The 287197-nt window shown below is 43.9% G+C and overlaps 1 protein-coding gene across 37 annotated transcripts; it reads right to left on the bottom strand.

Annotated features, from left to right (window-relative positions):
• Positions 1–53084: 53084 nt before the first annotated feature.
• On the bottom strand, positions 53085–269192 carry LOC140212029 (sorbin and SH3 domain-containing protein 1). 37 transcript variants are annotated; one of them, XM_072282414.1, is made up of 38 exons: positions 268967–269192; positions 241897–242038; positions 168973–169025; positions 160801–160869; positions 157898–157993; positions 151302–151430; positions 149233–149259; positions 149021–149142; positions 147771–148451; positions 145999–146334; positions 144355–144499; positions 142176–142208; positions 139954–140114; positions 139792–139855; positions 138699–138773; positions 137819–137881; positions 134305–134367; positions 133694–133741; positions 128240–128369; positions 120772–120886; positions 118194–118310; positions 114596–114679; positions 112267–112332; positions 110252–110353; positions 108617–108666; positions 86892–87070; positions 80148–80233; positions 75418–75585; positions 71699–71745; positions 69438–69552; positions 69228–69353; positions 67210–67404; positions 64136–64780; positions 62569–62667; positions 60505–60561; positions 59826–59926; positions 58062–58168; positions 53085–54583 (listed from the first exon to the last, which is right to left on the bottom strand). In XM_072282414.1, exons 3-38 carry the CDS (start codon positions 168980–168982, stop codon positions 54516–54518), a joined length of 4779 nt encoding a protein of 1592 aa, XP_072138515.1. In that variant the 5' UTR covers positions 168983–169025; positions 241897–242038; positions 268967–269192; the 3' UTR covers positions 53085–54515. The 37 variants fall into 37 exon arrangements, with proteins under 37 accessions (XP_072138515.1, XP_072138516.1, XP_072138514.1 ...); XM_072282415.1 differs by lacking the exon at positions 241897–242038 and adding an exon at positions 233515–233573; XM_072282413.1 differs by lacking the exon at positions 241897–242038.
• Between the last annotated feature and the right edge of the window lie 18005 nt (positions 269193–287197).

Here is a 287197-nt window from a genome sequence, read left to right as displayed (position 1 = left end):
TTTTCTTTTTCAGTCCCTGGGTTTGTTCTTTGGAAACATCCTAAGTTCCACAGGCTTTCCCATCATCACGTTATGAATGTGTATATACTAATCTGGGAGTGACTGACTATCTCTGGAGCTCAGAATGATAAGCCTGTCGGGAACTTGAGTTTATCTCTGTTTCACTGATTTCCTTGCCTTTTGGTTCCCAATACAGACATTATTTTAATGATGTTTTTCATCCTGAGAAGCTAAATGGCAATGTTATATTGTTTTGGATAGGCAACGTTTATAAATAATGACTTACAAATGCTATTTCCCTCAGATTAAACTATCATACCATTTCCAATTATTCTGTCCACTCTGCAGGCACCAGCTCATCAGTTTCCGGTACCCCACCCAGATATCCGCTCCTCATGACTAAACCAAGAATAGTAATGTGCTGTTTGAGCGTGGGGCATCACCGTCACTCCTCACTCGATGCCAAGTGGCTCTAATTGTACTACAATCAGGAGCAGACTGTGTTTTATCCCTCCGAGTAACAGATTGGCTGAAGCTAGTTGTGACTCCCCAGAATATATAATAACTGAATTCAGAGAATCAAGCAAGATCAAAACTCCTACTGAAACAAATTAGAAAATAACATGATGTCATTAGACCGAAGAACATTTCACTTAACAGCACATTCATCAGATACCTTTTGTGAACACTATGAGGTAATTTGATCTCTCAAAGGGCAGTGACAGTACTTTTAAACTTGGACAGACTATAGGAGTTCAAAACACCCAGATTACAGAAGAGAATTCTGAATGAAACTTATTTTGCATGATCCAAGGATATGTACCCAGGTATCCACACACATACGGACATCTACTGGAAAATCATCAACTCAGTGAAAGATGCTCCTTTGTCTGCCCAAAACGCATTGATCTTCCTAGACAGTGAGACGTCTGTAAGATAACACTGTTGATTGGCACATTCCAGTCTGTAGTAGTCCATGTTGAGGGATGCTTACTGTAGCCAATACAAAGGCTCCGTGGAGAATTGGAGTCGGTTTCTTATTGTCACATGTACCCAAGGTACAGTGATAATCTTGTCTCGCACATTGTTTATATAATCCTGATGAAGGGTCTCGGACCAAAATGTCGGCTGTTTACTCTTTTCCATAGATGCTCCCCGGGATTTTGTGTGTGTTGCTTGGATTTCTAGCATCTGCAGATTTTCTTGTGTTTGTAATGCTGTCAATTCATTACACAATGCATTAAGGCAGAAGAAGGTAAAGCAATCACAGAATACAGAATGAAGTGTTAAAGTTACAGGGAAAGTGCAGTACAGGCAGGCAAAAAGGCCTAAGGCCTAAGGCCGTGACAGGGTAAATTTTGATATCAAGAGTCCAGGGTACCATACTTGGGAACTGTCAACAGTCTCATAGCAACAGGGTAGAAACTCTCCTTGAGCCCAGTGATACATGCTTTCAGACTTCTGTGTCTTCCAGCTGATGAGAGAAGGGGATGACTACAGTTTAGGGTTCTTCCGCTACTGACTTGGAGAGGGTAGAGTCCAGTTGGGGAAGTTCCTTAAACAGCAAAATTGTGTATCATCCCATAGTCATAGTCATACTTTATTGATCCCGGGGGAAATTGGTTTTCATTACAGTTGCACCATAAATAATAAATAGTAATAGAACCATAAATAGTTAAATAGTAATATGTAAATTATGAAATAAGTCCAGGACCAGCCTATTGGCTCAGGGTGTCTGACCCTCCAAGGGAGGAGTTGTAAAGTTTGATGGCCACAGGCAGGAATGACTTCCTGTGACGCTCTGTGTTGCATCTTGGTGGAATGAGTCTCTGGCTGAATGTACTCCTGTGCCCACCCAGTACATTATGTAGTGGATGGGAGACATTGTCCGAGATGGCATGCAACTTTGACAGCATCCTCTTTTCAGACACCACCTTCAGAGAGTCCAGTTCCATCCCCACAACATCACTGGCCTTACGAATGAGTTTGTTGATCCTATTGGTGTCTGCTACCCTCAGCCTGCTGCCCCAGCACACAACAGCAAACACGATAGCACTGGCCACCACAGACTCGTAGAACATCCTCAGCATCGTCCGGCAGATAGAGGCCACATGAGAGATAATGGTGCCATGTAAAAAACAAATGTGCTAACTCTGTTGATGCACATAGAAACATACAGCGAAATGTACTGTTTGCATCAGTGACCAACACAGTCCAACAATGTGCGAGGGGCAGCCCACAGGTATTGCCATGCTTATGATGTCAATGCCGACAACTCACAAACCCTGAACTGTATTTCATTGGAACCTGGGAGGAAGTGGGAGCACCCCACACAGTCACAGGGAGAAGGTACAAATTCCTTACAGAGAGTGGCAGAATTGAATTGCTAGTACTGTAAAGCATTATGCTAACCATTATGCCACTGTACCACCCATCATACCTCTGATATCACACTATGCTGGCACTTCCAAAACTGCAAGGTGGTCGGCACTTCCTAGCATTCGTGCCAAAGTGAGGGTGGTAAAATCATAGGCTCGGCATCATCTGTTTCACAGTCCCGGTGTCCTTTCGCTGGGGGTCTTGCTGACTGGGCTTATTTAGGTAAAGAAAGGAGGAGGAATGATGCACCACTGCCTAACTGAGTGTAGACCATCAACCATTTTAGCAAGTTCCCTATAGTCCTTCATGGATGCATTTGCAACAGCTATGCGAACTTGATGGAGTGTTTGCTACATGAAGAGTCCTTTAAAAATCAATCAAGGTAGTGATTTCCCAGGAGAGGCAGCATGTGTTCCATGAGCTCCGACGGCTTAGCATCACTGAGGCCAGGCAAGGAGAGCATCTGTTTGGTGCACTCAGACTCTGATAGTCCAAAAGTCTGTAAAAGGTGAGTTTTCAGCGATCGGTATTTATCATGTTCAGGTGGATATTCTATTAGACTCACCACTCTTGCAGCTGTGGAGTTTCTGAGCAATGTTACCACATAGAAATATTTTGTGTTGCCACGGTGATTTCTCACAGCGCAAATTGAGCGTCGTCTTGTACAAATCAAGCAATGGCATTTTGCTCCCAAACCTCCGGCAGTTTCAAAGCGACTGCATTGGCCGACTTATTGAATAACTCTGGAATCATCCTAGAGCATCAGGGTCACCAATGTAGGTTATTACAAATAAGACAGCAGAGGTGTTTCATGTTTAAGAAAAACCATAGCAACTCATTTATTGAACACCAAAAAACCAAACACAAAGTGCAGTAAAAGTCCTTTACATAATCACGTCATCACATGAACTCCAGCCCAATGTTGGTGATTGTGAATTCTGCACATTTCCACCAATTACAATACAACCTGGAGGAAGGAATAAACCAAATGGAATCTATTTTAAAATCAAAAAGAAACCGATCTTTTCAAACTTTGCAAAACCAATAAAAATCACACATGTAAACCACGTCAAAGTTGCTGGTGAACGCAGCAGGCCAGGCAGCATCTCTAGGAAGAGGTACAGTCGACGTTTCAGGCCGAGACCCCAGTACGAAGGGTCTCAGCCTGAAACGTCGACTGTACCTCTTCCTATAGATGCTGCCTGGCCTGCTGCGTTCCACCAGCAACTTTGATGTGTGTTGCTTGAATTTCCAGCATCTGCAGAATTCCTCGTGTTTGCAGAAATAACGCATGTATTTGGAAGAAATAATTTAATTGCTCGTAAGTAGGAGACAAGGAGAGATTTAATAATTTGAAGGCCATTGTTGAAGGGTTAAATTTTTAGAAATAATGATCTTTTATCTGGGTTACTGTTTAAAGGGGGAGGATAGATTCTGTGATCTTAATCCTGCGAATGCTTATCTCCTTTAGCATACAATTGATTAGCATTCTGAGTTTATAGTGAGACATATTATGATATACTGTATTAATTCACAGACTGGAGTGTGTTCCAACCAAAGTCAACAGTGAGTGGGAGTTGAAATGCATCTTCAGTCAAGAATTTCTGCATTCCTTAAGCACAAAGACTGATGAAAACCTCAATGCAAGACCAGACATATACTCTGGACTGTTGTTCTGAAGGTTTCCCAAGATCTTAAACTATAGGGGGACAAGAAAGGACATGCATTTTACACATTACATTGAAAACTTCAGCATGCCCCAAAGGACCGTTTAACCAGAAAATCTAATTTAGTCACTGTTGAAAATAGAATAGTCCCCTGCATAATCCCACAGAAAACAATTTGACAATAACTATTTCAGTGGCATAAGTTTCCAGGTAAGTATTGGCTGGGACCAGGGTTACCCTGGTATTTTGCTTTGAATTAATGTCAGGGTATTGATTACATTCACCTGCTGATTCAAAAGTCGACAAGTTTTACATTACCCCTCTGAGAATGCTGTTCTGAGGCATAATTGTAAATTATGTGCTTCTATAGAGAGAAACGTGAACCTTCACCCTGTTGACGCAGAAGTGAGAATACCACAAAGACTAAAATAAATTTAAGCAGGCTAGTTCTCTTCCTAACATGCTGCACGTCAAGAGGGTGATTTTCACTTATGTATCTGCATATGTGTGTATGTTATGTATATGTGTGTGTGTGTGTGTACATGTGTTTGAGTGTGCATATACTTAAATATTTGTGCTTATGCATGGGAATGTGAGCGTGTGTGAGTGGATTTTTGACTGCGTGTTTGTGTGTGTGTGTGTGTGTGTGTGTGTGTTCCCTCCAAGGTGTGCACATGTGCACACGCACATATCTTTTACTACTAGCACACGAAGGAATTTAAACTGCACACAAAAGGATCTCACCCTCTACCTCATTGGCATTTTAAGTATATTTCACGATTGTAGACATTTCCTTTTTAAGTTTTTGATGCAGACGGTATTGACAATGTGGAGTTTGCAATGATTTGTCTTCAGATTTTAGAGCTGGCTTATTTATACTGCTTTTGTTGAAGAAATTATTTTGTGCTAACGTTGTCACTGGGCAAAAAAAATTGCACAGCATGGAATATTTGCGCACACAGGTCATTACAAATTCAAGGGAACATTGGTGTGTGTGCATCTATATGTATGCACACGTGTATGTTTGTGTTTATGGGTGAGAATGTGACTGCGTATATGCACGGGTTTGTGGGCATACATGAGGGTGGGTTTTGATGGCGTGCTTGTTTGGCACAGAGTTTGACCCTGTTTCTTTGTACATTTATATCAGAAGATGTGAGACTCTGTGCATGTGTGTGGAGGTTTGTGAGTATCTATGAGTGTTAATTTCTCAGACCATAAGACCATAAAACATAGCAGCAGAATTAGGCCACTTGGCCCATCAGTTCTGCTCCACCATTTCATCATATCTGATCCATTTCCCACTCAACTCCATTCTCCTGCCTTCTTCCCATAAATTTCAAGCCCTGATTAATCAGTGCGAGTTCAAGAATTGAAGGACATCAGAGTAAGGGCAGGAATCAGCCATCCACCTGCACCATGGTTCATTTACGTTAATGTGCGAGTGCGGTTACCCATCTTAGAGCACAGGTGTGTCAGTATAGGAGCATTCAGGAATGTGGGTGCCCTTTTCAGTTTGAGTTTGTGTGTGTGTTTGTCTGTGTGCATTTAATGAATACACTAGGGAAACAATTATCAGCCCTTATCAGCTTTAGGCTGGGTTTAATGATTATGTCCTTGACTTTAGAAACTTTCTCCCATTATTTTACAGACAAATCTTTGTGGGGGAACTGGGATGTTTAGACAGCAGTAGAATCCAATGGGTCTGCAAGTTTGAAGGCCCTGCTTATATTTTTGTATAACATCTCATCGAGAGGGCTGACACTCCCTAAGTAATGTATTTGGGTATCTGCCTTGCTGTCTGTAATTGTCCCTGTTTCTCTGGTGTCAGAACCTTCACAAAAAACCTGAGTCCAACTCTAAATAACAGTCCCTGCATTGTTAGTAGTGAATACCAAAAGATGTTTACAGACATACATACACTAAGTATAAATGCCATGAAAATTTGCTTTTTGCAGCAAAAGCATGGTATATGACAAGAACTACAAACATAAAAACAACTTAAATTAATATGAATTATACATATGTGCAAAAATGAACATAAAAATAAACATAATGACGCTAGTGCAAGATTAAAAGAGAGAAAAAATATAGTCTGAGGTAGTGATAGGGTTGTTCCAGTTAGTTCAAGTCTGGAGAAGATGTGCCAGACATCAAATGACTCTATTACTGCCCAAGGTTTCCAGTAAACTGGGGAAAGGATCAACAATCTGTGTGGCTCTGCAAAGCTCTGGGGCCTTCCGGTGTGTAATTATAACAGATAGAGCTCCACTGAATAGAAATCAAATATAAAGATTGTTCTGGATAATAATTGCGACTAATTTTGACTGTCAGAGGCACAGATGGTTGATACACGCTATATATCAACCTTAATTAGAGTGAGTAGTTCTTGTGTGTAGCATCAATTCATTAGCAACACACGTAGTTCCAGTACAAAAATCAGGAAATCCCATTTGGTCCTTTGAGTCTCACTGCTTTCCAAAGATCAAATCAGTTCCTCTTAAACTTGTTATTACCACTTGTTTCCTCTGCCTCTCTGTTCCACAAATTCCTCACTCTTCGCAAACTATGAGGACTTACTTTGCTATTCTGGGGTAGGAAACAATGACCACTTAATTGGGATATGTTCTCATCCAGTATCTGCCAGGAAAAGTGGATGGATGGTGATTTCTTATAAATAGACTGTGACACAGATAGAATAAATGTGACCTGGAAAACTAGGTTGCAATCCCACACCAGAGATCTGCTTCCAATCTATTTGATAAGAATGGCTATTTGTCTGGTCTTCTCCTGATGATTGCCCACTTAGAGAGCAAATTATAATATCCATGCCTCATTAAGCCACATTTACTCACATATCGTGCATTTAAGAAAAAGGTGAGAGCCAATCAGTGTCTATCCTCATGAGTTCAACTGGGAGAGACATGAAATGTCTGACACTCACTGTTACAGTTCTATATCATTACACCATGTCGGCATTCCTCGGTGTGTTTTACAAAGGAAGTATATGTGTGAGAAAAATACACCCAGAGTATTCATTGAGGAAGCTATTGGCGTTGTGCCAAGGAGTGGAAATGACCTAATGTGGATCATCAAAAGAGGTGATAAAGACATTGGTCATTACAGAACCCTTAGTTTTTCTTTGATACCAAGTAATAGAATCATTTACCAGCTGCTGTATTAATGAGATCTCTCTTTAATTTTGGAAACGATAGTTACAATTTATTTAAACATGTTAAATTTAAAATGATAGTGTGCAAAATAAGCTTGTGTCCAGTGATGGTCTTGTTTCTGTGTCGGTCCAACTAAATCTGGAGTAAAACTCCAAAATAAGTGTTGATCCCAATCATCCTGGACATCACCTGTTTTTCCCTTTACCTTCTGGGAAGAGATACAGAGCATTAAGAAAGAAAACAGAGATTCCTTAAAAGCTTCTACCCACAATCAGTGAAATGTATAACACCCCCTTCCCTTCTCCTGCCTCCCTCCTAAGACGGCGGCAGCTAAATGCATCTCACTTCCAGGAATGGCAGGTGTGCAACAATCCTACCCCCCCCCCCATCCATAGATTATTAATTTTGGACTGCACTCCTGAGGTTTTAGAGTTTATTTTATGTATATATTCTTTGTCACGCTGCAAAACGTTGAGCTGCTAAACTGTGTTTCATTTCTCCACAACAATGACAATAAAGATATTCTTCTTCTTCTTCTTCTTCTTCTTATAATTCCCTGCAGAACACTCATAGTATAGGAAGCCAGCAGAGGAGGATGATGTTGAAAGTGATGATAAGTAAATTGATCCTGTTTCATGCTGCCCCGTTTGTCACTCAACAATTTGGTGCATTCACTCAAAGGCAATTGAGTGAGGATTTAGCACAATGTGATTCACTGAGAATGAGAGAGGCAGAGGTGTTGGTAAATTGAGAGAGGTGCTGTTTTCCTCATGGTGATCTGGAGTCTTGACTAGGAGACAAGGTCACAGAACAAGGAATCCCCTGTTTGACATGCAAAACATGAAAAGGAATTTCCTTTCTCAGAGGCTAATGAATGCTCTCCAGAGAGATGCGCATTGAATATATTGAAAGCTGGGAGCCTTGTGGTACAGGCCAGCCGAGGGCGTTGGAGAACAGGCAGGAAAGTGAGATCCAAGATTGGATGGGCCATGGCCTTGTGCCTTGCTCCTGAGTGGAAGGGGAGGAATCAGCCTTTTCAGAGCCTGTCAAAGTTATATGCAGAACCACATGTGTGCGCAGGTGTAATGAACAGTATCATAGGCACACAGCATCAGATATGCAGTAGCCATGAGAAAAACATAAATTACGCATAATTATACAGAGTTTTTACAAGATAGAACACAATTAGAATGGAAGAGACAAGGTCCGTAGGTCGAGGAAGCTTGAGTCTTATGTTTCTAACACCCTTCAGCAACAGGAATCATTTGAATCTCTGTTGCCTTGGTCCTTATTCACACCAACTCCCATTCACCTGCTACCAATAGCATTGCTGATCTATGCTCCCTGTGGCATTGCTGGGAGACTTTTGATTTGCATCAGGAAGATATGTCAAGAGGAGTGTCTTTTGTAAGTTTTTCAGGTATTTCCTTTTCCAAGATTAAATGGGACAGTCCATCAGCATTTTGATGATTAGTTGCTGACCTCTTGAACTTGAGCTTGTAATGGTATCCTCCAAGGAACAGAGCCCATCTCTGCATGTGTGCTGTTGCTGCTAGTTGGAACCCCCTTCTGGGGATTGAAAGTGGACACAAGTGCTTGACGATCAGTAATGAGGATAAACACTCTCCCATAAAATGCATGGTTGAAACATGTTATGCCTGAAACCAGATTCCAGGTCTCTCTGTTAATGTGTGCATTTTTTTCTGTTGTGGTGGTAAGAGAACGTGATGCAAATGCTATGGGGCGTTCACTGCTATCACTCATAACCTCTGTTGTGACTTTACCCATACCATAAAGTGAGGTGTCACAGGCAAGCTTCACTGGATGATGTGAATCATAATGTTTGAATACAGTGCCTGACATCACCGTTTCATAGAAACATAGAAAGCCTACGGCACGATACAGGCCCTTTGGCCCATAATGCTGTGCTGAAGATGTCCTTACCTTAGAAATTACCTAGGGTTACCCACAGCCCTCTATTTTTCTGAGCTCCATGTCCCTATCCAGGAGTCTCTTAAAAGACGCTATCATATCCGCCTTCACCACCGTCACCAGCAGCCCATTCCACGAACTCACCACTCTCTGCATAAAAAACTTACACCTGACCTACTTGCAAGCACCTTAAAACTGTGCCCTCTCGTGTTAGCCATTTCAGCCCTGGGAAAAAGCCTCTGACTATCCACACGATCAATGCCTCTCATCATCTTATACACCTCTATCAGGTCACCTCTCATTCTCCATCGCTCCAAAGAGAAATGGCCGAGTTCACTCAACTTATTCTCATAAAGCTCCCCAATCCAGTCAACATCCTTGTAAATCTTCTCTGCACCCTTTTTGTAGTTTCCACATTCTTCCTGTAGTGAGGTGACCAGAACTGACCACAGTACTCCAAGTGGGGTCTGACCAGAGTCCTATTTAGCTGTAACATTACCTCTTGGCTCTTAAACTCAATCCCACAGTTGATGAAGGCCAATGCACCGTATGCCTTCTTAACCGCAGAGTCAACCTGCGCAGCAGCTTTGAGTGTCCTATAGACTCGGACCCCAAGATCCCTCTGATCCTCCATTCTGCTAAAAGTCTTACGATTAAAAGTCTTACCATTCTGCCATCATATTTGACCTACCAAAATGAACCACCTCACACTTATCCGGGTTGAACTCCATCTGGCACTTCACAGCCTAGTTTTGTATACTATCAATGTCCCACTGTAACTTCTGACAGCCCTCCACACTATCCACAACACCCCCAACCTTTGTGTCACCAGCAAATTTACTAACCAATCCCTCCACGTCCTCATCCAAGTTATTTATAAAAATCACGAAGAGAAGGGGTCCCAGAACAGATCCCTGAGGCACACCACTGGTCACCGACCTACATGCAGAATAAGACCCGTCTACAACCACTCTTTGCCTTCTGTGGGCAAGCCAATTCTGGATCCACAAAGCAAGGTCCCCTTGGATCCCATGCCTCCTTACTTTCTCAATAAGGCTTGCATAGGGTACCTTATCAATTGCCTTGTTGAAATCCACATCTATGACTCTATCTTCATCAATGTGTTTAGTCACATCCTCAAGAAATTCAGTCAGTCTCGTAAGGCACGACCTGACTTTGACTAGGAGATGGACTTTTCTCAGCCTTCATAGCAAGTGGAGACGCTGCTGGGCTTTCTTTGCTATGGAGCTGGTGCTGAGAGACCAGGTGAGATTCTCCGCCAGGTGAACACCAAGAAATTTGGTGCTCCTAACGATCTCTATGGAGGAGTCATCGATGTTCAGCAGAGGGTGGTCACTCCGTGTCCTCCTGAAGTCAACAACCATCTCTTTTGTTTTGTTCACATTCAGAGACATGCTACTTAAATACTGGTTTCTTGTGTTAAGGAGTGTCAGGGAACCTTTTACTTATGTGGACACAAGAGATTGCAGATGCTGGAATCCGGAGAATGCAGGAGGAACTCAGTGGGTTGTTTCCTTCTATCACTTCCCAATTTTTATTGCTATCTCTACATTCCCCTCCCCAGCTGTCTGTCACTCCTTCTCAACTGGATCAACTTATCACCTGCCTGCTCTTGTTCTACTCCTTTCCTCAGACTCTTTATATACCCCTCTGTCTTCCAGTCCAACACCTCAACTGTCCATTTCCCTTCCTGACCCACTATGTTTTCCAGCTTTATATGTGTTTCTTTATAATTTTGGGTGGTGCTGCATCACAGCATTTCAATCTTATGACTCTGAAAAGAAAGATTAATGCTTATTTATTTGTATGACATCTATTAACATCTACAAACAGAGACTGCACCTGTCTCTCAAGATCGCCATCTGAGTCTGCTGCACTCAGCTGGGGTAATACTGAGAAGATTTTGCCTTTTACAAATATCAGTGTGATATGTTGCAACATTGTGAAAAGACTCATTCTTCTTCCTCATTTTCTTATGCCTGAATAAAGATAAGTTGGTGTCATGGTTCAAAGCTGGATCTGTCATGCTTTAAAATTCCTCCTTTATTTTCCTTCTTTAATAGTGCAACAAAAAACCTGGAGGTCCTCAGCAAAAGCCCCTGAAGGGTTACAGCACAAGCAGATGGGAGTGGGGGGTGGGGGAATTGGTAAGTTTGGTAAAGAAGACTTAGGAATATTTGCCTTCACTCATCAGGGATAGAGTGCAAGAGCAGGGAAGTTATGGAGCAGTTTTATAAAAACATTGCTGAGGCCACATCAGGCGTCTTTTGTGTAGACAGTAGGGATTAGTTCAATTAGGTATTTAACTACTAGCTTAAGTAGTTCAACAATATCATGGGCTGAAGGCCTCTTTCTGTTCTGTATTATGTTCTATGTTCTATCTACATCGTAATATTGACTGAGGGAACAGCATTGGTTGGGTACTAGTGAAAACCTGTCTCTCAAAATAGAACTACGGGATCTTTTGCATCCACCAAAGCAAATAGAAAGAACATTGATTTAACATCTCAGTCAAACGGTACAGTGGCAGAACACCCTTGGAGTGGCACTGAGCTACCTGCTGAGAATTTGGGCTCTCATTTATACAGCCAAGCTTGAACCCACAACCAGACTCCAGAGGAGAATGCATATCATTCAGGAAGAACCTGCCTAGAACAAGCGCAGACACTATGGTCCAGTGATCTGCTTTCTTCATTCTTTGACTCCCGACAGCCATTGCTTGGTTAATTGCATAGACTATGTGGTGGAAAAACACAACTAATATTCATAACAAGCAAAAGAGTAAACTTCTTAAAAATACATCTAGGTTATGAGAAACAAATGTTCATCACTTTTAGCCTCACTTAGCATCGCTGGTACATTATAATTTTGAGTTCTTACATCTGGAACGGGTGTACTGATTTCTCCAATTGTGATATATTTTGTAATAGTCAAGTGATGCCTGCTCCACAAATCTGGCTTACAGATGCAAACTAACCTAGTATGAATTGCAAATGAAAAAGTGTCCAAATATTTTCCTTCTAAAATATACAGTGCCAAGAAAGCAACTTTGATTTTATGTTTATATGTGGAGTAAATTTCTTGCTCTTGTGTTTGCAGATTTTGTTCAGATGATTCTCGTGATCCAAAGTGAAAATCCAATGAAAAAAAGTCCAGAGAAAGATTATAGCTTCTCCAGCATTTGTTTGCAGTCACTTTAAAGAATTAATCAAGTTTAGTGTTGGTGTTTACAGACCCTGAATACTTCACCGAATTGCGATAACTGAGCTGATCAGCTGGAATAAATGTGCTGTAAAGGTTCTGTTGCATATTTCCTAATCTGATAAAGCAAGTCGAGACGTAAATACCACAATTCTCCTTTTGACACGTTTACTTTGTAAAGGAAATCTCAGTTGCAAAACCTTTGCTAACAGGAAAGGAATTTGTATCATTTTTTGCTACTTATCTGGACTGACTTGGGCTCAGCTGCTCCCAACAATTATGATTTGAAACCTTCCACTATCATAGTAATTAGCAACTCAGCAAAGCAATTCTCTATACTTGGAGATCTTTGTAATTTTACCCAAAAGCAGAATCATAGAATTCACAAATTTCTTGCTACCCACGAGGTTCCTTTAACATCTCAACCCAGCAGCAGTTCAGTCAAGCCAGTCATTTGAGGTGTTTTATCAAACATTGAAACAAGCTTCTCTGAAGTGTCTGTAACAATTCCAATACTAAAGTAACTTAAAACTTTACTGAAGAAGGCATCTCCAGTGATACCTGGCGGTTAATTTTTAATTTAACCTGGTGAGCAGAATAGTGAGAAGATGGGGTTGAAAACATGTTGTATCCTAGCGCTTGTAATCTGGATTGAGGTCAATGAGGGTAAAATCTGATGCAGGACCAAAGCAGTGATTCCCTTATGGAAGGTTGGAATCCATTCTGCATCAATTAGCTTGCTATCACTGTTTCTATAAAGTTGCATCCAACCTGGCGAGATCAACTATAGAAATGGAAAACCCAGAAACTCTGCTGAAAACAGAGAATGCTGTCAGTACTCATCAGGTCGGGAAACATCTGCGGAAAAAGAAACTGAGGTAACAACCTGGAACCCTCAGCAGGCAAGGGGCAAAGACTCTAGCAGCTGACATTGGCACATACTGACACCCACAGCACGCTGGAGGAACTCAGCAGGTTGGGCAGCATCAGTGTGTTTACAGCACATACTGACAACAGACAGGATTTGTATAGGTGTGATGGATATTCACTGTCCAGGATCAGGGGACCTTTTTTCTTTAACCAAACTCAAATTTCTAACAGTCATACTTCTACAGATCAAAGAGCTGTTTCTGTGCAAGTTAAACTTCCAACCAATATTCCTTGTTCAACTTCTTGTAAACAGGAACAAGTCTTCAGTTCTTAATAAATATAGGTGGCAAGCAATAATCAGACTGAAGTTAAAAGGGCAGCTTTGCAAACAAACAACACTATCTATAAAACATAAACTGACGGCCCACAGCACGGGGTACTCAATGCTAAGGGGTGCAATGGAAGACAATGAGATTATGTTAATTGGCTTGTATCAAACCAGACAATGTTGTGTAAGTTATTTAGTTCAAGGAAGCTTGCAGGCCAGATTAATACTATCACTTAGCACATCAAATAGCTGATCAATTAATAGTTGGAAGATTAGTGCACTCAAACAGTCAGCTTCACATCACTAATTTTGGGTGTTTGGGAATTCTGTCCCCAGAAGCCTTTAGATCACCTGGGTGAAAAGGTGTCTGAAAAAGTCACCCAAGTGGTAGAAAAACAGTTTAAATATAAGCCAGTAGTCGGGCTTGTGAGGAATAGTCCAAGAACATCAAGAAGAATGACAGAAAGACAGGGTGAACTATAATCCATTCCTCTGCCTTTGATTTCTGCTAGGGACAATTTGTTTATCTGTCACTTGTGGGAATACCTTATAGGGATTGTACCTATCTTTTCAAAATCATTTGGAATTTGGAATTTTTTATAAGATAGAATCCTCTGTGAGCTTTAAATGTTTTTAAAAGAATTTTGTCTGAATTTAAATTTGTATCACTAAAAATAAATGAACTGTGTTTGAACTACTTTGTTAGCTAGAAGCATCTCCTCCTTGGTTGGGAGAAGGGACCACTGCATAGATAGGAGGTAATGACAGCTGAACTTGTTGCAGAAGATAAACAGGGAAATGAACTAGCTTTTGAAGAGTAGATGGTTACAGTATGATCTCCCTTTAGTGAGGTCACCCATAGCTATCTATATCAAATTGGGCTTAAGATCTTCATTTTGAGTTTGGAATCACATGGTCAGCAAACCCAATACAGGTTGAGCACCCCTTAACTGAAATTCCAAAATCCAAAAATCTCCAAAATCCAAAATTTTTTTGAGCCCTGACATAACGTTATAAATGGAAATTCCATAAGGTGCTGGGAAAGTTCCCTGGCAATGTGCAGGTTTCTGCACATCACAGACAGTTCTGAGAAGTAACCTCACATATGTAATGAACAGAAGTTAATGAAAAATGGAAAAACACTGCATAAAGCAAAAAATGTAGATCTCAACCTGTACTGAAAAGTGGATTTGTCGGTGTCGGAGTTAATGTATGCTACTCAGTGGTATGCTTATCATGAAACAAGCAAAGATCTATCATGACAAACTGAAAATTTAAGTATTTGAAGTTGCAGAACTTTAAGAAAAGGCACAGCATTAATTTTAAAAGTATTTGTGGTGTTAAAGAAGTCTGCTGACCACAAAGCAGCAAAGAAGTTCATTGATGAGTTTATCAAGATTGTTGTTGATGAAAATCTAACATGCTGAATGGCTGCACCGGTACATATGTGTGATGAAAAAGTGTAAGATAAATACTGCTTACCAGTAGCACATAAACTCAGAGTCAGTAATGATGGCAATGCCAAACAACTACTAAGTGTCTATCTGGGCAGCCGAGGTAATGACTATTAAAAATATTCTCTAAACTACCTTCAGAGTATATGTATAAGCAGCATATGTAATGTAAATGGATTTCATGTTTAGACTTGGGTCCCACCCCCAAGATATCTCACTATATAGATGCAAATATTCGAAAATCCAAAAAAACCTGAAACCCAATGCACTTCTCGACCTAAACATTTTGGATAAGGGGTGCTCAACTGCACCATCAAATAGAGATAGCACACATGGTTGATGTGCTTTTAAACAAAATGATGACCCCTGTAATCAACACTTCAGACTCAGCATTCAAGTTTCAACATATTTTGGCTTCGTATCAAAGGAAGGATGAACTGGGACTGGAGAAATTCCAGAGGAGGTTCTTGGAAATGATTTTGGCAATGAAAAGCTTGACATTCAAGGAGTGTTTGATGTTTCTAAGCCTGTACTCAATGGAGTTCAGAAGGATGAGGGTTTTACTATTTATTTATTTGTTTTAATTTTTTACATCTTGCACTATACTTTTGCCACAAAACAATGTATTTCACAACATATGTCAGTGATAATAAACCTCACTGACATCTGGAAAGCGTGGACAGAGTTGATGTGCAGAAGATATTTCCATCAGATGGGGAGTTTAGGATTCAAGGTTATATACTCAGAATAAAGCAATGTCCTTTTAGTACTGAGATGAAGAGAATTTCCTCTGCTAAATGGTGATTAACGTGTGGAATTCACAGGGGGAGGTGTAGGCCAAGTCATTAGGTGTATTTAAGGCAGAAATTGATAGCTTCTTGATTCATAAAGGGGTTAAGGAATATAGATGAGAAGGTAGGAGAATAGAGTTAAAGAAAAACAGCCATAATAAAATGGCAGAGCAGACTCAATAGGCCAAATGATTAAATGTTCTAATTTATTACCCTGGTCTTCATAAGAGGTAGCTTGAAATAGCTCAATAGAATAATTTTAGGGTTGAAAACCCCCCAAAATACTGAAAAATAATTGATACAGAAACTAATTTATTGGTTTATTACTGTCACATGTACCAAGATGCATGCCATCCAGGCAGATCATTCCATGCATAAATCCTAAATATTGAGGTAGTGAAAAAAAACAGAAGGCAAAAATACAGCGAGACAGTTACACAGAAAGTGCACTGGAGGTTGACAAATAAAGTGCAAAGGAAGATCGAGAATCCAAGAGTCTATCCTTTTGTGTCTGTTCAAGAATCTAATAGCAGTGGGATAGAAACCGTGCTTACGCTGGTGGTTCACGTTCTCAGGCCTTGTGTCTTCTGCCAAACAGGAGAGAGCAGAAAAGCAATGACCAGGATGAGAGGAGACCTTGATTATGTTGGTTGCCTTCCTGATGCAGCGGGGATGGACACTATAGAGAGGAGGCTGACTTGTATTGTGGTCTAGACTACGTTCACAACTCTCTTAAATTTCTTGCAGTCTTGGGCTGAGCAGCGGCTGTATCAAGCTGTGAAGCATCCGGATAAGACAGTCTCCATAGTCCGTCTATAAATATTTGTAGGAGTTATCAGGGACATACCAAATTCCCTTAATCTTCTGAGGGATTAGATTATGAGGACACTCAGTCCTCGTTTATTGTCATTTAGAAATGCATGCATTAAAAAATGATATCACAAGAAACACAGGACAAACCAAGACTAAAACTAACAAAACCACATAATTATAACATATAGTTACAACAGTGCAAAGCAATACCGTAATTTGATAACGAGCAGACCATGGGCACAGTAAAAAAAAGTCTCAAAGTCTCGTTAGTCTCATCATCTCATGCAGGCGGTAGAAAGGAGAAACTCTCCCTGCCATGAACCTCCAAGCGCCGCAAACTTGCCAATGCATTGGAAGCACCCAACCGCAGCGGACTCTGAGTCTGTCTGAAAACTTTGAGCCTCTGACCAGCCCCTCCGATACAGCCTTTCCGAGCACTACCCTCTGCCAAGCACTTCGACCCCGCCCCAGCCGCCAAGCAACGAGCAAAGCCGAGGACTTGGGGCCTTCCTCTCCAGAGATTCTGGACCACACAGTAGCAGCAGCAATGAAGCAGGCATTTCAGAAGTTTCACCAGATGTTCCTCCGTGCTCTCATGTCCGTCTCCATCAAATCAGGATTGTGCACGGCACCCTACTTGACAAATAACAGACATCACTACCGGAGTGGCCGCTGCGAGCTGCATCGAGTAGGGGTTTTAGTGTATTTTCTAGGCCATGGTACCCACAGGACTCAAACAGGACAAATAGCTGGTAATATTTACAGCTGGAACTGAAATCTGTCAACTTTCTCCACCCCTGCACCATTTATACAGACAGGATTGTGTGCTCTGCCCCACTTTCTGAAGTCAATAGCCAGCTCTATTGTTTTGTTGACATTGAGAAAAAAGTTGTTGTTTTGACACCTTGAAACTAGGATTCCTATCTCCCTCCAGTACTCTGTGTCATCATTGTTTGAGATCTTCCCAACGATGGTGGTTTTATCTGCTCTCAGGCATTTGTATTTTCTGCTCAACAGGAGAGGAGAAAGAGATGAATGATCAGGGTGGGGAGAGTCCTTGGTTATGTTGGTTGCTTTCAGACATAAGTGTAATGGGAGTATATGAGGGAGCACAGTCTTACAGGACACCAGTGGTCAGGGTAATTATGGAGGAGGTGTTTTTGTGTTCAGTTAGTCAGGAAGTTGGAAGTGGTCCACGCTTGTACCAATGGCATGGGTAGAAAGGATGACGAGGTTCTGCAAAGTGAGTTCAGGGGCTTGGGTGATAAGCTAAAGTACATGATTTCCAGGGTTGTGACCTCAGAATTGCTACCCGTGCCTTGCGCTAGTGAGGACAGGAATAGGAAGATCATAACATTTAAGGTGGCTAAGGAGATGGTGCAGGAGAGAAGACTACAGATGATTGGCTCATTGGGCTGTCTTCCAGGGAAGGTGGAACCTCTCCAGAAGGGGCGGTTTGTGGGAAGGTTTGCTAGTGTTGCACAGAGGTTGGAGGATGTGGGGGGTGAGAGTTGGTTTACACTAGAGAAGTGCATCCAGCTGCAGCTTCTAACAATCCATGTTAGGGAGTTGGAGCTGGGACTGGATGAACCCCAGCTCATTCAGGGGGCTGAAGAGGTGATAGATAGGACATGTAGAGAGAGGCAGTTACACCCAGGGTGCAGAACCCAGGAAACTGGGTGACAGTCAGGAAGGGGAAAGGGATCAAGGAGCCAGTGCAGAGTTACCCTGTGGTCATCCCCCTCAATAACAGGTATATCATTTTAGATACTGTTGGTGGGGATTATAGGAACATAAGAACATAAGAAATAGGAGCAGGAGTAGACTATCTGGCCCATTGAGCCTGTTCTGCCATTCAATAAAATCATGGCTGATCTGTCCATGGACTCACCTCCACCTACCTGCCTTTCCTCCATAACCTTAATTCCCCTATTATGCAAAAACTTATCCAACCTTGTCTTAAATATATCCACTGAGGTAGCCTCCACTGCTTCATTGGACAGAGAATTCCACAGATTCACCACACTTAGGGAAAAGCAGTTCCTCCTCATCTCTGTCCTGAATCTTCTCTCCTGAATCTTAAGGCTATCTCCCATAGTTCTAGACTCACCCATCAGTGGAAACAACCTTCCTGCTCCAATCTTATCTACCCCTTTCACAATTCTATATGTCTCTATAAAATTTCCTCTTATTCTTCTGAATTCCAGTGAGTATAGTCCCAGGCAACTCAATCTGCTCTCATAGTCTAACCTCTCATCTCTGGAATCAACCTGGTGAACCTCCTCTGCACCGCCTCCAAAATCAGTAGATCCTTCCTCAAGTAAGGAGACCAGAAATGCATGTAGTACTCCAGGTGCAGCATCACCAGTACCCCATACAGTTGCAGCATAACCTCCTTGTTCTTAAATTCAATCCCTCTAGCATTGAAGCATTTGCCATCTTGATAGCCTGCTGCACCTGCAAACTGACCTTCGGTGATTCATGCACAAGCACTCCCAAGTCGCCCTGCACAGCAGCATGCTGCAATTTTTTACCATCTAAATAATAATCTGCTCTTCCATTTTTCCTTCCAAAGTGGATGACCTCTGTTGATCTAACAGAGGAAAATCACAGTGGTCAAGTCTCTGGCACTGAGTCTTTCTCTATGACTCAGAAGAGAAAGGGGAGGAAAAAGCATTCTGTGGTGATAGGGCAATCGTTCGTTTAGAGACAGGAGATTCTGTGGTTAGTTAGACAGGAGGTTTTTATGGGCCAGAATGAGATTCACAAATGGTATGTTGCCTCTTGGGTGCCAGGGTCCAGAATATTTCAGATCGAGCCCTCAACATTCTAAAATGGGAAGATGAACAGCCAGAGGTTGTGGTCCATGAAATAGGTAGGACGAGTGACGAGGTTCTGCATTGAGAGTTCAGGGAGTTAGGTGCTAAGTTTAATGGCAGGATTGTGGTCTCAAGATTGTTACCCTTGCTATCTGTGCTATGTGCTAGTGATGTCAGAACTAGGAAGATTAATCAGTTTAGTACATGGCTAAGGAGCTGGTGTAAGAGGGAGGGTATAATATTTTTGGGTCATTGGGCTCTCTTCCAGGGAAGATGGGAACTGTATAGAAGGGATGGTTCTGCACAGTGAGGTTTAGACAGAGTTGCAAGGGAATGCAAACCAGAGTGCCAGAACAGTTAGTGGAGAGGTTGTGGAGGCAGATCTTGGTAAGGCCTCAGATAAAGTTAGGAATCAAAAGGTTGAGCATGGTGTAACTAATGTCCTGAACTGCTGATATTTCAATGCAAGAAGTATCATAGGAAAGGTGGATAATAATGCTGAAGATGAGGTAACTGGTTTAAAAACAGAGGCAACATGTAGTGAGGAGAGGTTGTTGATAGGGCAAAATTGCAGTCAACAGGATGAGTTGCAATGTAAAAGCCTGACAAAATGGTAAAAAATGAATACCAGACTGAAGGTATTGTATTGGACTGTGCACAGTATACAGATTAAGGTAGATGAACTTGTAACAGCTGCAGATTGGCAGGTATGATGTTGTAGGCATCACTGAATCATGGCTGAAAGAATACTATAGCTGGGAGCTTAATGTCCAAGGATACACATTGTATCAAAAGGACAGGCAGGAATGCAGATGGGGCAGCGTTGCACTGTTGGTAAAAAATGAAATCAAATCATTAGAAAGAGATGACATGGTTTAAAAAAAATCTTTAATTGACCTGTCTTTTAAAGAATGGGATAGATTGGGTATTAAACAATTTCAGGATTTGTTTGATGGAGGGAAACTCTCTTCTTTTGCGCAACTTTCAATGAAATTTAACCTTTCCAATACCCACTTTTTTCGATACTTACAGATTAGAGATTTTTTAAGATCCCAATTACATACATTTCCTACACGTCCAGATAAGAATATAATAGATACTATTTTTAATCTGAAACCCTTTGACAACGGTTCAATATTTTACATTTACGGCCTGCTGTTGGGACTGAAAAAGGCCTCTTTAGATAAAATCAAAGGAGACTGGGAAAAGGATTTACAGATTTTCATATCTGAAGAGAGCTGGAAGATTATTTTAAAATTGATGCATTCTTCATCATTATGTTAGTTTTAAACCCAATCCCTTGACTGCCATGTTTGGTATTGTTGAGGATAGTACTACAAAACTGAAGCCATCTAATTTGCGGGTATTGGCCTTTATGTCTCTTATGGCCAGGAGGGCGATCTTGCTCAAGTGGAAGGAGGCCGCCCAGCCCACTCATGTTCAATGGCTATCTGAAATTATGTTGTGCCTTGATCTAGAGAAGATTCATTGTTTGATTTTTAATTCTAAACATTATTTTCTAATGTAATGTTATCATGTTTCTAATGCAGGTAGATTGGGAAAATCAGATCCGTGCTGGATTTCAGGAGAGAGTTTTCTAGAGCGCCTATGAGATAGCTTTTTAGAGCAGCTCATGGTTGAGCCCACGAGGGGACAGCCAATGAACTGGAATTGATTAGAGACCTTAAGGTAAAAGAACCCTAAGGGGAAAGTGATCATAATATGATGGAATTCATCCTGAAATTTGAGAAAGCAAAGCTGAAGTCAGATGTATCAGTATTACAGTGGAGTAAAGGGAATTACAGAGGCAAGAGAGAGGAGTTTGCCAGAATTGATTGGAAAAGAACACTGGCAAGGATGATGGCAGAGTAGAAATGGCTGGAATTTCTGGAAGCAGTTTGGAAAGCACAAGGTATCTCAAAGAGGAAGTATTCTAAAGGAAATATGACACAACCAGGGCTAACAAGAGAAGTCAAAGCCAGCATAAAACCCAAAGAGAGTGTTTTAAATAGAGCAAAAATTAGTGGGAAGTTAGAGATTTGGGAACCTTTTAAAAAACAACAGAAAGTAACTAAAAAAGTCATTAAGAAGATAAATATGGGGGAAAAAGGTAAGCTAGCCAATAATATTAGAGGATACCAAAAGTTTCATCAGATACATAGAGAGTAAAAGTGAGGCAAGAGTGGATATTGGACCACTGGAAAACAATGCTGGAGAGATGGTAATGTGGGATGAGGAAATGACGGACAAACTGAATAAGTACTTTGCATCAGTTCTTACTGTGGAAGACACTAACAATATGGTGGAAGTTCCAGGTGTCAGGGGTCATGAAATGCGTGAAGTTACCATTACTAGACAGAAGGTTCTTGGGAAACTGAAAGGTCTGAAGGTAGATAAATCACCTGGACCAGATGGTATACACCCCAGTGTTCTGAAAGAGGTGGCTGAAGAGGTTATGGGGGCATTAGTAATGATCTTTCAAGAATCACTAGATACTGGAAGACTGGAAAATTGCAAATGTTATTCCACTCTTCAAAAAGCCAGAGAGGCAGAAAAAAAGAAACTATAGGCCAGTCAGTCTGACCTCACTGGTTGGGAAGATGTTGGAATTGAATATTAAGGATAGGTCTCAGGGTCCATGGAGGTACATGATAAAATAAGCCATAGTCAGCATGACTTTCCCAAGAGGAAATCTTTCCTGACAAATCTGTTGGAATTCTTTGAAGAAACAACAAGCAGGATAGACAAAGGAGAATCGGTTGATGTGTATTTGGTTTTTCGGAAGGCCTTTGTCAAGGTGCCACACACATAAGGCTGCTTAACAAGCTATGAACCCATGGTATTACAGGAAAGATTCTAGCATGGATAAAGCACTGTTTGATATGCAAGAGGCAAAGAGTGGAAATAAAGGGAGCCATTTTTGGTTTGCGGCCAGTGACAAATGGTGTTCCACATAGGTCTGTGTTGGGATCAATTCTTTTAATGTTATATGTCAATGATTTGGATGATGGAGTTGATAGTTTTGTTGCAATGTTTGCAAATATTATGAAGATAGGTGGATGGGCAGGTAGTTCAGAGGAAGCAGAGAGGCTACAGAAGAACTTAGATAGATTAGGAGAGTGGGCAAAGCAATGGCAGATGGAAAGAAAACAGTGTCAGGAAGTGTATGGTCATGCACTTTGGTAGAAGAAATGAGAAGTTTGACTATTCTCTAAATGGAGGAAAAATACAAAAAACTGAGGCACAAAGGGACTTGGGGGTCCTTCTGCAGGATTTTTAGTTTGAGTCTGTGGTGAGGAGGGCAAATGAAATGTTAGTATTCATTTCAAGAGGACTGCAATATAAAAGCAAAAATGTAATGTTGAGATATATTACAAACATCTGCCGAGGCCTCACTTGGAGTATTGTGAGCAGTTTTGGGCACCTTATCTTAGAAAGGATGTGCTGAAACTGGAGAGGCTTCAAAGGAGATTCACAAAACTGATTCCAGGATTGAATGGTTTGTCATATGAGGAGTGTTTGCCAGCTCTGGGCCTGTATTCACTAGAATTCAGAAGAATGAGGGATTGCTTTGACTTTGCTTATTATCCACGATTGTTTCATCTTTCCTTTAGAATGAGGAATAAGGATGAGGCACGTGCATGTCAGTGAGTTAGACCGGCGGGAAGAATTTGAAAGGAGATAATTTTTTCTTCAACGGTCTGATCAAGGCACAACTATGCAGGTGTGTGGACGGCGAGAGGAATTTAAAAAGAAGACAGCTTTATAGTGTGGGTGCCAGAGTGGAGGGGGTCAGAGTAGGAGGGCTTTGCCTCAATGGGGCTTCGGAGATAATGCATCGAGGCGAGGTAAGTTACTTGTGAAGAATAGAAGTGGGAAATATGTCTGCAAGGCTGGTGTTCTGCACTGGGTGTAGGAGGTGGGAAGTCCAGGAGACTTCCAGCCACCCTGACAGCCACATCTGTGCCAGCTGCATTGAGCTGCAGCTCCTTAGGGACCGGGTTAGGCAACAAGAGATGCAGCTCAATGGCCTTTGTCTGGTCAGGGAAAGTGAGGAGGAGGTAGATAAGAGTTAAAGGCAAGTAGTCACACCGGGGTCTCAGGAGACAGATAAGTGGGTAACAGTCAGAAAAGGGAAGGGCAAGAGTCAGATACTAGAGAGTATCCCTGTGGCAGTCCCCCTTAACACAATAAGTACTCTAGTTTGAGTACAGTTCGGGGGGGGTGCGACCTAGCTGGGGGAACAAATAGTGGCCACACATCTGGCACAGAGACTGGCCCTGTGGCTCAGAAGGGCGGGGAAAGGAAGAGGATTGCAGCAGTGATAGGGGACTCTATAGTTAGGGGGTCAGACTGGTGAATCTGCGGATGCAGGAAAGAAACACAATGGTAGTTTGCCTCCCAGGTGCCAGAGTCCAGGATGTTTCTGATCGCGTCCATGATATCCTGAAGTGGGAAGGTGAACAGCCAGAGGTCGAGGTACATATTGGTATCAATGACAACGGTAGGAAAAGGAAAAGGGAGAAGGTCCTGAAAACAGACTACAGGGAGTTAGGAAAGAAGCTGAGAAGCAGAACCACAAGGGTAGTAATCTTGGGATTACTGCCTGTGCCACGCAACAGTGAGTATAGGAAAAGAGTGAAGTGGAGGATAAATGTGAGGATGAGGGATTGGAGCAGGGGGAAGGGGTTGAGATTTCTGGATCATTGGGACCTCTTTTGGGGCAGGCGTAACTTGTACAATAAGGACAGGCTGCATTTGAATCCGAGGGGGACCAATATCCTGGCAGGGAGGTTTGCTAAGGCTATCGGGGAGAGTTTAACGTAGAATTGATGGGGGTGAGAACCGAACTGAAGAGATGGAGGAAGGGACGGTTGGCTGACAAATAAAGAAAGCTTGTAGGCAATGTGAGAGGAAGGATAGGCAGGTGATAGAGAAGGGATGTACTCAGACCAATAGTTTGAGATGTGTCTATTTTAATACAAGGAGTATCATGAACAAAGCAGACAAGCTTAGAGCAAAGATTGGTACTTGGAGCTATGATGTTGTGGCCATTACAGAGACTTGGATGGCTCACAGGCAGGAATGGCTACTGAGTCTCTGTGGGTGGAGGTTAGAAACAGGAAGGGTCAATAACTCTACTGGGTGTTTTTTATAGACTACCCAATAGTAACAGGAACATCAAGGAACAGACGGGGAGACAGATTCTGGAACAGTGCAATAATAACAGGGTTGTTGTGATGGGAGATTTTAATTTCCCCAATATTGACTGGCATCTTCCTAGAGCAGGGGATTTAGATGGGGTGGAGCTTGTTAGGTATGTTCAAGAAGGTTTCCTGACACAATATATCGATAAGCCAACAAGAGGAGGGGCTGGACTTAATCTGGTATTGGGAAATGAACCTGGTCAAGTGTCAGGTCTCTCAGTGGGAGAGCATTTTGGAGACAGTGATCACAATTCTATCTCCTTTACCATAGCATTGGAGAGGGATAGGAACAGACAAGTCAGGGAAATGTTTAGTTGGAGTAAGGGGAAATATGAAGCTATCAGGCAGGAACTTGGTAGCGTAAATTGGGAGCAGATGTTCTCAGGAAAATGTACGACAGAAATGTGGCAAATGTTCAGGGATATTTGCATGGCGTTCTGCACAGGTACGTTCCAATGAGACAGGGAAAGGATGGTAAGGTACAGGAACTGTGGTGTACAAAGGCTGTAGAAAATCTAGTCAAGAATAAAAGGAAAGGTTACGAAAGGTTCACAAAACTAGGTAATGATAGAGATCTAGTAGATTATAAGGCTAGCAGGAAGGAGCTTAAGAATGAAATTAGGAGAGCCAGAAGGAGCCATGAGAAGGCTTTGGCGAGCAGGATTAAGGAAAACCCCAAGGCATTCTACAAGTATGTGAAGAGCGAGAGGATAAGACGTGAAAGAATAGGACTCAATCAAGTGTGACAGTGGAAAAGTTTGTATTGAACCAGAGGAGGTAGTGGAGGTACTTAATAAATATTTTGTTTCAGTATACACTACGGAAAAGGATCTTGGTGATTGTAGGGATGACTTACAGCGGACTGAAAAGCTTGAGCATATAGAAATTAAGAAAGAGGATGTCTGGAGCTTTTGGAAAGCACCAAGTTGGATAAGTCATCGGGTCTAGACGAGATATACCCCAGGCTACTGTGGGAGGCGAGGGAGGAGATTGCCGAGCCTCTGGCTATGATCTTTAGGGACAGGAGAGGTTCCGGAAGATTGGAGGGTTGCGGATGTTGTTGTTCCCTTATTCAAGAAAGGGAGTAGAGATAGCCTAGGAAATTATAGACCAGTGAGTCTTACTTCAGTGGTTGGTACATTGGCGGAGAGGATCCTGAGAGGCAGGATTTATGAACATTTGGAGAGGCAAAATATGATTAGGAATAGTCAGCATGGCTTTGTTAAAGGCAGGTTGTGCCTTACGAGCCTGATTGAATTTTTTGAGGATGTGACTAACACATTGATGAAGGTAGAGCAGTAGATGTAGTGTATGTGGATTTCATCAAGGCATTTGATAAGGTACCCCATGCAAGGCTTATTGAGAAAGTAAGGAGGCATGGGATTCAAGGGAACCTTGTTTTGTGGATCCAGAATTGGCTTGCCCACAGATGGCAAAGATTGGTTGTAGATGGGTCATATTATGCATGGAGGTCAGTGACCAGTGGTGTGCCTCAGGGATCTGTTCTGGGACCCCTACTCTGCGTGATCTTTTAAGAGTCTCTTGGATAAGTACATGGAGCTTAGAAAATAGTGGGCTATAGGTAACTCTAGGTAATTTCTAAAGTAAGTACATGTTCGGCCTAGCATTGTGGGCTGAAGAGCCTGTATTGTGCTGTAGGCTTTCTATGTTTCTAGGACCTCATTGAAACCTATTAAATGGTGAAATGCCTAGATAGAGTGGATGTGGAGAGGACGTTTCCTAAGTCTCAGAATTGAGTGGAGATGAGAAGGAATTTCTTTACCCAGAGAGTGGTGAATCTGTGGAATTCTTTACCACAAGCAGCTGCGGAGGCCTAGTCTGTATGTATATTTAAGGCAGAGATTGGTAGAGTCTTGATTGGTCAGGGCATGAAGGGATACGGGGTTTGGAGGGGGGTTGGAGGCAGTAGATTGGGGCTGAGAGGAAAGATGGACCAGCCATGGTGAAATGACAGAGCAGACTTGTTGGGCCAACTGGCCTAATACTGCTGCTATATTTTTTGGAGTTGCAGGGGAATAAGAACCAAGGTGCCAGAGCAGTTAGTGGAGTGGTTGTGGGGAAAAATATTTTTAAGCCTATTTAGAAAGTAAGGCATTATGGGTGAAAGTGAGAAATAAAAAAATGTATGACCGCATTAATGGGGTTATATTACAGTTCACCCAACAGTGAGGGATTTAGAGGAGCAAATTTGTAGAGAGATAGCAGACTGTTGCAAGAAATTAATCTTGCGACAATAGGTGATTTTAACTTTCCACATATTGACTAGGAGCCCCATACAGTTAAAGGGCTGGATTTGATAGAGTTTGTCAAATGTGATCAGGAAAGTATCCTTCGTAAGTGCTTAGAGGTCCCAGCTAAAAGACAGTTTGACACTAGATCTCCTATTGGGAATGAGACATGAGTTTCAAGGTAATATTGGAAAAGGATAGTTTGCTCCTTGGTCAACATTCTAAATTGGAGAATTGGTATCAGAAAGATCTGGCAAGTGTGGATTGGAACAGGTTGTTTTCTGACAAAAGTGTACTTGGCAAGCTTGAAGCCTTCAGATGTGAAATTTTGAGAGTACAGAGTTTGTTTATTCTGATCGGAATAAAAGATGAGCTTTAGAAAGCCTTGTTTTTTAAGAGTTATTGAGGCCTTGGTCAAGAAAAAGAAGGATGTAGATCGGAGTTATCGGCAGGAGCAAATGAGGTGCGTGAGGATTTTAAGAAATGCAAGGCAACACTTAAAATCATAGAATCATAGAAAAGTACAGCACAGAAACAGCCCCTTTGACCCATCTAGTTTGTGCCAACTCATTTAATCTGCCTACTCCCATGGACCTGCACCAGGACCATAGTCCTCTATACTCCTACCATCCATGTAACTATAGAAATTTCTCTTAAACTTTAAAATCGAGCTTGCATGGACCACGTGCTGGCAGCTCATTCTGCACTCTCACAACCCTTTGAATGATGAAGTTTCCTCTCATGTTCCCCGTAAAGTTTTTACCTTTCACCCATAACCCATGACCTCCAGTTGTAGTCCCACCTAACCTCAGTGGAAAAAGCCTGCTTGCATTTACCCTATCTATACCCCTCAGAATTTTGTGGATTATCAAATCTCCTCTCAATCTTCTAGCTTCCAGAGAAAAAAGTCCTAACCTATTCAGTCTCTTCTTATAACTCAGGTCCTCCAGAGCTGCAACAACCTTGTAAATTTTCCTCTGCACTCTTTCAACCTATTTACACATTTCCTGTAGCTGTCATGGGCCCTGCAGTTTGCCATAGAGCACTGAGCTTCCAGGGTTTTTGAGCACCTGTATTTACCAATCAGTATCTTAACTAGAGTTGTTACACCCTTGTGTTTTCAGTTTAATCTTGTCAAGTTAATCATTGCTGGTATATGGTTCTCGGATTCTATCATTATTTAAAGAGGTCTCCCATTCAGTGCCTTAGTGGACCCCAAAGTGGGTGTTTGAAAAAGCTGATTGGGGTAAGTTCCAGAAGTTGAGTGAAGAAGGGTTGACAAAGATTGATATTTCTGGAAATGTAGATGAATTAAACAGTCAGGTGACTTCAGCAATTATCATGGCAGCAGAAGGATCTATACCTAGGAGTAAAAATAGGATGAATAGAAAACTGGTACCATGGTGGACAGAGGAATGTTGTCAGGCTGTAAAAACCAGAAATAGAGCATTCAGGCTAGTTAAAAGAACCCATAATATGCAGCATTTGGTTCAATATAAGAAAGCACAGGCAGTGGTGAGAAGAACTATACGTCAAGCTAAAAGGGCAAGTTGGAGGAGTTTTTGTGACAAGGTAGGAAGAACAACACCTGTGGGAGAGATATGGGGAATGATTAAGAGGATGGGAGGAGATAGAAGGGAATGGGAATATCCAGTAATGATATCTGAGGAGGAAACTGCAGTCTCCAGTAGGGATAAGGCTGAGATCATGGCCAAGTCATTCGTACTGATACACAGTTCAGAAAATTTGTCTGAAGAAGGGAGAAGAAGGGAAAGAATAATGAACCAACACCCAGGTGTTTTAAGCAGGAGGGAAGGAACAGATGATATAATTGATGATCCATTTACATTAGCAGAAATGGTGAGAGCAATAAAGAGATTGAGACCAACCTCCCCAGGGAAAGATCTGATATGCTCTGTGATGCTAAAAAATCTAGGAGAGGGAGTGCTCTTGAAGTTGCTGCATTTTTTATAACAGAGTGTGGGAGGAGGGAAGATTACCAAGTGCATAGAAAGAAGCAGTAGTAATTCCAATAAGGAAGCCTGGCAAGGATCTGTCAAAACCCACTAGCTACAGACCAATTGCATTAACATCAAGTATATGTAAGATAATGGAAAGGATGATAACAGAAAGGTTATCATATGAGCTTGAGAAAAGGGGAATGCTGGCAAGTTATCAGAGTGGTTTTAGAAAGGGAAGGAATTCCATGGACTCAGTGATTATGTTAGAGACTGAAATAAGGAAGGCCCAGGCAAATAGAGAGTCAGTAGTGGCAGTGTTCTTTGACATTGAAAAAGCCTATGATATGATGTGGAAGGAAGGATTATTAATTAAACTGCCCAAGATGGGGGTTGGTGGGAGAGTTTTTAATTGGATTAAAGATTTTTTGTTTGGTAGAAAAATTCAAGTTTGGATTGGATCAGAATTATCAAAACAGTACATAGTGGAAAATGGCACACCTCAAGGTAGTGTGATTAGCCCATTACTTTTCATGATTATGATCAATGATGTCTTCACAAAGGTACCAGTGGATATAGGTAGGTCACTGTTTGCGGATGATGGGGCCTTGTGGAAAAGAGGCAGGGACATGGACCATATAATCAGGAAACTACAAGAAGCAATTGATGAAGTGGTGGAGTGGGGTTATGATTGGGGATGTAGATTTTCAGTAGACAAAACTCAATCTGTATTTTTTACCAGGAAAAGAGTTGAGGTAGGGAAGAAGTTAAGGATGTATGGGGTTGAATTAGAAAGGGTTGCATCATTTAAATTTCTGGGAGTTATATTTGATTCACGATTAACATGGGCCGACCATATCAGGAAAGTTGAGGAGAAATGTAAAAAAGTAATAAATGTGATGAGATGTTTGACTGGTAGGGAATGGGGAGCAAGTTGTTCAGCTTTGAAGAGAATGTATGTGGCTTTAGTAAGATCTGTATTGGATTATGGAAATATAGTATATGGATCAGCAGCTAGGTCTCTTATAAGGAAACTGGATGTGATTCAGGCTCAGGCCTTGAGAGTGTGCAGTGGGGCTTTTAAAACGTCACCAGTGTCAGCCCTACAGGTAGAAATGGGAATAATGCCTTTGGAACTAAGAAGGATGCAACTGATGGCAAACTACTGGGCTAACTTGCAGGGGCACAATGATTCTCACCCTACTAAAGGAGTGTTGCAGGAGTTCTGGGAAAATGGGAGGTTTCAGAGGGATACCTTTAGTCAGGTAGGGAATGATATTGCGAAAGAATGTGGAGTATTTGATCTGAGGATAAGTCCTTCAGTAGTTTATCCGGTTGTAGCTCCATGGAAGCTTGTATGGCCTGACATAGACTGGCATTTGTTAGAGGTAAAAAGGAAAGAAAGATATAAAACAGATTTGGTAAATGCATTTAACTGTCATGTGATGGAAAAGTATAGTGATTATACTCATTTATACGGATGGTGCGAAGGAACCCGCAACAGGAGTGACAGGGTTTGGGGTGGTCATACCAGCAAAAGAAATTGGAATCAGCAGAAGAACATCTAATAAGTTAAGAGTGTTTACAGTGGAGATGCTGGCAGTGTTGGTTGCGTTGCAATGGGTGCAGAAAGCCAGACAAGTCAAAGCATTGATATGTTCAGATTCATCCTCAGTTCTAGCAAGTTTAAGGTCTTTTCACACAAACAGTCGGCAAGATGTACTTTATGAAGTCCTTCAGTTAGTTACAAGAATTGCAAATCAGGGAGGTCAGGTAAAATTTCTATGGGTTCCAGCACATGTAGGGGTGAAGGAGAATGAGAGGGTGGATGAGTTGGCAAAGAGGGTGTTAAAGAAAGAAAATGTGGAAATGCACATTAGTATCAGTAAAGCAGAGGTTAAGTGTGTAATCTGGGGAAAAAGTCAACCGAATGTGGCAAGAAAGATGGGACAAGGAGGGGAAAGGGAGGCATTTATATCAAATACAAGAGAGTGTTGCAGTTACTAGGGTAGGTAATGGAAACAGAAGAGAGGAAACTGTGTGGACTAGGTTAAGGCTGGGGCATTGTGCATTAAACAAAACATTGAAAATGATAGGGAAACACCAGACAGGATTGTGTGAGGAATGTCAGGAAGAGGAGTCAGTAGATCATGTAGTTCTGAGTTGCAGGAAGTATGGGATACAGAGAGAGATGCTGAGAAATAAATTAAAGGAGTTGGGGATGCAGGAATTCACATTAAAAGGGTTGCTGGGCATGGGTGAGAGAGCACAAGTCCGGGTATTTTTAGCATTTTTAAGGGGTACAGGGTTTTTTATAGAATATGATGAATAAACAGGAATAGGATACTAGGATGGTCAAAGATGGGAAGGTGAAGTGTGTGTGTGTGTGTGTGTGTGTGTGTGTGTGTGTGTGGATTTAGAATGTATGTCTAGTGCACATTCTGGAGCAGAGGGTGGTGGTAATGCACCATTAAGCTGGATGCCAACCGCCGTAAAACAAGATACAGACAGACAGAGCCTTAGTGGCATTATTGTGTTTGAGAGAATGAATGATCTTGCTCTTCTGAGGCTCAGTTGGTACTCTGATGGCTAACTTGGGGTTCCTGCTGTTTTTCTGCTCCTGGGTTGAGTTGTGAGCCTGCTGTCTGCAGGTCCTGGGTTGAGTCCTTAGAAGGTGCACCATGACAGTAGGTAGGTGACCAAAACTGCACACAGTACTCCCAATTAGGCCCCAAAAATGTCTTGTATAAAATCAATATAACATCCCATCTCCTATACTCAATAGTTTGATTTATGAAGGCCAATGTGCCAAAAGCTTTCTTTATGGTCCTTCCTACCTATGATGCCACTTTCTATGAATTATGGACCTATAGTCCCAGATACCTTTGTTGTTCCATACTCCTCAGTGCCCTGCTGTTCACTGTGTAAGACCTACTCTGATTGGTCCTACTGAAGTGCAAGAACTTGCTTTTGGCTTCATTAAATTCTATCTGCCATTTTCCCTGCTGATTCAGATCCTGCTACAAACCATGATAGCCTTTCTTGCTGTCCACTATACCCCAAATCTTGGTGTCATCCACAAATTTGCTGATTCTGTTAACTACATTATCATCCATGTTGTAATGTGAGCATTATTAAAAGTAAGTTAATACTAATTAGGATAACAGGAGGTTTTACTTCTGCTCTTTTTACTTCTGGTGTGCTTTGCATATAGTGTTCCTGCCATGCTGTATGGGTTGTGAAAGCCTCTGTATGTACATAACGGTTTTGAAGTTCAAGATAAAGTTGTTTCTTGGGCATGGAGTTGTCCAGTGTGCCTTTATCAAAGTAGAAGTTACTACATATTTTTGGCAACGAGGTGAACTGGTTTTGTAAACGTATCGGCACGTTTTTCGAACGAGAGCTTCGTGTTTCTGATGGCTACATTTGGATTTTGGCCCTTTTATGGGGCAAATGTTTCTTGTCATGGTAGATGCGCATTCTAAATGGATCGAAGCTCATATCATGAGCAACATCACAGCCCCCTCAACCGTAGACAAACTCAGGCAAGTGTTTGCATCCACGAGTTGCCTGATACTCTGGTCACTGATAATGGCCCGACATTCACCAGTGAACTGTTCAGTGAGTTCATGCAGCAGAATGGCATTCATCACATTCGGACGGCCCCTTTCCACCCAGCCTCCAATGGTTTGGCTGAGCGGGCTGTTCAGACAGTGAAGGAAGGCCTGAAGCAGATGACAGGGGACTCTCTTAGCTTGCGGCTTTCACGTTTCCTGTTTAAATACCGCCTCACGCCACAGGCTACGACTGCCCGCGCTCCAGCAGAGATGCTGATGGGGCATAGGCCCAAGTCAAGATTGGACCTGCTGCGCCTGGACATGAAGGCAAAAGTGGAGAGAAAGCAGGAAAAGCAGAAGGAGGGACATGATCAACATGCACGAGAGAGACAGTTAAAACCCGATGACAATGCCTATGTGAGAAACAATCAGCAATGGCTGCCTGGGGTTATTCTTAAGCAGAGTGGTCCAGTCTCCTATGTTGTTAAGCTGACTGACGGGTGTGTTTTCCACAGACATCAGGACCATGTGCACCTATGTCATGATACTGGCTCAGAGGAAGACAGTTTCATAGAGTTTCCATTTGTGAGACAGACTACGATGGAAGCATGTCCACCAGTGACTTTGCCAGCGTGTGAGACACTGGCAGAGGGGTCAGGGTCCCCTGAGGAGGATGGACATTCTCACGCAGACACACAGACCCTTCTCATGCCTCCAAAACACCCTCACCAGTGATGCCTGCTGGGTCACCGGGGGTAGTGCGCAGATCACAGCGCACTTGTAAACCTGCTGACAGACTGAATCTTTGATGGGACAATTTTTTTTGTTGTTGTTAGATTGAATGTTGAATCTGTCAAGTTTTCCAGATGTTTTGTATTGATAAACTGTTGCTGAGATACTAGTATAAGTTTTCAGGGGTATGCAAGTAAATAACACCACTGTTTTTATTTCCTAGTTTTTTACATTTGGGGATGTTGGATTTTAAAGGGGAAGAAGTGTTGTAATGTGAGCATTATTAAAAGTAAGTTAATACTAATTAGGATAATGGGTTTTACTTCCATTCTTTTTACTTCCAGTGTGCTTTGTATATAGTGTGTCTGCTATGCCGTATGGGTTGTGAAAGTCTCTGTATATACATAACGGTTTTGAAGTTCGAGATAAAGTTGTTTCTTGGGCATGAAGTTGTCGAGTGTGCCTTTTTCAAAGTAGAAGTTACTACAATCCAGATTGTTGATACAGATTTCAAACAACAATGGATGTCAAATGTCTTGCTAAAGTCCACATAGAGAACATCCACTGCCTGCCTCTGTCATCTTTGCTGGTAACATCCTCAAAAAAACACCATAAAATTGGTTAGACACTACCTACCATGCATGAATCCATGCTGCCTATCTCTAATGTCCATGTCTATCCAAATACTCTTATATCTGGTCCTTCAGAATACCTTCCAATAACTTTCCCACTACTGATGTCAGGCTCACTAGTCTATTATTTCCAATAACTTTCCCACTACTGATGTCAGGCTCACTAGTCTATCATTTTATTTTTAGAGCCTTTCTGAAACAGTGCAACAACATTGTCTATCCACCAAACCTCTGGTACCTCAAGTGTCACTAAGGATCATTTAAATATTTCTGTTAGGTCCCTGGCAATTTCTGCACTTGCCTTCTGTAGGGGCTGAGCAAAGATCTTATCAGGCCCTGGGGCTTTATCTACTCTAATTTGCCTCAGTAGGCTAAAGGCCCCTCCTTTGTAATCTGTAGAGGGTCCACGAAGTTGGTGCTGTTTTAATCTCACTTCTATAGACTTGTGTCTGTCTCCTGAGTGAATGCAGGTGCAAAAAATTCATTTAAGATCCCTCCCATCACTTTTGGGTTGAAGCATGGATTACCATGGTTATCTTCCAGAGGGCCAATTTTGACTCTAGCAATTGTTTTGTTCTTAACATATCTATCAAATCCCTAAGAATTCTCCTTTACCTTGCCTGCTGAGGCAACTTCATGCTTTCTTTTAGCGCTCCTGATTTCTTTCTTTCGTGTTCTCTTGCATTTCTTGTGTGTTCTCTAATGGATTACTCCATAAGCACCTCATTTGTTCTGACCTGCCGATACCTGCAATGCCCCTCCTTTCTTTTCTTACCTCAATATCTCTTGAAAACAAGGCTGCTGGCAGCTGTCATCTTTACCTTTTATTCTGACAGGCACATACGAGCTTTGATTTACTTAAGAAGGAATTCAGGCAGGCTTAAAAAAAGCATGAGGTTGCTCTGGTAGACAAGGTGAAGGAGAATCCCAAAGGGTTCTATAGATATATTAAGAGCAATAAGATAGCAAGGGACAACACTGGTCCTCTGGAAGATCAGAATGATCATCTATGTATAGAGCTGAAAGAGCTGGGTAGATCGTAAATGGATTTTTGCACGTGTATTTACTCAGGATACAGACATGGAGTCGGTAGAAATGAGGCAAAGCGGCAGCGAGGTCACGTGCTGTATACAGATTATAGAGGAGGAGGAGTTTGCTGCCTTGAGGCAAATCCCCAGCACCTGATAAGGTATTTCCTCAGATCCTTTGGGAAGCTAGCGTATAAATTGCAAGCGCCCTAGCAGAGATAGTTAAAACATCCTTAACCACGAAGGACTGAAGGATAGCTAATGTTACATTGTTTAAGAAAGGCGCTAAGAATAAGCTACAAAATTATAGGCTGGTCTGCCCGACATTAGTAGTGGGTAAGTTATTGGATGGTACTCTAAGGGACTAGATGGATAAGCATTTGGATAGACAGGGACTGATTAGCGATAGTCAACATGGCTTTGCGTGTGGTATGTCACGTCTAACCAATCTTGTGGAGTTTTTCGGGAAGTTACCGGGAAATTTAATGAAGGAAAAGCAGTGGATGTTTCCCACGTGGACTTTAGTAAGGCATTTGACAAGGTCTGGAGAGGAGGTTGGTTAAGAAGTTTCAATTGATTGGCATTCAAGATGAATTTGTAAACTGGATTAGATATTGGCTTCGTGGGAAAAGCCAGAGAGTGGTAGCAGATGGTTCCCTCTGACTAGAGGCCTGTGATTATTGGCGTGTTGCTGGGTCCATTGTTGTTTGTCATCCATATCTATGATCTCGATGATTATATGGTTAATTGGATCAACAAATTTGTAAATGACACCAAGATTTGGGGTACAGTGGACAGTGAGGAAGACTATCAAAGCTTGCAGTGGGATCCGCAGCAGCAGGAGAAATAGGCTGGAAAATGGCAGATGGAGTTTAATGCAGACAAGTGTGAGGAGTTGTACTTTGGGAGGACAAATCAGAGCAGGACTTGCACAGTGAGCTGTAAGGCACTGAGGGATCTGGGAATACAGATGAATAATTTCTTGAAATTTGCATCACAGTTAGGTAGGGTTGTAAAGAAAACTATTGGCACATTAGCCTTCATAAATCAAAGTTTGCATACAGGTGTTGGAATATTGTGTTGAAGTTTTATAAGATATTGATGAGGCCTAATCTGGAGTAGTCTATACAGTTTTGGTCACCTAACTATCGGATCGATCTCAATAAGATTGATAATGCAGTGAAAATTTACAAGGATGTTGCCAGGGCTTGAGGACCTGAGTTATAGGGAAAGTTTGAATGTGTTGGGCACGTGGCTAAGTGGTTAAGGCGTTTGTTTAGTTATCTCAAGGTCACTAGTTTAAGCCTCAGCTGTGGCAGCGTGTTTGTGTCCTTGAGCAAGGCACTTAACCATATATTGCCCTAGTGTCTGTGCGAGGAGTGGCGCCCCACATAGACTTCCAATCTGTGCCTTGTAAGGCATGAAAATGCGCGACACAGGCCTCTCATGGTCTGAGTCGACATTCTCTCTCTCTTTCCCCCCCCCCAAATAGGTTAGGACTTTATTTCCTAGTGCATCCACTCTACCGAGAAGTCATGGAACCCAAACACCTACTCTATTTCTCTCTCCTCAGCTGCTGTCTGGCTCATTAATACTTAATATAGTTCTGAATTTTTGGGGGGCAAGATTTCTGGTTTGAATTAAAGCTCTGATAATCTGACATGCTTAAAACTTGGATGGTCCTGAATGAGCAGATTTTCTAAATATTGCTCTTGATAATAACCTAACACACTCTTAATTCACTTCTATTTTTAAATGCAGAAGATAACACGTTTAGTGAGTTGGTCAACCCACAGTTACAGAAAGCTAGGAGTTAGGAGACCACCTGGAAGGACAGTTAACGCAGGAGCCCCCTGGTTACTCCCCACACTATTTTTGATACCACTGGGGATGTTGGGGGTGGGGGAGGAAAGTAGCAGCAGCAGGCAAATTTGTGACACCACAGTTGGCTCTGAACTGTTGATAAGAATGGGAATTTATTTTCAAGGGGACAGACAGCTGCTTCTATAGCTGAGAGCAGGATTACTGAATGGCTTGTTGTCTACCTGGTGCCAAGGTCATGGATGTCTCAGATTGGAAGAGAAAATTCTAAAGGGGGACGGGGAAAACAGATAGGTTCCTCTAAATCTAAAACTTAATAATCAGGTTAAGCAGCAAAATATTTTCTTGGTTTGACAGAGTAGATGAGTTTGAGTGTTTACCTACAATTGTCTTAAAGATATTTATGGACTTTTCTGAAGACCTTTGACAAGGTGCCACATGAGATTGCTAAACAATGAGCCCATGCTGCTTGTTACATGAAAGATACTTGAATGGAGAGTAGGTTGACTTTCTGGCAGAAAGAAGAGTGGGAGTAAAGGAGGCCTTTTTCTGGTTGGCTGCCAGTGACCATTGAGTCCTGCAGGGGTTGCTGTTGGATTGGCTACTTTACACTTGGTAGTTAATGATCTGGATGATGCAATTGATGTCTTTGTGTCCAAGTTTGTGCATGATACAAAGATAGGTGAAGGGGCAGAGAGTGTTGAGGAAGGAGGTTTGCAAAAGGACTTAGACAGATAAGTAAAATGTGCAAAGAAGTGGTAAACGGTAAAGTGTTCAGGGAGGTGCATGGTCATGCACATAGGTAGAAGGAATAATGGTGTAGACTATTTTATAAAGGGGAGCAAATTGAGAAATTGGAGGTGCAACGGGACTTGGGAGTCAAAGTGCAGGATTCCCAAAAAAATAGAATTGAAGATCTCAGAGCAAGATTGCTGTACCAGAGGAATATCAAGGATTGCTCTGCACTTTTTGCTTCAGGGAAACATGTCTCACCCCTGCCATTTCAGAAGTAGCACTGCAGCTCGAGGACTTCATTCACTGTAAAGACAGGTCAGATGAGTCTTTTAACGGTAGAGGAGGTGGAGTATGCTTCATGATTAACTCATTATGATGCACAGTCGTGGCAGCTCTGATTCAGTGCTGCTCACCCGACCTGGAACATCTAGTGGTTCAGTCTCATCCACTTCCCCCATTCATCCTGGTATTGGTGTACGTTCCACCTCCAGCGAATGTCAGGTGGGCACTGGAGGAGTTGAGCACTATGATCAGCAGTCACAAAACATGCCTTCCCTATCATTGCAGGGGATTTCAACCCGGCCAGATTGAGGAGGTCTCTGAACAACCACTACCAGCATATCACCTGTGGAACCAGAGGAGCCAACGTGCTTGACAACTATGATAGCACAATCAAGAGTGCTTATTGTGCCATCCCAAGCCTACACTTTGGATGTCCAATTACCTGGTTGTACTTATACTTCCAACGTATAGGCAGAGAGTGTAGACCACAACACTAGTGGTGAGGACCAAGAAAGTATAGTCAAGGGAGCTGGAGGAGTGCTTGCGGGACTGCTTTTAGTTGGTAGACTGGTCAACATTCAGGGGTTCATCTTAGAATCTGAATGAATACGCCACAGTTGTCACTGACTTCATCAAAACCTGTGTGGATGAGTGTGTGCTTTAGAGAACGTGCTGGACAAACCCAAACCAAAAGCCAGGAATGAACCAGGAGATTTTTAATCTGCTGAGGGCTATGTCTTTGGCATTCAAGACCGGTGATCCAGAAATGCATAAGAAAAGGGCATACGACCTATGGAAGGCTATTTTAAGGGTGAGAAAACAATCTTGATTGAGGTTAGAGATGGAATCGGATACACGTCAGCTCTGGGAAGTTTTGTAGGCAATTAATTCCTACAAAGCAAAACCTAAGATCATGAAAGTCTGTGATGCTTCACTCTCAGATACACACTTTGAAAGGGGGAATAAAACTACACCTGTGCGAATCCTTGCAGCATCTGGTGATTCTGAGATCTGTCTTGGAGGCTGACGTCAGAATATTATTCAAGAGGTTGAACCTTTGCAAGGCATCAGGCCTTAATGGAGCACCTGGTGGGGCTCTGAAAACCTGTGCCAACCAACTGGAGGGAGCACCTAAAGACATCTTTAATCGCTCACTGCTGCTGTCAGAGATTCTCACCTGCTTCAAAATGGTGACAGCCATACCAGTGCCCAAAAAGAGCAGTATGAGCTACCTCAACAACTATTGCCCAGTTGCAGTCACATCCAATGTGATGAAGTGCTTTGAGGGGTTGGTCATGGCCAGAATTGACTCCTGCTTAAGCAAGGACCTGGACCTTCTGCAATCTGCCTATCACTGCAATAGGTCCATGGCAGGTGCAACCTCTGCTGCTACCCACTCGGCCTTAGATCACCGGAGCAATAGCAATACCTATTGTTTATTATTGTTTAAAAACTACTGTTTATTGATTGCAGCTCAGCATTCAATACCATCGTGCCTCCAGTATTAATCAACAAGCTTCAAAAGCGGGGCCTCTCCACCTCCCTTTGTAAATGGATTCATGACTTCCTCTCAGGGAAACCACAGTCTGTGCCAATTGGAAATAGCATCTCCCCCTTACTGACTATCAACACTGACACACTTTGAGGATGCATGCTCAGCCCACCGCTCTACCATCTCCACAATCACGATTGTGTAGCTAGGCACAGCTGCAATACCAACTATAAATTTGTCAATGGCACAACTATTGTTGGCAGCATTTCAGATGGCTGACAAGGAGGCATACAGATAGATCAAGTGGTTATGTGGTGTCACAACAACAGCCTTGCTGTCAACACTAGTAAGTCCAAGGAATTGATTGTGGACTTCAGGAAAGGGAAATTGAGTGAACACACATCAGTCCTCATTGAGGGATCAGCAGTGGAAATGGTGAACTGTTTTAAGTTCCTGAGTGTCAACGTCTCTAAAGATCTATCCTGGGCCTAACATATTGATGCAATTACAAAGAAGGGCACAACAATGGCTATATTTCATTAGGAGTATGATGAGACTTGGTACGTCACCGAAGACTCTCACTAATTTCTACAGACATACTGTGGAGAGCATTCTAACTGGTTGCTTTACTGTCTGGTATGGAGGGGCCACTGCAAAAAGCTGTAGGAAGTTGCAAACTCAGCTCCATGGGCACTAGCCTCCCCAGCATCCTGGACATCTCCAAATAATTGAGGCAGCAGCTTCTTTGGGACAACTCTTAAAGAACAAAAATGAATTGGGAAAACAGCCAGAATTTCTTTTGTTTATTTGTGACACTATGCCACTTTATTGGGACAGGAGACTTGCTGAACAGTTTCTAACTAATGTCAGTCATGTACAGTTGAGTGGCTATTAAACACTATAGTGCTTGGAGTGAACTGTTTTCAAATAGTACCAGTTTTGCGTTCGTGTTCAAAAAGCAGTGATTCGTCAGTGATAGTTGGCAAGAAATAAGTAGTAAGACAATTCAGAACTGATTTGCTGACTCTGGTTTCAAACACTCAAGCTTGGGGATGCCAGAAATAGCCATAAGTGAAAATGAAAGGATACCACTACTTCAGCAAATTAGGGACGATGAAGAATTTGAAAGTATCGACAATCATCTTGAATGTTACAAAGAAAGTGAAGATTTGGAGAATGCAACAGTTTTTAACTAGTGGCAGTTGTTTGCATTTGTGTGGCCAGTAGTTGCTATGCATTGCTTAAAGAGAACAATTTTGGAACAGTGTCAGTTGCATATACCTGTATTATGTTAATGCATTTGGACTGACAAGTTGAAAATCAGTGAGTTTTCACACTATCAAGAGGAAATCTGCAGAAGCTGGAATTGCAAGCAACACACAAAATGCCGGAGGAACTCAGCAGGCCAGGCAGCATCTATGGAAAAATGAACAGTTGGCATTTCAGGCCAAAACTCTTCAGCAGGATTGGAGAAAAAAAGCTGAGAAGTAGATTTGAAAGGTGGAGGGAAGGGAGAGACAAATGCCAGGTGATAAATGAAACTTGGAGGGGGTGGGATGAAGCAAAGAGCTCAGAAGTTGATTGGTGAAAGAGACAGAAGGCCATGGAAGAAAGAAAAAAAGGGGGGTGGAGGAGCACCAGAGGGAGGTGGTGGGTGGGCAAGGGGATAACATGAGAGATGGACAAGGGGATGGGAAATGGTGAAGTGGGGGGGGAGGCATCACTGGAAGTTTGAGAAATCAATGTTCATGCTATCAAGTTGGGGGCTACCCAAATGGAACATAAAGTGTTGTTCCTCCAACTTAAGTGCGGCCTTATCCCAGCTGTGGAGGAGGCCATGGATGGACATATCCTAAAATAAATATGGGCAGCATGGAGTAAATGAGGTGCTCGAGGAATATAAAGAATGTAAAAAGAATCTTAAGAAAGAAATTAGAAAAGGTAAAAGAAGATATGAGTTTGCTTTGGTAAGTAAGGTGAAAATAAATCCAAGGGGTTTCTACAGTTACATTAATAGCAAAAGGATAGTGAAGGATAAAATTGGTCCCTTAGAGCAGCGGTCCCCAACCACCAGGCCGCAAAGCATGTGCTACCGGACCACGAGGAAACGATATGATTTGGCGATATCAGTCAGCTGCACCTTTCCTCATTCTCTGTCATGCCCACAGTTGAGCTTGAACACACGTGAGGTCATTACGCACGCGTCATCCATGTCTGCACGGGAAGGAGATCAACTCCTCGAGCTTGCAAATGACGGTGGGCTGAAAAGTATGTGTGACATAACATCTCTGCCGGCATTCTGGATCAAAGTCTCAGGATATTTAGCCTTAACAGCCATGAAAGCACTGAAAACGCTGCTTCCATTTCCAACATATCTCTGCAATGAATGTAACGAAAACTAAATTGCGGAACAGACTGGACATAAGGAACTCCCTTCGAGTATCGCTGTTTCCCATCATCCCTCAATGGGACCGTCTTGTTGCAGGGAAACAAGCCCAGGGCTCCCACTGATTCAGCGATATTGGTGTGTTGCAATGATTTTATATGTTCATACGGGGAAAATATGTGCTGTGTGTTTAATATCCAAACATTACTTAAAATATTATGATACTATTGACTTATAAGTGACTTATATAACCATATAACAATTACAGCACGGAAATAGGCGATCTCGGCCCTTCTAATCCGTGCTGAATGCTACTCTCACCTAGTCCCACTGACCTGCACTCAGCCCACAACCCTCCATTCCTTTCCTGTCCATATACCTATCCAATTTTTCTTTGAATGATAATATTGAACCTGCCTCTACCACTTCTACTGGAAGTTCGTTCAACACTTACTTCAAGCTCCCCTGTCCTCCCCTGATAATTGACTTACCGCTATATTCATGAGGAAAATATGCGCTGTGTGTTTAATATTAAATTTGTTAGATAAACCCTTTTAGAAATGAAATTGAGTGTATTAGCCACTTATCACCTATATTCCGGTCATAATTAACGCCACCCCTGTGTGCCCCCCCCCCCCCCCAAGAACAGAATCACCAAAAATGATTTGTAGAAAAAAAAATCGGCACGTACACACATGCGCACACAGGTGCCCATGCAAGGCTTCATGGTCATGGTAGTCTTTCTCGGGGTAAACACAACGTATTTAACTGCTACTCTTGTCTGTTGGCAACCCTACCCCTACCCCCCTCCCCCCTCCCCTGCCCACACCCCCCCCCCCCCCCGGTGGGTCTGCAAGAATATTGTCAATATTAAACCGGTCCTCAGTGCAGAGAAGATTGGGGACCCCTGCCTTAGAGAATTAGAGTGGACAGCTATGTGTGGAGCCAAAAGAGATGGGGCAGATTTTAAACAATTTATTTTCTTCAGTATTCACTAAGGAGAAGGATATTGAATTGTGTGAGGTAAGGGAAACAGATAGGGAAGTTATGGAAACTATGATGATTAAAGAAGAACAAGTACTGGTGCTTTTCAGGAATATAAAAGTGGATAAGTCTCCGGGTTCTGATAGGATATTCCCTAGGACCTTGAGGGAAGTTAGTGTGGAAATAACAGGGGCTCTGACAGAAATATTTCAAATGTCATTAGAAACAGGGATGGTGCCAGAGGATTGGCGTATTGCTCTTGTTGTTCCATTGTTTAAAAAGGGTTGTAAGAGTAAACCTAGCAATTATCGGCCTGTGAGTTTGATGTCAGTGATGGGTAAATTGATGGAAAGTATTCTTAGAGATGGTATATATAAGTACATGGATAGACAGGTTCTGATTAGGAACAGTCAACATGGATTTTTGCGTGGAAAGTCATGTTTAATAAATCTTATTGAATTTTTTGAAGAGGTTACTAGGAAAGTTGACGAGAGTAAAGCGGTGGATGTTGTCTATATGGACTTCAGTAAGGCCTTTGACAAGGTTCCATATGGAAGGTTGGTTAGGAAGGTTCAATGGTTAGGTATTAATATTGAAGTAGTAAAATGGATTCAGTAGTGGCTGGATGGGAGATGCCAGAGTAGTGGTGGATGACTGTGTGTCAGACTGGAGGCCGGTGACTAGTGGTGTGCCTCAGGGATCTGTACTGGGTCCAATGTTGCCTGTCATATACATTGATGATCTGGATGATGGGGTGGTAAATTGGATTAGTAAGTATGCAGATGATACTAAGATAGGTGGAGCTGTGGATAATGAAGCAGGTTTTCAAAGCTTGCAGAGAGATTTAGGCCAGTTAGAAGAGTGGGCTAAAAGATGGCAGATGGAGTTTAATGCTGATAAATGTGAGGTGCTACATTTTAGTAGGACTAATCAAAATAGGACATGCATGGTAAATGGTAGGGCATTGAAGAATGTAGTAGAACAGAGGGATCTAGGAATAATGGTGCATAGTTCCCTGAAGGTGGAATCTCATGTGGATAGGGTGGTGAAGAAAGTTTTTGGTATGCTGGCCTTTATAAATCAGAGCATTGAGTATAGGAGTTGGGATGTAATGTTAAAATTGTACAAGGCATTGGTAAGGTCAAATTTGGAGTATTGTGTACAATTCTGGTCACCAAATTATAGGAAAGCTGTCAACAAAATAGAGTACAGAGAAGATTTACTAGAATGTTACCTGGGTTTCATCACCTAAGTTACAGAGAAAGGTTGAACAAGTTGGGTCTTTATTCTTTGGAGCGTAGAAGGTTGAGGGGGGACTTGATAGAGGTATTTAAAATTGAGGGGGATAGATAGAGTTGACATAGAAAGGCTTTTTCCATTGAGAATTGGGGAGATTCAAATAAAAGGACATGAGTTGAGAGTTAAAGGGCAAAAGCTTAGGGGTAACATGAGGGGGAACTACTTTACTCAGAGTGGTAGCTGTGTGGAATGACCTTCCAGCAGAAGTGGTTGAGGCAGGTTTGATATTGTCATTTAAAGTTAAATTGGATAGCTATGTGGACAGGAAAGGAGTGGAGGGTTATGGACTGAGTGCAGGTCGGTGGGACTAGGTGAGAGTAAGAGTTCGGCACGGACTAGAAGGGCCGAGATGGCCTGTTTCTGTGCTGTAATTGTTATATGGTTATATCGGAATGGGAAGTGGAATTAAAATGGGTTGCCACTAGGAGATCCTGCTTGTTCTGGTGGGCGGAGCACAGATGCTCATCAAAACAGTCTCCCAATCTACGTTGGGTCTCACTGATATACCGGAGGCCAAACCAGAAGCACAGGACACAGTATATGACCCTGACAGACACACAGGTGAAGTGTCGCCAGGAGGCACTTATCCTTGCAAGCGGAACAGGTGTTTCACCTGCCCCTACACCTCCTCCCTCACTACCAGTCAGGACCCCAAATAGTCCTTCCAGGTGAGGCTAGAGCAAGCGGGGTCTCCCAGCTACATCATGGGCACCAAACCTGCCCAACATCAAGGGCACCTTCAAAAGACAATGCCTTAAGAGGACAGCATCCATCATTAAGGATCCTCACTATCTGGTTCCCACCATCATGGAGGAGCTACAGGATCCCAGAGATCTGTTACCAACAATTTAGGAACAAGTTCTTCCCATCCACAATCAGATCTATGAATGAACCATAGACACCACCTTGTTTTCTCTTTTTTTAAAAAAAACACTATTTATTTAATTTTGTAATTGTTAGATTTTTATATCTTGCAGTGCACTGCTGCTGCAAAACAACTAATTTTATGTCGTAGGTCAGTGATAATAAATCTGATTTGGATTCTGACCTTTTTCTCTGGGTAAAAGAACCTGAGACCACTCTCGTATTTATCTCTAGAAGGGGTCTATTCCTCAGAGGAGGGGATGAAAGTACCATAAGGGTATGACAAGCAGGTAATAAAAATCATGAGATAGTTATCAACTTATTTAAGGCCATGTGCTGTCATTACCGGAACCGTGTAGGCCTGATATTAGTCTAAATAGTTCACAATCATGTGTCATAAGACCATAAGACATAAGAGCATAGTTAGGCCATTCAGCCCATCAAATCTGCTCTGTCATTTGATCATGGCAGACTTATTGTCCCTCTCAGCCCCATTCTCCAGCCTTATCCCCAAAACCTTTCATGCCCTTACAAATCAAGAACCTATAAACTTCCACTTTCAGTATGCACAATAACTTGGCCTCCACAACCATCTGTGGCAATGAATTCCACAGATATATCACCTTCTAGCTAAAGAGATTCCTCCTTAAATCTGTTCTAAAGGGATATCCTTGTATTCTGACTCTCTGCTCACTGGCCCTAGACTCCCCACATCCACCTATCTAGGCCATTCAATATTTGGTAGGTCTCAATGAGATCCCCTCCACCCCATTCTTCTAAACTCCACTGATTACAGGCTCAGAGCAATCAAACGCTCCTCAAACATAAATCCTTTCATTCCTGGGATCATTCGCGTGGTCTACTGCCAGAATTTGTGGCCAGAGTTTTTAAAGAATAATCATTACAATGTTGACTGTGGGTAAGGATAGTTCAATCAAATCGATACAGCATGAATGACATTATCAACCTTTTTAGATGAGGAATAGGCCCTTCAGCCCAACATGTCCATGCCAACCAAGATATCTATTTGAGCTAGTCCTTTGCTTGCATTTAGCCCATACCCATTTAGGCTTTTCTATCCATGTACCTGTCAAATGTCTTCTAAACATTGCAATTGTACCCACCTCTACCCTCTCTTCTGGCAGCTCGTTCCAGATACCCACCATTCTGTGTGGGGGAAAAAAATTTACCCTTCAAATCCCTTTTAAATCTTTCCATTTTCACCTTACATCTAGTCGTAGACTCCCCTATCCTGGGGAAAAAGGCTGTGACCATCCCTTCTATCACTGCCCCTTGTGATCTTACATTGTATATCGCTGTGGGGTCACTCCTCAACCTCTAACACTCCAGGGAAAACAGACCCAGCCTATTCACCCTCACTTTATGACTCCATGTAACAACCACATGAAAATGGAGGGTTTAAACCAATTTGGCAGGGGGATGGGAAATGGAGCCCTGGGGCTGAGTATGGGGCAGTTGGTATACAAGGAAATGTTTGTATGGTGAGACTGAGGATGGATAGGTAGGTGATAGGGCAAAATTGCAGTCAGTGGGATAACATGGAGACAAAATTGAAATGGGTGATGAATACGGGAGTGAAGGTGCTATATTTAAATGTATGTAGTATATGGAATAATGCAGGCGATCTTGTAGCACAGAGTTTGGCAGGTATGACGTTGTGGACATCACTGAGTTTTGACTGAAAGATGATCATAGTTGGACAGGCAGGTAGGCAGAGGAGGCTGGGTGGCTCTGTTGGTAAAAATGAAATCAAATACTTAGAAGTGACATGGAATCAGAAGATGTAGAATCCTTGTGGATAGAGTTAAGAAACTGCAAGGGCAAAAAGAAGCTGATGGGAGTTATTTACAAGCTCCCGTAATAGTAGCCAGGATGTGGGGTACAAATTACATCAGAAGATAGAAAAGGCAGGTGAAAAGGGCAATGCTATGATAATCATGGGGAACTTCTATTTCCAGATATATTGGGAAAATCAGGTTGGTGCTTATTCCCAAAAAAAGGAATTTGTAGAAGGCCTATAAAGGGACTTTTCAGAACAGCTTGTTGTTGAGCCCACTAGCAAAAAGGCAATTCTGGATTGTATGTTTTGTAATGAACCAGATTTGATAAGGGAGTTTAAGATAAACTTCCTTTGGAGGCAGTGCTCGCAATATGATTGAATTTACTGTGCAGTTTGCGAAGGAGAATCTAAAAGCAGATTTGTCAGCATTATATTTTAGTAAGGGGAATTATAGTGGCATGAGGGAGGAGCTGGCTGAAGTTGATTCGAAGGGGACACTAGTAGGGTTGGTGGCAGAACAACAATATCTGAAGTTTCTGGGAGCAATTAGGAAGGCGTAGGATAGATACATCCCAAAGAAGATGTGTTTTAAAGGAAAGATGAGACAACCTTAGCTGACAAGGGAAGTCAAAGGCAGCACAAAAGCAAAAGAGAGGACAGATAATATAGCTAAATTTAGTGGGAAGTTAAAGGGTTGTGAAGCTTTTAAAAACCAACAGAAGGCATCTAAAAAGCAATAAGGAGAGAAAGGATGAGATATAAAGTTACGCGAGCCAATAATATAAAAGAGGATACCAAAAGATTTTTTCAGATGTATAAGGAGTTAAAGACAGGTGGGAGTGGATATCATTCCCCTGGAAAATGACGCAGGAGAGGTAGTAATAGGGGTCAAACAAATGGCGGACGGATTTAGTAAGTATTTTTTATTAGTCTTCACTGTGGAAGACTCCAACAATATGCCAGGAGATAGGTTATTAACTTCAAAATTTCTGCATAATCACTCAAAGAATTGAACTGAACATGCACCTAACGAGAACTGTATAACTCATCTCCTTCTACCTTAGGTCACAAACTTATCAATCACCCCTGCTGTGGACCACTTTCTGAAGGTTCGAGACACCAACTTCTACAAAGAAGGGATCCATATGCTCCACGACCCCTGGACTAAGTGTGTACATGTAGGAGGGGACTATGTTGAAAAATAGATGTGCTAGATTTTCTAAAATTGATTCCTTCTACCTTAGGCCACGAACTTATCAATCACCCTCGTATTTTAAATACCAGTTGATGTGTTTTGATGTTTGCTTGGTATTGGCTTGCCCATAGAAGACAAAGGATAATGGTCAATGTGACATTTTCTGGCAGTAGGTAAATGACTATTGATGTTTTGCAGGGATCGTACTGGGACTTGTATATTTATATACTTAAGAAGTAGCACAAATTCACAAACTATGTAAAGATTACCAAAGGATACAATGAAATATAGATCAGTTACAGAAATGGGCAAGGAAATGGCAGATGGAGTCCAGCGAACTGAGGTTTTGGACTTTGGGAGAACAAATGTAATGGGACAACATATTGTCAATGGCAGACCCCTTAATAGTGTAAATGTACAGAGGGATCTTGGGGTCAAAGCATTGATTATTTTACAGGTGTTCACAGTAGAAATGAAGTAACACAATAGAATCAATGAAAAACCACACACATGATGGACTAACAACCAATGTGCAAGAGACAACAAATTGAGTAAATACAAAAAGAAAAAAAAAACAAAATAATAATAATAATAAATAAATAAATAAACAATAAATATCAAGAACATATAATGAAGGGTCCTTGAAAATGAGTCCATAGGTTATGGGAACAGTTCAGTGTTGGGGTGAGAAAAGTTATCCCCTTTGGTTCAAGAGCCCAATGTTTGAGGGGCAATAACTGTTCCTGAACCTTGTGGTGTGGGTCCTTCTAAAGGCAACAGTGGGAAGAGGGCAAGGCCTAGATAGTGGGATCCTTGACGATGGATGCTACTTTCCTGTGACAATGCTCCATGTAGATGTGCTCAATGGTGGGGAGGGCTTTACCCATGATGGACTGGGCTGTATCCATTACATTTTGTGGGATTTTCTGTTCAAGGGCATTTGTATTTCCATACCAGGCCGTGATGCAACAGGTCAGTATTCTCTCCATTGTGTATCTATAGATATTTGTTGAAGTTTTAGATGACATGCTGCATCTTTGCAAACTTCTAAGAAAGTAGAGGTACTGCTGTGCTTTCTCTGTAATGACACTTGCATTTTAGACCCAGGACAGTCCTTCCAGATCACAATCTCCCTTGTGCAGCTAAAGTCTGGATGCTTGAAGGATGTTGCATTTCATCTTGAAGCTGCAGGGTGCCTGACGAGCCACAAGACAGTCCAGATAGGCCAACTTCAAACTATTGTCCTTGGCCTACGACGGCGCAATGTAAGAAAGCTACATATAGGATGCGGGACGTGGTGTCAGGGATGCTGACTGCCTTCTGATATCTTTTATAAACCTACCATTTCCTATGGTTATCTTGATCATACCCCTTCCCATCCTGTCATTTCCTTTTCTCAGTTGCATCATGTCAGCCACATCTGTTTCCAGGATGAGGCGTTCCTATCCAGAACATCAGAGATGTCCTCCTTCTTCAAAGAGTGGGGTTTCCCCTCCTCCACTATTGATGCATCTTCATTTCCCAGACATTCATGCTCCCCCCATCTTCCCACCTCCTTAACAGTAGTAAGAGTTCCTCTCATCCTCACCTACCATCCCATAATCCTCTGCATCCAAAACAGCATTCTTTGCAACTTCCACCACCTTCAACGGGACCCTACCACCAAACACCTCTTTACCTCCCCACACACTCCACTTCCCTTTGGGATTGTTGCTCCCTCCATGATTCCCTTGTCTACTCGTTCCCACCAATCTCTCTCCTGGCACTTATCCCTGCAGGGGGCAGAAGTGCTACACCTGCCCATTCACCTCCATTTAGGGCCCCAAACAGTCCTTCTGGGTGAGGTAACACTCACATGTGAATCTGTTGGGGGCATCTACTGTATCCAGTGCACCTGGTGTGGCCCCCTCTACATTGGTGAGACCCAATGTAGTTTTGGGGGGCTGCTTTGTCAAGCACCTCAGCTCCATCTCCATAAAGTGGAATTTCCCAGTAGCCAACCATTTCAATTCATATCCCCATTACATTCCAACATATCTGTCCATGGCTTCCTCTTCTGTCAAGATGAGGTCAGTCTCAGGCTGGAGAAGCAACACCTCACATTCCGTCTAGGTAGCCTGAAACTTAATGGCATGAACATCGATTTCTCCAACTTCCAGTAAAGATCTTTTCCCTCTCCCACTCACCGGAGTTCGCCCGTCACTTTCAAGCTTGTCCTCCTCCCCCTCCCCCTTCTGGTTTCTTCCCCCGTCCTTTCCAGTCCTGACGAAGGGTCTCAGCCTGAAATATCCACTGTTTGTTCACTTCCACGGGCACTACTCGATCTCCTGAGTTCCGTCAGCATTTTGTGTGTAAACACGAGGAATTCTGCAGATGCTGGAAATTCAAGCAACACACATCGGGGATGTGTGTTACTAGCATTTCTTGCGTGATGCTCTTGATTTTCAGCCTCTGGGGAATCTCGTGTTTACTGTATTCCGTCTTTCGCATGTCATGTGCTGCCACCTGGTGGAGCTCCTCTATAACTCAGCAAAATCTTAATGCAGTGAACAGTCCAATCTTCGTGTGCCAGAGCCAAACAGCAAGGTTTATGGACTAGGCGGAACTTGAAATTTAGCAAAAATTAGGGAGGCAAGGATTTGAATGTAGTCTGCAGAAATACTTTATACTTTATTGTCGTCAAACAATTGGTACTGGAACGTACAATCATCCCAGCGATATTTGATTCTACGCTTCCCACTCCCTGGATTACAAAATTAAATATTAAAAATAGTAAAAATTAGTAAATATTAAATATATAAATTATAAATCATAAATAGAAAAATGGGAGGTAAGGTAGTGCAAAAAAACCGAGAGGCAGGTCCGGATATTTGAAGGGTACGGCCCAGATCCGGGTCAGGATCCGTTCAGCAGTTTCCTCACAGTTAGAAAGAAGCTATTCCCAAATCTGGCCGTACGAGTCTTCAAGCTCCTGAGCCTTCTCCCGGAGGGAAGAGGGACGAAAAGTGTGTTGGCTGGGTGGGTCGTGTCCTTGATTGTCCTGGTAGCACTGCTCCGACAGCGTGCGGTGTAACGTCAGTCCACGGACGGAAGATTGGTTTGTGTGATGTGCTGCGCTGTGTTCGCGATCTTCTGCAGCTTCTTCCGGTCTTGGACAGGACAACTTCCATACCAGGTTGTGATGCACCCTAGAAGAATGCTTTCTACGGTCAATATTTAAACATGTGGCAGCAGAAACTTAAACTGATTGAAGTTTATAGGAATAATTTGGAAAACAATAACGCAAATACTCAGCAGAGAGGATAAATACTTTATTGATCCGAAAGGAAATTTAGTGTCACAGTACATTACAAGTGCACAGATACAAATATTAGAAGACAAGTAGAAAAAAATAAAAAAAATAAATTACCGCCAACAGTCGCACAGGCGGGAGCCATAACTTCCCCGGCTATAGGTTGACTCATTATAGAGCCTAATGGCCGAGGGTAAGAATGACCTAATATAGCGCTCCTTGGAGCAGCGCAATTGTCTTAGTCTATTATCGAAGGTGCTCCTCTGTTCTGCCAAGGTGGCATGCAGAAGGTGAGAAACATTATTCAGCACTGCCAGGATTTTCCGGAGGGTCCGCAGCCTCCAGTGTGTCCAGGTTGACTCCGATAACAGACCCAGCCTTTCTAATCAGTTTATTGAGGCTGTTGATGTCATTGCCCCAGCACACCACCCCATTGAAGACTGTGCTATTGTGGCTGCTGTGACTGATATTGACTATTTGGGCCAAAGGGTCAACAGCAGTTATACAAAACAGGCCCTTTGGCCCAACCTCTCCATGCTAACCAACCTGAGCTAGTCCTACTTCCCTTCATTTGGCCCATATCGTACTAAACCTTTCCTATCTTTGTATCCGTTCAAACGTGTTTTAAACATCATTGTACCTGCCTCTGGCAACTTGTTCCATAAAACCACTACAATGTATGTGAAAAAGCTGCATCTCAGTTCCTCCTTTAATGTTGTCTTCTCTCACCTTCAGGGCACCACAGTAGCATAGAGGTTAGCGTACCGCAACTACTGTGTCAGCAGCTCGAGTTCATTTCTCCCACTATCCATAAGGAATTCGCGCATTTTCCCCATGATCCCATTATTTTCCTCCAGGTGCTCCGGTTTCCTCCCACATGCTAAAGACATGTTGGTTAATAGGTCACATGGGTATAATTGGGAGCTTGGTTTCGTTAGACTGTGCCTAACACGGGGGTACTCTCTATTAAGAAAATAACCTGTGTCCTCTATTTCTAAACTCCCCCACCCTTGGACTGCCCATCCATCTCATGATATTAATTAACTCTGTAAAGTCACCTGTCAGCCTCCTACGCTTCAGGGACAAAAGCCCCAGCCTATCCATATAGCACAAGTCCTCCAGTCCAGACAACATCTTTATGAATGATAGATTTTAGAGAGACTGTAGGAACGAGAACCCCAGTGGTGAATGTACATCAGTCTTTGACAGTGGCTAGACAGTTTGAGAATGAATAAAATCTTCACCTTTATTAATTGAGGAATACTTTGCAACATAGATATAAGGCTATGTGAAGTCTTTATAATTCACTAGTCAGGCCCCAGCTAGTCTTGCAACCATTTCCCAGTGAACGATAGAAGGAAGCAACAAGATGCTGGAGGAACTTGGCAGGTTAGGTGGCAGATGGACAGCTGATGTTTCAAGTCAAGACTCGGCATTTGAGCAGATTCACCTGGACTTCGTCTCTGTGTCTCCAGGAAGGAGCGAGATTTGTTAGAATGGTATCAGAAATGAGAGACTGATCACATAGAGACGGGAGAAGATGAGATTGTTCTTGGAAAACTCCGGACCCTAGAGGAGCAGCATACAATGGAGCAAGATGCTGAAGGAACTGAGTGGATCAGGCAAGATGGTGTTAATCCGGCATCTTGTGCTGCTCTAGACTCCAGCAACAACGATTTCTTGTGCCTCCATCATGCTTGCAAAAGGCAAGGTTAGGATTGGTCTGGTGAAAGTGGTTATTGGTATACTATTGTCAAATGTACTAAGATACAGTGGAAAAACTTTGACTGTGTGCCATCCAAATGGATAGTTTCATACACAAAGCAAACACCAGTTTAAATCGTGCTAACAGGAAGATACTATATCTACTGGCAAGAAGGAGGGTGATCTTCAAGTGGCAATCGTTATGATGTGGAATGCAGTGCTTCAGGAAGACAGCAGAAACAGATCCAACGGTGTATTTCAAAAGAGAAGTTGCTAAATACTCAGTGGAAACCATTAGCAGGACTTGGGAAAATGAAAGGGGTTCAACGTGATAAACAACAGCCCAGGCCCAGCCTTCCCAACGACTGCCTCCATGATGCAGTTGAGCATGAGAGACTCTAAGAAATACTAAGGCACATTTGGCTTGAATAAAGTTTATTAAATATTGCATTTTGCAACCACAGCAGTAAATAAAGGCTCTTATCTTTTATCGGATCATGAAGCACTGCAAAAAGAAAAATAGCTCAACACAAGATGTCTGGTTATAAAGACCTGTAGCTCACAAAATTATGGTAAATATAAGGCATGATAGTGTTTGATTACATACAGCAGGGCTACGGTAGTCCCAGTGATCTACTGCTGTATTTCTGGACTTTAAAGAAAAAGCAAAGTGGTTTTGCTGTTGAATTTCCTAAAATAAAATGAGAAGGAAATTCCCCAGTGGCTGGTGTTGTTTTAAACATATGGTTTTCATGGGCTAAGTTTTGCCAAGCTTTTCCCTCGGGTTTGCTGTACCGAGCTCCATTTCTTTCAGATAAACAGTAAAATTAAAGAGCTCTGTGGAGTGTTTCTCCGCTTTCAGTCCACCATTTAAATTCCTTTTGTTAAATTATTTTCTATACAAGATAAGTACACATTTTTTTATACAAAAATCAAATGTACATATTTACACAAAGCTTTATGCCAGCAATGGTTAATTCCCTTTGGTGAGGGGAAACGTGTGCTTTTTCTTTAAAAAATATATTTTTTTATTTATAGATTGTGAAGCTGAAAGTATTACGAAATGTTGCGGCTCAAAGTGACTGTTAACAACTTAACAGATATGTTAAAGAAACTCATCCTATCTAAGCATCAGCCCAAAGATTTAGCTGTGGTAATTTGTTGCAAGGGGTGACATCTTCCTAGCTGGGGAATGAGGCTGAGTCACTTACGTGTGTTAGGTTTCTTACTAAAGCAATTCAAAATAATTACAGAGTGGAAAGGGAGAGGTTACTGTTGGTGATCAGAGGATAAACACTGCATTGGGCCATTAAATGGAGACTATTGATTGTAAACTGTTCCGGTCTAATTTCCATTTCATTGTCATCATTTGTGAAGTCAGAGCCCAGTAAATACCAGACCCTCTTCTAAGCACACCGTTCCCCATCATACAGTCAGCTGCTCACCCCTCCAAATTCCCGCTGAACCTCTAACCGTTAACTTGGCGGCCGTAACACTCAGTCTGTGGGCAGGAGGGACGAAGGGAGATCAGGTTCTCACTCAGCACGGGCGATCGACTTCCCCTTTGCGAAGGGGACCCCCGAACCCACCTGCTGCTGAGCCCACATGGCCGATGAACATCCACAGTCAGCAATCTCACACCCTAAGCTCACGTACAACTCATGCCTTCTCTCTTGCTCAGTGCATCCCAATTTTGCTCGGTGAAGGAAAGACACTTTATACTGTAAGCAGAATGTTTATGCCAGGCTGCAGACACTGATGTGTTGCTCAGTTCATTCAACAGCTGAAAGAACCTCCACAAGTGTCACTGGAGAGTCGTTTCATCGAAAGTTCACTGTGAAGCCTGGCTCTACAAATTTAATGGCTTTACGTAGTTACCCGGAAACGTACCAAACTGCCGAGATCTTCTAGATGTACCTGTGTGAAGAGAGAAAACAATCAGTTGGGATGGAGATACTGGACTCCTGACATCAGCTGAGCGTGACCAGTGGAAGTGACCCAGCCCCAGACGTGAATGTTGCACCCAGGGGTGCTGTCCTTTTATTTTTTTCACTCAGGATCAGAAGGCCAGGGTTGGCTGGCCACCCTTAACTATCCTTGAGAAGGTGGGTGAGAATCACCTTATTGAATCACTGCAATCCTGATTAGGGTAATCCTGTGTGTGGGACGTTCCTAGATTTAGACCAAACAACAAAGGGTGACATACCGTCTGTCTGACCAGAGCAACATGCTGGAGGAACTCAGCAGGTCAGGCAGTATCTATGGAGAGGAATAAACAGTCGACATTTCGGGTTGAGACCCTTCATCAGGACTGCAAAGGAAGAAGCGAGAATAAGAAGGTGGGGGGAGGGGAAGGAGTACAAGCTGGCAGGTGACAGGTGAGAGGGAAGGAGGATGAGTCGGGGAGAGGGGATAAAGTGAGAAGCTGGGAGGCGATATTTTTATTTATTTATTTATTGAGATACAGCGCAAGCAGGCCCTTCTGGCCCCTTGAGCAACACCGCCCAGCAATCCCTCAATTTAATGCCAGCCTAATCACGAGACACTTTACAATGGCAAACTAACCTTCCAACCGTTACGCCCTTGGACTGTGGGAGGCAACAGGAGCACCAAGAGCAAACCCACGTGGTCGTGGGCAAATGTACAAATTCCTTACCCACAGGATGAGGTATAGGCTGAAGAAGAGGAAATCCGATCAGACAGGAGAGTGGACCATGGGAGGAAGAGGAAGAGCACCAGAGCGGGGTGAGGAGAAGAGAAGGGGGTAAGAGGGGAGCCCAAATGGGGAATGGAAAAAGAGGGGGAATGGAAAAAGAGAGGGAAGGGGGTAAATTACAAAAAGTTCGAGAAATCTAAGTTCATGCCATCAGGTTTGAGGCCAGCCAGATAGCAACACCTCCTCCAACCTGGGAGTGGGCTCATCATGGCAGTAGAGGAGGCCATGAACCAACATATTGGAATAGGAAAGGGAAATAAAGTTAAAATAGGTGGCTATGAGAAAACTCTTAATTTTTGTGGACGGAGCAAAGGTGCTTGATGAAGCGGTCTCCCAATCTACATCAAGTCTCACCGATATAAAGGAGGCCACACTGGGAGCACCATACACAGCAGAAGACCCTGACAGACTTGCAGTTTAAGTGTCACCTCAGCTGGAAGGACTGTGTGGGGCCCTGAATCATCGTGAGAAAGCTGGTGAAGGGGTTGATGTAACACCTGTCATGCTTACAGGGATAAATGCCAGGAGTGAGATCAGTGGGGAGGGATGAGTGGACAAAGGAGTCATGTAGAGAGCAATCTCTGTAGAAAGAAGAGTAGGGGTGGGGTGAAGAAAAAGGTGTATTTAGTGGCAGGATCCCATTGAAGATGGCAGAAGTTAGAGAAAATGAGGTGCTGGATGCAGAGGCTCGTGTTTGGTAGGTAAGGACAAGGGAATTCTATTCCTGTTAAGGTGGGTTCTATTCCTGGGAAGATGGGTTCAGGATGGATGTCCGGGAAATGAAGGCGAGGGAAGCATCAATGTTGGAGGAAGGGAAACCCTGTTCTTTGAAGCAGGGGGACATCTCAGATGTTCTGGAATAGAAACCTCATTCTGAGAACAGATGTAAGAGAGACAGAGGATCTGAGAAAAGGGAAAATCATTTCTACAAGTGACAGGGTAGGATGAGGTAAAAATCAGATTAATGAGGTGCACATGTGTACCTAATAAAATGGCCACTGAGTGTACATTCAATGGCTTTACATCAGGGAGATGACTCTGGAGAAAAAGGTCCTCCTCATTTCTGCTGAAATGGACAACCATTTGTTTCCAGTAAGATAGTGGCATGCTTGGTTGCAGCGGCCTCTCCAGGTCCAACAAGATGGTGCAAATGTTTGTCAAACTTTTTCTTGTGATTGTAAGACCCTGTTGGACATTGGTAACACAAAATACTGCAGGTCTGGCTCTTTGGCGGAGACTGATGGTGAGAAAGCTGTGTAACCTCGGTTGTCGTGCAGACCAGGCCCTCATGCCGCTGTGTCGCCTGTTACAGCCACCCAGGGAGGAAGTTTCGGAGGCGGTATGGGAGAGAAAAGATGCATGGCAGGAGTGCTGGGTTGGGGGATGGCTCTCCTGCTGGTACTGCTCTCCAGTGTTTGCTCCCTGGAAGACAAGCTGGATTGCCTTCATTTGCGGCTGACCCAGTGGGAGATGAGGAACTGCTGCCTGCCTGTTCTAGCAGAAACATAGCTCCAGGCCAACATCCCATACGCCATCACACTTCAGGCCATGTCACTCAGGGACTTGTGCAGATTTTATTTTGTGACTGTATGTGCTGTCGTAACTATATTTGTTGTGTGCTATGTGTGATACTATGTTTTGCATCTTGGCCCCAGGGTGATATTTCATTTAGCTGTAAACATGCATATGGTTGAATGACAATTAAACTTTAACCCCTCGCTCTGCAGCTATTTCTCCAAACATCTTCCCTTTATTTTATCCACCTTTATGGCATCTCACCAAGAGCCTTCTAAAAACCAAATCCCCCACATCCCCTGCTCCCCTTTAATCCTCCTACGTTTTACATTATTAAACAATCTGAGCAAATTTGTCAAATAATATTTCCCTTCCATAAAATGACAGTGTCGTTACTTGGTTGTCCTATAATTTTCTAAATGTGCTGTTAGTATCTCATTAGCAATGGTTTCCCATAACAGTACCCAGAACACAGAACATAGGAGCAGCACAACAACAGATACTTCAGCTCCCTGTGTCTGTGCTAATCATGATGCCATTCAAAACTAATCCCACCTGCAGATGCTCAAACAATATTTAAGAACAACGTTAGTACCTAATGGTTAACACACTCATATTGGGTCAAAGAGCCTGCTTCCTTCCCTTACATTGAAGATGCGATGAGTCTGTGACAGGCGTTAGGCTAATTGCCAACAAATTGCTAACTTCCTGCCTTCCCCGCTTCCTTGAACACTGGTGTTATATTTTTGGTTTCCATTCCTTGGGAACCTCTCCAAAATCCAGAATTGGAGGACTGAGAGAGAGCCCAGTCTTTGGAAGTGCCAAATTTTGGATGAGATGTTCTATTTGTCTGTTCCCACTAGTTGTAGTTTAAGATGCCTTAATGATTTGGAGTCCTGCTATCCTCACCCAACACCACGAACGTGGAGCACATCTTGAAATCGCTATTGGTGGAATCACCTGGGGTGCACAGACTGCCGAGTTTCATCACTGTACAATAGTATCTATATTTCAGTAATACTTAATGGGTTTGAAATGCTTTAGCTACAGAGGCTACTAAAGATGCAAGTTCCTTAATCCCCTACCATGTGTTAGAGAGATCACCAGTACACATGCCTGTTCTTCGATTCTATGTATATTGCTACAGCATGGTCCCCTGCTTACCAACAAACCAGCCATCATCACACTTCTCCATCACGTCAACAACATCACCTTCCCGAAGTTCCAGCTCATCTTCGTTCTGTGGGATGTAGGTATATAATGCCTGGAATCTAGGAGAAAGCATTCCAAACAATAGTGTAAAAAAAATCAAGAAATTATTGCAAAAGGTGTCTTCAGAGTTTATATGCTGCATGTGTCCTCTCCCACTGACGTGTCCCTTGATTTCTTCTCCCTTGGGTTTTTCCAGTTTCCTCATAGAAACGTCACTGTAATTTGCCATAAGCACACCTTGTGTGGGAAGCAATGCTCTCACCACACTCCAAATAAAGAGGTTTTTATTTCTGACCACTCCAATATCCTGCCCCTAGTTCCAACTTCCCCAATCACTAAAATAAATGAGATTTGAAGTGGTTAAATGAATAAATGTAAAATAAAGTCAGTTCTTTTCAAAATAGCGCTTTATTTACCCTGCCTAATTTCCTATTGTCCTGAATTTCCAGCTCCCACTTTTCTCCCCCTTGAGTATTGACTCCTGCTTGGATAGCTTCCTTCTCTAATGTACCCACAAGATCGTTTATGCTGAGTAGCCTGTTGTCACCCTGAACTTCTTCAATGGTATGTGCTTCGAGTGTGTTTCTCCACTCGTCCCCACTTTCTCTTATAACCTTCTATATTTTTCTGAGCTTTTAGTCACTCCTTGATAATATTTCCCCTTTTAGCCCACTCTCAATTCTCCTCCTATTAAGCTGTGAAGCTCTTAGGTATTTCTTACATTATAGGTAAGAGAAGCAGGCCCTATCCGCTCAGGCCAAACAAGATGCCCACCTAAACTAGTTCCATTTTCTTGCATTTGGCCCAAACCCCTCCTATCCATGCACCTGTCCTAATGTGTATTAAACGTTGTTATTTTACCGGTCTCAACACTCCCTCTGGCAACTTGTTCCACTTGCACTCTGCATGAAGTTGTTGCTCGTCAGGTCTCTTTTAAATCTTTCCCCTCTTACCTTAAAGTTTATAATTCCCTTTCTCTGGGATAAAGACAGTATGTAGTTACTCTGTCTGATGTTGTGCCAATACACATTGCTTGTTGCTGTGAGAGTGAGAACATAACCTAATTCTGAATCCACACATGTTGTTGCATCACGATTATAATCCAATTTAAGACCATTATTTATCCATAGTCAATTCTCCTGCTCTCTTGGAGCTACTAAATCCAATTGTAACAGCTCCACAGCCTAAAGCAGCAAACCCAAGATCATTTGAACATAGAATATAGAACACTTCATGTCTTTCGGCTCACAATTTCATAAAGAATTTTTAACCTACTCTAATGTCAATCTAACCCGTCCTTCCTACAGAGGCTAGAGAAAATCTGCAGATGCTGGAAATCTGAGCCAAAGGGTTTCAGCCTGAAATGTCGACAGCACTTTTTTCCACAGACACTGCCTGGCCTGCTGAGTTCCTCCGGCATTTTGTGTGTGTTACTCTCTAATTGGCCTCCATTTTTTATATCATCCATGTGCCTATCTTAACAGTTTCTTAAACGTCCCTAATGTATCTGCTTCTAACACCACCCACGGCAGTGTGCTCCACACATCCACCACTCTCTGTTTAAAAAACTTACCTCTGACATCCCCCAATTACTTTCATCCAATCACCTTAAAATTATGGATCAGAGGTGTCAATATGCCAATTAATGACTTTTGGTGGAGGTCAGGTTTGTTACAGGAAGAATGTGGATTGAAAGCCCCATGCACGAATACTTACAAGGTAGTTGGAGTTTGGCTCCGTTCAAGACTGCTCCCTCGCTGCTGCCCCTGAGGTTGGTGAGAAATGATGAAAGACTGTTTACTGTCATGGGGAGACACCTTGTGCCGAGAGTGAAGTGGGTAAGAAAGGTTACTGCAGTAATGAACAGACTTTTCTGCAATGTTCATGATCTCATTGCAAACTGTCTCCTGTCAGTTGGACCATCCGAGAGCATCAAGCACCAAGTGAACAAGAGGAAAGAGACAAGAGGGGTGGGGTGTGGGGGGTGCATTCCAAACACATCGTGGGATTCCAGCAAGTTATAGGAGGTCGGAGATCCGGGAAATCGCAGTGGTGTAGAATAATCCAAAGGCAAGCATGAAAAAATAGGCAAGATATAGAAGAAGCACAGATTTAATTCCAGGATTAAAAAGTGCAGCACAAAGATGCAGTAGTTAGTAATAAAAAACATCATCTATTAATAGTCATGCTTGCTATCAGTAAATTAAATTTATAAACAGAAATCATGCTCTCGGTCAATCACAAACCGAAAACTCAATCATCATCTCACTACTAACATCTAACATTTAAAGCTTGTCACTGCTGCCCGGAACACGATCTAGGTAAATTACAAACATTAGTTTAGTACAACGGCTTTCAAGTTTTGCAAAGCCCTGTCACGTGATTTGCGTCTTACCACGTAGCTCTTTTCGGACTCTGTCAGATCTGGTCCTCGCAATGACTGATGGGGAGGCTGTGGTCATCAGGCAAATTATAAGGGGAAAAATTGCAGCATGTGTTATTGGCTTCACACAGACTATACAAAGGCTACCAGCATTTTTAATAACGTGACAAACTCGATAAGCTCAATAGCAGGGAATGGACTAGGAGACAGCACAGAGGAAGATTGTCAGCAAATATTAGCACTCTAGGACAATGAGAGCAGATCAAAATAAACGTGACAGTCCAAGCAACACGAGGGAAGAAAATGAAAAGCTTAGAGGAAAGAGATGAGAGGTATGTGGAAGAGTCAGTTTCCTTTGGGAAATAATTCAGATGCTTATATACAATGGAAAAATCATTATGTACTTGAAACTCAATGTTTATCCAAGACATTACCCCTTACCACAGACTCTTTAGCTGGTCACTGAAGAGGGCACAAGCCCAGAATGTCTCACTCTCTCCTTGTATTAAATTGGAAGCAGAAGGAAGGAGGGAAAACCTTTCTAAAACTCTGCCACAACATTATATTCAATGTTGGTCACCTTTGTCTAGGGTGGATGCAAAGACATTATGGAGGGTCCAGGAAAAATACTGGAACAAGGAACTAGAGCTATTAGAATGGATTAGAGATACTAAGATAGTTTCCTTAGAAAAACTGAAGAGGAATTTGATAGAAGTATATAAAATGATGAAGGGCCCAGACACAGTTATCAAGGGAGGTTGCTCCCATTGAAGGTGTTGAGGATGCGAGGTTCCAAGTACAAATTAAGGAAGAAATTAATTAAAAGTCAGATGAGAAAACATTTTTATTTTTCTACAAGGTGTGCAGTTGGATGCTATGGGGACAGGTTCTAATCGACCTTCAGGAGCATTGATACAGCAGGGGTAAACCGGATAAGTGGTACTGTGGAGAAAAATTTCCAAGGAAGAGCTGGTGGGTTGGAACCAGAAAGCTACTCAGGTGGAGTGCTGGCATGGATAAGATGGGTTGAATGGCCTCCTGCTGTGTTGTATCGATTACGCCCGCGTACTGATGCAGGGTCTCAACCTGAAGCATCAATTACCCCTCTGCCTCCACAGAAGCTCCTCGGCCAGCTGATTTCCTCCACCAATTTATTTACTGCTCCACTTTCCAACATCTTCCTTCTCTTGTGTCTCGATAATACCATCCATGATTATGAAGAGGAGGGGAGTTATTGCCTGGTTTCCATATTTATCCCTTAACTGATTTTACTAATGAAAAGATAAACTGAATATCTCGCTGCCATTTGTGGGATCTGGCTGTATACAAAATGGCTTCCACTGCCTTCTGCATAACAATGACGCCAATATTCAGGCGTACAGCACCGGCAATGAATCCTTTCGGGACACACTGATGTTATGTTTAAAGGTATGACTACTTCCTTGGTGATTTAGATTGTCACCATGAGTCACAAGCATACTGCAAGTAGCATTCACATAAGGTTATGGGATTATTTGGGCTCTCCCTCCATGAGCAAGGCACTGTCACCTGAGGTGCCCCGACAAGGTCCTACAAAGAACTCCACGGAGGAGTGGTAACCTGGGCCTTGCTGGAGTCTGTTTGGGGCATCAGCTAATCCAGAAAACCTCAAGGGAGTAATGGAGCAACAAACAAAAGTGCTGGATGAACTCAACAGGTCATGAAGCACCTGTTCAATTTCCTGATGCAGGGTTTCAATGCAAAACATTCCTCCTCCGCCCTCACCCCACACAGATACTGCTTAACCTGAGTTCCCCAGAAGATTGTTTGTTGTTCCAGTTTCTAGCAGCTTCCGACCTATGCCTCTAAATGGAGATGTTGAGAGGTCTGATTAGCCTTCAGATCAATCCAGCACTTCCTCTAGATGAGAACTTCCCTAAACCACGACCACCATCAAGTAGTACTGCTGAAGCTGAAAAGATCTTTGGGATGTGCTGAGATTGGGGAAGGTACTACAGAAATGCAGTAGATAACATTGAAGTCTCCTTCAATTCACAATCTGCTAATAGTTTGGCAAACAACATGAAGGACACTTACCACAAGAGAAGAATTCAGGGTGTTAACTGGAGAGTCAGAAAACACCACTGGACTCCTGGAAAACCTTCCTCCAGCTCCACTGTCACTTCTTGAGTTAGGCTGGTGACAGAAAAGCACAAATTCATCTAAATATTTCTCCTGACAGGCCAGCAAGAGTTTGAAAGAATAGTGGTGAGTTTACAAGATAATAGGTGTAAAAAGAGGGGAAAAAAACGCATAAGAAGCAGTAGTAAGAGGGAACAGCAGGGAAGGAGAGAAGTACAAAGGTCAAATCAGGAGAGGGACCTGGTGAACACAAAGGACAGAAGCAGTAGAGGCAGGTCCTGGTAGCAGGGACACAGGAGTGAAAGTGTTGGCATGAGAACCAGTGATGACATGAAGACGGGAATTAGAGGGCGCATCTGAAAAGAATGTGGCTAGGTTGTGGGCAGTTATTGCTTTATGCAGTAAAACGACACACTCCTACAGGTTTCATGCAGCATCATTTTCTAGGCAAGCTCTAGAACAGGTCCCAGAGACCAGGCACATTCCTGCACACATCTCCACGTGAAGCCCCTTGTCAAGTGGAGGGCAAAGTCAAGCATATGGAATGCAGAAGTTGCCAAGATACTGCAGGTATGAGAAGGTGCAACTAAAAGCCTTCTGTCCCACAGGTGTTGTGATCCACTCATTCATCCACCCAAGCAGTACGTGCACCTCCCCATCACTGCACTCTGTGAGGTTGCAAATGCCCCAGGGTTGCCTTGGAGAATCCGAGGTTGTCTGGACAACTCTAGGGATTAAAGATTCATCCATGAACACAGCAGTGAAGGCACCAGGAAAATAAATCCTCAAGGTTTAAAAGCTATTTCCCTGGGAATAGTTCAGCGCGTTAGTGTGAGGTGAGGGGTAAAGCTGTTTAGTGAGGGAAAGGTCACATGACAACCCCCACCAGGAACAAATCCAATCCACTGATGACAGTGAAGGGATCGATGAACAAGGGGAAAGGTTCAGGGGTTGGGGCAGAGTGTAGTGCGGGGGGAGAAAGAGGTGCAGGGAGAAGGGGTGGAGGTGGAAGGGCAGAAGGAAGTGGAGCGGGAGATGGGAATGGGTTCGGTGGTGGGAGGGAATGAGACAGAGGGAAGAGGGGGAATGGAAGTCCATTGAAAACCAACAGGTTCTTCAACAGCTCCTGTCACTGATACAGCACTGGGGCAGCGGCAACAGATTCTCCTGTTTGGTTGTGGTTCAAAGGTTGCCTGGCATTCACAGCCTTCTCCACTCTCCACCCCCACCCCCACCCCCACCCAAGTTCACTACTGAGGGCAGTAAAAGACATCACTGGATATACAGTCTTATTATGGCTAAGGTGGACATCCAACCTGTCAGGACATTATTAGACCAGAGGGTTCAACGATCATACTTGATGTTCCACAGTGGGAGTGAAGCTGTACCTCTGCCCATTGCCAAGCTGCAGGATTGTTGTCCAGTTAATTAAACAGAGTTCCCACAGAGCTGGGTTAATTTGTTGGGTGCTGCCATGCTGTGTTGCACACGCAGGATACATACAATACCATGCTGCGGGTACCTTCTCCACCGGCTTTGCTGGCTGCCTGCTCTCCCCTTGTACAATCCTTAGGAGCTCCTTGGAGAGTGCCCACTCCCCAGCAGCTATGGTGGGGAGCTTCTCCTCTTTTGCCTCCTGGTGCCTGCCCAGGTTGAGGCCGCCTGGACTTTGTACTCGGACAGTCGGAAGATCCTCCATCTCGCCCCTCCCGCTCTTTGCAGCAGTGAAATGACTGGCCACATTCACTGGACTTGAGCCGGGTGCCAGAAGTGAGGCGAAAGGAGAGGACGATGTGTAACCTCCGGTGGTTGGAGAGGGCGTGTTCCGAACCTGCTCCCAAATACCTTGAGCAGGTTGCGGAAATCGGCCTGAGAGCTGTGGCGATTGTTCAGGGTAGGGCGCTGTTTCTCTGGCGGGGCTCCTCGGCAGCAAAGAGTGCGCCCCCATCGAGTCACGCAGGTAGCTCCTGTCAGAGGAGAGGCTTTCGGGAAGAGGAGGCAGCGGTGGAGTCGTGAGGGGAGTGTGGCTCGGGGACAAACCTACAGTCAGCGAGATCCAGTCAGAGGTGACGGCTTGTAAATCTGGAGACACCACTCTACGGTAGTGAGACGGAGGAGGAGGAGGGAGAGGAGGAGATGGTGTAGGGCGAGCAGAATTACCAGAGAACTTCAAACAAAAAAGAGAAGACAAAGACATGAATCACTAGATAAAGGGGAAGAAATAACAAAAGGTCATTAAAATGGCTCAAACAGGTAAAATAAAGCAAGTGGAAAACTGAAAGCAGCCAGGCTAGAAACCCAGTCCTGTGGTGCTGTCTATGCCTGTGCTCAGAGACTTAAAATTCCAGTCAGACAGAAGAAAACAGAGTACCCTCCATTTCCAGACCCTCCAAGAATCTGAACAGGCACTTCCCAGTCCAGGATTAATCTAGAAAATTAAACTCTATAGGCTAATGGCAGGTTGTAGGCACTATGCAAACTGCAACACCCTCCCTCTCACCCATACATCCAGTCCTAAACCAACCCAACTCGAAGGTCTGAAATTTAGCTACACTACTGGCACCCCAAGTTCAACTCTCTGGCTGACAACAGCTACTTCCTGGCACACAGTGCCTGTTGCTAAGTACATCCCTGCCTGGAGAGATCTCCAACCTATATTCCATCCCCTCAGCTCTGTGCCCACCTGCCCCCTCCACTCCCGCACAGACACCAGCATCTAGATCCTCCGGTCTCTCTAAACACTCTTAGCCTCCCAAGCATCCAAAACCTTCCAATAACCCTGACTCTCTGACTGACAGGTGCACCATCCCCACCCCCTATTGGGCCTCAATCAGTCTGACCCCTATCTGCTCAGTCGCTGACTTCCAGCCCTCTCCCTCATACAGGCTCTCAACAACACACTGCCCTCTGCTCGCTCCTCAGTGAATGCCGAATCGGTGTGCTAGGCGTCATGGGCACTGCTAGAGTTAGGTACCAGAAGTCAGAGATGGCTGGCGAGCTCTGATCCACCCATATACTGTTCTGCATTCACAGGCTGGTCCATAGAGTCACCCCAGAAACACTCAGACCCTTCAGCCCATCAGGTCCCACCAACCATCAAGCACACTTTTGCACAAAACCCATTTTATTTCCCCCCCCCCCATAATCTCATCAACTTCCCACACCCCACCCCCAGATTCTACCGTTCACATACACACCAGAGGCGATTATCAGCAGACTGGTAACCCACCAAAATCCCAGGGAAGTGGGAGGAAACGGAAGCTCCGGGGAGAAATCCACACAGTCGCAGAGGGAAGGTACGAACTCTGCGAAGTTCAGGACTGAAGCTGAGTTTTCGGTGCTGAAAAGCAACAGCTCTGTTAACTCTACCCCTGTGTAGCCCAGTGTCCCGGGTGGAATACTACATGCTTGGATCATCACACACTGAATGATGTCCTTGCTACTTCAGGAGCATCCACATGTCACCTAGGTTCCAGGGTTAACACTTCCCACTCTAGTGAGTGCCGATTGGTGTTCTCAGCACAGGAAGCAACTTCCCACTCTTCTCTGTCAGGCGAGGTGGCAAGTGTCATCAGACTGGTCGACCACAACAGCATCACAGTGTATCCCATCAGATCACCCAGCGGGAGCTGAGGACACTAGACAAAGACGAGCCCTGTACAGTATTCGGCCTGCCTTGCTCAGAGATAGCAGTTGCTCTCAGTCCGTCTCCTTGTTTACATACTCTTCAATAACCCATACAGAGGGAAGGATTACAGGTGAAGGAAACAGGATTCAGGGACCTGTAGATTCAACACACCCGCTCTGCTTACTGATCAATTAAAGCCAGACACCAAGCAGCATGGCTTCTTTGAGATAGCCAGCGGGTGATCCTCATACCATCATTCTCACTGGCCAATTACAACTGCCCTGGCTCAAGTTGCAATGGCACACTGTAGATCATAGAACCATACAACACAGAGACAGACTCACCTGGCCCAGCTCATCCATTCTAACCACAATATCTCTCTTTATTAACCCCATTTGATCTGTATCTGTCTGCACCTTGCCTATCTAAGTATCTGTTCAAATGCCTTTTAAACACTGTAAGTATATCTACCTCCTCTGGCAGCTCATTCCAGATAATCACCACCCTCTGTGTGGTTAAAACCTTCTTTGAATTTCTCCCTTCCCTTTATCATAAACCTGCCCCCTTTTAGTTCTAATCACTGCCGGTCTGTGGAAAAGTCTCTATCTATGCTAGCTATACCCCTCCCAATCATATAAAACTCTGTAAGCACATTCCTCAGTTTCCTACACTCCCGTGAAAACAAACCCAGCCTGCCCAATTACTCCTTGTAATTACAGAGAGAATAATCTCAAATTGGAAGCGATATGGTTAAAAATATAAAGCAGGGCTGATGGTGGATGGAAAGAGGAGGGTGGGGGAGTGCCTGTTGAGTCTGGTTTTGTCCTTGATGGAACTATAAATAAGCCTGCGTACAAAGATGAAGGGATTATCAGGAGCCAGTTCCTTGGCCACACATTTAGCACTGGATGTAATACAAACGTTTACCATTAGGTGGTACTGGGAGTTTACACAGAGCAATGGACTACCTGTGGGGAACTGGTTGAGCTGCGGCTGGAACAGTAAGAGCCCGGTGGGTCTGGATAGTCGACTGCATTCTTCACTCTGGGCCTTTTAATCACCTCCACATACGTGACGGGGAAGATACCTTGCCGGTTTGTGCCTGAGATTTTGCCTTCGAACCAGTTTTCATCAACTCTTCTCACCAGAGTGATCCGCTCCCCCTGTGGAGAAGGAATAACCATCACATGGAATATTTGGAGACACAGATAGTCCAGGTTGCTCAAAGCCAGCCTTATTTCAACCTCAACACACTCCACCTTCTCCTGAACTGATCAGTGTCATTCTCACCACTGCCTGCAGCATCTCTCTCTGCATCAGAGTGGGAACATTCTTCCTTCACTTTCTGAAAACATTAGCAGTCTGGCAGCAGACACCTGATGGAATCTCTTTAAACATGCCATGAACATTGTGCATTCTCTATACAAGGACAGGCTCAGGAGCCGCAACAGGTACTGAAGGTCTGAACATTGGACTCTCAATGTTGCACTAGAAGGACACAAACACAAGAGATTGCATTCTGCAGATGCTCAAAATCATGAGCAACACACACACAAAATGCTGGAGAAACTCAGCAAGTCAGGCAGCATCTATGGAGGGGAAGAAATAGTCAATGTTTTGAGCCAAGACCCTTCAGCAGGATTAGGACATGCATTGATTTCTTCCTGAAGCCAACCTGACCAAGTTTGACACAGTCTTCTGGACACAACAGAAAGCATTTAGGAGTGAATCAGTTAGTCCATAGATAGGAGTCGATGTGTGGCCACTTCAGTTCTGTAGGACCCAAGATGGCTGATGTGGGATGGATAGAGCAGGAGTTGTCAGGTGGGTTTCTGAGATGGTGTGCTCCTTTCACCAAGTACATTGGGCTTTTGTGAGATCAGGATACATGGAATAGATAAAGGTTCCCAATAACATCCTGAATGTTCCTTCTCCACTTTGAGTGGTGATCATCCAGGAGTCAGCATAGGTGTTACACCTTGTCAACTCAAAAAAATTTTGAGAACCTCCTTGAATCTCACACATAAAATGCTGGAAAATTCAGCAAGTCAGGCAGAATCTATGGAGGGGAATAAACATTTTGGACTGAGACCTTTCATCAGGCCTTCCATGGATGCTGCCTGACTTGCAGAGTTCTTCCAGCATTTTGGGTGTGTTGCTCAACCTTTCCAGTATCTGCAGAATCTCCTTAAATCCGATTCTTTGTTCACCTGAGGATCCTTCGCAGAAAGACATCCATATCACGTGGCCTGCCCCGCGTAGCTGATGGTGCATAACTGGCATCTTATTGCTGAGACACTGGCTGAGGAAAGGACACTGAACAGCTCTATGGGACAGATGTACAGTGAGCAGATACAGCGCAGTTTTCTGCGAGGCTCAGAAGGTGAACACTGAACTAGGAAATGACAGTTCAGACAGAGTCCTGGAGCAACTTCCTTCAGGTGAGACATTAAACAGGCGTTAATCTCCTACTAACAGCTAATGTCTATCTTTATACTTATACTATCTACTACCAAAGTCTAAAAGCAGAGCTTAAAAACGGAAACTGCTGAACACTCAGCAGGTGAGGCAGTATCTGTGAAGAGAGAAGCACTTAATGTTTCAGGTTAATCCATGGTCACTGACTTGCACAAAAAGATTGCCAGCATTTTCTGTTCTATTTCAGACTTGTAGCATCTGCAACCTAATAGCTGTACTAAAGGATTATCTGGTCCTTAGAACAGTTGCTGGCTGTGAGCAGATTACCTCTTTCCTTATTTCCATTACAGCAATGCCCACGTAATCAAAACCCTTACATTCCTCCTCAATTGCAAGACAATAACATTCTGAGAGGACTTCTTGTGACTGTTTATGTTTATATTACTTGGAAATATTCACCGTTGCTCTACTAGGGAGCTTATAATGTAGTAGAAATCCATTCAGCCCGACAAGTCTTCCTAGCTCTCAGAACAAACCTCTAACAGGAAGGGATTGAAGTGTCTCCTACCTTCCTAAAAGACATTTCCACATGTGTGTCGCCTGTGAAATTGAAACGGGCCACAGCTTCCCCATATTCCAGCACCTGAAGAGGTGGGGCCTTCTTCGGTTGAGCTCGTTCCGTAGGAGGAAGCAGCTGTGAGGGGGAGATTGGAGATTAATGTCAGTCAACTGAAAATCAGACAGCTTCAGTCAGAAATGCCAGCTCAAGCCTCCTTACCTCAATGTATGACCTGGGGAAGATTCCCACACGGCCGTGGTGCTCCCCCTCATACCAGTTCTGATCGATTTGCCTGTAGATGTAGACAATGTCTCCCTTCTGGAAAGGCAGCTCCCTGTAGACAAACAAGCACGCGGTTAGTGTAGAGAGGCCCAAGGAGTCATCCTGACAGTGATCTGAAAGCAACAAACTGCAGCAGCTTGAAAATACTGTATCTGCAGAATGAAGTGGTAATTGGGAGTTGGTTATTGGCTTATTATTGGTACACGTACAGAAGTAGAATGAAATGCTTTTGTTCACGTGCCATCCAGACAGATCATTCCATTTACAAGTACACTGAGGTGGTGCAAAAAGAGGGGAAAAAAACACGATTCAGAATATAGTGTTCCAATTTCAGGAAGTGCAGTGTAAGGGCCATGACAAGGCAAATAGATAGATCAAAAGTCATCTTTATCTTATAAAAGGTCTTATGACCTGGGATAGAAGCTGTCCTTGAGGCTAGTGCTGTTTCTCAAGCTTTTCTGCCTTCTACCCAATGGAAAGGGGAGGGGGGAGAAGTGAGAATCACTGGACTGGAAGAGGTCAATTATGCCGGCTGTCTTCCCATGGCAGCGGGAATTGCAGACAGAGTCAGTCGAAGAGAGGCTGGTTTTTGAGGTGCACTGAGCTGTGTTGTGACTGCGGTGCCCTGTGGCCCACCAGGTGATACACCACCCAGCAGAACAGTAAGCCTCATAAGCCCAGAAGCAAAGGGGCTTATATGGAAAATGGGAAAGAGGACATCCCAACTTTGCCCCGTCATGATCCTTGAGCTCCAGTCTCCGCTTCAGGAGTGAAGCAATTGGGAACAGAAAACCAGTCCCGCAGTGAGTGGGAAGACTCAGCTGACTCGGACATAAGTTTGCAGGAAACCTTCGCTACCATTCCAGTTTATGAGGAGTAATGAGACACGGGATCCTGCACTAATAATTGGCCTGCAACAAAGGGAGGACATCAGTGGGAAATATGGGGCTGGAATGACAGAGGAGACTCACATTGACTGAAATAAATAAACAGCTTGAATCAGCCAAGTGTTTTTGAGTAAGGTTGTTAATCAACTTCACATTTTTGAGCTAGAACCAAAGAGGAGCGAGGAATGTGTGGACACTGCCTCAAACCATCTGAAAGGAGAATGTGCCAAGCCTCAGGGGGCAGGTTACAGTAAAAGGCGGTGTCAACTCCAGGCAATGCAAACTAAAAAGATTTTTCCACAACTAACATTACTGGATCTGATCTTAAAACGGTCAGAATCTTGTGCACTGTATACCTGGTTGCAATGGATGGCATGTGGGAGAGGTCTGATTAAAGATGGAGGCTATAAGTCAATTGACCAAGCTGCAGATGATAGAATGGTAATTGTAATGAGAAAGATAGAGAAAATCATGAATAGATAGAGATAGACAGAAGTTCAAAGTTCAAACTAAATTCATTATCAAAGTACATAATGTCACCATATACAATCCTTAAATTAATTTTCTTGTGGACAGCAAATCTAAGGAAGTCCAGGAAACATTATAGAATCAATGAAAGACGACACCCAGTCGGAAGGACGAACAACCAATGTACAAAAGTCAACAAACTGCAAATTCAAAAAAAAGTGGGGTAGGGGGAGGGAGAGGGGGAGGGGGAGGGGGTGGGAGCGGGAGAGGGAGAGGGAGAGGGAGAGGGGAGCGTGTGTCCTTAGAGTAGGAGACTGAGATGAGGAACAACCCTGGGCTCTGAGTCTCATCCACTCTGGCGGAAGACAGATCAGCAATGGGCTTAGCACTCTTCGGCTCATAGCCAAATCTACACTGTGCAATATGCAGGATGGTCGCACGCTCCCCCACGAACATAGAGCGGAGAATGAATACATTAACACACTCTTAACTTTTTTTTTATAAGGTCTCAGCCCATCAAGTGATTAGTAATATGGTAACAAATATGGTTTTCTATTCTGCCCTCTCAAAGCCCTGTTAACTGTATGGGACATTATTGAAGGTAATCTAAACCAGGCTTAGGTTGATGGTCTTATCCATGAGATGCCTCTGGCTGTAGGGCTCAGGAGGTTTGATTTGCTATCTTTAAGTCTACTTTAAACTCTAAACTAAGGTGTTAAGCACACAGACATGATATGTAAAATACCCTCGCTTGGTGTGTCTAACAATGGAAAGGTGTACATTCCTCCAGCATCTGTGTGATACCGTTGCATTTCTAATCAAAGGTAAAATCTTTTAACTCACTTCAGAGTCTGGGCCTTGAAGTCAAACTTGGCTCTGGCCGGCAGCATCTGGAAAGCGGAGAACATGGCATAGATTAACCACACTGCCACTGCACTGCAAAACCTTTAAATCTTGTTCACCCTTTGAGCAACATGGTTAATGAAATGATTAGTGCAATGGATTTCCAAATAGTTGGAAGAATAGGAAAGTTGGCATCATTTCACAGGATAAAACCACACACTCGCTGCATTCTCAAGCAGATCCCCTCACCCTCGCCCCCCAGCCAAGGCAAGCAGGCTAATCATAATTTTGACAAGTGCAAGCCAACAATGAAATATTTAATCCAAAGCTTTACCCATTCATTTCTGCAGGTGCTCAGTAACTGTATCCTTGAGATATGGACCTTCTGCTTCACATCTAAATTGGGTTGATAGATCCCACAAACACAAAGTAGATCGAGGCTGGCCCATTAGTTTATAAGATTGAGATTCATAATCTTCCCCAGCTCCATCGTACTGCCTCGTCCATCATCTCACACTTCCCTGGTGTGTTCACATACCTCTTGGGCTTTGATCTCCTTGACGGTTCAGCACAATCAGGACTTTGCCATTTTCTGGGTAGACAAGCCTAAAGGTTCACATATTTATGAACATTCCTCTCTCTCCCGCACCTAAAGAGCTGATCTCTTAGCTGGGAGTAGGCCTCTTGGTCTGGGGCTCTCTAGCTTTGACAAACAACTACTCAGTAGCCAGTTACCCATGCCAAACCCTCCAAGCTATTCCACAGATCAAAAATATTCTGAAGCTTGTTACAGGTGGACAAATGGAAGATGGGTATTCAGCTTAGTCAAGATGGGATTGGGGAAGAAGGCGGCTAGGATCAAAAGCTTACTCCAAAGAGGAAAGTTGCTTTACACCCAGATGTGCAAGGGAAGCTGTTATAAGAATCAGAGCAAAAATATTACATTGATTCTAGTAGATTGTATGGACTACCACTGTCTAATGAACAGATCATCACTGTGTTCCTGTTGGAATGTCCTGGCCCAGTGTAGTTATAGATAGAACTGGTATCAGCATATTCCTCCAAGAGCTCTTTGGGGGCAAGTTCAAATTCATCCTGACCTCTGGTCCATGTAAGTACACATATATGCATACAGCTCATGTGGAATATCATGCCACATGTGAATGTGCTCAGTGGAGCACACTACACAACACACTGAAATTAACATCTCAGGTTCTCTCTCTACGATTGTTGGCTGACCTCCTGAGGACTTCCAGAACTTAGTTTCTGTAACACACATACACACGGTCCATGTGTGTAAATGCCACTTTACTTGCATGCTTGAGTGCCACAGTAATGCAGCTCACAGATCTGCTGCCCCACCGCTGCAGTGACCCTGGGTACGTTGTTGTTTTGTCTGGCATTCACACTTCGTACTGAAGTATGGCCCGGGACGGGCAGACGCGAGTCTGTCCATTCGGGAGCCAGGGTTGGCTCGATCTTCGTCTGGCATCTCATCCACAGCTGTTCCACATGGGTGACCCCGAGCTGGCATCACCTGATGGAGTCCTTGAAGCACGCAAGCCTCCACATGACGTCAAAGTGTTGATCCAGATCACGGAGTTAGCACGTTCTCTCTGCAGCTGCTGGGTTTCCTGCAGGTGTTCTGGTTTCTTCCCACATCTCAAAGACGGGTTAATTGGGTGCTCTAAATCCCCCGTAGTGTGTAGTTAAATGGAACAATCTGTGGGGAGTTGATTTGAATCTGGGGAGAATAGATTGGGATTAGTGTAGATGGGTGCTTGATGGTTGGTGTAGATTTGGTGAGCTGATGGGTGGGTTGTACTGCTGTTCAGTATTGTGCAAAAGGCTTAACCACCCTAGCTAAATATATGTGCCTGAGACTTCTGCACAGTATTGTATGACTACGAATCTGAGTCACACCAGTAAGGAGTCATTTGCATTCATGTGCAAACACTCTCATTCACTCAAGGGCATAACCAGAGGATGGTCTTGTGCAAGAACCCTCCACAATACTGAAGTCTGTCACCTGACTGCCGAGTAACCACTGGTCCCTTTACTGGAAACGAGATGTTAGTCTGGCAGGGCACCATAAAGGTCAGCTGGGATCTGTCCTGCCAGCACGACTCAGTGCAGAACAGTTATAAGGTGGGAGTAAATCGTAGCAGTACCCCTCCTAGACCTTTGGTTCGAAGGTAACACGCTGCAGAATGCAGGAGTTGATGAAGGAAAAGGAGAACCAAACGCTATGATTGTAAAATTCTGAAGTACAGGGGAACATCTGAATCAACCAATTCCATAGTGAAATGTCAGTAATATCAAAAGTGAAAACCCTCAAGTACTTTGTGTCATTGTCCTGATCACACAATTGTGCACCATATTTATAGGGCAAGCAGCAGGCATGTGTCGTTTTTCAGATCCTTGGTATTAATTTTGCAATAACAAGTGGAAAACATCAGGAGATAATATAAATTGACACAAAGCAGCAGCTTCAAAGACAATAAAAGCAAATATTTAAAAATAATTGTGACAAGTGAATGGATTTTATGTTAATGTTTGTTCAGTTGTAAACAATTCCGAGCAGAGATTCCTCCTCTGTTGTGTGCAATAAAATAATCAACATCCAATTTCAGAAGTGGAGATCAAAGCACAAGCTTGTGTTTAGGTCACAGAACGGAGGCAAGGAATCTGCACTGGAGTGTTGTAGCAGCAATATCTTGTGGTATTAATGACAGCAAAGAGTGACAGACCCTGACTCGCACCCTTCTGGCAGTGACAGACCCATCATCCCCAGCCCTTCGGGGAATTTACCTGTCACTCTGGGAGCAAGATGAAAGGGGCAGTGGCCTGGAGGAAAGGAAGACACTGATACCAATCTTTGAACCAGCTCTTTTACCGAAGGACCCACCTTGGATGTGCTGGGAATAACCAAACTGTCCTCACCAGCAAACACCTCAGTTAGCACCACACTGCCTCCCACAGACCAAAGTTTGGGATTCCATTACCATCCGGTGTCAAGTATGATTCCACTGACATTAGCTGTTCACAACAGCCTCGGTACCACTGAAGGCAAGAGCAGCGTGGTCTGGTGCCTATCCCTCAATCCCTACAGTACCACCATTGTGATTGGATGGGTTGTGGCTTGACCATGGTGCCGTACTCAATCAAATCCCCAGCCAAGTTTTGACATTCATGGCAATAGCCAGAAAACAGGAGTTGGGCTAAGCTCAGAAGAGCAAATGAGAAATATTGTAAAGGGCAAGAAAGCAGACTGATATTACAGAGAGTGCAGCTGTTAAATGCACCGTTTCCCACACCAAACATAGAGAATCCTTTGACTTGGCAAAACTTGAAGTTACATTCTCCTTCAACCCACTCTCCCAAGCACACCCCCCAAAGTAATGGGACTGGCAAGGCACACAAGTACAGGTGTAGACTTCCAGTTGAAAACACAAGGCTGTATAAATATGGATCAGAAGAAGAGGTTCACACACACTCACACAAACAAAATCCAGCCATAAGGGTGAACTATGAGGCAGGTTTAATCATGCTGGGTGCCCAAACTATGAAGCATTATCCCACACTCCATCATGATTAGGCTATTACTGCAGTGTTAGTTCTGAAACGCCACGGAAAGCCAGACAGCAAACAGCACAGCATAGAGAAGGTAGCAGGCACTGCTTTGGGTCAAGTTGAGCACTGAGGTAAGTAAAACCGACCTCTGACCCTGATCTCCTTCTTGCTGCCTCGTCTATGTCAAGGAGATCCCCAAATCTCTCATTAGTGATAAACTGGTGGTGTGTAGGAGCGATCCCTGTGTGCCTCCTGGCTGCAATATCAGCTTCCTCTTGTTCTCGTTTAAGCCGCCTCTGCTCTTCTAACAGTCTCTGTTAGAAAATTGCACAAAATGGGATCATAAAAAGATCTGTTCCTGCTGCTTCGAAAGACAAAAAAAAAGGCCAAATTCTTTTGTCAAAAAACTTCAAACACATTTAAAATGTTGTGATTGTACGAGCATTGTGAATCTGGCTTTAATATAGATTATGTGCAACATGAGGTTTTCAGATGAGACCCATAAATCTGTTAAAATGTTCACTTGAGTTTTTTTGACTGAAATATGTAGCATGGTCAGAATTGCTTTGTATGAAGGTTAATGAAAAAACAGAATTAATGGACTTCTTTCACAAGAGCATGATCTGGTGCAAAAATAAACAGTTACATTAAAACAGAGCAGAGATTAGACAGCACTCTGATAGAGCCTGGTGGGGCTTTACAGGCCACCCCAGCTTTAAGTATGGCACTGCTTTTGACCTAAGAGGCAAGAAACCAGTTAAACATCTGTGACAAAGTCTCCAAATGAAAAGTTGAGAGATTTGGTTTGATACGTTCTCCAGATGGCCAACTCCAGCACATTTAACACATGGCTAATGGCAACAGCATGCAGTTCTGATACAGTGAGGTGAGTGTGAAGAACAATATTCTAATATAACACAAGCCTACTCCTTTTACAAACGTTTGTAGTTCTATTTTCCTACCAGGAGAAGTGGCAATTACATAGTTCACAGAATCTGCTTGAGAAAGACCAAAGTCACCTTCTCCCATCCTGGTAGTCACAGGATGCATGGAAAATGGTTTGACTGACCAATAACAATCTGCAACAGACCAAAGAACAGCCCAAGGTATCCTGTTCATCCCTAGCCTGCTATACATCCTGCCTGAAGTTACTCAGATGTTGGATCCTGAAATTTAGTTTCTTGATACACCTCCTCCTAAGTTTCCTTTGTTATAACTTAAAATGCAGCATCAGCAATCTACATTTCACATAGGACTTTCAGTAAAGTGAAGCAGCTGAAGGTACTGGAGTATTCCAGACAAAAAGTGATGCAAGTCAAACATCAGCACAGATGTTCAGCAACTGCCGGGTTCAGAGGAGGAATAAGCAGCACAGTCTTGGGAAGGGAATTCCGGAGCTCGGGGCTGAGGTGGGAAAATCTCAGCACCCACAGGCAGAATGGTTGAAATTAGCGTATTCCATAAATCACGACTGAAGGAGCACAGAGATAAAGGCAGGGACCTTTACAGCATAGAAGCAGGTCTTTTGGCCCAACACACCATGCCAATCTTCTTGCACATCTATACTGATCCCACTTGCCTGCATTACAACCATGTCCTTCTTTGATTTGCCTCTTCAATTGCATCTCTTAAATGTAGTGGTTACACCGTCTCCCTTGGCAACACATTCCACATATCAACCACCTTGTGTAAAAAAACTTCCCTTGCAAAGACTCACCTATTAGTGAATTAAACAATCACATGTCTTTTGCAACTATTTCCACTTTTTATTCAGCTGTCCTTCCAGAAGTGATTAAAAGGTCTTGCTGAAATCCACTGCCTCACCCTATCAAACCATCACAACCTCAGAAACAAGAGGTTTTCTGAATGCCTTGATTTCTCAGTGATATGAAGATTTATTCTTTCCCACAAGAGGAAAACTTCTACAGGTGTACTGTAGAGAGCATTCTGACAGGCTGCATCACTAGCTGGTACGGAGGGGCTACTGCACAGGACCGAAAGGAGCTGTAGAAGGTTGTAAATCTAGTCAAACATCAGCACAGATCCATCTTGGGCACTAGCCTACAAAGTACCCAGGACATCTTTAGGGAGCGGTGTCTCAGATGGGCAGCGTCCATTATTAAAGACCTCCAGCACCCAAGGCATGCCCTTTTCTCACTGTTACCATCAGGTAGGAGGTACAGAAGCCTGAAGGTACACACTCAGCGATTCAGGAACAGCTTCTTCCCCTCTGCCATCCATTTCCTAAGTGGACATTGAAGCTTTGGACACTACCTCACTTTTTTTAAAATATACAGTATTTCTGTTTTTGCACATTTTTAAAAATCTATTCAGTATATGTAATTGATTTACTTGCTTATTATTATGTTTTATTTTATTTAGTATTATTTTTCTCTCTGCTAGACTATGTATTGCATTGAACTTCTGCTGCTAAGTTAACAAATTTCACGACACATGCCGGTGATAATAAACCTGATTCTGATTCTGAATACCCTCTATGTACTCTAGGGAAAACTTGCAGAATTTTAAAGTTCTCCATCCGGGTTATTCTTAAAGATCAAGGAGCCCATTCAGCTCTCATAACCACTCAGTTTTGGCTTTCTCCTTGCTTTGTATACTTTTCAGGTATCTATGCATTTTTAACAATACTGTAGAGCATGGAACTGCAGAGTGTGGTCAAACAAAACTCAGAAGCTGAGTAATTTGCCACAGAACATGGAATGGCATACCACAGGAATTGTCCCTTTGGCACACAATGTCTGAGTTGAACACGATACTGAATTAAACCACTTCTGCCTGTACATGATCCATATCCCTCTATTCCCGGCATACTTATGTACCTAACAGATTTTAAACACCACTACCATTGCTGTCACCAGCCCCGGCAGCTCATTCCAGACAACTACCAATCTCTCTGCCAACTAGCTTGCTCTGAACATCTCCTTTAAGCTTTCCTCCTCTCAACATAAATCCATGTTCTCCAGTACTTGAAATTTATACCCTGGGGAAAAGATTCTGATTGACTGCCTCTCACAATTTTATAAACTTCTGTCAGGTCAGCCATCCATGTTCCAAGAAAAACAACACATGTTTATCTAACTTCTCCTTATAGCTCATACACTCTAATCCAGGTAGCATCCTGGTAAACCTCTACTGTACCCATTGCAAAACCTCCACATCCTTCCTTTAATGGGGTAACCAGAATTCCACACAATTCTTTAAGTAAAACATTCTACCTGTTGTCCTCCCCTGCCTAGGGAAGCTACTAAGACTAATTTGTTTTCTCTTGTCTTGTTTCTGATGAAGAGTGTGAGCTCCCGGTTTAAGTAGACAGCGATGATATAAGAAAGGCACACTTTGATTCTGTACGTAAAGAAACGGGACAAGGAACATGCTACACTGTACTGTAGCTGTCAGTTCTTGTCTAACTGAATGTCGAGTACATCAAGTGAATTTTGTAGAGAGATCCAACTGAGAAGGATAACATTCAATTTAACTAAAAATGTCCCCTGTTAAAGATCAAATATTAAAGTTGGTGATACTGAAGATGGAGATGTTAGGTTTCTTCAATGAAATGAGATGGGAATAGTTAAGATTTAATAGCTGAAATAAGCATCAATAAAGAGAAGCTTCCATAAGCTGGATGGGCAGTGATCAGAGGACCAAACTTATGAAGGAATAAAGAGACATTTTTATGTTGTTGTAATGATCCAGGTTGGAACTCAGGTGACAGGAGGAAGATGCTACTGGAGGTCCTGACAGGGCTTTGTAGGGTTTTGGAGCAAGAACCAACACTTCCAGGAAAGAGAAGCAAACATAAACCAAATGGAAAAGGAAATGGAGATAAAAAGGAAAGAACCCTTTGCACCATGAATTGTGATGGTATGGAGTACATCGTCCTAAACTGTGGCGGAAGCAGATTTGATAGAAGCTTCCAGAAACAACAAATGGAAAGCACTACAGATGTTGGAAATATAAAGTAAAAAATAAACAGAAAATGCTAGAAGAAGTCAGCAGGTCAGGCAGCATCTGTGGAGAAAGAAAAAAAGAATGAACCTTTCAAGTCAAAGTCCTTTCACCAGAGCTGGAAAAAGCCCATTGTCCTGAAACAGCAACTCTCTTGTCCCATCCACATATGCTGCTTTCAAAGGTAACCTGGAACGCAATGGGGCTGGTCCAAAGGGAAAGATGCAGAGTGGACACACTCTTTCGCAGTGCTACCACAGTATAGAGATTGAACAATATTGTCTGTGGTACTGTCAATAGATTTTATTGCAATTACTACCCCAGTTAGAGCTTGTATCAATATGTGTTCTGTGTTTATTGATCACTGTCATTTATAGACTAACTATGTTTAATTAACACAATTCTAAAGGATGCAGTGCAATCAAGTAGGTAATCACCTCTGAGCTAAGATCTTGAATCTGTTGAGTGAGGGGGTACCAGCATTAAATGGACTGTGTGATTAGCCCTATACCTAGTGACACTTTGCGATGTCACAAACCAGTACGCCTTCGTGGTCAGCAGCCAGACAGCAACAGGATATCTCACGCTCCGGAACAGAGGCACAGGACCAGATCAGTGTCACATGACACAGTGAACCTTTGCAAGACCAACTAACTAACTCACTGCCCATTGCAAACTGTTAAATAAGTCAAAATATGATGAGAAGCATTGCAATCAGTAAGTATAAAGTGGCTATCAGGTTGAACAGTAATTGCCTACTCAAAAATGAGTTGACCTAAAAGTAACAAATATATTCAAACATTTTCCAAATTCACTTTAAGAAGAGCAAGCATTACATTGATTCTACAAAAAATTATTACTCATTATTCCTTGGCCCTTGTACCGGAGCGTTTACCATTTGGGGACCCACCTCCTTATCCTCATGACGACGACGGCAGATTTCCTCGGGGGTCTCCATGCGCTCAATTGGAGTGGACAGTCTCAGTGAGTCTGATTCTACTCAAAGACAACACAAAGCAAAGTTAATCTTTTCACGTCACCAGTGATATTCCAGCTTAATTGTAAGAGACAGGAAAAAATTCAGGGTGCAGTAGCAAACTTCATCTTGTGGTAAGTGGGTTGAAAAGACAAAGTGATGTTAGCATTCCTGGAACTCAATCTGAGTCCTCTATTTCTACCCTCTGGAGGTCCACAGTTTCCTTCACCCACTTTCAACTGGTGTGGATTTGGTGATCCACGTCCAACCACCTGGAATTCTCACTCTAAACTTTTTGGCGCCTTTTCTGCTCTTCAGACGATCATTTAGTGAAGCTATCTCTTGGAACAAGTATTTAAAAACCAATCCTAATCTGTAGCTCAGTGGCAGGCTTCAACTGCTAACCCTTTTGCAATGTGGCTGTTTTTAACCATAAAACAAATATTAAGCAATATCTGAATTTGGGCAAATAGTGGTAAACCCAGATAGTTCTAGTGGGTGCATCATTGTAGTATGTGCAGTAACTTTGCATGTAACAGCATGGACAGTATGACCAGTGAGAAGTGACACCTATATCTCACTCTGATATACTCACTCTGAGTGAGGATATGATTCTCTCGATATACTTGCGTGGGACTGTACAATACAGCTGCGTGCAAGTGAGGATTTCAGCTGAGGATCATCTTTCATGACAACAAAGTGTCTGGTAAGAGCACAACATAAAAACACATCCAAAATATGTACAGGCTAGGAGGTTAATTGGTCATATGGGTGTCACTGGGGGGCATGGTCTCTCTGGGCTGGAAGGGCATGTTAACTTGTTGTATCACTTATATATATGTATATATGTATATATATATGCAGGAGTATGTCATCTGGCCCATCAATAAGATCATGACTAAACTGCCATGGATTCAGCTCCACCTACCTGTTTTTTCCCATAATCCTCATTTACTCTGTTATCCAAAAATCTAACTGTATCTTAAATACATTTGTTGAGGTAACCTCTCTCCAGAGCAGAGAAGTCCACAGATTCACCACTCTCTGGGAAAAGCAGTTTCTCTTAATCTTCATCTAAATCTATTCCCCTGAATCTTGAGGTTATGTCCCCTAATTCTAGTCTTGTTTACCAGTGAACATGTGTTGGATGTTTTTCTGCCTCTATCTTATGGAACCTTTCATGATTTTAAATGTTTCTATATGATGCCCTCTCACTTTTCAGAATTCCAGTGTGTGTAGTCCCAGGTGACACAATCTCTCCTCATATGTTAACCCCCTCATCTCCAGCATCAACCCTATGAACCTCCTCTGCGCCATCTCCATTGCCAGTATGTCTAACCTGAAGTAAGGGATTCTTAAATGATCAATTCCAGACAGATTTATGAATGCTTCCACGCCAGCATCATTCTTAACTGGTGCTTTGCAACCATGAGACAAGATTTGTCTGGAATCACTGGGCAAGCAACATACAAGTCAGCCAGTTACCAATGTTCCAGAGCTTATGGTGAAACGTCAGACAGGGAGGGAAAGAACAGACTCTAAGGAGAATTAATGTCACCGACGACAGAAATAAAGATCACAGGCTGGGACTTGTGGGTTAGAGGGGAGGGTGCTGGAGCAGAAACACAGTGGGAGAGTGCAACAGACAGAGTATTGGTGAATTACTGGTAGATCCAAGTTCACTGTGCTGACTGTTGCTTGGGTCGACCCCATGGAGCACACACAGATACGCACGGCTCCTACCAGCAGATCCCTTTGAGAGATCACGCTGCCAAACGCCGACCCCTCGGCACGGCCCGCTTGCAGCCAAGTGTCTTAGTGTTTCCACGATGCGAAGGGAGGTTGTGCGCATGGGATGCGATGGCTTGGTATTGGACAGTGGCCCCTGCGCGACTGGGTTATCAAGCAGACGTCCTACCCTGTGGTCTGCCTCGGTCTGGCTGGCTGAGTCCACATACGCTAAAGGGCTTCGAAGTCTGTGGAGGAAGGGCTGTTTAAGTCTGAATGGCCTTGGGCTCAGGAGGAAGAGGTTTCTGGAGAGAGGGGACAAGGGATGTTGTGCAGTCGATGGGGAGTCAGTGGTCTGTCCGCTGTGCCTGTATAGAGCAGTGAATCTAGTGCCAGAGCTGAGACAGACTCGTTCGTACTGGCTCGCTGTGTGCGTGTTGACAGAGTGATAGCCACTTGTACAGCTCTTGGCTGAGAGCAGGGAAAGGCAGTCAAGCTCGACACGAGGGTGAGGAGTCACTGACTCGGTGACCACAACTTCACTGAGCTTGGACGCCTCCTCCTCCACCTCACTGCCAGATGCCGAAGTTCCTTGGATGGAAATTTGAACATCGGGCTTTGGGTTGTCATACAGCCGGGGTGGGGGATCCAAGAGAGATTGGGCTGATTGTGCTGACTGCAGGAACGATGCAGAGGGAGATGCCACTGGGCTCTTAGCCGACGTTGAGACATTGCCCAGATCCAATGAAGGCATTGATCGGGACCTCTGGATTATCTGTTCAAACTGACTGACTCTGGAGGATACTGAACGTCTTGAGAAACTTTCCAACTCATCCTCATCTGTGTTCTGCTCATCCTGGAAGGTAGAACTGCATTTAGACTGAAGCACTGCATCTCTCACAGAAGAGCCTGGACCTGCTCCCCAATGCTTCGATTGACTAAACTGGTGCATATTTTGTTGCAGTTTGATAAAACGGGCTACATCATTCACAAAGCCATTTGGAATCGGGTATCCCCTTGCAAGGGTGGCTGATTTCTGCAGTCCTCCATCACCACTCAGACAAAGAGCAGGCTCCTGTGTCTCCTTGAGCAAGACAGACTCAAAGCTTCGCCCAGTCTCCTTCATCACAACTCTCCTGTTGTTGAGCAGGCGGTCACTGAGGAGATTTTCACAGCTCTGGGCTTTCTGTGGAGGGGCTCCCTCTCTATCCTGGGCCGGAACGCTGTTTACAGGTAGCTTGGGCTTGAATTTTGAGGGAAGAATTTCAGAAAGGCAGGCTTTTGCTGCTGATAGGGACTTCTTAGGTTTATATTCATAGCCTAGTACATTACTACAATTAATTGTTGTATTATTAATTGAAGTAGTTGAAATGTTGCGGCCAATCGCACCTTTAAAATCCACTGGCAAGCATGCAGAACAACAGAACAAACACAAATGTTAGAACATAATAAGTTAGTAAAATCACACATACCATTTCATGATCATCAACAGACGAGGGTCACCAGAGGGAGTTCTCAGTCCGTCAGCTGGACAGCAGAAGCCCAGGTGGCCTGCTTCCAATTGCTGCATGGTTTCTGATTAACACACTGGTCAGCCAACAAAGTGACTGTGCTTGGTGCAACATTCAGCATCATCTCTCAGGATTCATATCCTGAATGCAACCGGTCACACAGTTATCAACTCACTCAAAGGAGTCAGCAGCTGTTGGCTGCAGGCGAGGCCAACCACCTAGACACCACAGCCAAGCAAGCTCACCAACAAAATCTACTTCCTCAGGAGGCTAAAGAAATTAGACATGTCCCCATTGACCCTTATCAATTTTAATCATAGCTCCACAGACAGCGTTCCATCTGGATGCACAACAGGTTGGTTTGGCAACTGTCCTGCCCGTGACTGCAAGAAACCACAGCTCAGCACATCATGGAGACCAGCCTACCCTCCACGGACTCTGTCTACACTCCTCACTGCCTCAGTAAATCTGCCAGCATAACCAGTGATCCCAACCACTCCAGCCATTGTCTCATCTGCCCTCTGCCAAGATACAAAAGCCTGTATGTACTACCAGGCTTAAGGACAGTTCTTACTGCCCCCACACCTTTTTCAGACTATTGAATGGTTCCCTTAAACAAGAAGATGGACTCTTGACATCACTAACTACTCAGTTATGACCTTGCACCTTCTTGTCCACCTGAACTGGACATTCACTGTACTCTTCACTCTCTTAGCTTTAACGTGTACTACCTCAACGCACTGTGGAATAACTTGATCTGTAGGAACAGTATGCAAGACAAGTTGTTCACTGTACCTCAGTATATGTGACAATAATAAACCAATTCCAATAGCAAACTAATACACATGATTGTTTTAAGAACAAAAGGTATAACTGAATATAGACCTACTTACCCTACCTAAATCTGGTTCCATTCTCCAGAGTTCCATTTACAGTGCTGGTTAAATTGATCCAACAACAATCAGTTCACCTGCATGATCACACAAGCTCTATGCCAACCCCACTAAACATGGATCAACACTTCAGCACCAACTGGCAGTGCCACTTAGGGAGGGCATGACAGGAAATGAAAAATGCCAGGCTGGTAACAATCGGAGCGACTGACTCTTGGTTTTCCCACAGACAACAAGTGTTCCCACTGATCCAGGAGTGAAGTAGAATCATACAGCACAGGAACAGGCCCTACGGCCCACCACGTCCATGCCAACTTCTGTGCTCGTCTACTCTACACTTACTGCAATAGGTCTGTATCCTTCTAAGCTTTGCCTACTTAACTGTTTTTTTTTCTAAACACCTCTGAAAGGTTGTAATTGTAACTGACTCCATCTCCTCTTCTAGCAGTAAATTTAGAATTTTTCCCATCACCTCCTCCTGGGTCCCTTCCCCTTTCCCATTCACTTCTCCTGTCATATTCCTTCCTCTCAGCCCTTAACCTTTCCAACCCAGCTGGCTTCACCTATCACCTTTTAGCTATCCTCTTTCCCCTCACCCCATCTTTCTATTTCAGCATCCTTCCCTTTCCTTTTCAGTCCCAAAGAAGGGTCTTGGCCCTAAACATTGACTGTTTATTCATTTCCAAAAATGCTGCCTGACCTGCTGAGTTCCTCCACCATTTTTTGTCTGTTACAGTGAATTTTACCACTCAGCATACAAAAAATCTTTCCTCTCAGATTCCTTTTAAGCTCCTTCCTCTCACCTTAAACCTGTGCTCTCTTGTTTCTGATCCTTTTCTACCATGGGAAAAAGATTATCTACCTTTTTGATGTATTTTAATAACTTTATAAACCTCTATCAGGTTACCCCTCAGTATAGTCACAGTAAAATGTCCTGCCTCTGAAACTCTGCACCCCGACTTCTGAAGGCAAACATGACATATTCCTTCTTCATCATCCATAGTTTCAGGGCCTCTGTGTACATACCTCTAGGTTTTTCATTCTGTTTGTTTTATTATTTACTGTACTGTACTCTACATGACTTTCCAGAATGGACTTACAGGGATTAAATTCCATCTGCCAACATTCTGCCCAACTTTCCATCCAGTCTATATCCTATAGTAGCCTCCAACGACCTTTCTCGTTATCCACGTCACATACTATTGTGTCATCCACAAAGTTACTAACCAGTCCTCATACATTCACATCCAAGTCATAGATAGACATCACAAACAACAAGGGTCCCAGTGTCGATCCCTGTGGTGCACCCCTCCAAACCAGGGGCTCCCAACCTTTTTTTATATGCCATGGACCCCCACCATTAACCAAGGGGTTTGTGGACCCCAGGTTGGGAACCCTTGGACTAAACAGAACAGCATTCATCCACCACCTCCATCTGCCTCCCATCACCAAGCCAGCTTTGGATCCAGTCAGGCAGCTTGCCCTGGATCTCATGTCCCTTAACCACCTGGACCAGCCTTACTAAAGTCCACAAAGACAAATTCTACGCCACCGTCTTTATCAGGTCTTCTCAGTTACCTCTTCAAGAAACTCATTTAAATTAGTGAGACAGGGGTCGCTCACACAAGGCCAGCTGAATATCCCGGCTGAACATCTGCCTTTTCAAATGCAGATAAATCCTCTTCCTTATTATTTTCACTAATAATTTCCCTACCACAAGCCCAAGGCTCACTGGTCTGTAGTTTCCAGGCTTACCCATGCTGCCCTCTTAAATAAAGGAACACTATTATCCATCCTAGAGTACGAAGACGGTGTTTGAAACTACAGCTGGTTAGTTCATGCACAAGTTACATGCCGCACCTCGGTGGCCAGGTGAAGTTAGTGTGGTCCACAGCAGTATTCATTCAGCAGGTAGTCATTATCAACATGTGGTAGAGTCTGCATTCTGCTGCAGGCACAAATGGGTCAATGCACCAACCCGGTGGCAGAACATAGCCACGCACAAACCTTGCCCTGTCCACAACTCATTTACCCAAGCCCACTTAGGGAATTGTGGGCTAAAAGCAGATGGCAAACTACTGGTTCGCGAAGAAAGCTGGTTCAGTGATGACGTCAAACTCCAACCCTGGATCAGTGCTCACATTTTGCTAAACTGCTCACAACAGAGAAATAAAGACTCTCCTAATTCTGGAATTGTTCATGGAGTTCCAGCACCAACCCAGACTGTGTGATCCCATGCTTTCATACCATTGGGTCTGCACTCTGAACCTTAACGTTGAGGGTCTGCTAGCTCTACGAAGGTCTACTGGGTGTCAAGCAAAACCAGAAGAGAGGCCCTTTCACTCAGAATGTCACCTGTGAGCATCTGCATAAATGTACTTGCAAAGGATTGTAAACAACTCGGGTAGAGGATGGAGACCCCATCCTGTGTAACATCTCCACACTGGGCTCAGGGTGAGTGCTGATTAACTGGCAGGCAGGCATCAACTCATGTGAGAGTCAGGATGAAGCTCTGCTGGATGTTTGGCCACTTTGACCATGTTCACCTTTGGTTGAAGAGGAGCTGGATGTTCTCTTGTTCAATCCACTAAGTCCCTGGAGGGGAATATCTCCGCCTTCCAGAACCGTCTTGTAGATCTGCCTTTCGTTGTCCTGGGTGACAGATTCCCCTGTTCCCACCTCTGATGGCTGACTCACTGCGTGGTAACTGGGTGAAAAAGCCGAGCTGGAAAATAAAACAACGGTACAAGTGTCACTGCCCGTTTCTGGGTGACTTGTCCAACTGACTAAAAACAGTTCCATCAGATGCTGACATTTGTAGAAAACTGCCACTCTGAAATGTTACATGACTCACACATACTTTCAAATATTTACCAGGAATGCCAACGACCTTCATCAGTCAGAGGCCCAATTGTGCGGCTCACTGTGAGGGGGAGAAGTACAAAGCTGACTCTTACAATGAACTGCAAATTATTTGGGAAACTAAGTTCATAGGAGCCACTGTAAATTAGACCAAAACCTTGTATTCTTCCCATTAAGGACGCTGACATTTCCGCTGTGGGATTCCTCCCCTCCCCAGCTTTGGAATGGAACTGGACACTCAGAATCCCTTCTCCTCAGTCTTCACATTTCACAGTGTGATGCTTAATTCAGTCTCTTTCTTTCAATATTGTTTTATTAGTTTCTACATAGAAGAATACAGAGTACAAGAAAGTATATATAAAGGTCGAAAAAGCAACTACTAATTACATTATATCTATTCATAATAACAATCTCATTACCCCGTATTCATGCAGGTTAGTCAAAGTTATATTGAAATATACTAACTTATTACAAAAAAAGAGTCTAACCCCTACCAAGACCGAAGAAGATGTAAGAAGAAGGAGAAAAAAATGTAAAATACCTTCTTGTATAATAAAAATTAATAATAGCCAACACCTAAATTTAAACAACGAATTGAGGGCTTTGAAAGTTTTGAAGATAATTCAGAAAGGGTCCCCACAATGTTTGAAAGTCTTGACGAGATTCAGAAATTGAACAATGAATCTTCTCTAAATCTAAGCATGACATAACATCGCATAACCATTGAGCATGAGTAGGAGGAGAAACATCTTTCCATTTAAAGAAAAGTGCCCTCCTAGCTATATGAGAGCTAAAGGCCAAAATATGTAAATCAGATGTCTTCAACTTAATATCTTGTCCTGCAACAATACCAAATAGGGCCGTCAGAGGTTTAGGCTTAAAATTGACTGTGAAAAGTAAAGAAAAAGTTTGAAAAACTTCCTTCCAATATTTTTCAAGACATGGACAAGTCCAAAACATATGAATTAATGAATCTTCTCCATTATTACATCTGTCACAGTAGGGAGCAATTCAGTCTCAAAGGCACCAGATTTGTTGCAGAAGAATGATTTTACCCATGAACAGTTCTGGTGTTGTAACATTACAAGGTGTGTATCAAAGATTCAAAGTGCAATTATTATCAAAGAATGCATAAATTTTACAAACTTGGGATTTGTTTGCTTATAGGTAGTCACAAAGCACGGAACCCCAAAGAACCCAACCACCCCCAGTGCCTACAGAGAAAGAAGAAAAAACGCAATACAGTCATGCAAACAATAGAAGTGAGCAACAACAACATTTTGAACCAAATTGAGTCCCTAGATCCAAATCCTGGGAGCAGCCTGGACTAGGCCCAAAGCCTTGGTATTCATCATATTAGCAGGGCAAATCACTGCACAGTTCATGGACATGAAGTACAGCTGCCGGGAGCAGTCTCACAGCCTTAGCGTCGCAGGGAGAGGAACCCCCAGACCATCTGGGCCGGTGTTTAAATTGTCCCAACCTCGCAGTAGGATGTGGCAAATTGCTCCGGGCCTAGATTTCGCTGCCGGAGAAGCCATTCTTGACCTCTCCTAATTGGCTCAGCGCCCAGAGTGATCCATCCTCACCCGACACCCTGCCTTCCAGTCCATCTTGGCCTGCATTTAGATTGTCCAAGCAGCATACTGTACTTCACATTAGGACCCGGGCCTTGCCAGGATAAATCACTCCAGGCCTAGAACACGCCACCCATCGTGGGGAGGACTTCCCATTTCCTAAATGGAGCATAATTCCAAGACCAACAATACAGTCCATTTATGAAGTCCCACTTCACCTGGTTCAAGAACAGTTATTTCTCTTCAACCATTCAGATTATGAACCAACCAGCTCAACTAATCACTAGAGACTTTGTTTCTTTTAATTGAGCTCTTCCTTGTAAAAAAAAAAGTGTTTAATTGTTTTTCTTGTGAATACTGCTTACAAGATGCTATGTGCCAGGGATGTTGCTGCAAGTACACTTAGTGACCACTTTATTCCGAACCTAATAAAGTGGTCACTGAGTGTATGCTTGTGGTCTTCTGCTGCTGTAGTCCATTCACATCATGGTTCAATGTCGTGTACGTTCAAAGAAACTCATCTACTCACCATTGTTGTAACGTCTTCCTATAATCTTGAACTAGCCTGGCCACTTTTGCCTGAGCTCTCTCATTAACAAGGCATTTTCACACATAGAACTACCACTCACTGGCTGTTTTTATTTTTTTTTTGTTTGTTTTTTGCATCATTCTCTGTAAACTCTAGAAACTGTTGAGCATGAAAATCCCAGGCGATCAGCAGTTTCTGAGATACTCAAACCACCTCATCTGGCACCAACAATCATACCACGGTCAAAGTCACTTAGATCGTATTTCTTCCCCATGCTGATATTTGGTCTGAACAACAACTGAACCTTTTGACCATGTCTGCATGCTTTTATGCATTGGGTTGCCACCACATGATTGCTTGATTATATATTTGCATTAACAAGTATACAGGTGTACCTAACAAAGTGGCCACTGAGTGTATGGTTTTCATTGCACCGGAACATACACGTACCTCAGAATATGTCAATAAGCTCAACAATAAACTCGCCTTTGATATGGACTGACCAGAAACTGGGATTGTGCAGTTGCAGTTAGTTTGTTTGGTTTGCTTTGGCTGACCTGATCTTCAAGAAAACCTTCCAAAGGAATTGGTATTAACATTAATATCTATTATCATATAAGGAAACCATTCAACATTCTTAAAACAGCAGGGTAGAAACCGTCATTAAGTTTGCTGGCACGTGCTTTCAGGATCTTGTATCTTCTGCACAAGGGGAGAGGGGGAGGGGGAGAGGGGAGAGGGTGTGGGGCAGGTGGCGTCTTTGTACTGGTTGCTTTACTGAGGCAGTGAGAGGTGTAGTCAGGTCACTCGTCTGAGTGCTGCTGGTACCATGTAACCCAGAACTACCTATCGCATGGTCGGGTGGTTGGCGACTAAACCAGCTCCCCCACCAGGTTTGCCTGGTGAGGAGGGTGGCTAGACACCCTGCAGGACAAAACACAAGACCTGTCAAAGGACGGATGAACCCTCTCGTAGGGTCAACAGCCATCTAGCAACCACGTGCCGTGAAGCACAGAAAGGGCATCCCTTGCACCGAAGCTTGGTCTGGCCATTCACTGCAACAGAGCTTCCCCCAGCCATCTTGAACCCCACCATGCCGGCTGGATGCGGGAGGGGATGTCGAGAGGGTGGGTGCGGACCTGTGCAACCCCCTACTCACCTAAAATTCACTCACGCACACGCTGTTCCTTTCTGAGGAGTGGGATCAACTCCACTAACTGACTAAAAAGAACCATCATCAGGAGGGAGGGAGGGAGGGAGGGGGAGAGGGAGAGACACATAGAAACATAAAAAACCTACAGCACAATACAGGCCCTTCATCCCTCAAAGCTGTGTTGAACATGTCCTTACCTTAGAACTACCTAAGGTAAGGTTTACTTATAGCCCTCTATTTTTCTAAGCTCCATGTATTCATCCAGGAGTTTCTTAAAAGACTCTGTCGTTTCTGCCTCCACCACCGCCACCAGCAGCCCATTCCACACACTCACCACTCTCTGCGTAAAAAACTTACCCCTGACATCTCCTCTGTACCTACCTCCAAACACCCTAAAACTATGCCCTCTCGTGCTAGCCATTTCAGCCCTGGGAAAAAGCCTGACTATCCACACAATCAATGCCTCAACCATGGAGGGGAGATTGGTTTCCACGATGTGCTGAACACTCTGCAGTTTCTTGCATTCACCTGCAAAGCAGTTGCAGCACCAAGTCATTATGCATCCAGATTGGATGCTTTCTACAGTGCATCAATAAAAATCTGTAACCCTGTACGATGGTGTAGGGCAGTGTAATTTTCTACCAGGTCTCTCACACTCTGCTATGTACTCTACAGCCAACTCGTGCTTTTTAAGACATAGATTCACTGTCATAATATAAGAAGCTAGTTATTCCTCATAGCAAATAACTTGTGCTCAGCTGTGATGAATAACCACATTAAGTGTTCTGTTGATGTGATAAACACTAGCTGAGATAGAAATGCCAAACTCTCGAGTGGCATCACTAGGTCTTGTACAGTTACATTGCTTTGAAAGTACATTTAATATCAAAGTATGTATACATTGTACAACCTTGAGATTAGCCTCCTTACAGGCAGCCACAAAACAAGGAAACCCCGATCGAGCCCATTAAAAAAAAAAGACCGTCAAGCATTCAGTGTGCAGGGAGAAAAGAATCATACAAACAATAAAAATAAGCAAATAGCACTCAGAACTGAAGTTTTATTATGAAAGCCTTGAAGTCAGGCATCACTACAGACAAGGGAGTAAGGAATTAACACTACTTATATAAATTATATTTATATATTCCGTATTGTAATTTATAGTTTATAAAACGATGTTGCAAAACAAAAAATTTCTTGACATACATCAAGCCGATGATATTAGTCCTGATTCTGATTTTGAATTGTCCTCCTTTAGAATCAGTGGAGGTTGCCTGCCCCATCACTCCTGCTCCAGTCCTGGGAAAGAGCCCTGATTAGTTATTTTCCCCTTTTTTTAATCCCATGCTGATAATTTTTTTTCAAATATTTACGTCAATGATTTCACCTAGTGCCTTTTAATGCAGTGCATTCCTGATCGTAATAACTCACTGCAGACAAAACTCTCATCTTCTCTCTAAGCATTTATGGAATGCCTTAAATCTGTATCCTTGGGTCATTGACCTTCTCCCAATCAAATAACTTTTGACTCGGCAAAACTCTCCATAATTTAGTGTCCCTTCGAAATCACCATCACCTTTCTGTATTCCAAAGGAGGTCAGTCCCAGCTTCTCCAGTCACTCTACAGGACTGAGGCTCCAAAGCCTGGTACCACTTGGTACGGCAGAGCAATGGTAAGAGCACTGAGTTCAATTCCCACCACTACCTGCAACGAGTTTGTATGTACTCCCCATGACTGCGTGGGTATCCTCCGGGTGCTCCAGTTTTTTCCCCACAGTCCAAAGATGTACAGGTGAATAGGTTAATCGGTCACACGGGTGTAATTGGGAAGCGCAGGCTCATTGGGCGAAGGATCTGTTACCTTACTGTACTCTTAAAAAAATACACTCCAGCAAACCTGTTCTGTGCCATCTCCAAAGCCCTGACATTTTCCTAAAGTGTTCCTATATTAAACATGAGTCAAACTGAGGTCCAGGATAAAAGGCCTTAATTTCCTCAAATAGCACTCTGGGTAGGGTAGTCACCTGAAACATCAGCTGGTCACTCCGTAACCTCCTATGCTGGTTGGACAGCCTGTTGCCAGGACACTCTCTCACTGCATTTACATAGTGCCTGCCACTCAAAGCTGTGCTGCAGGAAACACAACACCTACATGGTACACAGCCAGTCCCCACAAACAATACCAGTTTAGGCGCTGTCAATGGATTCAGCTGAGAGACAGACTGTGCCCTGAAAGCCCGACTGTTGACACAGGAGAGGCCTTAGTGTAATGCCTGAACCGAGGGCTGCAGGAATGACACTCCCTCAGTCCAGTGCTGAAGTGTCAGCCAAGATAATTCTGTTCATGTTCTGGGACTCAGACTATGATCTGATTTAAAGATCAGTGAGCCAGGGCTCACAGTGCAAACTACTGAGCTGTGAGCTTTCCCTTCAGCTATCCCACAGGTTGGTAACCTTAGAGATACCTTCTGGTACTGAATGTTAAAATCCTGTGCTATAAATTTATAAACACACTCTGGCAATGTTATAAATTGGCCTCCTGAGTAGTAATTTAAATTGCCACTTCCAATTTTTGTTACTTCGCAGGGAATTTTCCCAGCTAAGAATGCATATTGAATAATCACTCGTCAGTGGTGTTCTTATGGAATTAATGGGCATAGCTGTGGTTTTCTCTAACCACACCCCAGTAATTATAAATCTTGGAATAACATACAAAACCATCTATTGTATCTTCTCCATTACAGGCACCTGGTTAAAGCACTGCATTCAAAGGATCCAGGGTGTTGGAGGGGTGACTCTTTAAAACAGAGGTAAGGAGGAATTTTTTTGGCCAGAGGGTAGTGAATCTGTGGAATGCTCTGCCACAGACTGGGGTGGAGGTCAAGTCTGTGAGTGTATTTAAGGTGGAAGTTGATAGTTTCCTGATCGGTCAGGGCATCAAAGGATATGGTGAGAAGGCAGCTGTATGGGATTGAATGGAGTCTGGAATCAGCCATGATGAAATGGCAGAGCAGACTCAATGGGCTGAATGGCCTAATTCTGCTCCTATGCTTTATGGTCTTCACAAATCATCATTGGAGCTCCAGCTTTAAACCTGAACCAAAACACTGCGTGCACATGACTTGCTGCCAATGGACTTGAGGCCCTTCACTGTGACAGTGGGATCACAGGCAAGCATGTAGAGCTAGGGAAGTGAGCACAGATACAGAAACCCGCACTGCCAGGACTTACCACAAACTAAAGAAATCCATGCTCACATATACAAGAAGACTTAACTGTGCAACCCAAATGTGCTGTAATAAACATAGTGGCTTTTCATGGCTCTCTTACCATTGAGTAAGGTCATGGGTTCAACAACCACGTTAGACCAGAGCAAGAGGCAGTCTGGTGCAACACTGACCAGGGATATTCATTTTCAGATGACTTAACTAAGGTCCCCTTTCCTCTCTCAAGTGATTTCCATGGCACTCTTTCCAAATGGAGAAGTGGGTTCCTCTCTAGGCTCCTGGGCAACTGGGAGCCAAAGCCAATACCAAAACTTGAATCACCCAGTGATTGCTGCATTTCTCTGGGAGCTTGTTGTGCCCAATTGACACAGTTGCAAATTGGAAAGTGGGCAATTTTGGAACAGCTAAAGGATACAAATGGTGTTAACATAGCACAGGAACAGGCCCTATAGCCACAATGTTGTGCCAAATTCATTAACCGTAATTAAATGGCCAACAACCACTTCTGCCAACACAATGTCTATACCCCTCCATTCTCTGCCTATCTAACAGTCTCCCAAACACCACTTACTGTATTTGCCTCTATTACCACCCCTGGCCGCACATTCCCGGCACCCACCACTCGCTCTATAAATAACCTGTCCCACACATCTCCTTTGAACTGGCCCCATCACACTTTAAATGCATGCCCTTTAGTATTAGGCATTTCAACCCTGGGGAAAAAGATACTAGTTGTCAACTCTATGTATGCCTTTCATAATCATATAGACTTCTATCACATTTTTCCCCAACCTCCACCATCTCAGAGAAAGCAACATAAGTTTATCCAACCTCTCCTTATAGCAGATGTCCTCTAATCCAGGCAGCATCCTGGTAAACCCCTCTGCACTCTCTCCAAAGCCTCCAGCTCCTTCCCTTGTTATGGGGCAACCAGAACTGAATGCAATACTCCAGATGCCACCAAATCAGAGGTTTATGAAGCCATAACACAAGTTCCTGACTCTTGAACTTATTGCCTTGACTAATGAAGGCAGGTACGCCATACGCCACCTTTACCAGCCCAACCTGTGCAGACACGTTCAGGGAGCTACGGACTTCAACCCTCAGATCACTCATCAATACTCTTAAAAATCCTGTCACTTTATATTTGATGTCCCAGTGTGCAACAACTCATATGTGGCTGGACTAAACAGCAGCTGCCATTTCTCCACCCAATTTATCCATATCGTGCTGTATCCTTTTGGCAATTTTCTACACAATCCACAACACCACCAGACTTTGCAACATCTTTGAACTTACTAACCCACCTTTCCATGTTTTCATTCAAGTGATTTATTCATATAACAAGCAGCAGAGATTCCAGTGGTGATCACTATGGAATACGAGTCACAGACCACCTACCCCACACCTCCTCCCCCATCAGAATAACTCCTCTCAGCACTGTTACACTTTATCTTCTACTCTGAATCCAAACAGCCAATTTACCATCAATCCTGTGCATCTCAATGCTTAACATTAGAAGCAAATGTTTTTCTTCAGCAACATTATTTGCTCCTTGATCTACTTTTCGGCATTTTACAACCACAATGGGTTTGTGGGCTGAAATGACAATAACAATTGAAGAGAGCTTCTGTTTCAGAGTCCAAGGAGACCCAGGTTTATTATGGAAAGGATGTGTAATCTGCAGAAAGATTAGTACAACAATTTATTGGCAAATGGGTGAGGAACATGCTGCTGATTATCTAGACCACCCTCTGCAGCCCAGTCACGGGCTCAGCCTTCAAAGACAGGCCACTGATGGCATGAGCAGATGGGTACACATTACAGGGGACATTAGCATGACACTGTATAAGGAGCAGATCCCACGTGCCAATATAAATCGCAGCCAACTTTTTCAGATTGTGTTAATCCATTTCTGAGTGACTCCGTGAGTTCACTTCAAATTAAAAATTAACGCTTGGAATCCCAGCTCTGAAGTATGGTTACAAGTCTACCACCCTTTTTATTTCCCTTGAACCTCTCTCAGATGTCCATCTGTGCCACTCTGGTCCTCCTGTATATATTAAGGATTAACTTACAGCAGCAAATTTACACCTCTGGTGTGTTTGGGATGTGGGAGAAAGCAGGAGCACATGGAGGAAGCTTCCATGGCCAGAGGGAGAACATGAAAACTCCGTACAGACAGTCAAAATTGAATCCTGGTTGCTCAAGCTGTGACGGACTAACATTACTTACTTAGGGCAATGGGACTTGAGAATTGATCTGAGGGATAGCATCAATACAATGGGCCAAATGGCCTTCCTCTATGTCATTGAAAATTGAACCTAGAACAGAACAGAACAGGAACAGGCCCTTCAGCCCACATGTTGTGCTGAACTAATTAAACTAATGGCATTAATCCCTTCTGCCTACACATGGTCCTTGTCCCTCCATTTTCTGCGCATTGCTTGGCCATCTACAAGCCTCTTAAACGTCTTTATCTTATCTGCCTCCACTACCATCCCTGGCATTGCTTTCCTGGCACCCACCACTCTGTGTAAAATAAAACATGCCTCCACACGTCTTCTTTGAACTTACCCACACTTATCGCGAATGCATTCTCTCTAGTACGAGAGATTTTGACACTGGGGTAAAGATACTGCCTACTCTAGCTATGCCGCTCAAAATTTTACAAACTTCTGACAGGTCTCTCCTCAGTATCTGATACTCCAGAGAAAACAACTCCAGTTTTTTCCAATCTCTCCTTATAGCACTTGCTTTCCATTACAGACAGCATTCTGATAAATTTCTTCTGCACCCTCTCCAGAAACTTTCCATTAATCCTATATGTATTGGGGTGATCAAAATATTACAAAATAAATACAAGTGAAATATTCTCCTTCAGTTATTGATCCAATCTGACATTAATCTGCTTCCGCCAGCCTAGCAGAATTTGCATTCCAGATCACATTGATTCACTGGGTAAGAAGATTCCTCCTCAGTTCAGTAAAGGATTTCTGTCAGACATCTGATACCCGTGACTTTGATTTCTTGCCCATGTCACCGCAAGCTACTCTTTCTCATCTATTCCAAATTTAAATACTCTACTGGACTTTCTCATAAACTTTGATGCTTTAGCAGTTATGGCAATATTGAGTCACCAAATTAGCAGCTAAAGCTCTGGCCCAATGGTCCCCAGAAAGGAATCTCACAAATTCACATCCCACATTGGCAGTTAGGAAATTGAATTGGAAGTGGGTAAACAAAACTGGAATTAAGGCTACTCTCAGAAATGGTAACATGAAATCACCAGATTGTTGGAAAATCACCACTGGCTGAGGGGAAGAAATCTTTGGATTACAACATCTGGTCTACACGTGACTCCAGAACCACTGAGCTAGTCCACTCTCTCTCATTGCCTCTTCTGTTTAGAGACAATCAGGGTAATAGAGTAAATGCTGGCATTGCCACAACCTCTATATAAAAATCTCTATAAAAAAAATACAGTCTCCCCCCATCCAATCAAATCCCGCTTCCCATTGCAGCAAGCAACCCATATATACATCTTCAAATTTGACTCATTTATATTATGTGAGGTCTGGAATGGATGCAAAGCAACAGTAATTTATGAAGGATAAACAGAATTTCCTTGTTTTTACAGTATATTCTTCTACTAATCATATAATGTGTTTTTACTGATATCAACCATCCGATAATAACCTTTCAATCTTTCAGGATTTGAGTATACACTCTGCTCCTGCACGCCATTAAAATTATGAAAACTCACTGACTCTTCCAACCAGAATAAAATAATTGTCATGTTTTTGTTGTTGTTTTTCCTTCAGCAGGGATCAGCAGCAGAGAAGACGAACAGTTTTAAGTTCCTGGGAGTCAACATCTCAGAAGATCTTTGCTGGGTCCAACATATTGATGTAATTACAAATAAGGCATGCCAGCAGCTACATTTCATGAGGAGTTTGTGGAGATTTGGTACAGTATGTCACCAAAGACGTTAGCAAACTCCTACAGATGTACCATGGAGAGCATTCTAACTGGTTGCATCACCGCCTGGTATGGAGGTGCCAATGTACAGGATCTTCAGAGAATTGTAAACTCAGCCAGCTCCATCATTGGCACTAGACTCCCTCACGATCAAGGAGATCATCATAAGGCAATGCCTCTAAAAGGCAGCATCCATCATTAAGGATCCCACCACTACCAAGGAAATGTACACTTCTCATTGCTACCATTGGGGAGGAGGTACAGGACCCTGAAGGTGCACATTTAATGTTTTAGGAACTGCTCCTTCCCTTCTAACAGCTATCTGAATGGTCCATGAACCCATGAACACTACCTCACCATTTTGCTCTGTTTCTGCACTACTTACTTAACTTTTTACATAATTTGTGTTGTAACTTATAGTCAACTTCTGTGTCTTGCACTCTACTGTTGCCGCAAAACAACAAATTTCACATATGTCAGTGCTAATAAACTTGATTGATTCAACATATATGCCCATTATATCAGTATCAATCCTAAATCTGCAACAATCCTCTTCAATGGTTACATTTCTTTCAGACTTTGAAAAACAACATTGCAAACATGTCTCGCTCAAAAAATGAAGCGCAGACACTTGCACACTTTATTTCACTGTGAAAAACAAATATTCATCTTGACTTTCTGATCTTTCAGCCAATTATAATATTCCCTTGTCGTCAATGTGCTATGGGTTTCAAATATGCTGGTGTCTACTTTATTACTGTATATGCAAGAATATGTGGTGTCAAAATGGTTGTTGTGATGTGTCTAGTGTGGTTGTGGAGTGGGTGGTGTTAGTCACTCTCACTTTCAGCTTCCACTGTTGGCTAGCAGTCTTGCAAAAAGGAGAGCTGAATGTGTAAGTCTCTCCCTGCCTGTACATACATAGCCTCTCCAACAGGAAGCCTCATATAGTGCCTCTTTGTTGGTGACACGTGGAAACTGAACTCCTTTCGGACTCAGGCTAAACTACAGAAGGCAGGAAGGAGGTCTGGCCTCTACCCACGTAGAACACAGGCCCACCGGTGTGTGGACATGCCCTGGTGCTCATGAACCAAATCCACAGCTATGGGTAAATAGCCCTACTGCCTTGTGGGCAGTTTCGGGAGAGACGAAGGCTATGGGAGTAAACCCAGACAGCAAATCCGGAGTGGAGCCTCTAAGGCGGCTGGACATCATTGAACATCCTTCCGGCAGCTCCTGCAGCCAAGCTGGTGCCACATGTATTGCTTCATAACCTTTCCTTTGGGCTACACTGTTGAGGTCAAGAGGGAGATCTTGATGACTAGGCAACTCAGGATCTGCATACCTTCTGCTTGTGATGATCATCATCACCCATTGTCCTTCAAGACAGGTAGATGTCAACTAAATGAAAAAAGCAATATAAACATTTGAAATGAAAGAAGAATTGGTAACTCAAGTTGGCTCTTTCTTTTAGAGTTGTTCACCAAGCCTGGAAGTCAGGCTGCAAACGTTTCGTCACCAGTTGAGGTGCCATCATCAGTGTGCGACTGAGAGTCATTTCTGCTGAGTGTTTGCAGTTATATTGGTCTGACTTGTTTGTTCTGATTCGTTGGCTGTCAATCTGGCCACTAGTTTCCACTGGGTCCCGACCAATTGGACTTCACTGGCCTGTATCCCTGTTTATCAGTCGTTGTGAGCGTTGGTTCCTTGAGGGCCTGTGGCGCACCTCTCAGCCCCCATCCCACAGACACGCAGGTTTGTAAATTGCATCCAGATCAAAATGCTTGTTAATAGCGTTCATTAGGAGTTAAAAGACAAGAAGCTAACCCTACCATACATCAGGGTAATTTCTGAAACGTTGGCAGAACTGTTCCAAGCATACTGACTAATGGTAGCACAAAAACACAGCAGAACCATCCAAATACATGTCTCGAGACCCAAGGATCCAACAGTCCACAAGGGGACAACAAACGTAATATACAAAATCCAATATGGAGACTGCCTCAAACACTATGTAGGATAGACAGGGAGAAAACTATCTATGAGACTACGTGAACATCAGCTAGCCATAAGAAAACACAATCCTCTGTCACACATCTCAGTACACGAAGACCAAGAAGGACAGAATTTTGTCTGGGAAACTACAATAATCCAGGCAGAAGCACAAAACAAGAAATCAAGAGAACTCTTAGAAGCTTGGTTCTCAACAGAAGACCGATCAGAACAACATGTTGGACCTGCGAGCACTCGGCAGAAACAACACTCAATTGCGCACTGATGATATCACCTCGACTGGTGAGGAAACGTTTGCGACCTAATCTCCAATCTCGGTGAACAACCCTACAACAAACAATATAAATATTTTTCTTTCTTTCAATTCCCAGTCCTGGGCTGTGTTGTCTGAGTGTGCCTAGAGACATGGAAAGGTCAGCGATTTATGTTCTTGCCTCCTTGGTAGATAAATCTTAAATCAAAGTTTAACAACCTCTCTAATGTGAAATATCTGCTAAGTAATAAAGGAGAAGAAATAAACTCAGGTGATCTCCTAGGCTTTATGGTGTGCTTGCCCTGCTGTCTACGACCATCAAATTGGCTGACAATCCTCTCACCAAGCAATCCAATTAGGTTTGATTTTAAATGAAAGAATTGATCGTGAACAATATACAAACACTATCCTAGTGGGAATGCTGGTGTCCCAATTTACTCACTCCCACATCGCAGGTCGTTTACACTTACAACTCCCCTGTGACAGAAGCTAGTGTCACATTCAAACCCCAGATGACGAATAATCAAATCTTGCATCACACCCCAACCATCTGATGGCATATTGTGTTTCATGTTTGTTAAAATGGGAACATCAAATTTCACCAGATTCCTCTCAGCTGTGCATCCTCATAAATAAATCATCCTGACTTTAATGTGCACATTACCGACACTTCATCTCCTATTGGGAGATCTTTTATTCCCTACATTTAGGGGTCAATATAGAATCTTCAGAGCGCACAAATCACCAGTGAAGATCATTTTGCCCTATTCCACCAGTGCTAGCCTAACAATGCCATGCCATCCTAGATGGAACATGACAAATATCTAACTACTCATTTAAGTTATCAAACAGCGGAAAAGAAGCCTGCTGTACAATTAGTCTCTGATATTGCTGATTCTGACAACTTCCCTGCAGTGTTCTCGGTTGCAGAGCTCATCCTTCTCTTGATCAATCCCACTGAGTTCAGAGGCAGGTATAGTGTTACAGCAAGTCTCCCTCCCTCCATTCAGCACACAGTTCAGAAGCAGGGCCGCCAGCATTGTCAAAGGCCCCTTCCCATCCTCCCCTCAATCTCTTTGACCGCCTGCCGTCTGGCAGAAGGTAACACAGCTTAAGAAGCAGAATTGTCAGGCTGGGTAACAGCTTCTTCCACCAGGCTGTTAGATTTCTTAACAGCCTGCTGCCACCCAGCACACACTGCGCCCTGCCTCTCTCACCTCAGTGCTCTGCAAAACACAGACACACTCTCATCCTGCACCAGTCACTTCTCAGCTTCTATTGCTGCTGTTTCACATATTTATACCACTGCTTGTTTTATTACAATAGTACCAGTAACATTATACTGCCCTACATAATCATGCACCTTGCACTTTATGTCAACCTGCCAATCTTCCTTCAGGTCATGCTGCTCAGGGACTTGCTAATATTATTTTGTGACCGTATGTGCTGGATCATAACCATATGTGCTGTGCGAGATTTTATGAATTCTGCCTCGCACCTTGGCCCCAGAGAAACCATTTCATGTAGCTGCACACACCTGTATGGCTAAAAGACAATAAACTTCAACTTGAGCTGTTAGAGAAAGTCATTTCCCTGTACTTACACTTGAAAATGGGGGGAAGAAAACAGGACAGTGGAAAATGATTTGTCAATTCTTTGGATGAATTGGATCAGATGAAATAGGCATGATGTTGTCCTCTGTGCTTTGAGATTCAGTAAAGTTGTAGATTTGATTATGTCAAGTGTACATCTCAAACAAGCTGGCCAGAAAGATGCTAAAACATAATACAGTACCTGCCCACCTCACTCAATAAATGAAGCCTCTACCCACTGATAAAAGCCATTGACTTAAATTCTTCAAAAAAAAAGAGTTGAAGGCTTTGTTTCAGTACAATAACATCACAAATCAAACATTAGAAAGCCTTGCAAATATGGTTATATCAAAAAAGCAAATTATTCTCACTCTTTGAAAGCTTTCTCTGAGAATTTGAGAATTTCAACAAAATTTCAATAGGAAGAGGCTGCGGAAGTCTATTCACCATCACATTACTAATACTTCTTTTCATCTCAGCTCTATGGAGTTACTGAATTGTTAATTGACAGTTATTCTGTTGTAGAGGATGCCATCCTGCCAGAGTGTTACAATAGTAATCAATGCAGAGGGTTGGAAAGGCTGGGGAAATCACTGAAACAATAAGGCTGAAAATAAGAGGATAAGAATGACAGTAGAAACATAGAAACATAGATAACCTACAGCATAATACAGGCCCTTCGGCCCACAAAGTTGTGCCCAACATGTCCTTACCTTAGAAATTATTAGGGTTACCCATAGCCCTCTATTTTTCAAAGCTCCATGTACCTATCCAAAAGTCCCTTAAAAGACCCTGTCGTATCCACCTCCATCACCGTTGCCGGCAGCCCATTCCACGCACTCACCACTCTCTGAGTAAAAAAACTTACCCCTGACATCTCCTCTGTACCTACTTAAACCTGTGCCCTCTTGTGGCAGCCATTTCAGCCCTGGGAAAAAGCCTCTGAATATTCTCACAATCAATGCCTCTCATCATCTTATACACCTCTGATCCTCCGTCACTCCAAGGGGAAAAAGCCGAGTCCACTCAACCTGTTTTCATAAGGCATGCTCCCCAATCCAGGCAACATCCTTTTAAATCTCTTCTGCACCCTTTCTATGGCTTCTACATCCTTCCTGTAGTGAGGCGACCAGAACCGAGCACAGTACTCCAAGTGGGGTCTGACCAGGGTCCTATATAGCTGCAACATTACCTCTCAGCTCCTAAATTCAATTCCACGATTGATGACGGCCAATACACCGTATGTCTTCTTAACCACAGAGTCAACCTGCTCAGATGCTTTGAGCATCCTATGGACTTGGACCCCAAGATCCCTCTGATCCTCCACACTGCCAAGAGTCTTACCATTAATACTGCATTCTGCCATCATATTTGACCTGCCAGAATGAACCACTTTACACTTATCTGGGTTGAACTCCATCTGCCACTTCTCAGCCCAGTTTTGCATCCTATCAATGTCCCACTGTAACCTCTGACAGCCCTCTAATCCACAACACCCCCAACCTTTGTGACATCGTCAAACTTACTAAACCATCCCTCCACTTCCTCATCCAGGTCACTTATAAAAATCACGAAGAGTAAGTGTCCCAGAACAGATCCTTGAGACACACCACTGGTCACCGACCTCTATGCAGAATATGACCCATCTACAACCACTCTTTGCCTTCTGTGGCAAGCTAGTTCTGGATCCACAAAGCAATGTCCCCTTGGATCCCATGCCTCCTTACTTTCTCAATAAGCCTGACATGGGGTACCTTATCAAATGCCTCGCTGAAAACCATATACACTACATCTACTGCTCTTCCTTCATCAATATGTTTAGTTACATCCTCAAAAAATTCAACCAGGCTCGTAAGGCATGACCTGCCTTTGACAAAGCCATGCTGACTATTCCTAATCATATGTTCTTCTCTAAATGTTCATAAATCCTGTCTGTCAGGATCTTCTCCATCAACTTACCAACCACTGAAGTATAATTTCTTGGGCTATCGCTACTCCCTTTCTTGAATAAGGGAACAACATCTGCAACCCTCCAATCCTCCAAAACCTCTCCCATCCCCAGAGGCTCAGCAATCTCTTCCCTCGCCTCCCACAGTAGCGTGGAGTACATCTCATCCGGTCACGGTGATTTATCCAAATTGATTTTTTCCAAAAGCTCCAGCACATCCTCATTCTTAGTATCTACATGCTCAAGCTTTTCAGTCCGCTGCAAGTTATCCCTACAATCACCAAGATCCTTTTCCACAGTGAATACTGAAGTAAAGCATTCATTATGTAAGTTGGCTGAGATTCCAACTTGCACTCTCTGCCATCCCCTGCCACTTCTCAATATTTCCAGTCTCCATGGGAAGAACATCCCTCTCTCCCCAAATAACACTACTTATCCAAGCACTTCTAATTCCATTCTCTCTCTCCTCTTACTGTTGGTTCTAGCCTCTCCTACTTCTAACCACGTCACTGGCGGTACAGAGCTTTGAGACATGCTGAAGTGATAAAAGTGGCCAAAATAAATAAATAAAACTCTCTTTTCTCTACCATTTGGTCTCCTCCCTGCCCTTTCAGCTCTTTCTTTCATCCTCCTGGCTCTCTTTGTACAGGTCCATCTCCTCTCCTTTCTCAGACCACAATGAACAGAGTCAACGAGATTTTATGAAGGGGATACAGTACCTGACCAACCTGCTTCAGTTCCTTTGAGATGTAACAAACAAGGTAGGTGAAGGGAAAGCAGTAGATGCAGTATACTGACTTTCAGAAGGCTTTCGATAAAGTGTAATATTGAGGATTACTACATGAGATGAGAACTCACTTGAGCAGTCACTGACAGGCTAACAGGCTAAATAACCGAAAGTAAGGATAAATGATTAATTTCCAGATTACAAGCAGTAACTAGTGAGTTCTAACTTGAGTTGGGTGTTGTGGCTTCAACCATTTATAATCTGAATGTACCATTGCTAAATTTGCTGAGGTTCCAAACAAAAGTGGTTTAGTAAAACAGTTAGAGCAGTTCCTACCTCTTCTCCATTACAGTGGGATAAGACACAGCAATACTCATTTTGTTAGATGGGTCTCAGATCTCAAATCTTAACTGATACTGGCTACCATTTCCTCTTGTACCTCACCCATGTGGAAGGAAACCATTTAGCACCAACAGCCACTGGGCTGTGTGACGGAAGCAGCCTTGAATGAACCATAAACCATGTCGGGATTTATGGCCTGCTTCTGTGCTGTGAATTCTCTCCACTGTTAGGCAGTACTGCATGCTGTACAAAAGAACAGGTCCAAATCTGCTCTTTACTATCTTGAGTTCATGTGGAATGCAAACCTTGGTTAATTTTACGACTTATTGTAGCAGCACTTTGACCCGCAAGTATAAACCAAGCAGTAGGATAGAGAGGAATCCCTATCACTCCCCCCTTCCCCCATTCACCAAGAACGCTACCTATAGCAAGCTTTCTCTCCTCAGAAAAATATTTGTTTTTATGTTGTTGTTGTTCGGCCATCGTTGACATCGATGAGGACCTCAACACCATAACGATGGTGTCGAGACTAGCGCGTGATTTGGATTTAAGTGAGGGAGAGTTGCGCAGCGTCAGCCTCACTCTCTCTTCCCAGTTCCCATCTGGGTCCAGTGGCAAGACACAGTCTAGACGGCTGGAGATGGGACTAGGCGCAGTGGATGACAAGGACATCTTCTGTGGCTTGTCCTGCTCTACACGTTCCACGACGCTTGCAGAGACCGCCTTCTTGACCGTTGGACCTTCCATTGGTCTCGTCCGCTCAATCGGCCGGAGTCTGTCTTCATATGCTGGGATAGACAACTCCCTATCTCTCCGAGGGTTTGAGACCCGTCGGCAACCCTCACTTGGTTTAGCTGGCTTGTCGAAGCCGTTGCCCGGGGTGTGGCTGCTGTTGCATGCAAACAGCTATGGGGAGCCACAGGTGAGAGCTGAGTGCCAGGTGGGGACCAATGGTGGACTAACCGCCCTGAAAAGGATGCGACGTGTTCCCCCACCAGAGGTGCTACCCCTCCCTGACACCTCATATAATGTTTTTATATAGCATCTTTCATGTTTAGCATTATACCGCATGTTAGATGTCTTGAAAAACATTATATGATTGATGAAAGTTGGACAGTGGACATCGTCACCCTGGACAGGGTCTATCCAGAAGATTAGCATACACAGGATCCACGGTGATTTGGTAGTTTGGATTCTAATCGGCTTGTCCATATAAGACAGAGGATAATGATGCAGAGGCATTATTCTGACTGGAAGTCTATGACCTCTGGAGTTCCACAAGGATCAGTCCTGGGACCTCTACTGTTTATAATGCATATATAAATGATTTGGATGCCAATGTTGGTGGCCTGAAGAGTACGTTTATAAACAACACAGAATTTGGTGGTGTTGCAGATACTGAGGAAGATTATCAAAGGACGCAGCAGGATATAGATCATAAACATAAGGAAGTGCACAGTTGCTGGAAACCCAAAGTAACACACACAAAATGCTGGAGGAACTCAGCAGGTCAGGCAGTGTCTGTGAAAATGAATAAACAGTTGATGTTTTAGGCCTAGACACTTCTTCAGGACTGAGAAGGAAGGAGGAGGAAGACGCCAGAACAAAACGGTGGGGGAGGGGAAGGAGGCTAGCTGGAAGGTGATAGGTGAAGCCAAGTGGGTGGGAAAGGTCCGGAGAAGAAGGAATCTGATAGGAGAGGAGAGTAGACCAGAGGACAAAGGGATCCAGGGACCAGTTGGAAATTATGTCTGCGGGCAGGAGCAAGCATGAACAAATTAGGATATAAACACCTACAATGGTTGATACATAGACTTATATACAACATCTTGGACCAGTGGAAATGGTCCAGAAGGGTTATATGGAAACTATTATTACCATTTTTCTTAACAACTAATTCCATTACTTAGCCTAATAGGTTAGATTTACCACAGTACATAATTATCTATTTAAATGTTTATTTTCCTTTTATATCATCTCAATGTGTACTTAAGAATGTATAAATAATTGTAGTTTTATACATATAAAAAAATGGAAAAGGTTATATGTGTGAAAAAAGTACATGATATTTGTGAATTCCTTATCCAAATAAAAATAAAATTTAAAAAAAAAGAAAATATTAGCAGATGGAGTATAATCCAGACAAGTGTGAAATATTGCATTTTGGGAAGTCAAATGCAGAAGAAAAGTAAACAGCAAATGGCAGGAATGGTAGCACAGTGGTTAGCTTAACACTTTACATCGCCAACTTCAGTTCCTGCTGCTGCTGAGTTTGTATACTCTCCCTGTGATGGAGTGAGTTTCCTCCCACATTCCAAAGACTAGCTAGAGGGTTAATTGTTCACATGGGTGAAATTGGCTGGCACAGGCTCGTTGAGCTGGAGAGCCCTGTTACCACGCCATAATCCCAAAATAAACAAATAAATAATATTGGAAGCATTGATGTCGGGAAAGATCTTGGGTTACAAGTTTGCATCTCCCTGAAATTACCAACACAAGAATACACGGTGATAAAGTGGGCATACATGATGCGCGCATTCACTGGTTGGGCAATGAGCATAAAAGGTTTGGTTCAGCCACATTTGAAGGATTGAGTGCAGTTTTGGTCACCGCATTACAAGAAGGATGTAGGAGAAGGTGCAAAAGATGTTCCCTGAGGTACAGCCCAGTACCAAGGCAGTCTTCCCAATTCTTCATCCGTCACTTCAAAGTCAGTTAGCATAACACTCATGCAGATAAAGCTATCTTTGGTCAAACAGCATCTGATCTGTGTGTGCGTGTGCGTGTGTGTGGGTGTCTGTTCAGACTTGTAGTGTATTAGCTACAAGGAGAGGATGGACAAACTTGGACTGGTCACTCTCGAGCACTGTAGACAGAGGGAAGATGTGACAAAAGTTTATAAACTGAGAGGCAGACACAGGTTGGAGAGTCAGAGCCTTTTTCCCTGAGTGGAAATATCAAACTCTGGAGGACACAGATTAGGGTGAAATGGGAAAAGTTTAAAACGAGATTAAAGAAGCAAGTTTTTTTTTCCCCAAAGAGGATGCTAGATGCCTGAATCATGCTGTCAAGAAGGTGGTGGAAGTAGACATCACAGCAATGTTTAAACAGCATGAACAGGAAAGGGCAAAAAGGAAATGGACCTCATGTAGGCAGATGGGGTGAGTTTATTTTGGCATCGTATTTGGTACTGACAAAGTGGACAAAACAGAATGATCCTATACTGCTCTATGCACCCTACACCAATCAACACAACTCACAAAGGGATTGACTGAGCTCACAGTAGATCAGCCCTAGTCTCCATATACTCTATATGGACCCCTTAGCAGTGGCTGTTTTTAATGTGCAATTCCTTAAAATAAAATAATTAATAGTAAATCGGAATCATCTCAGAAGGAAAAACTTCTCAATAGGAGCTGAAGATATCCACCCTGTCTAATTACAGTCCCTCAAGGTCACGAAACAAATAAACAAAGCCTTAGCACCACAGGAAGGGCTCTGAGATACCACAGTTCAATTCCAAAATCTGACAACTGAGGAAATGATTTTGCTGAGGAAATGATGGCAGTTAGTATCTTAATGAGGAGGGTGAACTTTAATCACTGCTTTCATTAGGTTACTAACACACCAAATGCATCCTATAATACTTACACTGGACAGTTGTCGCAAACTTTGCCAGACATTTTTGACAAGCTGAAGAATTTGCTGACTATATTTTAGTCAAATACTCAGAAATCCTTCAAGGTCCTCGCAATACATCCTTGAATTCTTTACAATATGAACCAGTAGAAAAACAATCACATTGGAATGCCGACAAAGCTCTCTTAATTGCATTCAGAGCAATAATTAAAAACTGCCTCACACTTCTCCCAAACGTATATGTACGTACACACACAGAACACACACACACACAGACACAGAACGCTTAAGGGAGAGAAGTTTTGATGCAATTGAAGCAGTATATTCAACAGAATCTCACAAACTGCAGGTGCTGAGACAGGTTACTGTACTGCAGGCAAACCAATGTTTCAGATACAAACTCAGCTCAGAATACAGATAGTACTTACTATGTCGAACGCTCGGATGGAATTTCTAAGGCTGAATTCAGTGATGTGCTCTAAAAAGACAGAAGTAAAAAGGGTCATTGATAAACTTAAGTAACCCACACAAGAACAGAAGGGCAAAAGATGACACTAGCCGCCCTTACAGACAGAACTTCCAAGGCAGGGCACAGATTCGCACGGTTTTCAGATCTGATACCTAGCTTCAACTTACACTCTGCGCTTGTGCTCCAAGAGTTCTCGACCAGTTGAAAAAAAGCCAGTGATTTGAGAAATTCAATTCAGGGGGCGGAGAGTTGAGGAGAGAGAGAGAGAGAGAGAGAGAGAGAGGGAGGGAGGGAGGGAGGGAGGAGAGAGAGAGAGAGAGAGAGAGAGAGAGAGAGAGAGAGAGAGAGAGTGAGAGTGAAAGAGAGAGGGACAGATAGAGTGTGTGCGTGTGTGTGTCTGTGTGTGTGTGTGTGTGTGACAGATTGAAAAACAGCCAACATGCTGGTCCTGCCTTGGCCTCTATTCTTTTGTTTGTGAATGAGTCATTGTGCATCAAGCCAAAAAGTGGAAAATTTACAACCAGTTTTAGAGATTTCATACATGCGAACTTCAAACATTTCTAACTTAATCTGTAATTTTGACAAATTTATCCCCTAAAATTGCATTCACGCATTGCTTCCTTTATAAACAAAAGTGGCCATTAACGCTACTAATTTAGGAGAAACTCGACTTCAGTTTTATCGCACTGTGCTATCAGCTTTTGCAGCGCTCACTATCTCATGCATTGTACACAACTCACCAGATTTGGCCCTTTGTTCAAAAGCATTTCAATCTGACATTCAAAGCTGTCGTAAGTAATGTGCAAATACCCCCCTCCACAGCTGCCCTGGATTCTATTGAGCAAAGCTGATTTGGGAAGCAACAGACTCAATAAACAGTGGTAATAAAAGGCAACCGGGAGAGCAGGCAGCTAACCAGCAAAGAGCAGGCAAAACAACCAGAGAGTATTACCGTCCACAGTTCCATTCTGACTGCCTCTCAATCTCCCAGCCTCATTGCCAGGACTGTGGGCCACAGGAGACTCTCAGTTCTGATAGGGACAGTGATATTACTGGGACTGGCTACAGAACGTATAACAACAGGAAGCAGTTTGAAATAAAAGCGAGCAAGCACATACGGACACAACTGCAGTGGGCAGAGTTTGGAAGCGAAGTCTGAAGCTGACAGCTAGACTTGCTGCAGGCCTAGCCTTGGCGCAGACCTCAGAGGTCAGCTTACGCAGAAAGAGCAGCTTTATTTTAAGTAGAAGAGGTATGTAGCCTGGACTGCTGCTCCAAATTTAACAAATTTCAAGACATATGCCGGTGATATTAAATCTGATTTTGATGTCACCAGAATAACAGAAGTCTAATGAGAGAGTAATTTTTTTAAAAAAAGAACATGCCCGAAGATACAAGGGTCCTTCATTCCAGAGTGCAGAAGGTCCAACTTGTCATCAGAGTTAATTATCAATTGATTGCAAGCTTATTAGCCTTCGGTATGGGCAGTGCGTGTACAGTCCTGCGCTGTTTGATTGCTGAGACTGCTTATTTCCAGTCGTGACAAGGGTAGTGCATGCAATGAATGATTAATACTGGAGAAAGTGAAGAGTACCTTCCACGGACGGGAGTCCTGGCTTCTAAAAAGCTTCTCCATGTTTTCTAAATCTGTGTCTAGCTCAGCCTGGTAGAGAGACAGGTCTTTCTCTAGCTGATCCTGATTAAAGAGGGGAAAGAATCAGTTAGAGCAAACGAAACCACTGTGCCAGCACATTCTAGAGCACACCCAGAAAGGGCAGTGCCGTGAGAGACCAACTCAAGAGTTACACACAAACCCCGAAGACCCAGAGCGCAGCAGGACTGGGCCGAAGAGCGGCACGCGGCAAATCCTCTGCAGAATAAACCAAGCATCTTTATTTTAAATGAACAAAAGTTTGAATTACGAAGTGGAAACCATCACCCAACCAACACTCTCACATGCTCTCTCCACCCATATACTGACGCTGGCAGTAATGTACCTGAGGTGATGCAGAGCTCAGAATGTCGCCCTCACTTTAGGCCGAGTCCCCCAGTTCAGTTTACTGAACATTTTATCCATCCTGTCTCCTTGCAGTAAAGAATACAAGGTACACATCTCTTCATTACCACACTCCAGCAGAGACCAGTCCGGACTCTCTTGACTGGAGGCTTTTTGCTCCCTGCTTCTGGCATTGAGCTACACACCTGGGTTCTAGTAGCCTGTGCCTTTGCTCATAAAGCCACTTCCTCAAGTGGGAGTTTGGAAATGAGACATCAAGAGGTCACTGGCCAGTAAATGTATTTTTCTGATGCCCTATCCCTTCTTTTTCCAACGTCCAGAAGCACATTTTGAAAAAGGCACAGTGACAGGAATATTTACACCCCCCCTCAAAGCATTTCTTCCAAATTCTGCACTGACGTTCCATTGCTGCTCCACCAGCTCCGGTTGAGGTTGAGAACTGATCTTGAGACTGAAACTGAACCAACGCCCCCCCCCCCCCACCCCCCAGGACACCTAACCAGTGACATAACTGCACTCTTGGGATGGAATGGGAGACACTGTCTGAACCCCGTCTCTGATTGACTCTCCTTGCCCCCCTCCGCCCCCACCAACTTTTACTAAACTCCCCTCATTAATGGAAGTCCTATCCACTTCTAGAAGCCGTCCAACGTTAATTGAAACGCTCTCACTTCCCAGTCTCTTGGCCTGCTGACTCCCAGTAGTTGGTGAACCATTGCCCACTATCTCCTGGAAATTAAACTCAAAGTACCACTTTTGTCTAGTGATTTTTTGAGGCTTTCTGATGAAACATATTCTCCTAACTAATCGTTTGACTTGGATATGAAATGCTACCCAGTGCCTACAGCAGTCATTACTGAGAGTACCTTGTGCCATATTGGAACCAGAATAGAATAGTCTCCATTGCTCATCTCATATCATGAGGACACCCTAACACAGCCCTAAATCACAAGCACAGACATAAACAGTTCCTCAAATTTCACCCAATAAATCCTTGGTTGAACAGCCATAAGTGTCAGCTGTGGGTCATACTATTCTGGTTTTAAGAAACCATTTCTGGCCCAAATTTAACTGTGCCTGGTGGGACTGGGAAGGGAAGAGCACATTCAGTTGGCTCTCCTGCTTGGAGGCCATTTCAAGCCTCAGGTGAAACGTTCAGAGGGAGCTCGGCCAGAAGCAAGGTGCAGCAAGGAACCAGCTCTCTCCCGTGTATGGGGAAGGAGGGCAAATGTTCAAATGCCAGTGATGCCTTTTATAAGAACTGTTTACACAAATTTGTACCATGCACCATGACAGTCACACACCCATAGCATTCAATAAGTAACTCAGCAGTCTGCAATGGTCTTGAAAGCGGGGGATCAATGCTGAATGCAGATGTTAAAAAAGGAACAAAACAAAAGTACAAATGCTCGGAGTCTGAAATGCAAACAGAGAAGCCTGGCAAATCGGCCTCTGAAAGAGGGGACTTCACCTCAGCTGGGGGCTTGTATCTCCCTCTTTCAGAAGCTAATGGGTTGCAGCATCTGAAGGGTTAATGCTCTTGGACAAGGTATGGCCACACAGCAGATCAGAGAAACAGGTGCACAAGTTACCTTCCTGTCCTCTAAAGAAAGGATAGAACACTCCCCCGGCGTATAATCCCATATCTTTTTTGGAGGCTGATAAAGAGCAGAGGAGGAAATGAACAGAACAAGTCATCAGAAGGAACAAAGGAACCAGGGGGCAAAAATCCCGAGGGACCGCAGGACCTGCTTACAGGACCAAAGTCAGGATCAACAGCCTGACAAGTGAGCGGTCCATCACCAGTTCTCTAGCAAAATGCTTGATGTCAGACAAAGTAAGACATGATCCACAGTACGGGAAGAGAATGGGAAATATTATCCATGGATCCCCCTCCAGCCATTGGGCCATGAGTGTATGGGGCAAGGGCCAGAATTCCTGAGAGGTCTGCTTGGCTGGAGGACCTCGTAAAGTTCAAGTGTAATCTTCAATTGTCACATATAGAAGCATTAATGGAGAAGAAATTTGCCTTGAGCTCAGTGCCCAATGGGGTAAGACAAGTGAGGGAGGGACATCATGACCACTGATTATGCACTCTAACCTCAACCACTAAATTTACATATTTCAATGTTAAAACTTGCACTTAGCCTGGGTAGCATGCACTGCGTTCAGGGAACAGGCCAAAGCGATCAGCAGGCCAACGCCATGATTTATCATGGAGCTACATTGCGATTTTGACCCCCTGGGTATTGGTTCGATTCAGAACAGACAGAAGGAAACATTCAGTTGTCTGAAAGCATTGGGGGCGTGTTCTTACTAACACAACCGAGACAAAAGTTCAGCTAACCAGTTCCTTTATCAATAACTAATTCCTGAAGCTGGTTGCCTGAAGGAAAGGGGACTTATTTTTGGCGGTAAGATGCTACAGTTTGAATGGGGGCAGGAATGATGGGGGGGGGGGGCAAAGGGGGGTACATTTTTCACCAGATTTCTATTGGCTCCAGTACCTACCACATTGATAAAAGGCTGATATCCAGAGTGCAAAAAGGACAGCAGAAGAAACATTATTTACACTGATGGCTCAGTCAATTGACTTCAATACTGTTCAAATACAAGATGTCTTATGTTAATACCTCAAGGCATCAAACAGCATTGGGTGTAGTCGCACAGAAGCAGCATCCAAGATGGTACCCTTACCTCTTCCCCACCTTACAGCCCAAGAGCTGTTCCATTCATCTCATCCAATCCACCTCATGCTCAGGCCCAGGAATAGGCTCTCACTGCTCCCTCCACAACAGCCCTGTTTTATTCCACGCAACTCAGGGCACAGTGACTCACTGTATATACATGCAGACCCAAGTCATGTACCTTTACCTCCAACCCACCGGCCTCTGACCTCACAAACATCCCAGGCCCAGGTGACTGACCATTGCATAATTCTTCAGGTTGAGTATTCAACACTAATTGTACAACCTTCATCAATCCCAAGATATGGCCATCATCTCTCCAGACTACACAAGCCCAGTGCAAGGAATCCTCACCTTTCCATTTAAAACAGACCCATTTATCCCTCCCCGGACCCTCTGTTTCCACAGACCATGAACTGAGTTGTACCTCCATCCCCAGACTTGGTCTCTGCTGGGATGACATCAAAGTCTTCAGCAGGAGGTTAGTACACAGTTCCTCTGTGGGCACAACAGTCTCTCATCAATATCCTTGCCCCATGAGACACCAGGACACCAAGCCTTCATCTATTTTACAAGATACTCTCTGTGCGCTTTCTAGTTTGTGCCCTCGGCAAACAGGCTGCTGCTCCTTTCAGACATGGGAGGTTGCTTAACATGAGTGGGGTGGGGCAGGGGTTGGAAAAGGGGAAGGAGATGTACTTGGGGACAGTGAAGGCAAGGGGCAGAAGTGAGGCTGAAGAGAGGAGAGCAGGTAAGGAGTTGAGGAGGAGAGAGAGGAGGAGAGAAAGGAGGGGGAAGGAGGGGGGGAAGGAGGGGGGGAAGGAGGGGGGAAGGAGGAGGGGAAGGAGGAGGGGAAGGAGGAGGGGAAGGAGGAGGGGAAGGAGGAGGGGAAGGAGGAGGGGAAGGAGGAGGGGAAGGAGGAGGGGAAGGAGGAGGGAAAGGGAAGAGCGAATGAACTAGAGGAGGGTGAGAGGAGGGGAAGGAGTTGAAGGAAGTGGGAGGTCAAAGGGTAGTAACAAGGGTCAGAACAAATAGGGCAAGCCGGCTGGTTACAATATCTGAGATAAGCACAGAACTGGATGCGAGAAAAATGCATCTTTGCTACACTTTGCCGAGGTTCCAGGTCAAGTACTCTAACTATTTGTGACTGGTCATCAGTCATCAGTTTCCTCCAGGGATTGCTACAATGATAAAACAACACCCAATCAAAATTTCGGCTCAGCTGCTGACTTACCGGTTTTCCGAATTCCAGTTCCGAAAAGAATTTATACCAAGGTTCATTCTTTAAATCTATTTCTTCTGGACTTACATCCCGATTCTGAAGAGGTAACAGCATGGGAGTGGAGGAGAGAGAAGACGATTGAGTATACAGAGCAGAGCGGCATGCAGTAAACCACAGGAAGCGGGAGCTGTGATGTGTACGGAAAACCCACAGATCCTGAGCGTTCGAGTCTGAACACACATACATACACCGGGCAAAGTACTCCTCAGCAAAACATAGCTACCCAGATGCTAGGCATAGTATCTGGCTTCTTTGGAGGTGCTGTTTGACCAAGGTTAGCTTTAAATGCATGAATGTTATGCCAAATTACGTTACAGTGATGGACGGAGACATGGGAAGAATGCCTTGATGCTGCAGCAGGGCTGAACTTTGGAGATTGGATGTTGGAGCCCTGAGTTGGAAGTCTTCCTCGTTTCCAAATGGAATGGCTGGAAGGGCAGAATCACGGATCTTAATTTTCTAACTAATCCCCATTTGCCAACAGGGGATCTGAATAGGTTGTTATTCATTTCTTTATAATTGACATTTGTTATATAAATGGGTCCGTCAAATTCACAGAGTAAGATTTTTTTTTCAAAAAAGTGAACTAGGTTATATTCAACATACTCAATATTCACAAAACCCAATTTTTGCCTCGCTATTAGTGTGTTCAGTGAAGTCAGGCACAAGGTTCAGGGTTGATGCCGTACATATCAGCAATACAGACTGGTAGGTCAAGGATTAGCACACAAAGATTAGAGTACATAATGTAGAACAGACACTCTAGAAAACAAGAGGGTTTGAAAGAATTTGATCAGAGGGACCATGAGCATAGAGAATGATTTATAGAGGGAATGACATAGTGTGTTGCTGAGTGCTCAATGGGAGGTGGAGTAACAGTCCGACCTACAAAAGGGAGAAGGTAGGATCCCCACTCCAACCTTCCATTTAAAGGAGAAGAGAATGAAAATTGATTCAGGCTCCTGCACCCAACTGTTCAACCCTGGGAGACTGCACATTTGAAGGAAAAGCCTTGAATTTTGCTGTTTGTACGTGATCCTCTACTCTGTGAGGTCACATCATTAGCAGGCAAAATACCAAGACAACCATAACCACCTTGTTTCACCTTTACTTTTATTTAATCCAGAAGAGTTAACTTTGGATGATGGGAAACCTGCATTCAATACAATGGAATGGTATAGTAAGATATTTTGCAAATAGGACCTCCACTTACAATCCAATCCTATCCACAGTCACTAACACACTTAGGTATTCCATGTCGCTCACTGTTCTGTTCAGTCATTACAAGGTATTGTTACTCGACAACTGTTCCATCACATGGTATGGCTGCTGATCTCAGAGCTGAAAGTCCTCTGAGCCCACACTGCTCCACAGCCACTTCAATTTATGTTTTACTTTCCAGTAGGTGGAGCAGATTTTTGTCCAGGCTTTGACTGGGACAGCCTTTTGGACTGATAGAACATCCAAGCACCAAGCCCCTTCTGAATGACAGTGCAATCAACTAATAATGATGCATATCAATGGATCATTAAGGCTCACCACCTCTTGGAAAGAAAATAGATGCAGAAAGTCTAAGTCATCGGAATTAGAGGAGTTAAATACAAAATCGCTGGAGTGCACTACGGGATATAAGACATACCAAGAGAACTTGACTGTAAAATACTTCAGGCTCAACCTCCAGGGAAATCTTAAGAGGAAATCTGCCAAGACACCAAGTGAGCTCAAACTACTCTGCGAGTCAGAGATCCATTTGTGACAGACCACATTAGGCAGTTGGGCACTATCTGGATCTAGTTTCTTAACTGTACATAAAGCAGTGTCTGCAACATCTCTCTGAACAAGAAGAGGATTTCTCCTTCATTTTTGCCATGCTGATACCAGCCTTAGGAATAAAATACACTAAAGCATCCGTTTCGCAATTAGAAGAAAGTGACTAAACTAAGCTCAGTCAACTTTTGACCCACAAACAAAACATCAGATAAGCATACTGGTTCTGGGAAGCCTTCTGGAGTTTGGCAGAGGTGACATGTTGCTGGAGTGAAGTGGAGAGAGTTTTACACTACCTTGATCTACAGCTTGGTTCAGTTACACAAATTGGAACTACCCAATGGTGGTATCTAGCACACAGTTCAATTAGGAATTATTACATTTTAAATTCCCCCCAAATATTCTAAATTCCAGGAAATTAGCTCTATGTCCTGTTAGGGTTTATTAAACACATTTACGAAAATAACAACTTAATTTCTCTCTCCCAAGAAACTTAATTTCTCTGTCCCAAGATGCTGCTTGGGAGAGCAGCATCTCTGGTAGTATCAGTTTTATTTCAGCTTTCCAGCATTTGCAGATCTCTGCTTCCTCCAACCTCCATAAAACATAACCTGTTCACTCAAAGCCCCATCAGTTACAGTCAACCCACCCTGCTCCGTGAGAACGGACCGCGACACCCTCAGGTTTGTTGAAAAAGATAGAAGATAGAATTATAAGCAAGAAAGCTCTCCAACTCTTCCATCCAATCATCCCTGTCACTCCCCTCCAAACTCAACACCTTCAAATCAATGAAGGTTCTGGATCAGGCCAGCGTGACATCTCTCATCTCATTACTCTGCCTCTTGGAATCTGGAAGCATGTACCACTAGGCTCAACACATCTTCCATCCTGCTGCTATAAAGTTATTATATGGACCCCTTGTACAATAAGATGGGCACTTGACTTCACAATCTATTTGAAATGGTCTTTGAACCTTAATGTGTGCCTGCACTGCACTTTCTCTGTAGCTCTTACCCTTTGTTCCTGCTTTTCCCTTGTACAATCTCACTGTACTCACATCATGAAATGATCTGTATGGATGGCACACAAAATGAAGTTTTTCCACTGTTCCTTAGGTACATGTGACAATAATAAACCAATTCACCAATATTCAGTCAAAGTCATGAATGACTTCAGACTCTCCATCTCAAAACCTCTCTCTCTGCCCACCATTAAAATCCTCCATTTCAAGTATGCATTCCAAAGATCTGAGGACCTCCGGATGTTCCACTAGCTTAAACGCACATCAAAGCATCCAACGTGTTCTTGATACAATGCATGATTTACTGAGCCAGGCATCAACACAACATAGGCACTGAGCCAGGTTTTTTAAATAAAGCTTCATGCAGCTGAATGCAAGACTGGAGTTTACAGCACAATCCTCCAACCACAATTCACTGCAACTGCAGAGCATCGTAAAATTCCTCTTGATATCAGTCCCTAGATTATTAGAACCAAGCCACAAAAAGGGTGGAGAAGGTTGGGAAGGCAAACGACAAGTCAGAGGGCTCTACCATTTAGCCACTGACTTCTGTGTAGTCGACAAGACCATCACATTAACTAGTTTTTATTTGCAATTGTTAGATAAAGGAATAACAAACATGTATTCCTGTGATACAATCACCACAAACAGTGACTTCAAGCAAAATAACAAAACTGCTCACACGGATCATTGGAAAATACTTCAGAGCATTGGATGAAAGGCTTTGTACCCAAAGATCATGCTTGCTTCAATTACACTTACATCTCTGCCCAAGTCCTCCTGGTGGTTTTCGTGTTGCACCTGACCACGTTTGCCACTCAAGGGGCTGTCCTTTGTGGGTGGCTGTGTCGAATCTCTTCCACCGCTTTCTTCAGAGTTCTGATGTAAAAAGCTCAGTGAGATACACCAGCAGCTCCTGTGACTTTCTAGCACCATGCATTTGTAGGTAAGGTCCACCACCAAGGAGCACACCCTAATGTGTGACATCACAAGAATCCATGCAGTACATGCAATGTGATGGCGTGCAGTCAGCCATCTGCCTAGAGGGATTGGCCAAACTCCAAACCAACGGCTTTACTTGTGGCTCCCATAAAGCTCTGGTGTCCCACTAGAGTGAGACACAAAACTATTGCCGTGGTGCCTTACACGGTGAGGGGCACAATCACCCACACGCGTCGGACCCGTCACCCTTGTGCGCGGGACCTGTCACCCGAGCGTGCGGGAGCCATCACCTGACAAGGGCCAACGCTCACCCGCACGAGCGGGACTCATCGCCCAGTCATCGTGTAGAAGTTATACATAGCCACTGTACTTTGCCTAGTTTAGATCTTTGGGAATGCAGAGCTGCAGACTATCCTCCACCATAAGTCTGTTACAAGCAAAACATGTACTCAGAATGAACCAATGAGAGCTTGGCCAGAATGCCAAGCACCCATTCCCCACACCAAAACCCCAAGCACCCGGCAAGAAAAGAGAATGCAAAGTTTACAGAGGTAGCTCTACCCTCTGACTTTCCAAGTCCCAGACCACTGCACACCTCACTCATAAAAGTCCAACTAATAACTGTAAAGCCACAATGGAATATGGCTTTACATACAGGCTGAACCCACATGAGACTGCTCTCAGACAAGGCAGAACCAAGTTGATAAACTGAAAAACTTTGGCAGAAATTTGCTCTTAGCTCCAATGAACTAAAGATGGACACGTGATGTGTTTTCAAAATAAGGAATTCTGTTTGCTTTGTTATAAATAGTATTACCAAATGTGGTGAAGTGTAGTTCATCTGGAATTACTACAATGCTTTGGCTTTTTAAGCTGTAAATTTCCATTTGACTGTCTTTAAACACTAGCAGTTTTAAAAATATAGTTTTTTTTAAGTATAAATCTGATTAAGTATTGAGAGGGCAAGAACGAAAGTGGTTTGTTTATTTATTTATTGAGATACAGCATGGAATAGGCCCTTCCAGCTCTCCGAGCTGAGCCACCCAGGAATCCACTAATCACAGGGCAACTTACAGTGGCCAATTAACCTACCAACCGGCACATCTTTGGACTGTGGGAGGAAGCAGGAGCACCCAGAGGAAACCCACTCGGTCACGGGGAGAACGAACAAACTCCTTACAGGCAGCGGCGGGAATTGAACCAGGTCACTGGGACTGTAAAGCGTTGTGCGAACCACTAGGCTTTCACGGCGCCCCAATCCACTGCAGTAATCAGCAAGGCATTGTATGCTGCTGCTCAGAACAGGACATCCTGTTCAGTGGGAGCATAAGAAGACGCCAGATCTTCCTAAATTTTTGGCCACTAATATTGAGTTTCGAGCATTGAAGTAAATGAACATCAGGTAAGGTACAACCATAAGGTAATGCCATCACAAAAATTGCCAAGTAATCTCACCTATTGATTAAACTGTTAAAATTACATAAACTAGAGGAGAGAATCTGTGCAGCAAAAAGCACTCTCACTCTGTCTCATTCTGACGTCTATGAATTACTGTTTCATCATAAGCTAATGAAAAGGATTTTCTTCCAGTGATAATCTACAATGCTTTCAGTTCAGTGACGGTGAGATGGCCAATTGCCGATTGCCGGAAAATCAGGGACCTAAACCTCAGCTGAGAAACCCAAGCACAAGGAAAGGAGCTTGAGGAAAAAAAACTAGACGAGAAGACGGTTGTACACAGGGGAATATTGCTTTAGGCATTACCGAAATGAGTTTATTGACATGCTTTGAATTAGTTTTCAGACTTTAGCATTTGGATTATATTGAACAGAGAAAAATATAAAAATTATTTTACCAAAGGAAATATTTTATCAGTTGATTAGTTGCTTTGAGAATGCCAGTCATTCACTGCTAACTTGTTAAGCCAATACACGTTGAGATTTCTTAGTTATGGTGCAACAATCAGCATTGTTACATTAAAAAGCTGTGATTTGTGATAACTGGAAAGGCATAGCAGGTCAGGCAGAATCTGTACTGAGAGAAAGAAACATTTCATTCGATGAAGGATATCAATCTAAAATGTTAATTCTGCTTCTTCCTCCACAGGTACTGTTTGACCTGCTAAATATTTCCATTATCTTTTGTATTTATTTCAGAAATGCAGCATTTCTAGGTTTTTATTGCTTTTAGTGAGTTGTGGTTGCTCTTTACAGGGCTGGGAAGTGAGTATTTGAAACAAATCAGGATTATCTTCCCAGAGCTGTTTTTTTTTTCATTTCTGCGGATGTGCATATAGTAGGAGTTAAACAGACAGCCTTTTAGACTGAAGAACAGAGAGACAAACATTAAGTATAAAAGCTGGCAATTGGAGCAAGAATCAACCAAGTTTATACATTACCGTTTTCTCATGAGCTAGTACTGAAGACTTTCCTGGTTCATAATCAAAAATGCTCTTTGGCTCAGCCCGATATCGCCGTGTGTCCACCTTTTTGTCTAGCGGTCCCCAGTTGTTTCTGGAAGAAGAAAAAGATATTCACAGAATCTGAAAACCGCCTGGAAGGATGATCCCTAATCAAAGACGCTGTTAATCCCCTTGGGGAAAAAGGCATAGATAGGGTAAATAGTCAAAATCTTTTTCCCATTGGAGGGAGATCAAAAACATGATGACATAGCGATAAGATGACAGGTAGGGCATTAAAATGATACTTCAGGGGAATGAGTTATTTTTTAAACATTCAGAAAGTGGTTGCAATCTGTGACTAACTGTCAGAGGTGATGATGAAATCAATTATAGTCATTATGTTCAAGATATATTTAGGCAGACATCAAAATCATCATCACATGCTGTGTCGTATGACATGGCGATCATGGTCTTTGACAATGATTGTTCTCAGCAAATTCTTCTACAGAAGTGGTTTGCCATCACCTTCATCTGGGCAGTGTCTTTACAAGGCAGGTGACTCCAGCCATTATCAATACACTGTCTGCCTGGCGTCAGTGGTCGCATAATCAGGACTTGTGATAAGCATTAGCTGCTCATACAACTATCCACCACCTGCTTCCAGTGACCCTGATAGGGAGAGCTAAACAGGTGCTTCACCCTGTCCAAGGGTAAACTGCAGGCTAATGGAGGGAAAGAGGTAAAGGGGTGTCTCTACCCCACTACCCAAAAAACCTATATATCGAAGACGTAAAATGATATTGTCCTAATGTGGGCAAATAGGATTACTGGAGTTGGGCAAAACAGTCGGCATACACAGGGTGGGCCAAAGCACCCATTGCTACTCTCTACGAGACTATTACCCCATGCATCAGCACCCCTACCCCAGTCTCAAAGGAATGCAATGACAGGTCAGGCTGGAGACTCACTCAATTCACAGGATGCTATTAATTCTTGGAAGTGGGAGAGAATCAGGCAAATCAGCACAGCTCGTTGACTTACAGGAAGGTGCCGGTAAAAGGCCAGCATTATCATGAAGGAACCGACCCACCCTGCTTATGGACCGTCGATCCCATTCTAATCAGGGAAGAGACTACGCAGCATGTGTGCCAGGACCACTAGATTCAAAAACAGTTATAGTACTTCCCCCAAGCTGTCAGGCTGATCAAAACCTCCACCCACTAACCCACCCCATCACTCTCCAGTACCTTACATACACATCACCTATCATCACGTTCTGTACATACAGTCAGTCTGTGTATATAACAGTTACTTGTACATTGTGTTTTACGGGATTGTTTTTATATTTATTGCGGTTTTTTTTTGTTTTGTTTTAAATCGTATGCTTTATGCTTCTTGGGTTTTTATGCTGCATTAAATCCAGAGTAGCAATTATTTTGTTGTCCTCTGCACTCGTGTACTGAAGAATGACAATAAACAATCTTGAATTTATTATAGAATTCAGAAAAATGATAACTTAGTATTCACAATACGAAAAGGAGACCGAGATAAGAATGTGGGCATGCAGTGCAAGTGGACCTTAAATTTAAATAAAATACAAATAGTAACATCTATATTTTTCAGAAACATCCACACTTGGGATGTCGGTAAATGCAGCACCCCTTGTATATCCCTTTATGCTTTACTGTGGTCACTGTGAATCTCTGTGGGGAAAGTTCTCTCACTGTGTTTGGGTAATGAATTCCAGGATTTAGATAATTGATGAAGGAATTTCTAAGTCAGAATGGTATAGTGCACTTTGCAGACAACACATTCTGCAGCCACGTTGAGCTGATACTTGTGGGGAAGTAAACATTCAGATTGAGAGTGTTGAAGCTGCACTTATCTGGCAAATCATACATCAGTTACGGAGCAGGGGGTGGCTGCTTTGCCCATTGGGTTCATACTAGTTGTCCACCAGAGTAACCCTCTACTTCCACCATCAGCCTTGCCTCTGCAGGCTTGCAAACTATGTGCTTATCCCCTTGAAGATCAGTGGAACCTGCCTCCACCACATCTATAGGCATTGCTTCCAGTTTTTTTGGATCGGGACTACAGAGCGTCATGGGAGCTGAATTCTGAAGGAAGGCAGTTTTTTTAAAAACTTCTTCGAGTGCAAGAAGGGTGAGACTGCGCAGGCGCGTGACGTCAACAGGACCGCGCGGAGAGTTTAAAAAGGAGGCCACCCTATTCAGCGGATAGCTGTTGGAGTGGGCAGCGGAGTGAGTGGGAGCAGAGTGTAGGGCTTTGGCTTCAACGGGCTTCGGCGGTAAACGGGAAGAGGCCAGAGCAAAGCGCCAACTCTTTTTTTTTCTCCCCCCCCCCACCCCCTTTCATGAATCGGCCCGGACAGACAGGAACAGCAGGCTCTCACAGCTAATGGTACGAGCTAACGGTTTAAAAAGATCGTCTGTTTGGCGAGGTAAGTGGATGAGTAGACTTATTTTTCCTGTTTCATTCCTGTAGAATTAGATAGCATGCCTGCAGGGTTAGTGCTTTGTTCAGGGTGTCAGATGTGGGAATCCTGGGAGACCTGCAGCCTCCCTGATGGCCACATCTGCGCCAGGTGCACCGAGTTACAGCTCCTCAGAGACAGTGTTAGGGATCTGGAGCTGCAGCTTGATGACCTACTGCTTATCAGGAAAGTGAAGAGGTGATAGACAGGAGCTACAGAGAGGTAGTCATCCCTAGGCTACAGGGGTCAGAAAACTGGGTCACTGTCAAGAGAGGGAAGGGAAATGCCCGGATAGTGGAGAGCACCCGTGGCTGTCCCCCTCAGCAACAAATATCTTGTTCTGGATGCTGTTGAGGGGGATGACCTGATAGGGGACGCCCACGGTGACTGGGAATCTGGCACTGAGCCTGGCGCTGTTGTGCAGGAGAGAAGGAGGGAGAAGAGAAATGCGGTAGCCGTAGGGGATTCCATAGTCAGGGGAATGGACAGGAGATTCTGTGAGCCTGATAGAGATACCCGCATGATGTGTTGCCTCCCAGGTACCAGGGTACGGGAGGTCTCGGATCGGGTCCTGAATATTCTAAAGGGGGAGGGTGAGCAGCCAGTTGTCTTGGTACATCTTGGTACCAATGACATAGATAGGACAAAGGAGGAGGCCCTGAAGAGAGATTTCCAGGAGTTAAGAAGGAAGCTGAGAAGCAGGACCTCCAGGGTAGTAATCTAGGAATTGCTACCTGTGCCACGTGCTAGCAAGGGCAAGAATAGTTGGATCAGGCAGATGAATGTGTGGCTGAGAGAATGGTGTAGAGGGCAGGGCTTCAGATTCTTGGATAATTGGAATCTCTTCTGGGGGAAGTATGACCTGTTCAAAAAGGACAGGTTACACCTGAACTTGAAGGGGACCAATATACTGGCGGGAAAGTTTAATAGAGCTGTTAGGGAGGGTTTAAACTAATTTGGCAGGGGGATGGGAACCGGAATGACAGAGCAGAGGAAGGGGAAAACAGAAATAAATCTAAGATAGTGAGCAGTAAAGATGTCAGGAAAGACAGGCAGGTGATGGGGCAAATTTGTAGCCATTGGGATGAGTTGCAGTGCAATAAAGTTGCAGTGAAATCAAAGCGAAAAGTATCAAATACTGGTCTTAAGGTGCTGTATTTAAATGCACGCAGTATAAGGAATAAGGTGGATGATCTTGTCGTACAGCTACAGATGGGCAGGTATGATATTGTGGCCGTCACTGAGACGTGGCTAAAGGATGCATGTGTCTGGGAGCTGAACGTCCAAGGATACACAATGTATCAGAAGGATAGGAAGGTAGGCAGAGGGGGAGGCATGGCTTTATTGGTAAGAAATGATATTAAATGATTAGAAAGAAGTGATATAGGATTGGAAGGTATAGAATCTTTATGGGTTGAGCTAAGAAATCAGAGGGGTAAAAGGACCCTGATGGCAGTTATTTATAGGCCTCCAAACAGCTGCGGGGATGTGGACTACAAATTACAACTGGAAATAGAAAAGGCTTGTCAGAAGGGCAGTGTCATGATAATTGTGGGGGATTTTAACATGCGAGTGGATTGGGAAAATCAGGTTGGCACTGGATCTCAAGAGAGAGAATTTGTAGAATGTCTGTGAGATGGCTTATTAGAACAGCTTGTTGTTGAGCCCACTAGGGGATCAGCTGTACTGGATTGGGTATTGTGTAATGAACCGGAGGTGATTAGAGAGATTGAGGTGAAGGAACCCTTAGGAGACAGTGATCATAACATGATTGAGTTCACTGTGAAATTTGAAAAAGAGAAGCCGAAATCTGATGTGTCGGTATTTCAGTGGAGTAAAGGAAATTACAGTGGCATGAGAGAGGAACTGGCCAAAGTTGACTGGAAAGGGACACTGGTGGGAAAGACAGCAGAGCAGCAGTGGCTGGAGTTTATGCGAGAAATGAGGAAGGTGCAAGACAGGTATATTCCAAAAAAGAAGAAATTTTCGAGTGGAAAAAGGATGCAACCGTGGTTGACAAGAGAAGTCAAAGCCAAAGTTAAAGCAAAGGAGAGGGCATACAAGGAAGCAAAAATTAGTAGGAAGACAGAGGATTGGGAAGTTTTTAAAACCTTACAAAAGGAAACCAAGAAGGTCATTAAGAGGGAAAAGATTAACTATGAAAGGAAGCTAGCAAATAATATCAAAGAGGATACTAAAAGCTTTTTCAAGTATATAAAGAGTAAAAGACAGGTGAGAGTAGATATAGGACCAATAGAAAATGATGCTGGAGAAATTGTAATGGGAGATAAGGAGATGGCAGAGGAACTGAATGAGTACTTTGCATCAGTCTTCACTGAGGAAGACATCAGCAGTATACCGGACACTCAAGGGTGGTAGGGAAGAGAAGTGTGCGCAGTCACAATTACGACAGAGAAAGTACTCAGGAAGCTGCATAGTCTAAAGGTAGATAAATCTCCTGGAACAGGTGGAGTGCACCCGTGTGTTCTGAAGGAAGTAGGTGTGGAGAATGCGGAGGCATTAGCGATGATCTTTCAAAAGTCGATAGATTCTGGCATGGTTCCGGAGGAGTGAAAGATTGCAAATGTCACTCCACTATTTAAGAAGGGGGCAAGGAAGCCAAAAGGAAATTATAGACCTGTTAGCTTGACATCGGTGGTTGGGAAGTTGTTGGAGTCGATCGTCAAGGATGAGGTTACAGAGTACCTGGAGGCATATGACAAGATAGGCAGAACTCAGCATGGATTCCTTAAAGGAAAATCCTGCCTGACAAACCTATTACAATTTTTTGAGGAGGTTACCAGTAGGCTAGACAAGGGAGATGCAGTGGATGTTGTATATTTGGATTTTCAGAAGGCCTTTGACAAGGTGCCACACAAGAGGCTACTTAACAAGATAAAAGCCCATGGAATTATGGGAAAGTTACATACGTGGATAGAGCGTTGGCTGATTGGCAGGAAACAGAGAGTGGGAATAAAGGGATCCTATTCTGGTTGGCTGCCGGTTACCAGTGGTATTCCACAGGGGTCCGTGTTGGGGCCGCTTCTTTTTACATTGTACATCAACAATTTGGATTATGGAATAGATGGCTTTGTGGTTAAGTTTGCTGACGATACGAAGATAGGTGGAGGGGCCGGTAGTGCTGAAGAAACGGAGCGTCTGCAGAGAAACTTGGATAGATTGGAAGAATGGGCAGAGAAGTGGCAAATGAAGTACAATGTTGGAAAGTGTATGGTTATGCACTTTGGCAGAAAAAATAAACAGGCAGACTATTATTTAAATGGGGAAAGAATTCAAAGTTCTGAGATGCAGTGGGACTTACGAGTCCTCGTACAGGATACCCTTAAGGTTAACCTCCAGGTTGAGTGAGTAGTGAAGAAGCCAAATGCAATGTTGGCATTCATTTCTGAAGGAATAGAGTATAGGAGCAGGGATGTGATGTTGAGGCTCTATAAGGCGCTGGTGAGACCTCACTTGGAGTACTGTGGGCAGTTTTGGTCTCCTTATTTGAGAAAGGATGTGCTGACATTGGAGAGGGTACAGAGAAGATTCACTAGAATGATTCCGGGAATGAGAGGGTTAACATATGAGGAACGTTTGTCCGCTCTTGGACTGTATTCCTTAGAGTTTAGAAGAATGAGGGGAGACTTCATAGAAACATTTTGAATGTTGAAAGGCATGGACAGAGTGGATGAGGCAAAGTTGTTTCCCATGATGGGGGAGTCTAGTACAAGAGGGCATGACTTAAGGATTGAAGGGCGCCCATTCAGAACAGAAATGCAAAGAAATTTTTTTAGTCAGAGGGTGGTGAATCTATGGAATTTGTTGCCACGGGCAGCAGTGGAGGCCAAGTCATTGGGTGTATTTAAGGCAGAGATTGATAGGTATCTGAGTAGCCAGGGCATCAAAGGTTATGGTGAGAAGCTGGGGGAGTGGGACTAAATGGGAGAATAGATCAGCTCATGATAAAACGGCGGAGCAGACTCGATGGGCCGAATGGCCGACTTCTGCTCCTTTGTCTTATGGTCTTATGGTCTTATAACTACAGGCTACTTAAAAAATGATTTTCCTCATCTCCCTCTGTATCTTGTTTCCCCTTAGTTTATACCCAAGACCCCCAAGTCTCAAACTCTCCACCTAAGGAAGCGTCCTCTACCCACTCAGTCCAAACTCCTTATCTTATATACCAACCAAGCCTCTCCTTTGCCAAAGAAAACGGTTGCACCATCTTGAGTCTATATTGTATCAATCCTCACCGCAAGGTCAGTGGTGAAATGGATCACCAATTCCATGTCACTCGGTACCAACGTCGCAGAGCATCTATCTGAGCCCAACACATTAATGCAAACACAACAAACGCACACCAATGCCCAGACTTCATTAGGAGAGCATCCTGATGTGTTGCATCGCCATCTAATATGGAGATGCCAATCCGCAGGATCGCAAGAGGCTTCAGTAGGTTGTAGACACAGCCAGATCCATCATGAGCCCAGGCCCCACCACCATCAAGGATATCATCAAAAGGGCAGTGCCTCAAGAAGGCAGCATCCCTCAGAAAGGGCCCTCACCAGATGGGACACACCCTCTTCTCATTACAACAATCAGGGAAGACCTACACTATACTTTAAGAACAATTTTTTCCTCTCTGCCTTCTGATTTCTAAATGGTCCATTAACTCATGAACGGTACCTCACTATTCCTTTTTTGCACTCCTTCTTTTCTTAATCTTCTTTATTGAAACAACAAATTTCACAACTTATGTCAGTGACTATAAACCTGATTTTAACTCCGATTCAATTTGAACTTTGCAGATGGTGGAAAGCATTTTGTGTGTCCAGGGGTGAGTCACTTACCCAGCCTCCAACCTGCCCTTGTGTCCCCAGCCCAATTAAGTTCTCTGTTGAAGAAGCTGGACTTGAATAATTGACTCAGAGAAAGGTAACTCATAAGAAAGGAGAGTTGAGCCTTTACCTCTCAGAGAGTGGTTTCAGCGAGGATGATCGGGTTGGTAGGGGTAAGGTGGCTGATCTTCGCTCGATGGTCTCGGAGTCAGAGGTATCCATTGCACTCTTGGATCGAGGAACAAATGTTTGGCTTTTCACTGCAGGAAACAGAAAGAATCAGTTAGCAGGGAAAAAAATGGCAGTATTACCTATAGTGCTCAACTACGCCAAAGCTTGCCAGGGTCATCCCAACCAAAAGATGGCTTGAGCAACACACACAAAATGGTAGAGTCATAGCACCTATGGAGAGGAATGAACGGTCAACATTTCAGGCCAAAGCCCTTTACCAGGGCTGGAAAGGAAGAGGGCAGAAGCAAGAAGGTGGGGGAGGGGAATGGGAAGGAGTATAAGCTGGCTGGTGATGGGCGAGATGAAGTGATAAAGTGAGGAGGAAGGTCAGAGGTTGAGGGAGGGGGTATGAAGCTGGGAGATGCTCAGTGGAAGAGGTAAAATGTTGAAGAAGAAGAAATCTAATAGGAGAGGATAGGACAGTGGACCATGGAAGAAAGGGAAGGAGGAGGGGCACCCGTGGGAGATGAAAGGCAGGTGAAGAGAAAAGAAGGGTTAAAAGAGTAACCAAAAAGGGGAATAAAGAAGAGAAGGGGGAGGGGTTGTAATTACCAGAAATTCGAGAAATCAATGTTCATTCCATCAGGTTGGAGGCTAGCCATACGGAATATCAGGCGCTGCTCCTCCAGCCTATGTTTGGCCTCGTCATGACAGCAGAGGAGGCCGCAGACAGACACGTCTGAATGGAATTTATTTATTTGTTCACGGGATCAGCAGCATCAGTGGGTCTAGAGCTATCCATGGACAGGATGAGGGAAGTATGGTCGATTTCTTGCTCTGAAGGACATCAGTGAAACCAATGAATGTTTATTTTTATCTGCTAGTGTCGTTGCTTCCACAGTGTTGGCTCTAGATGCATACGCTAATTTAATTATCTGAAATAAAGTTCAACAGCAGCTGCAATAGAATTTGAACTTGCAATTCAGCGACCTAATTACTCTGCTCCATACAATAATGCACTGTGATTCACTGTGGCCGATGAGAATCCCGGCTGTAGCAGGGACATTGTGACATTACAATGCATCTAGATAGAAAATTGTGAAAAGCAGCCAACTTTCAGCAGCCAGTTGCTAGTGTGCCTCTGGGAGCGTGCAGGATTACTGCCACAACAGTCAATGTGCCTGATTAAAGAAGGGATTGTACATGGACAATGACCACTTAGATCAGATGAACCCACATAACGGGAATGTTGACTGTTTATTCCCCTTCGGAGAAGCTGCCTGAACTGCTGAGTTCCTCCAATGTTGTGCGTGTATGTAGTGCTCAAGATTTCCAGCATCTGCAGTTTCTCGTGTTTATCGTGAGAGTGCACTTTCAGTTTACAAGATACTCTGGATAACGGGGAGGGCATTCTGGAGGGGTCAGGCATTAAGTGAGGCTAGTGGGAGGAAGAGTATGCAAAAGAACAAAAGAGGGAGAAAGTCAGGAGAGAGACAGAGATAGAGAAATTGAAGGAGAAAAGGAGAGATGGAGAGAGCACTCCACCAAAGAGAAAAAGGGAGGGGGAAATAAACCAGTCTAAAAGTGCAAGGAAAGCTGATTCCTAATCTGACAGTACCATGGAATTGAAGCATAGGATGGAATAAACACCCGCTGGAAACTGGGAAGAGAGTAAATGGGCAGGAGGAAAATAGAAGTGAGGGGTTTGGGGTGAGGGAATGGGGTTTGCATGGTGAGAGAGAGGGAACACAACTAGAGGTGCATGATGGAGTGAGGGGTTTGGGGTGAGGGAATGGAGTTTGCATGGTGAGAGAGAGGGAACACAACTGGAGGTGCATGATGGAGTGAGGGGTTCAGGGTGAGGGAATGGAGTTTGCATGGTGAGAGAGAGGGAACACAACTGGAGGTGCATGATGGAGTGAGGGGTTCGGGGTGAGGGAATGGGGTTTGCATGGCGAGAGAGAGGGAACACAACTGGAGGTGCCTGCCGCTTTTCATCCCAACCCAGTTTTGGTTCCATTCAGTTCAGCAAATCAACCAGTGCAAATAATGATAAATGACACGTCCAAATTCTCTGGAGCTGCTTGGGCACTTTCCCTTTTAAATCAAGTGTGAATGCAATTTGCAGTCAGGTCACAGAGTGATTTCTTTTTGTTACATAATCTTATCTCCATTTAAAGGCACCAACCCTGACTATCTCATTGCTTTCAGAAGCCAACATTTAATCTACTACCATTTAATCTCACTCTAGTCATTAAAAAGTGGTTAATTAATTTCAAACAGCCACTTCATATCTGCATAATTAACAGTAATAAAGAGTAATAAAGGCAGCAGACATCCTTATAATAAATTCCTCATTTGGACAACTTTTTAAAATCCAATTCTGAAGGAAACTAACCATTAATAATATTATTAAAAGCCATTTAAAAATGCTTGGATTCCTTATGATTATATTTAATGAATACTGTTATTAAAAGGCACTTAAAATTAAGTATAATCTCGTAAGGAGACTAACCATTTTAACTGACTTTTACAAAATATACTGTGGGCACTCAATTACTTTAACATTTCTGGAAACCAACTAAACCCTTCTTTTCAAAACTTTAAACTTTCATTGTAATTTCCTGATTATGGAATAAACTGACAATTTTAAATGAAAAAAAAGTAATTGATTTTCAATTGACTAAAAAAAAACAAACAATGCCTTGCCACTTCAGATGGTGGGAGCCTGAAATTAAAACAGGTGACAAGGTTATATGTTGATACTTCTTTCTCTCTCCATAGATGCTGCCTGATCTGCTGAATGTTTCCACAATTCCCTATTTTCATACAGTGTTACTGTTGCCAGTCCAACGTACCAGTGATATTCTGTGGGTACGGCCCTTGGCTGTTCAACAAGGGGAAAATCGGAAAGGTCACAGTTGCTTTGTCAAAGGGACTGTTGAACAACCGAGCAGTTTACAAGTATCAGCCTGTTTCTATAGATAATGGTGCATGCTAGGCACACAGAGGAGCTACAGATTCTCGTCACTGCTGGTGCTGATTTCACTTATTCTGTGGTTTCCATGGTTACTCTTTTTCATGACAGCTACATACTTCTATATTTCACAACTTTCTGCAAAAAGATTCAAATCCAGACTAACCCCAATGAGCTGTTCCTTGGAAGTCAAAGTACAAAGCAAAAATTATGCAATACATGACACTGATTTTAAAGAACAACTTGCAATTGTATTAGATAAAGGTCCTCCCCAAACAAACCCCCAATATTTCCAGTTTGCCCTGTTCCAGCTCCCTACCACCATAGTTGTTCACAGTGGATACATTCTTGCTGTTGCATTGAAGAAAACAGTCCTACTGCTCTCTGCACCATTGGTGTTGGTGATTGGGAGTACCCCTGAGGCTGTGTACTCCTGTCAACAGTGTAAGGCAGCCTTTACAGGGACTGGGCAGGGTGTAAGGTCATAAACCCAAGGGATTCTGCAGATGCTGGAAATCCAGCATAACACACACAAAACTCAGCAAATCAGGCAGCATCCGTGAAAATGAATGAACAGTCGGCATTGCAAGCCGAAAACCTTCATCAGGACTGGAAAAGAAGGGCAAAGACATCAGAATAGAAAGGTGGGGAGAGGGGAAGGAGAACTAGCTAGAAGGTGCTGGGTGAAGCCAGGTGGGTGGGAAAGTTAAATGGTTGGAGAATAAGGAATCTGTTAGGAGGGGAGAGTGGACTGTCGGAGAAAGGGAAGAAGGTGGGGCACCAGAGGAAGGTGAGGAGAAGAGGTAAGTGACCAGAGTAAGGAAGAGAAGAGGGGAGGAAAATGATCTTACTCCTCTGCTTGGACTGGTCCACTGATGGGGCAGACAAAATGTTATCTGAAGGTTGCCCAGTGCTGCATTGTAGAGACTGACCAGACAGTCACAAGTTATTTTGGGTCCTTATCCATCCAATTATGCTCTAGTCTGAAGCAAAATCCCAGAAATGCTGTTATCCCAAACCACATCTCTAGATTAAAACTTTTGTAAAGTAGTGAAAACTGGAAAAGGTTTCATTTTTATTTTTCTGCAGAGCTCACATCTTGTGAAGGTGCTGCTTAAATTATCGAACCAAATGATGTAAAACTCTATGTCTGAGAGTCCGCATAGACACAGTGGGCCAAGGGCCCTGATTCTATGCTGTACAACTCTACAGCTACAGCTTTGAGGAACATAAACATAAGAAGTGGGAGCTATAGGCCAGTCAGCCCTCCATCCCTGCTCCCCCATTCATGAAGATCAAGGCCGATCTACCTTAGAGAATTGTCCTCTACGTAATCTTTTGATTTCTTAAATAGCCAAACAGAATGGATTTCCACAGAGATGGACAAAGATGCATCTCCTACACCTGTGAATAATCATTACTTATGGCAGCTTTGATGACTTTTGCCTGACTGACTACACCCCGCGCCCCTCCCCCCGCCACCACCTTCCCAACACCAAAAACACATGATTGGCTCAGAACCATTCAAAGAATTGAGGGCAGCAACTGGATCAAACTGCAGTGTTGCCCTGGCTGTTTAACCACTGACTGTTTAAGCCAACAACTGGAACGTGATACATGATTAGTTTTGGAAATCAGAAAATCTACAGAACTTTGCCAGACTGGTGAAGTGTCACTGACTAAAACAGTAACTGTTTCTCTTTTTCTAGACGGTGCCTGACCTGCTGAGTGTTCCCAGCATTTTCTATTTGATTGTTTTGCCTACTATATACTATAGACCTAACATACAAGAGATTACACAGAGCAACACACAAAAATCTGGAGGAACTCAGCAGATCAGGCAGCATCTACGAAGGGGAATAAACACAGATTCACTGGACTAGTTCTAGGCATGGTTGGTTTGTTGTAGGAGAGATTAAGTAGACCAGATGTGCATTCACTCGGGCAGGGGCTCCCAAACTTTATGCATTGAACCAATACCATTAAGCAAGGGGGCCATCAACCCCAGGTTGAGAACCCCTGCACTAGAGTTTAGAATGATGGCAGACTTCATTAAAACTTAGAAAATCCTTAAAGGACTGAATGAGGAGTCTGAGTCCTGGTGATGCAGTTTGACATAAAGACGATGACCATTTAAGACTGAGATATAGAGGACTTTTTTTTTCTGTTCAGAAAGTGGCGAACTTTTCAACTTTCCAACACAGCAGCTGTGCAGGCTCAATCACTGTGTACATTCACGACAAAGATCAACAGATTTATGGATATCAAAGGAAACTAGGAACATGGGCATCATGCAATAGAATCGAGGCGGAAAATCGTTCAGGGTCTTGCAGAATGGTGGACCAGTCTCTAACTGATCAAGTGGTTAAAGCTCTTAATCGTCAATGTTCAGCTCCAACAATGTTTGCAACTTATCGCCAGAAGGAGACTACTCACCATCTTCTGAGTAAGGATACCGTGAGGAGTAATCATCTAGTTCATCATCTGAAAGAAAAATACTCAATGAGAAGACCATGCTCAGTTTGTTTCGGTATTTCTCTTGTTTTTGAGAACTCGCATATCGGCTGTCTCTGTACACACAATAACTGCATTCTATGGTGCTTGATTCAAACCGCAGTGTTGCAGTGTCATCCTATCACACAGTCAGATGTACAAGTTAGAGGAGATAGTTAGATAGAGGTACTGCACACAAATCCAATTTGGATGGCTTTGCATCATCCAAGATTGGAATAATGGTTAACCTTTGCTTGGAGTTTCCAGAAACATTACCAATCCCTGTTTTGGACTCCATCTACAAGGAATACCTTTGCAAAATAGAGAATGTTTAAAACTAAACAGTGGAAAAAAAAACACTTCTTTTAGGCACTCAACTTTGCTACAGAGCAGCTGGAGTCCAACTTGCACAGAAGCTAATCTCTCACTGTCACCTCTACTGACTCAGTGAAGTGTTTATATATATTGACACCATTGTTTCTAGCCACAAAGCAAAGGGAGTTATATGTTAGAAACTCCAGGGGCACACAGGGCAGCTGAGAAATAAATAGTACCTTCTAGAATTTCTCTCTTAGCAATCTCTGAGAAGACATAGGTTGGAGTGTAAGTCTCCTTTTCTAGAAAAGAAATGGAAAGGGGAGCTAAGATGGGTGAGCAGAACAGGCAACTTAAGCAGGAAAAGAATTAGCTGGTAAGGTCACACAGGAAAAGAATTAGCTGGTAAGGTCACAGAGGAAAGCAGAAATAAAATGCATTAAAGAACTGAAAATGGTCCAACACAAGGCTTGAGTGGAATTGAAAATGCTTCTCCTGGACGTTCTCTGAATTCCATGGAAACTACCCTGCAGTGCTTTAACGCCACATATCAGGTTGATTCCTCATGATATAATGAGGTATGGAAGTCACAACCCAACCCAATTCTTCCCTCACTGATCACTCATATCCAAACACATCCAAACAAGAGACCACTGAAAAGCTACTAGCTTTGGAACCCAGACAGTTCCCTTTCTCAGTCCAGAAACAGAGGTTGAGCGTGGGATGGAACATAATAACATAGTGGCTCTATGTCATACAGGAAGGTACATGTTCCTTTTAAAACTACCTCCCAAGTAATAAAAATCATTGCTCAACAGAGATTGGTACACCTCAGACCCTGGGTCACATGAACTAAATTCCAATAGGTAAAACTATTTCAGTGTAAACAAAATTAAAACGAAATAATTTTCACACAATGAAGAAAAATAAGTTAAGAAGGTATTATTGATTCAATGCTGTCTTACAAAGGTTCATTTTGTACAGCAAAGGGAAACCAGAATCTAAAAGCTCAATAGTTAAAGTTCTCCTGTCTGGATAGTCTTATACAGACATAACTTTCAACTTGTCAGAGCAGAAACCTCTCAAGAGAGGGGATGATTATCATGGAGGACAAATATATCACAGGTTACTACTTACAGAGCTAATCATCACTGCAGCTTCCACTTGCGTAGGTGTGCTATGTTAGATTATTCTCTATCTATTTAGTACTAGTCATGTGAGGAGGGCACATAGGTGAGGAATGATGGCAGCAGGAAGGGTATTAAGATAAAACAAAGAAAAAAGCCAAAATCTGCTGGAGAAGCCAAACCTCTTGCCTCTGCTCCAACGGGCTCTGTACACCTATGGTCGATAGTGCAATACAGGCCTCAAGGAGGGCAGTACGGAGAGTGCAAAATATTGCTAATCCTCCTCTTGAACTGACCTACTCACTGGACTGGAAAAATGTCAGTCAAGCACTTGCCTGTGCAGTGTTACACACACTCATCACAGTGACACATCCAGGATTGCATTGAATTGACAAGTCTCAAAGGAAAGAAGAATCAGTCAGTCCTCCTGCAGGCTTTCTAGAGACCCTTACTAGGAAGAATGTTTTTTTTCCAAGTGTACAGTCTCTTCAGCCTCAGGCAGACTGCCAGCACACACAAGACAGCCATTTGGCAAGATATCACAAAGGGCCTAGTAACTGAAGAACTCATTTGCTGGGACAAATATCCTCATTAGACAAGTGTGCAGGGAGATAGACCTGCTCGCAAAAAGCGGCGTCATTGCCAGCGTACATGAGCAAACTGATCTGTTTCCTTTCAAAGTCGTTGCTGTCTGCCAAAGTAACAGAAGAACCTGCTACGATCCAACTAGTTGACCAATGCTACACGGCCAAGAGGTGTTAGCCTCGGGGGTCACAGTTCAGGAGTACCGAAAAGGACAGTGGAATTCATGTGATCTTCCTCCACAACCTAATAAAAGCGTATTGCCCGGACAATACCAGTGTAACGTCTCAGGGTAAGTGACATCAGAGATGAAGGCGTCTAGATCACTGGCCTCGTGTGGAAGGTTTGTCAGCAAAGTGGCATTAAATGGCTTCAGCCTGTTCACCCTCAACAGCGTTACTAACCATTACTCTAGCACTTGGGTCTCACACTCCCCTCACAAGCAAGCGGAAGGGCAACATTTGACCACTAATTTAAAGTATGTTCCAAGATGATGCTATGGTCTTCACGATGACAGGATCTAATTCAGATCCAGGGGATCTACATAGAATCAATTCCTGGATCCTGTAACAGATCCATGACAGGGGTTGCAATGTGTAAGCCATGAACCTAGAAACAGAGAGTAGTCACAAAATGAAGAGTCACCTATTAACAGATACGGACAGCTATTTCTCTCAGAGAAATAGGTTTATTTGTAATTCTCTTTCTCAGAGAGAGGTGGACACAGAGCCTTTGCATACTTTTAAAGCAGTGGCAGATAAATTCTTGCTAAGCAAAGGGTAAGGGCTTATGCAAGGCAGGTGAGAATTCATATTTGGAATTGGAATTGCAATTGCAGTGGTTTCCAAATGAACCTGATCGGCGCCAGTTACACCAGGTCCGTTTCTTCATGTTTCTGGCCTCCCTAGGTTCCTACCAACCCCTGACCCTTGTAATCATCTTTGCAGGTTTCAAAAACAGTCATATCCATTCCATATCGAACCCCCATTTAAAAAAAAACAGCACAGCAAGTGAAAATGGTCAAGGGTTGGGCTTGCCCAGCTACTTGAAACTGGCATTGGTTTACTATCGCCAGTTACAGTGAAAAGTTTGTCTTGCACAGTGTATGAGGTAGTGCAAGGTAAAATAGCAAAAGAGTGCAAAATAAAGTGTTACAGCTATGAAGAGCAGTGCAGGCAGACAATAAGTTGTAAGATCATAATGTGATAGACTGAGATCAAGAGTCTATCACATTGTGGGAACTGAACAGTAGTGAACCCTGGAGGATGCCGAAACTAATTCCGCTCAGATACCATCTAGCCGGATGAAATAATTCTCCTTGAATAGATTTGAATGTTTTGAAATACACTGGCCAAGCTGAACTCTCCAAAAATGGCAGTGTAATCTCCAGGACGCTACTGCTTACATAGAACATGAAGTGAGCTTCTGAATACTCCACTCACATTGACGACAGGAGGCATAGAGATGATGAGCAAGAAGGGCAACTGGCTGGGAAGAATCATCCAATAGATATGAGTAGTGGGATCCTTCATAGACGAGCAGACAGGTGGCCAATAATAAATGTTTGCGGACAGAAGGTGGTGGTGATTGACACATTATGCCACCAATGATATGTGAGAGTGGTACAGTTGAATGCAAGATAATGTGTAATCAAATCTCCAGGTATGCATTCGATTGATTCATTTTGGCAATTTCAATAGATAGGGAGGGAATTGGATACAAGTCCAGACCAGTGTGGTAGGCTTTCCGGCTTGAAGGTCAAAAGCCACTATAATGAACACCTAACTAAGTACAGACGGAGCCAGCAAGCATCTCCATATGTGGTGTACAGGTGCCGTAGAGAGAGAGACAAGGCAGATTCGTATTGTAACCATTTTCACATTAAGAATATCACATCGCAGCTCTTAGATGCAAGCACAGCAAAGCTTCTAGCTCTCTGCTAAAGGCCAGGGCACAAGGCAACTTAATGAAACTCATGGGAAGCAGACGTTGAAAGCAGAAAGGAATCTGATCTGTGGATGTCAGATTCCATTCACGGCGTTACCTTCCGATTTAGGACTGGGAGTCGTCTCGGGAAACACGTAGCTGGGTGTATAAGGATTTTCCTCTGCAGCAGAAAAAAGCAGATTGCAACTCTTAAAACCATCTCACCCACCTCTACACCCCACTTTCACAATCCCTTAGTGAGGACCCACTGATCAAAGTGTTTTCAGGCTGGAGTTCCTCTCCTGGCCCACCTGAGTTTAGACCACTGAAGACAGAGGAGCAGGCAATTTGACTGCAGTTTAAGTTGTGGCCAAATGCCAGTCTTGTCTCTTGTTCCCATATCCAGTCTCTGTCCCAAGACATTGAAGAAAGTTCTCACCATATTTCAATCTTCCTCCCACGCCCAGATTCACTTACAGCCCTAAATGCGGCTAACACTCACTCAGTCCTGATCGGAGAAAATGTTCAGGGCCCTAGCTCAACAAGTGGCTGAGAACCAGCCCATGGACAATCTGCTCTCCAATGGTGCTCATCTTGGAATAGCAGGACTGACTACAATACAAAAACACCAGGAACTCTTTGGTCCGTCCGGTCCTTACAATACTCCACACAAGCTACTCCCATGATCCCACATCCCTTCATTCAGCAATTTCAGGCATCCCAACCTAACCCACTAATAAAGGTTAACATTCCCCAATAAAGGGTGACATCTTCCAATCACTGCATAGACTGAGAGAGAACATTAAAACAAGCTAGACATTTGAAAGAAATCCTCTTATCCCTCCTGTATCGGCACTATGAGATGTGTATTCCAGTGATGGATCTTCAGACAGCCTTCCCATGCACACTAAACCCCATTGTATACAACAGCAACCTGGTCCACCATGGGGATGAAGGACTTGGCAGCACCACACACTGACTCTCACGGCTGCTGATACCTTCTCCTTTGTGCTGGCGTTCAGGGATCTCGGGGAAGCTGTAGGTAAGGCGATATGGGTTTTCTTCGGGCGTGTCTGAGCGGAAAGGAAGGGTAGTGAGAGATGAGAAGTGAAGACTCTAAAGGAAAAAAAGACAAGCTGCAAGAAAGAGTTCACACAGAATGGTTGCAGAGATCACCCATTTGGAAAAGGGAGAGTCACAAAGACTTGAAACGAGCATGAACAGGATGCTGTCAAACAGAGGTGACACACCATCCCACTATACTATGACACAATTGCAAGGTGGATGGTACAAGCCTGTGGCAGGAGTGCCACAGCGGATGGAAAGCACTGATCTGCCAGTGGGGAGTGTGGTGCAATCTGCTGGTCTCATGCCCTTGTTCCATGCTTCCTAGCCTTTCAGCTTCTTAAAACTCTTGCAAACCAGTCACATCTGTGTGTCAAACAGTTCCTGCTTCTGCAGGAGAGTGAGCAAAATAAGCGGGATTTTGACTTAGAGCCTTTCTTTACATTCCCATAGATTGCAGCTCCTCTGCCAAGCATATACACCAGTCCGTGGTTCCTCTGCCACTGGGCATGGTTACTTTTGCAAAATCCACAGCAGAAATCCCCAATTGCTGCTCAGCGTTTAGAGTGACTCTATAAAACATTGCTTGACTTTTCATTTACTGGCCAGCAGCTCTGTTGTCACTGATGCATGGCAGACATCTCTACCCCGTCCACCTCAGTCCTCCCCAGCGAAGTGCCTGGTACTCACCACAACTGCATTAAAATCTCAATATTTTAACCTCACTCCACAACTGGCCAGTGGGTTTATTAATAACTTTCTGCTATTAAACAATCCCTGCTCTTGGATTTCCCAACAAGAAACCTCATCGAAGCCATTTATAATTTAAGGAGCGTTTTTACACCAGCTGCAGCTCTTTGTAGAGAAAGCAGCCTTGGCTTGAGCCTGAAGAATGGAACGACAAGGGCAAAGGTCACCATTTCCTAAACCTAACTCTACTTAATCACTCCGACACAATGGGGGAAGGTAATCTCTGTACGAATTGCATTCACGGGTTGAAAAGCCACCTTCCCAGGATCACTTTACCTTTGTTGACTTTGTGGATCTGCTTGAACATTGTCTTGTACCAGTCTTTCGGCCTCTCCACATTCTGCAGGTCAAAGAGTACAGAAACGTTGGAAAGAGCATCAAGTCAAGCTCACGTCTGCACCGAGCAAGGCAATGGGAGCCAGGCTCACACATCCTCACCTTGATACCGAGATCCTCAGGTGCAATGAAGGAAGAGTGGGGGATCCGAGGAGCCTTCTGGCGCCTGCTGTCCATTGCCCCTCCGGCGTTGACAGTAGTATGGGCTCCTTCTGCAGTCGAGGCGGCTGTGTTCTGATCAATTAATCTATCTGGCACAGAGTCTAGTAAGAAAATAAAAAGCACAAATATGTGCAGTAACAAAAATATTCCAAATTTGCAGCAATGTTTAAATCATTAGGTTGTACAACGCCTAATATGGAAGCGAGTGGAATCATTATTTACCTCTGGGGTTAACCACAGTTTGAACGTAAGCGAATATAGCAGGCAGTGTATGCTGATGGATTTTACTCTCAAGTGACCAAAGCAATTTGGCATCAAGTGACACTCAAGAGTATTTTTCTTTCTGCAACCATTGAAGACACATCAAATGGGCTGTCATCAAATGCTGCCAATGTGCTGGGTACAGATGTCATCAAATAGATGATTTTGTTAAAGGGGACAGACCCTTTCCAATGGTTCCCTGATACTTGCTCTCCTCTGATCCCAGTCATGTCCACATTCAAGGAGTCTCCAGCTTGTGCTGCATGAACCAATGCACCACTCATGCAGGGACATACTAGACAGGGTTTCCCAGTGGACAGCAAGCTCTCAGACAGATCTCTGGAATGCCCACAAGTCAGCCGTAAATGATCCATGGCCAATTTCAGCTTTGATCTTATTGTAATTGGGTGCTTGAATCCCAGAGCTTGGAGGTGGCTAAGCTATCTTATGATCCCACTCACTAGTTCATTCCCCATAGCATGCATCCTTTTCCAAAAATTTAACCAACTCATTTTTAAAATCTGTTATTGTTCATGTCCAATCACACTAGTTTTTTTGAGGATGCCATAAACAGAGCAAACACAAAAAGAGAAATAATGTGAGGTCATGAAAAGGCAACGTGACTTCATTGGACATGTGATTAGGAAAGAGGAGTTAGAATGCACGGTAATTATGGGAAAGATTGATGGGAAGAAAGCAAGAGGAAGGCAAAGACAAATGATGATGGAGACAGCAGCCAGAGAACTGGAAATGAATACCAATGAGTTGATCCACTTGACCTGAAACAAGTGTGTGTGGGCCATGGCAGTCAAAGCTCAAACTGGGCATGGCACCTGATGATGATGATGCCTTCACTGTCTATTTCCTTGCTAATGGAAACAGTTTCTCCTTTTCTATTACATATAAACGTGTTTTCATTAAGCACTATTTTTAACACTTGCTTTGTCAACTCCAGCTTTTCTAGCCTCTCCATACTACCTGAGCTCCTTTGCCATTTCTATTAACTCTCTTAACTTCTTGTTGCATTCTTCCTTAGGTGATGTTGACCCACTCTACAACTCCTTCTCCAAGGTCATAAGCAATGGGCCATAAATGCTGGTTTTGTCCTCATCCCAAAAAACAGAATCCGAGTGGTACAGAAAAGAAAGTGCTAGAAATACTTAGACTGATTAATTTCCTGATGATGATGGCTAATATCAATTTACAAAATCAATTAAATGTGCTTAATATCTGCAGGGGCCAGCCAGTGATGTAGTGGTATCAGCCCTGGACTTCGAGGTGGAAGGTCCCGAGTTCGAATCCAGCCAGGTCCCAACTTGGGCAGCAGCAGTATCTGCGCGGAAGAAAAGCCTGGCAATCTACTTCTGTATCTTGCCACAAAAACCCTATGGACAACTGCACTATCCGTTCGGCCGCCATGAGTTGACGATGACTCAATGGCACTCAAAAGCAACATCTGTGTAAAGATGCTTCCATAAATTAGATTCTACTTTATACTATCAGGGCCCTGGTGTACAAACATTTGTACTATCACTGTCCAATGGCAGCATGGGTTACACTGACTCAAAGTTCACAGGTTCAAGGGCACTACAGCAAGTTAGGAAGCTACAGTCAATGAACTGACAAAATTTTAAAGGACTGCTGATGAACTGCCAATGAACATTTGATTGAATCCTTACATGGCCTGGGCCAGAATCCCAGTACACCCAAGGATAGTAGCAGCACCAGGGTCAAATGAACACCTTGAGGAAGAGTTAGAGTAACCCATTGTGCTATACCCACTTTGTGGACAGGTTTTCCTGCTCCCTCCCAAGCTGCATAACTTCCCCCAATGGACTGTTGGTAGAACAGGAGATCTTGGAAAGTAGGAATGAGAGGTTACCCTGTCAACTACCCCTTACCTGACTGGCTGTTCAGTCGCTTCTGTTGTTCTGCTGAAAGAAAGAAAGAAAACATATTATAGATGCACATCCCACTAAGAAACAGGGCTTAGTCTGCTCACCTTTTCCACTTTGGTTGGGTGTGATGATTCCAAAGGCTGATTTCAGACACACTCCACATGTCCTCCAGGAACCAATACCCTTGACAATGAATATTAACAACCTGGCCCACTTCACGCGCATTAGCAGCATCACTAGGTTATTTGGCCCCAAAAGCAACCAAGACATCATCCACTCTCTTTAACCAGACTGAACTGGAAAGCCAAGTCTTCTTATTAACACAAAAGACACCTTTTCAAAAGTGGCCAAAGTCAGTGCAGCACGACCAGGAAGAGCTCCATTTTAAGCAGAGAGTGTTTGAGGAGTGAATAGGTCAGGAATTAGTTTCGTTACTTTCCCAGGCATCAATCTACTTCACCATCTGGGGGAGCCATTGACACGTAGCTGCAGGCAACCCACCAAATGTCCAGGTTTAACATTTGATTGAATAAAGCCTCCAAGATATTAAAGTGCCCCATCACTCATCCCCTGAGCTTAAGGGAATGTTGAACAAAATCAAGTGGATAAGGTGGAGGGCGGGGAGTTAGCCAAAGTTACACAAGACTGCAGAATTAAGATTCGGACACCTGACCCAGGCAGATACTCCAGTACTGCATTGTTCTTTCAACGATAGAATTTCAAACCTTCTTTGGGTGTTCACAAAAAAAACCTCCACCTCTTGTTGTTTTACCTTGTTCTACCTCAATGCACTGTGCAATAATCTGATTTGCATGAACAGTATGCAAGAAAAGCTATTCACTGTATCTCACTACATGAAACAATACTAAACCAACACCAATTCAAAAAGTGCTAATTACCTACACTCTGGGTTGTTTATCCATGGGAGGGACACCTAACAAAGCTCAGTCCAATGCCATCCCCATGTTCTTTGCGAAGTAAAAGAAGCTTCTGCTGAATTGTGCTCAGGCCTTGGGCATTTAACAAGGAAAGCCAGACCTGACCTGACCTTCCTGTCATAGACAATGGGCATTCTGTCACTGGCACACAACACAGCACATCAATATGATGTCCTAAAGATGGAAATCTGTTAGATGCCGCATTTTATCCCCTTGACCTGTAGCATGACTACACCCACTGATATCCCAACTCATCCCTGCTTCTAAGTCCCTATCCAACCCTCTCTAGTTCTCCAATGCTTGTGAAGCTGAGTTGGGGCATTTTACCATGTTAAAGTTACTTTAGAAATCTATGCTAATGGGTGGATATTTCCCCAGGACTCTGTGTGATCTTGATAGGGGAAGGAAGGGACTTAGTAAACAAAGGAACCTCAAAAAGCCAATCCCAAGCTGATCAATGGTCCAAGCCTTTCCTTATTTTTCTTAGTAGACTGGAGGACTGTAGCTGTAACAAGTCACCAGCAGATGATGAATAGTCTTGACCAAAAGAGGATGACTGTTTAAAGAAAGATTGGCTTTATTTGTCACACATACATTGAAAAATACAATGAAATGCATCATTTGCGTCAAATCAGACCAGCCAGGATGTGATGGGTAGCCCACAAGTGTGGCCACGTTTCCAGCACCAACAATGCACTCACTACTCACTAGCCCCAACCATACATCTCCGGAGTGCAGGAGGAAACCGGAGCACCCAGAGGGAACCCGTACGATCAGAGAGAGAACATACAAACTTATTACATATTCCCCTGTATAGATGCTGCCTGACTTGCTGACTTCCTCCAGCATTTTGTGTATGTTGCCCAAGATTTCCAGCATCTGCAGAATCTCCTGTATGTCAGATTTCCTGGGAGAGACCTACCACTCACAGTAACTCGGAATGACCACAGGACTGGGAATGAATATAGTGTCACCAATTACAGTTGAATATGCATCAAAATCATCATCTACAGTACATGAGCTCACACCCCAGTGAAAACACTCCAGCACTTCGGTCAATGATTGCTGACATAGGCAGCCTATTCTGGTTGCTGGCACTTTGAACTTTCCATCACCTGCCATCCTACCCCAATGACAACCGCTCAGTTCTAGTTGTTGACAACGCCTTGCTCACCCCTCGCTAATAAGAAGGCATACACACTATACTTCATGATTGAATGATTTTCGACCATCAGTATTCTTACCTCGATTGTGCTGGAGCAGCACTATGGTTGGATTCACAGATGTGGTGGATGGGTACGCCGAGAACCTGCTGGATGCGGAGAGAACTGGGTGTACTCCCACACCTTCGAAGGATGGCACTCCTTCGCTTACTCTAGGCTGTGCATCCTTATAGACAAGAGAACACTGAGTGAGAAATACTCAAAGTGCAAGGTTAGAGAACTGTTCCTCCAAATCCAAAATCCAGAGTTAGCTTACTGATTCCACATGTTGCCTAATATTGCAAACATTGAGCAGTATCTGCTTTCTTCCACCCCATTCCTCGGCCGAAAGCTGCATCGGGGAAGCATAGGCAGGGTGGGAGCCATTCTCAGTGCATGCAGTCCATCTTCCCCAGCATGACAGGTTCACTTACATAACACCAGAAGTGTGGCGATACTTGTGGGCTGCCATTTGTCCCAACTAGTCTCAATTAGTTGTTATCCCCTCTTGCCCTGAAAAATCTCCAAGCACTAATTCTGTTGGAAGTTACAATTGGAAGTATTCTGCCCCACTCTATAGGTTCATCACTCGCTACTCATCTCTGTCCATTAAGTGAATTTGAGAAAATACCCTAAGCATTCCTCAGGTAACTGGCTCTCCAGCTTCTTACATTAGTTTCTCTTCAACATCTTCTGATACTCTGAACCCCCCATTCGATCTCTCCTTGGGCTATGGGGAACAATCCCAGTGCCTCTTATCTGAGCTTTTCCTGGCCCTTTAGAGTTAGGTCTCAAGTACAGAAGGAATTGCAGGAAACCTCTAGCTAATTGACCACATGATCAGAGGGGCTGGACACATCCAGAAGGAGGAGACCAATCTGGTTCTTGCTTATTTAGCCACACGGTTGTGGATAGCCAATCAGGAAGCAGCATCCCAGGCCAAGACTTGCTGCCCTCGCACACAAGAGGTAATCCCACAGGCAAATTCAGCAGCTCCCATTTCTCCAGCACTTAGGTCACCATTTTACCTCTAACTAAAACACCCCAAAGGATAACAAACACAAGCTTCCAAAATCCATAAACAGTTCCTTCCCATCTGAGTTTTGGCACCGGTGATTGCTCAGCTGTATAGGAGAGAACTTTCCCCCGTTGCTGGATCCAACGAACCATTCCTAGCGCTTTCAGGCATGTTATTCAATCCTGCCAAGCACATATTAATAAAACAGGCAAGGCATGCACATCCCAGTTGTACACGGTGCTCCAGTATCTAACACTGGGCTTTTAATATGAGCTCCTGCAAAGACCACAAGCAGTCAATTGCATACACGTCATTGCAATTATCGCATGCAGTGTCCATGCAAGGCAGCGTGATGGCACAGCAGCTCCAGAGACACCTGGCAATGGTCAGCGCTGCCTGCCTAAAGCAAGGCAGAGGCAACGAGCAGCTTGCGAAAGGAGGAGATGGTTGATCAGGACTGGTTAATGAAGCACATTAAACCCCTGCTGATGGAAACCTGTCACAGGCGGCAGCGCCCAGCTGGAACGGGGTAAGCAGCGCAAAGGGGGAGGTTCCATCAGCACAACCGCCGCACCCGGCGGTCGGTTACATGGGTGGGAGGCAAAGCAGGAGCCGGCAGGTACTGCAGCTGGGAGGGGCAGGAAGCAACTTCAGAAGTTGGGCCTTACTGTAGGCGGGGGCAATTCGCCAAGCTCGGAGTCCGCGGCACTGTGCAGGTTGGCAGCAGGCAGTGGCAGCGAGGGCACTGGTGGATTAATGGGGGAGGTGGAGGTGGAGGAGCACGGAGACTGGGAGACCCCTTTCTGCAGGTGAGGGGGGATGAAGTCGTCGAGTGTCGGCAGGGTCAGCTGTGCAATGACGGGACGAGACGATGAGGCTCGCTCGGCCGATACCAGGGGTGGCAGAGGCGTGCAGGGGTTCTCCTCTCGCTCGCAAGCTGCATCAGCAGGAGCTCTGCTAGGCCAAGAGATCACTTCACACTGGGCTAAGGCAGCAGAGAGGTCCTGCAGGGAGAGAGCTTGCATTACTAAGTGAGGCTGCATTGGTCAGCCAGCCCATCCAGGTAGCACAGTTCTCATAATTCTTCTCAGGTGGTGGGAAAGGGCCAAAGTGAGAGCAACACCATCCTATCTGAACCTGGCTGAACCATCCACCTCTATCTGTGTGTTCATGTACTCCAAGTTTCTAACTATAACAAGCAACCAAGCACAGGGTTTAAACGACAAAGCAGCAGATGACATTTGAGTCCACAGTCTATCCACTCTCACTCTAGAATAGAGGGTTTCCCCTACAACCCTCCACCCCCCACTCTGAGGCACTGAGTTTCCCTTGCAGCCCTCCACCTCCCACTCTGGGGCAGTGAGTTTCCTCCACAACCCTTCATCTCCCACTCTGAGACAATGAGTTTCTCCTGCAGCCCTCCACCTCCCACTCTGGGACAATGAGATTCCTCCACAACACTTCACCTCCCACTCTGGGACAATGAGTTACTGACAGCCTGTCCCTTCCCACTCTTGGGCGGAGAGTCCCTACAACCTCGCCCCTCCCACTTCAGGTTAGAAGGGTTCCCCACATCCCATTCCCTCCTACTCTAGGGCAGAGTGGCTCCCCACAATCGTCTCCAACAACTCTACGTCGGAGTGTCTCCGACAACCCACTCCTCTTACGCTAGTACAGACAGTGCCCCACAACCCATCTCCTCTCACCAGGGTCCCCACACCCCATCCACTTTGGGATGACAAGTCATGACCGGGTTTTTTCTGAAGCTTTGCCCCATTTCCAGTATTGACAATCATTTACTGGGTATGCACAATGATGGCCTTGCACACACGTGCCCCTCCTGATGTGTTACACTTGATATTTCACTGTGATTGTGACTGCCACAAAACCTGCTCATATTCTTCCCCGCCAAGCAAACAGAAAAAAACATCTGCTGGGGCCACAGAACTCTGGCAGGGTATCCTGAAATATCTTCCACTTTCTAATCTGCATTATGCCACCCTGATTAACACAGGCAGTAAGTGGGATCTCAGCACAGACTGGAAGTGTCCTTGCACCTTATCCTTCATCATAATAGCATTTAGTTCCGGTTTTATTCGCCCGATTTCTACAGAGCCTCAGGTGTAGCACTGATTTTAATCTCCACACACTGCTGTGCAATGGCTTGTGTTCGTTACTCAGTGAATGGTGTTACCAAGTCCAGGCAGTCACCCTCCAATGCCATTCCAAATCAAAGGCCCAGTGAGCAGTAATCAGGAAAGCCGCACCTCAGTGAAAAGACAAGACATGCACATCGGTGGAAAAATCTCGTAACAGAAACTGACATTGAGGGAGTGGGCTGGGGAACAGTGAGAGGTGCCTTCTGGGAGTGGGCAGACTTCATCGACGCCGTGTGGAAAATGAGAAAACAGCACACACAGACAGAAATTTCAATAGCTACCCCACTGCCTTGGTCTGCCCATTGAGGGGGTCTCCCTCGAGTGGTGGAAAGAACCTCAGCTGGTTTCAGAGCAATCACTGGCGTCCTCTCCCGATCCAGCGCTGAACTTCCACCGAGTGGCTCTGGAGGTGGGTTTACCTGTGGGAGGTTGGGCTGCGCAGTGCTGTGCCCAGCCCTGGGCGGGGAGTCCTGAAGCAGGGGTCTGTGGAGAGGGGGCGGAGGAGAGCTGGCTGTGCTGCTTATGAGCAATGGGACTGTCAGAGCCGAAGCTTCCACGCCCTGGGAGAACGGACAGGGAGAACCACTGGATGCAGGGGGAGGTGTTTGCCTGGTCAGTGCGATGTACAGATTGCTGATCTTTCTCTCTGGGGTGGGCCTAGTGGGCGGGGCACCAAACCAGCCCGCAGGCTCTGGGCTGGCACCTGGTGCAGATGCCCAGCACGGCACTGGGGCTTTGTCACGAGGAACAGTCTGGATGGAGAGCGGCAGCCCGCCACTTAAGCTGGAGTACAGGGAGGTGCCGGGATGCACGGATGCAGGCTCCTCATTACAGGTGCTGGGCTCGGGTCGAATGTGAACGTAATCCAGAATTGGGACCGGAGCAAAGTATGACAGCTTAACCTTATTGGAGGGGCGCCAGGCGAAGCTCTCTTCCCGAGGGGGTTGGGGGACAGGAGGCGGCTGTTCATTAGTTTTTCAAAAAAAAAATGCAAATAACACAAAAGAAAATACAAGTTAAAGTAAGCAGAAAAAAAATTAAATCAGAGGAAAATAACTTCTTGATTAACAGTTGCTGAATTACAGATAAAATGATAGTGTCCAAACAGGCTCCTCCTTGCACTTACGGAGACTTAATTCTCATGTTTATTTCAAATCCGTCCTTGATTTTGTTCCATAATCTCTTCCAATCCTTTAAGCCTTTGCACCTTAGACATCTGCTTCCCTGATTTTATCCCTCTATTATTGCTCCTCATGCCTTCGCTGTGAACTCCCACCTCTTGGAATATTCCCCCGAACCTTTCTATTTCTTTTTTGAACCTCAAAAGTTTTCATTTAATACCAACAAACTTTTGACACACAGCATCGCATATGGCTTGGTGTCAGCAATCTATGTAATAGCATTTCTGTTAAGCACTGTGTTATCTGATATGTCTAATTCATACATGTTCTGATTCCCCTGTTATATACCAATCAATTCCAACTAATTGCTTCTCTGAGATTAACAGATCTGAGGTCATAAATCTATGTACCTGAGGCTGTGTCTTGTGGTCGCTTGGCAGATTTGGTCGCACACTGCGAAATCCTTTGGCTGCCAGTGACGAGGGGGCAGCTTCTCCATTAGGTTCGCCAGTCGAAGGTGGCATCCAACCATCTGTACCAGTCAACGGCACAAGGCATCCACAATCAGAGCCAAGAACTCTTAACAAAGGATCAGAATAGAGAAAAGTCTGCTCTCTCCTACCTGTCTCTGAACTGGGCAACTCAGCGCCTGCATTTTAATAGACAACAAGAGAGAAGAAAAACACAAGAGGGAGAGTTACTCACACAGTGACCAGCTTGGTGGCAGAACCAAACGCAGCCAGACATTTCACATTCATGACAAAATCTTTTCCGTGGGTGCTGGCTCGTTCTGAGCTGTTTGTTACCATAGAAACTCATTCTAAACACGATGCCCTTGCAATCTCTGACCCCTGCTTCCACAATATAGTATTGATCCACAGAAAAGAAAGCAACCATTGTTCCAAGTCTCTACTATTCACTTATGGAGACAAAAACCAAAAGTCAAAATAATTTGCATCGTCCACTGATGCCTCACAGCAGAGCAAGATGGGAAATGTCACAAATAGTGAAATATGAACAAAAAAAATTAGCATTGTGGAGGCAGAGAGTGAACAAAGTAACCCTTCAGAATATTCTGGGGAGAATTGAGCAAAATGAGAGGAAGTTAGAAAAAAATCCTGGAAAATTAAAACTGTTTTCTTAAAAATGATCACAACAAAACCACAATATCCAATCAACTCCAAACAAATCCATTGGATAAATACAGATCAGCTGCTTAAAGGTGAGTGTGAGAGTGCGTGAATGTATTGTGTGTGTGTGAGAGAGAGAGAGAGAGACTGTGACTGTGACTGTGTGTATATAGAGGGGTGGAGTGAGATTGGGAAAGGAATTAGTTCCAAGTCGAGAGTCTGGATCAGGACTGAGAGTGCAGAGAGATAACCAGTATAAAGGGGAAGGGTGATACAGGTGATTGGTGAAGGATGGACAGAAAGAGACCGGTAGGGATGGAGAGGAGTGGAGCTGGGAGACAGAAGCAGGTTGGTGATTGGTGTGAACAGACAAGGAAAACAACAAAAAAGAGGAAAGGGCAGATGGAACCAGGTGGGAAAAGGGGAGGGTGAAGATGGAGACAGGTGCTGGAGGGTGAGGAGCTCAAGCACAAAGGCTGCCAGTGCTGGAATCTGCACAGAAAATGACAATGGGAACCACTACAGGAGAGATGAATGGCAGATGGAACCAGGTGGGAAGGCAATACGATGGGTAGAGCATGTGGGCAGTATGTGGATAGAACCAAGGAGAGGAAGGCAGTACGGTCAGATCAGTGTTCCGCTCTTGGTTCCAGCATCAGCTGTCTGTTGTTTCTGAACTCCATTGTATGCACCCATACAAGTAGCAAAAAAATCCAGTCCACGCAGAAATGTGGCAGTTAGGTAGAGAGTTTGGTTTGAGATAACTTTAAAGAAAGTTCAGTCCATACACAAGATCTCTGGTCTGTCCAGAGTCAGCTATGGCCTGTAACGGATCCAGACCCAACAATATGGTCACACCTTCAAAGTTCTCTCCTATGGCCTGGCATGGGCATTTTCTATTTTGTGTGTGCTCATTACAACAGTGACAGAGATCACGCAGGCAAGGGGGTGAGAAAAGTCAGGGAGCAGGAGGAGAAGGGGAGAGGGAAGGGATGAAGGTGTTTGAGGAAGACCCAAATCTTGAGAGTTTACAGCTCTTGGGTGGGAGGGCAGGGAAAAACACAAAAGGAATCGTGTCAACAGAAAAGGCTTTTCCAACCAGTGGCATCAGTAGTGTTGGTCAGGTGAGTGAGAGCTATAAGCAGGTATCGGTGTTGTTGTACTCTAAACAAACTGCAGTGAGACAAGGTGATGTGATCCTGATCCAGACGGAGCAAAAGGCTCCCAAGTTCACAAGAGCTGCTCGCTTAAGGGAAAGTTCCACCAGGCAGGACTACGATCCACTTGCAATGCTAGTTGGAGACAAAAAAATGGGCATTCAAATCACCTCCAACTCATGATGCTAATCACTTTCTATTGACCCTTGCATTAGATCAGAAGTCAGAGTTTCTGCTCAAGGGCACTTTCCAGTGAGTTAGCAGGTGGCGTCAGAATCACCATCTAATCGAACACATCAGATGCCCTTAACTGGCATGGTTAAAACCCACAAACTACCTGAGCAGTGCATTGGGCAAATGAACCACAGAGGTGCTGCAGGTAAACAACAAAGGTAGTTCCTTACTATCTTTGCTGGGCGGTTGTTGGGGATGCAGATTTAGAGACGCGTCGGTCTCCAGAGGTTCCACGTAGCCTGCCGTAGTCCGCATGGTTACCGATCCTTTCCCCACGCTGACTTTCGACGGGTCAGCTTCTGGAAGGAGAGAAGTGATGTTACACTGGTCACTCTTCATTGCAATGACAGGCCTGGAAAGCAGAGGTTTTTCACACTGCCCATGTCCACGGGAATGAGAGGATGGGCGAGGAGCCACTGCCCACGTTGGAAGTTGGCACTGTAGGTAGTGGAGCTGGCATAATCTGTACATGGCTAAAGACTAACACTGCAAGCTTTGATAGGTAAATTAGTCAGGAAATAAAAAGAGGGTGTGGCATCGCAATGGGTATTTGTTAACCTGAAGTGATGGCTGCTTTGAGTTCCCACTCTGAGTTGCTTCCTCAGTCTCAACTTGGGAGCCCCCTTCTCCAGATGTTGACCCTTCAAACTCATGACCGGAAGGTTGGTTCTTCCCATTTGCCAAGTGCTCTCCCTTTTCGTTGCTAATTAATAATAAGGTCCATATGATTACAAGTACTATGAGACTTGAACATCAGGTATGGTGGTGTAACATTCATATATCTCACCAGACTAATAATCCAGAGGAGAAGAGATTAATATTACCAGGCCAATTTGTAGATTTGAATTCAATTTAAACATATGGACCTGTTTTAAAATAAGAGACCACAAAGCTATTGGATTTTATTAAAAACTAAACCCTCAGATAAGGAAAACGCAAACAGGAATTCTGTAGATGCTGGAAATTCAAGCAACACACATCAAAGTTGCTGGTGAACGCAGCAGGCCAGGCAACATCTGTAGGAAGAGGTGCAGTCGACGTTTCAGGCCGAGACCCTTCGTCAGGACTAACTGAAGGAAGAGTGAGTAAGGGATTTGAAAGTTGGAGGGGCAGGGGGAGATCCAAAATGATAGGAGAAGACAGGAGGGGGAGGGATAGAGCCAAGAGCTGGACAGGTGATAGGCAAAAGGGGATATGAGAGGATCATGGGACAGGAGGTCCGGGAAGAAAGACAAGGGGGGGGGACCCAGAGGATGGGCAAGAGGTATATTCAGAGGGACAGAGGGAGAAAAAGGAGAGTGAGAAAAAGAATGTGTGCATAAAAATAAGTAACAGATGGGGTACGAGGGGGAGGTGGGGCCTTAGCGGAAGTTAGAGAAGTCGATGTTCATACCATCAGGTTGGAGGCTACCCAGACGGAATATAAGGTGTTGTTCCTCCAACCTGAGTGTGGCTTCATCTTTACAGTAGAGGAGGCCGTGGATAGACATGTCAGAATGGGATTGGATGTGGAATTAAAATGTGTGGCCACTGGGAGATCCTGCTTTCTCTGGCGGACAGAGCGTAGATGTTCAGCAAAGCGGTCTCCCAGTCTGCGTCGGGTCTCACCAGTATATAAAAGGCCACATCGGGAGCACCGGACGCAGTATATCACTCCAGTCGACTCACAAGTGAAGTGTTGCCTCACCTGGAAGGACTGTTTGGGGCCCTGAATGGTGGTAAGGGAGGAAGTGTAAGGGCATGTGTAGCACTTGTTCCGCTTACACGGATAAGTGCCAGGAGGGAGATCAGTGGGGAGGGATGGGGGGGACGAATGGACAAGGGAGTTGCGTAGGGAGCGATCCCTGCGGAATGCAGGGAGGGGGGGAGGGAAAGATGTGCTTAGTGGTGGGATCCCGTTGGAGGTGGCGGAAGTTACGGAGAATAATATGTTGGACCCGGAGGCTGGTGGGGTGGTAGGTGAGGACCAGGGGAACCCTATTCCTAGTGGCGTGGCGGGAGGATGGAGTGTGAGCAGATGTACATGAAATGGGGGGGATGCGTTTAAGAGCAGAGTTGATAGTGGAGGAAGGGAAGCCCCTTTCTTTAAAAAAGGAAGACATCTCCCTCGTCCTAGAATGAAAAGCCTCATCCTGAGAGCAGATGCAGCGGGTCCAACACCCCACTAGGAATAGGGTTCCCCTGGTCCTCACCTACCACCCCACCAGCCTCCGGGTCCAACACCCCACTAGGAATAGGGTTCCCCTGGTCCTCACCTACCACCCCACCAGCCTCCGGGTCCAACACCCCACTAGGAATAGGGTTCCCCTGGTCCTCACCTACCACCCCACCAGCCTCCGGGTCCAACCCCACTAGGAATAGGGTTCCCCTGGTCCTCACCTACCACCCCACCAGACTCCAGGTCCAACATATTATTCTCCGTAACTTCCGCCACCTCCAACGGGATCCTACCACTAAGCACATCTTTCCCTCCCCACCTCTCTCTGCATTCCGTAGGGATCGCTCCCTACGCAACTCCCTTGTCCATTCGTCCCCCCCATCCCTCCCCACTGATCTCCCTCCTGGCACTTATCCGTGTAAGCGGAACAAGTGCTACACATACCCTTACACTTCCTCCCTTACCACCATTCAGGGCCCCAAACAGTCCTTCCAGGTGAGGCAACACTCCACCTGTGAGTCGGCTGGTGTGATATACTGCGTCCGGTGCTCCCGATGTGGCCTTTTATATATTGGCGAGACCCGACGCAGACTGGGAGACCGTTTTGCTGAACATCTACGCTCTGTCCGCCAGAGAAAGCAGGATCTCCCAGTGGCCACACATTTTAATTCCACATCCCATTCCCATTCTGACATGTCTATCCACGGCCTCCTCTACTGTAAAGATGAAGCCACACTCAGGTTGGAGGAACAACACTTTATATTCCGTCTGGGTAGCCTCCAACCTGATGGTATGAACATCGACTTCTCTAACTTCCGCTAAGGCCCCACCTCCCCCTCGTACCCCATCTGTTACTTATTTTTATGCACACACGCTTTCTCTCACTCTCCTTTTTCTCCCTCTGTCCCTCTGAATATACCTCTTGCCCATCCTCTGGGTTCCCCCCCCCTTGTCTTTCTTCCCGGACCTCCTGTCCCATGATCCTCTCATATCCCCTTTTGCCTATCACCTGTCCAGCTCTTGGCTCTATCCTTCCCCCTCCTGTCATCTCCTATCATTTTGGATCTCCCCCTCTCCCTCCAACTTTCAAATCCCTTACTCACTCTTCCTTCAGTTAGTCCTGACGAAGGGTCTCGGCCTGAAACATCGACTGCACCTCTTCCTACAGATGCTGCCTGGCCTGCTGCGTTCACCAGCAACTTTGATGTATGTTCCTCAGATAAGGAAATACACATTCTCAGCCCAAACTAATCTACACAGGATATGTTCCCCTTGCTAATATGGTCACCGCTAGCTAACCCTAGGGAGGCCTAGCAGATTGTGGCAATGACGGGTGAGTAATGAATATCAGCCTTGCCCACAGCACTCACACCCTCCGGCTGACCATAACCCCAACTTCTTAATGGGAAAGGCTAGCACAAAACAGAAACTGAAGAATTTCCTCCCTCAATCTCTTCTGAAAGGGCTTGTTAACATTCTGCTAAAGGGTCCAAGGCCTGAAAGGCTAACTAACACTGTTTCCATCTCCCCAGCTGCTGCCCAACTGCTGATGCTTTCCGGAATTATCTGTTCAGTGCTCAAAATACACCTTTTAAGAGTTCAAACACAAGGAAATCTGCAGATGCTGGAATTTCAAGCAACACACATAAAAGTTGCTGGTGAACACAGCAGGCCAGGCAACATTTCTAGGAAGAGGTACAGTCAACGTCTTGGGCCGAGACCCTTCATCAGGACTAACTGAAAGAAGAGCTAGTAAGAGATTTGAAAGTGGGAGGGGGAGGGGGAGATCCGAAATGATAGGAGAAGACAGGAGGGGGAGGGATGGAGCCAACAGCTGGACAGTTGATTGGCAAAAGGGATATGAGAGGATCATGGGACAGGAGACCTTGGGAGAAAGAAAAGGGGGAGGGGGGGAAAATCCCAGAGGATGGGCAAGGGGTGTAGTGAGAGGGACAGAGGGAGAAAAAGAAGAGAGAGAAAAAGAATGTGTTTATATAAATAAATAACGGATGGGGTACGAGGGGGAGGTGGGGCATTATTGGAAGTTTGAGAAGTCAATGTTCATGCCATCAGCTTGGAGGCTACCCAGACGGAATATAAGGTGTTGTTCCTCCAACCTGAGTGTGGCTTCATCTTTACAGTAGAGGAGGCCGTGGATAGACATATCAGAATGGGAATGGGACGCTAGAGAAAGCAGGATCTCCCAGTGGCCACACATTTTAATTCCACGTCCCATTTTTCTCACTCTCCTTTTTCTCCCTCTGTCCCTCTCACTATACCCCTTGTCCATCCTCTGGGTTCCCCCCCCTCCCCTTTTCTTTCTCCCTGGGCCTCCTGTCCCATGATCCTCTCATATCCCTTTTGCCAATCACCTGTCCAGCTCTTGGCTCCATCGCTCCCCCTCCTGTCTTCTCCTATCATTTTGGATCTCCCCCTCCCACTTTCAAATCTCTTACTAGCTCTTCTTTCAGTTCGTTCTGACGAAGGGTCTTGGCCCGAAACGTCGACTGTACCGCTTCCTAGAGATGCTGCCTGGCCTGCCGCATTCACCAGCAACTTTGATGTGTGTTGCTTTTTAAGAGTTCACTTGGTTTGATATCAAATTTTGCTTAAAGGTTTCCAGTGAGTATTGGGACATCTCATCGGCAGATGGAAAACTCATTCTGATCAAAGATGGAACTTCCAATCATAATGTACGTTACACTACACCCAAATCCTAGCATTCTTGTCAGAAGGCCAATGAGTGAACATTGAACCCACAATTCTATAAAATTTTGGTTATGCCACATCTGGAGTATCAAATTCATTTCTGGTCACCCCATTATACAAAGGATGAAGAAAATGCAGAAGAGGTTTAACAGGATGCTACCAGGATAAGAGGTTATGTGCTATAAGGAGAGGTTGGACAAACTTGGGTTGTTTTCTCTGGAGAGGAGAAGGTCCAGAGTGGACCTGATAGAGGTTTATAGGATTATCAGAGGCATAAATAGACCATACAGCCAGTATCTTTTACCCCAAATTTGGAATGTCCAAAACTAGTGGGCATGTATTTAAGTTAAGAGGGAGAGAGCTCAAAGCAGATGTGTGTGGGACAAGTTTTTTATTTTGTGTTTTTCTTATTACTTACACACACACACACACACACACACACACACACACACACACACACACAGAGCTTGGGTGCCAGGAATGTGCTGTCAAATACGATAGAAGGTTTAAAAGGCTCTTAGCTAGCCACATGAACGTGGAAAATGGTGGGATATGGACATTGTTTAGCTAGAAGGGACTTAGTGTATTATCTTAACTAGACTGGCACATCATGGGCTGAAGAATATGCCCCTGTGCTGTGCCATTCTATGTTCTTAACCTCCTCAGTATATGCAGTCTGATAACAAGTCTAAATAGAGTTTTACGCTATGCAGGTAGCAGAGAATAGAGTGAAAGTGAAATCCATGAAGCAATAATAAGATTCTAAAGGGGTTTTTATCTTGCTTTGGAGGCTCTGTGAAGTTACTATAGGAGTTGAGGGTATAAAGAGGACAGGTATTCGGAGTGTGAGCACAGTCATCCACTGCTCCCTGCACCAGTACATTTCCCATTGACCTGTCCTCATCAGGCAGTCAAGGAACCAATATACTTTCTAGTAACTCACTGGGGTCTAGACCAATAGTAGACCACATTCTTCCTGTGTCCAAGGTGATAACTAAGCTCATAAAGATCTGGTAAGAACAGCAAAGCAAAAGTATAGGTAATGAACAGGCAGTAACTCATCAAATATAATGCTAGGCAGCACCCGCAAAGGGTCACAGTACAAACGTCAGATGTTGGGAACCTGTAATGTTAGTCAGTGATTGTCTGCTAGTCATGAAAACATTAACAACTCCAAAACTTTACACAACTTGCATTCTTATTAGTGGATGAGTCCATTGTTCAACCGAGTGGATTCAGAGTTTTTCGAGCCTCTTGGGCCCTCCTCAACAGTACGATCCCAGTTTCCCCACAGTCCCCTCCCGCAGCTCAGTGGGATTACAGCTCCTCTCTCACAGACCCACAGAGGAGAAGATGGCTGAGGGAATGTAAAACATTTCCAATCCACGTACATGCAAATCGGGAACACAACCCACCTCGCTCCTCAGCCCAGCCAGCAGCCGGGTCAGTGCTCAAAGGCCAGTTCACGCTCTTTTGCCAAAGCTGTTTAATTACCCCTGGGTCACTACAGCTCGGCTGAGCGATGGATAGTTACCCAGCCAGCTCAGAGTTCCAGAAATTCCACCGAGTTGACTGAATAACTTTGAACCGGTCAGTTGTGCGCACACACCGGAATACCAATGCTCTTTCACCCAATCCATTTGCTCGACCAGGTCAAAGGTCTGACAGCTGAGATTTCATGCCCTGGTGTAACATGTGACCCGGAGCTGTCGAAAACCCGAGAGCCTGGAAAGCAGATGGCTTCGAGATGAGATGTTAAGGCATTCTGTGACAACGATGAGAATGTAAAAGCAATGAAAAGCAGCTGGGAGAGAAGGGTGAGAAAGGGGAGCTGCCAGCGGGGTGGGGGGAGAGGTTAACCCCGAGCAAGAGCATGGTGCAACCTTCCACTGGATATACCTGTCGCCAGCAGAGTGTCGGGATAAGCGTTCAGCCTCGGTGTGGGGTGAACTCTGATGGTGGAGACAGCCAGCCCAGAAAGCGAGCTCTCCACTGCTGTGGAGAGAGAAGAAAAAACACACCACTTGTCCTCAAAAGGGCACAGGCTGACATCATGGACCCTCTAGTGGTTAGCAAGAAACAGGGCACAGCACAACAGGACCAGAACACTGCAGACACGATGGAAGGACTCACAAAGAGCAGCAAGACCACTCGAGAACAAGAGATAATCTGCAGATGCTGGAAATCCGAGCAACACACACAAAATGCTGGAGGAACTCAGCAGGCCAGGCGGCATCTATGGAAAAGAGTAGTTGACGTTTCGGGCCGAGTGCCTTCCTGATGAAGGGTCTCGGTCCGAAAAGTCAACGATACTCTTTTCCATAGATGCTGCCTGGCCTGCTGAGATCCTCCAGCATTTTGTGCATGTTGCTAAGACGATCGAGGCACACTTCAACTGGCTGATGGGAAACACTCAGGGCTACGGCACAGACATCTGCAGCAGCACTCCTGAACAGCACACCCAGACAGGTTGGGCACCACTGCTATCCCACACAAGATATACATCTTGGGCACAGCTTCAAAGTCACAGTTACAAAACAGGGAAATCGACCCTTCAGCACATTGACTTATGCTCACCATTACACTAACCCACACCATGTCCATTTCATTCTCTCCATACTCCTGTCACCTCCCCCCAAGTCCCACCACTCACCTACACACTCAGGGCAATTTACAGCGGCCAATTAACCTACTGAACTGCACACCTTTGGGACGTGGGTGGAAACTCACATGGTCACAAGGAGAACATGCAAACTTCACACAGACAGTGCCACAAATTGGGGTCAAGTTCAAGTTTGTCATTGAACCATACACAGGAACACCAGCCAAACAAAACAGTGTTCCTCTAGGGCCAGGGTGCAATACACAGTACTAACAGTCGCAAACAACACACGCACAGCACATAATTATGACAGCAGAAAAACATACATTTACAAAACATAATAACACTATAGCCCTAATCCTTGAGTGTCCTGGCCTGTAGACTGCTGGTGCATGGATGCTGCCCTGCAGCCACGTTCCTGTAAGGTGAAGCCACAGCAGCTCTTTGTTCGCACCAGTGCAGCCACAGACAAATGCAATCCAGCTTGTCTTACCGGGAGCGAACACTGGAGGGCGGCATCGACACGAGGGCCAGCCCTCAACCCAGTACAAAATCTAGCGTCACGCAGCCAGTCTTGGTGTCTCTTTCACCAGCGACCACCACAACAGGCAACACCAAGACACAACCGAGGCAACACAACTCCCCTGCTGTCAGTCTTGCCAATGAATCGGACTGGCGATATCCTACATTACCAACATCCAACAGCACAAGAAAACTGTCTGAGGCAATCATTTCCACTGTCTGTTGGATCACACACTGCCTGAGTGGCTGAAGCAGGCTACAACCTGGCACACAATAAGTTCACCGAACCAGCAACTCGTGGTGGGATAGGCCTGCAGTACATAATGTTCTTAATATCCAGCAGTGTCTTGTGATTGCAAAAGAGAGAAAGGATGACCAATTGCACCTTTGTTTGGACTCAGAGAGGCCACTGTGTTCAAGCGTGCCACCATCTCGTCGTACCCAGGTGTCTGGAACTGTCTAGAGCTGCAAAGCACGACTCTACTAACTGCACCATAACGTACGGACGGGGGTCAAATGTAATGCAACCGATGAGCCCACTAGCTCTCTTTCCACCTGCTCGACCATCCCATCTCCACCACCAAAGTCTCTGATGACTGATCTCCGAACCTGACTCATCACCCCATGGCTGGCTGTCAGCCCAAGTCAGCTTTTTTTTTATACAAAATTCTTTATTACAAATGTCGGTGCTATACAATATTTACAAAACCAGTGACTAACACATTTACTACACTACAAACAGACAATACATGTTAAACCAATATATTGCCATCCTCATCAATGATGGCATTTACACCCCGCGGAGCCCAACGGTCCCGGAACATCTCTACGGTCGCCGTGGACTGTGCGTATTCCTTTTCAATATTCACCCAGGCACGAACATACCCCCTAAACATAGCCAGGCAGTCCGCCCGCCCAAGTCAGCTTGACCTATTTGCCCGTGAAACCTCAGAGACAACAACTTGTGAGCTCAGGAGTTTGGGGACCGAAGTGACCCAGCAAGGCAAAAAAAAAGAGAGAATACAGTCGATTCCTTGTGGGACAGGTGTGTTCGAGGCCCAGGCCAATGGAAAACTGGGATCTCCCAAGTTCATCTGCTCCACCACCCCCAATCCAAGAACTATGCTCGGGCCAGTTCCCAACATTTGGAAACCTTTGTTCAGGATTCAAGTCTCTGTACATTTCTAAAGGCAGAGGGAGGGGGATACTCAACAAAGAAGTAGAGTGAAAATGGAAAAATGTCTAGTTGATTTTGAATAGCAGGGCAGCATGAGGGGCAAGTGGCCTATTCCTGTACTTAATTGCACATTTCTACACAGCTCTCTCTAGCAACCGGGCACTCATCAATGACCATACAGCACAGAATCAGGCCCTTCAGCCCAACTCATCCATGCTGACTCTATCCAGGTGAGTCCCATTTCCTTGCATTCACCCCACATCCCTCTAAATCCGGGAACTTATTTCACCCAGAATTTTAGAATGGGGTCTCTCCTCCTGCAACACCCCTCTACTCCTCCCGACCCTCTAACTCTCCCGCACACACACTGGCCACAATTCCAAGAACAGACCGGCAATCTTGGCCCCTGAAGACATTGGTTCTGACAGAGGGGGCATGCCTTAGGAGGGGAGGGTGGTGGTGGTGAGTGAGGAAGAGATGAGGAGGAAGAATGACCAGTACCTGGATCGAGCTGCTGCCGGTTTGCGGGAAGCCCGTTCATGATCGTCTCGGAGATGGTGGTTTCATGTTCTGTAAGGAGGAAACAGCTGCAGTGAGACGGGGAGGGGTGCGCAACTTCACTCCGTTCCAGGAGCAAAAAGACCGCTGGGGATCGAGTGAATTCTGGAAGCAGGTCGCCAGCCAAGTGTCCCACTGCAGATAGACACTGTCAAACACAGAGCTCCTTCCCATCCTCGTCCCTCTTCAGTAACCTCTCTATTGATATGGCACAGGCCCCTCAAAATCCCCAGCTCCATACCAACCATCAGGTACCCATCTGTACCAACCCCATTTCCCCACCACGCGGTCTACACCCTTGTCTGCCTCAGTGACTCAAGTACTCATCTAGAAACTTCTTAAATGTTGCGAGAGTCTTTGCCTCCACTCAGGCAGTGCTTTCTAAATTCTAACCACCTTCTGATTGGGAAAAAAATTTTTCTTAAATCCCCCCCCCCCAACAAACCTGTTAATCTTCACCTTATACTAAGCCCCCTATCTATCATGGGGAAGTATATCTTACTATATCTCTTAAATACACTCAGACGCTACTTTATTAAGTGCCTCCTGTACCTAATTAAGCGGCCACTGAGTGTATGTCCATGGTCTTCTGCTGCTGTAGCCCATCCACTTCAAGGTTCAATGTGTTGTGTGTTCAGAGATGCTCTTCTGCACGCTATTGTTGTAATGCATGGATATTTGAGTTGCTGTCACCTTCCAGTCCGACTGAACCAGCCTGACCATTCTTCCTCTGACTTCTCTGATGAACAAGGCATGTCTGCCACTCACTGGATGGTTTCTGTTTTTCTCTGTAAACTTTAGAGACTTCTGTGCATGAAAATTCTAGGAGATCAACAGTTTCTGAGATACTCAAACCACCCACCTGGCACCAACAATCATTCTACGGTCAAGGTCACTTAGATCACATTTCATGATGTTTGGTATGAACAACAACTAAACCTCTTGGCCATGTCTGCATGCTTTTATGTATTGAGTTGCTGCCACATGATTGCCTGATTAGTTTTTTTGCATTAACAAGCATATGTACAGGTGTATGTAATAAAGTGGTAACATTCATTATTTTATATACCTCCATCAGGTCCTGTACTCATCCTCCTGCACTCTATGGAAAACCCAGCAGCTGCAGTCTCCACTCATAACTAAGCCTTTTCAAACCAAGCAATATCCTGTTGAATCCCCTCCGCACTCTCTCCAGCACAGACACATTCTACCTTTAGAGTGCTGATCAGAACTGCACATGGTATTCCATGTACAGTCTGAGCAATGTTTCATTACATATTATTCAAGAATTTTTTGCTTATATATTCTATGCCCCAGTTTATAAAGTAAACACCAATTTGCCCTCTTCACCACCTTATCCAACTGGGATATTGGAAATTATATATCAAAGTCCCTCAATATTCCATAGAGCCCTGCAGTTCATGATGAATGTCCTACCCTGAATTGATTTTTCAAAATCTATTACCTTGCATTTATCAGGATTAAATTCTGTCTTTGCTCTACTGAATTTACCAACGGAACAAAGAATTAACCAATTCTCAGGTTAATGCACAAGTTCCCCTGTCACTGTCTACGGCTGTACTGAGGTAGCTTTTCTGCATGTTTGGTTCCAGACAGCCCGTGCTTCCAGTGCAGCCCACTTCACTCCAGAGACACCCGAGGTTCTGCAAATGCTGGAAATCTTGAGCAACACATGCAAAACACGGAACTCAGCAGGTCAGGCAGCATTTACAAAGGCAAATAAACAGTCAATGTTTCCTGATGAAAGATATTGGTCTGAAATGTAAACTGCTAATTTCCTTCCGCAGATGCTGCCAGACTTGCTGAGTTCCTCCAGCATTTTGTCTGTGTTACCCACTTCACTCCTGCTGGCTATCTGGCACAGGCAGCAGGTAGGGCTGCTGAGCTGGGTTAGAAAACATGGCCGGTGTGTGAAATACGAGTTTTGTACACTATTTCAATTGGTCTATTAACACATTTGGCAAAAGCAACAGAGAGAAGAGAGAAGCAAAGCTACTAAACATCAGACTGCTGAGAGCTGGAACGCATTCCCTAAGGGCGATGATAGCAAATCCAACAATAACTTTCTAAAGGAAATTGGAGATTAAGCTCTCAACAATTAACACAAGGCCACAACAAAGGGCAGTACAATGGGAGTAACTGGATAGTGCTGCCAAAGAGCCAGCCCAAACACAGAGGGCTGAATGGCCTCCTTCTTTGCTGCTTTGCTATGCTGGAGGTGACTGGAAATGACAGAAGAGGATGTGATACAGCAGGAAACAAAATAATCATCACCATTCAGTCAACCAGATATTAAACCAGGCAAACAAAGGTTTCTTCACTCCGACTAAGGCAGGGGTCCCCAACCTTTTTTGTGCCACAGACCGGTTTAATATTGACAATAGTCTTGCGGACCAGCCGACTGGGGTGGAGGGGTGGTGTTCAAGTAGGGTTAAACTCACCTCAACATGTCTTTTACAGTTAGGGTTGCCAACTTTCTCACTCCCAAATAAGGGACAAAAGTAGCAGTCAAATCCCGGGACACTTTACCCCAGGAAAGACTACCATGACCATGAAGCCTTGCGCAGGCACCTGTGTGCGCATGCGTGACGTGCGTATGTGATGTGCCCATGCGCATACGTGCCGATTTTTTCCCCCCACAAATCGGTTTTGCCTTCATCTTCCCGACTATACTGTACATACATTATTTCTACTTTATACAGGCTGCGTATTTATCATATCATTCCTTTGACTATATGTTGGTGTTATTTATTTTCGGTTTTATGTGTTATTTGGTATGATTTGTTAGGTTATTTTTTGGGTCTGGGAATGCTCAAAAATTTTTCGCATATAAATTAATGGTAATTGCTCCTTCGCTTCACGCCATTTCGGCACGAAAGGTTTCATAGGAACACTCTACCTTAGCAGGGGAAATACGGGACAAGGGCAGTCCTGTACGGGACAAACCAATTTAGCCCAATATACGGGATGTCCCGGCAAATACAGGACAGTTGGCAACCCTATGTTCAAGTTCAACAGTGCGTGACAGGGAATGAGGAAAGGTGCAGCTGGCTCATATTGTTTCCTCACGGGCCGGTAGCACATGCTCTGTGGCCGGTACCAGTCCGCGGCCCGGTGGTTGGGGACCGCTGTACTAAGGCAACTTCATAGTGTTTGACATTAACTGGCATCTTACCCCATCAATCTCTCCTCATATGCAACACGAGTGCTGGCAGCTATTCAGCTGCAGGTGGCTTCTTCTGCATAAGTTTTCCTCTATTTTTGCTCTTACTTCTAATGTTAATTTCCCCGTTCATTCACAGAGATGTCGACATTCACATGAGGTCAAACACCTTCACAAATGTGAAGTGCCAGAAATATACAGGAAAGTCAGCAGATTTCTTTCCTTCCGCGTTCCACTGACTTTGCCTTTTAGTTTAAGAAAGAGATGGGAGTATTTTTTTTTGTCTTTCTCTGAACTGAAGGAGAACAAGGAAGGCTGTACAGAGCTGGAGCGGGACAAAGATTTTTTTTTGCAAACGTCTTCACTTTCTTTCTTGTTTTGTTTTTGTCTTGGTATTGGAGATGAATTCAAGGACCACACTGTACAGCCTCAATGGGTTTGAATCGTGAACTGACAGTATGCTTCTGATGAAGCTCACGGATAGAAGTTCCGAATGTTTAATATATTTAGTGAAGATTAACAAATCTCCCTTTCCATTCATTCTTGTCATCAGATCAGCCTCACCACTGAATCCAGGGTAACTCACATAAAAAGCAAGTCAGACAACATCTAGAGGAAAATGAACAGTCAACATTTTAGGCCAAGACCTTTCATCAAAGCCAGTCCTGATTAAGGACCTCAGCCTGAAATGTTGACTGTTCATTTCTCTGCATAATGCTGCCAGATGTGCTGGGTTTCTCCAGCATTTTGTGTGTGTTGCTACAGGGTTCTGGCATCTAGTCTCTCTTATATCTACATCGTCCAGGGTGATCCTTCTTAAACCTCCCAGGCCCAGTGTTTGGAATGGCACGGCAAAATCATTTGGATGCTTGCCTTATGTAGGGAGTACTGAGCTGATCAAGAAGATGAATGGCTCCTTCCATCTCGTTTCCCCACATCACTGGTCTAATTATTAAACTGAGCCACCGCATCTTCTTCCCTTCAATTAGGGTTAATCACCAGAGATTTTTATTCAACATGGGAAAAAGGATGTTTCCTCTTGTGAAATAAGTTTAAACCAGGGTCCACCAAATGAAAATGAAGACAGGGATGAAGCAGAAATTTTTCTCTTGGAGATCAGAATTGGGAAGTCTCTTCCTGAAAGGACAGTGGACGTACAGTCCCTGAGTGACCACGATGAATGGTGGAGACTCCTGGGGTTGAATAACCTACCCCACAAATGTAGCCATATGTGAGGAGAGAGCCCAATAAGCTGCCTGAGAGAGAAAGGAATAGTTGAAAAAGACAAATGAGTTGAGTGAAGAGGATACTCACATGGGACATTAACAGCATAGACCAGTTGGGCTGAATGGCCTGTTTCTGCAGGTAAGATTCAATGGAAGCATATCATGGTCTGACTCCAAAGGAGGACACATTCAGTAACAACTGCCAGCTGATGCCAGGTTTGAACTCTGCATGAGACCAAACCATGTCACAAATCTCCAACATTTACAGGGTGAGAGAGGAAGATGCCAAACACCTAACTCTGCCACTGGGGAGCCGCTAGCCACAGAGCAATGTGAGGAATGGCATCAGAGGTGATGCCAAGAAAGGGAAAGGTTTTTACACATGATACCAAAGGCAGAAGTGGTTTCACAGGCAATGAGAGATGACACTGAGGAAGACAGTGGTGTTACAAAACAAGTAAAGATGATGCTGGGCAAGGAGTTGGTTCCATAGATGGGGAGAGATGAGGCTCATCAGGATGAGAGTCTTAAATCAGGATGGAGGGCCCAGAGTTTGATGTAGGTCAGGAGGTAGCAAACAGCAGGCTCAGCTGATGTGCACTAACAGAAGAGACATGCTTGTTTAAGTTCAGAGGATGAAGGAGTGAGGTGATCCAGGAAACCAGAGTCAGTTAGTGGCGGGTTCGGACCTTTGCTCCCAATGTGCAGGTTCAGGAATGTATTCCCACAGTGTTAACATCCTCTCTCTCCGGACACCACTTGCATCAGCCAAGGCAGAACTCTGGGAGCTGAACAGCAGTGTGTGACCAGTCAAAGAATGTTATCATACACACGACAGCCTGTTGGGCCTGTTCAGACTTTACACTGGCTCAGGTTCAAGCAGCTGCCTCCCCCCTGTCCTGCCCCTGAGCAAACAGCTTCACATAAATCCTCTGCCACGATCCGTTCCAAGTAGAGGGATGAGGAGACACAATGTGGCTCAATATGCAGCAGCAGGTCACTTAAGGGTGGAAGATGGCAAATGGACAGTGATTTAAATCTGCCTGAACTAAGTGTGACCTTCTCTTACAGCAGGCACTCATAACCCCTCATACTGGGCTACCACAGACAACCTACCCTCCAGTATCTACTGCCTACCACTGAACAGACAGCTGCTATCCTTAGTACCAGTTTTGGGAACTCGCCATCGGGGACCAAGACTCGGCTATGGTAGAAACTGTTTGGAATTCATTCTGAAGTCTGAGCAGTGGATCAAAGTGATGCCACAGTGCAAGTTCCCAAGATAGAAGATAGCAGAGAAGGAACAGGGATACGAATCTAATAAATAAAATGTCGTCCCTCACTGCCCGAACACAGACATTATACTTAATGCAACTGAGGCAGTATCACTTCATATCTGATCAAGGAAACAATTAAAAGTATTTTAAGAACTGGAAGCCTCTGATAGAGCCCTGAGCTGGGTGGGTGAGGGTACGGGTGGTATTTGGGGAAAACACTAAGGATATGAAGAGAAAAACGTAGGCTTTAAGGTTCTGTCATCAGAACACAACACACTGCTGGTCGCCAAAGGAAGAGGACTTGGGCTATACAACCAGCAAAATTTACCATCTCAGTGAAACCTATTGAATGTTGAAAGGCCTTGATAGAGAGGACGTGGAGAGACTGTTTCTTAAGGTGGGGGAATCTAAGACCAGAGGACACAGCCTCAAAATAAAGGGATGCCCAGTTAGGAGAGAGATGAGGAGGGATTTCTATAACCAGAGAGTGCTGAATCTGTGGAATTCATTGTCACCAACGGCTGTGGAGGAGAAGTCATTACTAAATGACAATAAAAGGGGACTGCATGTCCTCATAATTGTAATCATAATTGGACATTCCAGTTTACCCTGATACAACACTGAGTCATGTCATCTGCAGAAATTCTCTGATGACTCCGCAATAGTTGGGTATATAAAGGGAGGATGGGAAGATCAATATAGGGCTTTGGTGGGGGACTTTGTCAAATGGTGCAAGCTGAATCATCTGCAGCTCAACATCAGTACGACAAAGGAGATGCTGATGGACTGTAGGAAGACTAAGCCTGCACTGATCCCTGGTACTATTGATTGTGAGGATGTGGATGTGCTGAGGACCTACAAGTACCTGGGGATGCACCTGGCTGACAGACTTGAGTGGAGCAAATGATGTGTATGAGGAGGGCCAGAGTTGCCTCTACTTCCTGAGGAGACTGAGGTCCTTTGGAGTATGCAGGCATATTCTTCATATGCTCTACTAGTCTGCTATCACCAGTACAATCTCCTATGCAGTGGTGTGCTGGGGCAATGGCATCAACACAGGTAACGCCAAAAGGCTCAATAAACTGTTTAGAAAGGCTGGCTCTGTTATAGGAGTCCAACTGGACACACTGGAGGCTGGTAGAACAAAGGACCCTACGGAAAATCCTGGCAATTCTGGACAATGTTTCTCACCCTCTGCACGCCACCTTGACTGAATAGGGAAGCACTTTCAGTAATAGACTAAGACTAACGCACTGCTCCAAAGAGCGCTATATGAGGTCATTCTTACCCTCGGCCATTAGGCTCTATAATGTCAACCTATAGCCAGGGAAGTGATGACCACTTCCTGTTAGACTGTTTGAGGTAACTTTTTTTTTATTCTTTCTTACTTCTAATATTTTTATCTGTGCACTTGTAATGCTACTGTCACAGTGTAATTTCCTTTGGGATCAATAAAGTATCTACCTATATTTAAGGCAGAGGTTGACAGATTTTTGATTAGTCAGGGTATGAAGAGATACGGAGAGAAGGCAGGAGACCAGGGCTGAGAGGGAAATGGATCAACCATAATGAAATAGTGGGCAAACAATGGGCCAAATGGCCTAATTCTGTTCCTATATCTTATGGTCATTCAGGCTTAAAGCTAAGCACCAAGAGACAAGAAGGGAGCATTATGCAAAACCAGGTCCCAATCTCCCCTAGAGGAGACAGGAGGTATTTAAAAGTAAACCATGAATAAAAGAGATTGTGGTGAAAACAGAGGTGCCTGATATTGATGCAATACCCAAGTTACATCAGCAGCCTGTAGTCAAGCTCCTGTCTCCATCACAAAGACACTCCTTTAGGCTAACTCTCCCTAATGGGAGGTAACCTGTTGTCCAGTTGTTATGGAATTCACTATTACTAAGTGAGTATCACTGTCATATAACACTCTCTGCTGTTCTTTATATATCACTACAGTATGGAACCCAGTGCAAATCTCAAGTTAAATACAGAAACCTGAAAACACAAGCTACCAGGTTCAAGGATGGCCTCTACCCACTCTTATAACACTGTCCAACAGTCCCTAGTATAATGAGATGGATTCTGGACCTCCCAGTCTAACTTGTCTTGGCCTTGTAGCCTATTGCCTGCCTTCACCGCGCTTTCTCTAGAACCGTAACTGCATTTTGATTTGTTTTCCCTTGTGCTACCTCAGTGCACTGATCTGATGAAATGATCTGTGTGGACAGCACACAAAACAAAGTTCGCCTCTGTACCTCAGAACATGCGACAATCATAAACCAATTTACCAACGAATTAACATGGTCTGAAGTTTGACTGTGCGGCCCTCCTAAATTCAATATTCTGTGGCACTCGCAAAGTCTTTCATATTCACATCAAAAGGATGAGGGCAATTATTTAGATTAATTTTGAGCTGTTCTCATACCTGAACTCATGGTGATAGTTGAACTTGTCTTCTGAACTTCAAGACTCTCGTCTCTGTAATACAAAGCAATGATGATCAAAACCAACCTGCTTGCAATCTTTGCAGAGACATTTGAAGCCACAGAGACCGGCAAGAACACCGCCCCCCCCCCCAACTCCCATGTGGCTTAATAATGACAGGACTCATTTGTATGTTCAAATGCAAGTCTCTTAACCCTTTCACATTCATTGTGTAAAATCAAGGAGTCAGAAATATTGAACACAAGAGATTCTGCAGATGCCGTAAATCCACAGCAACAAGTACAAAATGCTGGAGGAACTCAGCAGCATTTTAACCTGTTGAGTTCCTCCAGCATTTTGTGTTTGTTAGCCAGAAATGTTGTCAGGTACAGCTCTAATACTGGGAAACGTCGCAGCTATTCTGCATGCAAAGCTTCAGTAAACCCAACAATGAACTAGTTCATCTGATTTAATGCAAGAGGCAAAATACTGCGTAACTTCCCACTCTCCATACTCCTTGCCCAAGCTGTCTAAGTACCTCTCTCTCATTCACTCAACTAAGATGCTGGAGGATAGGTGGTAATTTGAACCAAGTTACTTACTTATTTCTAACAGAGCATACACAGAATAAAGCAAGAGTTACTGTTCTGTATGTCTATTAATACACATGGAGGCAAATCCCTTTTAGAGACAGGCTGTCACTAGAATTATTATCCCCAAATAATATTACAATGTTAACCAAACAGCTAGTCATGAGGTACAACTCTTAGAGGCTTGCACTCATTTCTAAATACGCCACAAGTTTTACTTACAGATACACAGACACTCACACACTCAGAAGATTTGTATTTTATCCCCTTCTACTTCCTCAGTACATTGTCCCACACACACTAAGGCAGACTGGATAATGGAAGTTTAAGATACAGAATATAAAATCCACTCTAATCCGAAAAAACCTACAATACAGAACAATAACATGTTTTGTTCTTTTCTTGCCCAGGGTATGTTACAGAAAATTGCCACACAGACAGATTTCTAGGAACACAACTCCTCTGTAATTAACTGCATTTAAAGGTCTACTACTTACTGCGATTTCAACCTAAAGATCTTTGAGCTGAAGACGGCAGGCATCGTTAGGGTCAAGGTAATACCACAAGAGCACAAACTTACCGAGTGCCTGTCCTTACATTGAGAGAGGAGTAAAGATTCTTGGGTATTTGAAAAGGGAGTCAGCATAGGAACAGGGAGGGGGATAAGGAAGATCATTATTCCAGGGAATTGTCTCTCTGTACACTGAAAAATCCTAATATGCTATGATTCTATTCAACCAACAAATATTGCAATTATGCGGAATATGCAGTAGCACTATTGGCAGAAGCAGAACTCAAAAAATTCTGGATCCATTTAAAAGAGAGCTCTTGGATGTCATCGAGAGCAGAGGAGACAGCTCCAACCATGAAATCAGATCCAATGTTTTATCCCAGGCCAGAATGTGGTGTTTTTTCCAAACTGCCTGTCTTCTGTATGATGTATTGAGGTGTCAAACACAGGCTTACCTTAAATGGGACAACATCCTAAAACCAAACAAGTCCAATTGGTTTTAAGGAAGGCTACAGTCTTCTGATCCAGCTGTGAGTCTTTTTAACAATGTGAAGAGGGTCCAGAAAGGCCAGAATGAACTACTCCATGAGGCCTTGCACTAGGTGAAAGGCTAGGCCTCCCAACAGAGAGAGGTTTAACAGAGAAAAGCCAGCTCTACCATTGTGGAGATTTTCAATTAATACCCAGAGTCTGCAGCTTTTCAGGGACTAAGGCTCGAGATTATCACCGTTCTTGTGTGAGGAGTTGATTCCTAATGTGGCCCTGCTCCACCTGGCTGTGGAAACAAACACAGGCCTCACTGACAACAGGAATTCTGCAGATGCTGGAAATTCAAGCAACACACATCAAAGTTGCTGGAGAACGCAGCAGGCCAGGCAGCATCTGTAGGAAGAGGTGCAGTCGACGTTTCAGGCCGAGACCCTCCGTCAGGACTAACCCTTGATGCTTTCGCACAAATTCTCTGACCTTCCCCACAGAAGAAAATCACTACTCTAACGTAATCCACAGGGCTGAATTGGGTAAGCACTTTAATTAGGTCTTTCTCCAGCAAACATTATTCTGTGGCTTTAAAGGTGAACCTGCACTTCACCAGGGCAGACCTTCCTTCCTGAAACACTGGCTTGGACTGAGTGAAGTGCTATTGGTGCGGCCCAGACACAAATGACTCAATCCCGCTTTCCTTAAAGGGGCGTGGCTCCAGTTGCAGGTTTTAAAGTCACTGGCCTTTAGTGAATTCTGCACTCAGAACCCTAAACTCTCTGGTTGTCCACAGTCCCAAGCTTCACCATGGACCCTCTTCTACAGGTCCAAGAATGGAGAGGAAAACCATTCCCACTGGCAGAGGGGCCAAGAAGCAGGGAATGAAGCTTGCAAGTAACTGACTAGAACCAAGTGTGATGCAACAACATTTTTATATACATTTGGAGCCTTGAACTCACTACCGGGAGAAGCGGATGAAGATTCAACTGTCATGCTCAAAGGAGAGCTTGAGGAAGCCATTTGGCTCTTTAAACCTGCTCTTCCATTCTTATCTTGCATCTCAACACTGTGATCCGGTTCTCGTCCTGTGCAGCCAGGAATAAGGACAGGATTTGCAGGGCTGTGGGGCAGTGGTTTAGATGGAGCGTTTTTGCACACAACCAGTGTGAACGGGACAGAACCTTTGTCTCCCTCCACATTGTAAATTCGTAATTCAGTCATGGTCAGCTCTTGGGCAGGCTACAGAGCAGCCTTCACCGAGCAGGGCTTCTTCCAACAGCAGTCAATGTCTGCCTCAGGGTTGGAGCAGCCCCACTGAGCAATGGTGCACTTAGCAGCTGCGGGGGAGGGTGCACATATACCCCCTCCATTTCCTTCCAATCCTCCTGGCAAATTGCGCAGGTTGACTCTGTGGTTAAGAAGGCATACGGTGTATTGGCCTTCATTAATCATGGAAATGAATTTAGGAGCCGAGAGGTAATGTTGCAGCTATATTTTAATGCAGAGATTGATACGTATCTGAGTAGCCAGGGCGTCAAAGGTTATGGTGAGAAGGCGGGGGAGTGGGACTAAATGGGAGAATGGATCAGCTCATGATAAAATGGCAGAGCAGACTCAATGGGCCGAATGGCCGACTCCTGCTCCTTTATCTTATGATCTTATATAGGACCCTGGTCAGACCCCACTTGGAGTACTGTGCTCAGTTCTGGTCGCCTCAATACAGGAAAGATGTGGAAGCCATAGAAAGGGTGCAGAGGAGATTTACAAGGATGTTGCCTGGATTGGGGAGCATGCCTTATGAAAATAGGTTGAATGAACTTGGCCTTTTCTCCTTGGAGTGACGGAGGATGAGAGGTGACCTGAAAGAGGTGTATAAGATGATGAGAGGTATTGATTGTGTGGATAGTCAGAGGCTTTTTCCCAGAGCTGAAATGGTTGCCACAAGGGGACACAGGTTTAAGGTGCTGGGGAGTAGGTACAGAGAAGATGTCAGGGGTAAGTTTTTTTAAGCAGGGAGTGGTGAGTGCGTGGAATGGGCTGCCGGCAACGGTAGTGGAGGTGGATATGGTAAGGTCTTTTAAGAGACTTTTGGATAGGTACATGGAGCTTAGAAAAATAGAGGGCTATGGGTAAGCCTAGTAATTTCTAAGGTAGGGACATGTTCGGCACAACTTTGTGGGCCGAAGGGCCTGTATTGTGCTGCAGGTTTTCTATGTTTCTAAATGCACATTTCAGAAGGAGGTGCACAATGGTCTCATTCACACTGCAGCCTCAGGTCAGAATTACACAGAGGGACTCAGACCCCAGCTGTGCTTTCAAGCCCCAATAGGATGCACCCACCTCACCACCAGCCAAGGAAGGTCTTTTGTGCTTGCTAGAGAGTTCTAGCAATGAAAGATCCTATACCAAATGCTTTTGACAGTTTGCTGAAGATACTGTTGCTCAGAACCCACCAGCTCTGTTTACCCTGACAGAAGCACTGAGAACATTCCATGCAAAATGAAAACCTGATTGAAACATGTACCTCCAGGTACAACAGGAGAACTTGTCAAAAGCAGTACAGAAATGTGTCCCCCAATCTGCACATAGCGAACTGATTCTCACAAAATCATCCGCTTTAAACTATATGGATATAGGTTTAAATATGGAGGATACGCCTCGTCCTTCACAGTCTTCGGAATGCTCTGACATGGAGGATCTGACAGTCAAAGGAGCTGGCAGGACCCCCAGTGCAACAGTTCCCCCAAATTCCAAAGGCTCCATTGGGGTCGTATGTGGCAGTATGCTTCCACACAGGAGCACAGTTCAGACCTCAACACAAGGGTGACAGTGAACACAGACACACGCAACACACATCAACTCGTGTGGAACTATACTCCAAGTGAGAGTCAGTGTGTGTGTGTGTTCTGATGAGGGAGTGTGAATGCACGTGTGTGTGTGTGGGTAGGACACGACCCCGGTGAGGGTTTGTGCATGTGAGTCTGAGGGAGAGGCGGTGGAGGGCGAGGGGGAGGGGGTGGAGAGGAGAAGGGAGGGAGGGGAGAGGGGAAGGGAAGGGGGATTGAGGGGAAGGGAGGGGGGTTATGGAGAGGGGAGAGTGGAGGGGGGGCCAAGAGGGGAGAGGAGAGTGGAGGGGGAGTGAGGAGGGGGGTCGAGAAGGGGGGGTCAAGGGGAGGGGGGGTCAAGGGGAGGGGCGGTCGAGGGGGGGAGGGGAGGGAGGGACACCTGTCCCTGGAGCATATCAGTATGCATGGGACGCATCCCAAAGTGAGAATTGGTGTGTTTCTGGGACATATCATCGCTGTGAGGGTCATGTGTTGGACCGTCGCCATTGAGGGTTAATGTGCGGGCTGGACCATTCCCTAGTGAGGGTCAGTAAGTGTGGGACCCTTCCCTCAGTGAAGGTCAGTGAGCATGACACCTGCCCCTCAGTGAGGGTGACTGTGAGCTGGTCTGTCGCCCAGTGAAAGTCAGTGTGTACGGGACCTGCCGCTAGTGAGGGTCGAGGCTTGTGGGACCCATCCCCCAGTAAGGGTCAAAGAGTATAGGGGTCACTGCAGTCCCCAATCAGGGTCGGTGTGCATTTGACTACCTCCCAGTGAGGGTCAGGGAGTGGAGGAAACGTCCCCCAGTGATGATGTGTGGGTCTTCCCCGGAGGATTGGTTTATATGGGACCAGTGAGGGTGATGAAACTGTACTCTCTAAACTTCCTATATTGAACAAGAGAGTTTTTTTTTAAATTGCAGTTGAACTGAAGTTATAATGAGCCTCCAGTACTGTTGCTGGAGAGTCATCTTTTCCAATGCATCACACAGCTCCTGACATCTCCTTAAAAGGTGTGGAAAGTAGCCACACATTTAAACTGGATGAACAAATAAAGGATTCTCTGAGGAATGTAGATAAGCTGGCTTTCTGCACCACAGCACCAAGTCACTTGAGATACTTCAAGCCTGCAAGGATTTTGTGGAATGATGGTGCATGTCACGTATGACGTCATGTTATCAACATTTTCAGCCTTTCAGCCAAGGAGTTGTAGCAAAGTAGGAGGGGGAGAAACTGTTAACTACCTAGGGACCAACAGAAAAAGGAAGCCAAGTATCCTCTGGGACATCCTAATGTGATTCTTAAATAGAAATTAAATTATGTCTTATTCAACACTTGGACAAAGCAAGGCAAGGGGAAACTCCATGTCACAGCAATACATTAAACAGTGCTCCCACCCAAGTCCTTAACTCCATCAACCATCACCTCTCCACTGAAACACCTTTCTTCCTTCTAGTGAAACCAGGAAACTAGGTGGTGTGCAAAGAGAGCCAGCCACATAAAAGCAGTCCCAAATACAATTAGAATGATACAGACACAAATCTAGCAATTGACTCTGGATCCCGCTTCCTTAGTTTGAAATCTAACATCACACAGCTTTAATGGTCATCTCCAGGAACAGGTAGCTATAACTGAAGGTGGTCTTTGTGAATGGCAGACAATCTTCATATCACTAGACAGTATCAGAACCCCCTCAAATTAATCCCACTTCACTGTACTTGCCAAGTAATGAAACAAACACATTTAAATTTTGATGGAGCATGACAACTGATGAGAAGATTTTGTTCCTTCCTATGGCCTCAAGCCCATCTTTTCATGTCCAAATGGCCATGATTCTCTCCCATTCCACTGACCCACCTTAGCCCAGGTCCCATGACTTCACCATGAAAAGGAGATGGCTGCAGTGGCAGCATATGGTTTGTCAAGAGCAGCAATCACTTCCTAAAATTGACTGGAGCATCTCCATACTGTGAGGGCAAGGAGTGAAATCTGTACACGCAGAAATAACTTACTTGGTCTCTGCACAGTTATCGGGATCTGGAATCAGCACATACCATTCCCACAGAATGAAAACAAGAACTTGAGTTATTACTCCCAGCGAACTTCATGCTCTCAGAGGAATAAATCCTAGATAACTGATCTGTAGCCTAAGTTCTGCTGACTTGCAGCCCGCACATTCCACATAAAAACTCATTCCCAAATACTAAACAAGGCAACTCCCTTACCTTTTAGCAGAACCTAGTTTATTAGCCTCCATGACCAGTACCTCTCCCTGACATCAGGGAAAGGTACTAATTATTTGTGCTGGTTTATCACAGGGCTTCAAGAAAGTCCTGAAGAAGGGTCTTGGCTTGAATGGTCGACTGTTGGTTCATCTCCATGGAAGCTGCCTGATAAGCTGAGAACCTCCAGCATTTTGTGTGTGTTACTTTGGATTTCTGGCATTTGCAGAATTTCTTGTGTTTACAAATGCATCATTGTGGGCACCACCATACATTCACTTCATTTTGGGCCTGTTCCCAAGATTAACTCAGTGCCAACAGCTCTCACCACAACCATGGGTAACCTCTGACACACAGACTCAGGAAAGTACGAGCAGGTCACCAGATCCAAAACAGCCCTCAGCTCTACGCCAAGTAGGTGAGCTTGAGTACCCAGTCATTTCTAAAGGTATATTACTCTTGGACTTTACACAACCTCTGGGCCGCAAGACTTCTGTAGCCAATGAAGCTTCCTGAGGCACCAGAGGATGAGGGGTGACCTGATGGAGCTTTATAAGATGAGAGGCAAAAATAGAGTAAACAGGGAGTATCTGTTTCCTAGGGTTGAAATGAAGGTGGGGGGGGTAGGTTCAAGGGGGATGTGAGGGGTAAGTCCTTTTTTTAAACTCACTAGTCGTAGATGCCTGGTATGGTGGCAGAGGCAAATAAATTAGAGGATTTTAAGAGACATTTGGATAGGCATACGGATGTAAGGAAGATGGAGGGATTATGGACATGGTGCAAATAGGAGGAATTAGTGCTGGGGTGTTTTTGATTTCCTTTTTTTTTTGCACAACATTGTGGGCCGAAAGGCCGGTTCTGTTCTATTTTTTACATTCATGAAATGATTTGGGAAACCTGGACAACAGGAATTCTGCAAAGTTGCTGGTGAACGCAGCAGGCCAGGCAGCATCTCCAGGAAGAGGTACAGTCAACGTTTCAGGACAAGACCCTTCGTCAGGACTAACTGAAGGAAGAGTTGGTAAGAGATTTGAAAGTTGGAGGCCACACTCAGGTTGGAGGAACAACAACTTATATTCTGTCTGGATAGCCTCCAACCTGATGGCATGAACATCGACTTCTCTAACTTCCGCTAATGCCCCACCTCCCCCTCGTACCCCATCTGTTATTTATTTTTATACACACATTCTTTCTCTCACTCTCCTTTTTCTCCCTCTGTCCCTCTGAATATACCCCTTGCCCATCCTCTGGGTCCCCCCACCCCTGTCTTTCTTCCCGGACCTCCTGTCCCATGATCCTCTCGTATCCCTTTTGCCTATCACCTGTCCAGCTCTTGGCTCCATCCCTCCCCCTCCTGTCTTCTCCTATCATTTTGGATCTCCCCCTCCCCCTCCAACTTTCAAATCTCTTACTAACTCTTCCTTCAGTTAGTCCTGATGAAGGGTCTCGGCCTGAAACGTCGACTGTACCTCTTCCTAGAGATGCTGCCTGGCCTGCTGCATTCACCAGCAACTTTGATGTGTGTTGCTGGGAAACCTGGTGACTGGTTTATACAGAATACATCCCCACAGTCCTCTGATGATGGAAAGCTGACATTGGATGCTGGAGCAAAGCTTTCTCTGGCGGACAGAGTGTAGGTGCTCAGCAAAGCAGTCTCCCAGTCTGCGTCGGGTCCCGCCAATATATAAAAGGCCACATCGGGAGCACCGGACACAGTATATCACCCCAGCCGTCTCACAGGTGAAGTGTCGCCTCACCTGGAAGGACTGTCTGGGGCCCTGAATGGTGGTAAGGGAGGAAGTGTAAGGACATGTGTAGCACTTGTTCCACTTACACGGATAAATGCCAGGAGGGAGATCAGTGGGGAGGGATGGGGGGGATGAATGGACAAGGGAGTCGCATAGGGAGCGATCCCTGCGGAAAGTGGGGGAGAGGGAAAGATGTGCTTAGTGATGGGATCCCGTTGGAGGTGGCGGAAGTTACGGAGAATAATATGTTGGACCCGGAGGCTGGTGGGGTGGTAGGTGAGGACCAGGGGAACCCTATTCCTAGCCGGGTGGTGGGAGGATGGAGTGAGAGCAGATGTACGTGAAATGGGGGAGATGCGTTTAAGAGCAGAGTTGATAGTGGAGGAAGGGAAGCCCCTTTCTTTAAAAAAGGAAGACATCTCCCTCGTCCTAGAATGAAAAGCCTCATCCTGAGAGCAGATGCGGCGGAGACAGAGGAATTGCGAGAAGGGGATGGCGTTTTTGCAAGAGACAGGGTGAGAAGAGGAATAGTCCAGATAGCTGTGATGCTGGATAAACCTTGACCCAGGACACTAGAATGTTACTTGAATGATGAGAGAGGATCACATTTGTACCCTTCAGATATCCATGGCTCGAACCTTCAGTGTTACCTCTGCACCTACATCCCAGCACCCAGCCACCAACTTGGAGGTCAGTCACTCATTGCAATAATGAATGACAATGACAATGAATGACTCATTTGTACACATATTAATTTATGTTAACTTATGCTTGCAATGTAGTGGGCTCCAGCTGCAAAAAATAATTTTAATGCCATTTATAATTAATAATTTTCATGCCATTTATGTTTGGTGTATGCATGCTCATGTTAACAATAGAGTTGAACTTGACATTCTTGAGATTTTTGGGTTCATCCTTAGTTCTCACCTTTCCAAATACCTATGCTTGTTAACCCTGCACTGGCTCCAGGTAAATCAACACATCACTGGTAAGATTCTCATGTTAAAATGTTCTCACAATGTCTGTCTCTATAAACTCATCTGACCACACAATCCTCAGAGACACATGTTCCTCCAATGTGGCCTCTTAAGCAACAGGTCAATAAACTTCTGTTTCTTCCTTTAAAGCCATTCCTCAAAAGCCAAGATTTTGGTCACACCTCCATGTGGCTTGATTCAAAATTATTTGACGATGGTTGATTTTGATGCATTAAATGAAGCTATTTAATTGTAATGGATAGTTGTTGTTCCAGCAACCCACGCGAGCCTGAAGTAGTAGTAAACAAGTCACACCAACCAACATTCCTGCAATGTTTCGCAGTCATGCCATATTTATTTTAATACTTCAAAGATATAACGACTGCTTCCATAAGGCCTAAGGAATGTAAACCAAGCCTCTGTCCCTCAACGTGACGCCTCCAATATGATCCGTCTGCTAAATTTGGAAGCTTGAGCTCAGGGTGACAGTGCACTGGTGTCAGCAATGCTCATTCAGGAAACGGGTCACTGCCACTCCTTGTTTAATCTACTGGCTCACAAAATGGCCAACAGGGCGTCATCCACAAATATAAATGTATAATGCCCAATGACTAGTTTATGGATGCATACATCAAAACACACGGACTAATTTATAAAAGCTATATGATAACTTTAACTCGTTGACATCATATAATATTTTCCAAACTACTGACATTTATCAACATTTGACTGAATGGGTGCGACGCTGCCGAAGTAAAATCAAACACTGTAGACACAAAGGCTACAAACAGTTTTTCCAAGTGAAGGTCTACAGCTTCAAGAGAACAATTCAAGCTTTTCTTTAAAATAAAAATAAGTATTTAAAATTTCAAGAAAAAGACTGATTTTACCTTGGTTCCAGTTTTTCAGTTAAAGGGGGCATTTCCTCTCCTCTTTGCTGCTTTGGGCTTTATAATGCTGTTCCTAGCTCTTTAAACAAGGTGTCCAGTGTGCAGAGTCTGCTGCTTCAGTTACACACATTAGAAACTTTGAAAGTTACAGCCCATGGCACTCAGCTTTTAATACCTCAGCTCCTCCCACCAGCTCTGTTAATTCGGTTCCTTGTCCAGTTGAACTCCCTATCTAACTGGGTCCCAGAAGTATCTGAAGTATCTTAAGCATTTAATGGTACATGTTCATTTTTAGCCTAATGAGGGCTGGTGACTTCATACTTTGACAGCTCTATTCAAGGCCAGAGTTCCTACTGTGGAGGTGCAGAAAGGGACCGAGGAGTGTTACACAATAACAGAGGCCATCTCATATGGTTCGACATCTAAATCTGTGCTGGTGCTCCATGAGTATCACAGGCAGCCCACAATCAAATTTCAGAATTCCATAAGCTTACTGGCTTTCCATTTGGAGCTGGGTGTGAACTGAATAACTTTCTAGCCAGGGGCACTGCCCCGCTCACTGCTTGCTCACAGGGTGGGCCACAGCACAATGCATCACGGGATATCAATAGAGGTAGGGGTGCACCTGAAATTCCATTGATGCAAAGCGCAGTGCCTCTTCCTTCTCCTAGGAGATGAGGTGCACAAAATCGACGGCCAGTGGTGAGATTGCCTCTCTCCAATTTTTCCAGCCAGTTGAAACCATCCAGAAGGCAGTCCCTGCACCGCGGGAGCTCTCAATTCCAGCAACGCCATAATAGAAAGCAGAAAAAAAAGTGGGGAATCCCAGCCACAGGTAGTGGGAAAGAGCATCCACAGATGGTTTTCATCTGTTCTGCAGAATTCCAATTGCAAAGAACATTCCTACCCTGGCTGGTGCCCCTCCGCAAGAGGAATGTCCCAGCATTCCAGCAAGCATTGTCGTGAGCCTGCTGCGGGGAGGCTGGCTTCCTGGGGCGGGAGGGCAGTTAGCTCAACTGTGCAGATGTATACCCATCCCTTCCAGTGTGGTGGTGGTGCAGTAGTTAAATGACCAGATTGGTAACAGCCCAAACACTAGAGTTCAAATCCTGAAATGGCAGATGTAGAATCTCAAGTCTGGAATTTAAATAGCTAGCTATTGATCTTATAATCTACAAAATTAACTGCTGAGATAAAAAAACACTTGTTCAGGAAGGAAAACTGCCTTCCTTGCCTGAAATAGCTTATTGAAGTCTCAAGCCCCAAGCCATTTGCTTCCAGGGTAACTAGAATGGTCTTAAATGCTTGCTTATATCCACTTCCTGAAAACAAATTTATAAAAGTCCGCAAAACAGGATACCAGCCTTAGAATATTTGCTGTGGAAATGGATTCTGAACTACTTCTGGGCCACCAACTACCTCATCCTCTTACCAGATCTTTATTCAACTTCGTCCCCTGCCTTATCTCTACAACCCCTAGAGGGCTCCTCGTTCCTACCCATTCTGTCATCTGGACCTCTGCAGATCCACAATAGGAAGCTGTGCCTTTAACTGTGAGGCCCTTTATCATCTTGAATGTTGCCCTTTAACCCCTTTCATACTTAAATATATAAAACTAAAATTACGATGATCTGCATTGCACATGATAACATTAAATTAATTTCACCCTCTACAGAAATTCCCAGACCTACTGAATGGTTCCACATTTTCTTTTGTTAAAATGGATTTCTCTATTGAATCTTAGTTGGTACATTGATAAATGGAGACATAACTTACAGCAAAGATGAGGGGTCAAAGACTACCTATGTACAAAATATTCCAGGTATATACTTGTCTGATAATGATCCCTGGCATATGTGGCTGTGCATCAAGGGCATTACTGACTACAGAACGAAAAACAGCATTGACCATACCAGTAACGCCTCCCTCCTTAATGTTCCTAACAACTTTTATCCACACTTCGAGGCACGCAACAAAACAGCAGCCACAAAAGCCAACCCCCTTTCTTGCTGAGCAGTCATGGTCTGTAACAGCAGCAGATGTGAGAAGGACTCTGAAGGGAACCAACCCCTGTAACACTGCCGGGCCAGGTAACATCCCAGGCTAGGTACTCACTGACATCTTCACGGACATCTTCAAAACTTCACTCACACAAGCTGCTATCTCCACTTGCTGCAAGTCAGCCACATTCACCCCAGTACCAGAGAACTCTACACCTTCAGAACTAAACAACTGCCAGCCAGTGCACTGACAACAATCATTGTGGAGTGCTTTGAGTGGCTGGTAATGGCACACATCAAAATCTCCATTCCTGTCACATGGGACACTCACCAATATGCTTACTATGAGAAACCACTCTGACAGATGCCATAGCAACCATCATGCACCTGGCTCTGATACACCAGAAAACAAGGATTCTTATGTGAGAATGTCAGTTCTCGATTTCAGTTCAGCATTCAACACTACTGTCCCACAGACCTTGGTGAATAAACTCCTATTCAGGTCTGAAGACACCACTATGTGATTGCATGTTGGATTTACTAGCCAACAGACCTCAGATAGTTAAAATGTAGAACTGTTCCTCCCTCCTCCCTCCCTATCATCCTCAATGTGGAAGCCACCCTGCAGGGCTGTGTGCTGAGCCCAATGTTGTACTCTGCTCACACACTACTGCATGGTCAAACACCCCAGCAATCACTTGTCAATTTCACCGATGACACAACAGTGGTCAGTCTCATCACCGACAACTATGAGATGGCCTACAGAGAGGAGCTAGAAGAGCTTGAGGCCTGGAGCGAGGCAAATAACCTCTTCCTCAAAGTCAACACACCAAAAGAGATGGTTATGACTTCAAGAGAACTTGCACCACTCACACCCTCGTTACGTCTGTGCTGCGAGCAGTTTCAAACTCCAGGAAGTGCACAGCTCGCCCAACCTCTCATGGTCCTGGAACACATGCTACACAATCAAGAAAGCTCACCAACACTTCTACTTCTGAGGAGGCTGAAGAGAGCTGGACTATACAAATCAATACTCATGATCTTCTATAGATGTGCAGTTGAGGGCATCCTGACATGCTACATCACTGCATGGTATAGAAGTTACACTGCAGTGGGCAGGAAGACCCTACAATGGGTAGTCAAAACTATCCAATGTATCACCAGCACCAGCCTACCAATCATCAAGTACATATTATACAGAAAGGTGCCGGAAAAAGGCTAGTGATATGAAGGATGTCACCCACCCTGCTCAGAGACTATTTGTCCCACTCCCATCAAGCAGGAGGCTACAAGGCATCCGTATCAGGACCACTACGCTCACAAACAGTTACTTTCCACCAAGTAGTAAGGATGATCAATACCTCCACTATTTTATCATTTCCTGTCAGAATTACCTTTACAGATATTCCTGTACCTATCGTCACTTTACGTACATACAATCAATGTACGCAGATAAGCTATCTTATGGACTTATATTTGTATTTTTTTTATTATTGTGTTCCATGTTTTGTGTTTTTTTGTATTTCATCAGATCTAGAGTAACAATTATTTGATTCTCCTTTCATGGAGATGACATAGAACAATCCTCACTCTTCGCAGATCATTTAAAAAGAGGCAAACCAAATCAACAGCAACTTCTCCCAATAAAAGCAAGGTTATTTGCATCTCCAAATGCATTGAGTGGAGTGGAGTTCCTGAATATGTTCGCAAAATAAATGTCAGTCACTTATAAAAGTAAAATTACCCCATTGCCTCCAATGCCTTGGGATGTGTCTGTGGCTATCACTGTCAATGCTTACATCCAAAGAACAGACTTGCATTCACTGTAGATCCCGAGGATAATTCCTTGATCCTGGACTTCTAGGAAGCACAGAATGGAGGCAGGACCCTACAGTCACCGCTTATTGACATACTCTACAACAAGGCTCCAGGAAGCTCAGGGAGCTGGACGAAAAGAATGAAGGTAGGTGGCCGCATGTGCATGATGTTCAGAAACAGTGGGAAGCCTGCTGGCTGTTGCAGAACATAGAGCCACTGGGCACCGGGACAGAATTGGTGCAACTGGATCCTTGATTTCCTCTTTGCAGACCCCAGTCAGTTCAGATTGGCAATGTCTCCTCCACAGTCTCCATCAGCACAGGTGCAGAAGGCTGTGTGATTAGCCCCCTGCTCTACTCGCTTTACACTTACGACTGTGTGGCTCCAATGCCATATTTAATTATGCTGATGACACTACTGAAATTGGCTGTATCAAAGGTGATGATGAATCAGCATAGAGCAGGGAGATTGAAAATCTGGCTGAGTGGTGCCACAACAACAATCTCTCACTCAACAACAGCAAGACCAAGCAGCTGATTATTGACTTCCGGAGGAGGAAATCGGAGGTCCATGACTCAGACCTCATTGGTGGATCAGAGGTGGAGAGGGTCAGCAACTTTAAATTCCCTGGTATTATCATTTCTGAGGACCTGTCCAATGCCCAACGCACAAGTGCAATTTCAAAGAAAGCACAGCAGCGCCTCTACCTCCTTAGAAGTTTGCAAAGATTTGGCATGACATCAAAAACTTTGTCAAATTCCTATGGGATGTGTGGTGGAGAGTACATCAACTGGCTGCATTACTGCTTGGTATGGAAACACCAATCCCCTTGAATGGAAAATCTTACAAAAAATAGTGGATATAACCCGATTAATCACAGGTAAAGCCCTCCCCCACCATTGAGCACATCTATTGTACATGGAGCATTGTCACAACATCCATTATCAGGGACACCCACCATCCAGGCCATGCTTTCTTGTTGCTGCTGCCATCAAGAAGGCGGTACAGGAGCCTCAAGACCCACACCACCAGGTTCAGGAACAGTTATTACCCCCCAACCCTCAGGGTCTTGAACCAGAAGGGATAACTTCACTTGGCCCATTGCTGAATTGTTCGCACAACCTATGGACTCAGTTTCATGGACTCTTCACCTCAAGTTCCCAGTAGCTATTGATTTTTTAAAAGATTATTATTATTTCTTTTTATCTCTCTTTTTGTCTTTGCACAGTTCTGTTGTCTTTTGCACACTGGTTGTCCGCCCTATTGGTGCAGTCTTTCATTGATTCCATTATGGTTATTGGATTTATTGAGTAGGCCTGCAAGAAAATGAATCTCAGTGTTGTTACTTTGAACTTAGAATGGGTGAAGTCAATGAGTCAATAGCACCTACAGGAGCACCTTGGAAATGTACCAACCACAGGAGGCCTAGAAATTCAAAGCAGCACTGGGGCATGCTTCAAATCTCTCTTGCTTCACCTCCCCCCCCCCAACCTACATCTCAGGTAAAACACACCATTTCTGCAGATCCAGCACCCCCACGTACAGCCTTTCACCCACACACACTGTGCGCTCCAGCTCTTTAACACAACATACTTGTTTTCCACAAGCCTCGTTAAACCCACCACGTCTCATCTCTGGAATACACAAAACCAGCCCTAACTATCTTTTGCCCTAATTTTGCTCTGTGTCTCTTAATGGAACACCACCTCCCCCCGACCCCCCATGAAACAGTTTGAGTCTGCTTTTTCAGGAAAGGGATAGAAAATGCCGGAAACACTCAGTACACCAGTTAATTGAAATTTAAAACAGTGCCCAATGGATTTATGAGCCAAGATGACCAAACAATTAAAATCTAACAGCAATATAAGGAGTGAAGAAACAGACTAATGGAAATGCAGGAAATGGATCCGAAGGCCTGTCCTTGTTCCCATGACCTATGGAATAGTTTCAGAGTTAGTTCCCTTCAGTACAGCTGTTGTGCCTGTCAACAGACCCACAACTCAGAGGGGGTCACTGCTGCCTCCTTCTTCAGCTTCCAGCCAATCAGCACTTCAGTGTTTGTGGGGTTTAAGGCTGAAACAATAAACACCTATACGCTGAATGCTGATCGAGGGACTTGCCCCAGACTGCCTTAGGGAAGTAGATATAATCCAAGAGAGAAAAAGAACGTTTGAATAAATTTGGAAAAGAGGAACAAAATAATTACGAAACAGAATTGACACAATCACTCCACCTCACCCATCCTAAAGACGAGGAGTGAAACCACAACTACACCACTGGGATCGGTATAACTGCCAGAGCAGACAGATACAAAATTCAAATAATTTCTTATTGCAAGATTTAAAGCAACCTCGGTGCCTGAAGAACACAGGAGTGCACTTTACAACCACGTTTGTTGGAGGTGGGAGGAATCAGTGAGAGTCAGGTTTGATATTTCAGTGTGGATTTAGACTTCTGTTTCAAGTGTTTCTTTTGATACCACTTCAGAACCAGGGTTGTTATCACTGACAAATGTGAAATTTGCTCTTTTGTGGCAGCAGTATAATGCAATACATAAAATTTACCATAATTAACAATAGTGCAGAAAAAAAGCAAAGTAGTGAGCAATATCTTGGGGTCTCATCTAATTCCATCAGACAAGCCCGAGATATGAGGGGTGATTGATAAGTCCGTGACCTAAGGTAGAAGGAGTCAATTTTAGAAAACCTAACACATTTATTTTTCAACATAGTACCCTCCTACATTTACACGCTTAGTCCAGTGGTCGTGGAGCATACGGATCTCTTCATTGTAGAAGTCGGCGTCTTGGACCTCCAAAAAGTGGTCCACTGCAGGGGTGATTGATAAGTTCATGACCTAAGGTAGAAGGAGATGAGTTATACAGCTCTTGTTACATGCACATACAGATCAATTCTTTGAGTGATTACGTAGAAAGTTTGAACTCATCTCCTTCTACCTTAGGCCATGAATTTATCAATCACCCTTGCTGTGATTAGATTAGATTAGATTTAACTTTATTGTCATTGTGCTGAGTACAGATACAAAGCCAATGAAATGCATTTAGCATCTGACCAGAAATGCAAAGAATACTGTTATTTACAAAATAACTGCGAATAAAAAAGTGCAGACAGCTTTAATCTAGATAAAAGACTTTCAATGTCAAAAAAAGCTTCATTTCTTCAAATGACCACTTTCAGAAACTGAACAACCAGTCACTGAATTCCTGCAACCCTGTTTTCCACAAAGGAGAAAACTGTATTGTGAATGGAGGGAATTACTTGGAAAAGAGTGAAGGAATGGGAGTAATGGGGTTGCTCTGGTATGAGCTAACAGAGACGAAAATGAGCCAAACTGCCTCTGGGCTGTGCCATGTGACTTCTCCAATTCTTAAAGAACAAATGATGATTGCAGGTATGCTAAACTGAACCTTTAATGCAACCCTTTGACAGCAACTTATTAGATTTTAACCCATAGAAACTGATACTCTGTTAAAATGGTAAAGGGAAGAAACAGATTGAGTTTAAAGCTGCTATACCTTCAATGTTGAATAACTGCAGTGTTCTCGATATTTAGTGGAATATTTATTTCTTTGGTGAAGAATGGTTTCACACAAATCATTTGTCATGAAGCTTGAATTGGATAAGCAGAATGGTGCAACAACTCGGTACTGGGAGGTACAGAGACATTATCTTCTGTCCTGGCTCAGTTCTCAAAACCACTCAGTCTCTCCCAGGCCAGTCTCGTCTCAGGTGCTGAACCATGACTACACCCTCACCCCCAACAGCAGTGTTACAACACAAGCAACACAGAAATGCTGGAGGAACTTAGCAGATCAGGCTGCATCTATACAGGGAAATGGATAGTCTATGTTTCAGATTGAAAGCTTTCAGGAGGACTCCAGTATTTGGTCTGTTGCTCGTTTGTGTCTCCCGCACTACAACACATCTGCGTTATTAGTAAGGCCAACCTGTCCCAAAGTCCATTGAGACTTAACCTCACCTTCTGCTGAAGTCCTCATCCATCTACGTTCCTTCCCTCAAAACCATGCAGTTGCATTTCTGTCCATCTCCTATTCTCCAGAACCCTGAGCTCATCCAAATCCCTTTGTCAGATCTCCACACTCATCCTTGTATACTTTCCATGGATATCAACAAAAGCATGAGAAATCAGAGGCACAAATTAAATGGAGCAAACAGTGTATATCCACTTTGCCTGAAGTGGAATTACCTTTCTTCGGTAAGATTCATTGTAAGATTCGGTAGTATGGCAGTTACCGCGATGTGATTATAGTTTGGGGCAGAGTTTGCAATTCAATTCCAGTGGTCTCTGTAAGAAAGTTTGTACATTCTTCCCGCATACACATGGATTTCCTCCCACCATCCAAAGACATAGTGGTTAGTAGGTTAATTGGTCATAGTAAATTGTCCCTTGATTAGGCCAGTGGTAATCGGTGGGTTGCTGGGTACTCAGTAGGCTGGAAGTGCCTGTTCTGTGCGACATCTCAACATAAGTTTCAGAGTGCCCAATAAAACTCAATGATACAATTACTTCCAATTATAAATCCCCAGCAAACACTGAATAGATTCTATAAATTGATATATTTTATGCACAGCTGTGCAATAACAAAGCAGTTAATCACCACATATGGATGGAAGGAAATTACCTCACGGTACTTTTCCGATAAAACATTTATTTCTCATTCACAAACTGATCTCTCAGGCTGAGTGATGGAACAAACATTGTGTGTTGTGAACCTTTAGAGTGACAATGAGAGGCTGATGAATTACAGAGTGCGCTTAATGAGATTTCTGCACAGACATCACACTGGCAAAGTTGAAGGTCAGGCTCAGAAGGGGAAAGAGAAAAGCCAACCTAGAACTTTACTGAGTGACGCCGTGGAAGGTATAAGTGAGAGGACATGATGCAAGGAGAACTGGGTATCATAACAATGCCCTGCTCCTCACTGTCAAGCACATATCAATATTTATTACACAAGACCACACACAGAATTGAAACAATACCACACCTCAATCAAGGACTGTTAAGAAGAAAATTATAACGATTGTCGTCCTCAGCAAATTAAAGAGACCTTTCATTGGTGGATTACTCAATGTGATTAGGTAAAGAGGTTTTGGATATAATGGCATGTTTAAGTCACCCAATGACATTGATCCAAAGAGCTCCAAAGCCACTGGGGCAAGTGAAAAACATGTCAGCCCCCTGGCCCTTCTAACGAGCTTTGCCAGTCAGTAAGAACACAGTCTATCTGATTTGAGTCACAGATCCACATTCCTCTCTGCTTCCAATCTCCCACGACTCCACTTTCTGCCAAAAATTCATCTCAGCCTTGAATTCATCCAACGATCCACCACTCCTTGAGTAGAGAATTCCAAAGATTAGAAACATAGAAAACCTACAGCACAATACAGGCCCTTTGACCCACAAAGCTGTGCTGAACATGTCCTTACCTTAGAAATTATCTAGGGTTACCCACAGCCCTCTATTTTTCTGAGCTCCATGTACCTTGTCCAGGAGTTTCTTAAAAGACCCTATCGTTTCCACTTCGACCACCGTCGCTGGCAGCCCATTCCACGCACTCACCACTCTCTGTGTAAAAAACTTACCCCTGACAGATTCTCTGTACCTGTTTCCAAGCACCTTAAAACTGTGCCCTCTCATGCTAGCCATTTCAGCCCTGGGAAAAGCCTCTGACTAGCCACATGATCAATGCCTCTCATCATTGTATACACCTCTAATCTTCCAGCGCTCCAAGGAGAAAAGGCTGAGTTCACTCAACCTATTCTCATAAGACATGCTCCCCAATCCAGGCAGCATCCTTGTAAATCTCCTCTGCACCCTTTCTATGGTTTTCACATCCTTCCTATAGTGAGGCGATCAGAATGAGCACAGTACTCCAAGTGGGGTCTGACCAGGGTCCTATACAGCTGCAACATTACCTCTTGGTTCCTAAGCTCAATCCCACGATTGATGAAGGCCAATGCACCATATGCTTTCTTAACCACATTGACGGCAGTCAGGGAAGGAATTCCTCACCTAGCTTATAAGGAGGCTCCTTGTTCTAAAACAGTAGTCCTTGTGAGGAAAGAACTCACTAGAGCAGGGGTTCTCAAATTGTGGCCCACAGACCCCTTGTTTAATGGTACTGGTCCATGGCGTAAAAAAGGCTGGGAATCCCCCTGCACCAGACAAAGCATCCATTGTCAAACCCTTTCAGAACCTTATAGGTCTTAAAACTTCCTTTTCAACAATCTAATCTGCTCAATTGTTCCTCACAACACAACCCTTCATCACATCAACCTAGTGAACCTTCTCTGAACTTTTTCCCTGTCCAGTTGTTGAAAAACTTCCCTGCTTCTATTCTACATTCTCTTTGAAATAAAGGCCAACTTTATTCTTTGCAGAGATTTCCCTGCCCTCTTCAAGCTTACTTTTCCAGCTAGTTTTGTACTGTTTACAAATCTGGCAACAATCCACTTGGTTCCTTCATAGTATTCAATAATATAGATGGTAAAGAGCTTCCTGCAACAATATAGATTGCAAATAACTGCCTGCAATATAGATCACAAATAATTTTTGTTACTATAGATTTCAGGTAGTTATGATTATTTTGGTACCAATTAATGAATGCTTAAAACTTGAGAATAATATGCTTATCCTAATCACTACAATTTACCTCAAAGCAGGTGGTCATTGTGGAACTGTCAGTAACTTGGGAAGACCAGATTGAGGAGGCATTTGAATATAAGAAAGCCAAATAGCAGGAGCTGGTGGGGCAGTATCAGAGACAGGAGTGAAGGGCACGATGAGAGCCTATGGAGGTGGGGAGGTGTGGAGGTCTCACTGTGCAGAACCTACTCTCTCTTTGGCATTATGGGGGCTGCAAAGAGCCATCAGCACCATCACAGAGGCTGCTGAGCAAACCCCCCAAATGGCTATGGATCAAGAGGTGTGACCCCGTGGACCATTGCTGCTGGGACACAAGCCTGATCAACCATGGCTTTGGCCTGGGTGAGTGTGTCTGATATTAAAACATCCAATGACCTCAGATTACATCACTGATGACATGTCCCAGTGCATCTCAGTATCAGCACGATGACTACTTTGATCACTTTGTTCTAACTGTGCATTTTCTTGGTAATAAAAAGTTAGTTTTCCTTGTGAATATTGATGTTATGTGCCTGTGATGTTGCTATAAGTAATCTTTCATTTCACCTCTACACACGTGCACTTGTGCATGACAAGAAACTCAACATTAATTCTCTGCTTCATGGTGGTTAACAGTTCTCTCTCCATATTACACCCAAGGATTATATTACAGTCCTCACCTAGTATAATAACCTTTAGCATGGAATTATATTAACTGTTTTCTGGTGATTTAAATTCAAGCTATTTTCAGGTTCTGCTTTATTCACAGGTCTCATTAGATCTTGGTTATGATTTTATAATGTTCTGATAGTTTTTCCTTAATAATGCATTCCAGCAGCTTCTGCAGTAATCTATCGGGTTAACTGGTGAGTAAGCTTTCTGGTTTCTCTCTGAAAGGGGATTTTCTCATCCACCATGTCTTTGCCAAAACTAGGGGATTTTGGAAGATCACAAGCAGTTCATTCACTGTCTCTGCACAGACTACCTTTAAGATCCTAGGCTGTAGGCCACAAGGAATTTGTTAATCTTCAGCTCTAATCGTTGCTTTTTTCAGTTAATTTATTTAGAGATACAGCATGGTAACAGGTCCTTACAGCCCAATGTGCCCTTGCCATCCGATTACACCCATTGACCAATTAACCTATTAACCCAAATCTCTTCGGAATGTGGGAGGAAACTGGAGCACCCAGAGGAAACCCGCTCAGTCACAGGGAGAACGCACTAACTCCTTACAGACAGCAACTGAATTGAACACAGTTTGCTACCGCTATAGTAACATTACGCAAACTGCTACACTAACTTAAAACAATTGTCACATCTTTCCCTCCCCTCCCTCTCTTCCCACAGAGGTCACACCCTATGCGACTCCCTTGACCATTTGGCCCTGCCCACCGATCTCCCTCCTGGTTCTCATCCTTGTAAGCTGAACAAGTGCCACACCTGCCCCTGCACCTTCCCCCTCAATACCATTCAGGGCCCCAAACAGTCCTTCCAGGTGAGGCAATACTTCACCTGCGAGTCTGTTGGGGTCATCTACTATATCTGGTACTCCCAGTGTGGCCTCCTGTGTATCGGTGTGACCCGATGTAGATTGCAAGACCACTTCGCTGAGCGCCTACGCTCCGTCTCCCAGAAAAAGCCGGATCTCTCAGTTTAATTCCACTTCTCATTCCCGTTCCAGCATGTCAGCCATGGCCTCCTCTCCTACTGTGATGTGACCACACTCAGGTTTGAAGAGCAACACATTATATTCCACCTGGGTAGCCTCCAACGTGATGGCGTGAACATTAATTTCTTGAATTTCCAGTAATTGCACCCCCCTCTCCTTCACCGTACCCTATTCCTGTTTGCCTCTCTTACCTTATCACCTTACCTGCCCATCACCTCCCTCTGGTGCTCCTCCCCCTTCCCTTTCTTCACTTGCGTTCTACCCTCTCCTGTCAGATTCTCCCTCTCCAGCCCTTTATCTCTTTCACTAATCAGCTCTTTATTTCACCACTAACCCCCACTCCCGGTTTCAACCATCACCTACCGCCTTGTACTTCTTCCTTGCCTCACCCACCACCTTCTTACTCTGACTTCTCATCTCTTTACTTCTTCCTGTCCTGATGAAGGGTCTCAGCCAGAAACATTGTTTACTCTTTTCCATAGACGCCATCTGCCTTGCTGGGTTCCTCCAGCATTTTGTGTGTCTTGTCGTGATCTTTTTAAGTTTCTCCTTCCCCAATTTTTTACTATTATACCGATGCCCTTAGTGACTTGTGCCATAAAGACAAATACATCTATTCCAAGTCCTTGCCATATCATGCTTCCCATTAACTTTGCTGTCTTATTCCTCAAGGCTCCAGTGCTAACCTTTGCTGTTCTTTATGGAAGCTCTTACTGTCTGTCAGAATTTTCAGCAGATTACTCTGAATCTATTTTTTTTTTAAAGATTATGAGGACACTCAGTCCTCGTTTATTGTCATTTAGAAATGCATGCATTAAGAAATGCTACAAAGTTCCTCCAGAGTGATATGCACACAAAAACAGGACAAACCAAAGACTAGCACTGACAAAACCACATAATTATAACATATAGTTACAGCAGTGCAAAACAATGTCATAATTTGATAAAGAACAGACCATGGGCACAGTAAAAAAAGTCTCAAGTCCCGATCGACTCCTATGGTCCCCGATAGTAGGTGGCAAAAAGGGAGAAACTCTCCTGCCATAAACCTCCAGGTACCGACAACTGACAACTGCCGATGCTTTGGAAGCACCAAACCACAGCCGACTGAGTCCGTCTGAAAACTTCGAGCCTCCGACTAGCCCGTCCAATACAGCCTCCCGAGCGCCATCCTCTGCCGAGCGCCTTCGACCTTGCCCCAGCCGCCGAAATAAACAAAGCCGAGGACTCAGAGGCCTACTCCTCCGGAGATTCCAGCCACACAGTAGCAGCGGCAGCGAAGCGGGCATTTCAGAAGTTTCTCCAGATGTTCCTCCGCAATCTCACGTCTGTCTCCGTCAAATCAGAATTGTGCACGGTACCTACTTAACAAATACAAGTATCATTTCGGAGCGGCCGCGCGCGCTGCGTCGCACCGCCATCTTCTCCTCCTTCCTCCTTTCTTCACTTTAACTCATCCTTCACCAATTTCTCACGTCTTCTGGCCAGCGAGCTTCAAAGTTGTCAAAGACAAAGATAAAGTTGGTCCTCAAGTTAAGGTCCTAAACTGGGGGAAGGCAGATTTCCATAGTGTAAGATAGGTACTGCTGGAAGTAGGAGTCACCACAGGAAGGGAAACAACACTCAATAACTGGGAGGCATTTAAAAGTAAGATGACAACTCCCAATAAGTGGAGGCATGATCGTAAGAGTTCAGAGTCAACATGTCCTTGCAAGGGTAAGAGGCAAAGATGGCAAGTTTACGGAACCCGAGACAAGCATATGGACAGCTTGCTCAGGGAATAGAAGAAACTATTTGTCAGGTACAGGAAACAGGTAATGAATGAATCACTTAAGATTTATAGGGGATATGGAGGGAGTTTAAGAAAGAAATTAGGAAGGGAAAAAGGAGCCATGAAAGGATCTTGAAAGGTTGGATTAAGGATAATCTAACACCTATTATGTATATGAATATTAGAAGCAAGAGGGTGGCTAGGGAAAGAGTACATCTCCTCAGGGACTAAAGGGGTATTCCATACGAGGAACCAAGGGATGACTAAATGACTATTTGGAATTGTAATTGGTTTATTATTGTCACATTACCGAGATACGATCAAAAGTTTTTCTTGCATGCTGTTCACACAGATTAGATCGTTACACAGTGCATCGAAGCAGAGTGAGATAAACCAATAACAATGCACAGCAGGTAAACAACAAGGTGCAGAATGATAAGGAGTATCGGTATTCAAAAGCGAGGACATGGAAGATGGATTGTTAAGGCCGTGGTACGCTGATAATCTAAAGCATGTCTGTATCAGGAAAGGGAAAGCACTATAGTATTTGACATAAAGTTGTATAAACCCCCAGGTCCTGACAGGATCTATCACAGGATGCTAAATGAAGCAATGGAGAGGATTGCCTGGTCTCTGACAGAGGTTTGTGAATCTTCAGTCGCCATGGGCAAGCTTCCAGAAGACCGCAGCTTAACCAATTCTGCCCCCACGTTCAAAAGTAAGAATAATGCTGAAGACAACAAGCCTTACATTAGGGAAATTGTTGGAGAAGATTCTGAATGGCAGGATTTATGTTCACAAGCACAAGAAATTCTGAAGATGCATAAAATACTGATAAAGGTCCTCAGCCTGAAACGACGACTGTTTATTCCTATCCATAGATGCGACTTGATCTGCTGAGTTCTTCCAGCACTTTGTGTGTTACTGAAGATTTGCTGTACGTCCGCCTTTGGAAAAGCAGAAACTAGCAATAAAGGACCCAGTACAGTCTGTGAACTCGTCTTTAAGGCTGCTTTTTGAAATTTGATTTGTCCAGTTCACAAGAGGAAAGCTGCCCTCAGTTATTTTACAACTTCATTGTTTCTCAATTTACATGCAGGTCATACAGAATTCCTACTGTTCGGAGGCCTATCTGCACCAACGATTTCTTCCCCACTCCATCAGACAGGTTCCACACCTGATCCGTGACTCTACATTGCACTGATCCCATACTTCACAAATAGTACTAACCCACCTCTAAAATATAAAAGCAAGGATGTAATGTTATGGCCTTGTAAAAGACATTAATCAGACCTCATTTGGAATATTGTGAGCAGTTTTGGGCCCTTTTTCTAAGAAAGGACGTGCTGGTATTGGAGAAGGTCCAAAGGAGGTTCACAAGAATGATCCTGGGAATGAAAGAGTTAATGGATGGGAGGTCTGTCTGATGGCTTTGGGCCTGTACCCACTGGAGTTTAGGAGATTTGGGGGGAGCATGAATTCTCATTGAAACTTACTGAATACTGAAAGGCCAAGACAGAGGGGGAGTGCAGACGATGTTTCCAATAGTGGGAGAGTCTAGGACCAGAGGGGACTGCCTCAGAATAGAAGGATGCCCATTTAGACAAAGATAATGAGGAATTTTGTGCAACACACACAAAATGCTGGAGGAACTCAGCAGGCCAGGCTGCGTCTATGGAAAAAAGTATAGCTGGTGTTTTGGGCCAAAACCCTTCGGCAGGACTTGGCCTGGCCTGCTGAGTTCCTCCAGCACTTTGTGGGTGCTGCTTGGACTTCCAGTATCTGCAGATTTTGTTTGTTAATGAGGAATTTATTCAGGTGAATGTGGAGTTCACTGGCACAGATTGCTGTAGAGGCCAAGTCACTGGGTATATTTAAAGCAGAGGTCAATAAGTAGTTAATTAGTAAGGGCACCGAAGGTTATGTGGTAAAAAAGCAGGAGAATGGGGATGAGAAAGAAAATAAATCAGCCATGATCATATGGTGCAGCAGACTCAATGGGCCAAGGGGGGCAAAAGCTGTCCTCGAGCCTGGTGGCACTTGCTTTCAGGCTTTTCGGCCTGCTGCTCAATGGAACAGGGGAGAAGAGAGAATGCCTGGGGTGGGTAGGGTCGATAGTTATTCTGATGACTATAAATTACCCCTGGTGTTGATGAATGTGTGGGAATGAAGTCAGTAGGCATGTGAGATGCAACAGGTTGGCAAGAAATAAGGACGTAATTGGATTAGTGGGATTGCTTACAGCCAGCATAAACATGGCTGGCCAAATAACCTTGATCTAAGGAAATATGAAATGCAATTAAAAGAATTAAATTGTATGAAAATTACTTCTGTGCTTCTGCTTTTCAAAATTAAACAAAATTTGGAATTAAAAACATCAGAAAGTGCAGTGAAACAAGCAGGTTACCCAGTGTGGCCCATATGTGACTCTGGGCCACTGACATGGTTCACCTTCAATTGTCTCCTCTGTCGGAGGTACATACGTATATATAGTATATAATTTTATGTTTTGCACTGTACTGCTGCTACAAAAAAAACATTTCATGACGTGTGCATGATGATAAACCTGATTCTGATATGGGTCTCTACTGTGGACTGAGAGTAGGAAGGAGGCAGGGAAAGGAAAATCATGGTTGGGAAAAGGGGAAGGTAGAGGGAAGCACCAGAGAGACATTCTGTAATGATCAATAAACCAATTATTTGGAAACAAATGACCTTGCCCAGTGTCTTAGGGCTGGATGAGTCTGCACCCCCCCACCCCGGCACTTCTTCTCTGCCACCTGTCCCACCCCCACCGCGCTGGGCCTGAGGTCCTGATTCCATGCTGCATCTCTAAATATAAATAAACATTAACTGCGTTCCCATAGATTTAAAGCTCATTTGGCATGAATTTTGCTCCAATCTTCGGTAGAGTAGGATTTATCATCCATTCAATCAATGTCCATGCCCATACTGGCATCTGAAAGTAGCATTAGTACTCCAGGGGAAGCATTTTTACTGTTCAACATGGGCATTGGCCAGGCTGCTACATCCAGGGCCTACGAAACAACAGAGTCAGTTACTGAGGCACTCATTGCCACCAATCAAAGCATCATTACAGTCTACTAGGATTTCCAAACTTAAAGTATACAAGATATCTTTTCTTGCAAACTTTGGCCCTTTCCAGAAAGGCATCAACACTTCCATGCATTACCAATAATTTAGACAAATTTTTCCTATCAAAACAGGAAACTGTACAAATTAATAGCTCAGGTGACTACAGCCTTAGATGACTCCATAGGTCAGAAAATACACAAAAAACATTACTCACTTGGGTAGCCTTACCTCCACAATACTGCAAAGAATGGCATCGTGAGCACATTAAGATTAATTTGGAAGAACAATTCCTAAAAGTAAAGTGGGAGAAGAAACTAGTTCTGCTGTTTGCAGGAACAAACGTTTACAGGTGTATACTGACATTATCGGAGTTTGTTAGTACGTTCAGGTTTTCATAAGTCAGGTGTCCAAAACCCAGGGAAGGCCTATAGATTCAAAACATTAAACATTCCCCATCTTAGCAAGAGACTTATGGCCAGGAAGGAACAATGCTGGAAGCTGGCAGTCAGACTGTGCCAACTCTCTGAAGCTCACTTGTACATCTTGTCAAAGCCAAGAGGATGCAGAGAGTAACAGAGATCTCATGAAAGACTATCAACTGAATTAACTCTAATCATCACCTGCTGCTGCTTAAACTGCTGAGGGCTTTCAGCATTTTCAGTTTGTTTTTATTTCAGCACTTTCTATAATATTTATTTCTCTAGTGGAGAGTGTGCTGATTGGTTGCATTACAGCCTACGAAGGAGCATCCTATGCACAGGATCGAAAGAGGCTGCAGAAGGTTGTAGTCTCGCCTGGGTCCATCATGGGCATAACCCTCCCCACCACTGAGGACATGTTCAGGAGGCAGTGCCTCACGAGGGCAGCATCAATCACTAAAGACCCTCACCATCTGAGACTACTATTAGAGAGTAGGCACAGAAGCCTGAAGGCTCACACTGAATGACTTAGGAACAGATTCTTCCCTCTCTGCCATTTCTTAATGGTCCATGAACCCATGAAAATTACTTCATTATCTTTATTTGTACTATTTATTCATGCTGTAATTTACGCAATTTTATGTAATTGCACTGCAACCACAAAACAACACATTTTATGTCACTGATGTCAGTCATAATAACCCTGTTTCTGATTCTGCTTTTATTTCAGCTTTCCATCATCTGCAAGTGTTCTAATTCGCTAGGGAATGGGAGCTGTCTCATAAATTGATGGGCTTGGCCTGCTATAAAATCAGGTTCCTAATGCGCAGAGAGCTACAGCACTAAGCAGAGGCCAGCAATATATTGTGTCAAACAGGAATTGGATCAGAGTCTGGGATACAGACCAGAGTTGGTTACCCAAGTTCAGAAGAGCAGGTTGGGGCAGTGGGGAGGAAGCTTTATGCTGCCTCTCTGTTCCTGTTATGCTTCTATTCTCAGGTTCTCTTGTTGTCACTTTCTATTCCTCATTTGTAACAACATGGTTCTTGATAAGACTTTAAAAAATGATTTATTATAAACTCTTTTCAGGCTTCCAGCCAGGTACAGGTATCAATTTTAACTGACGTTTCAATGACAAGCTTCTTCATCTTCATTGGGGATGATGCTTAGGCATGTCTAGTCTGGTGGTATATATCTATCCTGTTGACCGTCGCCACTGATTGGTTAGTCCTCAACCAATCAGGTTTCTGCTGTCCCACCTTGTTTACAGTCAAATTCTGGTTTTACTTAAGAGTGAGAATAAGAATTTGTTAAATTCTTATTCCTTAGTCTTACTTAAATGGCTTCCTTCACCAAGCGGTCCCAAAAGCTATCGGTGTGGCACAGTAGTTTTGTGCCATCTATGTCAATCCCATCGTCTTTGCGAATGCAATGTTCTGCTACTGCTAATTTCTCTGGGTAACCGAAGCAGATATACTTATGCTCCTTGATGCGGGTGTCCACCGTGCACCCCATCTGGCCAATACATGCTGCTTTGCATCCACAGGGAATCCCGTAAATGCCAGCCATCCTGAGTCCCACGTCATCTTTAACCCCAATAAACTAGGATTAGAGCTTCCTTGTGGGTTTGTGGATGGGATTAATCCGGTATTTATTCAGGATCCTGGCAACCTGTCCAGAAACCATGGATATATAGGGAAGACGGGCAGTAGCAATGGGTTCCTACTCTTTTAAAATAAATTATTATATGATTTTAAAGAAATGTTTGTGTAGCAATCTTGCATTTCTATATCAAGTCATGAGTGAATGGGAGCAACTGGGAACTGCTGCCACTTTATATAAAGTGATCTTGAAGCCGAAGTATTAGTTCTATTAGATCATGAACCTTCACTATCTCCCAGTTCTTGAAAAGGAGCAGATACAGTGAAGGGAGGGGCAATAACTTGTCATTAGACCAACACTCCGCAGCCACTTTATTAGGTACCTCCTGAATCTAATAAAATGGCCACCAAGTGTATGTTTGTGGTCTTCTGCTGCTGTAGCCCATCCGCTTCAAGGTTTGATAATTAGAGTGTTCAGAAATGGTATTTTTCACACCACTGATACAACATGGTTGTTTGAATTACTGTCACCTTCCTGTCAGCTTGAAACAGTCAAGTCACTCTCCTCTGAGCTCTCTCATTAACAAGACATATTTGTCCACAGAACTGTCACTCACTAGTTGTTTTTGTTTTGTTTTTCACATCATTCTCTGCTAGCTCTAGAAACTGTTCTGCCCAAAATTCCCAGGGGATCAGCAGTTTCTGAAATACTCAAACCACTCCATCTGGCACCAGCAATCATTCTATGGTCAAAGTCACTTAGATCACATCATTCCCCATTCTGATGTCTGGTCTGAACAACAACTGAACCTTGTGACTATGTTTGCATGGTTTTACACATTGGGTTGCAACCACAAGATTAGATATAGCGGATTCCAGTTAGTTGGGTTATCGGTTAATAGGGCCATTGGTCAATCTGGGCAGCTGCTTATTTGGGACAACTCTTAAAGATCAAAAAAAAAAACAAAGAAAGAAAATAGTCAGGATTTCCTTCATTTATTTGGGTCACTATGCCGCTTAATCAGGGCAGAGACTGTTGCAAAACATTTTGTAACTAGCGTCAATCATGTGCACATTGTGTGGTTGTTAGACACTACACTGTGCTTACAGCTAACAATTTTTAAGTAGTGTTAAAAGTGTGTGCTTGTGTTCAAAAAACAGTGATGTTGGTCACTGCTAGTCGGCAAGAAATAAGCAGTCAAACCATTCAGAACCGTTTTGCTCACTGTGGTTTCAAGCATTCAGGCTTGGAGACGCCAGAAACAGTTGGGAGTGAAAATGAAACAATTTCACTACTTCAACAAGTTCGGAATTACCAAGAATTTGAAGGTATTGACAATCATCTTGAATGTTACAATTAAAATGAAGATTTGGAGGATGCAATTATTGAAAGCACTGTTTGAAGACAGTCCACTATCTGCACTAATAACTATCCTCCATTAATAACTAGTAAGAATTAATATACCATTTTATGTAGTATGGTAGTAGTTCTGTTGGTGTTCTAATTTATTCTGTATTTTATTGAAATCTATAACTTGCTACTCAGTTAAATGGTAGCATGTATTTTTTAAAATATACCTTTTTAACTATTTCCTGAAACTTCGGCTAATTGGGGCCACTTAGTTGGGCCAAATGTACTGGTCCCGGTGTGTCCCAATTAACTAGAATCCACTGTATTTGCATTAATGAGCATGTGTACAGGTGCATCTAATAAAGTGGCCACTGAATGCATTCACAATCTGTAAAAGGACATCTTGACAACTCGTGGAGAAAGTTCACCACTGTCTGCTCAAAGAGGCTCTTGGTGGCTAAAACAAAATGCAGCCCTGCAACACCCCAAAGGGAAAAGAAAGTAAATTAAATCTTCCCACAAACTACTGAAGAACTCAGCAGGTCAGGCTGCATGAAGGGTTAAGACCTGAAATGTTAACTGGTTGTGTCTTAACCGGTTACTTCCCTCCATAGAGGCTGCGGACAAAATGAGTTCCTCCAGCATTTTGTTCTTCTAGATTTCACTTTTAAGGACTCATCTCATGTTCTTTATGTTTATTGCTTATTTATTAATAATTTTTTTCTTTTTTGTATTTGCACAGTTGGCTGCCTTTTACACACTGCCTGTCCACCCTGTGGCCAGACTTCAGCTGATTCTGCTAGTTATTGGATTTGTCGAATATGCCCACAAGAAAATGAATCTCGTGGTTGTATATGGTGACATACATGTACTTTGATAACAAATTTCCAGCATCTGCAGTCTCTCTAATGTAAATTAAATCTTGTTACCCCACTCCACCCCGCAATTAAAAACTGTTCTGCAAAAGGCTAGAGACAGGGCAATCAGTACATCTGTCCTGGTACCACAGACTGCATGGTAAAAACAAAGTTCTGGCGATAAGCCCTCACACTTTGCTGCTTAAATGGACTGGAAGGCAGGAGGGGGCTCTGAGGAGCTAGAACACGTGGGCACTGCACTTTCTAAAAAGTCAGATTCAATGTTGGCACCCAGCACCAGCAGTGTGGACCCAGAGCACAGTGACTCACACCCACACATACACAGTGTGTAACACTCAGATGTACAAGACTCACTGCTGCCTGATGTAAACACTTAAGTGTGTAAATCACAGCTAGTGTTGAAAGGTCATGAACGCAGCCTGCTGTGCTCTGCCCAATAGTTGACTTGCCCCTTATCGAGATATTATTACTAGGAAAGCAAGTTTTTAAATATTTAACATGTATTCCCAGATCAATTCCCCTTTAGTGAATTGGGGGACCTCAAGCAAAAGCAGAACTCCGGATGGTCCAACATGTTAATTCCAATTTCCTTACTCGTTCTGACATGTTGGTCCATGGCCTCCTCTTGTGCCACCCTCAGGGAGGAGCAGCAACACCTCATATTCTATCTGGGTAGCCGTCAACCTGATGGCATGAATATTAATTTCTTCTTCCAGTTTAAAAAAAAATCCCTCCCCCTCCCCTCTTCTTCTGTTCCCCACTCTGGCCTCTTCTCACCTGCCTATCCCTTCCTTCTTCCCTTTTTCCTATGGCCCACTCTCCTCTCCTGTCAGATCTCTTCCTCTCCTGCCCTTGACCTTTCCCATCAACCCGACTTCACCTATCAACTTCTAGCTATCCCTCTTCCCCTCCCCTGCCCCCAAACCTATTTATTCTGGTGTCTCCCCCCTTCCTTTCCAGTCCTGATGAACAGTCTCAGGCCAAAACACTGACCGTTTCCTCCTTTCCATGGATGCGGGGTTCCTCCAGTATTTTGTGTGTTGCATTGGCTTTCCAGCATCTGTAGAATTTCTTATGTATATGATTATGCATATTTTGTTTGTATGAAAAGAAAATTAGATTTAAAATAACTGTTCAACTTTCTCAGAGATGTGAAACTTCCTGAGCAACACAAATAAACTCATGCAATCCTGTGATATTATCATCCACCTCAGCAGCATTTAATAAGATCTCCTCACCTCTTTCTCCCCACAGTCATAACGTTTCACTTCTGAACCAAAACAAGCATGCACTTTCAACAGACACTATAGAAGTACTTCCATCACAGTTGTGATTAGGATTAGAGTTGGAGATTGGTGTTTCATTGGACCCCTATAGGCTCCTGTGAGAGGTTTCAAGAAGGATTGAAATCCTGGCCTCTGCACATGCATACCAAATGGAGATATTCCAAAGTGCTTTAGCAACAGTTGTGTAGCTTTAACTTCTTGGTTTCAGCACTTCGGGTCAGAGAATTAACATGTGTCAATGGGAAGACAAACAGCTTGGCTAGAAATAGTAATTGCCAAAGAGATCACATAATTCCTCCAGGAATAAATCCATCCTTAATTACTAGCAATGTTTGGGATTTTCCTTAATCGTCTGTCAGTAATATTTCACACCCTGTCTTTGTCTTCCAAATTTCTTTTATAACTGTCCTCACCACCACCTTCACCTCCAATTGTTTCAGTTGTCCTTACCTGCAAAATACTGACCTTTTTTCTTTATCCATCTCTCAAACATTCTTGGCCTTGCTTTCTTTGCCCTTACCCCACAGGAGATATGTTGGCCCTGAACTCTCAGTGCTTTGCTTTATCATGCCTCCTGCACATGGATAGACAGCATTGCAGTCTATCTTTATCAGGTCCTGCCTTTTGTCTTGAAAGCCTCCTTCCTTAATGTTTTCCAGCCCATTCACATCCTTCTTCATAACTACCTTAAAAAGCTCATGGTTATGGTCAAATTTTCCCCCCAAAGTACTCTCCCAATGGCAAACTAACCACTTACACAGCACATTCACCAAGCTCGAGTCCAGTGTCACTTCCTTCTCCAGGATTGTCTACACATTGACTCAAAAGGTTGTCTTGGATGCACTTTTAAAAATACCGCTGCCTAAGCCTGTCTCTCTAGTGTTCCCAATCTGGGGCCCACGTACCCCTCAGTTAATGGTAAGGATTCATGCTATAAAAAAAGGTTGGGAACCCCTGCTCAGGTGATCTCTGTTAATACTGAAGAAAAGTTAAAATCTTCATGCAGATTAAGTTAATCAAGCTCGAAAGTGTAGTGACAAGAATGTATTCATGTGCATTCAGTATAGTAGGCCTGAGTAATTCATTATGGAGCAAACCTAGGAAAAGACTTCTTAGGAATGCAGTAAATGCTTTTTTATTGTGCCCTCCAGGAGTAAAAAACCTCTAGGAGGCTGAGCTGCGAGAATGTGATGGAGGATTGTATTCCATTTCAGAAGTCACTTGCTTCTGAATCTTAGCTTTAAAAAGTGAATTAATGGGATGAGGATATGAATGACTAAAGTGGACTGAGCCAATAGATTAACAGAAAGAGAATTGCTCAAATAGTGGTACCTGTGTAAGGAGGTAATTCGTGATTTTCAGCAAAAATATGGAGGAAGGATTCTCAGAGAGGGATGACCAACCAAGAAGGTAGTTGTAGAAATGGTCATGGGGAAAACAAGAAAAGATAGGGAAGTTAAACAGATATTTTGCATCAATCTTTACACTGGAAGATACCATAAACATCCTATTAATTCAGAATAATGCAGGAAGGTTACTAAATACCATCACCATGACTGGAGTGATATTAAGCAAACTAATGGGGCTCTAAGGTTAAAAGGTCTCCTCACCTGGAAGTCTAGCAACCTAGGATTCTAAAGGAAGTGGCTACTGAGATAATGCATACATCAGCAGCAAGTTAAAAAAAAACACTTAGGTTTTGGACTGAATAATACAACATCTATTGTAGAAAAACAACTAGACTTAAAGTAAGGGCAACACGTTCGGAAAATCATAGTCTAACCTGGCATAGAAAACTAATGAAGGGAAATCATGTCAAAGAAATTTATTGGGGGCTTTTGAGGAGGTCTGGCCAAGGTTGGATGGAGGAGATCTAGTAGATTTGCTGTAAATGGATTTGCAGGAAGTATTTGACAAGGTGCCACACAAAAGGTTAAAGCACTAAATAAGGGTTCAATGTTGTTGGAGATAAACATGGGCACAGATGGGGAATTAGATGTGGGCAGGAAGGAATGAGGATTGATAAAAGGGATCACTCTGAAGCTCACAACCTGTGGTCAATAAGTTACAAGGATCAGTGGTGGGACCATAACTGTGCACAATATAATGAAGGAAGGAAGAAAACAATACAAAGATAGGTGGGAAAGTGAGTTACCAAGTGGATGCAAACTATTTATTGAGGCATGTTTAAAATGCTGGAGGAATTCAGCAGGACACGCCGAAGGGTCTCAGCCAAAAATGTCGATTGTACTCTTTTCCATAGATGCTGCCTAACCTGCCGAGTTCCTCCAGCATTTTATGCGTGTTGCTTGGATTTCCAGCATCTGAAGATTTTCTCTTATTTGTGCTGAGACATATTGATAAGTTTGATGAAAGGGCAACAAGTTGGCAAATGGAGTACAATGTAAAGTCGTTCATTTTGGAAGGAAGTAGAACTATTTAATTTGAGAGAAATCTACTACAGCACCAAGGGATGTGGGAATTCTTGCACACAAAACAAGGCTAGCAAACTTGTGCAGCAGGAAATAGGGAAAGCAAACGGATTGTTGGCCTTGCAACACAGGGATGCTTTACTGCAGTTGTACTGCAGTTCTCCTGGTGGGTCCTCATGGCCCACCAAGAGAACCACCTGCGGACGATTGTCAATAAGTTCTCTGCAGCCTTAAAGCTGTTCGGCCTGACAATCGGCCTTGGTAAGACAGAAGCTCTCCGACAACCTGCACCAAACAGTCACGCTCCTCAGCCATGCATCACCATCGATGGCACTGTCCTGAAGAATGTGGAGAGCTTCAGGTATCTAGGAAGCACTATCTCCAGTGGTGGATCCCTTGACAAAGAGATCATAGCAAGGATCCAGAAAGCCAGCCAGGCACTCGGGAAACTTCGTGTCAAAGTTCTGGAGCACAGGGACATTCAGCTTTCAAACAGGCTCAAGGTGTACAAGGCTGTGGTCCTCACCTCTCTCCTGTACGGCTGTGAAACCTGGACCCTGTACCGCAGGCACATCAAACAGCTGGAGCTGTTTCACATGTGCTCTCTGCGGTCGATCATGAGGATTCAATGGCAGGACCGAATCACCAACCAGGAAGTCCTTGACAGAGCCAACAGCACAAGCACTGAGGCAAGAATCCTCCAGGCCCAGCTATGCTGGACTGGCCATGTAATCCCCATGGGTGAAACAAGAATCCCCAGGCAGCTGCTCTACGGTGAGTTTGAGCATGGCAGCTGCAATCAGGGCCGCCCCAAAAAAGGATTCAAAGACAATCTGAAATTGTACATCAAATGGGCAGACCTCCAGCCTCGACACCTTGAGGAGTCCGCAGCCAGCAGGGCTGCGTGGCGCGCCCTGACCAGAAAAGCTGCATCTGACTTTGAGGATGACTGAAATCAGCGCCTTGCAGCAGCACGAGTCCGACACCTCAAAGCTGTGTGTGCACCTGTTCTAACAACCGCCATTCCATGTCCAACCTGCAACCGCATGTGTGCTTCAGCCTTCGAAGCCACATGCGTATCCACAGATGACGGCACAATGTTTAGTCTTCCTCAGACCCCAAGAGACAACCACCACATGACACCAGAATGTCTGTACTATTGCAAATAGTTTTGGTTCCACTATTTATTAAATTTTATTATTTATTGGATGCAGTTTTTAAAAATTTCACTACAATGATCCTAGTATGGGGGATGTCCTATGAGAAAGGGTTAAACAGAGTGAAACTTAGGGAAGTTTTTTGACAAGGTCCCGCATGGGAGGTTAGTTAGGAAAATTCAGTCGCTAGGTATACATGGAGAGGTGGTAAATTGGATTAGACATTGGCTCAATGGAAGAAACCAAAGAGTAGTAGTAGAGAATTGCTTCTCCGAGTGGAGGCCTGTGACTAGTGGTGTGCCACAGGGATCGGTGCTGGGTCCATTGTTCTTCGTCATCTATATCAATGATCTGGATGATAATGTGGTAAATTGGATCAGCAAATTTGCTGATGATACAAAGATTGGAGGTGTAGTAGACAGTGAGGAAGGTTTTCACAGCCTGCAGAGGGACTTGGACCAGCTGGAAAAATGGGCTGAAAAATGGCAGATGGAGTTTAATACAGACAAGTGTGAGGTATTGCATGTTGGAAGGACAAACCATGGTAGAACATACAGGGTTAATGGTAAGGCACTGAGGAGTGCAGTGGAACAGAGGGATCTGGGAATACAGATACAAAATTCCCTAAAAGTAGCGTCACAGGTAGATAGGGTCGTAAAGCTAGCTTTTGGTACATTGGCCTTTATTAATCAAAGTATTGAGTATAAGAGCTGGAATGTTATGATGAGATTGTTTTAGGCATTGGTAAGGCCGAATCTGGAGTATTGTGTTCAGTTTTGGTCACCAAATTACAGGAAGGATATAAATAAGGTTGAAAGAGTGCAGAGAAGGTTCACAAGGATGTTGCCAGGACTTGAGAAACCCAGTTACAGAGAAAGGTTGAATAGGTTAGGACTTTATTCCCTGGAGCGTAGAAGACTGAGGGGAGATTTGATAGTATATAAAATTATGATGGGTATAGATAGAGTGAATGCAAGCAGGCTTTTTCCACTGAGGCAAGGGGAGAAAAAAACCAGAGGACATGGGTTAAGGGTGAGGGGGGGGGAGTTTAAAGGGAACATTGTGGGGGGGGGGGCTTCTTCACACAGAGAGTGGTGGGAGTGAGGAATGAGCTGCCAGACGAGGTGGTAAATGTGGGTTCTTTTTTAACATTTAAGAATAAATTGGACAGATATATGGATGGGAGGTATATGGAGGGATATGGTCCGTGTGCAAGTCAGTGGGACTAGGCAGAAAATGGTTCGGCACAGCCAAAAAGGGCCAAAGGGCCTGTTTCTGTGCTGTAGTTTCTATGGTTTCTATGGTTAAGGAATTGGCAAGAGAATGTGCTCTCATATGGGGAGCACCTAGAACCAGACTGAGTGCTCACAGAATAACAGGGTTCTCATTTAAGATTGAATTAAAAAAGAATTTATTCTCCAAGAGGGCTGAAAGCTGAGGAGGCAGAGCCCTGAGAATATTCCGGATTGAGATAGAGAGATTGCAAATCAACAAGGGATTCAAGGCATAACGAGGAAGGGCAGGAGAGTGGGGTTGAGCAAAGTGTCATCGTGCATTTCAACCATCTACAAGAAATCTTGGGATGACTTGAATCACAACCGGCTCTTTTTTTAAATGAGCTGTTATTTAAGTTGAACCGTGGAACTTTATTTTACCTTACGAATACTGACTGTGATCAGGTTATTAGAGATTACAATCAAGTTACATTTCTGTTAGTGCCATACAGCTGACTTGAGTTTGAGAAGACAGACAAATGAAATTAGTAGCAGGTTTACTATCACCGCTCATAATTGATTTAACGTCAGTGAGGGACAAGCCTCAGGGCTCTTCAAACATGTGCAGATCCAGACCACAAATCAATTTATACAGACAGCATCCAGGAAACTGTTGACGCCTTGGCACTTGAAGTTTGCTCTTCCCATCATCTGAGGAATGCTTCCAGAGCAGGAATCTCCAAGGATGGAGAAGGTATCACTGCCTTGGAATTCATGGACAGACTGGAAGGCCACTTCAGCTAATAACAGAAATTCTAGCCACAGCTGCTGAGATCCATCTTCCACTTGGAATTTAAGGGAAGATACTACAGTGTCATTTACTAGATTCCTCTCAGGATGGCGAATACTTTCTTACTTGTGTCACAAATCAAAGTTCAAGATTTGTTGAGCAACAAATCAGACTAAACCCAGTAAAGAACATTATACATTAAAGGGAACCTTATCAGCAAACACACACACTGACATCATGAGTCGGAAGGATTAATGAGCTTTGACATTAATTCATCTATCATCTGAAATTCAAATCAGCCAATCCACTGGAATGAAAGTTTAATTTGGTTTTTATCTTTCAAGTCCAGCCTACAACATGTGGGTGATTTTTCCACTGTACGTCTTATAAAGGTTCTATTGTTCAACTTCTATAAATAGCCTCTTGCAAAAAAAAATGACTGTGGCTTGCTATTCTAGGATTTGTTTTAATGCATTCAGTTTTCAATATCTCGGCATCACTATTTATTCTGTATTGCTAATTGCCCTCGAACCTAGTGAGCTCGGACAGTTCAGAGGGTATTTAAGGGTCAACCATACAGGTAGTGTTACAGTTACCTGGAGCTCAGAATTGGCAAGGTGGCAGATTTACTTCCCTAAGAGATGTTATTAGACCACATGTCTTTTTATGACTATTCAGTCACTTTGTCTTTATCATTAGCAATGGTTAGCATTTCTTAAAAATTCCAGATTATTAACTAAATTTAAAATACCGAAGTCCACAGGTGCCGTTGTGAGATTTGAACTCTCGTTTCTGAATTGTTAACCCAGATCCCAAAATGACCAGTCTAGCAATTTAACCACTATACTACCAGTAAACTTTTCACACTATTTGCACAAGCACACATAACAAATGCACCATATAGCACAGAATTCCTGATTTTTACCACCTCTGATCACAACCACATGACCCAGTTAAACATCTACAGTCTCTGAACGTGCACAACTGATAAAGCACGTTCCCCCTGGCTGTCTGCTCAGAAATAAAACAAGTAAAGAACCAGAAATTTAATCTGGGTGGAAGCAGAGGACAATTTGGCATGGAGTGATTGCTCATCACATCTTAGATGTGGTTTCCAGCAACTGATTTGCACCACAAGATTAATTCTTGACCGCACAATCTACCTCTTAATGATCTTGCACCTTATCACCTGCCTGCACTGCACTTTGTCCGTTGCTGTTAACTTTTACTCTGCTCTGTTATTCGTCCTTGTATCCCCTCAATATACTGTTGTAAGAAATAATCTGCAAGGAGAGGATACAAAAGAAAGCTTTTCACTGTACCTCAGTATGTGGTAGTAATAAAACAAAGAACAAGCAGCAATAAGATCATGATAGGGGTCCTCAATTTAAAGTCCCAGTCCGGAGACAGCTTCCTTGGCAGTGTAGCAGACCCTCAGTACCGTGGATCATGGCTGTTTAACACTACTACCAGCAACATTTGCAGACATTTTGCAGTCGGTGATAATTAGAACAAACAACATAACATCCTTTATTGAACACAGATAAAGCTTGACTAAACAGCAGTGACAGGTTACACTAAACCAACGAATTTCCAGACTGTGTAATCTCAGTCCACTTGTGATGCCATGGTGCAAAACCATTCCAATCTGAGTGTATGTTGGTGATCAAGGAGAAAAAGATCTATTTAGAGTCCTGATCTGAGCTACATAGTGGCATTGTGTACGAATCTTTGTTCTATATCTGTAACCCAGGCACTTTACGAGACACATTAGAAGACCATGTTTATAAATGTTTGATGCCTAACTAGAACTGCCTTATCACAACTCACTGGGCATTCCCTTACAATGTCTCAGAACTATAATTTATCGTTTCTACAAACAAAACTAATTACCAATTTCCAACTGTAATTGAAATTTCCATAAGCTACTTGCCTCAACTCCCATTCTCACACCAAGGCATGGTGGACACAAAGGTATTACTCAGTTGAAAAAAAACTGAATAAAAGATAAAAGATTTTTCCTGTGAGAACATTTTGGGCAACCAGATTAGTTTCAGTATGATGGCTATTTTTGCCTTCTAAATTGGTGGGTTATTTGATTAAAGAAAACATCAACAATAATGTGGGACATTTCACATTCCAATGATGCTCAACAACCATTCGGTCAATGGAGATTCTCTGATGTGGATGTGGGTTTACAGAAAACACAAGTAACCAATTTGCAAAGCTGAAGATCCCAAGAGAGCAGTGAGATTACGACAGGCTCCTCAAATGTACAGCACGACTCCAAAGGCAGTTTCAAAACTGCTCCAGTTGCAATGCAGTGAACGCCACATGGTATTCTTCTGTCCAGCCTGAACCAGTCTACAGCAAGCAACTCCCACAGTTACCTGCAGCACTGTTAGTGCAGGCAAGGTTGTTGTTGACTGGGCATTGGTCACCATGATGGATGAAAATTATCTCCAACACAACAGCCAAGCGCCCGAAGTTAGTCTTGATCATTGAGCCACAACCGCAGGCCCTACCAGCTATCAGAAGGTTTGAATGTGTGTAGGTGTTATGGATGTCCACAAGCAATTCAAAAAAAAATCAAAGCTAATAACAATTCAGCATACTTTAAAACTAAAACATAGAAACCACATCATATACATACATCTAATCAATTTAAGAATACAAATGGCTCTCAAGTCTGCCTTCATTTCCACCCACCACAAAGGATGAAGTCACTGAATGCATGCAGTTCAAACCTGGTACAAATTTAGCTTGCAGGGTTTCCCAGTGTAATGAGTGGGAAACTGCAGGAGGTCGGCACTTTGCCACTGGATTCCATGAGGGTATTGGAAGTAACCAGAGCGACTCGAGAGAGGACCACCCTGGTAATATGACATTTCCCAATTCACACGATTGTTAATCAATCCTCTCTGAAAACAAAATACACATTACTGACCTGAAACCCATTGTCAACAATGTGGTGTGGGACCCCTTCAATACTGCGCTGTTCATAAAATGACACTCTCTGACATACCGCACTCCATACATCACACACGTGGATTAGATGTTTGGACCCCCGGAGTGGGCTTGAAGGCAAAGTGCTTCTAGTGTGTAAGCCAAACCTGACTCCATCCCAGCCAGAGATGCTGCTTTTCCTAGGCAGGGGGGGATTCATTAAATTGTTCCATTTCAAATGCACTCAGAGATCTGTTAATCATCGACCACAGGAATACGCAGCAGACTTCAAACACACTCAATGACTGACTGTCTGCTTTATCTTATGGCAGTGGCCCTTCTGCCAAACATCTGTCGTCAAAGCAGCAGAGTAACTGAATTAGAGAATCTGCAATTAGCTGGAAGGAGAGAGACTTACAACACCCACAGGATGGAAGTGGAGGAGGATGGAACATAGAACAGAACAGGTCCTTCAGCCCATGATATTGTGCTGAACTTTTAACCTGTGCCATGATTAACCTACCTCCTGCCTCCTATACAACACATATCGTTCAATTTCTCTTATATCCATGTACCTATCTAAATGTCTCTTAAATATACCTAATGCATCTGCCTCTACCACCACTCTTGGCAATGAATTCCAAGCACCTACCACTTACAAAGTAAAAATCCTACATCCGACATTTCTCCCAAACCTTCCTCCACCTTAAAAGGACATCCTCTGGTATTAGCCATTGATGCCCAGGGAAGAAGATGTTGGCTGTCCACTCCATCTATGCCTCTATCAAATTGCCTCTCATTCTCCTTCGCTCCAAAGAGGGTCGGCTGGTGGCGCAATGGCACCAGCGCCGGACTCCGGAGCGAAGGCTCCCGAGTTCGAATCCAAGACGGGCCACCACCCCCACCCCCCACCACCACCACCGCCTGAGCACTCTTTCCATCCCTGCCAGGTTGAGCGTTGAGCTGGCCAGTCGGCCTCGTAAAGAAAAGGGTCGAGTCAGGAATGTTCATATCGTGACCCAGTCAATCCGAAAGGAGACCAATCCTGACACCACGCGCCAGACAAGAATGGCTGACGGTCTGGTGCGACACACTAAAAAAACAAAAAAAAAACTCCTAAAAGAAAAGCCCTCGAAAGACACACCTTCTAATCCAAGCTGAGGTAAATCTGCTTAGCTGTTGGAGAAAAAAAAAGCAACCCAACAAAACGAGGAGGAAACTGGCTTTCCTTTACATTGATTTTGAACTGTGGCAACATTGATAAAGTTAACACTTACTGCCCATCACGACTCACCCTTAAGATGAAAGTGAAAGTATGTTGCTCAGATATTCTGTCACAAGAATCACGTCACGCTGGTTTGGCACCAGCTAGAAGGCTGTGAGAACAAGTGACGCTAAATGATATGCTTTGAAATCCTCACTGATCTAGTGTACAGATCAGTATACTGATAGTCAGTTGGCATTCCCTTTGCTCTGCTTATATTTCTTCTTCTGATGTTTGTGAGTAAGCACTGGATAGTCAGTCACAACAACGGTAAATGCTGCATGTAACACACACAAAATGCTGGAGAAATTCAACAAGTTGGTCAGCATCCATGGAAAAGCGTAAACAGTTGATGTTTCGGGCCGAGACCCTTCTTGTGTGTGTTGCTTTGGATTTCCAGCATCTACAGACATTTTTGTGGTTGCAATGCTGTATGTATTTTAGCATCTCTATAGGTATTTATTTTTTGATTTCTTTAAAAGGTTAATATTAATAATTTATGAAAAGGTTTTCTATGATCTGTCCTTGTTAAACTTTTATTAATGTGACTGAGACTGTTCTCACTGGAGCACAAGATGTCGAGGGGGTAACTTTGCAGAGGTTTATAAAATTCTGAGGGGTGTAGGGTGGATATTCTTTCCTACAGGATGGGGGGGGGTCTAAAGTTACATGACTCCCCAGGGGTCATGTAATCCTTGATTAACAAATGAGGGGCAATTTTTTTTCCTCACAGAAGGTCACAGCATCTATACGGAACAAACTGCCGGGGAAGCAAAAGAGGCAGGTAAAAGAATCAGTGTTTAAAAACATTTGGACAGAAGCATAGGAAAGGAATAGAAGGATACTGGCCAAATGTAGGAAGTGATTAGTATAGATGACACCTTGGTCAGCATGGATGAGTTGGGCTAAAAGGCCTTTTCTCTGTGCTCTGTTACTAATTTTGGGGCTTTCCCCTGAGTGACTAAATAAATATATTAGATGCACAGAGTCATGTTGCTCTGGGGCAGGGGTGACAAATCTTTTTGAGAGCATTTGCCCAAATAAGCAATAGTCTTCTTTAAAAAAAATCACTGACGTAGCATGGCAATTTCGAGTAGAGATTAGCATTGATTAACAAATTACTTATAATCATTATGGACTTTAAAAAAAAGAAAAACAGATGAATCTTGTTGCTCATTTATGTATTCATTGTTTTGCTAGTCAATCTAATCTCTCATTGCAATTAAGATCTGTCATTCCAGGTAACATCCTCTGCACTGTTTCTTGTTAATATAAATTACCTGTTTTAAATGTATAAAGTCCCCACATAGAACACACAAGCAATTTGATAATAACACCCATGACCAGTTATGACCTGCACTTGTCATCATGCATTGGGACCATTGAGGGTCATCCTGGGGACAGACAATGTCCAGTTTCTAACAACACTAATGACTCTGCAGCACTCCCACAAGACTCCTTTGGATCAAGAGCCAAAAATCAGTCTGACATCATTATCTCCCAAGTTTAAATCATATTTAACACACATGGAATTTCCCAAACGGAATTTGGAGACACGCTCAGAATCACTGAATGGTAAACTGTGCACAGTGCGCATTCATTTTATACTTCTTAACTGGACCCTTTAGTAACTTAATCTATTTGTATTTCCCTCAACAGGGTTGCTTTTCTGCACTTACGTGTCCTTAAGGCAAGGAGAATTGACATAATTGCATGAGATTGTTTAGATATTCTGGTGAAGGAGCTGCAGGTGGGACACATTAGACAATGAATCAGACCTTGAGTTTGAGACTGCATTCAAATTACTGAAATGATCTCAGTTCCAAAATAGTTTCAAGATGAGAGCATTGCACGCAATTCTTGCTGCTATAGGAAAAGTTACGACCAGCAGGCATAGGCATTTCTTGGGTTTTCTGACTACAGACCAGACCGGGGGTACATATTTTTAATATGGCATCTGCCATCTAAACGCAGTCATGTGGAAATAACAACGAACAGTACAGCACAGGAACAGGCCCTTCGGCCCACAATGCCTGTGCTGACCATGATGCTAATTTGAATTAATCCCATCTACCTGCACCTGGTCTACATCGCTTCATCCTGCTTGTTCATGTGTTTGTGTAATTCCCTTTTAAATGTTGCAGTCATTACCTTTCCCCACCACTTCCCCTGACCGTGTGTCCCAGGCACCTACACTTTTCTGAGTAAAAGTACTTGATTTATAAAGGTGAGGGGGGAAACATTTCTTTAAATACCCCCCACCCCAACACACACTCACAGACACAGACCATAAACTTGTGCACTCCAGAGTCTGACATTTCTCTCTCAGAAAAGGGACCATCTATTCTTCACCCATCAGCCTCAGACACTCCAGAGAAAACAATTCAACCTTGTCCAACCTTTCCTTGCAGCTAATACTCTAATCCAGGGAACATCAGGGCGAATCTCTTCTGTACCCTCCCCAAAGCATCCACATCCATCCTGTAATATAGTGACCAAAGCTGCACACGACTGAGGAGACTGATGTCCTTTGGAGGATGCAGGCCCCTCCTTCACATGTTCTACCTGTCTGTTGTCTCCTATACAGTGATATGCTGGGGCAATGGCATCAACACGGGTGATGCCAACAGGCTCAATAAACTCATTAGAAAGGCTGGCTCTGTTATAGGAGTCAAGCCGGACGCTCTGGAGGCCGTGGCAGAACTAAGGACCCTGCGGAAAATCCTGGCAATTCTGGACAATGTTCTTCATCCTCTGCGTGCCACCTTGGTTGAACAAAGGAGCACTTTCAGTAACAGACCAAGACAACTGCACTGCTCCAAACAGCGTTGTATGAGATCATTCTTACCCTCGGCCATTCAGCTCAGACCCCCTCCTGTTAGACCTGGGGTCTCCAACCTTTTTTGCACTGCGGATCAGTTTAATATTGACAATATTCTTGTGGACCGGCCAACGGGGGGTGGGGAGGGGGAATGTTCAAGTTCAACAGTGCGTGACAAGGAATGAGGAAAGGTGCAGCTGACTCATATGGTTTTGTATCGCCAAATCGTTTTCTCGCAGCCCGGCAGCACATCTTCGCGGCCCGGTGGTTGGGGACCATTGTGTTAGACTGTGAAGTAACTTATTTTTTAATCCTTTCTTATTTGTCTTCTAATATTTGTATATCTGTGCACTTGTAATGCTTCTGTGACACTGTAATTTACTTTGGGATCAATAAAATATCTATCTATCTATTCTCCAAATGTGGCCAGAGCAGAGTTTTACAGCATTGCATAGTGACTTGCCAACTTCTATACTTGGGTTCAGTTGCTCTACATTGATTGGCCTTATCGCAAACAATAACGAAGTGGCCTACAGTGGTGTCAAGAAAACAACCTCTCCCTCAATGTCACAAAAACAAAGGAGCTGGTTGTAGATTACAGGAGGAATGGAGACAGGCTCGCCCCTATTGACATCAATGGATCTGGGGTTGAGAGGGTAAACAGCTTTAATTTCCTCAGCTTCCACATCACCGAGGACCTTACGTGGTCTGAACACACCAGCTGTGTGGTGAAAAAGGCATAACAGCACCTCTTTCACCTCAGACAGTTGAGGAAGTTTGGTATAGGCCCCCAAGCCCTAAGAACATTCTACAGGGGCACAACTGAGAGCATCCTGACTGGCTGCATCACTGCCTGGTATGGGAACTGTACCTCCCTCAATCGCAGGACTCTGCAGAGAGTGGTGCGGACAGCCCAGCGCAACTGCAGATGGTGAACTTCCCATGATTCGGAACACTTACAAAGGCAGGTGTGCAAAAAGAGCCCATAGGATCACTGGGGACCCGACTCACCCCAATTACAATCTATTCCAGCTGCAACCATCCGGGAAACAGTACCGCAGCATAAAAGCCTGGACCAACAGGTTTCAGGACAGCTTCTTCCACCAGGCCATCAGACTGATTAACTCACGTTGATTTGAGTGTATTCTATGTTACTTTGACTACTCTTATTTATTATAAATTACTACAATTGCACATTGGACACTTAGACAGAAGTAACGTAATGATTTTTACTCCTCATGTATGTGAAGGATGTAAGAAATAAAGTCAATTCAATTCTTCAATCTTGGCAAACTATTTGCAGATGTTTTATCACCATACGAGGGGACATCATCAGCACGATGTTAATTGTGGTATGTCCTGTCTGTCTGTATCTTGTTTTACGGAGGTTGGCATCCAGCTTAATGGTGCATTACCGCCACCCTCTGCTCCAGAATGTGCACTAGACATACATTCTAAATCCCTTCACCCAATCACACACACACACACACACACACACACAAACCTACACTTCACCCTCCCATCTTTGACCATCCTAGTATCCTATTCCTGTTTATTCGTCATATTCTATAAAAAACCCCTGTACCCCTTAAAAACGCTAAAAATACCCAGACTTGTGCTCTCTCACCCATGCCCAGCAACCCTTTTAATGTGAATTCCTGCACCCCCAACTCCCTTAATTTATTTCTCATCATCTCTCTCTGTATCCCATACTTCCTGCAACACAAATCTACATGTTCTACTGACTCCTCTTCCTGACATTCCTCACACAATCCTGTCTGGTGTTTCCCTATCATTTTCAATGTTTTCTTTAATGCACAATGCCCCAGCCTTAACCTAGTCCACACAATTTCCTCTCTTCTGTTTCCATTACCTACCCTAGTAACTGCAACACTCTTTTGTATTTGATATAAATGCCTCCCTTTCCCCTCCCTGTCCCATCTTTCTTGCCACATTCGGTTGACTTTTTCCCAGATTACACACTTAACCTCTGCTTTACTGATACTAATGTGCATTTCCACATTTTCTTTCTTTAACGCCCTCTTTGCCAACTCATCCACCCTCTCATTCCCCTTCACCCCTACATGTGCTGGAACCCAAGAAATTTTACCTGACCTCCCTGATTTGCAATTCTTGTAACTAACTGAAGGACTTCATGAAGTACATCTTGCCGACTGTTTGTGTGAAAAGACCTTAAACTTGCTAGAACTGAGGATGAATCTGAACATATCAATGCTTTGGCTTGTCTGGCTTTCTGCACCCATTGCAATGCAACCAATAATGCCAGCATCTCCACTGTAAACACTCCTAACTTATGTGGTGTGTCCTCTAAATGCTTGCCCTTTATATACTTATCAATCAGCTGATTGGTCACCATTCGGAAAACTCAATTGTGACATAGGGATGAGGTCTCGTTACTGGTTGTTCGGAAAATGGGCTCTAAACACAATTGGAGTATTGACTGGGTGCTACACATCATATATAAACACAGTGGAGATAACACAATGAAACCAAATTGAGGCAACCTTGCTCTCGGTGATGTTTAAAGTCAGTGGCATACAGCACGGAGACAGGCCCTTCTGCCCCACTCGTCCATGCTGACCAAGATGCCTACTTGAGTTAGACCCATTTGCCTGCATTGCCCATATTCCTGGAACCCCTCTGCAGTCAGAAATGTAAGCACAATCTGCCAGTCGAAAGCTGCTGTTGCCATGTTAGTTATCGATTGGCCCACTTGGGAAAAAAAACTGCTGCAGACCATAATGCAATACTGTAAACATAGGAGCAGAACCAGGCCATTCAGCCCATCGAGTCTGTTCTGCCATTTGATCATGGCTGATTCAATTCCCTCTACCCCATTCTCCTGCCTTCTCCCCATAACCTTTCAAGCCCTGAAATATCTAGAATCTATTAACCACTGCCCTAAGTACACCCAATGACCTGGCATTAACAGGTGGCTGTGGCAACGAATGCCACAGATTCACCACCCTTTGGCTAAACAGATTCCTCCCATCTCTGTTCCAAATGGACGTCCCTCTATTCTCAGGCTACACCCTCTAATCCTAACTGTCATGCTATAAGCCTCTCCACAGCCACTCTAACTGTGCCTTCCAACATTCAGTGGGTTTCAATGATATCCCTCCCCCAACTCTTCTAAATTCCAGTGAGTACAGACCCAAACGCTCCTCATATAATTCGCCTTTCATTCCCATATTCATTTTCATGAACCTCCTTTGAAGCCTCTCCAACATCACCACATCTATTCATAGTTAAGGTGTCCAAAGCCCCTCATAATACTCTAAGTGAGGCCTCACCAGTGCCTTGTACAGACTCAGCATTACATCCTTGTTTTTATATCGCAGTCCTTTCAAAGTGAATGCCAACATTGCATGTGCCTTCCTCACTAGTGACTCAACCAGCAAGTTAACCTTTCGGGAGTCCTGCATGAGGACTCCATGTCCCTTTCCACCATGGATTCAATGTTCTCCTTATTTAGAAAATGGTTTTATTCCTTCTACCAAAGTGCATAGCCATACAACTTCCTGACACTGGATTCCATCTGCCACTTCTGTGACCACTCTCCTAAGCTGCAAGTCCTTCTGCAACCTCCCTGCTTCCTCAACACTACCTGCCCCTCCTTCTATCTTCGTACCATCTGTGATCGTGGCCAAAAAGCCATCAATTCTGTCAGCTAAGTCATTGACATCTAACATAAAAAGAAGTGTCACAACACAGACCCCTGTGGAACACTATTAGTCATTGGCAGCCAATCAGAAAAGGCTCATTTTATTTCCACACTTTGCCTTCTGCCAATCAGCCAATGCTCTATCCATGCTAGTACATTTCAAAAGTCCACTTATTATGAAAGCATACAACTCTGAAGTTCTTCAATTCTCTGGGTAGCCATGAAACCAAGAAAGAAAAGAAAGGCAGCACGATCATCAACTCCCAAATCCCACCTCCCCACAAAAAAAACAAACAAAAGCAGGATCAGACACATGGACTCCAAAATCCCTCTTACCGCACAAAAAAAACAAACAAAATGGATCAGGCAATCAACCCCCAAAACCCCATCCACGCACAAAAAAAAAATGAAAAGATCCAACCGGAAGATAAAATCTATAAGACTGAAAAAAAGTCTGTAGTCCAAAATCCAAATCCAAAATGCCGAAAATACCTGAACAACACTGTCCACAGCTGCAGCCTCTCACAAACATCGGCTTGTATCCTGCAACCTGCTCACTACAAGGTTCAAGCATGCTGCCTCTAACTCCTGAATCCTCTCAGAGACGGCAGAGCACTGGAACACCCAAACGAGCTGCAAACTTGCACACTCGCCTTGATGTTTCAATCGCCCTCGCACTTTAGTCGGCTAAATGGGGTCAAATATCAGCTTGTGTCGTTCTGCCGCCGTCTCACTTGGAGGTTCGTTCACACTGCCTCTCCCTCCCGGACTCCTGTCAGAGACTGCAGTGCACTGAAACACCCATATGATACTCAAACAGCAAACCACAGGCTCCAACAGCTCCAGAATCACATTCAATATGAGATACAAACATAAAAGATGAAAAAGAAGGAAAAAAGTGATATCATGATCTATCCAGAAGATGTCAACCAAAGGAGCATTGCATTCAGGCACCATCTTGACCGAAAGATACTCATCTTGCTAAGCAGCCTCTTGAAGATCCAAGTACACATCACCCACCAATTCTGCTTTGTCTGTCCTGCTTGTTACTTCTTCAACAGATTTGTCAGGCAAGATTTGTCCCTTCAGGAAATCATGCTGACTACGGCCTTATTTTATCATGTGCTTCCAAGTACCCTGAGACCTCAACAATCAACTCCATCTTCCCAACCACTGACATCAGGCTAACCGGCCTACACTTTCTTTCTTCTGCCTCCTTCCCTCTTGAAGAGTGGAGTGACATTTGTAATTTTCCTGTCCTGCAACAGCATGCCAGAATCCAGTGATTCTTGAAAAACCATTATAAATGCCTCTACAATCTCTTCAGCTACCTCTTTCAGAACCCTGGGATATAGTCTATTTTGTCCAGGTGACTTATCTACCTTCAGACCTTTCAGCTTCCCAAGCACATTCTCACTACATTCATTTCTGCCCTCTGACACTCTCAAACTTCTGGCATACTGCATGAAGACTGATGCAAATAATCTTTCATTGACTGCTTCTAGCACCACAGCACCACTGGCATATAAATGTAATGCACGCGGAGCTCTGATCTGAAGGGGTTACCTTGGAGTTGGGATCATGCGACCAGTGCTATGGCAAGATTTGGCACTGTGCTGCATTTAGAGGGCCCGTGCGCACACTTAGAGGAGTATTGGTGTAACTTAAATGCTTCAGTGAATACTTTAGTGTTATTAAATGGGTAATGCTGAACCATAGTTGTTGTCCCCTGTCCCCTTTACCAAATCTACAAGCCTAATTCCCTGAAGCACCTTTCCCATCTACAATTGGGTTCAAATGCCTTTTAAATGCTGTAATTATGTCCAACTCTACAGCTTCCTCTCCTCCAAGAGAACCACAAACTTGTCATAGGGTTTGGAGGCTTGCATGCCTCAATGACCCGGAGAGCTTTGTTGGCTGGAGGCAGGGCTTTGTGCTTTGGCTCTTGGTAAGGTCACCCACGCCAAACAGGTTATAGGGTAGAGGCCAGTCTAAGAGTGGTCCACCAGTCCTCAAGGTTTGGGGGTTAACAACCCTGAATAGTAAGACAAAACTGTTACGGAAACAGCAATGAAGAATCTTTCGTCACCTGAGTGTGATGGTATTCTTGAGAGTCTCCTCCGGGACCTGCATGACTGACAGTGGCGAAAACCAAGCTACCGACACGATGAAGGAAGCTCTGAACAATGCCAGAGGTAGAGGACCTTCAGCACTGTCCTGAACACCAGTGGCATAACAGGCAGTACCGAAAGAGACAGCTTCCTCTGACAACTCGTTTCATATGTCCGCCACCCTCTGTGTGGAAACCTTGCTTCAAGTATCCCGTTTAAATTTATTCCTAGGTTTATTTTAGTTCCCTCCCCTTTATGAGTATCAAAGCTCAACATGCCTGTTATAAGTGGAGACTGCTTGCTCAGTTTGTAGCTGCTGTAACCTTTCGTCTGCTGACCCACAAGAAGTGAGCAAATCAGTACTTTTATATCTGAGGCTACTTCTGGAGATTTACGACATTAGATTTGAATCCATGAGCAACTGATTCAGCCCTGGTCCATATTTATAGTAGAGCATCATAGGATGTGGTTGGACCTGCCTAGCGTGGCAAGTATCTGGCTTTTACGGTTTCTACTGTGGTCTCCATTCACATACAGTGACAGACTTCCTAGTAACTCAGCACACTGCTCTGTCCTTCGCCCAACATCAAACCACATTGTGGTGGTGGCAGAGAAGTCTCCCTGCTGTCTATCACAGGGAGAGATAGCACCAGGGTTCTCCTCCCATAGTGTACAGCTGCTACCCAAATGCCAGCATCTATTCCATCCAACTAACCGCACATCGGATGTGATCTTGCTGCGTGACAACTCCAAAAGAAAAGAATCAAGCAACACCAATGACTCTGCATGAACTTTTTTGACTTTACCAAAGTTTTTGACACCCGCAATCAACAGGGACTGTGGAGAATCTTTCACAAATTGGGGCCCATTCCAATCTAGTCTCCAGTCTACTTCCCCTGGATGATAATATGCAGGCCATATCTCAGACCAATAGGTCCATAACAGGCAGTCTCTTGCAGAATGTTGTCAGGCTGGATTGTTTCATTTCTCCAACCTTTTGCTCAAACTTTCTTAGCACAATATTCCTTCAAAGCTCCCCTGCCCCCAGAGAAGCAAAAAGGTTCACCCAACTCCATGTCCACTTGGGCACATTCAGAGACCAAGCTCAGATTCATTGTCAAATTGCTCACTGAAGCAGACAAAAATGAGTCATACACTTAAGATTCAGAAAACAACATGGTCCTCTACCAACCTGTCCGCACTGTACCACATTGCCTCTGCCAACCCCCACCCCAACCCATATCATAAGGGACGCAACAAGACCCTGGAAACATGGATCACTTTCGATATCTCAGAGCCAACTTAATTAGGCGTCCTTGACAATAAAATTTACCATCTATAGGGCACCAACACAGCCTTTTGGTAAGAGAAGAAAAGGCTGTTTGAGATCTCTGCTCTTCAATGGACCATGAATTCTATTAGGGTTGAACAGTTCAGAGATCTCTGTTCTCTTGCATGTTGCTGAGACGTGAACTAAATGTAACAAGGCACTCCAAGACTATTTAAGGTTACTATCAGTGTTAGGAATCAACATCGGAGTACCTTGTGGGCCATCATTAAGGTCCCAATTCCACTCAATCAATTTCAATGGGTAGACCATGTCATTTGCATGGCCAATACGATTCTTGACACTCAAAGTTCAAAGTAAATTTAAAAGTAAATTTATTTGAAGTACATATATGTCACTATATACTGTACAACCCGGAGATTCATTTTCTTGCAGGCATACTCAATAAATCCAATAACCATAACAGAATCAATGCAAGACCACAAAAGACAACGAACTGCGCAAATACAAAAAGAAAGAAAAGAAATAATAATAAATAAATATCAAGAAGATGAGATGAAGAATTCTTGAAAGTGAGTCCATTAGGGAGTATCATCCTAATGTCCCTTTACTATTCCAAGTGATAATGGGCCAGAGATTCCTGGGAATTCATAAGGACATGGCAATTTTCTCCAAGAAAACTTTGTGAGAGCCTCAAATCCTTTCCTCAGTCCACCTGCTAATCTTGGAAGAACTCTGGTATTAGGCATGAGAGCTCAATGAACTGCCTGACAGAGCAACCTGACTGCTAGCAACAGTGATGCAGCAGACTGTGCTGAACATGTTTTAGGTTCTCTGCCGGTGAATGTGGAGGACTTTGAAGGAAGTCTCCACTACTATGAAGTGCCTCCTCTCAAAAGTCTACGTCAGACTCTGGAGGGGAAGTAATTGTTCATCAAATGAGACCCACTAAATTAATAGGAATGCCACCATTAAACACCTAACATCTACAATCAGCAGACAGACGTTGGAAGTGTGTTTTGCCCTCAGGCTGTCTCCAGAGACTGGAAACATTCACTACCCATAAATCTCCCACCACCATTTGAAAGAAACCTACAAAATTCTATTGATTTTTATATGAAAATATAATCAGCGTTTTGTACGTTTGTACTTCTGAATGACTGACTACAGCATCTGGTACAATTCATTTATGGATGGATTCTGAATCAATCCCTTGTCAGTACTGAGTTTCCTTGTCTTAGCTAAACTTTCAGAAGGAAGGTTTTAGCATTTAGGTTAAAATCAACTGTGGTAGTTCCTCTCCCAGGGACTCTGACAGCACTCATTAAACCAGCAACCTTCATCACCAAGGGCAGCAGTTGCATGGGACCACCACCTCCTGCAGGTTCCCTCCAAGCCACACACAATATCACCAGGACCATCAGCAGCACTACTAAGTCTAAATCTGGGAACTCCCTACACAGCAACGTCCTGGCATCACCTTTGCCAAAAGGACAGGTTATGCAGTGATTCAAGAGAGTAGCTCAGCATCGCCTTCTCAAATGCAAACTAGAATAACAACTAGCAAACCAAGGGGGATAGAATGGAGTTCAGGTAAAAGTATCATCAAGAAACCCACCATAAATTAATAACAGATGTGGAATAAATTAATAACAGATGTGGAACATTATAATGCACCTCAGCAATCCCTGTCCTAAGGAAAAAGGATTACAATCAGCCAAGATTCCCAATCCTAAAGTTTCATGCAGACTGTGGTGGCCTCCAACTCTTTGTCCATCAATCACAAAGGATAGATTCCACAGGTCTGACTACAGCCAGCAAACCGAGTAAGGGTTAATGGAAGCAAAGTGTAAACATAGAAAGACTTAAGAAAATGATTCGCATCGTTTTGAAAGTTACAGTTGGTGTGGAACAATAAATGCACAAACGTGCTGGAGGGGCAGACATCTCGAAGAGCATTACCATGAGTTCCGGAGAATGGTGAACAGGAAGAATAAAGGGTGCTGATGGTTGGCACAGACAGTGGCTGAGCAACTCATTTCCATGCTGTAACAGTCTAAACAGCTGGCAAGGGAGAACGGTGAGGGGACTTGTGAATTCACTGGATTAGCTCAGTAAACCGGAGGTGCATGTGATCACCACGTTTACTGAAGGCATCATTTCACAGGGATTCACGAGCAGTTAACACTCAGTCCAGAGGTCAGAATTTCTGGGGAACATTTGATTAAGTAATTTTTAGGTGCAGTCATTTTATGATATTTCAGAACACACCAAAACCTCACTGCTATAAGAACTTAGTTCTACTTATTGAATGATGACTACATATCTGTTCTCGCAATACAAGTGATACCAACTGCTAGGTTGAGTGGTTCTCTCTATATTGTGGTTTTGGTCTAAGCAAAATAGAAGAGCCACACAGAAACCAGACCAGGAAAGTAGGTAGGATTTCTTCCCTAAGGAGTAGTACGATATCAGTAAGTGAGCAGCTTCAGTGCCTATTTTTCAGCTGTCAGCCCACATTAAGGAAATCATTGGGTATTAAGGGAACAAAGCAGGTTCCAAGGTTCAGATGGCCTACACCTGCTCCTAATTCTTACATTATCAAATTATTGGTTTAGGATTCACAGTTTGCCTTAATGGGCCTTGAATACTTTGTTTCTGAGTTATTTGTCCATTACCCTTCCCTGGTCAAGTGCTCAATTGTCTTGAGAGCTGCTTCTATCCATGACCGCCTGGTTCCAGGTGAGAAGAGTGCTACTGAGTCATGGCCAAGGACATCAAGCTAATTGGGACAGTGTGTGTTCAGCCTGCAAGTCAAATGTCATCTGGTACAACTATACCAAATGTCCCAAAGCAAAACCACTTCTTATATATTACCATATATTTAGATAACACTATCTAAATCAACTGAATGCTGTTTACTTTGATTTAACAGCCCCATTCCTACTAAAGAAGAGGAGCCACAACAGCAGAAATAACTTGTGTTTAATCTAATGAACATCTTAATAATTACTATGCAGATTAAACAGAGTTTGATGCTGAAGAGTACAAGATCTTTTTGCAAGCAGCCTAAAGCTTTGTCACAGTCATCCTACAAAGAACATCTTGCGGAGCAAGGAAAGACAAGCTTTAAAGAGAACTCCAAAAGTTATGGTCTTGCCATGGAAGATGCAGCTATCCAATGATGAAGCAATCAAAATCTTGGATGGAAAAAAGGGAGAGTTGGACAAGTTCTGGGAATTGACTTTTCAACAGGACAGATCATTGAGTCAGTCAGCCACGAGTACCCAATGGGAGTATTTTAGCAAGAATGAGAACGTTAAAAATCAAAGTATGCTGGACTGTATCACAACCCCATTACTGTTGCTATAATCCATTCAGTCCACTGATCCAGTGGAGAACAACAGTTCCTTCTTCAAGATCAGCTGGGAGCACAAGGCAGCAGATGACACAACAGGTAATGCTGATGTATAACTACTGCAACCTACATTTGACCTTGACCTCCAGCACTGTGTGGAGTCTCCATATTCCCTCTGTGACTGTGTGGGTTTCTCTCACATGCTTTGATTTCCTACCAGATCCCAACACTGTGCTGGTAGACAAATGGCTGCCATACATTGCCACAAGTACAGGTGGCTGGTAGGGGAGTTGAGGAGTATGTGAGAGAGAAAGGTTACAGGGAATTAAGTGGAAGAATGTGACCAAAGTAATTGCTCCAAGGTCAGGCATAGAATTGACGGACTGAATGGCCTCCTCCTGTGTTGAAAATAAAAAACAAAATATGACAGGCAAATAGCTACTGTGATCACTTCCCAGTTTAGGATAGGAAACTGGTTCACCAAGGTCTGCTAGTAATTAAAAATGTTTCATTAATGAAAGTGCAGTAATGTAGGGGACTACAGAAACTAGGGGTGTTCGCCTTGGAGCAGAGGCAGTTAAAGGGAAAGTTAATAGGATACAAAATCAAAGATATTTACAGACTACACATAGAAATACCTTCCTATAACTAGAAGTCATATTAACAGAGTAATTTGGAAAAGAACTGAAGACGGCACTGAGAAACAGTTACAGAGCACATTATCCTGATCTGGGATTGCTTGCTTGACAAGTTGGTGCAAACTGACTCTAAAAGTTATAAACAGGAGTGAGGTGCTGGATAGGAAGACCTGCAGGGATATGGGATTAACTGGATAGCATCTCCCAAAGGGCTAGCACCAGTAAATGAGCCAAAGAGCCTTATGGAATGAACAACTCTAATAAGCCCCATTTATGTAGAGCTGACGAACTGTGTGGTCTCAAGCAGGAAAAAGACTACAGGATTAGTGGAAGTTGGTGTGACAGTGAATGAGCCTACAAACCTGTGGATGTGTCATCTGCTGACAGGCGTCAGTCCTTGCTGACTGACTGGGTTCAGGACCTCCCAGATATCATTTCCAGTTCATGACTGCTTAGAGTTGTGGGTTATTCCAAGGAGATATTCTTCCCCCAAACATCTAAACAGCATGAGAGAATTTATGGTGGCTTGTGTGTGGGCAATAAGAGTTTATTGCGTATTGCCAGGAATTGTATTGTATTGTACATTCATGAATACACCCACTCCGTTATCAGGGACTACCTGCGTATCCTCACATCCACCCTCAGCAAGCTGCAATCATTGTGAGCAGTTGCGTGTTTGGCTGAGGTAGCACGAGGTTTTTAAAAAAAAAGAGCGCGGGGACTTTCAGAACATTTTGACAGGCTGTAATCACAACAACCTCTTACACAGTCAGCAAAGGCCAATAAAAAGACGCAAAGTGCAAGCAAAGCAGCCAGTGCAGGAGAGGCCACCATTGGAGTGGACTAGGTTAGAGTGATCAGGCTTTGGCTCAAGTGACTTTGGTGAGAACGGAGGCTCTAAGTTTCAGGCAATTTGGGGTATATTTTTCTCTTTGTCTAGTAGTACGTAGCTGGTACTGTGAGAATAGGCCCAAAATTAGTGAAATGTTCTTCGTGTGAGATGTGGGAACTCTGAGAGACCTCCAGTCCTGGCTAAATACATTCGCATGATGTGCATCAAGCTGCAGCTCCTTGGAGACTGTGTTAAGGAACTGGAGCTATAAGCTTCATGACCTTCAATTCATACAGGTCCATGAGGAGGTGATAGATAGGAGCTACTTTATCATCCCCAAGTTACCTGTCAGGAGAGGGAAAGGGAGTAGGCAACCAGTGTAGAGTACTCCTGTGGCCATTCCAGTCAATAATTAGTACACCACTTTGGATACTATTTTGGGGGATGACCTACCAGGTGAAGGCACAGTGACCAGGTCTCTGGCACTGTGTCTGGCTCTGAAGGGAAGTGGGGAGCAGTGCGGTAGTGATAGGGGATGCCATAGTTAAAGGAGCAGGCAGGGTACTTTGTGAACGTGAAAGAGACACTCGGATTGTATGTGGCCTCCCAGATGCTAGGGTCAGGGATGTCTCAGATTGGGGCCACAGCATTCTAAAAGGGGAGCAGCCAGACTTCCAGGCATATATTGGTACTTACAACATGGGTAAGAAAAGGGAGGAGATCCTGAAGAGAGAACATAGTGAGTTAGATAAAAAGACGAAAAACAGGACCTCCATGTTAGAAACCTCTGGATTGCTGCCTGGGCTACGTGCCAGTGAGGGTAAAAATAGGTGGATTTGGATTTGGCGGATGAACGTGTGGCTGAGGAAGTGGTGCAGGGGACAAGAGTTCCAGATTTCTAGATCATTGGGATCTCTTCTGGGGAGATATGGCATGTAGAAAAAGGGCAGGTTACACCTGAACAAGAGGAGGACCAGCATCCTTGAGGGCAGGTGTGCTGGAGTAGTTGGGAGGATGGGAACTGGAGTGACAGGGCTGAGGATGGGGTAGTTGGCATACAAGTAGGTGCAATGTGTAGTGAGACTAAGAAAGGACTGGCAGATAATAGAGCAAAATTGCAATCAGTGGGGTGAGATGAAGTACAACGCGGGGGCAGAATCGAAAACGGTAGAAGATGTTACATTTGAATGCATGCAGTATATAGAACAAGGTAGATGATCTTGTAGCACAGTTAGAGATTGGCATGTATGATACTGTGGGCATCACTGCATCATGGCTGAAAGAGCATAGTTAGGAGCTTCACATCCAAGGATACATATTGTATCAAAAGTACAGGCAAGTAGGCAGATGGGGTGGGGTGACTTTGTTGGTAACAAAAAATGAAATTAAATCCATGGAAAGAAGTGACATAGGATCGGACGAGGTAGAGTTAAGAAACTGCAAAGGTAAGAATACCCTGATGGGAGCTTCACAAAGGCTTCGAAACAGAAGCCAGGATGTGGGATATAAATTACAACAGAAGATAGAAAAGATATGTAAAAGGACAATATCACAATATTCATGGGGCGGGGGGTGGATTTCAGTATGCAATTGGATTGGGAAAATCAGGTTGGTGCTGGATCCCAAGAGTTGGAATTTGTAGAATGCTTTTTGGAGCAGGTTATGGTTGAGCCCACTGGGGAGAAGGCAATTCTGGATTGGATGTTGTGTAATAAACCAGATTTGATTAGGGCACTTAAAGTAAAGGAACCCTTAGGAAGCAGTGATCATAATATGATGTAATTCACCCTGAGGTTTAAGAGGGAGAAGATACAGTCAGATGTATCAGTGTTAGAGTGGAGTACAAGGAATTATAGAGGAACGAAAGAGGAGCTAGTCAAAGTTGATTGGAAGGGAACATTAGCAGGGATGACAGCAGAGCAGCAGTGGCAGGTGTTTCTGGGAGCAATTCGGAACATGCAAGATAGATGCATCCTAAAAATTGAAATATTCTATGTCTCATGGTCTTATGTATGAGGAGGAACTCTCATACAGTGGTTTTATTATGAACAGAAATTGGTCTAATCAGTGCTGGAAAAGCATTCAAAGGTGTTCCAAATGACAGTGGGTAAATAAAACTGCCAGGGATTCTTTTGGAAGGTGAAGTGAGAGGAAACATTGGAGAGAAAAGAATGTGACATATGGGTTGTTAAAATAGTGCATTAAACACATCAAGGTAGTTACTATGGGCACAGTCCTGGGCTGCCCTATGGGCAATTAGCACAGCCAATAACCTAACTCACCCAGTTACCTCTGAGTTAAACACCCCCCATTTACTAGTACTAATCCACCCCCTGCAAACATCCCACTCTATCACATTTTATTCCTTTCCTCACACAGTCTTACTGTCTCTCCTAATCACCCCCACCAACTATCTTCCTGCATCTGCTACTCCCCCTGCCTGCAACCTCACTCCATTTCTATTCCACATTGCTGCTACCCCAATAAAACCACTGTTTTTATCCCCCTTGGACATGTTGACGGAACATAGCGTTACATTTGGGTCACTGAGGGCTCTGCAGCAAGTGAGGACTCTGATAAACGTGGTGGTTGCACTCATGAAAATGGGCAATACATAACTAACTCCACACACCACCCACGATTCATTCTCTCAATCTACTTTGATGTTTGGAGGAGAATCACTCCTTGAAAGTAAGCGGAACAAGTGCTACACATGCCCTTACACTTCCTCCCTTACCACCATTCAGGGCCCCAAACAGTCCTTCCAGGTGAGGCAACACTTCACCTGTGAGTCGACTGGGGTGACATACTGCGTCCGGTGCTCCCGATGTGGCCTTTTATATATTGGCGAGACCCGACGCAGACTGGGAGACCGCTTTGCTGAACACCTACGCTCTGTCCGCCAGAGAAAGCAGGATCTCCCAGTGGCCACACATTTTAATTCCACATCCCATTCCCATTCTGACATGTCTATCCACGGCCTCCTCTACTGTAAAGATGAAGCCACAACACCTTATATTCTGTCTGGGTAGCCTCCAACCTGATGGCATGAACATCAGCTTCCGCTAAGGCCCCACCTCCCCCTCGTACCCCATCTGTTACTTATTTTTATGCACACATTCTTTCTCTCACTCTCCTTTTTCTCCCTCTGTCCCTCTGAATATACCTCTTGCCCATCCTCTGGGTCCCCCCCCCCCCGCCCCCTTGTCTTTCTTCCCGAACCTCCTGTCCCATGATCCTCTCGTATCCCCTTTTGCCTATCACCTGTCCAGCTCTTGGCTCTATCCCTCCCCCTCCTGTCTTCTCCTATCATTTTGGATCTCCCCCTCCCCCTCCAACTTTCAAATCCCTTACTCACTCTTCCTTCAGTTAGTCCTGACGAAGGGTCTCGGCCTGAAACGTCGACTGCACTTCTTCCTACAGATGCTGCCTGGCCTGCTGCGTTCACCAGCAACTTTGATGTGTGTTCCTTGAAATTTCCTGCCGCCCTGATAGTCATGGGCTGGTACTGCTATTTGGGAGGTCCTGACCCCAGTAACTGATTGAGGACCGGTTGCTGTGAACACAGCTAACACATCTACAGGGTTACTGTCACACCCACCTCCACCGATCCTGTACCCACTGTTCCTATTTCAAATCGTATGGTTCACTAGCTCTAAACAGATCATCGGAGTTGTTCACTTACTGGTACTGGCCCTTTGGGGAATGCTATCCAGTTAATCCCCCATCCCTGCAGATGACCCTATCCAGCACCTCACCCACATTTGGAAGTTTTAGAATCAGTTTGCTTCATCCTGTCAGGCAGTGAATTCCTGATCATGATAATGTACTGTGTAACTGTTTCCAATGGATTGCCTCCAGGTTTTTTACCAATTACTCAATGATTACAACCTTCCATTATGGAAACTGTTACCATTTTCAATCTATCAAAACCATTTTGATTTTGAATCCTATTAACTTTTTCTACTCCAAGAAGCACAGCCCCATCTTCTCTAATCCCCTGCATTACAGAACTTTTGTTACTAAAACATTCATTAAATTCAGACCTTGGGGAAACAGTTTCTAGGTCTGAGCTGGGGGAAGGATCAAGTGGCTGCCTGCCTGTCCTCTAATATGCAGCTTTCATTTTAGTCCTTACAATTTAAGGGGGAGGCCATTCTGCCTGGTCTTGAAGCACTTCTATCAGCCCCAGATCCCCATCTTTATACCCATTGACTTTAATTCTTGAACAGCCCACCTAATTATACATTACTATCCGAAACTTTTAAATTCTCCTCAGTGTGCCTCTACTTGCCCCAGTAACCACTTCCAGCCATTTATAATTCACCTTATGTTGATCTCCATCACACAGAACCTGCCCTCCCAATTTTTAACCTGCTCCATGACCATCACTAATCTGTACAATTTTCATCGCCCTAGACCAATTCTATTTCATTTCCTCCACTCTCCATTGCCAATAAGATAAACACTGTTGGATTTTTTCCATGAACATTTTTTGGAAAAGGTGGATCTGAATTGTTTCTTTCACAGCTGCTCAATGTGACAGTTTTCAGGAAACATAATCTTTCCCTGGACCTAGAGCTCACATGCTGAAAATTAACAAGCTCTGCATTGTTTCACCATTTCCTTTCCCCGTGTCTATCGAGGGAAAGCACATTCCAAGGAATCCAGGTTCAATTCCAAGCCTGTGTGGGGTTTGCCAATATGAACTAATGCTGTGGCCAGGATCTGAACAATGGTGTAGCCCCATGTTGTCCAAGGGAAGTCTGGAGATCCACTCAGTCCGTATACGCAATCCTAACAGCTCCTCAGCAGACCACAGCTGGAAAGTGCAGGCGTTGGAAGTCAAGATGAGATTTGTTATACCTCAGCGTGTTGTATGCCCATGGTTATACACCCATCCCTCCGGTGGTGTGGAGTTGTGGCAAGAGGCAGCACCTTCACAAAGCCAAGCAGGAATGGAAAGGAACTTACAAGGAGGAGTTAGTCATGAGAAATTCCACTAACAGAATGCTCACAGGTAGAAAAAGGATAACATTCCAATGACATTTTGCTGACTAAGAATCAGGAACTAAAACTGGACAGCTAGATAGAGCTAACGTGGCAAAGCAAGGTGAGCAGATTTAGTTCAACGCGGGACAGATCTCATCTGGCCCTTATGCATCCAAGTACACCAAAGACTTCCTACTTCTTCACACTGGTGTGTCCCAGACCATCTTCAGTATCTTCCACATATTTCTCTTTGGTGAATTCAAATAAGCAGTATTTATTTGGAACCTCATACACATCCCCTGGCTCTACACGCACAGATTATCACTTTCAACCCAACAGGGGCCTACTTCTTTCCTGCCTATACACTTAACTGAAGTGTAGAATGTCTTAGGATTCTCCCTATCCTTTATAGGCACACATATTTGTTATGGTCAATTATTAAGGATGAGGTGATGGAGTACTTGGTGACACAGGATAAGAGAGGACAAAGTCAGCATGGTTTCTTTAAGTGAAAATCTTGCCTGACGAACCATGCAGTGGATGTTGTATACTTGGACTTTCAAAAGGCCTTTGACAAGGTGGCACACATGAGGCTGCTTACCAAGTTAAGAGCCCATGGTATTAAAGGAAAATTACTAACATGGATAGGGCATTGGCTGATTGGAAGAAAGCAGCAAGTGGGAATAAAAGGATCCTTGTCTGATTGGCTGCCAGTGACTAGTGTTATTCCGCAGGGGTTAGTTTTTGGGACCACTTCTTTTTATGCTGTATATAAATGATTTAGATGATGGAATAGATGGCTTTGTTGCCAAGTTTGCAGACATGAAGGTTGGTGGAGGGGCAGGTAGTGTTGAGGAAATAGGTAGGATGCAGAAGGACTTAGACAGATTAGGAGAATGGGCAAGAAAGTGGCAAATGAAATATAATGTTGGAAAATGCATGGTCACGCATTTTGGTAGTAGAAATAAATGTGCAGGCTATTTTCTAAACAGGGAGAAAATCCAAACATCTGAGCTGCAAAGGGACTTGGGAGTCCTTGTGCTGAACACCCTAAAGGTTAACTTGCAGGTTGAGTCGGTGGTGAGGAAGGCAAATGCAATGTGAGCATTCAGTTCATGACGTCTAGAATACAAGAGCAGGAAAGTGATGCTGAGGCTTTATAAGACACTAGTGAGGCATCACCTTGAGTACTGTGTACAGTTTTGGGCTCCTTATCTTAGAAGAGATGTGCTGGCATTGGATAGGGTCCAGAGGAGTTTTACAAGGATGATTCCAGGAATGAAAGGGTTATCATACAAAGAATGTTTGACGGCTCTGGATTCCTAACAACTTCTAAACTCACTGGAATTTAGGAGGATGAGGGGGAGATCTCATTGAAACTTTTTGAATGTTGAAAAACCTAGACAGAGTAGAGGTAGAAAGGATGTTTCCCATGGTGGGGGAGTCTAGGACAAGAGAGCACAGCCTCAGGATAGAGGGGTGTCCATTCAAAACAGAGATACAGAGAAATTTCTTTCACCAGACGGTGGTGAATTTGTGGAATTTGTTGCCACGTGCAGTTGTGGATGTCAGGTTGTTGGGTGTATTTAAGGCAGAGATTGATAGGTTCTTGATTGGACATGGCATCAAAGGTTATGGGGTGAAGGCTGGGAAATGGGGTTGAGGAGGAGAGAAAAAAAAAGGATCAGCCATGATTGAACGGTGGAGCAGACTTGATGGGCCAAATGGCCTAATTCTGCTCCTGTGTCTTATGGTCTTATATTCATTATCCCTTTTTGCCTTCCTATTTTCTCTCTATACACCCTACATTCCTCAAGAGATTCCCTCAAGCCCAGCTGCATATGCCTGCCAGATGCTTCATTTCCTGATCAAGCCATCAACATCCTTTGTCTTCGAAGATTTCCTAGTCTTTGCCTTTTACCCTTACCAGAACATGCTCGCCCTAGACTCCTTGTAAGTTTCTTTTGATAGACTTCCACTTGTAAGATGTTGTTTTGCTCCAAGTGCATGACCAGCTGGTAAAGATATTTACAGACATTCTTAACCTCCCCTGCTTCAATGTGTGGTTCCCACCTACTTTAGGAAACAAGGTAACCTACCTTAACAACTACTGCCCAGTGCTCTAACATTAACCACCATGATGTACTTTGACAGGCTGGTCATGGCACACATTAACTCAAGCCTTGCAGACAACATTGACCTATTGCAATTCACCTACCACCAAAACACATGTTCAGTATACACCATCTCCGTGACCCACACTCATCGTTGAAGCATCTGGAAAGTAAAAAAAACCTATGTCAAGCTGTCGTTCACTGACTACAGCTCCAACTTCAATACCATAATTCTAACTAAACTCATCACCAATCTCTCGACACTGGAAGTTAGTGCCTCAGCATACAACTGGATCTTTAACTTTCTGATCAATGGAAGACAACCACTAACGATAGGCAATGTTTACCCTATTGACAGGGTAAATCCAAGCAGACTTTCCCCACTTAGGTTGGGTGAGATTAGAACTAGAGGTCACAGGTGAAATATTTAAGGGGAGCACGAGGGTGAACTTCTTCACTCGGAGGGTGGTGAGAGTGTGGAATGAAGGTGGAGGATGAGTGTTCAATTTCAACATTTAAGAGATGTTTGGATAAATACATAGATGGGAGGGATATGGAGGGTTATGGTTCCTAGGAGTGAATATCACCAATAGTCTGTCCTGCTCCAAACACATAAATGCTAAGGCCAAAAAGCTTACCAACATCTCTACTTCCTCAGGAGCTATAAAAAATTTGGCATGCCCCCAACAATTCTCACCAATATTTATTAACGCACCACAGAAACATTCTATCCGGATACATAACGCTTTGTATGGCAAATGCTCTGCACGCAACTGCAAGAAACCGTTGTGGTCACAGCTCAGCACATCACAAAAATCAGCCTTCCCCAATAGACTTCACTACCTCAGTAAAGCAGCTGGCATCAGAATCAGAATCCTTTATTATCGCCAAGTCTGTGGACACATACAGGGAATTCGATGCCAGTTTCCCTGAGCTCTCGCTGTACAGAATCAAAAAGCAAACAATAGTGCAAATAATCGTGAACTATATACAATGAGGTATACCTGTGTATGTACAGGTGGACTTGGTTTATAATAGACTAAAATTCAAGTGTTCATAAGACTGATGGCATACGGAAAGAAACTGTTCTTGTACCTATTTGTCCTGGCATACAGTGATCTAAAGCGCCTACCAGAAGGAAGGAGTTGGAACAGGTGATGTCCAGGGTGTGATGGGTCTACAGTGATGCCGCTTGCTCGCTTCCTGACTCTAGATGCATATAAGTTCTGGATCGAGGGCAGCTTCACACCAATAGTCCTTTCTGCAGCCCTGACGCTTCTTTGGAGTCTATTCTTGTCTTGTTTGGTAGCTGATCCAAACCAGACAGTGATGGACGAACAGAGAACAGACTGGATTATTCCTGAATAGAATTGAATCAGCAGCTCCTGAGGCAGGTTCTACTTCCTGAGTTGACGTAGGAAATACAACCTCTGCTGAGCCTTTTCAATAAGTGTCAAAGAACCCACCCACCTCTCAGGGGTTTAGTTTCATTTTCTTCCTTCTAGGCAGAAGATACAAAAGCCTGAAATTATGTACCACCAGAATTAAGTACAGCATCTTATACAAAAATTAAATGATTCACTAGATCAGTAAGATAGATTCTTAACCTCACAACCTTCATCATTATGATCTTACACTTACCTACACTACACTTTCTCTGTGGCTGTTACACTTCGTTCTTCATTGTTCTACCTCAATACACTGTGTAATGATTTGATGTGTATGAACAGTATGCAAGACAAGCTTTGCACTGCATCTTAGTACAGGTGACAATAATAAACCAATTCCAATTCCCAATCTACTTTAAGCTATTGAATCAGCCTTCCCCCATTTTAAAGCCAACTTTATCACTTTCCGTAACTTAATTAAGCTTACTGTTCCTGAAGTGTTATCCACTGACACTTCCTCAACCTTCCAAAGACAAAAGTCAAGTCCTGCCCCATTGGTAAGAATTTTTACAGATTGTCTCAAAAGCTTAATTGGACCCACTTAACAAATTCTACCCCAGCTAAGCCCCTTGCACTAGGCAATCCCATTCAATATTTGGAAAGTTTAAAATCCCCCTCTACTGTAGCCCTACTCCTCCTGTACGGTTCTGCGATTTGCTTACATATCTTTTCCTTTAATTCCCTATGACTATAAGGAGGCCTTTGTGAAACTCCAGCAATATGACCACCTTTCTACTATTTGGAAGTTCTAACCACATGGCAATCCCTCTAGGACATCCTCTCTAAGTACTACATCAAATTCCATCCAGAGCACGCTACACATAGACCACAGCTGCTCTGGTTTGGTTACGTAACTCAGTATTCAGGGCACTGACTAACTATTGAGTTCCGTGGTAAGTCTGGAAGTATGCGTGCATATATCTGAGGTGCGAGCAGCAGTCATTGAGAGCAAGTGAAACTACACAAGGAAAACAAATACTTTGTGATGTTATTTGTAAAATAATTCACTAATGAAGGTAAACTGTGCATGCAGCAAATCTATTTTCCTCCTGTTCATCTGGACACCAACACTCCCCTGATCATGTGAAATAAAGTCACAGGATCATCTACCAACATACTGTCAGCTCATCATCACATCTGTGACAACACTTTTTCGTATTTGAGTATCCTCATCCTCCACTATCTTGGTACAGTGAGAAGCTTGATTTCTCTACAGATCAGATCATTACACCGTATATTGAAATATAAAAATTGCTGGTGAACGCAGCAGGCCAGGCAGCACCTATGGGAGGAGGTAGACGTTTCAGGCCGAGACCCTTCGTCAGGTCTAACTGAAAGAAAAGATACTAAGAGATTTGGAAGTGGGACGGGGAGGGATGGAGCTAAGAGCTGGAAAGTTGATTGGCAAAAGGAATATGAGAGGATCATGGGACGGGATCCTCTCATATCCCTTTTGCCAATCAATTTTCCAGCTCTTAGCTCCATCCCTCCCCCTCCTGTCTCCTCCTATCATTTCAGATCTCCCCCTCCCACTTACAAATCTCTTACTATCTCTTCTTTCAGTTACTCCTGACGAAGGGTCTCAGCCCAAAACATCGACTGTATCTCTTCCTATAGATGTTGCCTGGTCTGCTGCGTTCACCAGCATTTTTTATGTGTGTTGCTTGAAATTCCAGCATCTGCAGATTTCCTCGTGACACCGTATATTGAGGTAGTTTAAGGTAAAACAATAGCAGAGTGCAGAATGCAGTGTCACATTACAGAGAAAGTGCAATGTAGGTACATGATAAGTCACAAGGCCACAATGAGGTGGACTGTGAAGTCAAGAGTACGTTTTATTACACTAGGGTTTAGTCAATGGTCTTAACAGCAGGATGGAGCCCGGTGGTATATCCTTTCAGGCTTTATCTTATGCCTGATGGAAGACAGAATGTCCACGGTACCGTAGGGTCTTTTGATTTTACTGAGGCAGTAAATTGTATAGACACAGCCCACGGAGGGGGAGGCTGGTTTCTGTGATGCACTGAGTTGTGTCCACAGGCGGCCCGGGCTTGCCCCTGCTCGCCAACTCATCGAGTTCTACAAATGCCCACACTGGCTGCCCAGTCCCTCTCAATCACAAACTGAATGGTCTTATTTTTGTTTCCAATTCTTCATGCTCACAAACCAATTCATGCCCAATCTCCAGCCTTACAAGCATCAAGATGCATTCAGACACTTTCTCGGGTGAGTAGTGGTGTAACTTTCGTGGTATTACAGTAGTTCTGTGCGGGGGAGTCCTCCAATACTCATCTGGTAACATCAAGAAATACAGTATGCCAATATATTGCTGTTTATCACGTCCATGGTTAACATGCCCTGGAAAGTCAACACAATTTAAATTTCTGCCCATACTGAAGCTGACCTTGTGATGTTATACAGTATCTAGTTTATTCACCGCAAATGTAAGATATTACATTTTTTGTTTGGCAAGTGTCCAGTTACTTCAGAGAACCTGTGAAAGTAAATGCAAGGAGATAGCATCAGTGAAGCCATGGGACAGTGTAGAGAACCCACCCACAATCACAGCATTCTGTTCCGCCTATAAGAAACATTTGCTGTACGTGGGATCCCGTTCTATGCAAATTGGCTGCTGTAACGCCTTCCTGGTGATGCACTGAGTATCACAGGGAGGAAACTGGTTTCCTTCTTGGGGAATGTAGTCAGTAACAGTAAGTTGACTTGCACTGATGAGACCACAAAAGCTCAACATTATCCTGAGCCCACAAATTAACTTCTTGTCCCATAAATGAGAAAAAAAGAGAGGCAGCTAGGAGGGAGCAATGCTAATAATAGGGAACGTCCATGGTACATGAGGCACCACGCATGGTGAAGCTTTTGGACTGACCAGTAGCAGAATCCCAGGAGCATCTAGATCTGTTTGGCAGCCTTAGAGTACTGTCATCGTTCATTCTGTGTAGATATTTGATAAAACTGTGTTCTCAGTTTGAAGTGTTGTTTGACACATGGAGCTGGTTAGCAGCAGAGGGAGCAGGGGAGCAGACCACAGCAGGAGATGGTGTTGATTCTGTCCCTGTTAGAACTATAGAAAGACACAGCATAGGCAGAGGTGACCCCTCATCTCCTCTCAGCATCCATACACAACAATCTTGCTTGCCCCTGTCCCCTCTTTTCCAATATCCCTGTGATGTCCCTCAAACTTCCTGCTGAATCCGTACAAGACAAGGAATTCTGCATTTCAACAAAAGAGGAAAAAAGAAATTCCTCCTACATCTCTGCATTCCGTGCATTCTGGTTGCTGAAAAAAATAACATGCCCTCGTTTTCTAACAGTGGGGATAGAAAAGCCCATAATTAACGATTTCAAGGGCTTCTTGTGATATACCCTGTTGGTTATACCTCATCCATCATATTTTAAGTCAAAGAATTTCGCTGTTAACTGAGTTGACAACAGAATGATGAAGGCAATGGGTTATCAGGGACCTCAGTGAACTGCAAACAGTGCTGGAAACAGCAAATAAAACTTAATCTGCGTCCTTGGTATTTTTAAACACAGCCTGTTTTAACCACAGTTTATGCACAGTATCCTTGCAAGTAAAATCATCACTTTTTCCACTAGGGTACTGCATTCAGTGTTTACAATGTTTTTTCCTATACACTGTAGGATCCAAGCACAGATAGGGAGACCCAGAATTCCCAGGACCTGCCACTTTATTTCCCCATCCCACTCCCACCTATCAGTCTGTGGCCTCCTGCACTATCATGGTGAAGCCTAGCCAAGCCTAAGGAACAGCATCTGATCTTCTGTCTGGGCATGCCCCAGCCTTCTGGACTTGAAAACTAAATCCTACAATTTCAGGTAACTTGATTTTTTAATCTGTATCAGTCATCCATCTGTGATATTGGCTTGTTTGCTTTCTTCCTCCTTTTTTTGAAAATAGAACACAAGCCCACTATGACCTGCCAATCATGTTCTCTCCTGCTCTGCATTTTACAACTTGTATTTTTTTTTGCTTATGAACTCACTCTCCGACTCCTCCCATTCACTCACTGACCAGATAACAGCTCATCATTGAGATCACCCTGGTTTAACCCCTCCAGTCCACTCCCCACCTTTGAACTTTGGTCACCCAAACCTCCCTCCAAATTAGGCAGGTTTGTCCACTCTCCAGACGTGGCCTGACTTAAATATTTCCACCGTTTTCTGTTTTTTATTTTAAATTTCCAATATCTGCAGTTTTTAAAAAATTCTGTATTTGTCAACTCTGGAACTAGTAAAATCTTCCTCCACTCTTACAAAGCCTTCGTTTGCCTCCTCATGTGTGTATCCAGGATTGGATACAATAATGAAACTGGGATTGATTACTTTTCTCCGTATGTTTGTATACCTTCCGAGCTTTTGTGCTCCAAAACACTGTTTGGCACAAGAGTCTACCCACTCTGCACTCCTTTCAGTCCGTTACAACTCATGCCTTCAACCAAAAAAAAATCAACTCTGCACAGGCTTCAGCTGCTGTCTCCCCGCTCACCTTATAACTTAACAACACTTCACCCAGTTTGCCGAAGCTTCATATCATGTACCAACTGCAGATTTTGGAATTATGCCCTGTTCCCATGTCATTAACGTATATTAACGTGTCCCTTGCACTGAGCTCAGATCAGCCACAGCTGCTGCTACTTCCCAAATCAAGCTGCCACTCCCCATGTTCTTTTGTTAGGGGGTTGACTACAAACTTGAGAGTTTTCATGGGTTTAAGCACTTCTGTTGTGTGTTAAAAATGCCATTTATAACAAAGGCAACTGTTGGAAATTATTGAAAAATTAAGTACTCATTTTATTTGCACAGGGCTTGAATTCTTCAAGCTGAATCTTCAAACCCTTTCCATGGATCTGCAGTTGGAATATGGTTTACAAGCTCTTGGCATCAGAATGATGTGCTTACTCATCTCTGGGACCCTGAGGTTTGAGGAACCAAGAGGAGACCTGAAATCTTAAGGGAGAGGGGGGCGGCCAATTATCGTAAGTTTGAGAAATTGATGTCGTGCCATCAGATTGGAGGCTACCCAGATGAAATATCAGGTGTTGCTCCTCCAGCCTGAGTGTGGCCACATCGCGGCAATAGAGAAGGCCATGGACTGATATCGGAATGGGAATGGAAAGTAGAAATTAAATAGATGGCCACTGGGAGATTTGCTTTTCCTTGCAGATAGAGCGTAGGTGCTCGTTGAAGCTGTATCCCATTCTACCAGCCTCACCAATATACAGGAGGCTACACCGGGAGCACCAGATACATCAGATGACCCCAACAGACTCACAGGTGAAGTGTCACCTCACCTGAAAGGACCGTTTGGGGCCCTGAATGGTAGGGAGGGAGGTGGTGTAGGGGCAGGTGTGGCTCACCCCCCCCCCCTTCGTCATTCCCGTTTCCCTCTCTCACCTTATCTCCTTACCTGCCCATCACCTCCCTCGGGCACACCTCCCCCGTCCCTTTTTTCCATGGTTCCTTCTCCAGCCCTTTATCTCTTTCACCAATCAACTTCCCAGCTCTATTCTTCACCCCTCCCCCTCTCCCAGTTTCACCTATCACCTACCACCTTGTACTTATTCCTCCCCACCCCCCTCCATCTTCTTCACCTGACTCATCTTTTCTCTCCGGTCCTGATGAAGGGTCTCAGCCTGAAACATCGACTGTTTAACTCCTTTCCATAGATGCTGCCTGGCCTGCTGAGTTCCTCGAGCATTTTGGGTGTTTTGCCTTGGATTTCCAGCATCTGCAGATTTTCCTTGTGTTTGTGCTTTCTCTGCTCTTCTCATTGTAGCTGTCCACCCCCTTTACCCTTCATTACAGGCACCAGTATGCCCTGCCTCAGTCGCTGTTCTGTTCCTTTCTCTGTCCTTCACGTCACATCGAAGGACAGAGCCTATAGGTTCAGTAACAGAAATAAATGACTGCTCCCCTCATTCACAAAGTCTCTGATGGATGGATCAAGTCTGATGGAGTGTGATGGATGGATAAAGTCAAACCAACTAAGCGCCTCACAAGATGTCCCCTCAATTAGCAAATTCTGGGCATCTGTGTCCCCATCGGTCAGAAAACAAGCTCTAAATAAATCTCAATCTTATTATAACCTCAACAGTTGCAGCTACACTCTCAGTTTGTAAACAGCAAGGTGCAAAGTGCCAACTGGCTGAGCTGGGCCCAGCCAAATTTGTTTAGCCACAAGATCAATATCTTACATGGTGAGAAAGTTGTCCCTCTCATTAGGAAGCCTGACAACACACAGGCTGCCCTTGCTCTGTGTAAGATAACTCCAAACTCTCACCTCCTCAACCACCCAGCCACTGTTCACTAACTGAAAGCAGACACAATATGGCTCCAAGCCAAGCTCAGCCCAAACCCTGCTTCAGCATCCGGAAAGTTTAGAGGGTGGTCTTTTATGTGACGGTGTGGAGATGAGCAGTGTTAGTACTGGACCCGGTCATTCTGCATCATCAGTTCGGGACAATAGGCTGGCACAGCTGGCCACCACCTCAAGCTCCAGGAACTCCAAAGCAGGTTTATTATCACACACATAATACATTAAATTTGCTGGTTTGTGGCACAGTACAGTGTAACATATTTTAAAAATTGCTGTAAGTTACAATGATATTTAAAAGATAAATAAATAGTTCAAAAAGAGAGCAAAATATTGAGGTCACATTCATGGACCATTCACAAGCCTGACGGTGGAGGGTTAAATCTGGTCCTAGGACATTGAGTGTGTCTTTCTACCTCCACACTGATGGTAGTAATGAGAGGAGGGCATATCGTGAATGGTGATGGTCCTTCAAAATGGATGCCACCCTTCTTGAGACATCGCCTTTTGAAGTTGTCCTCGATGGTGGGGAGGTCAGCACCCATGATGAAACTGGCCGAGTGTACAGCCCTCTGCAGCTTTTTCCCCATCCTGTGAAACTGGAGCCTCCACACCAAATGGTGATGCAACCAGTCAGAATATTCTCCACAGTCACTTTGCAGAAATTTGCTAGTGCTCCTGACCTTCAGTGGTGTCTATGTGGTCTTTACACGTCTCCACGTGACCACACGATATCCTTCATGTGATCCAGATCCTTCCCACATCCCTGGGATGTGCAGGTTGGCAGGTTAACTGGCCGCTGTGTGTTGGAGTGAGTGGTAGAAGCTGGAGAGGGTTTGGGGAGTTGAAGAAAATGAGAGGAGAATGAAATGGGATTAGTGTAATTGGGTGGTTGATGGTTGCTATACATCTAGGCTGTAGGGCCCCTTTCAGTGCTTTGAGACTCTAGGTTATGAGAAAAACACCAAGACCTCGGGATTAAACTTCCTACAGGGTCACCAGGATTTATTTGTAAAAGATACAAAATGAACAGCACTCCAGGTAATCTCAAAACAGCTGAGAATTGGACCAAATTAATGTAGCACCCAGCAAATACAGCATCCGAGGATGTACAGACAGAAGCTGTTCATCCACCATCCGAATTCTGAATGGCCCACGACCTCATGAACACCAACTCATTCTCTCTCTCTTTTTTTGCACGATTTATTTTATTTTCAGTTGTAACTGATAGCAAGAATTTTTTTATGTCTTGCACTGCAGTGCTTCCACAAAAACAAAAAAAATTCATGACTTCTGTCGTTGATAATAAACCTGATTCTGATCTCTAAATGGTCCATCAACACTACTTTGTTATTCTTTTGGTTTTTTTTATTTTGCACTAGTTATTTTGTGATTTATAGTGATTTTGTGTCTTTCCACTGTGCTGCTGCCACAAAACAACAAATTTCATGCCAGCTAAAAGAGTGATAATAAACCTGACTCTGTTCTCTACTACTGAGGCAGCTCCCAGCACAGAAGGACATTTTAAACAACTCAGTGCAGGAACTGTCCCTCACTCTCTAGTACGTATGTCCTCATCGTCATGCCCAGCACCTCACCTCCATCCACTGCACCAGATTTGCAATCCTAAAAATGTTTAGCATGAAGTAACCACATAGTTATAGAGTAATACAGCATATATAAAGCCCTTCAGCCCAACAAGCCCATGCCTCAAATGCTGCAATTGTGTCCGCGTCAATGATTTCCCCAGCGGCTCATTCCATGTACTTGCTTCCCTTTGTTCAAAGTCAATTTTATTATCAAAGTACATAGTGTATGTCACCATATACAACCCTGAGACTCAATTTTTGCAGGAATACCCAATAAATCGAATAACCATAATAGAATCAATGAGACATTGCACCAGCAGAGCAAACAACCAATGTGCAAAGATGACAAACTGTGCAAATACAAAAAGGATGAAATAATAATAATAAATAAATAATAAATATCAAGAACATGAGGAGTGAGTCCATAGGTTGTGGGAACAGTTTTAGTGGTGGGGCAAGTGAAGATGAGTGAAGTTATCCCCTTTGGTTCAAGAGCTTGATAGTTGAGAGGTAATAATTGTTCCTGAACCTTGTGGTGGGAGTCCTGAGGCTCTTTTTCCTGATGGCAGCAGTGAGAAGGGATCATGACCTGGGTGGTGGGGCGTCCCTGATGATCGATGCTGCTTTCCTGTGACAGTGCTCCATGTAGATGGGCTCCATGGTGGGGAGGGCTTTGTCCCTGATGATAACTCCTTCATGTAAAGAAGTTAATGTTTAGGTCTCTTAAATCTCCCCACCACCCCTTGTCTTGTGTCTGTGTTCTCTATTTTGGACTCCCCAGCCCTGGGTAAACAACTATAACCATCCATCCCTCATGATTTTATCAACTTCTTTTATCAACCTCTCATTTGCTCTAGGGAAAGATCCGTTATGGTTAACCTCTCCCATCATTAGTTCCAATATTTTTTCCTCTCACAGACCCTCAGCCTTCCAAGTGGGAGGAGCAGAAAGAGTTAGTGTCCATTCCTCTGCATATGCCTGACATCCGCCTGACCATCCAAACACAAATATTAAAAGACATGAATAGAAATATCAGATCAGTTAAACCCTATTTATAAGTGGTGTATAAAGGCTGTTGAAAATCCAGTCACAAAAAGAAAAGCTCATGGAAGGTTTAAAAAAACTAGGCAATGAAAGAGATCTAGAAGATTACAAAGCCAGCAGGAAGGAGCTCAGGACTGAAATTAGGAGAGTCAGATGGAGCTATGAGAAGGCCTTGGCGAACAGGATTAAGGAAAACCCCAAGGCATTCTATAAGCATGTGAAGAGCAAGAGAATAAGACATGAGAGAATAGAACCAATCAAGTGTGACAGTGAAAAAGTGTGTATGGAACGGAAGAGATAGCAGAGGTACTTAATGAATACTTAGTTTCAGTATTCACTACGGAAAAGGATCATGGCAATTGTAGGGATGACTTACAGTGGATTGAAAAGCTTGAGCATATGGACATTAAGAAAAAGGATGTGCTGGAGCTTTTGGAAAGCATCAAGTTGGATAAGTCACCGGGACCAGACGAGATGGACCCCAGACTACTGTGGGAGGCGAGGGAGGAGATTGCTGAGCCTCTGGCAATGACCTTTGCATCATCAATGGGGACGTGGAAGGTTCTGGAGGATTGCAAATGTTTTTCCCTTATTCAAGAAAGGGAGTAGATAGACCAAGAAATTATAGACCAGTGAGTCTTAATTCAATGGTTGGTAAGTTGATGGAAAAGATCCTGAGAGGCAGGATTTATGAACATTTGGAGAGGCATAAATAATATGATTAGGAATAGTCAGTATGGCTTTGTCGAAGGCAGGTCGCGCCTTACGAGCCCGATTGAATTTTTTGAGGATGTGACTAAACACATTGATGAAGGTAGAGCAGTAGATGTAGTGCATATGGATCTCAGCAAGGTATTTGATAAGGTACCCCATGCATGGCTTATTGAGAAAGTAAGGAGGAATGGGATCCAAGGGGACCTTGCTTTGTGGATCCAGAACTGGCTTGCCCACAGAAGGCAAATAGTAGTTGTAGACGAGTCATATCCTGCATGAAGGTCGGTCACCAGTGGTGTGCCTCAGGGATCTGTTCTGGGACCCTTACCCTTCGTGATTTTTATATAAATGACCTGGGTGAGGAAGTGGAGGGATGGGTTAGTAAATTTGCTGATGACGCAAAGGTTGGGGGTGTTGTGGATAGTGTGGAGGGCTGTCAGAGGTTACAGCGGGACATCGATAGGATGCAAAATTGGGCTGAGAAGTGGCAGATGGAGTTAACCCAGATAAGTGTGAAGTGGTTCATTTTGGTAGGTCAAATATACTATTAGTGGTAAGACTCTTGGCAGTGTGGAGAATCAGAGGGATCTTGGGGTCCGAGTCCATAAGACACTTAAAGCTGCTGCGCAGGTTGACTCTGTATATACGGTGCACTGGCCTTCATCAACCGTGGGATTGAGTTTAAGAGCTGAGAGATAATGTAACAGCTATAAAGGACCCTAGTCAGACCCCACTTGGAGGACTGTGCTCAGTTCTGGTCGCCTCACTACAGGAAGGATGTGGAAACCATAGAAAGGGTGCAGAGGAGATTTACAAGGAAGTTGCCTAGATTGGGGCGCATGCCTTATGAGAATAGGTTGAGTGAACTCAGCCTTTTCTCCTTGGACCGACAGAGGATGAGAGGTGACCTGATAGACGTGTATAAGGTGAGGAGAGGCATTGATCGTGTGGACAGTCAGAGGCTTTTTCCCGGGGCTGAAATGTCTAACACGAGAAGGCACAGCTTTAAGGTGCTTGGAAATAGGTACAGAGGAGATGTCAGGGGTAAGTTTTTTTTAATGCAGAGAATGGTGAGTGCATAGAATGGGCTGCTGGCAGTGGTAGTGGGAGTCTTTTAAGACAGTGGTCCTCAACCGAAAGCGTGTGCTACCGGGCCGTGAGGAAACGATATGATTTGGAGATAGGAAACGATGTGACTCAGCTGCACCTTTCCTCAGTCCCTGAAAACGCTCTGTTGAACTTGAACCCCGCCGCCCCCCGCCCCCCCCCCCCCCCGCTCGGCTGGTCCACATGAATATTGTCAATATTAAACTGGTCCACGGTGCAAAAAAGGTTGGGGACCCCCGTTTTAAGAGACACCTGGATAGGTACATGGAGCTTAGAAAAATAGAAGGCTATGGGTAGGCTTGGTAATTTCTAAAGTAAGTACATGTACTGTGCTGTAGGTTTTCTATGTTTCTATCAGATGGAATAGATCTACCAGTTTTAATATCCATCACATCCAGCAGTGGAGGGCTTAAGCTATGGGGAGAGACTGGATTCAGGTTACCTTCCCGGTGCATAGGAGGCTGAGGTTCATAAAGTCATCCGGGGGAGCACAAGTCAGTTAATGGTCACGGCCTTATGTCCAAGCAAGAAGAGTCTAAAACTAGAGTGCACAATTTAAGGTAAGAGGGGGAAGTTTTCAAGGAGACCTGCACAACAGGTGGTGAGTATCAGGAAGGGGCTACAGAGGCCCATTCAATCACAACATTTTAAATTATTTTAGATAGAAAAAGGTTTGGGGGAGCAACTGGATTGGGATGGACTAGTTAGGTCAAATAGCCTGGTTCTGCATTGTATAACTTTGATTTTATTTTTCCACTGGCTACATTAACATCAGTCTCACCGGCTGAAGATAATAAGGAGCATACTCCTTTCAACAGTAGGTGATGAAAGGCAAAATCCAACTAACAGGTAAAGCAATCAATTTGTGAAAATTTCTAACCAAGCAACTGGAAAGGCGAAACCTTCACCCCGTAATGCTAATGGGTGGCCGACAAGACTGTGTCCTTGACTTCACTCAGTACATGACTGGCATTTGTAAAATCGGGAGGTAAAAGGTGTCACAAGGCAGCCACACGCACAATGGCTCAATTGATTTAAGTCAAGCTGTTTATTTGAAAAAGAATCAGGTGAACCTGTGTGAAAATGGCACACTCCACAGGCAGAAAGTTAACCTCCCGCTGCCTCTGACAGTGGTGAAAACAGTATCCTCCAAGCCAGGGTCTCCCAGCCTGGGGTCCACAGAACTCTTGCTGAATGTTATTGGTTCATGACGTTAAAAAGGCTGGGCCTGCTTTAGGCCCTGCAAGTAGGTGCCTTCTCCTACCTCCCTCAGTGGAAACACAATGATCTCTACAGATGCTATGCAAGTAGCAGGCAAGTCAGTGCATCATCTCAAAGTCATGTGAAGAAAACTATCAAAATAATTATGAGTTAAAAACACAGGAATTCACATGGGTTGGCATGAATGATGCAGAGGTCAAACTGATTAATGAAAATTGTTGTCCTCTCCTATTAATCATTGCTGAAGCTAGTGTTCAGAATGCTCAGGAAGCTCACAATCTACTTCAGGAAAAATAAAACACTTTCATGCCCTTTAGGCACCACACTCAATTCCAGAGTAAAGCTAGAACTGGTTGTTATGAAATTAAATTGCTAATTGGACAAATATTGGCACAGACACAAAGTGCAAAGCATGGGAAAATTGCAAGCATGGCTCTGAACTCAACAGGGTTGCTGAATGTGAACAAATAAAGGCATAGACTGGGCAGGTTTGTGTTCTGGGCAGTACTCGGTCCCGCCAAACATTCAATTCACTCTTGTACAATATTTGTACAGTGCAGAATATTCTCAAGAGCTAGAGAGAAAAAATAGAATACACCAATGCAAAGGTTGTTTCAGGAAGTATTACTGTATGGATTAAAAGGCACAGCCATTATGAATCTGAACAAAATGAACTACACAGATGGAATTTCTAGAGCTGCTCTGATGAACAATCAACAGGGGTATAATGGGACAAATGACCTCTTGCTGTGCAGCGATAAAATCACCCAAAGGAGTTCCAATGGACTTCCCCAGAATTACAAAAGGTTGCCTGTGAGCAAGAAGTGGTGGCCGACAGCTCATTAAGTATGTTGGCGTTAAACAAACACCAGTCAGTCTGTCCTCACTTTCACTTAATTTTGGAATTATCTGTGATTGCATCTGTTGTGGGGAGCTTGAGACTCAGTTAATTGGAGTGCAGGACTCCCACTGCAACATCCCAGAGCTAGACAGTGGACATGGAGGTGTTCCACCATCAGCACAGGAAGAGGTGCAACTACACTACATTGAATTTATGCCAATTTCCATCATAAATGTGCTAAAGGAATTTATAATGAGCTGCATACACATGTAAATGCAGACATAAATCCCACTGTTTTTTTTACCCCACCTGAACAAAGGACTGCGGAAACAGCAAAGCCTGTTCAGCCAGTTGGGAAACCTGCTCCTGAGACACCAGGCTTAGTCCAAGCCCAGATGCTTTTAAACAGGACATCTGAGTGAGCTACCAAGGTGCAGGTCCCTTCCACACATCTGTCCTGACATGAGGCAGCTAAAGAACTTGGAAAGAAAATAATTACAGTACTGAGCTGCAGGAAAGACCGAATACCAAATCAACTCTTCCAGAACTAACACAGGCACAAAGTGCTAAATCATCCCTAACCATTTTGTGACTGAATGATCCAAGCTTTTCCAGGGTCTGGATTGCTTTAATCTTGCAGGCTGGGGTGGGCAGCTGAAGGGGAATAATACAGAACCATCTTCAAAGTGCTAATGCACCGCAAAACTCAACAGCTCCATGGAAAATGTAAATGTCAACATCCTTTAACTGGGTCCTTTGATCAGCCTGTAGCAACATTAGTTTTCTGAAACACTCACTAACTTCATGATCATTAAGGGCAAAATATCTTCAACTTTCTTCAAACTATTTCCCACAGAGACTTAGAACAGCATTCGTCTCGAGACAGGTTACATTGAACCAAGCTGTGTCTTCATTCTCACATTCTCTAATAATACAGGAGGCGGCCATTTGGCCCTTTGAGCCGATGCAAGAGCAATCTCGTTCTCTCAGCTACATCACTGTCAACCATCCTCTCTCACATGCCTCTCAACAGTTCCCAGATACACCCACTGGGCAACCACACGAGTGGTATCCTATAGCAGCAAATTATCCTGCCAACCAGCACAGCTTTGTACTACTGGGGGAGGGGAGGGTGAACTGGATCACCTCAGGGATGCAGTCACAGTCACAGGGAGAATATGCAAACATCATTTGAACAAGGCAGCATCGAACCCAGGTCACCAGAACTGTGAAGCAGCAGCATTAATGCTCTGCCATGCACTCCCTTTATTACATAAATACAAACAGATCTCAGACACCGGTGGAGATCAGTAAGAGTGAGAGCTGTCCTACAAAAGGTAGTGGATTCGGCCCAGTACATCATGGGTAAAGCACACCTACATGAAACATTGTCACAGGAAAGTAGCATCCATTATCAGAGATCCTCATCACCCAGTTCATGCACTTCTCTCGCTGCTGCCATCAGGTAGAAGGTGCAAGAGCCTCAGGACTTGCACCACCAGGTTGAAGAGCAGTTACTATCCCTCAACCGTCAGGCTCTTGAACTCAAGGGGATACAGGTGTCCCCAGCTTTTCAAACATTTGCTTTACGAAACCTCACTGTTACGAAAGACCTACATTAGTTACCAGTTTTCGCTAACAGAAGGTGTTTTCACTGTTACGAAAAAAAGCAGCTTGCGGAAAAAAAAATCAGAGCGTGCCCCGAGCAGCCACTCTCCCCCGGATTCGGAATGGCATTCTCGCCGGCAGTGCTTAAACACGTGCCTGTGAGCAGCCGTTAGCAAGATGAGTTCTAAGGTATCGGAAAAGCCTAAAAGAGCTCGTAAGGGTGTTACACTTAGCATAAAACTAGACATAATTAAGCGTTTCGATCGTGGTGAATGAAGCAAGGACAAAGTGAGTTTGGCTTGTGGAAGTTGACGAAGATGATGTTGAAGAGGTTTTCGCATCCCCTGACCAAGAACTGATAGATGAAGAGCTGATGCAACTGGAAGAGAAAAGGATAACAATCGAAAGTGAATGCAGTAACGAACGGACCGAAAGTGAAGTCGTCCAGGAACTGAACGTGAAGCAACTGCGTGAGATTTTCGCTGCAATGATAAAGTATGACTTTAATTTTGAAAGGATATGTCAGTTTAGGGCATATTTCCAAGATGGTTTGAGTGCTTACAAAGAACTGTATGATAGAAAAATGCGCGAGGCTAAGCAGTCAAGCAAGCCTTCCACATCAGCCACAGCTGATGACGAACCTCGACCTTCGACATCAAGGCAGGCAGTCATAGGAGAAGATGACCTGCCTGCCCTGATGGAAACAGACGACACCCCAATGTCTCACTACCCCAACCCCCGGGCTGCAGACAGATACCGATCCGTGAAGAATGCAGCTGTAGCCAGGAGGCACCCAGCACATCTTTAAGAAAAAGAGCAGAAATAAACAAGCTAATTAATTAGGTGCTGCCCGGCACATAAATGTCGGCCCAGATCAGAGGCGATTGCCGATTGCGTTGCCTCTGATCTGGGCCGACATTTACGTGCCGGGCAGCACCTAATTAATTAGCTTGTTTATTTCGGCTTTTTTTTTAAAGATGTGCTGGGTGCATCCCGGCTACCACTGTACCCCTGCATGCTTCGCGGATCAGTATCAGGTCACTGCCTGGAGGGTGGAGGCCACTGCACCACCCCAACCTCCGACGACTCAGTCTAACACACCATCATCAGTGTGCTTGGCGCTGTCTTCCCGATTCCGGTAAGTGATACTACACTGTACATACATTATTTCTACTTTATATCAGCTGTGTATTTTTACGTGTTATTTGGTATGATTTGGCAGCTTCATAGCTTAAAGGTTACTAGGTAGCGATTGCGCCGTGTTTTTGCCAACGGCGCTTGCGTGAGATTTTCGCTACAGAGAACAGTGCGGCAATGATTGTGGAAAAGTATTTCTACTTTATATAGGCTGTGTATTCATCAGATTATTCCTGCTTTTACTATATGTTACTGTTATTTTAGGTTTTATGTGTTATTTGGCATGATTTGGTAGGTTATTCTTGGGTCTGCGAACACTCACAAATTTTTCCCATATAAATTAACGGTAATTGCTTCTTTGCTTTACGACATTTCGGCTTACGAACCGTTTCATAGGAACGCTCTACCTTCGGATGGCGGGGAAACCTGTATCTACACTCACTTGTTTCTCCACTGAGATGTTCCCACAACCAGTGATCTCACTTTTGGACTCTTTATCTTGTTATTTCTATTTATATATCGCTATTTATATTTATTTATACTCGCATTTGCACAGTTTGTCATCTCCTGCACTCGGGTTAATCTTTCTTTGATCTTGCTATAATTACTATTCTACAGATTTGTTGAATATGCCCACAAGAAAATGAATCTCAGGGTTGTATATGGTGACATACATGTACTTTGATAATAAAATTTACTTTGAAATTTGAAGATACCGACAGAGGTCACCAAGACTGAAAACAGCATAATGTGGAAAATATAGAGAAAGTGCAGAGGAGGTTGCCTGGATTGGAGGGCGTACCTTATGAGAATAGGTTGAGAATACTTGGCCTTTTCTCCTTGGAGCGATGGAGGATGAGAGGTGACCTAATAGAAGTGAATTAGATGATGAGAGGCATTGATCATGTGGATAGCCAGAGGCTTTTTCTCAGGGCTGAAATGGCTAACACGAAGGGGAATAGCTTTAAGGTGCTTGGAAATAGGTACCGAGGAGATGTCAGGGTAATTTTTTCCACAGAGAATGGTGGGTGCATGGAATGCACTGCTGGCGACGGTAGTGGAAGCGGAAACAATAGGATCTTTTAAGAGCCTCTTAGATAGGTACATGGAGCTTAGAAAAATAAAGGACTATGCGCTAGGGAAATGCTAGGCAGTCTCTAGAGTAGGTTACATGGTCGTCACAACATTGTGAGCCGAAGGGCCTGTAATGTGCTGTAAATTTCTATGTTGTATGAAATAATAATTAGACTCAAGTGTTGGCAAAATTCATAGCTACTGACAAAGCAGATCCAGATATTCAACCTACCCAGCCTGTGCTGGCCATTAAGAAGTTGTTTACAGCAATCCCATTATGTTCCTCCCATATTCCTCTCAGCTCCCCTCAGATTCTATCACTCAGCCATACTAGGTGTAACTAACCATGGCCAATCAACCCACATCTTTGGAATGCAGGAGGAAACCAGAACACCAGCAGGAAACTCCAGGTGGTCACAGGGAAAACTAGGAGCAGTCTGAAAACATGGCTGAGAATTTCCAGGAATCAATGGAACACGGAGATCTACCAGCTGCACAAGCGTTCCTCCCCAAATGTTTTGAAGGTTTCAGAGTTTGGTCAGGGTTTACTTCACTTTGAACAAATATTTTGCTCTGCAGTGTTGCTTCTGCGTAGGAAGGAGAATAACACAGCTGAGCTCAGTTCTTCAGTTGGAACCAAGAACCTGTTGCTGCGTGAACCAGCAAGAACTGTGACCTTGGCTAAAACCTCTGTATTCTACGGGATGAATAAGAATCCAAGAGATGGAGGCATCTAGATTAAGTTTATCTAGCACCCTGGGCAACCCTAAAATACTTCACAGCCAATTAGGTACAATGGATTCCAATTAATTGGAACATCCATTAATCAGAGCAGCCACTTATTCGGGACAACTCTTAAAGAACAGAACTAATCGAGAAAATAGCCAGGAGTCCCATCGTTTATTTAGGACACTGTATTGCCTAATTGGGGCAGGAGACTGTTACTGAACAGTTTCTGATAGTGTCAGTCGCATGGCCATTAGACACAACACCATTCTCTGAGCGAACAGTTTTTAAATAGCGTCAGCTGCATATGCTTGTGCTCACGAAGCAGCGATTTTTGGCACTTATAGTTGGCGAGAAATAAGTAGCAAGACAATTCAGAACTGTTTTGCTCACTGCAGTTTCAAGCATTCAGGCTTGGAGATGCCAGAAACGGCTGCGAATGAAAATGAAATAATTTCACTACTTCAACAAGTTAGAAACTACAGAGAATTTGAAGGCACCGACAATCATCTTGAACATTATAATAAAAATTAAGATTGCAGTTATCAACAGCATTCTATGATGGGAATCCATTAACTACATTGGGTGTCTGTGCCGATTTTGTCTTTTGAACATGACATGGCTTAATTACTCCATAAGCATTATGAACTAATACACAGTTTTATAACAGTGCAGTTGTATTGGTTGTAATCAAATGTGCCCCATATTTCATTTCAAAAAATTTGTACTCAGTTTGTCTGTTTTATAACTTTTATCTATTTCCATGAAACTTAAGCTAACTGGGGCAGCTACTTACTTGGGCAAAAACATACCGGTCCCAATATGTCGTAGTTAATCAGAATCTATTTGAACGTATTTGAAAATAACGTAATTGCAGCGTAGGAAATGCAGATATCCTGGCTCAGATTCAGATACAGGAACTGGAAGCAACGAGATTATAACACAAGGGAGCAATTAATGGCCGAGAATCTAACTAATTTATATTTAGAAATAAGGAAATTACCCCATGAGGCAGTTTGCTGTGCAGTTACTTTTGCTTTTTTTTTTGTGCAGGGACCGATACTAAGGTCCATAATAGGAAACAACAGGAATTCTGCAGATGCTGGAAATTCAAGCAACACACATCAAAGTTGCTGGTGAACGCAGCAGGCCAGGCAGCATCTCTAGACGAAGGGTCTCGGCCTGAAACGTCGACTGCTCCTCTTCCTAGAGATGCTGCCTGGCCTGCTGCGTTCACCAGCAAGTTTGATGTGTGTTCCATAATAGGAAAGCTCAACATGACCCAGGGTTAGAGACGGTGCAGAGGGATGTATGTCCTTTCTACCTGCATCTCTTCCCCACATTTTGCTACTCAAATAATAGCCAATACCAACATGAGAGAAAGTTCATCTGTCAGTGGTCAATTTGTAATTAAATAACGTATTTAGCACAAAGAATCACATCACTTCAAAAGAAGTTATGAAATAGAATTTAACACAAAGCCTTTTTATCTAAGAACGAGAAATTAGAGGATCTCCAGGGCTCAAGGCTAGTTTGTTGAAGTTCCAGTTCCCAACAGTCAAGCAATTAAAATTGGAGTGTGCAGAAGCTCATAATTTGAGAAGAGTACAGAGGCAACTGGGTGTCGGGGCAGAGCCTTTGGGCAGGGCGTAGACTTGCTTAGCCCCACTGACCAGGGTCACGTGAAGCCATGGAAGCAAGTGGTGAGTAGTCGTATGAGCAGCTGGTGCTCATCACAAATCCTGGTTATGCAATCACTGATGCCAGGCAATCTCTGAAGAGTATTGATAATAGGTGGGGTCACCCATCTGGTAAAGACGCTGCCCAGAAGGCAGCAACGACAAACCACTTCCGCAGAAAAAAATTGCCATAAATAATCATGACCACAATCGCCCATGTCATATGACACGAAACACAATGAACGAGAGAACAGAGGCAGGAGAGCACAGGAGTGGAAACAGGAGAGATATGAAATTTTAAAAAAAACAACAAGTGTTGAAGGCTTGGGAGTCAGTGGAAATCAAGTATGAGATTGGTGGGTGATCAGAATTTGATGGTGATTAGCATGCAAGCAGGAAAGAGTATGGCCAGGAGGGTGGTTAGAATTATCAGCTCTGTAAATAACAAAGACATGTTACCTATATGGTTTCCAGGAGAGGAAGAGCAGATGTGGATGCACTTATGATGGCAGCGAATAGGGACTTGGAATTTAATCGCAGGATCAAGCAGGGCAGAAAAACTGTTAACAGAATGTGGTTCAGCTCCAAACACAGCTAAGGCCCCAAACATATACCATCTCTTGAGGACAGATCTACTACCCTTGGCAGCACTGCTAGGGTCAGGTGCAGTAGGTCTCTCCAACAGCTTCCTTGCTTACTGAACTCAGGAGATTAAAAGGAGATGTTAGGTTTGAGTCAGGAGACAAGGCCATTACGGGTTCAAATATTTCAAATATTGGGGGAGTCCAGAACCAGAGGCCACAGTTTAAGAATAAGGGGTAGACAATTTAGAACGGAGTTGAGTAAAAACTTTTTCACACAGAGGGTTGTGGTTCTGTGGAATGCTCTGCCTCAGAAGGCAGTGGAGGCCAATTCTCTGGATTCTTTCAAAAAAAGAGTTAGAGACAGCTCTTAAAGATGACGGAGTGAAGGGATATGGGGAGAAGGCAGGAAAAGGATACTGATTGTGGATGATCAGCCATGATCACAGTGAATGGTGGTGCTGGCTCGAAGTGCTGAATGGCCTACTCCTGCACCTATTGTCTATTTCTTACCAGACCACTTCAGACTGCAATCAAATAGTTTTGTAAACATGGAAAAAAAATAAGGAGCTGAAGTAGGCAATTCAGCCTTAGGAACTTTACTATTCGATACAGTCCTTACCTTAAAACCTAATCTTCCTTTTATGCCGAAACTGTTAAATGTACCAATAAAAAAACACATCTAGGAAAAGAGTGCAGTCGACATTACAGCCTGAAACGTTGACTACTCTTTTCCTAGATGCTGCCTGCCCTGCTGAGTTCTTCCAGCATTTTGTTTATACCGCTTGGATTTCCAGTATCTGCAGATATTCTCGTTTGTGATTAAAAAAATAGAAAGCTGATTTTTCTCTCTAAAGGCTATTGTAAAGATCACTGGCAAAAGCTTTGAAATTTTTTTAATTTCAAAAAGAATTCATATTCTTACCCTGTAAAAGCTGACTGATCAAATCTTACGTTACAACACTACCCGTGCCCCAGGCACATCTAATTCTTGGAATCCCATTAAATCCTTAGTTTAAGAATAAATCTAAGGTTCTGAACTTGTGAACCATTCCTGAGTAAGGATTTGAGAACTCATTCCCAATCATAAACATCATGCCTTTATTACACAAACACGCATACACATGTTTCAAGGGAAAAGTCTCTCATTGGTAAAAATCATTAATTGTGGAGAGAATAAATTCAATTAAGGAGTGTAATCTGATCTAAAGTACACAATATTGCTTCTTGGTGAACTTAACCACGTGCTGAAGTCCATGTCATCATATTAAACTTATAAAAGATTGACACAAGTTGCAGCTCCTGAGTCACGTGACTTTCCAGAGTGCTGACCACCAGGAGCATTCTGCAAACGTCCAGTTTACAAGTTAACTGCCTCAATTTTGTGTTGCAGTTTATAGAAGTTTCCTATATTTAACTTGGCCAACCCATCAACTACATCACATTTCAAAAGTACACCATTTTGGATCTGGTGGTCGTGAAGAGCACTACTTGGGGCCAAATCATCTGATTGGATCTGCCCAATATTTCCCGATAGCTTGTGGTTTTAGGATATGGGGAGGATAATAAACAGTAGTTAGGTCAGCGCCGCAGATTCAATGGACTAAAGGGATCATTTCCATGCTGCCTCTCTGCTCACTGTCCAATGACAAGCCTGGCAAGTTCCCAGCCAAGCCTGAATGGCCAGGTTTGGCTGATGGGCTGCTATCCATCACCTGGGACTCACCTGTCCTGCCCATGTACACATGAATAATGAAACTTAGTTTATTTTAGAGACGATTAACATGGAAACCCTGGAGATCTCACCCATCCATCTTCTACATGCTGGGGAAGAGCCTCAGGCCCAGTAAAAGATACACCTAAGAAGCATGACCAGATTTCCATCTGCATCTTGCAAGTGTATAAGAGTTTGAAAAATTAAAAATAATTATTTAAGCAAACTTTAAAATACATTACAACCACCTCTGGCTGCTTTATATTAGTTGCCATAATAAGCACAAAGGGCTAGTGGGGTAGGCCATTCAGCCCTTCAACTGGGCTCCACCATTTATCAAGCTCAGGGCTGATCCCCTGTCAGCTCATTTCTGCACCTTCTCCATATTCCACTTCAGAAGCACCTCTACCTTGTTGGCCAATAGTAAAAACTGGCAATGATATTGGCGATGTTCATCAGATTCACCCTCTCCCCCCACCCCCTCAACCAAAAGAGCTACAAAGTGAGCAAAGCAACACTTTCAGTACGCTGGATGAACTCAGCAGGTCGGGCAATATCAGTCAGAAACGATGAGTCCACGTTTCGGGCCAGAACCCTTCGTCAGGACTGAAGAATGAAAGATGGGGAAGGATTTGAAGAATGCTCGTAGCGTTAGTTGAAAGACCAGTAATTTGAAAGACAAAGGGGTGGGGGAGGGGAAGCATTGACGTCACAGCCCTGAAAATAATAGGTAGTTGAAGAAGGCGGCGGAACCATGAGGGAGCTGGGGGAGGGGTAGAGTGAAATAGGGATAGAGGAAGGTTGGGGGGGTGGGGGGAGGGAATTACCAGAAGTTGGAGAATTCTATGTTCATACCAAGTGTTTACAAAGTGAGCAGACGAGGCCAGGGTCACACTACCCGAGCCTTCCTGCCGATCAGTGGTCTCAGTGTGCTGCAAGGCATCAGCAGAACTGTGTTATTGAATGACAAAAGACACCCCAATGCACAGACAAGAAGAACACAGCTCCGAGTGACCTGCTGCATCAGTGATTTCACCAACAAGGTCATGGGCAAAAGGCAGTTGACTCCTCTGGCCATTGACAAACCACTCAGCTGCTCTGGAAAGGAAGAGTGTTCCAGGCAATCGCCCCAGTACCTGGGCATCCTCGGGTCAGACAATCCAATCCTTTAATGCAGTTCTATTTCTATATCAATTAAAAAGTTTGGAGAATTCAGTATCTTGGGAGCCCAGAATAATACACAACACCCCATTTGCTTTGTCTCACATTGTGAGATATTGCATAGGAATTATAGACCCTGGTAATGACAAACAAAACCAACCCACCCCACAATGTGTTTGTTAACACAGAGTCAAACTCCAAATCCATAAAGGAGTCAAGTTTGCAGTTTCCAATCTTACTGTTCCAGTTAATCAATTATTTTTTGGCCATATTAAAAATGTTTCAATGTGTACACAAGTTATCTGCTCCTATCGCAACTGAATTTACTTTCCTGCTTCTCTTCTGCCTTGATCTCAAACTTCTTCAATCCAAACGATTTTGTGTTCAGTGCTTAAGTCTCATTGGTTGCCCAATGCTGCCAAACCCACCATTCATAATTGGGAGCTGAGAATACAGGAGCTGGGAGGTCAAAGTACAATGTAATAAAACATTTGATAGGTCCCAGCTCAAGTATAGCATGCAGTTCTGGTCACCACACTATAGGAAGGATATGATAATGCTGTTGAGGGTACAGAAGAGAGAGGGTCCCTGGAATAGGATGCTTCAGTTATGAGGAGTCTGGGTTTCTATTCTTTGGAGCAGAGAAGGAAGCCAGTAGTTCCATACCAGGGGTTCCCAACCTGGAGCCCACAGACCCCTCGGCAAATAGTAAGGTTTCATGCCATAAAAAATGGTTGGGAACTCTGCTCTATACCAATTCCTGAGGCATAGATATCAAAAAAAAACTTGTCTCCAAGACAAGACTGATATTGAAGAATCAGGTAGATTTTTTTTATATAAACCTCTGCCAGTACATATTGCAATTTATAAAAATCTGTTCAAAATATTGGTGCTTTTTTTTATAAAAACTGCACTTCTAGTGACATTGCCAACTGTTCCTAGAAAATCTGTCATTAATACCTGGAGATTTCACTACTCCTGTCTGCAGTCTAATACTTAACATACCTAGGCGCACACTGGTTATGGTTCGCCTCATGATTCCTTGGTGCAACAATGACAACATCTTTAGTCTCAATAATTATTAACCAAGCTCCACATCAAGACCAGTTCATCATGCCAGATTTACTCCCCTTTCATATCTAACTGTTGCTTTCATGAGACAATATCAGCTTTAGTGGATGAATGTATTTCTCCGTTCCTGAGAGACCCTCCAGCATTTAAAATTCCCAGACGCTCTTCCACTGAAAGTATTTCCTCATGCTGGGATACATTTGCACACACACTGGCCATTCACCTCCCTGTTCAGACAGACACTCCTTGTATAGTCAAGTCAGTCACTGAAGCCCTCCACCCTACTTCATGCAATATTTAGAGTCAGGAGGTGCTGTGGAGGGCAATTTTATCATAGTTGCTGGCTCTCTCAGCTTACTCAGTACAGGAGGAGACACGATGAACCAACTTCTGGGGCAAACAAGCCCAAAACTTGATGCTGTATAGCAGCTGACTCTCTTATTAACTTGATCTTGCCATGCCTACTTCAGACTTTACAGCAGACAAACATGCTAGGGACAATCTGACCCTCACACCTCCATCCCATTTATTCATCTCTCCCTATTAATCTCTCTGCTCCTATCTCCAATATTATTAATATTTTAGGATTCATTCAGGCATTGCAAAATACTGCTCAATTACAAGGCAGCACACCGACTATTTATATATCGAAATTCTAAGTCCTTGATGCCAATCGAATGTTCCAGACTGAAATTTTAACACCCAGAAGTAACATCTGACTGTTCTCCAAATGGATCACGATTCAAACACATGCAGACACAGTGAGAAAACGGTATGTTCCAATGCTTAAGAATATGTTTGACTCATGATCCCCTAATCTTAACTACATCAGTGCCTTATATTAGCCAGTTCCATAAGCCAGACACAGTCCAGTATCGTGCCCTAGTGGCCAATTTACCAGACAAGCATCCTGACACCAGGACCAATGATCCAACACACCAGCTAATCCCACCACAGCTGATGGGGATTTGAATTCAAATATCTACATGTGATTAGAATTAAAATGTTGGACTTTGAATTAAAGCAATCAACATGCATCCACTAGAAGGTTGTAAAAGCCAATCCAGTTGATTAATGTTCTTCAGAGGAGAAAAGCTGCCAGAGGGTGACTTCATCAAGTTCATCTACAAAACAGCTTAAATTCCTCGCTTTAATGACTCTTCTTTCCCTTTCAAGGTGGTCAGAGTTGGTGATCTACAGCCGCACTCAAACTATGGTTCTTCACAGCAGTGGGTCTCTCCTCTTGCTGTGGAGTGATACCTCTCTCTCCTTCGTTATTGCAAGACAGCCTGGGGCATATCGAAGTGCTGGGTTATGGACTGTAGTTTCTAATGGACTCTGGGTTATGGACTATAGTTTCTGATGGACTCTAGATCATGGTCTCTTCGGGGTGGGGGGGGGTCTTTGCTATTGCTTGCACAGTGAGTGGTGGGGGGTGGGCTGATACTTCCTGCTGGAACAAGTGGGGGGAGGGCAGAGGGTAACGCTTTGCTGCTGTTTGTGCATGTGAGAGGGGAGGGGAGACTTTGGGGTTCTAATATTTTTCTGCCATTCATTCTTTGGGTTCTTTTCTGTTTTGTGGATGTCCACGAAGAGTAAGAATTTCAGGTTGTATACTGTTCACATTCTCTGATATTAAATGGAACTATTTAACCATTTAATGTACGTGATTCCAGGCCCAACAATGTGATTGACCCTTATCTCTCAACAACTCAAGAGTTAGGAAAGGACAACAAATGTCACAAAACAGAAAGCTGTAAGGGAAGATGTTCCTCTTGACTGCTCATACAATGTGTTCATGTTTTAGATTCATAGCTTCTTATTTTAAACTCTTCCTTATAAAAGGTCTTCTGCAGATTTGTACTATTTCCCCCGATCAACAGCATGGAATAGTTTACTTACACAGAAAGTTCCAGCACGCTTTTGGCCCAGCTCACACTCAGCCAGTGCCATTATGCACACCACCTTCCCCATCAAGGACATCGTCAGAAGGTGATGCTTCAAGAAGGTGACATCTATCATTAAGGAGACCCATCCATCACCAGGACATGCCCTCTTCTCATTACTCGTCAGGGAGCTGGCACAGGAGCCTGAGACCATACACTTAATGTTTCAGGAACAATTTCTTCCCCTCTGCCATCAGATTTCTGAATGGTCCATGAACACTGCTTCACTGATTGTTCTTATGTATTTCTTATTGTAATAGAGTTATTCTTTATGTATTGCACTGCTGCTGCATAACGACAACTAATTTCACGGCATTCGTCAGTGGCAATAAACCTGAATTTTGCCAAACCTCCTGCAGCACCAGTCGAAAGAGCAACAAGTTCTCTGCAGCGTCCTTGCCTGGCATATCCCTCAGGCAACCCCAAAGAGGCAGATCACCAGGTCTAGATCACAGTGGGATCCTTCTGTACCATGACCCACATTTCAATGGGGGCTGCAATTCTGAAAAGTATTTCATCAGGTCCCAGGATCAAATAAAATACAACTTTAATGACCCACACAGCCAACACACTTTTCCTTATCCTTATGTCACTCTGCCCCTCCCCCAGCTGCCTATCACCTCCCTCATGGTTCTGCCTCCTTCCACTACCCATTGTGTTTTCCCCTATTCCTTCTTCACCTTTCCTGCCTATCACCTCCCCGCTTCCCCTCCCCCACCCCTTTATCTTTCCCCTTACTGGTTTCTCACCTGGAACCTACCAGCCTTCTCCTTCCCACCCTCCCCCCACCCACCTTCTTTACAGGGCCTCTGCCCCTTCCCTCTACAGTCCTGACGAAGGAGTCTGGCCTGAAACGTCCACCGATCTTTTCCACGGATGCTGCCCGACCTGCTGAGTTCCTCCAGCGTGTTGTAAGTGTTGCTTTGACCCCAGCATCTGCAGATTATTTTGTGTTTACACTTTTTGTCCCTCTTCCCTCCGGGAGAAGGCTCAGGAGCTTGAAGACTCGTACGGCCAGATTTGGGAACAGCTTCTTTCCAACTGTGATAAGACAGCTGAACGGATCCTGACCGGATCTGGGCCATACCCTCCAAATATCCGGACCTGCCTCTCGATTTTTTTTTTCACTACCTTATTTTCCATTTTTCTGTTTTCAATTTATGATTTATAATTTAAATTTTTAATATTTACTAATTTTTACTATTTTTAATATTTTTAATCCAGGGAGCGGGAAGCGCAGAATCAGATATCTCTGTGATGATTGTACATTCTAGTATCAATTGTTTGGTGACAATAAAATATGAAGTATAAAGTAAGTGCTTCCTTTATCCTTCAATAAAGTGTCTGCGTGTGGCAACCCATCTCTCTCTCTCACACACACACTACCTCCTGACAGCCCTTGCAGTATTCACACTGAGGTGGAGAGGAGCAGCTGATATTGGTGGACAGGCATTTGCCAGCTGTGGCAGCCCATTGTGCAATTTGTCATTTCATGCCATGTCAGCTGCTGCTCACAGTGGCTAGCCAACGTCAGAGCGTATCTCAAAGTAACTTAACACTGGAGCTTAGCCTGCGCATCTCATTGTCCCCATCCAGCACTGTGGAGAGCCAGCATTCCACGGCATCTCACCTGGGGGGGGGTGGGGGGTGGAATGTGGGTTCAGTTGGGATGGGAAGGGTAGAACTTTGCTGTCTATGCACAGTGAGGAAAAGAGCATCAAGAACTCCTAGCAATAACCAGGGTGTATGTTCCACAGCCTAGAACTGGGAGAGTGCACAGGATGGTTTGGGCATTTGGGTACACCTTGACTTGCCACTCATCAAACGCCCAGCGACCATTCCAAAGCAGGAGTTGGTCCAGGCCTCACACCCACCCGGTAATCCCACAACAAATTATTGCTCTAGCACCACTTCAAATGGTGATGAGAAACAGCTGTGATCATACTGGAGGCAAGCTATCCTGTCATGAAGCAGGATATCTCTGCGCCAAGTGTGGTCAACTCCAGGCTGGAATGGTTACAGCCAGCCACCCAGCTTCATGTGGTGCTGGGGGGGGGGGGGGGGGGGGGGTGAAGTACCTGGCTAAAGGGTAAAGCTGCCAATGCAAGGATCTTCTAGTGAAAACAAACATTGAAAGGAACACATAGACAAGGTAATACTCAGAATGCTCAATAATTAGAAGATAGGGCAGTCAGCACCTGTGGCAAAACAGAGCAGATTATTTTGGGCACATCCTCAGCACTTTGAGTGGAACGTAATCAAGGAGGGCTTTAGTCAAATTGTCTACTTTGGAATACGTATAGAAGAAACAGATCCTTCTACCCACAATGTCTGTGCCTAACTCAATGGCAAATTAAATCACTTCTGTCTGCACATGAACCATATCCCTCCAGTCCCTAATTATACACACCTTAATCATCAGAATTGTAGCTGTTTCCATCACTACCCCTAACAGCCATTCCAACAGCCACCGCTGTGTAAAATATTTGCCGTTTCTCACTGTAAATGCGCGTCTTCCAGCGTTTGACATTTCTACCCCAGGTTAAAGATACGGCCTGTCAACCTTATCTATACTGGTACTTTGTCTCTTCTCAGTCTCCAGTGCTCCACAGAAAACAACTCAAGTTTATCCAACCCCTTCTTCTCGCCCATGCCCTCTCATCCAGGCAGCACCCTGGTAAAGCCCTTCCCACCTTTTCAAAGCCTTCACATCCTTCCTGTAATGGGGCAACCAGTGATGAATGCAATACTCCAAGTGCGGCCTAACCAGAGTTTTGTACACAATTATTAAAGTGTGATTTCCTGACTCTTCCACGCAGCATCCAAACCAATCGAGACAACCATGCCACATGCCTTCGCTTCCACAGTTTCTACTTCCACGGTGAAAAGAATTTTGAGGTAAAAGGTGCTTCCCGTCGTTTAGACACATTCTATAGGTGAACAGTTAAAAGGTAATGCTGTTGGGGATGCACCCTTCTGCTGTAGAATTACAAGCATGGCACGTCATCAGCTGCTCAGCAGTGGAATGCATTGAATGGTGTGAAGTAGACAAGAAACAAAAAGCCACATCCACTTTAGCCAAAGTATAGTGGGGCAGCCACTCATTTGGGACAACTGTTGAAGAGCAAAACCTAATTGAGAAAATAGCCAAGATTCCCTTTGTTTGCTTAGGACACTAAGCCACTTAATTGGAATAGGGGACTGGTGCCAAACCATTTCCAACTAGCATCATTCGCATATACTGGAGTGACCATTCGACACAACAGAGCAAACAGTTTTTAAATAACGTCGGCTTGTGTTGTTACCAATTGGGGCTGACAGGCGCTGATTTAAAAAGCAGTAATTCTGATTATTCTGTTATTTTATTTTGATGTTATGCAGGAATGCAATGAAGACAGCCCATTATCTGCATTTGATGTCTACGCTGATTTTATTCATTTAAATTCAAAAGAACACAGCAGTGCACTCTGGATGAATTCATCTGTCGATCACGAGTAGGAACTAATACAGTTTTATAGTATTTAGTGGTATTAGTAGTGTTCTAATTTGTTCTATATTTCATTTAAATGCACAAATTGATATTCAATTAAATGGTAATTTGTCTTTTTATACTTTTTAACTATTTCCATAAAACTTTGTCTAATTGGGACAGCTGCTTAATTGAGCCAAAATGTACTGGTCCCGATGCATCCCAATTCACCAGAATCGACTGTTTTTTTATGATGCATGTTAAATATTACTATAGATCCAGCCCCTCTAGTGCTGAAAATTAATGATTACAACAGTGGAGTCATTCCTACAAATTTTAATCTAATGCAGCATTTAATGACAAAATAACTTTCCATTCCTTGCTTTATTGTAAATCTAGTCCTTCTGTACCCAATTTGGCATTTAACTAGAAATTAAGAGAGTGAGATCATTCCTCATTTTGAAGTTTGAAGTACAAGAGCCAAGGTTTGTATAAAGTGACCTCACTGGGAAATACAGGGGCAGGCAGTGGTGAACTTGGTTGTGATGGCTCTTAACGATTCATAGAACAAATGGTAGCTGTAGCTCAGTGCAGGGCACTTATTCCCCCCAGGATTACAAGAAATAAAATTCACACTATACTTTGAGAACCAGAGTTCAATCCACATTGAGGGAGTTTAGCATCAGAGGTGCCATCTGTCAAATGTTAACCTTGGTTCTGTCTATACAGTACAGGATTCCATAAACTAATCTGAATAACATCGCCTAGTGTCTTGGCTAGTATTTATTCAGTAACAGAAACAGATGTCCTGGCTAATATCCTCATTGCTATTTATAGAAACGTGTACAAATTGGCTACTACAAACCCTACATTACTTCAGAATAGACTTCATTGTCTCGAGTGTTTTGGAACATCCTAGGATCAAAAAAGACAGCAATAAAGATACTGCACTTCATGAAGAATGATGGTCTCAACAAGAGAAAGATACCAAAGGATTAATCAAAGTTAACCAGTCAAGTCTGGAATCATCCCAACCTCTAACTGCGTGGTATCTTGCGACACAACACTGGGGCCTGGCTGAGAATGATCCATACATGCTGGAGAATCGATGTGAGAGCACAGACAGAGCCAGGATTTCTCCTTTATACTTCAGACAGGAAGCAGAGATTCATTTGTGGTGCTGGCAGCATCACCTCAGTACTTGGACAAAGTGTGAATTCATCAATGCGAAGCCAAGACTGACACTTGATGCACAGATTGATTTTAAAAGTGAGTTTTACATTTCCTGGGAACCATCAGTTTCAATCTAACCCATCTGCAAAGCAACATTCCAAGGGGAAACACAGAGGAACTGTGCTCAATAGACCATTAACTGCTATCTGGCCTTCCCAATATATAGACTCCTGTAAGTAAGACTGCCTCAGAATCCTCATTTACAAGAATGTGGCCTGGGTACCAAACAGAGAAAAACTTACTTCCATCTCAAATGTTGGTCTCACTGAAGCCTTTCAAAACAAGGGGGAGGATTAACCCTGACTGTTCTTCTCCTCCTCTCCCCCCTTACCAAAAGATTATGCAGATGTAGGCCCCACCACAGTAGAGCAATTCATGTTTGTGGCACAGGAAGACTTTGAGCTACAAGAAGGAAGTGAGCAAGATTTCAGGTTGCAAAGCACAAAAGCAATGGGCCAAATAACATCCATCTATTTCCACAGCTCTAAACTTTTACCGTCACCATTGCTTGGGTTCAGTACAAACCAGAAATCAAGCTGAGATCTTCCTGTCCCAGCACCACACCGTACCTGTGGGTCAATGCATGGGATACTTCAGTGACAGCTGGAACTGTAAAAATATGGGAGTGTAGGAAACAAGACATTACATCATGGTCCCATTTGAGAGAAACCTGGCATGGTGGTTTTTCAGTTCTTTCAGTTGAAGAGCAGGCCAACAAGTCTAATGTTTGAAACACATGCGGAAACTGGAAGGAAGGGATTTGTTCCCTGTCCTTTTGTCAAGTGTAGGAGAGCTGGAAGATATATTTGAATTACTTTCGAAATAGCTTGATTATGTTTTATCACCAGACTATTTCCTTCAGAGATGCTTGCAGCAATGCTCCAGGCAATTAGCCCAGCACCACAATTAACTGGGCCTCAGCAAACTGTTCAACTGACCAGCCATTCATAAAGAGTGTAACTAGTTTGTAGACGCCGTGACTATTTCCCTTCAAACTGTAGTTTGTTTGCAGGATTGTGGGTATTTAGTGGATTATTTCAGTGCCTGATGGGAGTGGTGGGAAGTTCAAAGACTCAATGGCCAACCCTGCTGCTAGCAAACACATGACAGCAAAGTGCTAGTTATAGGCCATGTCAAATTAACCCTTCCATGTATTGATCTGTGTTTAGACAACCATTCTAGCCACCTTAACTGAGCTTTTGTGGACAGCATTAAGCACACTGGCACAGCCATTAGCTGAAGTACCAGCTGTCAGCCTATGGTGTGGTGCCCGATTAACTGTCCACAGGCAGTCCTCACATGATGAGTTGCCCATTTTTTTCCAGTGCAATGGAGGGGGAGGGGGAGCAGGGTGTGTGATGTCAAAGGCAGGGTGAAAGGTTGTCACTTCCTGCCAGGAGCAGGGCTGAGCAGACAGTCCATTGAGAAGGTGAGGCCTACAGTTACTCAGAAGAACATTCCTGGGCTTGCCTGCAGTCAGCCAACAGCTCATGACACTCCGCAAGACAGAACATTTAAAGCACTGGCTGCAATGGAGGCCACGGTCCAAAGATGGGCAGTCCTACCAGATACTTCACCCCCAACAAATAGAAGCAGAAATTTCTAGAAGACTCAGACATTCGCAGATACACATACACACACACACATACACACACACACAGTACATGGACGAAAATGGAAAGGAAGGAGAGTCAGGGTAAATCTACTCTCTCTTCAGGAAATAATTGGCATTTATGAAGCACCTTCACCCAGTCTGAAATACTCCCAAGATAATCACCAAATTGACATTGGGACTGAGGACGAGACAGCTGGCCAAACTTTGACAGAAGTCCAGCAGTTAGACAGAGAAACATTAACCCAACGCTTTCAAACCATACACCCACTCTGCCATGTGAGCAAAGATCAGAGAAGCAACAGAGAATCCCCGGCCTATAATAACACTGTAATTCAGTGCAATTCTAGGAGGACTTGAAGAGTTAGGGATGATGGTCTACCCTACAAACTTCCAGCTAATGTCACACGTCCTGGCATAGGGCCAAAGATTTACACCCAGGTAGGCAGCTTGACAATGAAAACTCAGGCTTCTCCAGCCCCACCCAATTCAGTAACTGTGCACCCTCAATGCAAACAAAACCAGGGAAATCAAATAAACTGTAGACGCTGGAAACTAGAAACAAACAAAAATACCCTATGGCGAGGAGTTTTGGACTTCAAGTGTTAACTCTTCTTCTGTCTCTCCACCGGCGCTGCCCACCTACCAAGAATTTCTTGACACACACTTCACAGAACTGGGATGGTGGAGAGCTTGGGGTATTATGGCCACAGAACAAATAAAACTACCAGGAGAGGTGGAGTACTCTGAAACAAAAGATAAGGAAACGAGATGAAATTTCTTGATGGGGTGGATATGCAGAAACTGTTTGCATTTCTCATTATGACTGCGTAACTATTTACACAAGGCAATTGGTAGGTGATCAGATCCAAGCGCGATGAAAATGCAGGGCTCCCAGTTGTCTGAAATGGCTCGAGGAACTGAGGAGAAGGCTTGGACACGCTGAGGATAAGGTGCAGCAGGTGGGGAGGAAGTCACAGGAATGGGCAACGCAGACTGGCAAGAGAGCAGAACTAGACTGCCTCGGTGCTCCGGGTTTTCAACTCTGACGCGTTGTTCTGTTTAATAGTCGACTGCGTTTGGCCACAAAATACACCAAAAACTGCCGACATCTTCAAGCCGAGCTCACGCCGCCGGCTACTTCAGGCTCCGCACCAACCCTGCACCCTTCACATGGGCAGAATCAGCAATCTCCCACCCGGACGACAGGAACTCAGTGCCGGTTCGGTCTTTGCAAATCTGAGTGTTTAAATACGAACAGCGTGTCAGAGAGCAGACAGCTGGATCTGATGATAGTGAGGTAAGCGTGTGAGCATTTGAGGCAAGTCGGTGTCCAACTAACCGGGAAAGATACATCGAGCAGAGTCCGTGTGCGCGGATCCCGGGCAGAGTGGGTTAGCAGTGCCCCGCTTTCTACCTTGCTCAGTTGAAGTCACCGTTTAGTGACAACCCATTTTCACCCCTGAACGTTCCGACCAGCCAAACAGTCTGTCCCCAGCAGCAACAATGATTAACTACAGATTTTTTACCTTTCACTCCGGGTTCCTGTGATTTAATGAAAGCGGCTCCACGAAATCTGGGTTGCGAAGAATTGTGGAGTATTTTTTAAAACTTCAGGAGTCTTATTACACACTATTGAACATAACACTGTAAAAACAGAACTTGTCACATAAAACCCTTTAGTGAACAAGCTTGTTTTTATTTCACTCTGGCCTCTTTCCAAAATACATCTGGGGAAATCACTATTTAAAGAAACTTCCATTGCAAGTTATACACTGAAGAAACATTGCAAAACACTACAGTTGTTGGAAGGCTGATCATAAATTGGGATCTCGTTTTAAAACAGTTTTTTGAAGCCAGAACGTCGGTTTCCTCAAAATCTCAAAAGCCGCGGCAGTAACTGAAAAAGTTATAGGCTGGGGTTGCATTTCAACCATGGGATGGATGCACGTCCCACGGTCCTGTAACTCTTCCACTCACTGATTTAAACTGAATTCAAAGGACAAACGCCGGTAGTAAACTCAGACGCCAGCAAACCGCAACTCAGCCCCACAGGAAAGAACAGCCAGGAGTAAAAAAAAGTTGTATTCGGCAGTAACCATGTCTGGTAGCAATTAGCGCAGAGTGAGAGTACAGGGCAAAGCACCCAGCGAGACACGCAGCCCGCACTGCTCCGCGCATCCTCCTGCGGGTTAACATACAGTACCTAACCCTCCCGCCACTAACCTGAACCAAGTCCCGAGAACACAGCCCCGCGGATAAGGAACCGGCGTCTTGCGCGGCGCTCTGCGTCCGCTCGCTCCGGCAGCTCTCCCCGCACAGAGAGCGGGAGAGTTCGAGTCCCAGCAGTTAACCCAGCCCGACCCCAACACGTCAGCCTCCTGCTCACAGACTCATCCCTGCCTCGTCCTTCCTTCGGGCTGGCTGGGGGCTCTGCACCGAGAGCAGCAGTAAGCAATGACAGAAGCAAGGCACACTCTTGGGGCACCGAGAAGGGGGGCGAGGGGGAGGGGAAACGAAGACGAAACGGGCTACGTGCACTTCCAAATTCAGTGGGAGTACTTGTTCCAGGCTCTAGGATGTGGGATCCATGGGTGATTTTTTTTTAATAGCCAGCCGTTCCACAAATTAATTTTAAATGCACATGACAAAGCGACTTACACTTCTTTTAAAACAGAATGTAATTTTGCAGCACGGAGTTACTGTATTGGCGGTAATTTTGATGCAAGAAGCAATGACCAAGCTTAGTCCTCAGGTTTCACGGGGATCCGGGTAAACACGGCCAAACAGTTTACCCCAACGCTCGCCGGTTCTCAGCTCGAAAATTTCAGTACGCCGCCCTCCTGCCAACAAGAGGACCATTTCCAAACGTTTTGCATGGAATGGTATGCTTCAATCGGGCGAGCTGGGCAAGCGGCTGGAGATATGTTGGCTGCAAACAGGCGCTGTGTTAATCAGAGGCAGCTGTTGGAAGACTGAGGTTAGCACGCCATTTTGGACCCCAGCACTAATTGCCATTATTTGAGTTTGCTTGGAAAGCACTACAACGCCCCAATGTCTGACGAAACCACAACGATAACGGTGCAGTGTCCACCTGGCGCCCTGTACGTATAGCGTGTAGAGCTGACATGGTGGACGGTTGACTCTGGGGATCAAGGAAGTGGGTGCGGCAGGGGAGTACAAGGGGAGAGAACCCTGTATCCCTTAGGAGGAAGGGGAATCCACCTGTACCTGCAGCAACTAGGGTGGTTTTGCCCAATCTCACCTTACCTGCTCATTGATCACTTGGGGCTTCTTGGCCAGGCACTACCTATTACCTGACAAAACTATTGTTTGCTTTGCACCCCTAATTTGCCCTGAGAATACGGGGCTGAGTGGCCTCGCAGAACCTCTGCAATCTTTCTGGTGAAAGTGCTCCCACTGTGCACTGATGATGGAGCTTTCGCTAGCTGGTGGGATGTTAATCAAATGGGCTGCCTAGTTCCAGATGTGGCCGCATTTCCAGACTGGTGGAAATGCATTCCTCCAAATAACTGGAAAGTGTTGCATCACGTCCCTGACTTTTGTTTTGTACACAGCAACAAGATTTGGGGGTTCGGAGTAGGAGTCACTTGCTGAAGTACCCCACTTCTGACCCATTTTTGTGGCTGCTGCTGTTAAGTTCTTGACCAAAGTGACCTGTCAGGATGTTGGTGATTGGGGACTTGGTAATGGCAATACCATTGAATGCCAGTGGTGATTGCTTGTTGGAGCAAAAAGGCAGCATTATGTGGAATTTGTGTGAGACCAGTGTGATTTTCCATGCATCAGTCTGTCAGTACAAACCCAGGTGCAATTTGGCTTTTGCAGGCTGGTGCCATATGTCACTTTCTTTATAATCATGGCACCTTACAGATGCAGCACAGGAAAAGGCCCCTTGGCCCACCAAGACACACTGATCAGCATTCACCCATTACCATTAATCCTACATAGATCCTGTTTTTTAAAAATTTCCCCACATTCTCCTCAACCCTCTCCTAGATTCTACAACTCACCAACACACCAAATGCAATGCCCAATCTTTTTGGAAGAAGTAATTAAAGAATTTGTGGAATATGTGTTTCTCTGCCAAAAGTCTTCATGGCACTGTGGAGCCCCTCTTCACTACTCTGGTCATTAGTGAATATTGAACACTAGGCAATGACTTAGATGCAGCTAACTCCACAATAATAGGTTGCCACTTCAGTTAAGGCAACCTCAAATTGCTCAACAGCCTCTATGTGTCAGTCAACTGCTGAAGCCCATCTATTTCAGGGCTCAACATGTTGCACATTTATAGACGCCGATCTGCACACTAGTGATGTAACGCATGGCTATTTGAGTTACTGTCACCTTCCCATCAGCTTGAACCAGTCTGGCCATTCTCCTCTGATCTCTCTCATTAACACGAGTTTTCGCCCACAGAACTGCTGCTTACTGGATGTTCTTTATTGTTTTTCGCATTGTTCTTTGTAAACTAGAGACCGCTGTGCAGAAGAAGATCCCATGAGATCAGTAATTTCTGAGATACTCAAACGAACCTATCTGACACCAACAATCATTCCCCTGTCAAAGTCCCTTGGATCACATTTCTTCCCCATTCTGATGTTTGATCTGAATGGGGGAGCGGGGATTGTTGCTCGCTGCTGCTTACACGCAGGAGGGGGGAGCTGGGGGGGGGGACTTTGGGGTTCTCATATTTAACTGTCATTAATTCTTTGGGGCACTTCTGTTTTCGTGGATGTTTTGCAAAGAAAAAGCATTTCAGGATGTATATTGTATACATTTCTCTGACATTAAATTGAACCTTTGGCGTGCACTGCGCTTCAAGAAGTGAAAACACCATCTGACTGTTGAGGATCTGAAAGCTCCCAAAACCATGCAAAGTAATGTATTTCTCTCCTCCTCCTGTGACTAATTGTGATCCTCCTTCCACCCACTTAACCTTCAACTCTGAAACCCTCATACCTAACCCACTCATCCTTCTGAACTCTTTTCCCCATACAACCCTCCCTTCTCCCTAACCCCCAAAAAGCCCAGCCACAACATCTGTACAGCTGCTGTCAGTTTGTTCAGTGCAGACCAACAGTTAAATCTCATTCCCACCTTTAATAAAAGTTTCACTTCTACCCTGCATTGCATTCAATCAATTGAGCCATCACTGGAAATTATATCAAGTTCCTCATTAGAAACATGGCAATCCTTCAAATACCCTCTCAAACAGCATGCCTCCCCTCCCAACCAGCAGGTGTCTTGCATTCACCATGCTCATGTGAAAAGCTTAAGCATACTGATGAGATCCTTCATTGTCACTCTGCGGAGCTGTCAAATACACTCATCTGACTGAGAAAGGGAAACAATTCCTCTGTTGTACCCTGCAAACCTTTACCTAAGCTGAAGAACATAAGTATTGGCAGATTGATTAACAAGAGGAAGATGGTCATAGATCAACCTGATCATTTTAGAATAGAATAGAACGATACAACACAGGAACAAGTCATTCAGCCCACAATGCTGTACCGAACCGGCTAAAAAGCAAATCAAAAAACCCAATCACTAATCCCTCCTACCTACACTATGTCCATATCCCTCCATCTTCCTTACATCCATGTACCTTTCCAAATGTCTTTTAAAAGCCTCTAACGTATTTGGCTCTACCACCATACCAGGCAGCGCATTCCAGGCATCCATAATTCTATGAGTAAAAATTTACCCCTCATATCCCCATTGAACCTACTCACTCTCACCTTCAGTGCATACCCTCTGATATTAAACATTTCAACCCTGGTAAACAGATACTCTGTGTCCACTATATGCTTCTCATAATCTTATAAACCTCTATCAGATCTCCCCTCAGCCTCCACCACTCCAAAGAAGACAACCCAAGTTTATCACAAGCAAGAGAAAATCTGCAGATGCTTGAAATCCAAGCAACACACACAAAATGCTGAACGGTCTCAGCCCGAAACGTTGACTGTAATCTTTTCCCTAGTTACTGCTTGGCCTGCTGAGTTTCTCCAGCATTTTTGTGTGTTGTTTGAACTCAAATTTATCCAGCTTCTTGTAATAGCACATGCCCTCTGAACCAGGCAACATCCTGGTAAACCTCTTCTGCACCTTCTCCAAAGCTTCTGCATCCCTCCTATGGTGTTTATTTTCTAACATAGGCATTCCTGGAAATTTGCTAGTCATTCTGTGCCACAAGCTTGACACAGATACCCGTGATATCGAACTTCCCAGAACTACTTCCTCCTTAGAGCATAAAATCTACACTGACACTCAAGTTCAGTTCTGAGGGTCAGAGATACTGATTTTCAAATGAAGTGGTTCTTTAAGATGATGCAGACATTTAACTCCCAGTGTAATAAATAAGATGTTTGAGGAAATCGGTAGTGCCTGTGGAAATAAATGGTCGGTCGACAGTCAATGTTTTGGGTCAACTCCCTTCATGTCCAGCATCTGTAGTTTCTTGTGTCTCCAATTAATTCCCATCATTGATCGTTATGCAATCACATCTCTACAATGGTTAGTAGAGTATAACCATGTTCTATTTCTACTGTCATGTGTGAAGCCAAGCAGAGCTGCAGAATGGATGATGCTAGTGAGAGAGATAACGAAAGACAATGGAGAAACATTCAAAATGCTAATAAGAGAGAAGAGAGAGATTAATGAGAAAGAGACACAATTCAGATGTTGGCATCTGCCACAGACCATTTGCTTTGAACCTGAACTGTTTGAAGTTTGATGGACAGGTGATACCCCATCAGGGGGATAAAAATAGCGAGTATGCTAAGGCATGACACACACGCCACGAGACCCTGGAAAGAGCAGTGTGCCCCACAAGTTGGTGGGAGTTCGGAGGACCGGTTCGTGGGAATCGGTCAGAGGCTCACAGGGTGTAAAGGTACGATCGGTGGGAACCTGGTGTGTGTCCGCCCTTGCCTGGGTACCAGGTTCACCACGGAAGAACAATCGCATCAGGAACAGAGGGGTCACAGTCAGTGACCACAGCTGGATCAAACGGCATCGAAAGGTTTGCCTGAAACCAACTGCATCTCTCACTCTCTGTCTCTCTCTCTCTCTCTCTCTAACGGTACAACAACAGCGATTACTTCGAACTGCACTAGACTGAACTGAATTCTGCTTCACCTTAAGACTGATCATTTTACCCCTAGACTGTGATAAAGCTTGGTTGATTCCTATTACCCTATTTCTGTGTATATGTGTGTATTATCATTGCTAACCTGTTACATTTATATCCTTGTGGTTAGTGTACTGTATTACTTATTTCTTTAATAAAACTTTATTAGTTCCTAGTAATCACAGACTCCAACGAGTGTTCTATTTCTGCTGGTTTGGCAACCCAGTTACGTAACACTACCATCAATTCATCCATCCTGTTCCAACTGCAGGCTGCATTCAGACAAAGTCTTTTTAACTTTTTCTTACTTGAATGTTCTTACTTTCTGTCCTTATCTACTTCTTCAGTTGTCGTCATTCATTTCACAACCCTATACCATACTCTTGCCCTTTGTCTTTATTTTTTTTAACATCTCCTCACCCAAACTGCAGATATTTCTGGCACAATTTCAGGAACTACTTCCTTGTGTCCTGAGCTTTGGTAAAAGAGACTTCAGGGAAGCTGTAGCTTTATATTTAATAAGTAAATTGGTTCAGGAATAGAAGATGTATTTTGGTTGTTGTATATGGGAGTTGATGAAAACTATTTTGACCCTTGCAGTGACTGCGGTTTAAGGAACTTCGGATAAGGTTTGAGATCCAGACTAAATGCATTAGAAAGTTACAGGACACAATGTTGTAAGAGAAAGGCACACCTCTTATGAGTTTGAGAGGCTTTCGGCATGCCTTAGACACATATTAGACAAGCCCTAACCCCTCACTTGTCCAACAGGTATGAAATCCTTGCAGTCCATATAGATAACAGCAGAGACTGTAAAGAGGGTGAAAATTGAGCCACAGTGGTATAAGGGGAATTCAAGAGGGAATCAAAAAGGATGTGGCAGTGATAGGGGTAAATATAACAAATAGTACTGTTGTGCTATACAGACATGAAGATGAGTTCTCAAGGTTTCTTTGCCTGCCTAGTATCTAGGTTAAGGACATCTGCCAGGGGCACGACAGGAACTTGGAGTGGGAGGGACTCCAAGTACCCTGAGACCTCACCCTTAATTATCAATTTCAACATCTTCTCAACCACTGAGGTCAGACTAACTGGCCTATTGTTTTCTTTCTTCTGCTTCTCTCCTTTCTTGAACACTGGAGTGACATCTGGAACAATTCCAGAATCAAGTGAATCTTGAAAGATCATTACTAATGCCTCCACAATCTCTTTAGCCACCTCTTTCAGAACTCTGGGGTGTACACCACTTGGTTCAGGTGATTTATCTACCTTCAGACTTTTCAATTTCCACAAGAACCTTCTCTCTAGGTATGATAACTTCACTCACTTCATGCCACCTGACACCTGGAACTTCCACTATACAGCTAGTGTCTTGAGTACTAGCTCTCCCGCATCATTTTCCAATGGTCTGATATCCACTGTCACCTCTCTTTTACACTTTATGTATCTGAAGAAACTTTTGGTATCCTCTTTAATATTATTGGCTAGCTTTTGTATTCCATCTTTACCTTCTTAATTACCTTTTTAGTTGCTTTCTGTTGGTTATTAAAAGCTTCCCAATCCTCTGACTTCCCACTAATTTTTTTCTCTATTATATGCTCTCTCTTTGGCTTTTATGTTGGCTTTGACTTCTTTTGCTAGCCATGGTTGTGTCATCTTTCCTTCAGAATACTTATTCCTCTTTGGGATGAATATATCCTGTGCCTTCTGAATTGCTTCCAGAAATTCCAGCCATTGCTGTTTTGCCATCATCCCTGCTAGTGTTCATTTCCAATCACTTCTGGCCAATTCCGTTCTCATGTCTCTGTAATTCCCTTTAACCTACTGTAATACTGTTGCATCTGACTTTAGTATCTCCTCAAATTTCAGGATGAATTAGTTCATATTATGATCACCCTACCCTTAGGGTTCTTTTACCTGAAGTTCTCTAATCAATTCTGGTTCATTGCACAATGAAAAGTAGTTGGAAAGGACAGAAGGAACAACCTCTAAATAAAGACAAGATAGAAATATGGTAAAAATCATGACTAAAAGGTCTTTATCTGCATGCACAAAGCACTTATAAGAAGATGGATGAAATGATGGGACAAGTGAGAAATGGTTGCAGACCTCTAACCATTAGAGAGATGCACTTGCACAATGAACACTGTTGGGAATTATGTGTTCCAGGATCCATCAGAAAAGTCAGGCAAAATGGATAATGTGGTAGTTCTGATAATAAAAGATAGGACAGAGAGCAATGGTCCCAGTTCAGAATGACAAGAAATTATTTGGTCAGAGCCTAGAAACATCAACGGGCAGAAAACATTGCTGGAGTTGTTAGCAGGTTTCAAAACAGTAGTGATGATGCATAAATAGAGAACATAGAGATGTGCGCAGCAAAAGTAATCAATAATCAGAGGTAACTTTAATATCCATGTCAACTTGGCAAAGCAAATAAGCAGTAAAGGATAAATTTGTGGAACTTTACAAGATACTTTTTCAGGACAGGACATTGATGAACCAAGGAACAGGCTAATTTGTATCTAATATTGTTCAATGAGGAAAGGTTAATTTATAATCTTGATGTTAGGTGGCCTTTAGGGAACAAAGATCATGACATGATTTAAGGGTCTGATAGTCAACAAGCAATGGCTAGTATTTAAAAACTGGAAACAGTTGACATAATTTACAGGAAGAATGGTCCATGGGTTACTCACTAGGAAGGTTAATGATAGTACTGGGTCAAAGGTTTATAATATTGCCAAAAAAAGTAGTAAGTCTGAGAGCTTGACCTGAGAGGAAAGAAGTCGGAAAAGGACAATCAGCAAATTGAGGCCACTCTGCCATTCATTTAGGTCAGGACCAGTCTGATTTTGGCTTCAACATTTCCCACTCACTGCCCATATCCCCAACTCCCTTGTAATTCAAATGTCTATTAACCACCTTGAATGCATTCAATAACTCCACTTTCTGTAGCCCTCTGAAGTGGGGAAATACTGCTCATGAGAATTCATAATCCTTAGAGAGCTCTTCATCTCTCACTTGAGTGGGTGACCCATTACTATACTATTGATCAGTTCCCTAGTCCAATAAGATGAACTTTTGACCTCATGATCTACCTCATTGTGAACTTGCACCTTATGCTTTACCTGCTCTGCACTTTTGCTGTAGCTGTTAGACTTTATTCTGCTTTCTCCTATTGTTTTACCGTGTACTACTTCAATGCACTGTTGTAATGAACTGATCTCTATGTATAGTATGCAAAGACAAGCTTTTCACTGTAGCTTGGTACCTGTGACAATAATAAGCCAATGCAAATTCCAATTCTGAAACAATAGTCCAAATCTGAGATAACTATGATTGGGAGGTTAGAGAACTGATGTCTGCATGTCTGAGATCAAGGGCTGAAGGCTGCAAGGCAGCCTGTCCTGGGGCAGGAAGCCAGACTGTGTGTGTGTGAGGGGGGAGGTGGGTGGGAAAGGGGCTTGTTTTGCTCTTTTTGCCTTGTTCTGTTCTTCCATAAGGTTGTAATAGCCGGCACTGGTAATGGGGACAAGCTCCCAATACCTATTAAATGCTCCCTACTGCGTGTGCCTCAAATAGCCTCTGACAACCAAGTCCAGCTCTTGGCCTTCACGTGCCGCTTAGCTAATAAGCTCATTGGAACCATTCCTACTGACGGGAGAAGTGACAAAGGTGGGTTAGTGGCACCTTAAAACCAGTTGCTTAGGGTAGATGGGGCTCATCAGCTATGTTTGGCAGCTCATCTAGGAGAAGGTAAGCACTGATCTCAAGCTCTGCTGGGTATAGCCACTCATGGGGAAAGCTCTGGGAGTAAATCCAGAAGGAAAAATCCAGAGCTGGAGTCCCTAAGGCAGTCATGCATTGAATTCAATGCAGACTGGCAACTCCTGCGACGCTTCTGATGCCAAACCGTATTGGTCCCTGCCGTTCCTTTTGGTTCATCAGATGTGTGGAGAGGAGGAGCTTGTTACACGGGCAACAGCTTGCACTCTATATGCACTCTGGCTTGTGCTTCCAGACAGCTCGGTTACAAAGTCCATGGTCGAACCTGACCGAAGGAAGCTCTCTGATCTGATCTGTTCTGTTGTTGTGCTGCTGAACATTGCAGGCATGTTTATGCTGGCGCTGTGATGTGTGGCAACACTCGCAGGCTGCCTCAGCACAACCTTGTACGTGTTGGTTTTTAATGCAAGTCATGTATTTCACTGTATGTTTTGATGTACATGTGATAAATAAACCTGAATCTCTCAGCACCTTATCTATCAACCCCTCTCAGAATCTTATATGTTACAATAAGATTGCCTCTCATTCTCCTAAACTGAGTATTGGTCTAACCCACTCAGCATCTCTCCATATGCCAATCTCTTCATCCAAAGAACTGGGATAAGGATTTGTGTAATTTCAGAATTTAGCCAAAAATATCAAGGAATTAATAAGGAAAAGTGTACAAGAGTAATCCTGGAAGAAACAATAAAACAAAAGGTAAACACTTCTAACTCTACATAAAAATGCAAAGAGTAATAATATTATAATTGTCCCCTGCAGGTTGAGACATGAGAAATTACCTTAGGGACTAAGGAACTGCAAAAGAAACTGAACAAATATTCATAAAGGAATATGCAAAGACCTCCTGGAACCAGTGGAGAATAATAAGAGGAAAGAAAGAGGGGGAGACAAGAATTGGCATATATTAAATATGACTACAGGAGAAGTAAACAAGACTAGCCAATAAGTTCCTTGGAATGATGACCTACTCCTATGGTTTTGAAATTATGGATGCACTGCTTGTCCCCTTTCAAAATTGCAATCATTCAAGAATGGTTTCCAAAGATTGGAAGATGGCGAATGTAAGTTCACATCTAGGAAAGGAGAGAAGGAGGGAAGCAGAGAGCCAAAGATTGACATAGACTGCCTTCAGTAGCAGGAAGTTGTGCTGGAATCAATTAGAGTTCTATGCAGATGATAACTAGCAGTGCCTTTAAGCTGTTCTATTTATAAAGTTTTTTCTCAGCAGACTCATTTGGGAGAAGAGCTGTGGAAAGGATAGTAGGACATGTAGAAAACAGCAAAGAGCAGACTTAATGTGGATTTATGGATGGAAGATCTTTAAGAAGCTTTTTGAGGTTGCAAATAACAGAGTAAATATGGACAAACCAATGGATGTGGTATATTTGGACTTTCAATAAGTTTTTAATAAAGTAATAAACAAAAGATTATTAAATGAAATGAACGCACAGTGGATTGGGAGCATACACATCTGAGAAATGAGGATTGATTAATGTACAGCAGGTAGAGAAGAGAAACAAATGAGTCATTTTCTGACTGGGAGTCTAACCAGTGGAGTGCCTCATGGATTTGGCATAGGGCCTCAGCTGCTTTGAATATAGATCAATGATTTAGAAGTGTAAAACTTGCATATTTAATGTAAGTTACAGTGTTAATGTAAGTAAGGGTACAGTGCGACTAGTGAAGAGAAACTACGGGGAACGTAGACAGGTTGACAGAATTGACGAGGAGCAGGCAGATCAAATATAATGCAAAGTCGCACATCTTAGTGAAGAAGTCAGTATCCAGTGTATTTTTAAATGGCGAGATTGAAAATTATTGGTTGAAAGGGTCCCTGGTGTCCTTGTGCATGGATCACTGAAAGCTGACATGCAAGTAATTAGGAGGGGAAAAGCATTTGAGTACGGAGTTAGAGTCTTATTGGAATTACATGGAGCCCTGCTGACATTGGAGCTGGAATGTTCCTGTGCTGGTCTACTTATCCCTTTCTAAGAAAGGATATTTTTTACTATAGCAAAATCACAAGAAAGGATTACAAGATAAATTCCTGTGGCGGTGTTTGTTTTATAAAGAAAGATTAAACTGTATTGAGTTTAGAAGATTGAGAAATGCTTTCATTGATACATATAAAATCCTATGGACTTTGATAGATTGGATGTTACCCCTGGCTGGGATGTCTCAAACAGACTGAAGATATGGGCTGTGACCAGGGATCAACATCTCCGGACATTGTTGAAAAGAAAAATTTTCACCCACGGAACTATATCTTCAGAAATCTGTGTCCAACAGAGCTGTAGAGCCTCTGAATATATTCAAGGCAAATATCAAGAGTTTTTGAAATTAAGTGAATCCAGTGGTATAGAGTTAGTATGGGAAGTAGCACTGAGGAAAAAAAACAGACTTATTCTTATTCAATGGCCGAGCAGTCACAATGCTAGATTGCTTTCTCCTGCTCCTGTTTTTTGTTGTTTTATAATTACAAGGTCTTTCTTTATCATAAATGTCAGAAACCAACGACGGCTCTGCTTTAATGCAGTGTTTCATCTTACTCCTTTTTATTTTTCCCTTGAGCCCTGCTGAGGGTTACTAACAGTGCCTCAAGCTACTCTTTATGAAATGTTTTCTCAGCAGGCACAGTATGGAGCGGAGCTGTACCCATTACAACAGGCTGGATGATGCAGAGTTTCTTTGTTGGCAACTTTATCCTGAATTTCCTGTAGAGATGCTAATAATTCCCAGCTGATGATAAAACATTCCACACACATTTTCCATGTTTTCTTTTATGAGCATCAGCCAGAGCAACATGACAGAGAGTGTAACCCAATCCGCTGAGTTTACCACACCTCATACTTTTTCCACCTCACACTTAGTTAATGCATCTTGCAGGAATGTATTGCAAGCCAGAAGTGGCAGATAAAAATGCATCAGCACAGCTACAGAGCAGGAGAGATGGAAAATGTAGCAAGTGTGCTGACAAAGCACAATGGTGTCCTCCAGTCTCTAGCAGCTGTACGCTAGGAAATGCAGCAGTGTAGCCCAACTGATAACACAACAATGCAATCCTCAGGTCACACATGGTTAGATACAAACCAAGGATTCCTCTCCTTGGCCAACATCCACAGGATAACAATCACCTCATGAGCAGAATTATATTGTGGCCTTTTCCACATTCCAAAACCTTGGCTTACATTGGCGGATCATTGTCAAGTTTCACACCGAAACCGATCGAGCTCTTGATAATTTTGTGGACCCACAAAAGACTGCACTTGCTGGAATCTGGAGCAACAGACAAGATTTTCAAGCAAAAAGAGAGCAGATTGCTGGAGGACCTCAGCAGTTTAGTCACCATCTGTGGAGGTTGAATGGTGTTTGCTGACTCCAATCCAGATGCAGGTCTATGACACTATGATCAGTAGATCCTCAGAGAGGAATACAAGTCAAAATAACACGTGACCTATTGGCAATGATCAAATGCAAATGACCATGTCTCGGTGATGTCACCCACAGTTGACAATCCTATTGGTCAATCCCATCAAGATTAGGAGAGCTGCTGGTGGTGCAGGAGCCATATACACTTTATCCTTCAAATGTATTCACTCATCTTATGTCAGTTACAAATGAATCTGCTCCCACCGTCCTATCAACCAGATCAAACAACTGCTGCTAAACTCAATTTCTTTTCATCTGCTGTGTCCTTTGTCCTTTGTCCGCTGCTTAATGGTCTTCTTGCCAAGGGAAGTAGCTGTCCTTATTTATGCTGGTGAAACCGTTTATAATTTTGAAATCATTTGCCTGATCTCCCATTGTCTTCTCTAATGTGAGTAAGTCTAACTTCCCAAATTTTTCAAGTGTCACCGCGAAATGAAGAAAAATCTTGAAGTTTAACCACGCTGATGTTTGTCATACAGTCTGATCCCACAAATAATATGACGTAACTGAACAGATAAACTCTGGTGGTGCTGTTAGTTCATGGAGGTTAGGTCATTCTTGCTTCCCCTTAAGTAACACCAAAGGATATTTCATGACCACTGAAGACAGGAGGTGGGGTCCCCCTTCAACATCACTTCCACATACAGTGCTCACTCACTACTGCATTGATCAAGCCTCAGATTGACCCATTACGTTCTGTCTCAGGGGTTCCACAACGTGAACCAAAGTGAATGCCCACTGAAAAACTGGCCAGAAAACTTATAATAATAGAGATTTGATCAAATGACGCAGAATGCTCTCAAGAGGGAGGGTGTGCAGCCAGAGATCATGGGGCAATTGAAATGCAATAGAGAGGTAGATAGGGGAAGAGGTCCTGCACAGTGGGTATAGGGAGTTGGGGAAGTGGCTGAAGAGCAGGATCTCCAAGATAATAATCTGTGCATTACTCCCAGTGCCATGTCCGAGTCAGGGCAGGAATAGGGTGATAGTACAGATGAATGAGTGGTTGAGGAACTGGTGCAGGGGAAAAGATTTCAGATTTCTGGATCATTGGAATGTCTTCTGGGGAATCTTTGACATGTACAAATAGAGCAGGTTACACCTGAACCCGTGGGTGGGGGGGGGGGGTTGGTTCAATATCCTTGTGGGCAGATTTGCTAGAGCTATTGAGGAGGGTTTGAATTAATTTCACAGGGGGGGTGGGAACCAGAGTGATAGGGCTGAGGGTGGGGCAGTTGGTATACTAGTAGTGCAGTGTGTAGTGAGACTGTGATGAAGGGCAGGCAGATAATAGGGCAAAATTGCCAACAGCGGGATGAGTTGAAGTGTACCAGGGAGGCAAAATGAAAAAGGGTGATGAATACAGGATTGAAGATGTTATATTTGAAATGCATGCAGTATATAGAATAAAACAGATGATCTTGTAGTGCAGATAGAGATTAGCAGGTGTGATGGTGTGGCATCACTGAGTTGTGTCTGAAATTAGATCATAGATGAGAGCTTAACATGCAAGGATACATATTGTATCAAAACGACAGGCAGGTAGGCAGCTGGGGTGGGGTGGCTCTGTTGGTAAAAAATGAAATCAAATCCTTCGAAAGGGGTGACATAGGACTGGAAGATGTAGAATCTTTGTGGGTAGCATTTAGAAACTGTCAGGGTAAAAATACCCTGATAGGAGTTACAGTATATACAGGCCTCTAAACAGTAGCTAGGAAGTGGGCTACAAATTACACCAAGAGATAGAAAAGGCATGTCAAAAGCACAATGTTACAATTGTCATGGGGGATTTCAATATGTAAGTAGACTGAAAATCAGGTTGGTGTTGTATCCCAATAGTTGGAATTTGTAGAATGCCTATGAGATGGCTTCTGGTTGAGTTCACTGGGGAAAGGCAATTCTGGATTGGGCGTTGTGTCACAAACCAGATTTGATTAGGGAGTTTAAAGTAAAGGAAACCTCAGGAAGCAGTGATCATAATATGATACAATTCATCCTGCACTTTGAGGGAGAAGATAAAGTCAGGCGAATCAGTATTACAGTGGAGTAAAGGGAATTACAGAGGCATGAGAGAGGAGCTGGCCAAAGTTGATTGGAAAGGGACACAAGCAGGGATGATGAGAGAACAGCAATGGCTGGAGTTTCTAAGGGCAATTTGGAAGATACATCCCAAAGATGAAGAAGTATTCTAAAGGGATAATGCAACCGTGGCTGACAAGGGAAGTCAAAGACAGCATAAAAGGAAAAGGAAGGGTATATAATATAGCAAAAACTAGTGGGAAGTTAGAGGATTGGGAATCTTTTGAAAACCAACAGAGGGCAACTAAAGAAGCCATAAGGAGAGAAAAAATGATATATGAAGGTAAGCTAGCCAATAATATAAAAGATGATACCAAAAATTTTTGTTTAGTTATATAAAGAGTAAAAGCGAGGTGAGAGTGGATATTGGTCAGATGAAAATTCACTAGATTCTGCAGTGGTGCTGGAGGACTGGAAAATTGCAAAGTCACTCACTTCCGTAAGAAGGAAAAAAGACAGAAAAAAAGGAAATTATAGACTAGCTAGTCTGACTTCGGTGGTTGGGAATATGTTGGAGTCCATTATTAAGGGTACGGTTTCAAGGCATCTGGAGGGACATGATAAAATAGGCCAAAGTCAGCATGATTTCCTTAAGGGGATATCTTACCAAACAGATCTATGGAATTCTTTGAGGAAATAACAGGCAGGATAGACAAAGGAGACTCAGTGGATGTTGTTTATTTGGATTTTCAGAAGGCCTTTGTCAAGGTGTCACACAAGAAGCCACTTAGCAAGAGCCCAGAGTATTGCAGGAAAGATACTAGCATGGATAGGAGATTGGTTGACTGACAGGAGGTAAAGAGTGGAAATGAAGGAGACCTTTTCTGGCTGACAGCTGGTGACTAGTGGTTTTCAACAGGGCTCAGTATTGGGACCGCTTCTTTTCATGTTATATTATGATCTGGATGATGGAATTGATAGCCAGGTTTGAGGACAATATGAAGATAGGTTGAGGGGCAGGTAGTGTTGAGAAAACACGGTGTTTGCAGAAGGACTTAGACGTATTGGGAGAATTGGGAAAGAAATGACAGGTGGAAAATTGTGTAGGGAAGTGTACGGTCATGCACTTTGGTAGAAGCAATAAAGGTGTATGCTATTCTGTAAATGGGGAGAAAATTCAAAAATCAGAGGTGCAAAGGGGCTTGGGAGTCCTTGTGCAGGAACTCCGAAAGGTTAGCTTGCAGGGTGGGTCAGTAATAAAAAGGGCAAGTGCAATGTGACCATTCATTTTGAGACAAAGGGAATATGAGAGCATGGATGGGATGCCAAGGCTTTACAAAGCATTGATTAGACTAGTGTAGGAGTACTGTGAGCAGATGTGGGGCTCTTATTTAAACAAAGGTGTGCTGGCATTGGAGAAGGTCGAGAGGAGGTTTATGAAAATGATTCTGGGAATGTACGAAGAGCGTTTGGTGGTTCTAGGCCTATGCTAGCTGAAGTTTAGAAGAATGAGGGATTATCTCATTAAAACCCATCGAATATTGAAAGGCCTAGTTAGGGTGGATGTGGAGAGGACGTTTCCTATAGTCAGGGAGTCTAGAACCAGAGGGCACACATTCAGAATAGACAAATGTCCATTTAGAACAGAATGAGGAGGAATTTATTTAGCCAGAGGGAAGTGAATCTGTGGAATTCAGTGCCACAGACAGCTGCGGAGGCCAGGTCATTGAGTATATTTAATGTGGAGATTGATAGGTTCTTGATTGGTCAGGGAATCAAAAGTTACGGGAAGAAAGCAGGAGAATGTGTTTGAGAGGAATAATAAATCTGCCATGCTGGATGGCAGAGCAGATTGGATGAGCCAAATGCCCTATTTCTACTCCTATATCTTGCTGTCTTATGGTCTTACAATGCCCAGCCTCAAGCTTGTTTCAGTATTACGGCTCTTGCAGCAACTCAGGAGATGAGAGAAAAAAATCAGAATCAACACAGGAAAGGCTGGGAAGCAGAAATAATATTGGTTTGGCCACAAGTGCAGTGAGATTGTTCCTCAAGGATGTTCAAGTAATTTGGAATGGTAACAAAGACTTCATGGGGAGCGATGGAGGAGTACACAAAGGAACTGGAATTCTGAGAGTGAAATGCTTGGATACAGAAACATGGCAGAAGATCCATGAGGGGAGTCAGAGGCGCCAAGAAAAAAACTGATGCATTGCCTCAGATTAAATCCTGACAATAGCACAAGGACAGTAAATTATACATCTGTGTTAAGACATAAATCAGAGCAGGAAGCAGAGGATCAACCTAAAGCACTTGTATGGTTTCCGATCAGTAGATCTTGCCTCTAAATCAGACATTTGTTAGTGCAAACCTCACTCCTGCGACTCTATCCTGTCATGAAAGCTGTCAGATAAGATAATATGTACTCCCACACCAACACGTCATCTAGACAGACTCTTAATTTCTCTTTAAGAACTTTCTCTCACAAATTGAGTGGTAATTGGGATGCCGTGGTAGAGTAGCGACTAAATTCAGGCATTGGAGTTCAGAATTTGTACTGTGTCTCTAAATAAGATGAAAGAGATATCCTGACAGTTGAAAAACATTGGATTGGCTTTAGAAGGTGTTGGAATGTTGCAGGGTCCTGATTGATGCTATGTAAACGCAGAGATGAAGGAGGGTCTTTCAGGTCATGACCTTACCTGGTGTCTGGGGTAGTTTTACAAGCGCAGTGTGAATTCGTTTGAGGCTGATCTGGGGGGCCAGGAGTAAAGAATCAGGAAACAGCAGCTGGTGATATGGTAACATCCACAGGACAGACCCACACAGGACAGCACTGCTCATAGTTTGCAGTGCTACTTTACCCTTGACCCCCGACACAGAACTGGCATTTAGTCAGAGGAGACACCAACTGATCAAAATTAGTCACCTGATCTGCTGTGGACATTTAACCACCTCTCCCTGTTTCTCTTGGCTGGGTTGTTAGTGTCAACTTTCCCCAGTCCCCCCGCTTGTTTTCCACATCATTCCATGATCTGATCGGACTTTGTTTGACTGCAGACAGCATAATGCTGGGCTGGATCAAATCTGAAGTGGGAAATCAGAAGAAAAGGGCCAACTAAAGCAAAGAATGTGAGTGGGGACTGCTGAAAGGGAAGTGAAACCGAACAGTGACATTTCCAGCAAAAAAAGGTCTTTAAAATATCATCAGCAGTGTGACACCAGTTCAAAAATATCTGAGAACAATCACTATTAGTCAACATGAAGACTATGTGTTTCAATCATGCACAAAGGAAGTGCAGTGTAATGGCATTATCTCAGTGTCAAGTTGTCAAACAGTTTCTGCAACCCATTCTGCAAGGATGTGGAAGCTTTAGACAGAGTGCAGAGGAGATTTACCAGGATGCTGCCTGGATTACACCGCATGTCTTCTGAAGAAAGTTTGGGCAAGCTAGGGCGTTTCCCTTCAGAGCAAAGGAGGATGAGAGGTGAATTGATAGAGCTGTATAAGATGATAAAAGGCATTGATAGAGTGGACAGCCAGTGTTTTATCCCCCAGGGTAGCAATGACTAACATGACAGGAGATAGTTTTAAGGTGATTGGAGGGGAATGTCAGAAGTAAGTAAGAGAGTGGTAAGTGGGTGGAATACGATGCCAGGAGTGAACATTTAAGAGGCTTTTAGATTGCCACATGGATGAAAGAAAATATGGAGGGCTATGTGACAGGGAAGCATTAGATTGATCTTGGAGTAGGTTAAAAGGTCGGCACAGCATCATGGGCCAAAGAGCCTATACTATGCTGCACTGTAAAATAGGTGCCAACCATTTTAATTCCTATCCCCATTCCCATTCTGTCATGGCCTCCTCTTCTGCAATAATGGGGCCACTTGCCTGTCACCTCCCCCTGGTGCCCCTCCTTCCCTTTCTCCCATGGCCCACTCTCTTGTCCTATCAGATTCCTTCCTCTCCAATCTTTCACCTTCCTCACCCACCCTGGCTTCACCTATCACCTTCTAGCTTGTCCTCTTACCCCTCCCCCACCCATTCATTCTGGCAC

Source organism: Mobula birostris, chromosome 18 (assembly GCF_030028105.1).
Source record: "Mobula birostris isolate sMobBir1 chromosome 18, sMobBir1.hap1, whole genome shotgun sequence".
Classification (NCBI taxonomy): domain Eukaryota; kingdom Metazoa; phylum Chordata; class Chondrichthyes; order Myliobatiformes; family Myliobatidae; genus Mobula; species Mobula birostris.
Note: the sequence above shows the minus strand (reverse complement) of the source record. Positions and strands in the feature narration are given on the sequence as shown.

Coding starts and splice junctions, on each gene's coding strand:
- LOC140212029 (XM_072282405.1), bottom strand. CDS start 179,245: ATGCCCCCTTTAACTGAAAAACTGGAACCAAG. Junction 128,370..133,693: donor GTATCCTTACTCAGAAGATG/GTGAGTAGTCTC, acceptor TGTTTCCTGCAG/TGAAAAGCCAAACATTTGTT. Junction 87,071..108,616: donor CCATCCGAGCGTTCGACATA/GTAAGTACTATC, acceptor TTTATTTTCCAG/CTCGGCTTTTTCACCCAGTT.